At 41.3% G+C, this 288,358-nt stretch overlaps 4 protein-coding genes across 6 annotated transcripts; 3 read left to right on the plus strand and 1 right to left on the minus strand.

The window, feature by feature from the left end:
- The first annotated feature begins 17,288 nt into the window (after positions 1–17,288).
- On the plus strand, positions 17,289–53,908 carry SGMS2 (sphingomyelin synthase 2). The gene is made up of 6 exons (XM_063135725.1): positions 17,289–17,478; positions 45,981–46,641; positions 48,794–48,911; positions 49,044–49,197; positions 51,050–51,216; positions 52,759–53,908. Exons 2-6 carry the CDS (start codon positions 46,187–46,189, stop codon positions 52,960–52,962), a joined length of 1,098 nt encoding a protein of 365 aa, XP_062991795.1. The 5' UTR covers positions 17,289–17,478; positions 45,981–46,186; the 3' UTR covers positions 52,963–53,908.
- Positions 53,909–68,348: 14,440 nt separating this feature from the next.
- LOC134404975 (cytochrome P450 2U1) lies at positions 68,349–95,614 on the plus strand. The gene is made up of 5 exons (XM_063136028.1): positions 68,349–68,835; positions 85,047–85,682; positions 89,705–89,866; positions 92,109–92,276; positions 93,159–95,614. The coding sequence occupies exons 1-5, from the start codon at positions 68,349–68,351 to the stop codon at positions 93,335–93,337; spliced, it is 1,632 nt and encodes a 543-aa protein (XP_062992098.1). The 3' UTR covers positions 93,338–95,614.
- A 2,791-nt stretch (positions 95,615–98,405) lies between these two features.
- Positions 98,406–125,145, plus strand: HADH (hydroxyacyl-CoA dehydrogenase). The gene is made up of 8 exons (XM_063136169.1): positions 98,406–98,576; positions 101,965–102,093; positions 104,512–104,669; positions 109,797–109,923; positions 114,513–114,602; positions 115,313–115,385; positions 122,743–122,859; positions 124,693–125,145. Exons 1-8 carry the CDS (start codon positions 98,460–98,462, stop codon positions 124,809–124,811), a joined length of 930 nt encoding a protein of 309 aa, XP_062992239.1. The 5' UTR covers positions 98,406–98,459; the 3' UTR covers positions 124,812–125,145.
- A 2,973-nt stretch (positions 125,146–128,118) lies between these two features.
- On the minus strand, positions 128,119–239,291 carry LEF1 (lymphoid enhancer binding factor 1). 3 transcript variants are annotated; one of them, XM_063136166.1, is made up of 13 exons: positions 239,227–239,291; positions 238,096–238,330; positions 235,495–235,558; positions 233,660–233,790; positions 177,247–177,379; positions 165,101–165,191; positions 161,009–161,092; positions 158,801–158,923; positions 156,729–156,891; positions 148,468–148,575; positions 146,276–146,324; positions 145,218–145,258; positions 128,119–129,278 (listed from the first exon to the last, which is right to left on the minus strand). In XM_063136166.1, the coding sequence occupies exons 2-12, from the start codon at positions 238,306–238,308 to the stop codon at positions 145,224–145,226; spliced, it is 1,194 nt and encodes a 397-aa protein (XP_062992236.1). In that variant the 5' UTR covers positions 238,309–238,330; positions 239,227–239,291; the 3' UTR covers positions 128,119–129,278; positions 145,218–145,223. The 3 variants fall into 3 exon arrangements, with proteins under 3 accessions (XP_062992236.1, XP_062992237.1, XP_062992238.1); XM_063136167.1 differs by lacking the exons at positions 161,009–161,092; positions 239,227–239,291 and having other exon boundaries at positions 238,096–238,358; XM_063136168.1 differs by lacking the exons at positions 145,218–145,258; positions 161,009–161,092; positions 239,227–239,291 and having other exon boundaries at positions 238,096–238,358.
- Positions 239,292–288,358: the final 49,067 nt, after the last annotated feature.

Genomic DNA, 288,358 nt, shown 5'->3' on the forward strand with positions numbered 1-288,358 from the left:
CTTAATCAAATTGAAGACTGTAAATGCTAATTATGGGTTTGTCCTTCTATTTACTGAAATGAGAGAAGTAGTTGTACAGGAAGGTTACTAAAATAAACTTTTGGCCAGTAGCTATAGAACAGCGCTTTTACCACAGGTGTTATTAACTCTTGTCAACAGTGTTTCCATGGCAAACTACTACAGCTAGCGATGTTAAGCCACTACTGTGGTCCATGGGAGAGGCTTTTCCATAACCATAAGACAGCAAACACCTCAGGAACGAAGATAACTATTGGCAAATACAGCAGGATTTGATTAGCTACCAGCAAAATGCCCATTATTTATGATATATGTACATTGCAAGGCTAGGGCTTTTTTGTGCATATTTTACACAAAGTTATATTCTCCCTCAGCCACCTTTGCAGGACAGTGAAGGCTGATTACTAAGAATGAGGAGCAGCCCTTACAACCACAGGTGTGTCAAGGCCTAGTGGGGTCAGAGGCTTAGAGCAGCCCATGCCAACATCGCCAATGGTAAAGAATGCTGGGAGCTGAAGTCCAAAACATCTGAACTTCTACTTTTAGCCCATCCCTGGCCTAGGACACACACAGCCTAAGTCCCAAAATGGCAGGCAACTTGGTCAAAAACCAGCCAATAGTCAGGTTTTGGGGAGGCACTCAATTAGAGAAGCCAGATACAAATGATGTGAGTGTCCTAAGATGGGCAGATGGCACATTCTGGAATGCAGCAGAGGTGAGGTATGGGAGTCTTAGCGTGAAATTGCTGAGACTGGAGAGCCAAGCCTAGGACTGTTCTTCTATAAGGCCAGGTGGGTCTCTACTGGCTCTGCAGATCACATAATTCTTCTGGCCTGGCCAGCTGCAGTCTCTCCACTGCTGAGATGGGTAACTCCTTCACCAGTTTGTGGCTACTCACTAGGAGCTGATTTGTACTACAACGTCTCTCGCAGTTATTTATCACTTTAATCTCATTTTGATTAATGCAATGTGTTATACGAGGGACTACATTTAAAATGGTGCAGAAACTCAAGCTGTAAGATTGCTAATAGGGACAGATCATATTACACCAATGCTTTGCCATCTGCACTGACTTCCTGTCTGTTTCTAGGCCCAGTTCAAAGTGCTAGTGTTAAACTTTAAAGTCCTAAATGGCTTGGACCCTTCTTCTCCCTCCACATATACCTACCAGGATAATCTTCTGAGGCCCTGGGAGCAGAGTAGAGCTGAGAGAGAGAGAGAGAGAGAGGGAGAGGGAGAGAGGGAGAGAGAGTTTTGGTTTTGGCATGCCAATTATAGAATGCCCTCCCCAGAGTGGCTCTCCTTGTCTTTTATTCCCCCAGGTTTTTCAGTCTTCAATGTTTATAGTAGTTTTTTTATCTGTTGTACTGATGTTATTTTTTTGCTGGTGATTTTTGTTCTATTGATGGTTCTATTCTGTTTTAGTTTCTGTTTTCATGCTGCATTATTGAACTTCATGGTTGGTTTGTTGGTTTGTTACTTTTGTTATTGGGAGGTATATAAATAATCAAAAATTATGGATCTCCCATGCCTGGTCAAGTTTGGCCCCAAGCATTGATAGAAATCACCATAGACCCTACAATGTTGGTGCTCATAAAGGTTCCAGCAAGTTTCTTTTCTGCAGTCTTGTTTATCTTGAACATTCATGATTTATGCACTACTTAAACAAGATCCCATCCAAAATCAATAAAGATTTTTTATGCCAATTTCTATAAATATCCTCATAGCTACTACAGCAGAATACATTACTACTGCTTGCATACTTAAGCGGTGAACATCAGCATGCTTTGAATACAGATTATGTTCTTTAGGACATGCATGAACGTTACTTTGTGTGAGTATTTTTCAGCACTGCAGGAAGTGATAACTGAGGGACCATGACAGATATCAAGAATATGCCTCAACCTAATTGTGTGGCATGGTGAGCAAAAGCCACCACACTCTGGATCTTCTGCCCTGGTGTCAACTTAGAGCTGCCTTACCCTGAGTCAAACCATTGGTCCATCTAGCCTAGTATTGTTGACACTGACTGACAGCTGCTCTCCTGGGTTCAGGGAGGGATTTTCCAGCCCTACTTGGAGATGCTGGGGATTAAACCTGGAACCTTCTGCATGCAAACCATGTGCTTTATCCCTCAGCCACAGTCCCTCCCCTTTGGTGTGGCTGGTTTTATTGATGTTTTATTGTGAATTTGTATTGAAGTAGTTGTTGTTGTTGTTGTTGTTGTTGTTGTTGTTGTTGTTGTTATTATTATTATTATTATTATTATTATTATTTCTTGTACCTTTGTGCCACCCAGAAAACTCAGGTTTTGGGGTGGTCTAAAAGGGAAATAAATAAATAAATCCATTGGGACAATTGGGACACAGACCTCCATGCCCAGGAAAAAGCACCTGCTCTGAAGCACATTTATACCCAGGTTTCTTGAAGTTCTGACCACAGAAAAGAGCTGTGGCAAAGATGTCTGTGAATATTTCCCCGATTCTCCTCTCCCTCTAACCCAGTTTTTCCATGTGTATAAATGCAAATTTATAAATTATTATAATTTAAGTAGTATATCTAACCATGTTGTGGAAGTCCAGATTACCTATATGCCTGCCTGATCAGTGTTCTACTTGGGTGTTAACTGGTGATTGGCAACTGGTGATTGGAAACAGCCAACTCTGTTGTTCCATTAGCACAAATGAGGTTGTGGTAGTAGAAACTAGGTTCTGAACTACATGCAAGAGAAGAATCCATTTATTTATAAGTTTATATTTGTGCAAGCATAGTTTCACAAGTGATTGCCCACTGTGCTTCTGCAACCCATTGTGTGTCTTACTGGACAACCCGTTACACATAACTCTTGTGCAACCCGTTTCAATTGCCTGCCCAGCTGGTTGTGCAATTCTCATGGGCAACCGTTTGTGCAATGAAAAGATTCAGAGGAGCTCCAGTAGCGCTATTTAAGTTTGCGGAATGACCCTGTGGGAAACTATCCATAATCTTTAAACAGGAACTGGACAGGACACAGCTCTTCAAATAAAGGACACCATCAAATAGAGAATAGTCATCTGGCAAACAGAGGACTGTTCTCTGTAAAAAAAAGGAAAGAATCAGAAAAAAGGACACATGTCCACCCTACCTAAATCTGCCATGTAAGTAGAGGGTTGAAGAGCATCAATCTGTAAGGAAAGACTCAATCTGAATATGTTAACTAAAGGGAATATAATTATTTATCACCAAAATATAACAGTGATAAACAGACCAATCATTACTATCCATAAATACCATCCAAATGCATTAGACGTGCCACACCTAATCCACCAGTCTTTACAGTTTAAATAGAGGCTTTGAACATAAACCTTGGCTAGCATTATGTATATGCCACCCACAGGTTTGCTGCCCAGAAGCTCCTCTATAATTTTGTATCTAAATTTTGCTCAGTTAAAAACACACACCAGAAAAAGAAGAATTCTTCCTTTAAAAAAGCATCAACTTTCAATTAGGGAGAGAGCAACTGTTTGATCTTGCCACCCTGGAATTTGCAACAAAACCATCAAACCATCACGTCTGATTTTTGCTAAACTGGGAAACTGCCACACCCTAAATGCCCTCCCCCACTCCACACACCAAAATTATTTGTAAAATCGTATAAAGTCAACCAGTTTGCATATTCCAATTTTCAGGAAAACATGTAAAATCTAATTAACTCAAAAGTTCTGGTTTTGAACTATAGAGCCTTAAATGGCTTGGAACTAATTTACCTGAAGGATTCCATACTTTAAACATAAGACAGCCAACTGGATTCTTTGCAAGTGGAAGATTCTGTAGCTTGCTTAAATATTGTTCCTTCACATGTTGTAAATTATAATAATGCACCCTCTTGCCAAATTCTTTTCACTGTAATTACTGCTTAACGTTAATTCAGCACCAAGAGTAGATGCTGCATGGGACACAGACGTGCAGTGGCTCTTTAGACCTTGTAACGTTCCAGCGTTAAGCATTTCCACCATCACATTTGCTTGTGACATCAGCAAACATTATGTACTGTGACATGGTGCTGGCATAACTGTTCACTCATCCCACTCATTTGGTATTTACATGGCAAAGTGCGTTCATCATCAGCAAATCTTAATTAACTTGCTGTTAGATAGGTAGATGACACAAGGTATAAGTCTTCATAAAGGAATAATTGACAACCGTCTCCTTATTTCTTCTGCTCAAATCAAGTCTTCTGATTCCTTTTATATCTTACATTATTCCCTGATATTGAAACTCATAATAATTACTTGCAAGCATGACTAATCAGAATTAAAGGCACTGTCCTACAGCACTGAAGGATGACTCAGCAGCAGTCCTATATTGCAAGGGCAGGCACTTGGAAGCTGTCCAGGTGATGGATGCCAGAGCATGTCCATGTGATATCTAATTCCAATTATTTGTAATTTCCTTCCAAACTCTTTCCAGGCACCCCCTTGAATCAAATTGATATTCAGAAAACAGACTGTAATCCAGCAATGAAGGCAGACTGCATGTTTTTTTGAGAACGTCCATAACATGGCTCCTGTACTCCAAGCTTAGTGAAATGGGCAAAATGTTCTGCTGGAATTTCATAATGTTTTCTGCCCCTCTGTACCTGCCTATTCCCTCCTACTTTCACTACTGCTTCAATTTATTTCCCCTACCAACAGTCTAAACTTAGCCACAATTTATGTCTTTCATTACAGCACCATTCACATTAATAGCCAAGGCAGTGCCACTAAGAGAATGAACAGCTGTGGACATGAGAATCAGTTAATATGTTATTCTTCCTCCTGAGCCTCCTCAATCTGTCAAGATATTACAGAATTTTAAAATGCACGCATAGAAGATATCTCTCTGTATCTTCATTTGTGCATCTATATTGTCCTCTCCCCTGAAACATTTCTGACTTTCGTTCTGGATATTATAGAGTCACCACTTAACCGTTGCCACAAAAAACAAAATTATAAAAGATGTAGATTTGCATAACATTTGCATATACTAATTTCTGTGCATAGATGCACAGCCAGAATTAATTACTATAATTTAAAAAAGAACATAGGAGCCACGCTGGATCAGACCAAGGGCCCATCTAGTCCAGGACAATGTTCATACAGTGGCCAACCAGCTGTCAATCATGGACCCAGAAGCAGGACACAATGCAACAGCACCCTGCCACCCATGATCCCCAGAAACTGGTATATATAGGCTTATTGCATCTCATACTGGATAAAAATTTAAAAAAATACAAGATGTTTCAACATAGTGGGGGAAGACTCTGCTTGCCTGCTTAGTCTCTTGTCTAGGTACTAACTCTTGATGGGCACTTCAAGGTTTTTGCTCTCCATTCTTATGGTTGCTGATCGTTAAAGTGGGCTTGGACTGAATATCCCTTCAAATGGAGGACTGTCCTTTGATAGCCCTTCAAACAGAGGACTGACATCTGTCGAGTAGGACACAAGTCCACCCTCCTATTATGTCTGGTTTGTTTGTTTTGTTTTGTTTTTTAAAGGTCCAATAGATTGTAATGATTCACCATTTATGCGGAGTACATTGCTTCCATTGTTGGTTGACCATTTTTATTTGAAGGGACAGCACCTTATTTCAAAACATTGTAGCTCCAAAGAACATAATTAAGTTCTTTTAATATATTTTAACCAGCAATGTTCTGGGTTGGTGTGATATTTCAACATTCAATGAAGTCGTGGCAGGATAGACAATTGACTTGCTCTTCCTAGTTGAAGTGGGAATTTTTACATCAAGATAAAATAAGGAGCTTCATGCACATTTGGAATTCGAGTGAGAGCTCCAAGGTTTCCTGCTTCAGAAATACTGAGCAAAAAAAATGTCTGGAGGGAATGCGCAGGAAACCAAACCTTACCATTTTTGAGTACTGTGTGTAACAGAATAGTGGACTGTAATAACTAATGATCATAAAACAAATCCACCAGTAATTCTGGAAACAAAACCTGGTCTCTATGCAAACACTGCCATAATAAGTACTAATGGATCAGGGAAGCACACAGATTTTATTCTGGCAGGATTTCAAAGTTTAGTTCAGCATCCTGGTCTTATGTGGTACAACCCATTTCATACTGTAGCTGATTGAACATGTGGTTACATTCAATACACTCTGCAGCCCTTTCAACCATTGGAATAGGGGTGCATTCAGATGAGGTTGTTATTGTGCAATTGAATTTTACAGGGGTGCAGATGACTTTGTTTTCAATTTGTATCCTTCCTGTCTTTCCCCATCAATTCTTCCGTCCTTTTTCCTATCAGAAAAAAAGCAATCTTAAGGAGAAAAAGACAGAATAACTGAACAATGTCTTTTTATTGGTAGTGCTAGGAAATTTACTAGGCCTGTGCACTGCCTTGGGCTGAATCTCCGAAACCGGGGCAGGGTGGTTCCAAGTTAGCCTGAGGTGCCCCAAGGCTGAACAAATCAGTACCAGAGTTTAATGAAGTCACAAGCTAAGAGAACTAATACATTCATGATTCTTCCAGCACTATTGAATATTTTGTTTATTTATCTGACATTTTTATGAATTGCCCCCTCTGCCCAAGGGATCTGGAAACAATCTGGAAGCCAGTGATGTTGACTGAAGGCCAGAGAGCTTTGGCTATTGGACAGTATGGAAATATAATGAATGAATAATTTTCATTTATTTATTTATTTATTTATTTATTACATTTTTATACCGCCCAATAGCCGAAGCTCTCTGGGCGGTTCACAAAAATTAAAACCACAGTAAAACACCCAACAGGTTAAAACACAATTACGAAATACAGTATAAAAAGCGCAACCAGGATAAAACCACACAGCAAAGTTGATATAAGATTAAAATACAGAGTTAAAACAGCAAACTTTAAATTTAAGTTAAAATTAAGTGTTAAAATACTGAGTGAATAAAAAGGTCTTCAGCTGGCGACGAAAGCAGTACAGTGTAGGCGCCAGGCAGACCTCTCTGGGGAGCTCGTTCCACAACCGGGGTGCCACAGCGGAGAAAGCCCTCCTCCTAGTAGCCACCTGCCTCACTTCCTTTGGCAGGGGCTCACGGAGAAGGGCCCCTGTGGATGATCTTAAGGTCCGGGTAGGTACATATGGGAGGAGGCGTTCCTTCAGATAACCTGGCCCCAAACCGTTTAGGGCTTTAAATGTCAATACTAGCACTTTGAATTGGGCCCGGACTGGCAGCCAATGAAGTTGTAAAAGGACTGGCGTAATGTGATCTCGCCGGCCAGTCCCTGTTAATAACCTTGCTGCCCTGTTTTGCACCAGTTGAAGCTTCCGGACCGTTTTCAAAGGTAGCCCCATGTATAACGCATTGCAGTAATCCAAACGAGAGGTTATCAGAGCATGGATAACTGTAGCTAGGCTATCTCTGTCCAGATAAGGGTGTAGTTGGTATATCAACCTAAGCTGATAAAAGGTGCTCTTTGCTACTGAGTTCACCTGTGCCTCAAGTGACAGTTCTGGATCCAAGAGCACCCCCAAACTACGGACCTGATCCTTTAGGGAGAGTGCAACCCCGTCCAGGACAGGGCAAACATCACCTCGCCGGACAAATGAACCACCCGCTAACAGTACCTCCATCTTGTCTGGATTGAGTCTCAGTTTGTTAGCCCTCATCCAGTCCATTACTGTGCCAAGGCACTGGTTCAGAACAGTCACTGCCTCACCTGGGTTTGATGAAAAGGAAAGGTAGAGCTGGGTATCATCCGCATATTGATGACACCTCAGTCTACATCTCCGGATAATCTCCCCCAGTGGCTTCATGTATATGTTAAACAGCATAGGGGATAAGATAGAGCCCTGTGGAACCCCATGGCTTAGGAGCCACGGCACAGAGCAATAATCCCCCAGCACCACCTTCTGGAATCGGCCATCCAAGTAGGAGCGGAACCACTGCAACGCAGTACCTCCAACAATTAATTGCATTTCTGTACTGCTTAATAATGAAATTAAATTGTGTGGTCTGTAAAATGTACCCCAGGCAACAGTTTGCACTACCTGTAGTTTCCAGCAAAGGGGATCTGCACATACAGCATGTTACAGTTATCAAGAGGTGGTTAAGGCATGACCAAGGGCGTCATCAGACGAGTGTCTTATAGCACACTTGTTACTGGCCAATCCCAGGATAGTGTATCTACTGATCACAAAGACCTTCAACTTGTCTGTCTAGTCCCAGTACAGACAGGCCAGGGACAGGTCCTAAAGGTTTTGGAAGAGGGGAAAAAGAGGATGGCCTAGTAGCACCAGCTGTAGGTATTTTGTCTAGCACTTCTGCATACAGCTAGGAGATTTATCTTTTAAAAAAAGAAGATAATCATGTTAGCCCTGGTGTGTCAGCCCTGGAGCTCATGGGCCTCAGCATTTGCCCAGCAATGTGCTGATGCCAGGTCCAAAACAAATTACAAATATTTGCTGCAGAGGTGGTAGATAACTGATAAAGATAACTACCCAGCCACTATCATATTCCTTTGTCTCACATCAGTCCGCTGGTCTCTGTCCACCACTCTGCCGCTAAGATCATCTTCCTGGCCCGCCGCTCTGACCATGTCACTCCACTTCTGAAATCTCTTCATTGGCTTCCAATTCACTCCAGAATCCAATATAAACTTCTCCTGCTGACCTTCAATGCTCTTCACGGTCTAGCTCCTGTCTATCTCTCCTCTCTCATCTCACACTACCGCCCCGCTCGGGCTCTCCGCTCCTCTGATGCCATGCTTCTCGCCTGCCCAAGGACCTCCACTTCCCTTACTCGGCTTCGTCCTTTTTCTTCTGCTGCCCCTTACGCCTGGAACGCTCTTCCAGAACACTTGAGAACTACAAACTCAATCACTGCTTTTAAAACTCAGCTAAAAACTTTTCTTTTCCCTATAGCCTTCAAATATTGAGTTTGTTCTGACTCTATACTGTTAGCTTTACCCTACCCGGTGCCTGTTTACACTTCCCTGTGCCTGTTTGCATTCTCCTTCCCTCTTTATTGTTTACTACAACTTATTAGATTGTAAGCCTATGCGGCAGGGTCTTGCTATGTACTGTGTTATCTGTACAGCACCATGTACATTGATGGTGCTATATAAATAAATAATAATAATAATAATAATAATGTTAGCCATTTGGTTTTGAAAACAATATAATTTTAAAACATTTCTGAAATTATTTTAGGACTCCAAAAATGGAGTCACATACTTTTTGTCCTATGGGGAGAATAAGATTTCTGGTCTGTCTAGGATTTCAATGTAATCGGTTACGATATAACTATTGGTTCTCTTGCTTGAAATTTAAATTTCTTCTATATAACACAGGAACATTCTATGATAAGAACGTTTAGGGTTTGGGTTCAACCTGCTTACCATTTAAGTAAGCAACTATACTTTCTTGAATATAGTTTAGAAAACAGCAACGCTGAAAATGTTGGGGAATTATTAGCACTGCCCTGCGATGCAGGTGGGCCAGCTGCAGAGGATTAAAAAAATAGAGCACAGATGGGAGGTCTGGCCTCAAAAGGAAGTGAGGAAGGAGTGGAGTAATACTATTTGGGTGGGGATAATCCTGGGTTTAGAGGGTGAGACAGGGTAGGGTAACAAAGTGGAAGTTCAGCTAATTTCTCAAGCTTCTCGCTAATTTCGTCAAAAAAATACCTTACAGATGAGCAATGCTTTGTAAATTAAGGCTTCAATTCTATACACACTTATCTGAGGTTTACTTTTGAGTAGACATCCATAGGGTAGGATTGCATTGCAACTGTCATTTGTAAAGGTGGTTCTAAACTATGAACAATTACAATCATTTTCTGCCAGTTTAGATAGTGGGTGTCCAAAACCAGTAACAAAATGAATTGTATTTTTTCCTCAGGCTGGTCCAGGCCTTTTAAATTATTTCCTGGGTGTTAAAAGAATACTGATTTATCATTTTCTTTGAATGGATGTAGGTAAACTATTCCATTTACTATATTGCTCAGCAGCTTCCCCATTTCCCTGAGCAGTAAGACGTTTGAGGAGAGCAGGCTTTTTTGAGAGTACGCTTCTTTGTAAAGACATAATACTTGAAACATTTAATTTTTAGTCATATTTGTTTATTCCTAAACATACAAATGGAACGTTGAGGAAGCAGTCAAGCATGGACAGATGGCACGACTTGCAAAGTAGTCTTACATGGCAATCCTATAACAGACTTACCTGGGAGTCAACGCACAGCTAGCTGAAGGATGCTGGGAGTTGTAGGAGCTTTTTCTGTCTATAGGTTTGTACCCTGGATGTGACTCCACTCATTATTCTACAATTGTTCAGAAAGACATTCTGTGCTCCATCCATGCCAAAGAATTTACTACAGGCCCTTACAACTCTGCACTACAAATGCAATCTCATCTGCTTTCTTCCTATCCCCATCAGAGTTCGATGAAGTAAGATGTTTCAGATGATTGAAATTAACTTCTTCTTCTTCTTCTTCTTCTTCTTCTTCTTCTTCTTCTTCTTATTATTATTATTATTATTATTATTATCCCACCTTTTGCCCAATACTGGACCTCAAGGCGGCATTACAAAATTTAAAACATATACATTTTTGCCTGCCTCCGGAAGCACATCAAGGAGGGAGCCAGGAGCGCCTCTGATGGTGGTGGGACTGAAAGAAGGGCGTCCCCAGGTCACAAAGCACAGGCAGGCTCATAAGGGAGAATACGGTCTTTCAGATAACCTGGACCCAAGCCGTATAGGGCTTTATAGGTCATGACCAGCACTTTGAATTGGGCCCGGAAACAGACTGGAAGCCAGTATTCTTAGTACAGAGAACTTGCCATGCCCAAAGTAGTGCTAGACATGGCTTCCGCAATAGTCAGTTTGCGAACGGCAACTTCAGCTGCAGAACCCACAGTAATAATATCCCAGTGGAATCTATTCTGTTTTTAATAATAATAATAATAATAATAATAATAATAATAATAATAATAATAATAGGTTAAACCAATTATAGTGAATTCTAAATAATTGCTGACATATATAAATATCAAAAAAGATATTGGAGAGCTGGAGAAGGTGCAAAAAAGGACAATCAAAATTATCAAGGGACTAAAGCAACTTCTTTAAGAAAGAAAGGTTACAATGTTTGGGGCTTTTTAGTTTAGAAAAAAGATGAGTAATGGGGGACATGATAGAGGTATAGACATTATGCATGGTATGGAGAAAGTAGATAGGGAGATGCTTTCTCCCTCTCTCGTCATTTTAGAACCTGGAGTCATTCAGTGAAGCTGAATGGTGGGAGATTCACAACAGGTGAAAGGAAATATTTCACATAGCACATAGTTAAACTATGAAATCCACTATAGAAGATGTAATGATGGCTATCAACTTAGATTACTTTAAAAGAGAATTAGACAAATTAATGAAGGATTAGGCCATCAATGGCTATGAGTTATGATGGCTCTATATTACCTCTAGTAGGACTAGTAGTAGGCCTCCGTATATCATTTGCTGGGAAGCACAAACTAGAGTTTGCTATTGCATTCATGTCCTGCTTGTGAGCTTCCCATAGGCATCTCATTGGCCACTGTGTTGGCCATACAACTGCATCCTGGCTAGGAATGATGTGAGTTGCAGTCCAACACATCTGGAGGGCACCAGGTTGGTGAAGTTGTCCTATGGTGTCTGTTCCTGGTATGGTGACAGATGACACAGTCCTAATATATTTGAACTGTTGAGTTAATCTCTGCAAGCAAAGAGATGGAAGGTGGGTAAATAAGGGTGCAGTTGTGTTGTCATTACCTGTCTTTGTGTGATAGAGTCCTTAATGGTTTCACCAAAGAATAAGCCTCATTCTATTCATTTGTTTACTCATAGTGTGAGGACATTAAGCAAACAGTTTTAAGTCTTAAACACCTACCATTCCTGTTCATTTCAGATTTAAGCATTGTGAATGTCCACAATCATAAAAACTATCCTAAAGGTATTGGATTTAAGGTCTACATACCTTAGCTGTATAACCCATTCAAAATAAAAAAAAATACATTATCTCCTTCTTTGCATCAGCTTCTCTCATTTTCTTGTGAAATACTATGTATGATATCAGCAAATAGTTTAGCTAAAGGGACCGGAACTGATTTACTATAGTAGATATAGTAGCCTAGATAAAGTAGACTTTCCTGTCCTGTTTGTATAGTGAATCATATTGTTTTAAAAATGAATTGGGTTGAAGGGAAACATCTGATTGAACAAAAACATCATTCATTCCAGGAAATTGTCTTCACTTTTTAACTCACCTTTGCCCATTGTGGAATTGCAGTGATTGAAAAGGTGCATCAGTGAATTTCTCCATCATGTATCTCTTGTAGGTACAGAAGTCTTATTAGCTGGGAGTTGGCCACTACAGGTAATATTCATATGGCGACCCCGTAAATAGAGAACTCTCCTCTCACAGCCCTGCAAATAGAGAGCTGCCCTTTGCAAAGTAGGACACACAGCCATCCTATAGGTTGGCAAATGCTTTATGCCAACTCAAGAAAAGTGAGACATGGGCATCTTGACTCAAACTGAGAGTGAACCCCAAGCCTCCTGGGTCATCACAAAAGATCCTAGAGCATATTCTTAGTACAGAAAACTTACCATACCCAAAGTAGTGCTAAACATGGCTTCTGCAATAGTCAGTTTGTGAATGGCAACTTCAGCTGCAGAACCCACAGTAATAATATTCCAGCGGAATCTAATCTGTTTTTAATCTTTGTCAACCACACAAAGAGCTTCGGCTATGGGGTGGTATATACATGTTAATAATAATAATAATAATAATAATAATAATAATAATAGCTTTTGGTTTGTGCTTGAAGCCATTTGTGCCAGAAGCAGTGCAGTAGATTGGACTTCCTCTGGCAGAAGAACTACTTGAATTGTGTTGTCCAGTTTCTATCGATATAAGTAGAGCTGGCCCTGATGATAGACAGAAATCCAGCATGGGCAGCATTTTGATGGTTATAGGAAAGCACCACCTGTTGAATATCTGCAGCGAATTAGAAGCACCTCAGAACCCTGTCCGAAAAAAGGTAGAGCCTCTACCTGCATGATCTGATGATTCCCTGGTTCTGCAGTGCAAACCATGAGGATAAGTTGGAAAGGGGGGAATGGAACTGAATAGGTGATATGTGTGGTTTTATTAGAATGTAAGCCTATGTGGCAGGGTCTTGCTATTTACTGTTTTACTCTGTACAGCACCATGTACATTGATGGTGCTATATAAATTAATAATAATAATAATAATAATAATAATAATAATAATAATAATAATAATTGCCTATATGGTCTTTGCACACTGACCTATCTGCAAATTGAGGTATGGGGGGTGGTGAGGATGGGGGTAATATCTTCTTACCTGACAAGAATATTATGAGGACAGAAGTCCACAAACGATGAAGTTGCTCAGATGAAAGTTTTGTTTTAACTATTTAGGGGAAACAATAGAAGTATAGCAGAAGTGGAACTTAGAGGTTCACATTCTGTGGGTAAACATTCAAATGAAAACTACTCAAATGGATATACAGGAGTATAAAAATAGTATAATTTAAATGACACTGTTCAAAACAACAGTTTTTCATCTCTTTCCTCCCAAATCTTGTTGTTTCTCTGGCATTATTTCAACAGTGCTTACTTAAAGAACTGCTTGGCATCTTTTTGGAAATCATCACAACTTAAATGTACAAGCTAGACTGTGTCCATTTATAGTAATACCATCTCCAATAACACCACTGCTGATCTCATGAAAGAAATGCCATAAGGGAAAAGAAATTGGATTTGCTTCAACTCAGATGAAGAGAAAAGACTGCAGTCTTGAAAGGCAGCTATGAAATGTATTACACACACACACACACACACATACATACATAAAAGTTCATCCTGAAAAACACTTTTTTAAAGAAATAACAACTCCAGAGATTAAAAAGGAAAGTGTATACAAAATTGCCCTTCAAAATCCAAACATACTGATAGGCTAAGGATAGAATTTCCTTACATATGAAAACTTTTATTGCAATTATTTGAAAAGAATATGCCTTGATGTCTCACTTGTTTATCTTACCCAGTTCAGGTGTCATGAACCCTTACTTAGCAGTGCTGGTGCATGCTGCCTGATTGCTTCTGCATTGCTCCTTCTACAAGTGGGAGTGGCTAAGCCATGGGTCTTCCATCTGTTTATCATTACATGCAAAAAAGGAACTCTGGCTAGTTTCTCCCCAAACCAGAGACATTGCTTAATCTTGGCTAATGACTTTAGCTTCAGGAGTTGTGGGGTGAGATAAGCCAGATTTCCCAGTTTGCAAGTAATGAAAAACAAACAATGGATGGGTAGGTTCATGGTTTGTTTAGCTGCTCCTGTTTGCAAGAGGAAACAAGCAGAAGTGAACCCTGGCTTATCATGACATCTGAACCAGGTTTGCTTTTAAATTATTTTCCTATTGTACCAAGGAAATCCTTTCCACTCACTGCACAGCATATTGCACTGGTATAGTACTATAAAAAGTTTGTATTTAATAGCATACTAGCGTCATGTATTCAGGGGAGAGCAACACAGATTGAGGAAGTTGTGTAACAATACTAAAAAAACTATAAATTAATTTATAAAGTACATAATCTGATACATAGAAGAATGCTTCCTAATCACAAAATAAGTGATGTTTCTATTTACAACTGCAGGTTGAAATACATAAAGGGCTGACCCATGGTTTAGCTGCTCCCACTTGCAATGCAGGAGCAATCACAATGTCTGAATTCAACACAAGAGCTATATGCACATTTGCACGTATTAAATAACTTGAATATAAACTAAACATTGCCATTACCTACCCTATTTATTCGATTCTAAGACACACTTTTTTCCCATATAAACATCTCTAAAAATGGGGTGCGTCTTAGAATCGCAGGTGTGTCTTAGGGTTGTTTTTTCTGTTGGTGGTACTGAAATTAGTGTGCGTCTTACAATCGATGGCGTCTTACAATCGAAGAAATACGGTAATATTGAGCCTATGCAGGGCAGAAAATAGCCAGGGTGGGCAAGGAACAACCCTATTAATAGTTTTGTAAATAACATAGTAATAAACCTTTGGACTAACAGGAATCTGCTGTCCAAAAGGCAGGGTGACCTATTTAAATTATTTCTTAACACCCAGGATTGTGTACTAATTGTCCTGGTGATCTCATGTGTCATCAAAGCAACTTTGTGAGATAAGTTATCTTGAGATCACAGCTTGCTCAAGGCCAGTCTTCCCTCTCTATGGAACAGAAATGTGCATCTGTGGTTCTGAATGGTGCACTTTTTATGCTACCACCAGTCCCCTGCTGCAGTATGTGAATTCAAGGTTCTCCTCAGCCTCCTTTGAGTCTTTTTCCATGAAGGCCACTGCGGCTATCACTACTTCCAGCTTCTCAGCTGCACAATCAAAATGGCTGTGCTGAGAGAGGAGCCTGAGATAAGTCTAGGACTGTTGCTAAGCAACAACAAGGCACCCTTCCTAACCACCTCCAAGATGACTGTTCAGTGCTAGGCCTAAGAATCCAGGCAAATATCTGGTCCTGCAGAAAATGGGGCCGCCTCTGTTGGCTCCAGGAGTACCACAGCTATAGGAGATGTTTAAAGGCAATACCCGTGACCACAGATATTTATATAATATCCTTACCTAAAAGCTTATAATGTAAGTAACCATGTTCTTTTCTCCCCAGATATAGGCCTTTAATGCATGCATGTTATAGCTCCATAAGTTAATAAGCATAAAGTATGGGAAATGGCTGAGCCAATGACACTTCGTGTGCAGCTTTTGTCATCTCAGTGTTTTTACTTCTAAAATATTTCTAACATTATTAGCAGATAACTTTTTATGACTGGCTTTCACATCTACTGGCTAACCTCACTATAGTAGCCACATGCTCTTTCAGTATAAAGTTGCTATTCTTATTACTAGCCCTACTTCTGCATCTTTAATAACAGTGAAGCTTTTTTTGGTATGGGGGGATAAAAGTGGTGGAAACAGCGTGACTAATTGCTAAATATATGAATGTTAAGATACTGTTAAGGCCCAGGAATAGGCCTAATAAGAAACACTCAAACGTGGCACCCCTATGTCAGTTACGTTCCTCATGCTATATATAAGCCACTCTCTTATCTGACCACTTCATAATATTTAATACATGCATAGTCCAATCGTATGCATGTTTACTTAGAATGACCCACTGTTCATTGGGGCTTATTGCCAACTAAGTGTGGCTAAACTTGTTTCTAATAACATAACTTTGCAGAGGGGGTAGCTCTTTGAGCAGCTCTGTGATGTGATGCACTTTGCTCTCTGATTGGAGAAATGTGAGCTAATTTAGAAGGGGTGTTCAGGAGGTTGGTCAGTACTTCCTTGCAGGTTTGGGGTTAAATGGCCTTTTTGTGCCCCTCTTCAATCCTTGAAAAAACTGCCTTGGAGTTTTTACACATTTCTGGGATGGGGGGGGGGAGGAGGAGTTTGAAGGACGACAAGTTTATGAAGCGTGCATTATAGATGCACAAATACACCATGAAGTGGTGGGTGAGGGTGTAGAAGGCTGGGAAACGCTGAAAGAAGTAGCACTGGAAACGTCGGATTCTGCTAATAATATGCTTCTATAAGGTGGCTTTAAAAGATGGAGCAGGATTTTACAAACAGAAGCTCTCCCGTTCACTTAACGGTTTCTTAGCTCTCTAACTCGAGTGGTTACTGGAAGTAGAGTTAAAGGTATAGGCACTGAATCATAGGTTAATCTTTATGCCAAGTCTTCCTTTCCCTCACCTTTAGTAACCGGAATGGGACTCTCCCCACCCCCACCCCCCGTTCCCCCTTCGCCCTTTTTAAAATTTTATTTTACGTTATTTCCTTTCCTTTAGAGTCTTTAACCGGTTTTTCTAGCCCAGCCTTCGAATAGCAGCAGGGCTGGGGTGAGTCACTGTTTGGAAATGGAGTGGGCGTGTGTGTGAATGTAAGAGAATGAATGATGTCAGGCGAGGCTGTAGCAGACAGCGGGAGGGAGGGGACAAGCGAAGAGCATGAAACTGGCTGTAAACACAGCGGCGGCTCTAGAAGCAGCAACGGCGCTGCCAGTCCAGCCAAGGCAGCTTTAGTTGCCTGCCTCGGTCTCCCGGGAGCCGCCCTCACGCAGTGGAAACCTCTCCAGCTGTTGCACTGCCGAGGTAACCATGCATATGGCATTCCTGTAAAGAGGCGCGAGGCTGGGAGTGAGAGAGAACAGGCGCTGCCTGCAGAGGGAGAGGTGTGGGCAAACTTTCTTCTAGCTGTTTCTCCTTGCGGCTGCTTGCCTAGTGGTGGGAGTGTCTACGTTTCTGGCCAGAAGGAGCTGCAAATGCCAAAGAGCCTGGAGGCTATAAAGGAGGGTTCCCTGCTGAGCGCTGGAAGGCACAACTTGCTTTCGAAACTATTCCCTTCTCCAAATAAGTAGGTACGTTCAAGAACTGATGCGTCAGCCAAGGGTTTAGCCCCTGTATAGGGAGAAACGATGCCTCAACTATTCAGTGTGTTGCTTTTTAGAAGAAAAATCTGATCTGTAATGGGGGGGCGGGAGGTTGTGCTGCTAAGTATGCGAATGAAGTTAACCCAATAATCCTGTTTTTCAAACTAATTTATATTTATTTCTAAATATTATAAAACAAGCACCATTCCCGTTTTAGTACCTATGGCATCGATTTTAGTTTTTAATAGTGCAATCCTATCTATGTCTACGCACAAGTGGATCCCACTGAATTTAATGGGGCTTACTCCTGGGTAAGTGTGTATAGGATTGTAGCTTGATGTTGTTGTTGTTTTTAAAAAAACTCATTGATTAGGATAGAAGGCTGTTTCTGTGGACTTGCATAAAAGCTGACTGTGAAGGATGGTTAGTAATGTCCTATAACATTAAAGGATCTTTCATAAATGTTTTCTTAAACCAGAAACCAATAGTTATCTCTCTTGTTGAATGTCCTTGTTGTAAAATATTATGGGAACTTTACATATATACAAACTTTTCTTTAGAAGTCACATCTTGGTAAAGGAACCCCTGATCTCAGAGAAGCCCCTACTGGTTTTGATCTGAGCTTTATTAGACGTTATGAAAGCTCCATCACACGCTCTCTACCTCGCTTCTCCGCCCGTGTTTTCCTTTCTCAAGTTACCTCCTCCTTGAAGAAGAGGAAGTACACAAAGAGCACGAGGCCCATTGAGTCTGCTGTTCTAATGGCGCTGCTTCTGCACACAGCAGGAAGTTGATTGTTTGTGCAGCATTTTATACTAAATAGTTTATTATATAAAAATATAGTCTAGGGACTACAGTATGAACTACAGTTTGTCGTTTTAAAATGGTATAGATTTTCAAGCTGCCCAAAGAGATTGTGATTTACAACAGTGTTTGTAATATTCCCATTGTTTTGTGTATTACAAATTCCGTATGGAAAGTTTACTTTATGAGAGTTACTGGATTTTAGTGAGCATGTGATTGAAATATATAACTCCTGGGGAAGGCTCATTAATAGAAATCTAGAGTTCTTGAAATACAAAGTGGCTTTATATTTGTTCTGTCAGTTGTGTAACCCTTAATGTTTGGAAGTAACTGTTGGATTTCTTGAGTGTTTCACTTGACTTAATGGACTAAAAAGGGATGGGTGGATTTATCAATTAACTTTCTCCTGGTTAGTTATGTGCCTTTAAATCAGCTTCGATTTACGGCGACTCTTTGAATCAACGATCTCCATTCGCATCTGTTGCAAACAGATCTTGCAACTTCATGTCCATATCCTCCTTTATGGAGTCAATCCATCTCTAATTTGGTCTTCCTCTTTTCCTTCTACCTTCTGTTTTTCCTAGCATTATTGTCTTTCCTAATGAGTCATTCTTGTTATATGTCCAAAGTATGATAGCCTCAATTTCAACATTTTTGCTTTCTCTACATTATTTTTTAAAAAATTCAAGTTCTTTCCATTTAGCTTTGGGGTGGGGGATTGCAAAGCTTGGTGAATTCTTATTTAAAAAAACACCAAACTGAGCCAGATTCTCTCCCATCTGCACTGGCCAAATTCAGTAGTTATAGCCATTCCCAGCATGGAAAGGACCATGCTATACTTCCCTATGTAGCTATTAAAAATGTGTGGAGACTATTAGGAAAAAAAGAGATGATAATTGAACACATAGAGATTCAAAGCCAAACTTTTAAGAGATAAGCATTGAAAGGCACTTGGATGGATGAATCTCAAGTCTCATTTTCTCCTACATTCTCACTTTCTAAATCTCAGATTCATTCCATTCTGTTTATGAAGAAATTTGCAAATTTTGGTAAATTCTTTTCCCAAAATGAATTGAAAAATTCTCTCCAATCCCTAATCTAGCAGTGGCAGTAAGGATAGAACCTTACTGGCAGGGACATGCTGAGAGTTGTGGGATGTCCATACAATTGCACCCTTAACCTACTTTTTTGGTATTGACATCAATGGGCCTGTCTTCCAAGTAGATGCATTTAACGTTCGGGTATTATGGTTTTAAGTGGTTTCCATCTGTGAATGCAACATGAAGCCACTTAATCCTGAGTAATCCTATAGATGATATTCTGGAATGGTTTTAGGATAGCAGACAGTATGATGGACCAGTTGTGGTAGACAGCTATAAAATTAGGAAGTTTGGACAGAAAAGGAAGTTATAAATAAATGTATAACTAGTAAAGAAGTGTCCTGCTACTTTGATGTGCCTACCTTGAAGTGTTATCAGTTTATTCCTAGAATATTTTGCCGTTAAAGCATTGAGAGTACACTCCTGATGTTTAACCTTGGCTGATACAAGGCTTGAATCAGTCTCTTTTTCAGATCATAGAAGTCCTGGTGATTAGTTCATTAACTTCATTTAAATAAATTAGAATTTCTGATAATCCAAATTATGCTTTTGATTGTTGATTTGCTTTGTACTTACGCTATGAAGAATAGACCTACCAGACTATGGGGACTTCATAGTGATAAACTTCTGTAACCATTTAGCATATTTTAAATCAATGCTTCCAGTCATTATGCATCTTTGGGGACTTAACATTTTAATTGCATCATATTGAAATCTCTCACTTGCTTCAGCTGGAACAATATGACAGATTACTTATAGATCGTGTGAAATTGTTGGATATAGTAGGTTGGATCTAAATAACCACAAGCTAAAGGGAATTTCATGCTAGCTCTCATCTAGTGCTAGGATGGGTAGGTGTAGCAATTCTCATGCTTGTTCTAGTGGCAGAGCATCTTCAGGTTTAGTTCCACTTTTGTCATGCAACACTCTAGTGTCAGGTGTAAAACTTTCCATATCTGAACAGAAGATAGTTAGGTATCCAACCCAATGTTTTATGAATTTTTGCTATAGTTTACAGTAGAAAATTAGAAACTCATGTCCTCTTGCCAGCCACAGAATCTGCAGAATCAAATTACTAAGGCAAACATATTTGACAAGTATGTCTCTGTTAAATGCTTTTTCAGTAGACATCCCATTAATCAAGCACTTGGTTTTGCCTCTAGTTAATCAAGCCTAGAACTGGACAAAGCATGATAACGATGTTTCATGTAGATAGGATAGAATTAGCACGTCAAGCTTTTTTTTTTAGTCATGTTTTTTTTTTTAGCCAGGTAGCTCCAAGCATAAAATCCTGGAGAATATTCATTTACATTTCCTCTAATTACAAAGCTATTTTCCTAGTAAAGTATGTGGCTGTAGTGGTTATTGACTTTAAGGCCTCTCTTTACTCTGTAAGTAGCCATTCTCAGGCTACTATCATCTATCAAGGAAGGTCTGAGTTGGGTTTTGTTTTCTGGAACAGTGTACATCTTGTAAGAATTGCTGTGTCCATCTCTCATTCCCTCCTTCTCCATCGCCTTGATAATATGCTTCTGGATGGTGATGCACTTTCTATATTAGGCCAGAAAAAGGGCACATCTGCATCCATTTTCACATTGCAAAATGCATGCCTCTCCGTAAACAAGTGTCAGTTTGTGTATATGAAATTGTAACATGAGAAGCATCCCTTAATGGCTGCAACCACTGAGAGCGATCATAGTTACAAAAATGAGAGTGCTCTGGGGTAAGTGGTTTGAAGACTGCAGCCAAGTAGACACTTTAATGCTCTAGGTCTGCCAGCATCAACTGCTCAGTAAGAATGGAAGTTTAGTTACCTATGCCAACTTTATGTGGATTTGTCTTTTGTCGTTAGAAATACATATCCAGTGGAAAGAGAAGATAGATGAGTTACCTAGGGGATAACGGAACTTGAATTCCCAGCCAGTACAATGCTGAGATGGGAAGAAACCAGTCAGCCCAACCATGTGATCACTCACATATAACTGGAATAGTGTGGGAATAACCCACTCTTTTGGTGGCTCCTGTGACATTTAGAGAATACATAAATTGGGCCTAAGGTTCATTGGAATTCTCGGGACATTTTGAGATAAAGGTTGTTAGGATTAGGGTAATGAGTGTATTTTAGCAATACTACTTGTTTCTATTAACTCATTAAAAGCTCTCAAATTTCAACGATGTAGTACAGGGCTCTGCAGACTGTAGGCTTGTGGGATCTACTTTGTTTTTTTACTAGAATCCCAATGTCCACCAACTAGAGTAAGATACAAAACAGTGGCTCAAGAGAGCATGTGCTAAGAATTAGGAAATATGGTGTCTCTGACAACATACTCAGCCCAGGAACCTGTGATTGGTACCAAAACCAAGCACACAAGTCCTTTCATACACACATCCACCCCTTGTATTTCCCCAAGCGTTCTCTTTCAGCAACCTAATTTAACAGGGGAAAGGCTTTTTAGTTGTTGTTGTTTGGAAAGGGTTTCTGACTCTCAACTGCCTTTCTACTAATCACCAGAGATCTTCCAGCAGATCCCATTCTATACTCTGCTGACCCCTTGTTCAATATATCAATGACATAAAATTGGTGGGCAGCTTTATTCACAAACTAGGGAAGGCAGATTTGGTGTTTTTTAGCCTGTTAGCTTGGAACTAGTTGAGTTTCATGGACTTTCTCAAGCTGTACCTCAGTGATAAAGTTTTCTGCCTGCATATTGCATTCATGACTCCATAGCTCACCTATGTCTTGAATACATTTAATCAAGCCTTAATTTCTTTGTTTAAACCCACTTAGTACTGAAACTGAATGTCCTTTTTCTTTCCCTTTTCTAACTCAGCCACTTTAGCTTACAAACTAGATTTCTAGATGCTTCTCTTTAATTGGTTTTATTCAGAAACTATTTATGGAAAAGGTAAATTTATCTAGTCTGAGTTTAGGTAATATTTGTGAAGACTATATAAATGTGGGTGCCATGACACTTCATTTTAATATGGATACAGTGCTGCTACACGCCAAGCAGATGCTGGTAGGATGACTCTTAACAGAGATGCTGCTGTCTTTGCAGATCTCAGCCTGTTAGGAGGATTATTGTACCATGGACACTACTGTCCCAGATTATTCCACAAGTCATTAAGAATCACAGACAGTACTGTCCCAGCAGATGCTGTGAGATTTATTTAGGAACTAAAACCGGCATTGATGGGAAAGTTTCTGCAAGACAGATGAACTACTGTTTCCTTGGATCTGCATCTGCTCAAAGAACTGTTTAACTTCACTGTCTGTTGCTGTTCAACTGTGAGCTGAGACTTGGGCTGCAACAGTGTGCGTGTTTACTGCAAAGTAAGTCCTATTGAACTCAGTGGGACTGACTTCTGTGAATATGCATAGGATTGGCTCGTAGGCAGCAATTTTATGCACATTTAGTTTGGAGTAAGCCCCACTGAAATCGATGGAACCTGTTTCCAAATAAACACATATGGGATTGGGCTTCACTTTTGCAGTCCAAAGCAAATTTATTTGAAAGTGAATTGAAATCACTTGAGTTTACTTTGGAGTAAATATGTTTAGGATCGGACTCCTTAAAATATAAACTGTACAGTATTACTACGCCCAAATATCCTTCCTTAATGTGCAGAAAAATGAAAGCTTGGCTTGTAACGTAGTAAAAGAAATGCTCCTTCATGGGTTTGTGGCCTACTGTATAATCCAGGGGTCCCTAACATAGCACTCACATGAACCTCCAATGCTGCTCATGAAAGGGTCCCCAATATGGCACCCATAGGCACCCATAAAACTTTTTTAAAAATTCTGTTTTCTTAGTATATATACATGGATTTGCATATATCCATACAAATTAATACACATGAAATACATACAGCTTTCTAGCAGTTATACATAAGGATCCATTTGAAGGAGGTGTTCATATTCTACCTATTCAAAAAGTGAAAATGTTGTAAACTCAATCCATTGTATTATAGGAGGTGAGTGTTTATCCTTTCAATGTTGTAATATCAGTCTTCTAGTTGTCAAAAGGGCACTAACGCTGATCATTTGTTAATTTTCATGAAGCAGATAAATTATTTAAAAGATCATGTACAGCAGTGAATGTTAAAGACTGTTCCAGTACAAAATTTATCTGTGTAATAACCTCCCCCAAAACAAAGCAACTATAGGACATGCCCAAACATATTTAAAAGGAGCATTTCCTGTATTGTACCACAAGCAATTAGGCAAATTAGGCAACTCCTTATTAAAGAGAGTGTGGTATCCAATAGACACAAAAGAAAAAGTTTTTGCTGAATAAGTTGCAGCCGAATATCTATAGACATGACAGTGACAAAAGCAGTGATCCGCTGATTAGCAGGGCTGGCCCTACCATGAAACGGTGTATGGAAAGAGCGGTGTTCTCTCCCTCCAAAGGGTCTGCTGCTTCTTGGTCCTGCTTGCCTATTCTCCTGGCCATGCACCTGCCCTACTTGAGCACCTCCTGCGCGCCTCACGCCATGCCTCCACCCACCTGCCTGGCTGCCAGCAAGTCAGCTCACTCTTCTTGGCACAGACACATCTGCCTGTATTGCCAGCATGCTACCTGTAAGGTCTTTCTGCCCTCCAGGAGCCATGCGGCGCCTGTGCAAGATCAGGCAATCGCAAGATGTTCCGGGATCTCTCATGATACTTTGCTCGTTGCGTAAGCATGGCGCTGCTCCTGAAGGTGGAAACAGCTTAAGGGCAGTTGTTCTGGTGAGGCGGCTGCATGTGTCCGCACCCAGAAAAGTAAGCTACCTGGCAGGGGGCAGGTGTGCAAATCGAGGGGGGAGGCAGTGTGGCTGGTCCCCTCTATAGGCCTTGGACCAGGCCTGTTGATTAGACATTTTGTGGTGGGGCTCACAGCAGTTTTTCAAATTCCCAACTCTGTCAATGAGTCCAAAAAGGTTGAGGGACCCCCTGGTTAACCTATCCTGCAGGACTAAAGGCACTAAAATGTTGGAGAGATGAGAAGTGTGTGGTAGCAACTATTGATTTTGTTTTCAACGTCACCTGCTCCCTATGTCCTGGTAAATGCTTTCTAGCCAACTTATACAAAATACTCTTTTTAGTTCTCCAAAATATCACAAGGCTTATTACAGTACACTTGTTCTTGCTGGCTTTTTATTTCAAGTTTTCAATATAATGTAGCTTTTTTGGAGTGGACATTATTATGGCTAATGTATTATATATACAATGTCAGCAGGTATTAGAGAGAAGATTAAAAATTACATGGCGCCAGCCTAAAGGGCTTTCAGCCTATGGAAGTATATACTCAAGATGGTGTAGCATAAACAAATTACGTTGAGCTGCATCTCATGTTTTGGGCTGATTAAATAGCATTAAAAGGATGGTTTTTTTTCACTTTTTAGATATAGTTTTATGGAACAAAGTGTGGATTCCAATCTATGATGATGAATACCGCCTGGGGTATTTTGTAGATATGTGGGGTATAAATGGAATACAACAACACAAAATCAGAAGCTGGTAACTTTTCCAGGTTAGTGAAATTGCAATAAAATTATACAGAAATGTGTTGTATCCATATAGAAAAGAGGTGGATCCAGTCACCAAAGGACTGTAATAGAAGAGCAAGGAGAGGGTTGGCTAATAGATGGTGGCACAAGATAGTTGAAATTACTTTCTTTCACAGAAAGTATATGTTGTTGATTTAATAATAGCTGGTTTCAGTTACACTTAAACATAAATCAGTGATAACTATATTTTGGCATGATGTCTGAATTGCAAAGCGTAACGTTCTGAATTGCAAATCATCAGTTGTCCAACAAATCAGAATTGAAACCACGGTTTGAAGTGGGATTGCTAAATGGAGTTTGCATAATATCTGAATTGACAAACCGGGTCTAATCACAACACATTAAACTATGGTTTGGGTGCTAATCCTTTTGCAGCAAATGGTTAATGGATGTGTTTAAACCATAGTTATGTAGCAACCATGGTTAGGAATGGTTCACACGACATGCTAAATCAAGGTTCACATGACACACTAAGCCATAATGTTTAGCTCAAAATGCTGAACCACCATGGCTTAGCATGTCATCTGAAAAAGGTCAGTGTCATTACAGCTGTTGCCTCACCTAGGTACAATAGCCTCCAGACTGGAGAGCTAAATGGACAAGAAGTTTTAAACCATGTCTTTCCTGTATGTTTGGAAGCCCAAACTGTGCTCTGGAGTCCATCAAGTTAAACCATGTTTTGGTGTGATGTGTGAACTGAGACAGGTCTATAGCAGATATTTTTTCTTCAGTTGTCTCTAATCGTACCGGAAACAACTAGAATAGTTCACTACTTCTTCCAGATGGGGTTGCCAATAAGAGCTTTATTTCTATATTCTGGCACAGGGAGTTTGCATGTTTTTAAATGGGTGCACTGTTTCTCTCAGTATCTGTTCTTGAATGATGAGGAACATTGTGTGTCAGAAGCTTAGTATTTGAAACATCTGGCTGGCAATGCTTATTGGCTTATAGAACCATCCACAGGTAGACCATGAGTACATTTATTCCAGCCAGCTACTTAACATGTTTGCAATCCACATGTGCAAAGAAATACACAGGAGTAGACAGGAACAAGGAATAACTGTTTGTTCCATATTTTGTTCCAGCTAAGGGAACAAAGTGAAGAGAGTCTTGTACAGATACAGTTCTATGCACAGAGACCTGTAAAAGAGATCTTAATGACAATAACCTATTGTTGTTGAGGTCCAGTTCCAATATGCCATTCTGCCCATGACTGTTATTTCAACTATGGATATCCATATGATTCACAATATTTTTGAGCAAGTCCTGCAGATGCCACCATAGATATATGTGGAGCTGCATCTGCAGGACACACATTTAATATGATCATTTGATTGTGGAAATGGCTTCCAACTAATAATGTTCTTAATGTTTAATCAGCTGAATCCAGTGGTCTTGAAAGAGCTTTGAATGGAGATGGTAACTTTTAACTTGCACATACAACTTTCTATGGTAGCCTTCCCAAACCTGGTGCCCTACAGCTATGTTGGGCCTTAGCTCCCATAATTCCCAGCCAGTATGGCCATGCTAGTTGGGAATTATATGAGTTGTGCTCCAACACATCTGGAGGGCACCAGGTTAGGGAAGGCTGTTCTGTGGCCTTGTCCAGTGGTAAGACAAAACTATGGTTTAGTGTTAAGTAAATGAGCCTTTGGGTTATGTGTTTCCTTCTCCTCTAGTGTAGCTATCTAGAGGAGATCAGAAGCTTTCACTTCTATTTTCAGTTAACCATAGTTTTGCATTGCATCTGAATCCTAAACTGTGGATAATGTTAACTATGATTTATTGAAAGAAGGTCACTTTATAAACTATAATTTGAAGTTGGCTTGTTTCAGAAAACCATACTTAAGACTAACCACATTTTAATGCTAAACAGTGGTTAGTAAAGAACAGACGTGAAAGCTTCCAGTCACCTCCATTGTCTCACCAGAAGGGGAGGGGCAGTGTACAGGTCTGAGGCTCATTCATGTAACACTAAATCATTGTATAATGTTTTATCCAAATAAGGCAGATGTACTCCAGTGCAGCAGCATCCAATAGATAATTTGGGGGTTTTAGGCTATACATTTGAGAAGTTAATTGCATTGCCAAAAAGAGCTTTGAGAATATATTCATTTCAATCCTTGCATTGAACTCATTAATTAATGGATAATAATCAGACCTTATGCAGTAACCAGTTTGGTAATCAAAATTAACTTCTGGTTCATGTGGGGAAAATTAGATATTCATGTTATCTAGTTGGATACATGATTTACATATGTGATAAAAGAAGATTAACATAATAATTAGCATCTACTTGAAAAGCCTGCAATACACTATTGATGGAGAGGGAACACAGGAAAACGTTGAATTGATACAAAATTATTACCGAAAATCAGAAGGTGTAATAAGATAGAAAAATTGAGATAGGAGCACTACTATTTTTTCTTATGATGGATAGTTTGGATTAGTGAAAAGACTTTTGAAACTAGTTATATCTTCAGACCAGTATTTCTTAAATTGTAGGTCTCTGTCTCTTTTGTTTTGTTTCCGGTGAAGCCTGGGATTGCTTAGCAGTAGTTTTATTCTTAGTTGCCCTTTTTATGTCAAGCATGGATCATAACAAATAGGCTTAATCAGTATTGAGCAGCTATTTGTTATGATAGCAGTATCCCCATCCTAGGTTTAGAAGAGAGCAGGACCAGTTATTGGCTGAGGGAAGGAAGTTTCAATTTCCTCTGCTGCTTTTTGTATTACTAAATCCTCAACTTTGCTCTCTATGCACGGTTGTCAGTTATTTTCCATGTGAGCTTTCCATGGCTATCTACTGATATAGCAAGGTTGCTGCTTATACATTGCACCCAGACAAAAAAAAGGAAGAAATGCATCAAGAAAAAAGCGGACAGAAGAGAAGACATCTCTACATGTAAATTAGCACATGCATAACTTTTGCATGTGCTAATTTACATGTAGAGATGCACACTTAGAAATCATGACTATAATTTAAATAGAACTATAAGACATCTCACCTTAGTGAGATCAATATTCTGCTACCCAAGTACTAAGGATAGGCCTTCACGCCCCTGCTTTCCCTCCTGGTTCTTGATCTTTAAATTGAACTTGGACACTAGAATACTGTGCTGTGTAAAATAGTACATATGGGCACCCTATGTTATGACAAATTTGGACAGCTGTCTGAAATATTTCATCATAACAAAATCCACATATTTGATATTCTTTCAGGAAATACACGTATTTAAAACCTTTCCTTGAATGGGAGATGAATATATTTTGGCCTTACTGTTTCCAAAGAATGCAGTAAGATGATAATTTTTAAGCCCTCTTGCTGTGCTCTGAGATTTGATAATATTGTGCTTATGGTAGATTGTTTTTAAATACTACTTCGCGACAAATGTATAGGTTTATATAGACAAAAAACAACTTTTGGACTTAATACAGCCAACTTAATTCAGTTAGATCCTGACCCTATAGATGCATTTGGCGGAGGAGGTGCAGAAACTTTGTACATTACCAAATGCCTTGGGAACTGGTTCAGGCAGGGCACTGTGTACAGTTTCCTTAGTCTAACTCCCACATGCCTGGAGAGTGGTGAGGAGTTTGCTCAGCCATGCCAAAGCAAGACGAAAAATATCCTATTCCCTGGCATTCAACACCTCAGGCCTTTGTGCACAGCCCACCTTTGCCTAGAATAGGTTGTGTGTGGCTGCAGCCTTGCACCAAACTTGAAAGTAGACAGTTGCTTATTTGCCTGTGATGAGATAGGGATTGTCTCCAGTTGACTATGTCCAGACAGTTTTGTAAATTGGCAGAATGTGTTCTCCTATTCTCAAATTGATGTGCCACAACATTTTACTGTGTCAAATGAGTAAAATGTTGAGTGGGCCACTAACTGGGGTATACTCTTACAAGTATGGTTTGAATCGGGATGTAACTATGTGGGCAGGATCATATGGCCATGTTCCCACCCACATAGTGGGAAAATATGTTGGGCTTCTCCTCCCCACTAGTTGCCTCATGCCTCATGGTCCCTTGTGAATAAAGAAGCCCTCCCGAACTCCTATTCAGCCCTCTACCATTCAGCTAGTATGTCCCAACACATGTTTCTGTTTGAAAATAACACGGCACTTAAATATACATGCAGCTTAAATATACATGCAGCTTAAATATACGTTTTCCCTGTTGTGGTTTCTTTATGGTCTTGGGTTTTCCTCATTTTCAGAAGCTGGCACAACTGCCTGAAAACGCTTCAGCCCTGATCCCACACAGAGCCCATATTTAAAAAACTGAACTTCTGCAAATCAACTGTTTAGTGGACGTAGTGGAAACTGAATTCAACTCCCCATCCTGAACAGCCAGTTTATTTTATTTATTTATTTATTTATTTATTTATTACATTTTTATACCGCCCAATAGCCGAAGCTCTCTGGGCGGTTCACAAAAATTAAAACCACAATAAAACACCCAACAGGTTAAAACACAATTATGAAATACAGTATAAAAAGCGCAACCAGGATAAAACCACACAGCAAAGTTGATATAAGATTAAAATACAGAGTTAAAACAGTAAAATTTAAATTTAAGTTAAAATTAAGTGTTAAAATACTGAGTGAATAAAAAGGTCTTCAGCTGGCGACGAAAGCAGTACAGTGTAGGCGCCAGGCGGACCTCTCTGGGGAGCTCGTTCCACAACCGGGGTGCCACAGCGGAGAAACATTTATATCCCACCCTATATCAATAACATCTCAGGGCAGCGTACAGGTAAAAGCATACAGTATAAAACAGTAAATATACACAGCTTAACACAAATTAAACCATAATTTGCTCAGACTTGTTCTTTTCTTTTCTTTTTTTTTAAAGGGCTCTGCGTTTGTAGCTCCAGTTACTGGCTCAAAGAGGGGAACTATGTCTGTGCCACATGAAATTGACCACAAAGCTAGCTAGGGATGTTCATGGGAACTTTCAAATTCTTAATTAGATAGGGGCAATAAATGATTTCGTATTGTGATGTGGACATATATGTGCATATATGTTGTAAGAGGAAATAGTTGCTCAAATTCCCTCCTTATAGCTCTTGTTTTCCGTTATTTGTGCTTAAGCACTAGCCCACAACTATGCGTCTTAACTGTAGATTGTTTTTCCCTCTAGTAGTCTGCTTATGTGCAGCCTGTATGAATACTAGAAGTGTTAATTAGAATCATTTGGAACCACAAATGCATGTGCTAGTCCACAATATGAAACTATTTTGTTTTTTAAAAGACCCATTTTAGAAAACTTAACTTGGATGTAGCCTTCATAAAGAAATAGTGACTGGATTCAGACGATATGATAACCCCATGATGAGTTAAATAATCCACAGTAGGTTTTTTAACACACCATGGGTTATCCTATCGTATGGTGGGATTTTTTAACCCACAGTGGGTTATTTTGCTGAAACAACTAAGTGCAGAGTGAGTTATTTAAACCACTGTTGGTTATTGTATCATGTGGAGGGCACCATTGGTTATTTTTGTTGGCTACAAAGTTGTTATGCAAGAGTGGTCAAAGTGGTGGATGTCGCTGTACTCAAGCTGGCAGACTCTACTTTTGGCAGCAAGGGATGATGGGATACAAACAGGAGGACTGAGAGGAGCACAGAGGGCGGGGGATGAGTTAGTCAATGCACCGTAGTTAATAATCCACTCACAGTTGCTTATAACCAACATGGTTCATTATTTCTCTGATTGTGTAGGGAGTACCTGCAAAGTAGCCAATGCGCCATCTGAACGCAGACAGTGTCAGATCAGTTACTTTAGAATTGAGCAAAACCGTATGTGTGAAGAGATTGTTGCTCTGCACATAACTCTCTCCCACAGTGAAACGTAGATTCTGGCTCGGGCAAACACATACATGTGCCCAATGCTCTGGATTAATTACAACATATATATTTTGCCTTTCCTGTAAGGATCTTGGCATATATGACTCTTCCTCTCAATGCCCACCCCCCATTTTATTTTCAGAATTTGTAAAGTAGATTAGACTGGGAAATAGTTATGGTCATCCTGTCAGTTTCATAGAGATTTCAATCCAGATCTCCCCACTCCTACACACTCTAACCTAAGCATAGGCAACTTAGTGCCCTCCAGATCATTTCTACTACAATATGCATCAGCCTCAGCCAGCATGGCCAATGGTAAGGGATTATGGGAATTGTAGTTCTAACTATCTGGAGCCCACCAGGTTTCCTAACTCAACTCTAATTTATAATCCCCCTTTCAACCCACGATTAAGCAAAACGCTGGTGCAGAGGTAGTGCTGGTCCTAGTTAGTTCTGAAACTGAAAGTTTGGGAAACTGAAAGTGAGGAATAATGACAATTTGAGGCACTCCTCATTCTTCAATATTAAGCCTGATTCAGACCTTACAATATTGTCACATTTCATATATAAGAAGCTGCTCTTACTGTAAAGGTTGCTACTGACTCCCCTTTTTTTGCTTTTATAAAATCCGCACTGTGTCAAAAGTATATTTTGTCAGTCAAGTTTGAAGTTAGATGTACAAAGTTTACGTAGTGACTATATATTCATAATAGATTTAATGCAGCCAGTCTAGGACAGCTTTCTAGGACAGCGAAGGAATCAGATTTGCAAGATGTTATGGCTATAGATGCATGTAATCCTAGAAAGCATCTAGATGACTATTTCTATCAGGCATAAATGGCTTAGGTTATCCAAATGTTGCTTCTGAGTAATGATGAATTCACAGATCTGTGGTGCAATTGGATTACTGGTGAGTAATTAGGTTGGCATGCCTGTTGCTATGCAACATAACAACTTTTCCACTGCAATCCTGTAGCCATTTACCTGTGAGTAAATCCTATTGAACTCAATAGAATGTAAACCTCTGAGTAGACATGTGTACAACTACATTGTTAGAATTTGTAACCATATAAACAGAAAATTCTTTCATTAAGATAGTTTGGTAAATCAGACAGTAAGTGGCCAAAGCAGACTATAATAAAGGATACAGAAATAAGTCTTGATCCCAAACTACTACCTAACAAGTATTAGTTGCTGCACACCAGCTGCCTAAACTTTTAATCAACGTTGCTGTAAGCATAATGTCAAAACAGAACTTCTCTAAGAAGGATATTGGCAACATTCCCCACATTGGGTTGTATCCAATGTTAGTCCTATTTGGAGTGGATCCATTGAAATGAATGGGGCTTAAGTTAGACTAACATTGGATGTAACCCAGTGAGTACAACCCATAAGGGGGAAGTAGTGGGTGAAATATCATAGTTCAGTGATAGAACACATGCTTTGCATACAGAAGTTTTTCTGGCATTTCCAATTAAAAGGATCTTGGGTAGTGTGGCAGGGAAAAGACTATTTCGTGAGACCTTGTAGAGCTGCTGCCAGTTACAGTAGACAGTGGCTGTGTTTGGACACCACACTATATCATAGTTTAGTGTAATGAGAATGAGCTTAAGTGAACCTTGGGGTCATGTGCTCCTTCCTGCTGCTACAAGGTTGCAAGAGATCTGAAGCCTTTGCTTCCAATATTACTTAACTACTGCTTAGCATTATGTGTGAACTCTAAAATGTGGTTTATATTTAACTATGGTTTATTTGAAACAAGCCAGCTTCATAAATAACATTTTGAAGCTGGCTTATATAAAACAAGCACAAATTAAGTTTAACTGCAGGTTATCAGGTTTGGATAACATGACAAGCTGTGGCTAATTAAAAATAGAAGCAAAAGCTTCCCAACTCCTGCCGCCATGCTAATGGAAGAGGGCGGAGCACATGACCCCAAGGCTCATGTATCTTGCGGCTTGTCTCGCTGATCTATGGTTTAGCATGATCTCCAAACCAGGGCAAAGCTGAGGTAGGTGGTCCAGTGGTTGGTTGACCTTATATGAGGCAGCTTCATATGTCAATGTGTTGTTAGTTGTATGGTAAGAATAGGTTAATTTAATGAAAGCCTTAACAAGTCCCAGAAGAGTGTGAGAGAAACTGTGTGTGCAGGTGGAGTAGGTCCGACAAGAGTAATTGAGTGTGACTGTGTGTTATGACTGGATAAAGCTCCAGAGAAACACAGTTGTAGTCAGAATGCATTTAAAATATTCATTCCCATTCAGAAGTGATCCAATCGGAAGCCTGATGAAATTTTATGGAGGAATTTGTTTACAAGACTGTGGTGGTACTGATTAAGTGGCAATTAAGTTGTTTCTGAGGAATTTAATAATATTAATAATAATAAATAATGCTACACTGTTCCCGAGAATTTAATGTCCTTATTGGTAAGATCTATAATATGTGACTTAGGCTATAGGTTTAAAGCATGGGTGGGCAACTTGTGGCCCTTCAGATGTTTTTGGCCTACAACTCCCATGATCCCTCACCATTAACTATGCTGGCTAGGACTGATGGAAGTTGTGGCCCTACAGATTTTGTGGCCTGTCCCTGTCTTAAATATACTCACCAGGGAGCAAAATCAACAGTCTTGTAACACCATAAAGACAAATTTATTATGGCATGAGCTTTTGTAGATAGTCCTTTTCTCTTGAAATTATTACCTTGGAGTAAGCCCCTTTGAACTCAGTAGGAATGCACTGCACATCTTTCATGGGTGGAGAAATATGCCTCATAATCCATGATTATTTTGTTGAGTGTTTTTTCCACCAAGTGAATTGCAGAGTATGTACTGCCTAAGGCTAAGAGTAGTTTTGTTGACTCACCAGTGTGGAATTTGAGAGTGAAAGGAAAATGTTGTGACACTTCAATATTAACAGTTTTGCAGAAATAGGAAACATTTACTGTCAAATGGAAATGTAGACAATGCTTCTTTCAAAAGCAGCTGCATATACTTACTTTCTTCAGAGAGTTCTTGACTAGACATTCTTGCCAATGTCTAGTCAATGCATTTGTCTTGCTAACACCTTTTGAAAATGTTCACAAGGAGCTGCCATCAGTTTCATGGAAGATGTCTGGATGACAGTAGAATTAATAGCTATTCTTGTTACAGGATAAGCACAAAACCGAGAATTTAAAATGGCAAAATACATTGTGAAGGAAAAGATCTCCCCACATTTAAGATTTTTTATCAAAGCTTGTTAAATATATTGAGGCACAAGTTTAAAATGAAATGGGCAGCGGATAAATTGTAAAGAATTTTTTGTTCCAGAGTATATAAGTAATGACTACATACGTTGCATAGAAAGGTTACGTATTCATACCATCTTGGTCAGTATTGTCTATACTCACTGCAGCATTTCTCTAGGATTTCGGACAGGAGTCTTACCCAGCCCTATTTGAAGATGCCAGACATTGAACCTAGGACATTCTGTGTGCAATGCATGTGCTAATTGTTGTATTGTTTCTTATATAAGATCTCACCCATTCTCCAAGAAACTAAACAACTAGTGACGTCCTTGAGGGAAAATTAGTCTGAAGTTTCTCAGATTTGCTGCTGGCAGCAAGAATGAGTAGCTCAAAGGATCCCCTCCCCAAATTTATTTATTTATTTATTTATTTATTACATTTTTATACCGCCCAATAGCCGAAGCTCTCTGGGCGGTTCACAAAAATTAAAACCACAGTAAAACACCCAACAGTTTAAAACACAATTACGAAATACAGTATAAAAAGCGCAACCAGGATAAAACCACACAGCAAAGTTGATATAAGATTAAAATACAGAGTTAAAACAGTAAAATTTAAATTTAAGTTAAAATTAAGTGTTAAAATACTGAGTGAATAAAAAGGTCTTCAGCTGGCTACGAAAGAAGTACAGTGTAGGCGCCAGGCGGACCTCTCTGGGGAGCTCGTTCCACAACCGGGGTGCCACAGCGGAGAAAGCCCTCCTCCTAGTAGCCACCTGCCTCACTTCCTTTGGCAGGGGCTCACGGAGAAGGGCCCCTGTAGATGATCTTAAGGTCCGGGTAGGTACATATGGGAGGAGGCGTTCCTTCAGATAACCTGGCCCCAAACCGTTTAGGGCTTTAAATGTCAATACCAGCACTTTGAATTGGGCCCGGACCTGGACTGGCAGCCAATGAAGTTGTAAAAGGACTGGCGTAATGTGATCTCGCCGGCCAGTCCCTTTTAATAACCTTGCTGCCCTGTTTTGCACCAGTTGAAGTTTCCGGACCGTTTTCAAAGGCAGCCCCACGTATAACGCATTGCAGTAATCCAAACGAGAGGTTATCAGAGCATGGATAACTGTAGCTAAGCTATCTCTGTCCAGATAAGGGCGCAGCTGGTATATCAGCCTGAGCTGATAAAAGGTGCTCTTTGCCACTGAGTTCACCTGTGCCTCAAGTGACAGTTCTGGATCCAAGAGCACCCCCAAACTATGGACCCGATCCTTTAGGGGGAGTGCAACCCCGTCCAGGGCAGGGCAAACATCACCTCGCCGGACAGAAGAACCACCCGCTAACAGTACCTCCGTCTTGTCTGGATTGAGTTTCAGTTTATTAGCCCTCATCCAGTCCATTACCGTGCCCAGGCACTGGTTCAGAACAGCCACTGCCTCACCTGGGTTTGATGAAAAGGAAAGGTAGAGCTGGGTATCATCCGCATATTGATGACACCTCAGTCCACATCTCCGGATAACCTCCCCCAGCGGCTTCATGTATATGTTAAACAGCATAGGGGATAAGATAGAGCCCTGTGGAACCCCATGGCTTAGGTGCCACGGCACAGAGCAATAATCCCCCAGCACCACCTTCTGGAATCGGCCATCCAAGTAGGAGCGGAACCGCTGCAACACAGTACCTCCAACTCCCAGCTCAGACAACCTATCCAGAAGGTCTAGCACTATTATGAAAAGTTCAAGGAAGAAGAGCTAGGGAAATGGGATCAATAAATAGGAAGTATTTCTGTCTCATACTTGATACTATAGTGGGTAATGTCTGTTAGTGGCAAATGTTACACTAACACAATATTGTTAAAATTAAACACTGAGTACTTTTAAGAGAACTTCAGAGATGTAATACCGAAAACAATAATGAAAATTGCCACCCATCAAAACCGTGCATCTCAACATAAGTTCTGAATAGGGATTTATACTATCTGAATTCTGATGACATCATAAACACTGTCAACTGTGCTCTGAGTTACCTCAGATCACTTTTGAATACATGTGTACCACAGCCATTATGCAAACTGACAGGCATGAACTGGTTGTGATGGCAGCTAAAAGTGTCACTCAGGACATAGTATTATGCATAGGATTCTGAGCAAAGGTCATGTCAGGTCCGGCTAGAAGGAAAAAGGTAATAACAGGTCAGATCAGATGGAAAAGAAGGATTTTCCCTTTAATTTAAGGTTTTGGGGACTGTCTTTAATCTGGTTTTGATTGCCAGCCTAATGCATAGGCTGGCCTTCCTAAACCTGATGCCCTCCAGATGTGTTGGACTATAGCTCTCTTCAGTGCCAGCTCCAGGTTTCTGAGGGCCCTTGGGCAAGACACCCTAAATGCCCCCTCATTGATGAATTTACCTACTCACCACCATTGCCACTAGCTGCTATTGCTCCTTAGCCTCTTTCCTGTCATTGCTTACCACTTAACTTGCTTGACAAGCAGAGAGTCATTGACCAAGTAGGCAGTGGCATTTAGCGCTCGTCCTTCTCACCACCACTGTTGTCTGGGTCAGAGCAAGAGGCAGGTGAAAAGCAAAGTTGCAATGATAAAAGGGAGGAACAACTCCAGCGAACCCTGCTGAGATGTGGACTCTTAGGAGTCGCCCCACTGTGCTTACACTTGACGCCAGCCCTAGCTCTCATCATCCTCATCCATGCTGGCAGTGATTGGAGCTGTAGTCTGAAGTTCTGCTGTGCAGCTTGTGGTTTTTTCTTAGAATTCTCCTGCCCTTCCAACCCCCAAGAAAATGCTTTCGTCTTTTATTAGTTGTTTGCAGAAATATATGCAACAGTTTCAGTGCCAAAGGCAGCATCCATATGGTCAACCCAACTTCTTGTATTCCCTTAAAATCGCAAAGAAACCAGTACCTGGATTGATGACTTACAGGTGTTTTGCTATAAGTGTTAAGCATATGTGGTATATTTTATTAGACATTGCCCAACCATGACTCCCCACCCCCTTTTATTACCCTTAATTATTATTATTTTAATTTAAAGGAAAAAAACTATGCCCTTTCTAGGTCTGAGGCAAGAATACAAAGAGAAAAGTACAACCAGTAATACAGTTGCAACCTGGAAAAAAATTAAAGCATGGACCCTCCTAGCCTTTGGTGACATCATAGAGATCTATCTGGGGTTGCAAGGTGGGAAATGAGTTTTATCACACCAGCGTTATACTGTACAATCACTGCGAATTGCGTGCAAAGGATTCCAAAGTTTTTCATTTTATAATCTGCTTTTATTGTGAAGTACTCTGAAGTTTTCCAGTTTATAATCTGCTTCGACTGTGAAGTACTCTCATGCATCCTGCTTTAATTGTGCTTCAAAGGCAAAAGACCCAACCTATTTTGGTACTGCTTTTGGAGTGAATCATTTGTTGTTTTCTGAGCGGCCACTGGGGGCGCAGGAGCAGGATTTGATAGGTTTAAAGAAAAATTAAACAAATGCTTACATCTGCGTACGTTTTAAAGATAAAGACATCAAAATTGGCACAGCAATAGGCACATTAAGGAGAGCTTTAAGCATACCAAATTTGAATCGGATTGGGGCATCAGTTGATTTTTAATGATTTTTTACGTTTCCCCCCCTTAAACCCATTTCCTGGTATGGAAAGGGTCTTAGGAGCGCTGCCGCCCGGGGTGTGATTTAGTTAGCAACGACAACAATGACAGCTGAACACTGTAGGGGATAATTTGAGGGAAACAGGTACGTGGGTCGAAGCTATATAAGTATTTTAAGTAAACGTGGGGGAAGTCTGATGCTATTTTTGTTATGTTCAGTGTTTAAAATTGCTTGATCACTAGTTTGAAATAGATAAGTACATAAAAATTCCCTGCCTGAACCTATTTGTTCATTTATATACCAATTTCATACCAGTGCACTCAGGGTAATTTAAAAGAATGGCACAAACGAAGAGGCATGATGCAAAAAAGGGAGTTGGGCAGAAACAGGAAAATAAACAAAATAAGTGCTAGCTCTTACATAACGTTAACTTGCTGCTTATAATGAGTCATGACCAGGTGGAATGACCAGTAAGATGGGTATTTCTGAGACAGGGGGAACTAGATAGCAGTTTGTCCTAGTCATGATCCATCTTGCCTCTCCCTCTGATGTGTTCCTGCAGAATTATCTGCACTGACTTTTTGCTGAAAGCCCTTGTGTGGGTTGGGGAAGACAGAGTTGCTTTTTCTAACTAGTGTGTCTTTCTGGATTGCTTACAACTTCAGTCATTCATAATATTGGGCATATGTAAACTCTGAACGTCTAGCAGCTTTTCCATGCAGTGTTAAAAGGCATTGTAAATCTAGTGTTGCAACAAACAAGTTAAAAAACAAAAGTCCATACCTGATATTCGCCTATGGCGATAAAAAATGTTGTCCATTAAGTGGTAGTGAGGGGAGAGAAACCATAAGGAAGGGATATGCTTGTTTTTTTGCTACAGGAAATATCCAGTTCTTAAATAAAGAGCAGCAAATCGAGAGATGAAAACCCCTTTAACATAGTGTTTATACTTGCTTCCTGTCACACAAAATGAATAACAAAAGTGTTGTGCCAATAGTAACAATGTAACTCTATCCTTGTTTGAATTCAGTTTTGTGGGTGTGTACATTTGTATGAGTGTATATTCAAAGAGCTAAAACTGTAAAGCCTCTTAACTTTAAAATGTGTTTGTGTTTCTTTGTGCCTCTGTGTTTGAGGAAATGTGTATTCATTCTAAGGGAACAAGTTTCCTCCTTTAGGAACAAATTACAATTAGTTATAAACTCTTATATAACAACTGTTAATACACAACTATGCCAGATTTCTAGGTCACTTGACAACGTCCCATGGCAATAATAATTATAAATGACACATTCTAAAAATAGTTGAGTCACTTCTTCTGAGTGAGCATGTGACTGATGGCACCTTTTCTGTTTGCTGGCTGTTGATTCACACTTTTTAGCTGAGTTAAATGAAAGTATATATTACTTAGCACACACTCCTCCCTTTTAATGCCTATGACTAATGTCACTCTTCCTATTTTTCAATTGAGTATTACTGAAGCCATGACCACTAACTACGGCCAAGTTTTTGTGCCCATTTTAAAGTGGAATTCTTAAAGCTATAAGAATTTAATTTTTACTGAACTCGGCTTTAAGATTCCAAATAGGTTTTTTTCGCGGGTGGCGGGTCTTGAAACATTGCTAGGCATGACAATCTGGAGCAGGTAGCATGCAAAAGTCTTCTGTTTGGATGTGAAGTTCTTCTAGCTTTGTATGTCTAATAATGGCACTCAGAATCTCCGTTCAAGTAATTTCTGTGTTTGGGATGGCCTTCTTTCAAGAACAAGTTCAAGTTCAGGAGACCACCACTATAGTTGTTGGAATTATAATGACAAGTCCTATACTGTACTAAAATTTTTTTAACTATGCAATGATATTACAAACATGTCAATAATAACTGAAGATCTGAACTGAATATTGAGTTGAGGTAAAATACAAGAGATGGACATCTTAAAAGAAATCCTACCCAATTTACTGATTTGCAGGTAGCTACTCTCATTCCTAGAATGGCTATTTACATATCACCAAAAAGAGGAAATGCATCATCAAAACCAGAAGACAAAAGAGGATTCCAATTTGCATATCCTAAATTGGTATGTATAAATTCAAATTTAGCAATGATTACTATAATCTAAATAAAAATACAATGCATCTCAAGAGTGGTGAAGGCTGCCAGGTGCCCTATGTATCTGATCAGTCTGCTGTCCAGGTACTAACCCTTGATGGGCAACTTCAAGGGCCCTGCTTTCCCTTCTTAGGGTTGTTCTTAAATTTTAAATTAGACTTGGACTGGGAAGCCCATCAAACAGAGGACACCTTCAGTTAGAGGACTGTGCTCTGACAATAGAGGACTGTAAAGTAGAATAGTTGGCCATCCTACCACCCTACCAGACAATTCCTGTGTGACTAACCGAGACACTTAGCATTTTTATCCTGCTCCTCAGCCAACAAGGGTCCCAGAACGGCTTACATAATGTCAATAAAGAATAATATGTCATTAAAATGGTCATCTATTTAAAGAAGTGGTGATGATGACAATTTTCTTCTTCCTGCTCAGATAGCAGGTTCTTCTAATGGCCTTTCTGAGGGAAGGGAAGGCCTTGTTAGTCCTAGCTTGGTGAAGCTACATGGGATGGGGAAGGCAAAGGTGGCAATTTGCCTCATTGGCCTCTACCTCATATCTCTTCACCCAAGAAATGAGATGTGCTCTAGATTTTTTTTTTTAACCTTTAATTTCTTAGTTTGAATTTGTCTGATGTCTGTCTTAGATTTTTCTCTTTTACCTTCCATGTTAAATCACAAATTTCAGTCCCACCCTAAATTTAGCCTATAATCTGCCCTCCCTATTCCAGGGTCCTAGTTTGGAGTCTGCTCCCCAACTCAGGATTCTTAATCCCGTGTCTCTGTGTGCTTGGTTTATAATGTAGCAGTTGCATTTGAAATTTTGGGATGTCAGCCCCTGTATTTTGCTCTTTCTCATTAAAAAAAGCAATGATTTGCCCAATGAGCATTACGTCTAACGTTTATAAATGACAGTGCCAAGCAAAGTGCTTGGTTTGAGGTAAGGTGCTCTCTGCTTTGATTTGATTGTACTCTCCTATGTCTTGAAAGCTATACTTGGAGATCAGTCGTTTGTCCTGAAATAGCCTATGGCCAAAGCAAAAGCATAATGCAATTGTGTTCTGGTTCTTTATGCCTGAGTGTCTTAAAAGAAAATGCCAGCTTTGTACATTGAGCCAACAGATATAAAGAGCCTTGCAAAAATCACTTTGTACAGTACAACACTAGGACATAACAAATCCACTTAATGGTGACTTTGTGTGATACCAGGAAAACTGCAGGTTGTGCTGCAGAGTTATGAAGGATGTGAAATGCATTATTCAATATTAAAACATGGGGATAAAACAGGTCCAAAGACGTATACTCCTGGACATAAGGGTTTCCTCTGTGAGTATAAATTCAGTTACTCCAGGAGTATACAGAATAATATTTTTTCCATGTTTTTAAAAATGGGTTAAACTGAACTATATTTGAGTTTAATAATAGGTATTTCTAGGTTTGATATCCTGGTTTGTAGTTTTGTTGTTTGGACGTCATGGAAAGTGACAGTTTAAGTAACCAGGAAATTTTGTTGAAGCCAGACGTGTGAGTGGAGGCGGAAAGGGGTGTGTTGTGGAAGGAACATATGGAGGCACATTTGTTTTATTGGACTGGGATTGTTACACTGAACCAAGCTGGAGAACTTTTAATTTAGAGGTTAAAAAAAAAATTAATTGGTAAGACATCAGTCTTGGTGTGTCACAGGTTTACTTGATTTTAAATGGTTATTGTAATAAAACACATCTAGCTTAAATATTAAAGTGTAACCAACTTGAGATGAAAGAAATTCTCTTCAAGATATTACTTGCACATCCTCTATTCATCACTTCTCCTTCTCAATACAACATTTCTTTCTTTGCAACTCTTCCCTTCTAAAACAGAATGAAATAGATGCCGTAGGGAAAGGGGAAAGGAGGCACCTAATTTCATCTTAAAATTAGCATTTTATTTCACAAGAAAGCCTAGCGACGCTGACTGAATTTCTACAGTTACTGCCAGATGAGGCTGTTGGTTTCCACTGAGCTGTTTTGGTTTCATTTAAAAAAAAAACAACATATTTTGTACTGCTGCAAATCCTGTGGTTTCCCGAGGCTTGCTGATATTTCCCTCTTGTGTGTGGATGGTACCATTTTGGCTATGTAAAGATTTGCATTCAGACAATGAATTTGTTATTGGTATGTAGGATACACATGTCACCATGACACACAACACTAATCTACCCATTAAAATGTTGCAAATTGGGGTATGGGCAGAAATTATCATGAAGCATTTACTTTGCATATTGAACGCGTATGTACTAACCAAAGACCCAATCGTAGACCTAGGGTTGTTAGGCTGTGCCACTACAAATTGCAGGTAACAGAATGCATCATGGAGCCTTTCGTCATATAAAAAGTTTTTGCATATTGAAAACTAAGTTTTATTGATTATTTTATTTATTAACTTATTTATTTGATTTGTACTCCCATATTTCTACCAAAAATGGCACTCAAAGCAGATAAAATTGGATACTTGATAAAAGCAGTAATAAGCAAATACATTAAAATGCAATTAAAACCACAACAACAACAGAGTAAAAACAGCATGCAGCTCAGAGACATGCTTGCTTATGCACCAAAGGCCCATTTGAATGAAGTGTTCTTCGCTTGCCTGCAGAAGAACAGCAGAGAAGAAGCAAATTTAGCCTCTAACAGCAAGGAGTTCCACAGCCAAGGAGTGGTCAGCCCTCTTCCACATTGCCACCAAATTATTATATTTATTTGTATCCCGCCTTTTGCCCAATACTGGGCCTCAAGGCTCCTTACAACATTTAAAACATATACATTTTAAACCTAGGAAAAGAAATGTACAAAAATTAAAATTTTAAAAAAATTAAAACATTAAACATTTAAAACACACAACAATTTTACAAGACCTTAACATAGATGGAGGTCCAGACTATTCTCCAAAGACCTGTCAGTACAAACCGTTTTTTGTCTGCTTCCGAAAGCACATCAAGGAGGGAGCCAGCGTAGCTTCCCCGGGAAGAGAGTTCCAAAGCACTGGAGCAGCCACCAAGAAGGCACTTACCCATGTTCCCACCAAGCGCACCTGTGAAGGTGGTGGGACTGAAAGAAGGGCGTCTCCAGAAGATCTCAAAGCACGGGCAGGCTCATAAGGGAGAATACAGTCTTTCAGATAACCTGGACCCAAGGCATATGCACCAAATGCACCTCTGAAAGTGGTGGTCTTGAATGAAAGGCCTTTCCCAAAGATCTTAACTGGGCAGGCTTGTATGGGAGAGTGCGAGCTTTCAGGTAGCCTAAAAATTACAAGGGGCAAAGGATTGTGCTTTGAAATACCACCTTTCTAAAATGCTGTGCAAATAATTTTCCTGATCATATATGTTAGAGATTGGAGATTAGGTAATTCTTCCAAAAAAAAAAAGGCATCTTAAAATTCAACTGGGTAGGCCTGCCAGAAGAGATCAGTCTTTATGGCTTTCTTAAATTCTGGAAGACTGTTAAGTTGATGAATTTCTCCTGGAAGCCATTCCACAAACTGGGAGCGGCAGAAGAAAAGGTCCTCTGAGTAATAGTTGTCAGCCTTGTTTTTGTTGGCTGGGGTAAATTCTTCCCAGAGGACCTGAGTGTGTGGGGTGGATTGTACGGGAGAAGGCGATCCCGCAGGTAGCCTGGACCCAAACCATGTAGGGCTGTAAAGGTGATAACCAACACTTTATACTTCACCTGGAAACTAATTGGCAGCCAGCGAAGAGATTTTAAGACTGGTGTAATGTGGTCACCCCTAGGTGTACCAGTGACCAACCTGGCTGCCATATTTTGAACTACCATATTTCTTCGATTGTAAGACGCCATTGATTGTAAGATGCACACTAATTTCAGTACCACCAACAGAAAAAAAGCTTTGATTCTAAGAATAATAATCGCACCCACGATTCTAAGACGCACCCCGTTTTTAGAGATGTTTATATGGGGGGAAAGTGTGTCTTAGAATCGAAGAAATATAGTAGTTAAAGTTTCTGGACTAGGCTATGTAGAGCGCACTGCAGAAGTTGAGCCTTGAAGTTACCAGCGCGTGCACTACCGTCTTTAGGTCTTCCAACTCTAGGAAGGGGTGCAGCTGGCGTATCAGCTGAAGCTGATAGTAGGGACTCCTGGCCATCGCATCTATCTGGGCTGTCAATTGGAGCGACGGATCCAGAAGCACCCCCAAGCTGTGAACACAGTCTTTCAAGGGGAGTGTAACCCCACCCAGAACTGGTTGACACACCTCCAAATCCAGGTTATGACCTTTGACAGCAAGCACCTCCTTCTTGTCTGAAGTAACTCCATTAATGTCTTTTTTCACAACAATCTGCTGCACAAGAACATTGTTGTGTATGTGCGTCCTTTAATATTTAAAATGCAGTTGGCTTTCATTCACGTGCTTCTTGTGGCTTTCACTGCCACGTTCTGCATGCAAAGCATGTGCTCTACAACTGAGCTACAGCCCCTCCCTGTCAGCATTTTGCCATCTTCACTGAGCAGCTGGCCTGTCATTACTTTTGTCCCCGTATTTTGAAAATATCTGAAGTAGCCTTTTCTTAGCATCCCTCACCAGCCTCTGCTCATTCTGAGCTTTAGCCTTCCTAACACCATTCCTGCAATTCCAGGCTATCTGCTTGTATACTTCCTTAGTGACCTGTCCCTCCTTCCACCTCCTGTATATGTCCATTTTTGTTTTCAGATCATTGCAAAGCTTTTTGTGTAGCCACATTGGCTTCTTCTGTTGCCTTTCACTGTTTAAATACATTATGATATACATAAAAATACTTACAGCACTACTCACAGGTTTTTCTAATCCTTGCATAATATATATGTTATTTCTCTGCTATATTTTAATCCTACCCTTCAGACAATTAATGACTCTGTCTGCATGATTAATATAAACCACCATGGATTATTTAAATTGTGGTACATGTGAGGTGCAATTTCCATAATCACTGGCCGAGTGTAGCTTGTCATTTTGTCCAAACCTTGGCAGCATGGCTTTGGGGGGGGCAGGGCAGGGGAACACTCTCCAGTAATCCTACAACAGCCCATGGCTTATTGGTGGGTTGTTTCCCCCACCAATAAGTCATGCTCATGCGTATTGGCCCATTATCTCCCAAAGTGTCTTGCACCAATAAAATAGAGATAGGCTGTGCTAATTGGTGTAGAAACTAAAAAGACAAGATACACAAGGGAAGGGGAGTAGAGGGGAAAGGTTGAGGAGGCTAAAACAAAGTGGTGATTTATATCCAGTTTGGGTCGGACTGAGCTTCCTTTGCTCGTGTTCTTGCATTGAATAGCAATTGGTAACTCTCATTTCTTTGGCTGATGGATGGGGCCAAAATATTCTTCCCCCTTGTTTCTCTAATCTGAAGGCAACAGGCAATTGGAGGAGCTGGATGTCTTTTCTGGCTGGGAGGGAGGAAGCAAACTTCCAGCAGCAGCTGCTTCTCTGGCCAATGGATGGGGTCAGACTAACTGTACAATGTCTTTTAGGTTTGGCTCCATTGTACAAATAGGTGTCAAATCATCACCTGTCTTTATTTTTATGACTGCTGCTCAATCAAGACACACTGTTCTCCTCTCCACCCCAGAAAAATCCCTACACCATAATTGCCCTCTCTAATACATGTTTGCATTTTATTCAAGTGTATTTGTATATGTGTTTGGTTTCTGTAGTTTGTCCCTTTTAAGGGACACTGAACAACGTCATTTTAATCAAGAGGGTTCTTAGCTGCCCTGAGCCTTAGGAATATGGAAAAGAATAAATCAAAATAAATTTTCGTTAATCAATATTTGACTCTCTTGAAGCAGTTTCTTTGAAGCTGGGTTGTCTTCAGTAGCACTGCATACATTGTGACACTAATTAAAATTCAAACCCGAAAATCCAAATTTTATAAGAACTATTATCTCTCTAAATAACCTGACTCATGTATGTTGATAACTAAGAACTAAAACAATTGGTTACAGTTACTGCTGAAAGAACATAAAAATCAGTACTTCATTAAGGATCTGAACCCCATCCGTTAAAATCCATATATGTTATATTTTTCATAACAAGTACTCCATATCTAGTTCACCTTTCTAATTACAATTAAACAGGAAACCCAATTTGGCTACTGATTCTTTCAGTCTATATAACTTTCCTTTGCAGGACCATCTAATTTGCATGTGGATTTCTTTTCTTTTTTCTTTTTTTTTTCAAATTTTATATCTTTAACTTTGATTGCAGAGGTCATGTTGATGGTCCTTGGAACGAAAATTTGCGATACCTTTTCCGGAGAACTGAAGTCATAACTGAAGAAGAAAGTGGGATCCACGGTTTCTTACTTCGTTGAAATACCAAAATTGCAGGAGACAGTCTTTTATGAAGAAGTAGAAGATATTTTTTAGAAATCAGACAGGAATTCATTAGTTCTGCCACACCTGTTAGGCCTGATGGATACCATAGAGACAGCAAAGCTTGAAGAGCACATGGAAGGCCAGAACACTGAAACTTCAAATGGTTATGCTCGACCCGCTCTCACTGTCAGCGAGGAAGACAAGAATGGCAGCAGCAAACCAAAAAGTTTATCCAACGGTTTGCGAAAAGGTGCTAAAAAGTATCCAGACTATGTACAGATTTCTATGCCCACTGAATCTAGAAACAAATTCCCTTTAGAGTGGTGGAAAACAGGCATTGCCTTTGTCTATGCTGTCTTCAATTTAATTCTAACGACTGTCATGATCACAGTGGTACATGAGAGGGTGCCTCCCAAGGAGCTCAGTCCTCCATTGCCAGATAAGTTTTTTGATTATATTGATCGCGTGGAATGGGCTTTTTCTGTATCAGAAATAAACGGAATTATACTATTTGGATTATGGATAATCCAGTGGCTTTTTCTCAGATACAAGTAAGTAGAGCTGTTTCTTTGCTTTTTCTTACTTAGAGAATTCACGGTGGTGCCTATTTTAAAATGCATCACATACAATGTTGTGGATTTGCATAAGAAATACGCTTGAAATGGTAGAACAAAGATTTCTGCAAACCTGCAGTGATGCAGTTATAGCAATAGAGAGTATTCTTATTACATAATGTTTCGCATTATCAGTTTTTCTGTTCATTTATTTATTTATTTATTAAAACATTTGTGTCCCACCTTATATCACAAGGATCTCAGGTCAGCATGCAGATAAAATCATACAAACAATATAAAACAAATATACACAGCTAAAAACAAATTAAACCATTAATAAGCTAAAACCAGTATAGAATTTAAAAACAGTAAAACCAGTTAAAACAATTAAAACTATGTACAGGCTTGGCAAATTTAGCCATCAAGGGCTTTATTAAAAAGCCATGTCTTAGCTTGACGCCAAAATGAAACCAGTGCCAGGCCAGTCAGGCTTCCAAGGGGATGGCATTCCATAGGTGGGGTGCCACAACAGAGAAAGTCCTCTCCCATGTCTCACCATAGTGTATGTCTCACCTTGGTGGGACGCAGAGGAGGGCTTCTCCAACAGATCTGAAGTTTCAGGCAGGCAGATATAGGGAGAGGTGCTCCCTCAAGTATCGAGGTCATTATCAACACCTTGAATTCCGATCGGAAGTGAATAGGCAGCCAGTGCAATTCCTTTAAGACCAGTGTTTTATGGTCTCTGTGAGATGTACTGGTCAACAGTCTAGCTGCTGCATTTTGCACTAGCTGCAACTTCAAAGTTGTCTTCAAGGGCACTAACTTATTTGCTAATAAAAGTAGTTGGAGTAGTTACACTTAAAGCAAGTTAATGCAACAGAAGTACAACCTATTTATTTACATGTAAAAAAAAGTGGTTTAGGCTGTAGTCCTATGCCTGCGGCCCTCCGGGATCTGCCCTGCAGCCCACGGGTGCCCTAGCCTCCTTCCACCCCAAATTCCCCTGCCAGCACCTGTACCATTTTTCCTATCGGGGCTTAAAATTGACTCCTTGCCATTCTAGCCAGCTAAATTTGGTGGTTTCAATCTGAAGAATAACATTAAGAGGGAAACCAGAGTATAGAGGGCTAGAATGAAACTCTAACCAACTGTTCCATGGTTTCTCTAAGGGAGATGCACAAGGTGGCTGCTCTAGTCTGCCAGATTTGGTGGTTTCCCTCAATAATGTTTATCAGAGAAAAATCACAGAGATTGGCAGGCTAGAGCAGCCCAATTATCCTAGCAAGGAATAGAAAGCCTTCCCTGTCCAGGGGGGAGAGGTTTAGCATCCTGATGCTGCCATGGAGGGAACGTAAGGTGTGTGTTGCGATCCCTGTTATGCACGCTTACCTGGGAGAAGGTCCTGTTAACTTGGTGGGACTTACATCTGAGTAGACATGTACAGGATTACACTTTTAACCTGAAATAAAGCTAGCACAATAAATAATTAAAATGTGCTACTGTCTGTCCCAGTTATGTGCTAAATGCTCATGAAGATAACATTTTTGTGGAGGGAGTAAAATATGATGAACCATGTACCTTCACAGTGAAGTAAGCAATGTTGTCTCACAAGGTTAGCCACTGGTCAGCATCAGCTTTTTCTCTGTGCAGTCGTAATCACGGGGTTGCTCCATGCACATAATTTTAGCATATTTAATCTAAGTCTGTGATAAGTGTGAATGTCGCAAATCTTGGAAATCCAAAATTCTATCATAAAGTGTTCCTGTATTTCCCCCCCCCCCCCATTGTCCTACTGGTCAGTATTGCATCATAAGAAGACTTCTTATGGATCAAACCAAAGGTCCATCTAATCCAGTGTGCTGTTTCATACAACAGCCAGTCAGATGCTTCTGGGAAGCTCACAAATATGATATGAAGGCATTAGCTCTTCCCCACTCTTCTAAAAGTAATAACCAGTACTTAACTCTTCCTCTGGAGCAGAGTGGTTCTTCAACTTCTTCATGAACCTTATTTTGCTATGCCTGTATTGAACAAATGCAGCATAGGGAGGGTGTAGCATCACATTTTTCAGGCATTACACCCTTTTTTTTTCACAGAGATGTACTTCTAGCAAAACACTACAAATATTCTCTATTCATTTTTTTTCCAGATCAATAGTAGGGCGAAGGTTCTTTTTTATACTGGGAACATTGTACCTCTACCGCTGCATTACAATGTATGTCACCACCCTACCTGTGCCTGGAATGCATTTTCAGTGTGCTCCAAAGGTAAATATTAGTGAATATAAATTATCTTTATTTTAGAAATGAATTGACTTGAAATGCTTCATCCACCCAGATATTTCCTTCAACTTGTGTTTTGTTTTTGTTTTTTTCCTTCCCCTCCTGACTTAATCCTAGCTAAATGGAGATTCTCAAGCTAAAGTTCAGCGGATTCTGCGACTAATTTCCGGTGGTGGACTGTCTATAACAGGTTCACACATCTTATGTGGAGATTTCCTGTTCAGCGGTCACACTGTCGTGCTAACCCTCACATACCTATTTATCAAAGAATGTAAGTTTTCAGTATTTATAAATCAGTAGTTTTTGTTAAATTGATAAAAAGAAGTTAGGAATGCTTCTCCAGTGATTTTATACCAGTTCCAGTGTTCCGTATGTATACTATAGTTTGATATGTGTATGTGAAGTTTAAGTAGAAGTTTCTGATTTCGGAGTAATGAAAACACCAGAAAGTGTGGATCAATTCTGGCATTTGGGCTACTGCATGGGAGCCTCTTAAAACTGTTCCATGTGGTATCTCTTAATGCATGGCAGCTTCCCCCCCCCCCCTGCCGATATTTTGGACTACAGCTCTCATTTTCCTTGAACATTGGTCATGATGGCTAGGACTGATGGGAGTTGTAATCAGAACTATATCGGGGGCACCAGTTGTAATCAAAACTATATGGATGGGGAAGGTTGCCATGCAAAAAGGGTGAGGATGATTGTAGTTTGAAGCCAGAGCAAGTACTCTTGTATTATTCTGAAGCTGAGTGCAAGATGCTGCACTGATCTCTTTGAACAGGCATTTTGCCAGTATAAAAGATGCTTCCTGTGTTCTCATCCCTGTTTATCAATATATTTAAGTTTCTGGCCAGAGATGACTGTACAAGCTTCCTTTCATCCACCCGCTTTGCCATTTATTTTTGGAATGAGTAATAAAACACAGTAGTACACTGACTATTATTTTTTGAATTATTTGCATAAACTGGGTGAAATAGCTAAAATACACACTGGGCAGTTATCCTTCAAAAAGGTAAAGGAAATGAATGTTCTGATCTAATTTTGCTATCTCCTTTCCTTCCTCAAATGCAATTATATTTTGTGTGCTACCATGCATAAGGGAATGGCACTTAAGTCATGGTCATGAATTATGGAAGGAAGGCAGGAATATAATCGTGGATGCCATTTACCCCCTTGGGTGATTAGATTGATCAACTGGATATATTTGACCTTATGCTTGCAGTACAATTTTAAATTCTCTTCCTGTGCAATCTTAAAATGTAGGGTTTAAATGTGGGAGGGGTGTTTCGTAACACTCCTTGTTTTTCCTGCTATTTCCCTTCTTTACTTTGCAAGATAATGATGCATATGTTTCATTATACAGCCACTAGATGGCGATGTGGTATAGCGGAATTGTGCAATTACAGACAGGTGTTGTCACAGTAAAAAAGTAATGCCAGACTTTCACCAATCTTTTAAAAAAATGGGAGAAAGATTAGAAAGCACAGGAGAGGCCTGGATGCTGATGAAATCGTGTAAAGAACCTACAGACTTCCATGGGTGACCAATCACAAGTGCATGATAAAAGCCTTGTGTAAAGATACCCAATGTATATGAACATACAAACGCCTTCTAGCCCAGTGCTATCTGCTCTCCAAGGGCAACAGCTCTCCAAAACCTCAGGCAGAGATCCTCTCTTATCAGGGAGTTCTTTTAACTGATTAAGGGATTGAATTTGAGATTTTCTGCATGCAAGAGGTGTGCTCTGCCATATCCCCCAGTTTGCACCAGTTTGTGCAGTATAACTCGTCAGTTATATGTCAGAAGCACAGTCCACTACCATTGTTGTGCAAATTGTGCAAGCTAGCTAAACTGTTCTCCTTCACATTTTGTCTTTCCACAAATGCTCCAAGAAATTTCTCCTGCTAAACTTCCAGTCTGGGCTCAAAGTACTTGACACCATGTTTCTGTGAATTAAGCACAGAAAGTCTATATATGTGTGTGTGTGTGTGTGTGCATACAGCAGAGATGCATATACATATTTGTATATACACCAATGAGTTCAAATTAAGTTGTGTCGCTTTTGCCACTCCAAATACTGTTCCTGTAGTCAACTTGCTTTGCATGTTCTTCTTTTTGGACAGATTCACCTCGTCACTTTTGGTGGTATCACTTGATCTGCTGGTGTATGAGTGTAGCTGGAATAATCTGCATCCTGGTAGGACATGAACATTACACTGTTGATGTCGTCATTGCTTATTATATCACCACAAGGCTCTTCTGGTGGTACCATGCAATGGCTAATGAAAAGGTGAGTAACAGGGATGCCAGCTTCAAAATTAATATTGGATGCTTGAGTTCTATAGTACTGTTCTGCAAAATCTGTCCAATGTCAGTCCTACTTAGAGTAGACACATTCATTTTTATGGGTCTACTTTAAGTATGATTAACATTGGATACCACCATAACGTTCTGAATTAGGCTAGAGTTTGGGGCATTTCTCATTTTTCTTTTGAAAGGTATCTACTCTTGGGAGTTGGATAGATCAACAGCTGGTTAAATACCAGTGTAATGCAGAAAAAGCAAGCCATGACATGGTCCATTTGAATTCAAAGGGATTAACAATCCAATCCCATGCATATATACTAAGGAGCAAGTCTTACTTATTTAAATGGACCTTATTCCTAAGTAAATTTGCATATGAGTTCTACCTTGAACATTTAACTGTACACGTTTGTTCATTGTTTTCAAAGAGGCATTCTTGCAACTAATTTTTCCTGTATTGCAGCCATAGTATCTTAGCTGCACTGTACACACCATCATGGAAATATTGGGACTGTATCTAACAGCGTCGTTCTGCAAACGCAAATAGCACTAGTGGAACCCTGCTGAATTTTTCCTATGTGCAAGCACTTGCTCATTATGCTTGTGCAACCATGCTTGTGCAAATGTAACTTTAGTTGGGTTCTCGTCTTGCACAGTTTGGAACCTAGTTTCCAGTAGTGCAACATCATTTGTGTTGGCAGAATGACATTGCCCAATATGTTGTGAGGGCAAAATTCAATAAAACGTCTTGGAAGGGAATTTTGTCTTTGACTACAGATTATTGCTTATAAAGCTGGAGCTACTTTCTCAAAGATAAAAATTCTGTATGTTATGATTGTTCCATATCCTAAATATTTGTGGAATGATATTCTGAGAAGCAGGTCTATGTTAAAATAATGCACTCTGTGTGCAATTTTAGTGGAACTAGAGTGTCAGGAAGTTATAAAAATTGTAGGTATTTTAATATTTAACTGGTTCTGCTTATGCTGATTCTCCAAGTCTACCAGATTTTTCTTTGCTAAATTATGAATTGGTTGAAGGTGAGAAGAGTGGCATTTTCACCATCTATATGGAATGTAGCTCTTAAATGTTGTAGGTAGTTGAAAAACAAAGCCATTTACAAAAGAAACACTGAGTGACCAGAGGGAACCTCATATATTTCTATATATGAAGTTAAGCAGGTCTGGGCCCATCCATTACCATGGTTTGGCTGCCTAGGAACCCTATGTATGGCACTCTAATCTCCTTGGAGGAAGGGGTAGTATGAGGGGTAATGAATACTACTTTGCCCAGTTTTAGTTTACTGAACTTTGTTTCAAAGAAAGTCATGAGAGAGAGAGAGAGAGAGAGAGAGAGAGAGTAAAATATGAAGTAGAGGGAGAAACTCAAGTGGAGCATCCTGTTTGACTAGTCATACCTCTGGTTTTCAGGCATTTGGGTCCATAAGGAAAAGTAAGACTATTTCTAGTGGCCTTTTTATATAGTCTAAACAGGATCTTAATATATATATTTTCCCCTCTTAATGCAGAACTTGAAAATCTCATCACAGACTAACTTTCTGTCTCGAGCATGGTGGTATCCAATATTCAATTTCTTTGAGAAGAATGTACAAGGCTCGGTTCCTTGTTGTTTCTCATGGCCAATATCTTGGCCCCCTAGCTGTTTCAAGTCTTCATGCAAAAAATATTCCCGAGTTCAGAAAACGGGAGAGGACAATGAAAAATCCACTTGAAGAAACTGAAGGCAAGAAAATGGATCAACTTGTTATTTTTACCAAAAACATTTGCGCTATAACCAAAGCTCTTAAGATGACTAGATTGTTAACAGAAAAATGGACCAAACTTTGTGCAGCTGCTCTGAGAAAAGACAATTGTAGACACACACAAAATAATTATTACCCTTGGTATGTTTTTCTAGTCATATTGTACAGTTCCTCCAACCCGCTCTTCAGTGCCAGTAGACACTGGTACTCAGCGACACTCTGGTGCCAACAGAATACTTCCTGAGGAGAAGAGGAGCCAGGATATTGGTTTCTTAATGAGATTAAGAGGTGCCAAAGAACACATCACACCATCTGTTGTTAAATATCACTTATCTGCAGAAGCACCGATACAAAATAGCAGCTTCAGACTTCTGGAGCTTGAGGATAGGAAACTATAAGAGGCGCAATACTGGTTTCTCTAGCTATATACAGAATAGCAGAAATTGGCAGACAGTGGTTTTATTATTCTCACTAGTGAAGGCAAGACCTGTGATACTTGACTGGTGAAACCAGAAGTGAGCCTTGATCTTTTTATACTCTCTTTTATGGGAATGAATATATTATGACCCTGTAATGCCACCACAGTTTCCATATACTCGATCCTCTATTGACTTTTACATTTTTTAAAAAATAAGTGGTCATTTTATATACGAAAATAAAAGCTATTTTACCTGATGATACTGTAAGTTAGAAATAATGTCTACTAACATCATCGGGGTTCTGCAAGAGGAAAACTAATTTATTGTTAAAATACATCTATGTAAGTCAAGAGAATTATTTACATTTCTGCTGGTCAGTTACCTTGCATGAATGTGGGGCATGTGTGCATAACATATTTTGAGTATATACACTCAAAATATGGAGGCTCTGCAGTCATACTCTGCAGTCACAGAATGTTGCCATTCCTTCAGGCAATGGGAAATCTGCTCCAGAGAGTTGAGGGACCTTTTGGAACAGAATGAGAGGTAGTAAAGGAGACTGCAGAATCACCAAAAATTGCATCTTGCCCTGTACTGCTAACAGGAGCCACAGAGGCATCAACGATCTGGGATCTGTCGGTGAAGTGGAGGGACACTTAACTGGATACAACCCATTCAAAATTATGGAACAGGAGATGGTCCCCATTCAGTGGTCTACGTGTATTTTCAATCGATGCTTGAAGGATTATCAACATTCTCTTGTGATTGTTGCTGTAACACATGCCCATACATTTTCACATGAATTAGCAAATAATATATGGATTTAAATAATGCATTTAATGGCAATGGGAGGCAAAACGTGCACTGATCCTCCAGTGGCTTCTTGTGTAAACCGGCTCTTCTTTTTTTATTTTTTTAAGGGTTTTTTGAATGCTTAAAAAGAAATGTTACAATTTTTGCAGAAACTGTAGGACATTAAGCCGGATGTGATACATTTACAGATGAACATCACTTTTGTTTTTCCTTGGCATGGATTTGAGTTGTTGTGCCAAGATTATTCACTGCAATAGGTGTGGTTTTGTTTCACTACTACCTAACACTATTTATTATTAAATGGCCATGTGGCCAGTCTTCTACCTTCTTGCTTTCAGGGTTTGTTTGGACAAAGTGTCTATTATATAAACTGAATATGTGGAAACACCCTAACTTTTCATTAAGCTAATGTGCAAAAAAGCTAACATGGCCCACTTCTTTTGTTCTGTTCTGTATAGGAATCAAACGGTTCCATTAGCATTACAATATCTAGCAGTTAAATATGCTGTATTTCTCCTTGTTACCAAATGCTTTTATAAAAAAACAACCTCAGTAAAAGCAACATTCAGAAAAATAACTATTTGAATTTGCCTTACTCTAATCTGTTACTATAAGTAATACTTTGAAGACTATCATGCAGACACCAAAGAATCCAGTCAGAACATTTTCTGACCTAATATTCAGAATGCAAGTCTTGGCCAATGCCTTGACAGCCTCTGGTCTGCATCCCAAGGACTCGGGTTCCTGAATTGGCACTCCTTCCCAGCATCTGCATGGGAAGGAGTGCCAAATCGGAGTTGCCGCTGCCGCTGCTGGCAAAACCAAGGAGAGGGGAGGAACAGGGCAGCCGGCTCTCCTCCCTCTGAACTCGCTCTGGCTGCCACGTTCCTCTCCCCCTTTTTTCTTTTTAATCTTTAGATGCAAAGGTTTGCATCTACAGATTAAAAATAAGAAAACGAGGGGGAGGAATGGGGCAGCCAGAGAGAGCTCAGAGGAGAGCCAGCTGCCCCGTTCCTCTCCCATCACCCCCCCCCCGGTGCTTGTCCCGGCAGTGGCCTCCCTGCTGCCCTGTTCTTCTCCTCTCCGCCCCCCCCCCAACCGTTTTTTTTTTTAAAAAATACTTATTTACAGTGTGGAGCCCGGAGCTCCCAACCCCCCCTTAAATTTTATTTTATTTTTTCTTTAAAAAGCTTTGCAGAGGCGCAGAGTCTGGCTTCTAACTAAAAAAAGTTGGGGTAAGTCCCCAACTTCTTTAGCGCAGAGCTTTGAGGCTTTGCCCCTGGATCCCTTCAGAGTGGCGGCTGCGTCATGTAGATCACCTGCCAGCACTCCGAAGCTACTCCAGGGTAAAGTGCTTGTGTAGACACGCCCTGAATGTTTATTCCATTTCCAAAGCTAATTCTGGTTTTCAGAAGATCACTTTGACAACAGCAAATTCTAGTATAGCTTTCTCCAACCTGATGCCTTCTAAATGTATTACACTACAACTCCCTGCATTCCTGGCCATTGGCCATGCTGGCTAAGGCTTATGAGAGTTGGTCCAAAGCATCTGGATGGCACCAGGTTGGCCAAGACTCTTCCAGTACAATAAATAATGCATCCCGGTCACAGAAGATAGCAAAGTATGATTAGCCAGCCAGATGCCTTTTACAGGTTATCTTTCCTCACTGGAAATACGTTAACATCTCACGTCAATTCCAAGAACACACAATTTTTCTACATTAATAACTAACCAGGCCTTTTAGCAAACAATGAGATGTTATGGCTGATAAAATGGCAGATTCAGATTTAAAGCGTAAGGCTAAAACCAAACTTTTTTGTGTTTCTCCTTCAGTGGAGTCAGTGGCAAAAGTGGCCAAAATATGAGGGGAAGGTAGAAATATGTAGCGGGATTCCTTCCCATCAAGTAGCCATCTCAAGGCAGCTTCAAACATGACAAAATAGAAAACACTAGAAAACACTTCTGAATGTGATACTCGGTCTATTATGTGTGCATATAGGAAAATATGTACATGTGTTTGTACTTAACAGTTGACACCTGCCTTGCATGCAATTTTTCAATAACAAACATGTTTCTCATGTAGTCATTTTATCATTCTTGAAGCAACCCTCAAACTGGATTGGAATGTGGACATTTCAAAAGTAAATAGGAGTGTGGGTGGCAAGTTTATCTTTGGAGGGAAATTCCTCCCGTGTACTGTCAGTGCATTACATGAATGTTACAGGCTCAGTCCAATGGCAAAAATTGAGAAGGCAAAAATTGGACAATTTTTGTCCAATGGCAAAAATTGAAAAATTTTCAATTGAGAAAATTTAAAACAGTCTCTTCCCTCAAGTCTTCAACATGCTCCCTAAACTTTAAAAGCAGTTTAACTTAAAAGTACTGAGAAGAGGACCTAGATTCAAGAGAACGATCTTGAACCCATTTGCCTCTCTGGGTTGGAACCAATGAGTGGTCCAGAGACAGGTTGGACCCATTTATGTTCATGAGAAATGGGTGAAACCTAAGTTCACTGTTACGTGCTTTTAAAATAAAAAATCTTACTGATTTCCAAAGGGAGTTAAGCATGCTTTACTTTGTTTAGATTGTTTTCAAAACTAAAGCATGGACATCTCGTATTCAAGAGGTATATTTTAATTAACTGATGGGTATATTTATGAAGAGAAATTAGAATGAGTTTGATCAGCTGGCACCTGTTTCAAGAATTAACATGGAGAAATTTGAGCTCCTTAGTTTCTGATCCTTCTTGTTTTGAATGTGAATGGCTAAATTTTAGAATAAATGAATCTATCTTAAAAGGGCAAGTAAAACATGACTGACTGGGAAGACAATTAATGAAAGGAACACTCAAGGAAATAATACTCTGCTTGAAAAGTGCTTAATGGATTAACCACTTAAATTCCCTTTTCAATACAATGGTTAAAGATACAGGAGCCCTGTCCTCCTTTTCATATGGTCACCCTATATTATGAGAACAGTTCTTGAACATGTTTATTCTGATTCGTAGTGGGATTTTATCTCTTCTGTACAATTGAATATAGTTGTATAATAACAAAAATAATAGCCTGTGTAGGCCCTGCACAACTTATAGCTAGCAGGTCATGTCTGGTGGACCCCCCCCCCCAAAGGACTTAAATAACCATCCTGTTTTTTGTTGCCTACCTGGTCTTAAATAGCATCAGGGATAATTGAGCACCTGACATGCCACCTACCATGGGCCTGTTCATACAACACGCTAAGCCATAGTGAGGGCCACTAACCCTTTGGCAAAAAGTGTTTAGTGAGCATGGTTAAACTGTGGTTAGATAGCCACCATGGTTAGAAAAAACAGTTCACATGACACGCTAAGCCGCCATGGCTAGCTCAAAATGCTTAATTATCATGGCTTAGTGTGTTGTCTGAACAGGGCCCATATGTAGCTGGTAGGCTGCATTTAGCTAAATGGTCACAGGTTGTGAAGGCCTGAACTCTACTGTCTTTTCCTGCTGAATATTTTAACCCTTTCCACAAAAAAGTTTTAAAATTATACAAACTCCTGGTTGAAAGTGATCCAATGAAATAGGGGAAGAATTTATACGTAAACTTCACTATCTCTTTAAGGCAATAAAAATACTTGTCTATACTATAAAGCCATCTTCACCTATCCAAGCAAAGGCAGGCCCCAAGCAGTCCAAAATGAGATTGAAAATACTATTTTAAAATGTTCCTAAAGTAAATTAGTAACCGGTATAGTAGGATGAATGTGGTGATGTACTTCTAAAACTAAGAAGATAACATACTCAAAATCATTACTGTAGTCACAACTGATGCTTTTTATCAGGGATGGACAACTTCAAGCTCTCCAGATGTTGTCCAAGTACAACTCCCATTTGCCCTCACCACAGCCTATGCTGGCTGAGACTGATGGGAACAACTGTCCAACAACATCTGGAGGACTCCAAGTTGCCCACTCTGTGTTTTCTCTCTCCCAGTTTTATAGATTTTAATTGGATTACATAATCTTTCAATCCATCAAGTACCACTACTTTTGCCATTTCTTGGCCATTTGGAGGTTTTCAGGTATATAAAAATCAATTTATCTGATGTCAATGAAGTGCCTCTGATAACACTTTTGAAATAGTAGGTACTGTCTAAGTGCTTATTTACTCAGGTGTTCAAAGTGCATTTATAGTAGTTTAATTTAAGGAAGAAATTTAAGCCCTCTTCTGTTCAGGGTTAGGCAGACCTAGGCAGTATTCTAAACTCATTGATTTGAATGGGCTAGACTGTGGATAAGATTGAGCTGTTAAAAGATTTTATCCATACTTGTAGCTTCTAAAGGGAGGGGAGGGGAGGGGGGGCCTCAGCTTGATAACCTTGCAGCTGCAGATGACTTGCAATAGATGTTTTGAATATGTTAGTAACTAAACCTACCAATATTGGTATCTCTATACAATGTGCGTATTAACCCCCTAATGGACACGCATGAGTGTTTTTTGTGTGTCTTAATCCTCAAAAAGATTACCTCAAGTAACAAACAAACCCTTATATCTTTACCCATATATTTTGCATTAAATGAATTTATTTTCAATAAATTAAATAAAGTTGCACTTATGTTCCATTGAAGCCAATGGGACTTGATTTAAGTCATGTCTAACTTACCGGATGGATTTCAGTGGGGCCTGAGTCCAAATAACTTTGTCTGGATCCAACCCATTTTTAAAAAATGAATAAATTAAAAGCTTTTAGGTTACAAGCTCTAAAATATTTTGATATAAGCAATGTGTGTGACATATTTCTAAATAAGCCCTTCCAGTTTTACTTGTCATTCTATAGAACTACATCTTGTACTAATTTTAAAGTAATTATAGTATAATTTAATGCAAGCTGTGGGGTCTGCATATCTCTTTCTGAGGTCAATAGGAAGAGCTGGCAATGCCACTAAGATGCAATCTTGCGCATGTCTAGACAGAAAAAAGCCCTACAATTCCCAGCATCCCACAGCCGATGACACCTTCAAAAGAGGAGGTGGGTGGGCAGCAGGCTGATAAACTCATTGGCCACTTAGGAACTGAATGTCTCCTGTCCTGGTTAGTAAAAGCACTGAACCATCCCTATTCCAGACATTTTCAGCCAGGATAAAGCATGTGTAGAATTTCTGTCAGTTCAGTCAAGCTTCAGGAAGAAATGCAGCCCTCTAGCCAAGTAAATGCCTTATATGAGGAAAGTTATGATGCCGATCTACAGAATTTCACACTGGTTTTATGCTAATTTAACTGCTATGCCTCCCCTCCAAAAAGAATCCTGGGAATTTTAGTTTGGTGCTGGCAAACTGGATGTGATTCAGTCCCTAACAGAATTGCCCATGGATTCATTCTCTCTCTCTCTCTCTCTCTCTCTCTCTCTCTCTCTCTCTCTCTCTCTCTCTCTCTCTCTCTCTCACTCTCACTCTCACTCTCACTCTCACTCTCACTCTCACTCTCACTCTCACTCTCACTCTCACTCTCACTCTCTGGAGGAAGCAGGGCTAAGGCACCTGTATGTTCCTTCCACAAAAGTAGGGCAAGTAGCATCTTCAGGGTGCATTGGGGGCGGGAGATTAAATAACCCCTCTGTAGCTGCTTTGACTTCTTTGTTTTAAGTGGGTGATTTGATCACAGATTTCTTCGCATCTCATCTAACTTGACCTAAGGATTCTCTGTTTGATAGTACAGAGGATGTGTCGTAGAACTATGGCTCCTTGTGGAAAAGGAAAGAACTGTCTTAAGTCAGTAATGCAAAATATTCCCTTAGGCTCCATGCCTAGCATCTTCAGTTCCATGACCTCATATAGCTGAGGCAAGAGTGACCTCTCCCAGAAATCCCAGAGAGCTGCAATTAGTTTAAAATAATGTGCTAGATGGCCCACTAGGCTAATTTGGTCCTTTCTAGTATGCACTCTAGCCCCAGTTTTTTCTCAATTTATGACCATGTTAGAATGCAATTTTGTTTCTATGTAGAAGGTGCTATACAATATGTTTACATAAATTCAGAGAATGAGAAAATATATTGAATAAAAAACTTAATTGTGTTTGATAGAAACCACAGTTCTCCTAGTCATATAAAGGAACTGAAGCATTCTCTCTCTCTCTCTCTCTCTCTCTCTCTCTCTCTCTCTCTCTCTCTCTCTCATATAAAGATATGAGACAGTCATATAAGTTCACAAAATTTGCTTTCCAGTGAACTTTTAAAATTATGATGCTAGTCCTCATGGCTACCTAGCTGTTTTAATTCATTTTCTCTGTACATGTACATGCTGACTGAGTTATTTCATGTGTGAGCTCCCAAAAACATTTTTAATCAGAGGGTTGTATGTTCCTTTGCCAACGGAATGAAATGTCATCTGAAGAGTTGGGGGAGGATGTGGGGGAAAGGGGAAAAGAAACTCCTGTTGCATGAGCAGAAGTTCTGCTTTCATAACATTGGATTTTATGCAACTGGGACAAGAGTATGTCAAAGACTGTGGCAGTGACTGCTATAAACTGAGACAACGGGACCGTAATTCAGATGAAAGTAATTTACTGTTTATAACTCTTTGAATCTGCATTTGTATATACAAATAAAATATTTGAAACTTTCTTTCACACTTTAGAACAGTGGTTCCCAAAGTGGGCAGTACTGCCCCCTTGGGGGCGGTGGGATTGCCTAGGGGGGCGTTAAGGGGCAAGGGGGCAGCAGGGGGGCGCTCAAGGTGGTGGCAGGGGATGCTCAAGGTGGTCTTTTCCGAGAAGCGCCTCTCCAGAAGGTCTTAAAACCCAGGGACATTTTTATGGGAGAAGGTAGTTTGGTCCCAAGCCATGTAGGGGAAGAACCCACACATGTATTAAAACTGTTTAAGAAGAGTCCTTTTAACGGTGAATTGAAATGTTTCAAAAGCACCAAAATGCTAATGAAGAGACATACCCTGCTTGGTGAGCTCCACCACGCCAGCTGCAAAACAGAGGCGTTCACTCTCTTTTCCCTCCCTCCCTTGGCAAGCCTGCAGCAGGTGCTTCCCGTTTAAAGGGGCCAACTGAGCTACAAAATGACATTGAGCTGAATGTATCAGGAGTTTTGGTTACAGAAGGAAATTTCTGATCACTATCCTGCACTATGGAGAGTGATTCAGAAGCTCCTGGTTGCATTTCCAACATCATATTTGGTGGAATGTGGTTTTAGTGTGGTCTGCCTACTTCTCTCCAAGCAAAGAAATCGATTCCAGATTACTAAACGTGGTGATAGAAGACTCATGTAAAGTGACTTTAAACCAGACATTGGGAAACTGGTATCACTTCATCAAGCCCATCCATCACATTAAGAATTTACAGAATAGTGAGGTACTCTACCCTAGTTACTAAATTTGATATCTAAAATACTTACTATATGACTATCAGACTTTGAAAAGATGATATCACTGGAACAAGTTCATCAATTATGTTTAATTGAATAAACTTAAAAAAGTAATTAGATTTTGAATAAATATTCAATTAATTGTTACTGTTTTGAATTTTATTGTTATCTTCCTTAGTGGGTTGTTGAAAACCGCTATTCTGAATAATGATTTTTATAATGTAGGGTAGGGGGAACTTGGCATGAGTTTGTAGAACCAAGGGGGCGGTTACCTGAAAAAGTTTGGGAACCACTGCTTAAGAACATAAAAAATGTTGCAGACCTGGGTCTATCTTGTCCTGTGATCTGTTTCAAACAGTGACCTGGTTCAGACAACACGCTAAACCATGTTGCTTAACCACAAAGTGGTTAAGGGAATCCCTTAACCATTTTGTGGTTAAGCAACATGGCTTAGCGTGTTGTCTGAACCAGGCCAGAGGCTTCTACAGTAGTACTCCAAGGTCTAGAGCTGACTTTTGCTGAGGTAGGGGGGTGGGCTTTAGGGGAACTAACCTAAACAAAGAAAAGCAACTTGAGGCCCTTCAGTTAGATTGCAGCTTCTGTCATCCCTCACCATTGGCTATGCTGACCAAGGCTGATGGGAGTTGAAGTCCAATAACATCTGGATGTCCACAAACCCACCCACCCCGACTTTAAAGATTACTTGAGAGCAATTCGTGCAGTCTGAGAGTGATACTGGGACAGGTCACAAACCCGACTGAGTTTAAAAACACTTGTGCAACAAGCTTTATAGTGCAATCACTCTGCCTCATTCATGGAATTTTACCTTGTCTTCCTCTGCAGCCCTCCTGTATTTCCCCACTGCTTTTTCCATCTTTCCGCAGAGAATCCATTAAGGGGGAGAATAAAGACGAAGTTGCTGCACAATGCCTTCTGATTGATGGCACAAGGAGCCCTATGTCTGGAATAGCCCCTAGTACACAGGAAAATCTATTTGGAAAATTAATATTTCCTTAGCAGGGAGTTAAAATGAACACTAAAGTCTTCTGATCATCCCTTGGTACGATACACAATGAGGACTGCTTATACAAAAAATGAATACGTTGCTGTTCATAAAATGAAGGCTGCTGCATCCTCTTCCTGCAAAATATAAACCGAGGAGAAATAGGCTGTATGCAGGGATATAACTGTTTGGAATGTAACACTTGTAAGGAAGACTTTGCTGTGAATATAAACAGTTCAATTGACCGGATGCCCTTCTAAAAAGAGGAATTTGTTAACATACCATCATGTAATTTAGGGACGAGTATGTGACCAGTGGTGTAGTGCTAATTTTTGAAGTCCCCATGGCCATGCCGCCAAGGAGAGTCCAGAATTACAGGCAGCTGTATTGATCCATGTCAACAAACCAGTTCTAACAGGTCTTTTGTAAAATGGGCCTTAATTGCCCATTCACAATCAAGCCACCACCCCTAGAAACTTCAAATTAAAACAAAGAATAATGGGCCAGTTCAGGCAACACACTAAGCCACAGTTAGACCGCTAACCATTTTGCAGAAATGGTTAGCGGTCTAACCATTTCTAACCGTGGTTTAGTGTGTCATTTGAACAAGAAATTCCTTTCCTTCCAGCAACTTTAAGGGATGCCTGAGGGGAGTGGCAGACGATGTCAGCATCCCTGCTATTCAAAAAGTGCTGGCACTGCATGTGCCCCTGAAGATGTTGCTGGGCTGCAAGTCCCATCAGTTCTAGCCAGCATAAGCCATAATGAGGGATTATGGAACTTGCAACCAGAGAGATCTGAAGAGACACATCCCTGATGTAACATGAAGCACAACTATCCTAAAGATTAAACACATTCTCCTATGAATTAAAGAACCTATACTTAACCCAAAGCTTCATCGACAATGTTCCATTCCTACATTACACACACACACACACACACACGAGAGAGAATTTCAAACATATTTAAATATTCTAAATCTAAAACACATGGCAATTGCAGACCTAGCATTTCAAAGAGAATTTTCAGCGTTTGCAGAAAGCTGCCGCTTCCATGATCGGGTGGAGGAGGCAATGCAAGTTCAACCAAATTAAAACTGGTTTAAACTCATAATGTAGATAGAGGATGCCTTTCGTGCCATCCTTGGTGCTAGCCAGACTGCAGTTGTGTGTGTTCCTTTTAGGCCACTGTAATTCACCAAATGAATCGCACAAAATCTCTTCTCCAAGATGTTGCTCCATCACGGCAGGCAGTAGGGAAGACTTCTCGATCCTCAGCAGACCTGCTGCAATTCCCACCCCCCTGATAAAAGTTTAGCATAGGTTAGCCTGAGACGGCTTGCATATGTGCAATGAGTCAAATGCAGTTAAAGTGTGCAAGCAATCCCTGTATAAACTCTATGAGTGTGCATAGATCCCAGGAGGAGGCATAGCATAGGTGTTGGGAACCTCAACAACTTCCAGAGAGCTGGAAGCAGCAGATCCTCACTGCAAACTATAACACTAGTTCAAAGCAAACTATTGTGCTTTGCTACTACATTACAAAAGTGTGTGTGCGCACGCATGTTTTAAAAGCAATGCTAATATAATTTCTCCCTCTCTCAAAATACTAGAATCCGGGGTCATCCCATGAAGCTGATTGGTGGGAGATCCAGGACAAATAAAAGGAAGCACTTCTTCACACAGCGCATAGTTAAATTATGGAACTCGCTACCACAGGATGTAGCGACGGCCACCAATTTGGATGGCTTTAAAAGGGGGCTGGATAAATTCCTGGAGGTGAAGGCTATCAATGTCTACTAGCCCTGATGGATGTGTGCTATCTCCAGTAATCGAGGCAGTAAGCCTGTGTGCACCAATTGCTGGGGAACATGGGGGGGAGGGTGCTGTTGAACTATGTTCTTTTTTGTTCATCCTTGGCCAATGGCTGGATGGCTGCTGTGTAAACAGAGTGCTGGACTAGTTGGACCTTTGATCTGACTTTTAATGCTCTTATGTTCTAATGGCATGCCTTAACAAATATGTACTGTTCATGACAAGCGTTACGTAAATGTGCTGACTTCAGGTAACCTGCCTTATGTAAAAAAAATATTCTTTCATTCCCAGCTGTAATGAATCCTTTTTTTTTTTTTGGTAGACTTTTACTGCCTTCCAGTTACTGATTCTGTAATTTGCAGAAGATTTTATGTACACTTACTAATGCTAGCGGAATAAATAATTTTATAATGTTCTGGAATAAAGTTAACTGCAGAACAATGTTGTTATAAAATAAAGTGCAGGGTGGTGGTGGAGATTGTTCATGTGGTTAACATTATTTTGACGTGTGTATTCTAGTTTCACTTCCCTCCATGCTTCCTTATGCCTTATTAATCCATGATTCTTTCTCCTGTTGTGTGCTTTTTAAAGGAGATAAATTCCGTGCCAGAAGATCTAAATACTGTATCTTGCATATATTATGCAAAATATCTATAGTCGTATGGCGATGCCCAAATTTGGAGGTTTATGGGCATCTAATGCAGAGTGGGAGGTGCAACAGAATCTTTGCCTCCATCCTCCTCCGCTCTGCATTTGGGCTAGATGGTCTTTTTGGCCCAACTAGCTGGGGTGCATCAGAGCAGGAGGGGAGGAGCCTGAGGAGAATGGGGGATACATTGTATCTCCTCCCCACCCACCAGAACACCGCCTTTACTCCTTCTCCGAGATTGCCAGCATGGTTCTGTCCATGCTGGCTGTGAGGGGACGGGGGCAGGAAGTGCAGATTCCTGGATCTGTGGTTAAAGCGCTGTCTCTGACCTCAGATCCAAGTATCCAAATTATTCTATGGGCCCCCTTCCCCAGACTAAGTCTAGGGGGCATAGGATTGCTTGCTAAGGAAATTTGCACATAGTTTGTTTTGCATAGTATGATCTGTAGTATTCATGGAGAGATGAAGGCAACTGAAACCCCAACCACTAGAAATCGTCCTCAGCAGCACTGAGGACTAGAAACTTGAGGCATGGTCCAGACAAAGTTAACCACATTGGGGTCCCATTAGTTTGAAATGTACATAATATTCTGTTTTAGAATGTTATACTGAACATATGCTTAACTTTGGCTACATTGTGCCTTAGTTATTTATCTTAAAGTTGACAGTAGCTAAAGATTTCTCCATCTCTTTTTGCAATGCAGATCTGAATATGCTTTGCCGTCCATTGCTTTGAGCTACTTAATCAAAGGCAGTGCAATTCTCTGGATGGGCTTCAATTCCATGCACACTTCCTCAGGAGTAAATTCCATTTAATTCAGTGGGACTTATATTTGAGTAAATATGCATAGGGATAATAAGAACAGAAGACGAGCCATGCTGGATCAGAACGAAGGTCTATCTAATCTAGCATTCTGTTCCCACAGTGGACAACCAGCTGTCTCTGCGAAGTCAACAAGCAGGACATGAGAGCAATAGCACCCTTTCACTCATGTTCCCCAACAACTGGAATTGAGCAGCATACTGAAGATAATGTTTAGCCATCATGACTAGAATCACAGAATAGTAGAGTTAGAAGGGGCCTATAAAGCCATCGAGTCCAACCTCCTGCTCAATGCAGGAATCCACCTTAAAGCATACCTGACAGATGGCTGTCCAGCTGCATTTTTAATGCCTCTAATGTGAGAGAGCCCACGACCTCCATAAGTCATTGGTTCCACTGTTGTACTGCTCTAACAGGATGTTTTTCCTGATGTCCAGCTGGAATATGGTTTCCTATAACTTGTCCCCATTATTCTGGGCCCTGCATTCTGGGCCTCCTCTGTGTGGCAACCTTTCAAGTACTAGTAGCCATTGATAGCCTTATTCCATGCCCCCAGTTGGTGACCATCACTACATCTAGTGGTAGTGAATTCTATAGTTTAACTATGCACTGTGTGAAGTTATTCTTTTCATCTGTGCTGAATCTTCCACCATTCAACTTCATGGGATGACCCTGGGTTCTACTATTATAGCCACTTTCTCCACATCATGGGCCATAAAAATGTTGGTGACTGACCCTCAACTTTTCCCATGAAGTGAAGTCACCATGGCCCTTCCACTGTGTGACCTCGCTCTGGCATCGATCCGGGGGTATTCGGCAACAGGTGATTTGTTGCTGGAAGCTAGGAAGATGGTGGGGTGGGTGGATGACATCTGGAAAACCCTACGCTCTCTGCTGGGATGGGGATTTCTCGCCCCACCCCACAGCACTGCAGGGTTTCAGGGGGAAGGCATGGCGAAGCGATGCCCTGAAGAGAGGGCCAAAATTGAACAACACTTTTTATAGAGAACAATCACTATAAGAGGCCCCAATGCAAATATGATCATAAAAAGTGTTATGCTGGATCAGGTGCAACCTGTTCAGCATCCTGGGCGTTGAAACATCTAAAACACACACCATTGCCAAAGCTTTGGCAATAAGTTCCATAAAACTAAATTTAATGGGGCTCACTCCCAGTGTGAACAGGATTACAGCCTACATCTATAATACATAGGATGTGGGAGAGAGTGATCCAATGGCCCTAGACAGCGTTGGGGGGAGAGCATAGGATTAGTGGGCAAAATTTCTGGTCTAGAATGCAGGTTTGCTGGACAGCTGAGGCACTGGGACACGTACAAACATAGGACTGTGCCCTTGAGATGTAATCCTATGCATTCTAGACAGAATAGGATTGCACCCTAAAGGTAATCCAAGTTGTAGCCCTACTTAAACCCCACAAGTCTGTATGAACAAACTATATACTTTGATAGTTTCTAAATGTTGAAGGACAAAAGGAGGGAGGGGGTGCTTGAGACAGAGTAAATTTAGAAGCTGACAACAGGCGGAGAAGAGCTTTTTTATTGTTGTTGTTGTTGTTGTTGGGTTTTTTTGTTTTTTGAAGTCTTCCGTTCATTGGCTTTGTATTTGTGGCCAGAACACACTGACCAAAAGAAGAACTGGCCTGCTTCCTGCCTTGTCAAATTGTGCCAGAAGTTGGGATCCGACCACTTCTTAAATCTCCTTTTCTATCAGTCTTTCCTGTCCCGCTTTATTCTTTGCTCACTTCCTCCCCGGTACGAAAAAAAGAGAGACTAGTTCTGGTGCTATAAAGGATAATAAATCTTTAATGGTATTGTTGAAAAAAATATAGATGCATAATTAAAAAAGCTCAACGTTTCGGATACCAAGATCCTTCATCAGGAACTGATAAGAAGTGTTCAGTGTTGGGGACAATACTTTTGTCCTTAGTAGCAATGTTAAACACTTTGTCTGTGGCGCGTCCACGTCGAGAGCTGCGTTTGTTATCCAAAAGGCTTCCTCCCCGCCTTCCTTTCTTTTTGCTCCCCCCCCCCCCCGTTAATCAATCACATTTCGATAAGGCCCAATAGCCGGAGCTCACCTTTGTTACATGCCAGGCCGCAGCAAGCAGGGCGCCTTTAGCTACCGTTGTTTACAGCGCCTGTATGATCTGGGGCACCGAAGGAAGAGGAGGAGATAATCTGGTTGGATAAAGTCAGCCAAGTCTGGGGAAGCCCTTTCGCTCGTGACCTCACGCCTCGTGGGGGAGTTGCCTTCCCTCCCACGCCCCGCGGAACACCGTTCTAATTGCTCCTCCCTCCCCGCCGCGGGCAACCAATCAGAGGAGGGCCTGTCGCAAGCGGGTGAAGCCCCACCCCCCGCGCCCTGCGCGCTACGAGAAACCATCGCCTCGAGGAGGATGTAGCGAGCGCGGCTGACAACCCAGCAGAACGCACCGCGGAGAGCGCAGGAGCCGCGGCTGCGGACGGGATGGCGGTGGCGAGCGTGGAGGAGGAGCGGCCGCCGGCTCTGCGGCAGGAACCGGCGAGCTCGGCGCTGCTGGTGGCCGCCGGGCTGCTGCTGCTGCTGCTGGGGCTGTGGTGGCTGCTGGGCCGCCGCCGGGCGCTGCAAGGGCTGCCGCCGGGCCCCAAGCCTTGGCCGCTGGTGGGCAACTTTGCCTACGCCCTGGTGCCCAACCTGCTGGGCTTCAAGCGGCTGATGAGCGTCATCACCACGGGCCTGGTGCCCAGGGGCATGGAGATCTCCACTTCTACCACCTCCCGGCCCATGTCGGCGCACCTGATCCTCACCAGCCTGGGCAAGACCTACGGCAGCGTCTTCAGCCTCTTCGTGGGCAGCCGACCCCTCATCGTCCTCAGCGACTTCGAGGCCGTGCACGACGCCCTGGTCAACCAGGCCGAGGTCTTCAGCGACCGGCCCAGCATGCCGATCGTGGCCATCATCACCAAGAAAAAAGGTGCCGGGGCGGGGGGCGTTCTGGGGGCGCCTCTGCCGACTCTCCAGGGGCCGGCTGCATCCGACCCTAGGTCGCGAAGCCGAGCCGCAGTTTCCCCGGGAGGCCGCGCCGCGCAGGGATCGCCGCTTTGGTAGTGCGGGCAACTGAGAGCCTTGCGGCGCCTGGAAGACTTAAATTCTTTCTGGCAGGAGCTTTCCTGCGCTATTCTGGCCGATGCCAGAATAAATGGGTTAGTCTTCGAGGTGCCACAAGACTCCGCTGTTGTTTCTTGCTGCAGTCGAGGAACACGGATGTTGTGATGATGGAGGCAGGGCGGGAGTTGCCATTTCTGCTGAATTGGAGACGTTCTGAGAACAAGAAACTGTTGGTCTAACTGCAGAATATTTCACATACATGGGCTTAGGCTGCAGTCCTCAACACACTTTCTGGAGGTGTCAGCCCCACTGAACATGGTTCATGCTTACTTGCATAGAATTACATTGCATGGAATTTTTACAATATCCTTGCAAGGTAGGCTGACCTTATCATTGGGTGTGTGGGGAGGAGGCAGTGAGATAAAAGCAGCTTGCCTAAGTCCCTGTAGCAGGGTTTTTTAAAAGCAAATTTTTCAACTGCACAAATGCCCTGTCTGACACCCCGCCCCACACATTATCACCAACACTAGTAGCACCTTGATCAGATACAAAAGAGGGCAGAGCTCCTGCAGCTTTAAGGTAGTGAAGAGGAAATTTCACCAGATGCTGCATGCATACAAATGACACCTGCTGAAATTCCCTTTTCTGTACAATTGTTAAAGAGACAGGAGGTCTGTCTTCCTTTCAATATGGTCACCCGAGAATAGAGTGACCCTTGAGTAGTTCTATCTCTTTTATTAGAGGAAGACTCTTTCATTAACGATGGAGGCCAAATAATGCTGCTGCTGGCTGTATAAAAGTTTGTGTAAAAATTGGCACAGGTGGAAAGCTGCAGAGAGGTGTAGCCGATTTTATACGCAAATTATATGTAGCCCTCAGGCTCCCATATAGCTACTGCAAAGGGAAACCAAAACTGAGGTATAATATAGAATCATAGAATAGCAGAGTTGGAAGGGGCCTACAAGGCCATCGAGTCCAACCCCCTGCTCAATGCAGGAATCCACCCTAAAGCATCCCTGACAGATGCTTGTCCAGCTGCCTCTTGAATGCCTCTAGTGTGGGAAAGCCTACAACCTCCCTAGGTAACTGATTCCATTGCCGTACTGCTCTAACAGTCAGGAAGTTTTTCCTGATGTCCAGCTGGAATCTGGCTTCCTTTAACTTGAGCCCATTATTCCGTGTCCTGCACTCTGGGAGGATCGAGAAGAGATCCTGGCCCTCCTCTGTGTGACAACCTTTTAAGTATTTGAAGAGTGCTATCATGTCTCCCCTCAATCTTCTCTTCTCCAGGCTAAACATGCCCAGTTCTTTCAGTCTCTCTTCATAGGGCTTTGTTTCCAGACCCCTGATCATCCTGGTTGCCCTCCTCTGAACACGCTTCATCTTGTCTGCGTCCTTCTTGAATTGTGGAGCCCAGAACTGGACGCAATACTCTAGATGAGGCCTAACCAGGGCCGAATAGAGAGGAACCAGTACCTCACGTGATTTGGAAGCTATACTTCTATTAATGCAGCCCAAAATAGCATTGGCCTTTCTTGCAGCCATATCGCACTGTTGGCTCATATTCAGCTTGCAATCTACAACAATTCCAAGATACTTCTCGTTTGTAGAATTGCTGAGCCAAGTATCCCCCATCTTGTAACTGTGCATTTGGTTTCTATTTCCTAAATGTAGAACTTGGCATTTATCCATATTAAATTTCATTCTGTTGTTTTCAGCCCAGCACTCCAGCCTATCAAGATCACTTTGAAGTTTGTTTCTGTCTTCCAGGGTATTAGCTTAGGGTGACCATATGAAAAGGAGGACAGGGCTTCTGTATCTTTAACAGTTGCATAGAAAAGGGAATTTCAGCAGGTGTCATTTGTATATATGGAGAACCTGGTGAAATTCCCTCTTCATCACAACAGTTAAAGGTACAGGAGCTATACTAGAGTGACCAGATTTAAAAGAGGGCAGGGCACCTGCAGCTTTAACTGTTGTGATGAAGAGGAAATTTCACCAGGTTCTCCATATACACAATTGACACCTGCTGAAATTCCCTTTTCTATACAACTGTTAAAGATACAGGAGCCCTGTCCTCCTTTTCATATGGTCAACCTATATTAGCTATCCCACCCAATTTTGTGTCATCTGCAAATTTGATAAGCATTCCCTGCACCTCCTCGTCCAAATCATTAATAAAAATGTTGAAGAGCACTGGGCCCAGGACTGAGCCCTGCGGTACCCCACTCGTTGCCTATCCCCAGTTTGAGAAGGTTCCATTGATAAGTACTCTTTGAGTCTGATTCTGCAGCCAACTGTGAATCCACCTAATAGTTGTTCCATCTAGCCCACTTTTAGCTAGTTTGTTAATCAGAATGTCATGTGGTACTTTGTCAAAAGCTCTGCTGAAGTCAAGATATATGACGTCCACAGCATTCCCACGGTCCACAAGGGAGGTTACCTTATCAAAAAATGAGATCAAATTTGTCTGACAGGACTTGTTCTTGACAAATCCATGTTGGCTTCTAGTGATCACCGCATTGATTTCAAGGTGTTTACAGATTGACTTCTTTATAATCTGCTCCAGTATTTTCCCAGGGATGGATGTCAGACTGACTGGTCTGTAGTTCCCAGGTTCTTCCTTTTTGCTCTTTTTGAAGATAGGGACAATGTTAGCCCTCCTCCAGTCGTCCGGCACCTCACCCGTCTTCCATGGTTTTGCAAAGATAATAGACAAAGGTTCTGAGAATTCTTCAGCTAGCTCCTTCATTACTCTAGGATGCAGTTCATCGGGCCCTGGAGATTTGAACTCATTCAAGGAAATTAGGTGTTCTTTGACCGTTTGTTTATCAATCTCAAACTGTAATCCTGCCCCCTCAACTTCTGCTTCACTTTTTCCAGGGGGGTCATAGACCCACTTTTGGGAGAAGACTGAGGCAAAGTAGGAATTGAGCACTTCAGCCTTTTCTTTGTCATCTGTTATCAATTTGCCATCCTCATTAAGCAGTTGAACCACCATTTCTTTCCTCTGTCTTTTACTACTCACATATCTGAAGAAAGCCTTTTTATTGCTTTTAGCATCCCTCGCTAATCTCAGCTCATTCTGAGCTTTAGCCTTCCTGACGCCATTTCGGCACTTTTCTGCCACTTGTCTGTACTCTTCTTTTGTAGCCTGGCCTTCCTTCCACTTCCTATATGTATCCCTTTTTGTTTTCAGGTCATCTCTAAGCTCTTTGTGGAGCCACATTGGTTTCCTCTGTTGTCGTCGATCTTTTCTCCTTGTTGGAATTGTTTGTAACTGTGCCTTTAAAATTTCCTTTTTTAAATACTCACACCCATCCTGCACTCCTGTTCTCATTAGGCTCATTTGCCCTGGGACCTTACTTATCATAGTTCTGAGTTTATTAAAATCAGCTTTCCTAAAATCCAGAGTACGTGTATGGCTACACTTAACTTTTGTCTCCATAATCAAGAATTCAAGTATGATGTGGTCACTTTCCCCCAGAGTTCCCGTAACTGCCACTTTATTCACTAAGTAATCCCTATTGGTCAATATCAAGTCAAGGATTGCCGATCCTCTCGTTTCTTCCTCCACTTTCTGTAGGAGAAAGTTATCACCCACACATGTCAGGAATTTCTTGGAAGGGCCGCTTTTGGCAGTATTGGTCTCCCAACAGATATCAGGGTAATTGAAGTCCCCCATCACTACTACATCACACGTCCTTGAAACACTGGCAATTTGTTTCTCAAAAGTTTCATCCTCGTCTTCTCCTTGATTGGGTGGTTGGTAGTAGACTCCGATTATCATGTTCTTTTTATTCCTTGCCCCATTTATTTTAATCCAGATGCTCTCGATGGGGCTCCCAGTCTGATCCGCCTGTATTTCTGTGCATGGATAGGTATTTTTAACATATAGTGCAACTCCACCTCCCTTTCTATTTGTTCTGTTCTTTTTGAACAAGTTATATCCTTCAATTGCTATATTCCAGTCATGGGAGTCATCCCACCAAGTTCCAGTTATACCTATCAAGCCGTATTTGCCTTCATGTAATGAGAGTTCAAGTTTGTTCTATTTGTTTCCCATGCTCTGGGCATTAGTATATAGACATCGAAGACCATGTGTTTTATAGTCTGGCTTTGTTCCTACATTGTTGCGGACACTATTTTGGGGCACTATTGGAGCTGTTCTCTGTACTGTGGTGCCTTGGCCTTCATCCCTTGTTGCCTCGAGGTTTACGTCTCCCGCCCCTGTAAGATTCAGTTGGACAGTACAGCAACACTGAGTAAGAAGATGGATGAAAATGATAAGAAGGCGGATAAAAGGATGGGGGTGCTCGCAGACAAGATCGCTCAGAATGATAAAGCTATAAAGATGCTAGATGCTGAAGTAAAATTAGTGGAGAAAAGGCAGGATGCCTTTGAAAAAGGCTGTGAGGTGAAATTCCAGGAACAAGAATTAAAGCTGATTCAATTGCAAGATCAGGACCGACGTTTCAACGTACGTATTAAATACTTTGTTGAAGAACCAGCAGAGGATATGAGAAAAATAATACTGAAATGGTTCAATGATATGATGCCTGATCTGGATATAAAAGACTGTGACCTGGAGAGGATCCACAGAGTGGGGGGAGCAAATTACAGAGGAACCAAGGACATTCTTGTGAAATTTGGCAGTTATTATAAAAAGGAGCAAGTGATGAAGAAATTGAGGTCCATGGCCATGATAAAATATAAAGACAAAGCAGTGCAAGTATTCAACGATCTTTGTCAGCAAACACTCCAATGGAGACGCAGCGTTAAGCAAATAACTGAAACGTTAACAAGAAACGCAATAAAATATGCTTGGGGTTACCCTATTTTCTTAAAGTTTTCATATGGTGGGAGTCACCACAGAGTAACCTCTTTGGATCAAGGCATGGAGTTGCTGAAGAGTCTAGGTTTATCTAAGGAAGCAAATCTTGGAGCTGAAGCTGGAAACAGAGCTGAAGCGGGGGCGTCTGGGATGGGGTAAAATGTTAAATGGTTATGAGATAATAATACATAAAAGCTGTTAAGTATAGAGATCTTGCCGCTCAGGTGGAGCTCCGCCTCCCCCCCTCCCCTAAGGTAGCTAATGGCCGGAGTGGTAGACTCACGGGGATATGGGGGGGGGAAGGTAGTGGGGGGGATGGGAGATTGGGGGGGTTAATAGGGTGGGAGGGAGGGAGTTGAAGGGGGTTTAGGGTTTGTGTTTTTTGTTGTGTATGTTTATGAGTTGCAGAGCACACGGGATCGGAAGAAAAATCAAAAGGGTAAATATGAATAAAAAAATTAAAGTATCAGCGCTTAATGTTAAAGGTCTGGGGGCAGTCGTGAAAAGGAGGAGAATAGAACAAATGTTAAAGAAAGAAAGATCTGATATAATTATGATGCAAGAAACACACCAAAAACTTGACGGCGTAAATGAAATACGGACAAAGTGGTCAGTTTATTATGAAAAGTCATTGGGGACATCAAAAAAAAATGGAGTTGCAATTTTGATTTTTTAAAAAAGTGGATTTATATTGAAAACTATAAAAAAGGATGATAATGGTAGATATCTTATGATAAAGGGACAAATTGAAAGTGAACAATATACATTAGTTAATGTTTATGCTCCCAATGAGAGACATAGAGAGTTTTTTATGGAATTATTTAAAGAAATAGAGGAGTTTAGGGAGGGGCATCTTATTTTAGCTGGGGACTTTAATATGGTAATGGATAATAGAGTGGAGTTTACTGAATGGGTCGAATCCGGGCTTCTCTTACTACTCCTCAGTTCATCATACATACTCTAGAATAGATTATATATTGGTTTCAAAAGAGTTTGCAAGTAAGGTATGTAAAATGGTAATGGGGGTAATAAAAGTAACAGACCATGCATTGCTAAGTTTAGAGTTTATAGTTAGAAAGAATTATAAAGAAGCGTTTAGGTGGAAATTAAACACAAAACTTTTGAAGTATAATAAAGTGGTAGAAAAAATGCAAAGAGAACTGACAGAGACTTGGGAAATTAATGAGAAGGGAGGAACATCAAGGGCAGTAGTTTGGGATACCATGAAGGCAGTAACAAGAGGGATATGTATTAGAGAAATGTGTAATTTAAGGAGGCAACAAATAGCAGAGCAGGAACAATTGGAGGAAGAGATTAAGAAATTGGAGAAAGATTATTGGCAATCTAAAAATAAATATAAATTAGTAGAAATACAAGCAAAGAAAAAGCAATTAGAAAATTTAAATTTAGAGGAAGTTCAGAAAAATTTAATATATATGAAAAGGGAGTATTTTGAAAATAGCAACAGAAATTCTAGGTTGCTTGCCAGGCTCACACAAAAGGAAAAAGCCAGGAATGGGATAGGAATATTGAAGGATAAACAAGGGAATTATTGTTATACAATGAAGGGTAAAATAAAAAAAATTCAAGAATTTTATCAAGAATTGTATAAGGGAAAGGATACTCAAAAACAGAAGTTGGAAGCTTATATAGAAAAGTATATAAAGAAGGGAATAAAAATAGAACATAAAGAGTTAATGAAAAAGGTAATAACTCAAAGAGAAGTAGAAGAAGTAATTGAGAATCTGAAAGTGGGTAAATCACCGGGGGTAGATGGTTTAGGCTCAGAATATTTTAAGTTTTTTTTTAAAAAAAATTAGTACCAAAATTATTGAAGTTGTATAACTCCATATTGGAAGGAGAAAGAACACCAGAATCATGGAAACATTCATTAATAATTTTAATACCAAAACCAGATAAAGATTTGACTGTCCCTGATTCATATAGACCTATTTCATTAATAAACCAAGATGCTAAGATTTTTTCAACTATTTTAGCAAGGCGGTTGAATAAATTTATAGAGGAATATATAGGGGAGGATCAATGTGGATTTGTAGCAAGTAGGCAGATGCCTAATTTAGTGGGAAGGGTTCTAAATGTAATACAGGTGATAAATAAGTCTAGGGATAAGCGGGAATTCTGGCATTGGATATTTTCAAGGCTTTTGACTGTTTGAGCTGGCAAGAACCGGGAGGATGGATGAGAAAACTACCTGGGCCCCAAAGTTCTTCAGTTTCCTTCCCAGAGCTTCAAAGTCTGAAATGATTTCTTCGTAGCTCTGCTTGGCGACGTCATTTGTTCCCACATGAATGAGAAGAAAGGGGTATGTGTCCGTGGACTTTATGAGCTTCGGTAACCCTTCAGTCACATCTCTAATCTGTGCTCCAGGGAGACAGCACACCTGGCGAGTCCATGGTGTAAAGGAAACTGGACCCAGCCAAGCTGGCCTTTCACTGGATTTTGCACAGATCCCCAGAATAACACACACAGCTCTCCAATTAGAGGGTTAGGCCCGATTTATTAATCAGGAAAAAGGCAAGGCAATACAGGATTAGCGTACTAAAAATTTGATACATAAAGATACATTGAACCCCAACATCAGCAAACTAATACATAGTTTCACTAACATACGTTACCCAGCCAAGACCTCCGCCAGCTCAGAACAAAAGGCCCAGCATTTTGTATCCCTTTATAGTAACTAAACTACTCTTTCTCCCCCTACCCTCCGGTTCCCCTACCCCCCCCCCCCCGGTGAGGTATTTCACACTTCTCTTGGATGTTAATTTCTCAAGGACACTCGGCCTGGACAAAGCGGAGCCAGGAGGTGCCCAACACCCACGGGCAGCTGGCGATTATCTGTCTCTTCCTAAAATCAACGACAGGACATTTTACATTTCTTTTTAAAAACAGCAATTCTATGTATGACTTAACCCCTTCCTTACACCTTCCCCCTTAAGATGGCCTTTCTAGAAAAGGCCATCTCCGCTAAAATTACTTGGTTTTTACCCCCCCTTTCGTCTGGCGCCCTAGTGGGGCCCCAGTCTGATTCCCTCCCAGCACCCCCTCTTCCCCTCGGCTGAAGCTTCGAGACAATCCATCCACCACCACATTCTCTTTGCCTTTAATATGGGAAATGGTAAAATCAAAGTCTTGGAGAGCCAGACTCCAGCGTAGCAGCTTTTGGTTGGTGTTTTTTACTCTCGCTAACCAGCAGAGAGGCGAGTGGTCCGTTTGAAGTTGAAAGGGCCTCCCCCACAAATAGGGTCTCAACTTGCTCACAGCCCACACTATAGCCAAACATTCCTTTTCAATTGTGGCCAACGCTCTTTCCCGAGGTAACAGTTTCTTACTAACAAAGGCTACGGGTTGCGGCAGCCCCCCCTCACCTTCCTGCAACAAGACTGCCCCCAGCCCTGCCTCGGAAGCATTGGTCTGCACTATGAAGGGGCAATCAAAGTCAGGGGCCCGCAGCACCGGGGCTTGCCTAAGTCGATCCTTCAGCCCATCAAAGGCCCTCTGACACCCCTCCGTCCAGCGCACCCGAACTGGCTGCCTTTTCTGGCACAGCTCCGTTAGGGGAGCGGCCAGCTGGCTAAAGTTAGGGACAAACCTTCGGTAATAGCCGGCCAATCCGAGAAAAGACTGAACTTGCCTCTTGGTTTGGGGTACAGGCCATTGTCGGATAGCCTCTACCTTGGCCTCCATAGGCTTCAACGCTCCCTGCCCCACTTTATGACCCAAGTAGGTCACTTCCCCTCTCCCGAACTGGCACTTGGAAGCTTTCACGGTCAAGCCAGCTTCCCGCAGCTGCCCCAATACCTGCCTTAAATGTTCTAAGTGCTGTTCCCACGTGTCACTAAACACGGCCACATCATCCAAGTAAACACACGAAAAAGCCCCCAGACCGTCCAGAACCCGGTCCATAAGTTTTTGAAAGCAACTCTGGGCTGACAAAAGCCCGAAGGGCAGAACCGTGAACTGGTAATGCCCCTGAGGGGTAGAAAAGGCTGACTTCTCGGCTGCATCCCTATCCAATGGCACCTGCCAATATCCCTTGGTTAGATCTAAGGTAGAAATAAACTTCGCCTTCCCTAGTGTCTCAATCAAGTCATCCATGCGCGGCATCGGGTAAGCTTCCACCGTGGTCACGCTGTTCAACTTTCTAAAGTCCACGCAGAAATGTATGGATCCGTCCTTTTTAGCCACGAGCATGAGAGGGGAAGACCATGGGCTCTGGCTTTTTTTAATTACGCCCATGGCCAGCATTTCCTCAACTTCCTTATTCACCACCTCCAGTTGCTTCCCGTTTAACCGGTGAGGAGGGGATTGAATAGGAGGATGGTTCCCGGTGTTAACCGAATGGGTAGCAAGCGACGTCTGCCCTGGCAGTCCCGAGAACAACTCCTTAAATTCCCTCAAACATCCTCTCAGCTGTTTTTTCTGCCACTCACTCAGTTCCTCGGGCAGACCTCTCTGGGGAGCTCATTCCACAACCGGGGTGCCACAGCGGAGAAAGCCCTCCTCCTAGTAGCCACCTGCCTCACTTCCTTTGGCAGGGGCTCACGGAGAAGGGCCCCTGTAGATGATCTTAAGGTCCGGGCAGGTACATATGGGAGGAGGCGTTCCTTCAAATAACCTGGCCCCAAACCGTTTAGGGCTTTAAATGTCAATACCAGCACTTTGAATTGGGCCCGGACCTGGACTGGCAGCCAATGAAGCTGGAAAAGGACTGGCGTAACGTGATCTCGCCAGCCAGTCTCTGTTAGTAAACGAGCTGCCCTGTTTTGTACCAGCTGAAGCTTCCGGACCGTTTTCAAAGGCAGCCCCACGTATAACGCATTGCAGTAATCCAAACGAGAGGTTATCAGAGCATGGATAACTGTAGCTAGGCTATCTCTGTCCAGATAAGGGCATAGTTGGTATATCAACCTAAGCTGATAAAAGTTGCTCTTTGCCACTGAGTTTACCTGTGCCTCAAGTGACAGTTCTGGATCCAAGAGCACCCCCAAACTACGGAGCCGATCCTTTAGGGAGAGTGCAACCCCATCCAGGACAGGGCAAACATCACCTCGCCGGACAGATGAACCACCCGCTAACAGTACCTCCGTCTTGTCTGGATTGAGTCTCAGTTTGTTAGCCCTCATCCAGTCCATTACCATGCCCAGGCACTGGTTCAGAACAGTCACTGCCTCACCTGGGTTTGATGAAAAGGAAAGGTAGAGCTAGGTATCATCCGCATATTGATGACATCTCAGTCCATATCTCCGGATAACCTCATGTATATGTTAAACATGTATATGTTCATGTATATGTTAAACAGCATAGGGGATAAAATAGAGCCCTGCGGAAACCCCATGGCTTAGGAGCCACGGCACAGAGCAATAATCCCCCAGCACCACCTTCTGGAATTGGCCATCCAAGTAGGAGCGGAACCACTGCAACGCAGTACCTCCAACTCCCAGCTCAGACAACCTATCCAGAAGGGTTAGGTCTGACGCGTATTTATCACTGGACAAAATCTGCTATTTAAACAGACTATCAGTGATAGCAGAGTAACAACGGTCTTAACTATGAAACTAGCAGAAGCCTCAATAAATTGTAAGGCAGAGAATTTAGGTTTGTAGTGTACAAAAATAAATACTTTACTGGCAGTTCATTATGGCATAAACAATGTACAAAAATACTCACACATGATCAGATAGAAATACATCAGACAGCAGTCTTCACAGGAACAGAGTGATTATTTAAGCTGGTTACAGAGATATCAAACACTCCTTATATACACTTTACTGTACAACTGATGCAACACATAATTGGCACTCATAGAAAACTTCACACTATGTCACAGTCCAATTATACAATTAAGCACATCTGCAAATTTGACCTTTCCAGTAATTGTCTCTTGCTGACTCAAGACTTTTATCTGGGTTTTGCAGATCAGTCCAGAAATATGGAAAAAGAAAAAATCTGAATCCTGTTCCAGGATCTCAACAAGGTCGATGGTATCGAAGGCCGCTGAGAGGTCCAGGAGAACCAACAGGGTCGCACTCCCCCTGTTTCTCTCCCGACAAAGGTCATCCCACAGGGCGACCAAGGCAGTTTCCGTTCCAAAACCAGGCCTGAAACTCGATTGAAATGGATCTAGATAATCCGTTTCATTCAAGAGTGCCTGGAGTTGTCCTGCAACCACCCGCTCAAGCACCTTGCCCAGGAAAGGGATATTAGCCACCGGCCTGTAGTTGTTAACATCCTCCGGGTCCAGATTAGGCTTCTTCAGGAGTGGTCTAATTACCACCTCTTTTAAAGAGGCCGGCACCACTCCCTCTCTCAAGGAGGCATTTACAACCTCCTGGACCCAGCCAGAATTGCCTTTGCTTTGTCCTGTCCTCTCTGAAGGTACACAACTATATGAGTATGCCTTAAGGGAAAATAAGATTTTTGGTTGGGTTTGTGTGTGTGTGTGTGTGGTTTTGTGGGGTGTGTGTGTGTTTCTCTTTATGTTTTTCTTTGTTTTTTCCCCCCTCTTATTTTTTTCCCCTTAGAGGCCTCCCCCTTGACCTCCCCTGCCGAACTCCCCGTTTGCTCTTCCTGTTTGCTCGCTCTCTGGAAACTGGCTAACTTTTCTAGCTTCTACTTGAGCTGGGCCAGCTGCTCTTCCCTGCTTCTGCTCAGCTCCAAGTCAGGAAACAGAATGAGGTCACTGGGAGGCCAACAACAATCAACAGCAATCAAGTCACTGATTGCTGAGTACAGAGTACAATCAGCAATCAGGCCACACCCCCTTCAGGTCCTGCAGCAACTCTCCACACGGACCCTTTTCACTCAGCACTCAGGAGCACATGGCAAGCACACGGCCTCTTTGAATTGGCAGCCTCCTGGATTTCCTTGAGGCTTCTCTTCTTCCCCTTTCCTTGGTCTCCTCTTCCCCTACACTCCCCCTGTCAAACTCCTGTTTGCTCTTCCTGTTCGCTCGCTCTCTGGGAACTGGCTAACTTTTCTAGCTTCTACTTGAGCTGGGCCAGCTACTCTTCCCTGCTTCTGCTCAGCTCCAAGTCAGGAAACCGAAATGACTGATGACTGATTAGGGATACATTTGTTCTGAAATAATTTTATTTAAAGGTTGTACGTGTTTTGTTCTTATTCAGTTTTTTTTTTTAAAAAAAGGTTATTTTCACATGTGACACTGTGCTTGTTTTAGCAGCATCCTTAGAAGTTTAAAATAGCTGGAGAGAAGCACTGGATAACTGGGCCATCTCCCAGTTCTTACCAAAGAATTAACTTGGGCTTGTCAGAATTGCTTGCATTGCATATCTTATGCAGTTTTTCAAACATGCTGCATATTACACTGGTTAGCACAAGAGTTTTCATTTTAACAGTCTTCTGATTCCCTCGACCCTTCCCCCAAGTTTGACAAGATGTAGCTGGAATCTGGAAGTGGCTCAGAAACCAAGAGAATTTACTCCTCCTCTGCTTTCTCGTCCGTTATCTGCCTTGCCTGCCTCTGTCCTTGGCGTTTCCTTGATATTTTTTTTTTGCAAAACTTCCACGTTGGCAAATCAACATTGTGCAACACTTTTGCATGTCAAAACTTCCTGGCAAAAGATTATAATTTTATAGAATGCAATTAAATCTTGGCTGTGTAGTTCCAAAGACAGCTGTTCTGCCTATTCATGGAACATTTGTTGCACAGCATAGCACCTTCCAGGGATTTATACATAGAGCAACAAAATTTAGAGTAGCCCTCCTTTGTTACTTATACAATGCTGTAATATGGGGGTAAATATTTGTCTTTTAATCGGGGACCCATTCCTTCTGTCACCAGTACCCTGACACAACAGGGATTATATGAAAGTATTTTGCTTTGTAATGAAACTTGCTTCCACATAACTAACACATGTACTATGTGGAAGCAATTTCTACTTTTTAAAAAGCAACATACTTATATGACCACAAATATACAAACAATAAAACTATTAAAACTTGAGAGTAATCTGGATAACAGCACTTTTGCCGTTAGTTCAAAACTTGGCCCTGTTCAGAAGACACCTTAAGCTACAGCTTTAACCACGGGGAATAAGGCTTTTTGCCTTATTCACTGTGTTTAAAGCCATGGTTTAAGGTGTCTTCTTAGCAGGGCCATCACTAACTCCTCAGAATTTTTATACAGAACAGCAGCTCAACCTTATTAGGCTTAATAACTTAAAATAGTTACCATCAATAAATGTTTGACACAAATATTCAATCACTGGTAATAAATAAGAATAATAATTGTGAAAATGTGCAAATCCCCCCATGCACATTTTTATGCTTTAGCCTGAGGGGAAATGCACATTTTCAGCAGGTGTTTTTTGTTTTTTAATTTTACATATTTTTCTATGGATAAATTTGCTTAAAATTCCAGAAACTATTTTTTTCAAAAAACCACAATCTGCGAATCTGCAGATTCCATGTGACTTGGGAAAAGCCGGTCCACTGCAGAATTATGTATTTGATTTATATTGTTTTGTTGTACTAATGTTGTTCCCTGCCTCGATCCAAAGGGAGAGGTGGGTAATAAATAAATAAACATATTATTTCTTATTTATAGAAATATGAACTCATTTGATTCTGTTGTGGATTTGTCCAACCTCTCTAGTTCCCAGTGCCTGGCAATATACCAGAGTGGCTTCAAATGCCAAGTTGGTACGGCTCTAGGATGTTGACAAGGTGCTCGGACAGGTTTGTGCAACCACCTCCATATTGGATCCTTGCCTCTCTTGGCTAATAAAAGCTAGCAGGGATGGAACAGCCGGCTGGGCCAAGGAAGTAATTAATGCCTCTCTGTGAGAGGGAGTGGTCCAGGCCGTCTGAAAGAGGCGGCAGTGAGAAACTTTCTTTGAACCCAGAAAATCTTAGCAACTATAGGCCAGTGGTAAATGTTCCATTCCTGGGCAAGGTCCGTGAGCGGGTGGTTGCGGCCCAGCTCCAGACACTCTTGGATGAGACTGATTATCTGGATCCATTTCAGTCGGGTTTCAGGCACGGAAACAGCCTTGGTTGCCCTGCATGATTACCTATGTTGGGAGAAAGACAGAGGGAGTGTGACTCTGTTGATTCTCCTCGACCTCTCAGCAGCTTTTGATACCATCGACCATGGTATCCTTCTGGGACGACTCGCTGAGCTGGGAGTGGGAGGTACTGCTCTGCAGTGGTTCCGCTCCTACTTGGCGGGTCGGCTCCAGAAGGTGGTGCTTGGGGAACATTGCTTGGCCCTGTGGACTCTCCAGTATGGGGTTCCGCAGGGGTCAGTCTTGTCCCCCGTGCTGTTTAACACGTACATGAAACTGTTGGGTGCAGTCATCCGGAGTTTTGCAGTGCATTGTCATCAGTACGCTGATGACACACAGCTCTACTTCTCCTTTTCATCTTCATCAGGTGAGACTGTGGATGTGCTGAACCTGTGCCTGGCTGCGACAATGGACTGGATGAGGGCTAATAAACTGAAACTCAATCCAGAGAAGACTGAGATGCTGCTGGTGGGTGGTTCTTCTGGCCAGATGGTGGGTGTTTGACCTGTTCTGGATGGGGTTGTACTCCCCCTGAAGGAGCAGGTTTGTAGCTTGGGGTTTCTCCTAGAACCATCTCTGTCACTTGAGGCCCAGGTGGCCTAGGTGGCACAGAGTGCCTTTTACCAACTCCATTTGGTGGCCCAGCTATTTATTTATTTATTTATTTATACCGCCCAATAGCCGAAGCTCTCTGGGCGGTTCACAAAAATTAAAACCACAGTAAAACACCCAAAAGGTTAAAACACAATTACAAAATACAATATAAAAAGCGCAACCAGGATAAAACCACACAGCAAAGTTGATATAAGATTAAAATACAGAGTTAAAACAGTAAAATTTAAATTTAAGTTAAAATTAAGTGTTAAAATACTGAGTGAATAAAAAGGTCTTCAGCTGGCGACGAAAGCAGTACAGTGTAGGCGCCAGGCGGACCTCTCTGGGGAGCTCGTTCCACAACCGGGGTGCCACAGCGGAGAAAGCCCTCCTCCTAGTAGCCACCTGCCTCACTTCCTTTGGCAGGGGCTCACGGAGAAGGGCCCCTGTAGATGATCTTAAGGTCCGGGTAGGTACATATGGGAGGAGGCGTTCCATCAGATAACCTGGCCCCAAACTGTTTAGGGCTTTAAATGTCAATACCAGCACTTTGAATTGGGCCCGGACCTGGACTGGCAGCCAATGAAGTTGTAAAAGGACTGGCGTAATGTGATCTCGCCGGCCAGTCCCTGTTAATAACCTTGCTGCCCTGTTTTGCACCAGTTGAAGTTTCCGGACCGTTTTCAAAGGCAGCTATGCCCCTATCTGGACAGGGATAACCTACTTCAGTTGTCCATGCTCTGGTAAACTCCAAATTAGATTACTGGAATGCCCTCTATGTGGGGCTGTCTTTGAAGACAGTTCAGAAGCTGCAGCTTGTGCAAAATGCAGTGGCCAGATTGATAACTGGAACCAGAAGGTTCGAACATATAACACTATTGGCTGTCTATATGTTTCCGAGCCCAATTCAAGGTGCTGGTTCTAACCTATAAAGCCTTACATGGCTTGGGACCACCACACCTGACGGAACGCCTCTCCCGACATGAACCTACCCATACACTGCGCTCAACATCTAAGGTCCTCTTCCAAGTGCCTACTCTGAGGGAAGCATGGTGGTGGTCCCCCAATTATGGAATGACCTCCCCGATGAGGCTCACCTGGCGCCAACATTGTTATCTTTTCGGCACCAGGTCAACACCTTTCTCTTCTCCCAGACATTTAACAGCATTTAACAACATATACTAGGTTTGTTTGTTCTTTAATGGACCCCAGAACTGTTGTTGTTTAAAATGGATTCTGTTTTATACTGTTGTTTTTATATTTTTGATGGTTTTAAATTCTGTATACTTTTTAATGTTCACTGTTTTTAACTTTTGTAAACCGCCCAGAGAGCTTTGGCTATGGGGTGCGGTATATAAATAAAATAAATAAATAAAATAAATAAATGTGGTTGTGTTGTGGACGAAAGAGTGAGCGCCAAAGATTTGTGCTTCCTGTTCCCTCTGTAAAATCATCATGTCCGAAGTTGCTCTCCATAGCTGAGATTTGGGGTAGGGGGATGGTCTACGCAGGATTTCCGGTGGTTAAATGGCCAAATGACTCTTACTAAGAAGACGAATCACTTCGTTTCTGATCCAAACATTTTCCTTCCCTTTTGTTCAGGTGTGGTGTTTGCACCGTACGGCCCAGTATGGAGAAAACAGCGGAAGTTCTCCCATTCGACTCTCCGTCACTTCGGATTAGGGAAGCACAGCCTGGAACCAAAGATTATTGAAGAATTCCAGTACGTGAAAGGCGAGATCCTGAAGCATGGAAGGGCGGCGTTCAACCCCTTCCCCATTATTGGCAATGCTGTCGCCAACGTCATCTGCTCGATGGCCTTGGGCAGACGTTTCAACTACAGTGATGTGGGCTTTAAGACCTTGCTAAGCCTCATGTCGCGGGCTCTGGAGATCTGCTTGAACAGCCGCATCATTCTGGTCAACATCTGCCCTTGGCTGTACTACCTCCCATTCGGGCCGTTCCGAGAACTCCGGCAGATCGAGCTGGACATCACGACTTTCCTGAAGAAAATCATCGCGCAGCACAGGGAGAGCCTGGATGCCCAGAATCCTCAGGACTTCATTGATATGTACCTCCTTCATGCAGACGAGGAGAAAAAGACCAACAGCGAGAGCAGCTTTGACGAAGACTACCTGTTCTTTATTATCGCGGAACTTTTTATCGCGGGCACAGATACGACGTCCAACACGCTACTCTGGAGCCTCCTTTACATGTCGCTTCACCCGGAAGAACAAAGTAAATGGCACCCTTTCTTGTCCACATGTTCTCCTGTGGCTAGTCCTTATGGGATTTGTTGGGGGAAGCTTTTCACAGGGTTGGCATGGCTGGGCGCTTGCTATGGCCCTTGCTTTAGCAGGGGGTTACTGCCAGCCCCGGGAGTCCCTTGGCCCTGCTGCTACTGCTGCTGGTTCTTGCTGTCGCTTCCTGCTCATCTCAGAAAGTGAACAGCCACAGGAGCAAGGAAATGAACAGCAACTTCTGCTCTAAGTGGGTGTGTAGGTTGAGAGAGGGCAAGTGAATGAGCAGCGGCAAGGAGGAGGCAGTTTGAGTCAGGGTATCTCACCCAAGGGCCTTCTAAAGCCTGCAGACGGCCCTCATTTTCTTCATGTACTTGTTTGCCATGGAACTCCTGTGCTTTGTAGAGGATTCTGGGGCATGTTCTAAGACGCAAACTGAGTTCATACAGGACACTGACAAGGCCTCTTTTGCTTTGCTGTTGTCTCGCGTGATCCAAGATTGCATCATGAAACAGTGAACCTGTTCAGACGACACACTAACCAACAGTGGTTAAGCATTTTGAGCTAAGTATTATGTCTTAGCATGTCATCTGAACCATTCCTAACCATGGTGGCTACATAACCACAGTTTAAACATGCTCACTAATCATTTGCTGCAAAAGGATTAGTGGCCTAACCATGGCTTAGTGGTTAGGCCCATTAAGAACATAGGGAGCTGGCTTATGTGTACAGTTTTGGTTACCCCACCTAAAAAAATAATAATTGTAGAGCTGGACATATTGCAGAAAAGGGCAGCTAACCTGATTGAGGGGCTGGAGCAACTCCCCGATGAGGAAAGGTTGTGGCAGCTGGGATTTTTTAGCTTGGAACAAAGGGGAGTAAGGGGAAATATGGTAGAGGTGTACAAAATTATGCGTGGTGTGGAAAAATTGAATAGAGAGGGTTCCCCGCCTCTAATAATACATGTCATGAAGCTGATTGGTGGAAGCTTCAGGACAATTAAAAGGAAGTACTTCTTCACACAGCACATAGTTAAACTATGGCATTCACTACCACAAGATGTAATGATGGCCACCAATTTGGATGGCTTTAAAAGGGGGTTGGATAAATTCCTGGAGGAAAAGGCTGTCATGTCCTGCATGTGGGAGGACAGCTGGTTGGCCACTGGGTGAATAGAAGGCTGGACTAGATGGACCTTGGTCTGATCCATCACAGCACTTCTTATGAAAATTGGCTTGTCTTATTTCTGAGTCAAATTGATGTGGAACGTGGGTTGCTCGCCCATCTAATGCAAACATGCTCCTGCTTTTACTTGGAAGGTATAATTTATACTTTGCAAGAAGCGAGGCAAGCATATTAGGGAGAAGTTGCTGACAGAATTTGTGTTTCTATGTTTAATACATTCCTCCTCTTCTGCCACACCACTAAATTCTCCAAAAATCCAGATTTTGCACCTGGAACCAGTTGGGGAAGTTTTTTAGGGCACAATCCTATACATGTTTAGACAGAAAAAAAGTCCTACAACTCTCAGCATTCCCCAGTCAGCATGCATAGGATTATGGCCTTAGTAAATTTATGTAGGTGTACTTTTCATGAGTTATTCTGGTTACAGAATCTGATGTTTTTCATTGCAGGATTTGTTGCTTTATGAAGCGGAAACTCATACTTCCTTATCCTTAGTGTTAAGAAATAGTGTTATGGGTACACTGAACATTTTGAGCTTTTCTACACAAGGCATTCAATAGGCACTTGTGATTCCTTACTCATGGTTGTTTACAGGTTCTTTAGACGATGTCATGATCCTCCAATTTTGCTTCCGTTTTTTAAGAGCACTTTGCCAGTTATTTTTAAGGATGGGGAAAATGGGGTATTATTTCTGAAAGTGAAAGGAAAAGTATTTTTCTACTTGTGGAATTGCAATGTTCTACTGTAGCACAGCGCCACTTAGAGGTTATGTAACAGAAAAGCAGGAAAGGAAAAACTCTGTGTGTAGAGCTGGGATCTCAACGAAAGTGAATGTAGATAGAGCGATTAAGAGCCTTGTGTAGAAAAATTCTTTAAACTAGCTATGCCAATGTAGTATATCTTAAAGTTTATTAAATAAATATCATCGCGGGGGCTGCTTGGAGGCCGCCAATACAGTGCCATCTGGCAGACCTGGGGGGCAGGGAAGTTGGGGGGAGGGGGAGCAGGTGTCCCCCTCTCCCCGGGGTTTTTGTCAGCCTTGGGCCGCCCGCCCAGCTCGCATGAGTTTAGGCTGGGGCCTGGGCTCGCAACAGGTGAGCGGCCTCCCACCCAGCCACCAAGGGCCCTGGCCGTGCCTTGCTCATGCTCTGGACCATGGCGCTGCCCCCTTTGTGTGGGGGGGGGGGGAGCGAAGAGGCAGAAAGGGGGTTAGGATTACTTGGAAAGCCCGGAGGAGTCGGGCGAGGGGCTTAGCAACCTGTATCAGCTGACATTACACATTGCAATCTGTATCAGCTGAAGCCTTTACAGAAACATACCTTAGCGTTTTATATATATAGATATGTCAACTATGATTTCATTATCTTTCTTCCATAGCCTCTTTTGGGTTTTAACCCCCATTTATTTTATTACTTATTTACAAGATTTTGGAGTGGTGAACAACAAACAAAATAGCCCTTCCCAGCATAGTCAGTAGTCAGGACTCTGGGAGGTGAAGTCCAAAACACCTTCTGCCTACTCCTGCTCCAAAGTGCATACTTGTGATGTATATTGCAATGGATATGTTGATATGCTGTTAGCAAAACAATACAGCTGTTGGCAATTTAGGATATTTCTTGGTTTTCCCATTGATGTGGTTATGGACTGTACTGACCAACAATGACGTTTTGTATTTGACCTGAAAAACTAATTACAGAGAGGTTTTAAAATCAAAAAGAGGGAAGACCTGCATTTCCTGTTGGAAAAAAATATGCTGGAAATATGAGATGAAACCTGAATAGTGTATTCTGTATGCCCCAATAGGAAAAAGATTGATGGCAGTGAATATACATCTGAGCTAAGGGTGCCAGATGTTCCTGGCAGGGATGCTGTGCTTTTAAGAGCTGTGTGACTGGCAGAAATACAACAGTCCAGTCACTACATCCCCTTAGTCTGAAAAGCATGGAGTAAAAATGGAAAGAGAAAAGCCACTGCAAAGCTACTTCTTGTACACAACATGATGTGGAACTGAAATTTGCAGAGGAGCTGGAATGAGGTCAACTATAAAGCAAGAAGGAGGTTTCAATGCCTAGAGTACAGTTGGTGTTTTCCCCTCCTTGCAGTAGTAGTAGATGATTATTTTTGTGTGTGTGTTTCCAGAAAAGAGGGAACTACATGTGAGATGGGTGGTGGTGGTGATGTGATTAGGTGAATATGGGGATCTGATTAGTCCACACGCGTTGCCATTTTAGGGCCTCATCATTCCAGCAGAGGTCAAAACTTTCCCCAAAGTAGTAAAATAATACCCCTAACCACAAAAACCTTGTAACTTTACAGCAGTCAAGGAATTCTAATCATATCTAATTAGAAGAGAGTCCCATCTATTTTCATGTAACTTGCTTTCAAAGAAGTATTTTTAAGATTGCTGCCTTCAAATTTGGAATTTAGCCACTGGAGGGCAGCATTACCCATTTAATTCGTCATTAATTTGTCAAAGGAGCGCAATCTTTCTTTGCGTCCTAACCCCTACGGTGCAGGTAATGTCAGCATGGAAACACAGTTTTAATGTAACTAGATTTGCATAAAGTCATTTTTCCAAAAGCAGCTTTCCTTGTAGCTTAAATAAAAATATCTGATAGAAGTTCAATTTGTAGGTTTCACAGCGGACAAGGACAAATTCAACAGAAGAGGAGAATCTGGAATGACATGCCTAGCCAGTCTCCCTGGGCCTATAGCATGAAGAACCTCTGTATTCCCCATATCCATTATTCTAGTTCACTGCTTACAGCTGCAGATGCGTCTGCAGCCCATCTCTCCTCCAATGCTCATCTTCTTCTCCTCTCTTGTTTGGCATAGAGAAAGTTCAAGAAGAAATCGAATTGGTGATTGGATGTGATCGGCCTCCATCCCTCGCTGACAAGGCACGGATGCCCTTCACAGAAGCGACCATTATGGAAGTTCAACGGATGACGGTGGTGGTGCCTCTTTGCATTCCCCGGATGGCCTCAGAGACAACGGGTAAGTCTTGTGATGGGCCCCAGTTATCCATGCAGTGCTTTCCTTTTAGTACGGTTCCATTTAGTTGGGAGCCAATTCTCAGATGGGAGAGAGACAAGGAAAGCTGACCGTTGAACCATGTGGGCTTCTGCTTATGGTGCTTCTTCTCAAAGTTCCAAAGCGGACACTCTCTCCACCCGTTTGTAGTGAGGTCTGAACTCTTCAGATGAACTTGGGCTTGCAGGCTTCATTGCAGGTGAGATGTGTGAATCCTGCTTCATACATTTTTAGCAGACAGGGGTGCAGGACCTCTGGGGTCTCCCATAAGCTCATGCCCCCTTCCCCTGGCCTCGACCCCTTTTCCCCAGCCTCCCATCTAGTGGTTTTGTGCAATTTTTAAAAACTCATTTTAAAAGGTTGAAATACCTTCCCTAAGGCCTAGTTCCTGGCAGTAAGAACTTTTAAGCTAGAATATACATAAGAAGAGCCATGTTGGACCAGACCAAGGATCCATCTAGTCCAACATGCTGTTCACACGGTGACCAGCTAGCTATTGACCAAGAACCCACAAGCAGGAGATAGGTGTAACAGCACCCTCCTACCCATGTTCCCCAGCAACTGGTATATAGAGGCTTTCTGCCTCTGATAATGGAGGTAGCACATAGCCATCAAGACTAGTAACCATTGATAGCCTTCTCCTCCAGGAATTGATCCAACCCCCTTTTAAAGCCGTCTAAACTGGTGGCTGTCACTACATTCTGTGGTAGCAAATTCCATTGTTTGACTATGCGCTGTGTGAAGAAGTGCTTCCTTTTATCTGTCCTGAATCTCCCATCAATCAGCTTCATGAGATGATCCCAGGTTCTAGTATTATGGGAGAGGGAGAAAAATGTCTCCTTATCCATATTCTGCACACCATGCATCATTTCATACACCTCTATCATGCCTCCCCTTAGCCTCCTTTTTCCAAGCTAAACAATTCCACCTGTCGTAACCTTCCCTTATAGGGGAGATGCTCCAGCCCCTTGATTGTTTTAGTTGCCCTTTTCTGCACTGGTGTTTTGGCCCTGCCTCCTCTTGCATTTTGCCCCACCCCTTTCACCTTCAGCCCCGCCCACCACAGGAAAGTGCCCCTGAGAGCATCTTCATAATTGAATTTGGCCAGTGGGCTGAAAGAAATTCCCCAGCCCAGAACAAGAGAAACATAGGAAGCTTTCTCATATAGACTCAGATTTTGGTCTATCAAACATAGTCTTGTCTGCACTGATTGGCAGCCACTTTCCAGGGTCTGAGGCAGGAGTCTTGGGAAGTTTTGCAGACAAATCGTCCATTATCTGCTCTTTTTCCTGCTTCAAAGAGCAATAGCAGGGCTCAAACAGGGATGAAGAATGGACTGTGATCAGGCTTGAGCGTTTGGATTTGTCAGTATCTCTCGGGAGCTTGCATTTTTGTTGATAAGTTGTTAATGAGTTACTTTTGCAACTGGTCAAATTTTGAGCTGCAGCGAACTGTAGCTTAGACTTGGCAGTGTGGCTTCATGGGGCTTGTGCCACTTCTGAAGTGGATGGCCTCCTTTAGCTGTAGTTGAAGTTAGAAGCCACTGTGTTTACACAGTACTGTGATCTCTCCAGTGCTAAAAAAGCTTTGTCAGTATTCTTTTCTTCTTCTTCTGTGCTCATGTGTGAGTACTTTACCTGTCTCTCTCCCTAATAAAAGCTACAACAAATTTAAATCACAACTAGTCATTCATAAATGTGCATTCTCACAATACCACAACTGATCCCCACACAAATGTGTTGCGGACAAAATAAATAAATAATTCAAACCTCCTAGTGGAGGCTGGTGGCTCCGATGTCAGTGAGACAGTGAATCGGTTCTGGGCTTCAGTCAATACTTTAAAAGAGTTCTTTAGAGCTCTGACTGGTTCTGACTAAAACCTGGAGCGGATTTACTGCTCCACCGACATTGGCACTTTTATGTCCCTGTGATTTCAGTGGACGAGAGCGAAACAATGTTTTAACTGGTGCTATTTTCATGTTTTTAGTTTCAGATTGTGGTTTTATTTGGGTTTTTTTCTCCTCAGTAATGTCTGTGTTCTGATGCAAGCCGCCTTTGTGGGTGGGGAGTTTGCCCTGAAAGATGGTACTTAAATCTTTGAAATCAATAAATAAGTCAATAATATATGTGGGTAAAATCTTTTGATAGGTATAATAGTATTTATTAATGTGGTTAACACTCTGTTCCTTTTTTTCCTTTTTTGAAGTGCTCCAGGGTTACACTATTCCAAAGGGCAGTGTAATCATTCCTAATTTGTGGTCCGTGCACAGAGATCCCAAGATATGGGAGAGACCAGACGATTTCTACCCAGCAAGGTTTCTGGATGAAAATGGCCAGCTCCTCAAAAAAGAGACATTTATTCCTTTTGGAATTGGTAATTTAACCCTATTTTGAGTGTATATGATGAGGACAGGCGTATAGTCATGATGGGCTAGGAGGAGCTTTTCCACATGACGCATTTATCATGCACTCGACATTTCCCCTACATTACAGGTTCTTTAGATGACACCATGGCCCTCCAGTTTTGCTTTTGTGTCTAAGCAGTACTTTTAACAAGTTTTTTTTTAGAGCAGGGAAAATGTGGCATTTAAATGTGAAAGTGAAAGAAAGCATGATTTTTTCTTGTGTATTTTCCCTCTTCTGCTATACCAGAGTGCCATCTAGAGGTTATGTAGCAGAAAAGCAGGAAAGGAAACACTCCTTGTGTAGTCCTCAGATCTCAATGCTGTGACAAAACTGAAAGTAGATAAACAGCTGATTAACAGGTAGAAAAGCTGGAGATCTTTAAAACTACGTGCATTAGGTAGTGTACATTTGGAGGCGAAAAGGGCCAGAATGAATGTTGTTTATTTCTGTCTTGCTTCTTCCCTGACCTGGTGCCCTCTAGATGTGTTGGACTGCAACTCCCATTATTCCTAAGCAACCTATTAGATTTAATTGATCACTGTTTGGAACTATAAATTGCAGGTTGAACCACATCGGGACCTAGTGGGGCAAAAGAGTTGAAAGCCCACCTACCTCCAAGTTAAAGTCCTGATCTGAATCAGGACCCCTTCACTTACTCTAGAGTAAATAGAAAAAAGTTGCCTCTGCTTTGGATCTTTCAAGTAAGCTATGCTTTGGGTCTCATTGAGTTTATAAAAGCTTGGTTTTGATAGGGCCCTTTATGAACTTGATAGCATTTCTTTAAAACTGGATTCTAAGGCAGAGTATTAATATTTATTTAAATTATGATGCTTTTTGCTTTCATTCTCAGGAAAACGGGTGTGCATGGGAGAGCAACTGGCCAAGATGGAGCTGTTCCTGATGTTTGTGAGCCTTCTGCAAAGTTTCACCTTCCTGTATCCCGAAGACTCAAAGAAGCCATCAATGGAAGGAAGATTTGGCCTGACTTTAGCTCCATTTCCATTCAACATAATTGCCTTAAAGAGATGAAGGAACCTTGGACAGGAATGCTGCATGACGTTTGCATTACTCTAATGAAATTCAGGGCTTTATATTCAAATGCACTTCACTAACAAATTCACCAACCCTGAGCAAGGGTGGGGAAATCTGTGTGTGTCCCCCCCTCACACACACACAGGGTACCAAAAGCTCATAAAGCACTTTTCCCTTAGCCTGGGGACTCTTCCTTTAGATGCATTGAAACTCTTAACGGTAGGAAACAAAACAGAGTTTCTACTCCTTGGAGTTGCAGAGCAACGAGTGGCAATTGTGGTGCAGAAACTCTTAACAGAACTGTCATGCATCAAGCGACTTTTTATATTAAAAACAAAGGGGGGAGAACTTTAACATTAATTTATACATGATGACAGTAGATGAAAAACAACAATAAAAAGCAGTGGTGTATTTGGATATCTCTTTTCTATGAGAATCCTGACATCCTTTTGAAAGGACGCATTGAGGGCACATACAGAAATATCTTAAAAACATGATTCTCTGTGGTTTTTCCTCCTCCTGGGTGAGTCCAACTTTCACCCACCTTCACTGTGAAAAGAGCAGTCTTGCACACCACTGATTCAAGCGCTGATTCAGTCCTCAGGCTTGCCTCGCTCCCATGCTTCAGGCAGGCTGATGGCTTCTTTTTAAAACAGATAATAATTAAGCATTGCATGTACATTTGTTCAATTAAATGTACATTTCATCCCCTTCAACAATAATAGAAAAACAGAATCACTTTTCTAAAATGTGGAAAACCTGCTCCAGGGGAGATGGGTTAGTGAGGTCACTGGCTTCAGACAATCAGCACTGTGCACAGCTGGTTTCTGCTTCAACCATGCAGAACCTGTTTCTCCGGAGCCTTGATCTGGATGAGAAGATCAAAATGTGGTGAGTGTACTTCCACGGCTCAAATTATATGCATCTGTATGTACCCTGGGATTTGCCTCATGGTAGCTCTATTATTGCTAAAACTGGATACTTTGGGGAGGAGCAAACTCTTATTTTCTGTGGTTAGTTCTCCTTAGGACTTGCCTATATTCTGAGTTTACTGCAGATCAGTGCTGAGCTGAACCTGATTTCACCAGCAATTGACTTGCAGCATCTGTACTAAAAATATCTGAGGATCAGTGTAAGGGCCGAGCAGTGTTTACAGGTTCAAATTATACTGCTTCAAGCAGTTTGGTAAACCTTTGCACCCTTAACTGTAAACAATACAAAATATATAGGAAGGCAAAATCGTTTCTAATTGCCCCTGCCCCCCAAATACTTGCTCATGTTGCTGTATGCGGGAGGAACTCTTATCCTAATAGCATCCCTTTCCTTTCTTCCTCCAAACTTCCTGGGAATAACGAAGGTACAAACAATAGATGCATGTATTCGTGTTAGCTAGGAACCTCCATTGATGGTTTTTGTTAGCATATTTGCAGCACAAATTTAGGCAGTTGCATATTGTTTCATTGTGGTGACGGTGCTCACCTGAAAGATGAGGAACTTTAATACTGGCCATCTAGGAAGATGTCTAGCGAGTCACAGTTGCCCCTGCACACATACCATGCACACATCTCCAGGGATGGGGAACCATACTGCCAATGCCTAGGGCTGGCCTTTTTGGCAGGGGAGAACCCACTTTGATGTAAATACAGAGTTCAATTCTAATTCATTGCTGTTGAAAGGAAGCAGTGATGTGATCCAAAAGTGGTACAAGCCTCTGAATTAGTAGCGTGCAGGTAAGATTGCAGGGTGGATATACTTTAAAGGTAAGCAGGTGACATGAACTTCTTGGGCAGGAATCTAGAAGATTATTCATCTTCAGTGGAAAAGTGGTAACTGCACTGCTCACTTTCAGCTTAGAACAGCCAGACTTAAGGGGCAAACATGCATTGCAAAGCTGGCCATTGACCTGATTCATTGTATGGCATGTCAGCCCTCCTGTAATAAAGTAGCATTTTAATGAAGCACTTTATATTTTAATCAGGATCCAAAGATCTGTATTTCTATATTTTAGTGGGTGGTAAGCGCCCCACTAACGATTATGTATATGTAGCTTGCCTACATCCTGCTGATGTTTACCATGCCTGCATTATCTTTTCTTTTTCAAAATGAATGCCTTGTTTAGAATTTTAGTAGGGAGGATTGTTAATACTGTTAGGAACTAGCGTTTGAGAGTTGCTGACTCTTTTTAAAAGGTGCCTCTATTTCTACAGACATCCTGAGATCTTTTTCTCAGTGTGAATCTCTTTGTCTAAATAAAGCTTTTTTTATTTTAAAAGCGTTACTGTCTGGAAGCCAATTTTATTTTACAACAATTTTACTGCAAGGATATATTGTAATTGGAACTGAATTTGCAATGATGAAGGCTGTACTCCTTCCTATGCCATGTCAGCATGACCCAACACAGCAGAAGTCAAGCGGAAGTGGGGCTACCTGTATTCCGCCCCCCCCCCCCATCCATAGACGGAGAAAAAAATCAATCCCTACCACTGCTTGGAATGGGAAGGAAACATTTAGAACAGATCTTGAGTGAATGTTTCCCCTGGATGGGGGCATGGTTAGGACATTGAGAGGACGTTGGATGCATGAGATCTACGGCCTTTCCCTGCCCACCCATGACATGCCCAAACACATGTTTTCCCCCTATTTCAGCAGTTGGAGACTCAATCTCAGGAGAGGGATTGACTTCAAAGGTTTCCCTTGTGGCAGAGTGGAGCCAAGAGGGGGATTTTGAGCTCAGGAAAAACCCCTCGGAGGTTGGAGCTCTAAGACCTTGGAGGACTTTTCCTGCACAATCCTATGCTCCTGGAATCTTGTCTAGGGACCATAGGATGACTTTCTTAGGATACTATTTCATCTTCTTCCACAGCCGTCTCTGTGCCTTCCTTGACATCTGTGGCTATATTCACACCAGAGATTTAAACTGATTCGCAGTGCAATCCTATTCATGTCTACTCAGAGGTTCAATGGGACTTATTCCCAGGTGAATCTGTAGAAGATTGCAGCTTTTATAGATCTTCCCCAAACACTCTTGGGAATTGTGTATAAAGCAGTGGAAGGGAACTCATGTGAGGGATACCATCCAAAGATCTCAGCAATAAGGATTGTTTTGGGGAAAACATGAACTGTTAAATGCTATGAAACATGTTCTCACATTATTTCTAAATTAGCTGTATAATCTTCAATGTGAGTTAATGGCTGAGCTACATTACCTTCTGTTACACTGGTTGGCTGCAAAATTAACATCCTAATGCGGGATACATTATTTTACAGTAAACCCCATAGTAGGTAGCAAGTTTACTGGCTGTTATCCAAAAGTGTGGATCATCTGAAAAATTGTAACACGTGTGTACACATGTGCACCAGTGGTAAAAGTGTAAAACTGTTGCCTTCTTTCCCTGCATGCAATCTAACATCTGACTAGACACTGCATAGGAAACAGGATGCTGACCTAGATAGACCTTTGGTGCACTCTGCTCTTAGGTTCTTTAATTGCTAGACATTAAAAACTGTATAAAGAAAGATTTCACTTGACTGATGGCTACCTCCTGAGCATCGAGAAATTGCCTCTCTCCCATCCTGATTCAGTTGGAATCAAAGCAATCTTTGATTCCACTGTAACTTTCTTTCAAGTATGTACTCTTAAGATCAAGATATTAGAGCTCATGCTGGAAATGGCAAAAATGGCATCATAATGCAATATGCATATTTGAACTGTCCTGGGATTCATTATGTTCATGTTATTTTTACGCAATTACATAAACAGCACTATCCTCTGGCTCTTGATAGCGTTGTTAAACATTTCTCCTTCCATCCTGAGAACATCCTTTTTTTTTTAACCCCAACTTTTGTATAGCTGATTCTGCAAAGATATATTCTGCAAAGGTTTAATACAGTATTGATGTGGTTTGCAAAATCACAATAAGCCACAGTTGTGATGCATGCAGGGCACTATTTCCAAAATGTAACCACAGAGAATCAGACATCTCACATCGTTCCAGAAGGAGCAACTGGAAACGGCAAAAATGTTAGATTCTCTGGAATCTATTTATTGTCATTCCACCAATGAGGGGTGTGTGCATGTGTTTAGGGTTGCCATATGCCCTGGAAAACTGGGAATGTCACGGATTCCAAGACATTCTGAAATGTCCCTGCTGGCTGGTCAAGAATTAAACACACATTATCGGGGAGTAAATCCCATTGAACTCAATGGGGCTTTTGAGTAAGCATACACAGGATTGCACTGTAAGCCTCCTTATGAATAATAATAATAATAATAATAATAGGCAACATTGTACCTCTCGTGTTTATTGAAGTCCCTGTCATGGATTTTTAAAAAAGTTTAATTGAGTGAGGGAGCTACAATTTATGTTGCTAAAATGCATGGTCTCTTCTTTCGTTTGCTTGTTTAAAAATAATAATATAAATCTTGACAAGAAACCCAGGGAAGCAAAAGTCTTTGAAAGTGAGTTGGCCACCTTAAGGTAGGGTGACCATAAGAAAAGGAGGACAGGGCTCCTGTAGCTTTAACAATTGTATTGAAAAGGGAATTTCAGCAGGTGTCATTTGTATGTATGGAGAACCTGGTGAAATTACCTCTTCATCACAACAGTTAAAAGTGAAGGAGCTATACTAGAGTGACCAGATTTAAAAGAGGGCAGGGCACCTGCAGCTTTAACTGTTGTGATGAAGAGGAAATTTCACCAGCTTCTCCATATATACAAATGACACCTGCTGAAATTCCCTTTTCAATACAACTGTTAAGATACAGGAGCCCTGTCCTCCTTTTCATATGGTCGCCCTACCTTAAGGCGCACTTTCAGGCAGGAATTGCAGGACTTCTTTCTTCCTAAACATGCCTAGGATTGCGCTCTAAAACAACCAAGGCAAAGGAGAAGAGGGCGTCGGCATCCAACTCCAGGGAGGCGGGGACGCCAGTTCGCCCAAAGCTCCCGCCCTCTTCCTCCTGGCTTTGAGGCAAATGGGAGGCGCTGGGCCGAATCCCCGCCCGCCGTGCCCTTGCTCGGCTGAACTCCGCTGGCGTCCTTCGCCCAGGCCTGCCCGCAGCAGCCCCTCGCTCAGCGGCCCGCCTTCTACGCGTCGCCCCGGCACAGAGCCTTTCGCCATGGCCTTCGCCACTCGCCCCTTCGTGCGCTTCGCGTCCGCGGCAGCCGCCAAGAAGACGGTGGTGAAACACGTGACGGTGATCGGGGGCGGCCTCATGGGCGCTGGCATCGCCCAGGTGAGCGAGCCGCGGGTCGGTGGGTGGGCCGCCGCCTTGCCTGGGTTGCCTGCAGGGGAAGAAGGCGGAGGGAGGCGACGGTTCTCCTTCAGGGCCCTTCACCTACTGGGCTGGGAAGGTTCAGGGAAGGGCTGGGAGGACCGGTTCCCCCCCCCCTTCACTGCTGCCTTCCTTTTTCGTCCCAATGTGCTTGCAAAGTAAATGTGCTACCCTTATCTGTAGCGAGTTTCTAACAAGAGGAAATTAGAATTTGTAAAATAATAATAACAACAAGAAATTGTTATTAACACTGCTGGGAAGGTAGGTTTCCTGATGCGGAAACGTAGGTCCCCTTTGCCCCAGATGTGCGTGGTGGGGGCAGAGCATGGATATTCTGAGCTCTCCCGCCCACTTTAGCACATGATTAATGTGCATTTGTTTCTGCAGCTGTGGTGGACGCTCTCATTGCCTTCCCTCAAGGTTGTGCCTGTGTTGCATGGCTATTTCGAAAGCCAGGTTGGGGGTGGCTTCTTTAGTGGCAATGGATTTATACACTGCATTTGCTCTGCTACCTACTCCTGAAATGTCCCACGTTTCAGCATTAGCATTGAAAATGCATTTCAGAACTGAGTCCTAATGAACTCTTGGCTCAAACGGAGCCACGTTATTGTCAACGGACAATAATGTAGCCTCTCCAAAGAATTTGTTTTTCCCACCTAAATAATGAGAATGCTGGTAACTGTAGCACTTGAGCCTTTTTTCTGCATAGCTGGTTCAGGAGGCATCCTGGCTGCTTCTCAGAATTGCTTAACATCTACAGAACAGGCAACAAGTATTATCTTTTCTTGGGCCAACTTTTATTAAGCAGGAGCATTCAAATCTCCAGATTACACAATAATTTGTTTGCAAGTAAAACTCAAAAAACTGTGCAGTCCTATAGTCGGGTACTAATAACCTGTGCAGTAAAAGGTAACAATTCATCTATATTCTCAAACAAAACAATTTCAATTCTTTCTTGTACCAAAAGAGTTACCTAGTTAGGAAAAACTGTGGGACTTTAAATATACAGCAGCAGCAGCAGCAGCGAGAAAAAAAAAACTTGAATGTGATCTTCTGAATGTGCTATGTGCCAGGCAGAACTTGAATAACTTTTAAGTTTTATGTGAACTTTGAGCTTATGGCAGCTCCTAGATACCTACTGTCTTGAGTAAAAGGCCTATCAAAACAGCTTTGGATAACCCTGAGACCACCTTATTGAAACATGCTTTGTGTGAAACTGCCCTTGATGATTGGAGGACTGGGAGGTCAGAAATGAATACAAGACTTTTGGGTTTTGCACTGGTTCCCAAGATCTTCTATGTATAGTTGGATTTGTTTACCTATGAAGCCCTTACAGCCTGGGCCCTACAGACCTAAGAGGCCACATGAAGGCTACGTCACAGTTCTCAAAATTCCTGCATAAAAGGTACAGCTCCAGAATTATCATATGCTATAATCTCCATGCATGTAACACGTCGTGAAGTATCTTCTGTTATGACTGTGTGTAAGGTACTTTGCTTAAGAGGGCTTTTTGTGTCATGGTTAAACTGATGTTACAGTTTTAGGAGGAAATTCCAGGCTTATGGCTCATAGCTCATACAGAATAATCCCTTATCTTTAGTTTTGTGCTATATTTTAGCTCCCAACCCAATTGTGTTCTCCCAGTTATTTTCTTCTTGTACAAATGAGTAATAGCCATGCACTTCTATGTACAAAAATAAGGCATTTTGATTGAGGAGCATTGTTTAGGAAAGCGAAGACCTCCAGTCATGACAATAGGGGAACCAGCTTCTACTAATGTTGGTACCACAGAAGAGTACACAGTGACTGGGTTTGGACAATTGTGGTGAGTGAAGCAACCATTGTGGCTGCTCCTATAGCTCATACGACCTCCGTTTGCATTATTCCCTGTGCTGCAGCATGGGTTGGTGTGTCCTCTGAACTTGGCGCATGGAAGTGGGGGGAGATCATACCTACCCTACAATCTGCAACATTCAGTAGAGGTTGTAGAGGGGGTGCACACACTTCCCCCAGATTCTGAGGAACAGCGATATCAGGATGGGGGTGCCTTTGAACATGTTCAGAGTTTGGCCTCTCAAAGTCACGCTGTTGTATCTAGTTATGATTTTAAACTACGCATGGCAGGTGGGAGGAGACACTGCAAATGGGTGCAGCCCATTTATGTGAGTTGTTTCCTTTTATGTGGAATTGGGTTGACTACTCAAGATCAACCTTCGGAATCTGGGTTGTGAAAGGCACACAGCAGCCACCCACCCACCCATGCATTCACAATGGCCGCGCAAAGCTGGTTAGTCTGGCCTCCCAACCAAGGTATGCTGTGAGTTGTAGGCATAAGCCTAGGGTTTTTATTAAATTCTTTAAAAATACTTAAACCCCAACATTTCATGTTTTTAGATTTTTCTGGGACATTGTACAGCCAGACATATCAGTGCACCAAATTTCAAGTTTCTAACTCATCTGGAAGTGGGTAAACATCTTGGCCCCCCGTGCATATTTCTGCAGAGAGCCTTTTACTCTAGTAATAAATATGGGGTCATTCCTGCACAGGGTCAGCTGAGGCACTTTATTTTCCATTTACATTGGTAGTGTCCTGGTTCACACATAACACTAACCAGTGGTTTGGGTTATTTAATTATGGGTTGTGAACCATGGTTTGTTGACAGCAAACAATACAGAAAGAAAACTCATGGTTTGCTGTTGGGTTGTGAAATCTGGGTTATTTAAACCATGTATTGTTGTTATGTGTGATCCCAGAACCATGGGTTGTTTCACCAGACTACAGAGGTGGCAAGCAAGAGTGATAAAAATAAATAAAACTGCTGCTCTGCATGCCAGTACTACAGTGACACAAAGGCATTTGGGAAACAGGGAGGGAGCAGGCGAAAGAGGAAGGAAACAAATAATCGGGCTGAGAGAACAAACCATGATTTGTTTGATCATCTCTCAGACAAACCCTGGTTGGGGTGACAAATCATGGATTAAACAAACCTTGGATTAGCGTTATATGCAAGTCACCGTATTGTAGTTCTTAGCATTGGAACTAAAACTGGGGGAAATTGTCTAAATTTGCACTTTGCTTTTAAGTTCATTGTGTGACTTTGGGCTAACTGCATTCTCTTAAGCTACCTCATAGGGTTGTTGTGAGGATAAAATGGGTAGTGGGGAAGGATGTCACACTGAACGTCTTGATTGTAAGGTGTGATGCAAATGTAATAAATAAATATTAGTAATAAAATTTACTTGTACTTTTTGTTTTCGTGGGTTACTTTTTCCCTCTCCTTTAAAGAACTACTTATTCGTAAACTAACTGACCTCTTTTGGGTCATTTGTTCCCCTGTCTTTTCCATAGATTGCTGCAGCAACTGGCCACACTGTGATATTAGTGGACCAGTCAGATGAAATATTAAATAAATCCAAGAAAGGCATTGAGGAGAGCCTGAAAAAATTGACAAAGAAAAAGTTTGCAGACAAACCTGAGGTGATATCTTAATATTTATAAATTACTGGTAATGCTTGTTGAAATGTGACAAACGTGTTTGTTTCTTTTGATCTTTGATACCTAGTCAGACAATTTTCAGTAACATTGGAACTGTAGAATGTTTTTAACAGGTTCTTTTTAAGAACTGGGGTGAGTTACAAACTGGCAATCACCTCCCTCCCCACCTTCACCTCCAATCATCAAGGGTACCCTGAATGGAGAAGCAACCCTCTGTGTGCAGACCACCTCGCTGGATATGTTATGCATGCAACAGGAGATGTGAGAGAAAACAAGCAAGCATGCACCCAGCACATAGGACTGCACACCTGGCAATTGTGCTGAATTAGGCACACACCTCTAACAGTTGATTATCATTGTCATTAAAGAGAGCATCAGTTAGATGGGGAGAGTGAGGGAATTGAATCCTGCCTTCCCTCCTATGCTCCAAATATATTCCACGTACATGTGTATGTGTGTATATGGAGATAATGCAAAATTATCTTTATTTACTTGATTTATATGCTGTGCTATCCTGTAGTCTTCGTGTGGTTTGCAGCAGTTTTTCTAAGTGTTAATCCTCCTATTCCTTAGGGCTCACCTAAGGAAATCAAATAGTTTGGGGGATGTAAATAACATTGTAAACATAAAATCAACATTAAAAATTTAAACAGTGCTGCACCATAAATAACCAACCCAAAGAAGATCTTGGGCTCATCTACACCAAACAGGATTTTGCACTTTGAAAGTGGTATGAAAGCGGTATATAAAAGGCAGGAGCCACACCAAGCAGGATATAGCTGCATGAAAGCGGCATGTGGTATGAGTCAATGGGCCCCAACAGTTGTCAGTGCACTTCAATGCCGCTATAAAGCAGTAGTGTGGCTCTTCCCTTTTATATACCACTTCCATACTGCTTTCATATTGAAATATCTCGCTTGGTGTAGATGAGCCCCTTGCTGGTTGTACCACAACTTGCAGATTGCCACCTGGTGGCAGCCCAGAAACAGTTCTTCTCTGTAGTGCAGCCTTTCTCAACCTGGGGCGCTCCAGATGTGTTGGACTACAACTCCCAGAATGCCCCAGCCAGCTCTGCTGGCTGGGGCATTCTGGGAGATGCAGTCCAACACATCTGGAGCGCCCCAGGTTGAGAAAGGCTGCTGTAGTGGCTTCCACTTTGTTGAATACCCTCCTGCTTGGTATAAGGGAGGCGTGAACTGACATGTCTTGGGTGCCATTTAATGACCTACCTTTTCATCCAGGCCTCCCTTGATTGATTGTGCTGCCCACAATAGGTCTTTGATTTTAAATGTTTGAATTGATAGTGTTTTTTGTTTTGTTTTGTTTTGTATGTTTTAAATGAGATTTTGCATTCTGTTTTTAAATATTTGAACTGTGGACATTTTGTATTTTAAACCACTTTGAGATGTCTTTTTAGATATAGTCAAGTGGTCTATAAATTGATTAAATAAGAGAGCAATCCTTTGGTCCCTGGGCTAGCCCCCCAGGGATCATGGGATTGCTCATAAAATCCTTCCGAGCTCAGAGACAGCACTCCAACCTTGGAAGGGGGAGTCAGAGAGATCCAACCCCCTCCTCTGCCCCCTTGTAGCTGGCGCGGAAAGAACTGTGCCAGCTGCCTTTCAGAGGTTGGGAAGGGGCATTTGAGGTGGAGGGGGGAGGAGACTAGAATGGCTAGGATACAACTTACCCTGAGCCTCTTTCAGCCTCCTTCCCTCCCTCTCCAACGCGCCCTTGCTAGATGGTCTGAAAAGTTTGGAAGCTTCTGATCACTGCAGGTGCAATCGATAGGATTGTGCTCTACTAAATAATAAAAAGACATTGACAGTACACAGCCTTTTGCAGGTAGCTACTTGCTAAATGCATATTTCTTAAATGCTGCAAGGTGAGCTGAATTGGCTGGCTTGAGAGCAGAGCTCAGGGCCAAGTGTGTTGTTGATGGTGTCTCTGAGGCTCTGCCCTGGATGGATCTTCACAGCTTGGACCCTGGAATGCTCCACCATCAGTGCCAACACTGGCCATTGGAAGAGGCACTGCAAAGTGGGATCAGCTGGGTGGGGAGCAGAGAGTACTTCTCCATGCAGTGGTGATGGTGGAGCTCTGTCAGAGAGGTAAAATTTGGGCAATTCTTTTGTGGGGAAAAGTGACAGACAGAAACTGCTAGCAAGTAAATAAGTCTGTTTGCATTTCTCTTGAGTTAAGTTACTTCTAGTTCTATATTTATTTATTGGTCATGCAGCAAGCAATATGTTAGGTCATTGGGGAGGTCCAGCATCCATATACAGTTAACGGGCTCATAATATTATTTTGCAACTTGTTGAAAAACACATTGAAGTTGAAATGGGAATCCTTCCTTTGAAGACAAATCTAAAAACCCATCTTGTTTCTTTAACTTCTCAGGCTGGGGCAGAATTCATTGAAAAGACCTTAAAGAACTTGACCACAAGCACAGATCCAGTCTCCGTCGTGCACAGTACTGACCTTGTAGTGGAGGCCATTGTGGAAAACATGGCAGCAAAAAACGAACTCTTCAAGACACTGGATAAGTTTGCACCAGAGTACGTTCTTACAAATCCTACAAAGCTAATGCAAAAAGCCATTATTGTCTACTAGTTTGCAATAAGATATGTATCTATATTTGACTGAAGAGGAGGGAAACCAAAACCTCCTCTCTCATCTACCGTCTCCTACCGATTTAGTTTGAAGGGTGTTGGAGGAAAAGTTCTCCCACTGTCCTCCTGCAAGCTAAAAATCTGCACAAACCCAAAAGTGATACAAGTTCATGTGAGGAGCAGTTTCTTTTGTGCCACTTTCCCAACGTTTTAGAGAAAAAACTCCTTCAGAGGCTCCCTATACCTATATAAAATAATACAGCACTAAAATTTCCATGGACTAATGCATTCACGAACTTTCAGCACAAGAAAATTCCCAAATAAAACATTTACATTAGTGGGTTTTTTTTATAAACGGTTTAAAATGTATAAAGCATAGAAAATAAAACAAAATACAACCACCCACTAAAACTAACGTTCTCTTACCCCCACTAAACAAATAGTTTCTGTGGCTGCACATTTACATTCACAGTTGATGTCATAGAATAGTAGAGTTGGAAAGGGCCTATAAGACCATTTGTTGCCTTTGTGAATTCTAACAAAGTGGAAATATTAGGGATGCTTAGAGACCAGCATGAGAAAAGCTCATCAACAGAATGTACAATAGCCCCCTGTCCCCTCTGGCTGTTGCTGCTGTCCTGGTCTGAGCCCAGATCCTCCTGTGCTGAATGACTTTGGGCCAAACGGATTTATATTAAGTTTTTTTAAAAAAACATGCTTAAATTGGCCATTTTTATTCTGAGGGAAAAGCAGACCAATTCATGTCAAGGCCCTGCGCTGCTACTTTTACATCAAAATAATTGGCCGACTAACTTAAGGACACTTTTTAAAAAGGGTGTCTAGCACAGTGTATTGTTAAGTCATTGATGAGATCTATTCCAGCAGGTTTGACGCAATATTTATTTGATTATTTGCAATAATGAACTAACGCAAATTTTGATTATAGATTGATCTCTAGGACTGATAAACAATAGCTGTGGGCTTTAAGGACTTGCTGCTATGCAATCTGCAGTTAAAGCTGTCAAATTTCTTCCTGATACTGAAGAAAAGCATTTCATATTGAGGTTTTGCACTACAGGCATTTATTTTCATTTTAATTTCCAGCAATCTCTTACAAGTGAAACATTTCACATTCATTGGAATCTATGAGAGTTAAAAACTAGAATGAATATAGACATCCTTTTACGTTTGATTTGAATTATTGTCTCTTTTGGCTATCGAATCTATCTGCCTCCCTGAAGACTAGAACTGTAACCTTCTTGCGATACATATAAAGTGGAGGGAAAATTAGTCAGGCTTTAAGAAATAAGATGTATTGTTGCTTGTTTCCAGAATTGAAGCAAGTGTAGTTTTCTGATCATAATTGAGGCTGTTCAGTAATTTACAATATTTTTTCTTCTGTAATGAAATACCTTTTATTCAGCTTTTGTTGTACAGTAGTTTTTTAAAAACATAAATTACTCTTAGGGCATGGCTAGACGAGGGGGTTAGAGGGGGATGATCTCGCAATATAATGATCGCGAGTTCCTCCCCCTCAGTCTACACGCGGTGTGAAACGTCCCGGGAGGAGGGAGGACGTCATGCCCACCATTTTGGATATTTTTTTTTCACTCAAGATGAGTGCTCCTTTGAAAAGGTAAGGTTTTTTTTTTTAAAAGCAATTACTCCCTTTCCCCACCCACCACCCCCGATGGGCATGGAGTTCCTGAAGAGCTCCATGCCTGGTTCCCGGCTCCTTGCAGTTACTCGCAAGGAGCCGGGACACACCGGGATGGCCTCCCGGACATCTCGTAGTCTCGGGATCATCCCGAGATCATGGGAAAAATCGTAATTAAAGGGTAGGGCGATATTCTGGGGCAAGGGAGGGATAATCCCTCCCTGCTCCTCGGGATGCCCTGTGCGTCATGTGGACGCACAGGGATGATCCCCAGTATATCGCCCCCTATAGACATGCCCTTAGAGCTACTTGGCCAATAGCTCCATCTGAGATATTTCCAAATAAAGCATTCTTTATAAGGATTGAGTTCTACAAGGATTGAGTTCTACAGCAAGTTTCGGAAGGTCATCATACTTTCATATTGATAATTATGTGATAAAATGATTGTTTGAAGATCCTCTCCCTCTGCTCACTGGAAGAGGCCTGAGTGAAGATACTAACTTCTGAAGAAAGCGAAGGTGGAGCAATTCTCTGCTTGTGAGCAAAGATTAAAAAGATATTCCTATACCAAAGAGTCACCACCAATAAATTATTAAAGTAAAGTCCCACCCATGCTTCCAGCTGTTCACGCCAAAGAGGATTAATCCTCACTGTTACCATAGGTTCTGAAGAATCCCATCTTTAAATGAGCAGTGTTTTCAGAAAGTTCTTTCTAGACTGATAAAATAACCAGTTTAATGGTCTGAATGGGTGGGGCAATGAATAGAATATACAGTAAAGTGGTATATTTTGCAGAGGGTTGTATATATCACTCCTTTTAATAACAAACTCAGGTGGTGTGGGTGCTGACAGCTATATAGTCAAAACAGACCACCAAGAAAGAAGGGAGGAGTCCGCATGCTTGGGGGAACCCTGAGGTTTGCAGACGTTATCCAACCTTAGCATGCTGAGGGGCCGCAGAATGCTGTGTGTCAGTTGGAAAGCAATAACAGAAAATGGGGTGGTGATTAAATGTAATGGAGTATTCTGGAGGAGGACATCTCTTTCTGTCAGGAACCCTGAGCAGGAGCACTCCTATTAGAAAAGTGGCCTTTAGATATTTTGGTTTATAGCTCATCATTGGCTGAGCTGGTTAGGGCCAATGAGAGTTGTAGGCCAAAACAGCTAGAGGGCCATTAGTTGCTCACCCCTGCTCTACAACGTTTTCTGTCTGATTGAGCTATTTGTGGATATTTGTAGGCAGTCTGATTACCAGAAGAAGATTACATTCTTCTTCCATAGTAGCAAGTTGGTACCCTTCACAGCGGTCCTATGCATATGTAGTAATTTCTGTTACAGAAATACAGTAGGTTAAAGTACCTCAGCTTAGGATAGTTTTACTAAGTGTGCTCAAAACTTTTTATGAAGAATGTATTACTTTTAAGAAGAAAGCAGCCTGAACATCCAGCTGTATTAATTAGTGACCAGGCAAGTAGCTTGTTGCTAAACTATTTTTTAAAATCTGTGATTTGTAAGAGACTAATAGATTTTTAAATGAAAACATGCCTGTAGTGCAAAACCTCCTCTTGAAGTGACTTTGTCTCTGCCCACCCACCCCATCCCCAATTTCCTGGTGGAAGGACACAGCTGCTTTTAAGTAGGATAACTTTGAAGAGTATGAAAAGCATCTTTAACTGCTGCTTCTATGCAGCCTGCATGGCAACAGGAACCTCTAAATTTCCCAGTCCTTGCTCATCACCCCTGTAGATTAATGAGGTGGTAAACATTAATCTACAGTTCAAAGTTCTTGTTAGTTTACTTCACCAAATGTTCAGATGTTGCATTAAATCTGTTTCCATGTCACTGGAATAGGTTTGCGTTTACCCTTTCTACCAGCCTATTTTCTAGTGTGTTTGAATCACTCTCATTTTTCTTTTAAGATGTTATGTAGGAACTGCTTAATGTTAATGGATTAAGTTTCTAAAACTTAGAAACTTACCCTACCAGAGATACGGGGCCATTGATGAAGCAGAAATGAGCAGCCAGGTGAAACTTCTTAACCACAATATTTTTCTTTTCATTCTGGGCATATATCCCACTAGGTGGTGCTGCAAATATGGGAATAGGTTTTAGTAAGTGTCTTGGTGTGACATTTCAATTTTAAAGGATGTAAAGCCCCAGTTGTAAGCTAAAACCTGAACTCTAAAAGAACATGCCACATAGACTCTTTTATCCAGAAATGAAAGTTGTTAAAGACGTTTTAATTTCTTAGAATGCCTGGTTGGAGCTACTGTGTCAGTGAAGTTTTGCTTGACATTCCCAAACACACAGCATTTCAAAGGCTGTGGAACAAGTTTACATCAGAGTGGGTCCTAGACAGCCAGATGCAGTGGTGGTAGGGAATTTGTTTTTACAAAAACATTAAAAAGAAAAAGAACGGCACTTTTAGTGCTATGGAGTACTAAAAAGGTCAAATTTAACTTGCAAACAAGTTAAATTCAACCATTTCAGCACTTCAGGGTGCTATCGAGTGTTTTGCTGCTGAATTTTGATAACAAACCCTCGATTTGTAAGTTTTTAAAAAATAAAAATTCAAGGCACGGGGCAATGCAGGCAAGACTCTGCAGGGCATTTCATGTTTTCCTGCAGAGACCAGCCTGCAGGGGGCAAAAATGCAGCCTCTGACTCCTGCATTTGCCGCTCTTGGTTGCTATGATTAGTGCAGGTTTTGGTGCTTTTGTATGTATGGTGCTGTCCATCATGCACCCCAGTGCGTGTCCAAAGAGTAAATTCCAATAACATGCCTATGTCTGAATTAAAATGCTTTCCAATAACATTTTGTGTTTAAGCATCCCCAATGCAGTTTATTTATTTTTTATGTTTCTATACCGCCCAATAGCCAGAGCTCTCTGGGTGGTTCACAAAAATTAAAAACATTCAAAGTATAAAACAACAGTATAAAACCATAATATAAAATACAATATAAAAGCTCAACCAGATAAAAACAGCAGCAATGCAAAATTACAAATTTAAAACACCAAGTTAAAATTTATTTATAGACTGTTAAAATGCTGGGAGAATAAAAAGGTCTTCACCTGGCGTCTAAAAGCATATAATGTAGGTGTCAAGCGAACCTCCTTAAGGAGCTCATTCCACAGTCGGGGTGCCACAGCAGAGAAGGCCCTCTGCAGTTATAAAACCCACCTTTTGCTAAAAGATACAGTATTTAAATCTAAGTTTCATATTTATGACACTTTCCCTGTCTTCTTTATGTGGGATGATCAGTCCTCATAGTTTTGCCTACAAGAGGCTACGTGAGGAAAGGCACAATAGATCAACAGAGGTCACCTACCTTCATTTATATTTATATTTATATCTTTTCAGCAGAAAGCATCAAGAGTTGTAACCAAAACAAACTATGTGTTGTTTCTCCATAGGCATACAATATTTGCTAGCAACACTTCATCCTTGTCAATCACAGAAATTGCCAATGCTACCACCAGGCAGGACCGGTTCGGTGGCCTGCATTTCTTTAATCCAGTGCCTCTGATGAAACTGGTGGAGGTAAGGGTGTCTTGCTAATATTCTGAAGTAAATAGTGTAGCATGATCAGTACATGCTGCAACATTGTGTGGTTTAGCTTCTCCCTTTTTGCTGCTGGTGTTTAGAGGCCTCCCCCCCCCCAAAAAAAAGGGTAGAAGTGATATTGTGGGACATCCCTCCCTCTATGTCTAAGAAACCCCTCAAAGCCAGGCATTTGGGCTTGGTCATCTCCCTAAAGAGCTGCTTTGGCTGCTTTTTCCAGCTAATGCAGCTCTTCAGAGAGCCTGCCTGCACTCTGGTTTGCCTGAAGAGAATCCCCAGGGCAGACCAGAGGTCAGGTGGCTTCTCTGTGGTGTTTGTCAGGAACCCAGGGCCAGTGGGGCTGTCTGGAGCACCCACTGTATGCTGCTGGGCAGTTGACAGCTCTGGAGAGCTCTGCCAGCCCTCTTCTCCCACTGTGGCAAATGCCACAGAAGGGGAGATGCTGAGAGGCTCTCTGGCGCATGTGCCTGAGATCCCCTTTAGTGAGTATTGGCCACCATCTGCTGTACAACTATACTTGTTCCAGGAGTCCTTTATAGGAGCCTCATAGGCAGTGTTTTTCATGGCTTCATCTCGTAGTGCTAATGTAATGCTTAAAGGCCTGAAATCAAGGATGTGGGGAGAGATGATTCTGTGGGGAAGACCCATAGAATCAACCCTGTCCACACGGGCTTTTAAAAACATGGTGTCAGCATTAGCATGACCCCCCCCCCCGAAAAGTGCTTCCATAAACCTAATTATGCCCTCCTTCTTAAGACTTTCAGAACTGGTGGGACCCGGCTACGAATAGATGACAGCTTGAATAGAAAATGCAGGGTTTTATTATTTTAAATTGTTGTATGCTGCGTTGATGGCTGTTTAGCAGAGAAGGCAGCATATACATTTTAATAATTATTATGATAATAAAAATGATAATGCTGATGATAATAGTAATGAATGCATAAAAGTTGACTTGAGCAGAAGCTGAGTGGCGGCTGCTTGAACTGCAGTTTAGTGCATGGCACCATATGGCTTAGATGCCGTATTGTGTATGAAAACTGTACCTAACTATCTTTCTGCCCACCCGCAGTTAATTTAACATATTAAAGGGCACCCATGTGTCTCTTGAAATCAGTGGAGCTTAAACACATTTTAATTTCTTGCTGGATTATGGCCGCTGTGCATTCCTCTACCACTTCTTTGTGAGCAGTACTTATGAGTGGGAGGGCTCTCTCTTAAATTGTCATCTCATATTTAAAATTGGAGCAGACTAATTATGTTGGGTCAGTTATTACCTCTGGAGGTATCTTGACTTCTTTCTTGATTTTGGAACGTATTATAATAATAATACATTATGGCAACTGTCTATATACTCCTAACTACTTAAAAAAGAAGAAACTTGCTAGATCAGAGTTATCTAGTCCAGCGTCCTGATTTTCATGGTGGTTAACTAGATGCCTATGGAAAGCCCGCATGCACCTTCCCGTTGTTTGTTCCTTTTCTCCTCTGATCCTGGATATAAGGATATAGACATCATGTCAAGTAGCCATTGATTGCCTTATCCTCCATCAAATTGTTTATAAGAAGTTCTGCCTTTTGTAAATGTTGCATGGCTCCAGAGAAGCTGCCATTATATAGCAATGTTGTGTGCCTGTTTTCATAGCTGATTAATCTTTACAGACTTATCTGAGTAGGTACAAGGAGGGTAGGAGGAGAGGGGTGTGAGAGCCCAGTGTGGTGTTGTGGTTAGAGTGTTAGACTGGGACTTGGGAGATCCAGGTTCTAGTTTTGACTTGGCCATGAAGCTCACAGGATAACATTTGGGCAGCCTATGACCCCGTTCAGACAACACGCTAAACCATGCTGCTTAACCACAAACATGGTTAACGGAATGCTTAACCATGGTTTACAGTGTTGTCTGACACACGTTTTCCCTAACCATTTGCCCCATTAACCATATTGTGGTTAGGCTCACTAAGGAAAACTTAAGCACAAAAGGGTTAAAAGTGTTGTCTGCAAGCATTCCACATGTAGTTAGCGTTAACCACAGCTGAACATAGAATCATAGAATAGCAGAGTTGGAAGGGGCCTACAAGGCCATCGAGTCCAACCCCCTGCTCAATGCAGGAATCCACCCTAAAGCATCCCTGACAGATGGTTGTCCAGCTGCCTCTTGAATGCCTCTAGTGTGGGAGAGCCCACAACCTCCCTAGGTAACTGATTCCATTGTCGTACTGCTCTAACTGTCAGGAAGTTTTTCCTGATGTCCAGCTGGAATCTGGCTTCCTTTAACTTGAGCCTGTTATTCCGTGTCCTGCACTCTGGGAGGATTGAGAAGAGATCCTGGCCCTCCTGTGTGTGACAACCTTTTAAGTATTTGAAGAGTGCTATCATGGCTCCCCTCAATCTTCTCTTCTCCAGGCTAAACATGCCCAGTTCTTTCAGTCTCTCTTCATAGGGCTTTGTTTCCAGACCCCTGATCATCCTGGTTGCCCTCCTCTGAACACGCTCCAGCTTGTCTGCGTCCTTCTTGAATTGTGGAGCCTAGAACTGGACGCAATACTCTAGATGAGACCTAACCAGGGCCGAATAGAGAGGAACCAGTACCTCACGTGATTTGGAAGCTATACTTCTATTAATGCAGCCCAAAATAGCATTGGCCTTTCTTGCAGCCATATCGCACTGTTGGCTCATATTCAGCTTGCAGTCTACAACAATTCCAAGATCTTTCTCGTTTGTAGTATTGCTGAGCCAAGTATCCCCCATCTTGTAACTGTGCCTTTGGTTTCTATTTCCTAAATGTAGAACTTGGCATTTATCCCTATTAAATTTCATCCTGTTGTTTTCAGCCCAGCACTCCAGCCTATCAAGATCACTTTGAAGTTTGTTTCTATCTTCCAGGGTATTAGCTATCCCACCCAATTTGGTGTCATCTGCAAATTTGATAAGCGTTCCCTGCACCTCCTCATCCAAATCATTAATAAAAATGTTGAAGAGCACTGGGCCCAGGACTGAGCCCTGCGGTACCCCACTCGTTGCCTCTCCCCAGTTTGAGAAGGTTCCATTGATAAGTACTCTTTCAGTCCGATTCTGTAGCCAACTATGGATCCACCTAATAGTTGTTCCATCTAGCCCACTTTTACCCAGTTTGTTAATCAGAATGTCATGGGGCACTTTGTCAAAAGCTTTGCTGAAGTCAAGATATATGATGTCCACAGCATTCCCACGGTCCACAAGGGAGGTTACCCTATCAAAAAATGAGATCAAATTTGTCTGACAGGACTTGTTCTTGACAAATCCATGTTGGCTTCTAGTGATCACTGCATTGATTTCAAGGTGTTTACATATGGACTTCTTTATAACCTGCTCCAGAATTTTCCCAGGGATGGATGTCAGACTGACTGATCTGTAGTTCCCAGGTTCCTTCTTTTTGCCCTTTTTGAAGATAGGGACAACGTTAGCCCTCCTCCAGTCGTCCGGCACCTCACTCGTCTTCCATGATTTTGCAAAGATAATAGACAAAGGTTCTGAGAGTTCTTCCGCTAGCTCCTTCATTACTCTAGGATGCAGTTCATCGGGCCCTGGGGATTTGAACTCATTCAAGGAAATAGGTGTTCTTTGACCATTTGTTTATCAATCTCAAACTGTAATCCTGCTCCCTCAACTTCTGCTTCACTTTTTCCAGGGGGGTCATAGACCCGCTTTTGGGAGAAGACTGAGGCAAAGTAGGAATTGAGCACTTCAGCCTTTTCTTTGTCATCTGTTATCAATTTGCCATCCTCATTAAGCAGTTGAACCACCATTTCTTTCCTCTGTCTTTTACTACTCACGTATCTGAAGAAAGCCTTTTTATTGCTTTTAGCATCCCTCGCTAATCTCACTTTATTCTGAGCTTTAGCCTTCCTGATGCCATTTCGGCACTTCTGTGCCACTTGTCTGTACTCTTCTTTTGTAGCCTGACCTTCCTTCCACTTCCTATATGTATCCCTTTTTGTTTTCAGGTCATCTCTAAGCTCTTTGTGGAGCCACATTGGTTTCCTCTGTTGTCTTCTATCTTTTCTCCTCGTTGGAATTGTTTGTAACTGTGCCTTTAAAATTTCCTTTTTTAAATACTCACACCCATCCTGCACTCCTTTTCTCATTAGGCTCATTTGCTATGCGACCTTACTTATCATAGTTCTGAGTTTATTAAAATCAGCTTAATAGCATAGTTAAGCTAACTCCAAAGCCCAGAGTGTTGTCTGAACCAGGCCATTGACTCTCAGCCTAACCTACCCTCACAGAGTTGTTACGCAATAACTTCAAGAGGAGGAGGATCATATATGCCACCTTGGATTCCTTGCAAGAGGAAAATATGCAGAATATAAATGTTATAAATAAAGAGGTATTCTTTGTCTGCTTTGACGCTGGAGTGTCCAGAGTCCAGACACTCTGGAGTGTCTGGAATGAAGTGTGATTTGACTGTTCATTTGGGGGCAGTTTTTTTCTTGTGTGATGGTTACTTTATGAAAAAGGTAACTTTATCATTTACATGAAGAGACAGCAACTGCCCCCCCGCACACACACATTGATGATGTCTTTGCTGCTAGGTTGTCAAGACACCGATGACCAGCGAGAAGACTTTCGAGTCACTCATGGATTTCAGCAGAGTTCTAGGAAAGAGTCCAGTGTCCTGCAAGGCAAGTACATTTGAAATTAAGGGAGGGAGGTCTAGGTTGGTTCAGAAAGATTCATACTTGATCACAGTGAGAATTTTTCTGCTCTGATGTGTTATGAAGCCACACTTTTTATTTAAATAGGAAATGTCATTCGGAGAGATCAACTGCTTGCTTAGTACTACATGAAATGAAATATTTTTCAAGAGGCAGTTAAATCGAGATATCAAATGGTTTGACAACAAGAAAAACATAAGAACTATGCTGGATCAGACCAAAGGTCCATCTAGTCCAGCTTTCTGTTCACACAGGGATCGACCAGCTGTCTGTAAGAAACACACAAGTAGGACAGGAGGGAAGAGGCTGGAAGAAACAACCAGCATTGTAGATTTTAACTTGCAAAATAAGCCATGATCTATATGAGATAAACTGCTTTAGTGTAGTGACAAAGAGACTCAACTTGTAAAGTCCCTGGTTGAATGAGCTCACTGGTGGCCTTATGCACAGCTCTGTCTTGCTCCACCCTCCTTCCCCATCTGCAACAGCAGGATAATAATACAAGCCTATGTTACGAGTTGCAAGATCATGTATGTGAAGTTGTCCAACACATCTGGAGGGCACCAGGTTGGGGACGCATCCCTGGAAGGCACCCTTTCAAATAATTATACTCCAGTTCCAATACTAACTTGGATTGTACTAGTGGTCTATTTTAATCCCTGTCTTTCCGTTCGCAGGACACTCCCGGGTTTGTTGTCAACCGGCTTCTTGTACCTTACCTGGCGGAAGCAGTTCGGCTTTTTGAGAGGGGTATTTTATTTATTTATATTTATTTATTTTAAAATATTCTATCGCCTGTCATATGCAACATATTCAAGCGGTTTACAATAGTAAAATTACAATACAAATATAAATTAGACTGAATTCACTAGACAATAAAACCAGTAGTCATAAATTAAAATAATAACAATAAAGGTGTTATAAATCAATAAATGCCAAGGTGCATAAAAGAAGTCTTCACCATCCACCTAAAGGGCAGGCACATGTTTTATTTCTGTGTGAACAGTAGGGGGAAAATCACAACCCTATCTTTTGATGCTCAGACCTACGCTGCTTCTTTCCCCAGGAGCTTCACCGAAACACAAGGTGCTTTGGGCTTTATTTTAGACCCCTTTGTTGGGGGCTGAAGACATGGTCTCCCAGAGGCCAAGACATAGGGCTTTGATACACTTATATGGCTACTTAACCCAGACCTCGATCTGCCATGCCCTATATAACACACCATGGTCATTCTTGGAAACCATAACACTCCTCCCAAGATTCAACTTAAGTAATTACACACACAAATATGGGCTGTGGCGGATGCTTCCATTTGCTCTTCTGTGAGCAGGGTAGCATTTTACTTTGTAGGATATTAATGGCTTATTATGTGCTACTGCAAAGCCTTGCTCTTTAGGAGTCCTTTTGTGTTGCTATCTATGGCCATAGCTAGATGGGGCGAAATCCCGGGGTGATCCTGTGTGTTCACATGATGCACAGGGGATCCCGGAATCAGGGAGGAATGATCCCTCCCTTGTCCCGGGATCTCGCCCTACCCTTTAGGTCTGGTTTCTCTGTGGTCTCGGGCTGAGCCAGAACGTGTGGCCAGGTGCCATGGTTTGTCCTGGCTCTTCGCTATTCCTCGCAAGTAGCTGCTGGCCTTTTAACTGGAAAAAAATGGCAACACATCTCCATCTGAGGTCGTCGCACACTGCATGTGAACTGAGGGGGAGATCTCGCAATGAAAAAATCGCGAGATCTTCACCCCTCCATCCCTCTAGACCGCTAGGTCTAGCTAAGGGCTATATTTAGATTGATACAAGTCCTGTTACATGGAGAATTTATCTGTTTAATGTGGGTGCTTGTGTGAAAATGATGGGGAGACGCCCACTGCTGGGGGCTTTGATGAGATAAAAGCTTTGCATAGGTGTGCAGCTTGAGTTAATCCACACCAGATCCCTTCTGATTTATGGATTCCATGTTCAACTCTTTCTCTGGCATGTTTGCAGTGTTATTCCACTATTCCCTGTGATCTCATGTTAAGAATACAACATGGAGTGGAGAGATATTGCCTGCCATTTTGCATACTCTGATGGCACTTGGTTGCCTCAATCTGCAGAGCCACAATCCAGAAATGCTCTGTAGGCTTTGGTGTGCCCAGACATATTTCAAATCCCTTTCCCTTTGTGATTCATCATATTAACACCTTTTAAAAATTGTCTCCTCCCATCCCTATTTGTAGAAGTAGACTTATTATCCTTTGGCAGTGGGGAGATAAAGCACATCCTGGTGATTATCTCCGGAATTGGGTCTATAATTATCATTTTCATTAAATGGCAGATGCCAAATTGCAATTGGAGGCACAGCACGCTTTCAAAGCTATTACGTTTCTAAGTTTGAGCCAAAAAGAATCTAAACTAAACTTCCGCTAAATCACACATAGCAGAACTATGCTTGACTGGATTATTTACTTTAGTGTAAGCACGCGGATTGGGACTGTGGTGCTTCGGGAAGGGGGAAATTTCCCCCTTCCCATGTTTGTCTCGAAATTCCACCCCACCCCCATGGGGAGGCGTTAAAAAAGGGGGAATGTCTTCATTAGAATCTTGTAAGTCCATAAAAGTTACTAGCCTGCAAAACGTTTTACTAATCTACTATGAAGCCATCATGGAACTCTAGACTACTAGTTTCCTAGCAGTGTAGCATAAAAAAAAGCCATCCACCAAACAGACTGGTGGACGAGGGACAGAGTGATCATTGCTCCATGCTGGCTGTGGGGAAAGAGACTTGCCTTCCTTTGTGGCTAGTACAGAAACCCAAGAGGACTGGCAGGAGGGGGGTGGAGTGGAGTGGACTGTCTCTCTTCCATTCACCTGCCTGCATGAAATTCCTGGTCATCCATGGCTACTGGGCAAGTTAGTAAATACAGGGCTGATTTAGATATACAGACTGAAAGTTCATGAGTATTAAAAGCTAGGGGTGTGCACTCTGCTTCACTTTAAGATCCGCCATTTTCGGATCGGCCCGCTCCGCCCCGCCCCCACTCCGCCTGTGCCCGCTCTGCTCGGAGCTCCGGATCCGGATCGGAGCTCCGGTCCCCCCCCATAGGGGGGGGTTACCGGGCCCTGCTGCCATCGCCGCCCATGTGGCGACGGCAGCAGAGCCCGGTAAGGAGGAGGGGGGCCTTACCTGCCTCTGTCCGCGGTCCGTCGCCGTCTTCAATTGAGCCCGCGGTTCCACCAGGAATCTGGGCCGCAAGTGTGGCCCAGACTTCCTGCTGGAACCACGGGCTCAATTGGAGACGCTGACGGACCGCAGACGGAGGCAGGTAAGGGAGAGGAGGGCGGGGGGGTTACCGGGCCCTGCTGCCGTCGCCGCATGGGCGACAGCGACAGCGGCAGGGCCCGGTAAACCCCACTTACCTTTCTGGCGGAGCTCCGGATCGAGGCAAAGGATCCGCCTTCACCTCGATCCTCTTCGCCACGCTCTGCCGGCCCCCCAATCCTCTTCGCCTCTGCCTTAAGGGCAGGCGAAGCCCCCCGCTCCGCTACTGCTTCTCCGGTCCGATTAGAAGCGGAGCACATCCCTATTAAAAACATAGCTATATAAACATAATGAATATAGGCTTTGTTCTGCTTGCCCAGGCTGGGTATATTCTGTGCTAAAATATCCAAATTGTTCATCAGGAAAAGCAATAGATCCAATAAAGAGCTATGCCAACACTCAAGTCTGACTCCCAACAACTAGAAATACTGCTCAACTCCACCTGCCTGGTCCCAATTCTTTTGCAACATTTGCTCTCACAGTAATGTAATGTGCTAATGACTTTTAAAATTGTCATATATTTTAAATGTTTAAATGTTTTACTATTGGAATATATTTTTAACTTTTGTATATTTCTATTCATAGGTTTTAAAATGTATATGTTTTAAATTTTGTAAGGCCATCTTGAGGCCCAGTATTGGGCAAGGCGGAATACAAATAATAATAATAATAATAATAATAATAATAATAATAATAATAATAATAATAATAATGTGTATTAGAAACTAGCATTAATAAAGTAATACAAACATTGCTTACTGATAATAGGGGAAGGGCCGTGCAGTAGAGCACATACTTGGAATGCAAAAGATCCCACGTTTAGTCCCCTGCCATCTCCTCTCTGAAACCCCGGAGAGCTACTGCAGGCACCCGCGAAAATATATGTGTACATGGATTTGAATATACCCGCAGCAATGAATGCAAATGACATGCATACAATGTTCTAGCAATTATACATAGGCTTTGAAAAAAGCAGACTAGATATCCAAATAAGTATCCATTTGAAGTCGGTGTCTACATGCCATCTGATCAAGTATTGAAAGTGATATAAGGACCTCAATCCATTGCATTATAGGCGGTGAATGTTTATCCTTCCAATGTTGTAATAACAGTCTTTAAGTTGTCAAGAGGGTACAGAGAATCAATTTACACTCACCATTTGTTAATTTCCATAGAGCAGGTAAATAATTTCAGGGGATGTGTACACCAGTAAATATTAACCCTAACACAAAATTTATATGTGTAATAATCACTTCCCAAAAAGAAGCAACTACTGGATATTGTCAAAACTTATGCTTAAAAGAAGCATTAGTTGTGTTGCACCGGCACCAATTAGCCAAATTAGACAATCCCTTATTAAAAAGTTGTCGCGGTGTCCAATTGATGCGAAATAAAAGTTTTTGCTGAATAAGACTCAGCCTAAGATTCATAGATGCGACAAGTGGATGTCAAAGCTGTGCTCTGCTGATTGGGCATTTTGTGGTGGTGCCCAGAGCATGGTCTCAAATTCTCAACATCGCATGGGGCAAAAAAGGTGTAGACGGTACTGAGCTTGACGAACCGATGGTCTCACTTGTACAAGACAGCTTCTTACGTTTCTGTTCTCTGGGGCAGCACAAAAATGTCTTCGATGAGTGTAAATACCTTGAAGCATAAGCAACAGGCTAGCAACCTCCCTTCTCTGGGCAAGATGTTGCCACTACAGTGGTTCAAAGGATGAAGCGGGGCTGACAGTGGAAAGTGGGCAGAAGAAGGCAGTTTAATAGATCAGGCATGGTGATCTAGGGGTGGATTGACTAGTAGAACAAAGTACTATAGTTGGGTCCCACAGGGAGCAGTATTGGGACCAATTCTTTTCAACTTATTCATAAATGATCTGGAATTAGGAGTGAGCAGTGAAGTGGCCAAGTTTGCCAACGACACCAAATTATTTAAGGTTGTTAAAACAAAGGGATTGTGAAGAGCTCCAAAGGGATCTCTCCAAGCTGGGAGAGTGGGAATCCAAATGGCAGATGCAGTTCAATATAAGCAAGTGTAAGGTGATGCATGTTGAGGCAAAAAAAACCCCACCTTCAAGTATAACCTAATGGGATCTGGGCTGGCAGTGACCGAACAAGAAAGAGATCTTGGGATTATGGTGAACAGATCGATGAAAATGTCCACCCAGTGTGCAGCCACTGTAAAGATGGCAAACTCCGTGTTAAGCATTATAAGAAAAGGAATTGAGAATAAAATGGCCAGTATCATACTGCCTTTATACAAATCTATGGTGTGACCACACTTGGAATACTGTGTACAGTTCTGGTCACCACACTTAAAAAAGGATATTGAAGAGCTGGAAAAAGTGCCGAAAATGGCAACTAAAATGATTTAGGGGTTGGAGCATCTTCCCTATGAGGGAAGGTTCTATCAACTGTGATTGTTTAGCTTGGAAAAAAGGAGGCTAAGGGAGACATGATAGAGGTGTAAAAAAAATATGCATGGTATGGAGAATGTGGGGAGGGAGGCATTTTTCTCCCTCCCTCAAAATACTAGAACCCGGGGTCATCCCATGAAGCTGATTGGTGGGAGATCCAGGACAAATAAAAGGAAGTACTTCTTCACACAGTGCATAGTTAAATTATGGAACTCACTACCACAGGATGTAGTGATGGCCACCAATTTGGATGGCTTTAAAAGGGGGCTGGATAAATTCCTGGAGGTGAAGGCTATCAATGTCTACTAGCCCTGATGGATGTGTGCTATCTCCAGTAATCGAGGCAGTAAGCCTGTGTGCACCAATTGCTGGGGAACATGGGTGGGAGGGTGCTGTTGAACCATGTTCTTCTTGTTGATCCCTGGCCGATGGCTGGTTGGCCACTGTGTGAACAGAGTGCTGGACTAGATGGACCCTTGGTCTGATCCAGCATGGCTCTTCTTATGTTCTTATTGGACATTTCCTACTTGGATCCTGTTTTCTAGTTGTGTTGACAGAAATGGGAAATTATTATCATTGTCTTTCAAATCTCGGAGCCAGTTAACTCTTGAAATAAACCTTGTCTTCTTCAAAGGAAACACGGTTGCTGTGTGAAGAGCTAAAGAGAAAGTTACTCTGTATAACTGCTCAGACTTAAGCCCCCTTTCATGGCTGTCTGCTATTAAGAATGTTATTTCAAACATTTCATTTGGAAGGCTGCCTTCCCTTACAGATGAAAGGCCTCCATTATCAAGATCTCTGTAAATATATTTTAAATATTAAAAGCTCCCTTTGTAGTTCATAAAAATGTTGTTGGCTTGTGAAGCAAAATTAATCATACTTCTTGCTTATCCATCAACAAATATCACTAATTACTCCTCAAAGGCAGAATAAGAACAAATTAGCGTGTGTTTTTTTAAAGCAAAGGAGTGGCACTGTGCAAACAACTTTCATTCTGTCTAAAACATCACCATATAGAATGCTTCAGCTAAATGTTTTATTCTTGCGTGCATAAAATATGTAACTATGAAATTCACTTGGGTGAAAAATCTGGATGCGGCCTTTTCTCATTAAATCTGTTCTTAATCTAACTCTCCCCTGCCCCCAACACTAATGGTTATACCCTGATTTCAGCTTTTCTTGAAGCTTTTTTTTTTTTAATGAAAACTGGTAGCTTTTAAAACTTGTTTGGAAAATATATTTAAATGAATGTTGTAGCAAATAGGTTGGCCTCTCACTGTAGCGTGATGTTTTGTTTTAATTGTTTGTGCCCAGAGTGAAGTTTTATTTCAATAGGATAGGATTAGTCCTATTGGGATTCTCTGCAGATGAAGTAGTCAATAATTTATGGCTTGGGGTTCAATCTTTTATCCAAGTCTTTCCACCCCCACCCTCCACAAGAGTATTAGGGCAAAAGTTCTACCACAACATTTTTCAAACTTATACTTTCAGGGATCATTTTCTACACTGATATTTCTGCTGATGAAGAAATTTGAAGCATTTGCCTCAAGAGTCCCTGTGAATTGCAAAGGATTCTGGGATATGTTCTAGACTAGCAGTAGTACTCAAACTCTCCCCACCTCCCTAGGGTTGGCGTTCTTGGCAGACCACTTTCTTTGTTCTACAAATCATGGCACATAACTCAATAACTGTAGTCTTGCCTTTCTAATGTAGTGGATGTGCCTGGTTTAGTGAGCAACCTTTCCAAGGGTCACCAGAATGGATCTCATAGGCCGAAAGTGTTCCATGGGACACAGTTTAAGAACTTGTCTTCTAGAACTGGTTGAGCAGAAAGGTAGATCACCAGATGTTTTGGATTTTAAATTTCTAGTACTCCTGACCCCTGTTTATGCTGGCAGGGGCTTCTGGGAGTTGAAGTCTGAAACCACTGGAGAGTTACCTTTTGCCCATCCCTGTTTTAGGGTGTATGCTCAGTTCATGTGTTGTATTGAGTAGGCCCTTTTGGCTTCACCGTCACTCTTGCAGTCTCAGTCTACATGACTGCAGCCATATAGACCATGTTGCTGTGCCCACTCCCCTCTATTAGTGGCTGGGTGGAAACAGGAGAGCAATGGTGGTGCCTGTTGAGCTGCAGTGTTCAAAATAGGCAGTGGATGCATATCTGGTTTTTTGTTCAAAGCCAACCGTGAAGCCAAAATCCTTAGTGCTGGTCTCTAGCTGGTGTGTTTCCATACTAAGTCCTCAGTGGACACAATCTTCTTGAAAGCAGGCACATTTCTTGAGTCTGTGAAGTGCTAATGCCTCTGTAACAAGCTGCATCTAGCTTATGTCATAAAAGGCAGAATAGATGCTGAACTTTGTTCATCTGGTTGTCCACCTTTTCTCTAGGGGATGCATCAAAGGAAGATATTGACATTGCCATGAAGCTGGGGGCAGGCTATCCCATGGGTCCGTTTGAACTCTTGGACTATGTTGGCTTGGATACCACTAAATATATTATAGATGGTATGTATTTTCCTGACTAATTTAATCTGATTTTTTTTAAAAAAGTGCTGCTTTTCCTTCTATCAAAAAAGAAATCCAGAGCAGCACTCACATTACAATAGATGTGTTGAGCTTTCCTGCTGCTCTTGCAAACAGCCATTTTGGTTTTGTGAATCTTCAGCTCTATTTAATTCCATTTTAGTTTTCTTTGGGAGGGAAAATGACCTCTTTCTTTTTAAGTACCATAGAGGGCTGTTGTTATTTCTTCTTTGTGTACCGTTCTCTCATAAGAGTATGACAACTACTCTGTCCAGGGTGTTTGTTTCCACTGCATGGAATCTGCTTGGACAGTGAAGAACTAGAGTTCATTATGAATACCTAGAGATAATTGTGCTGGAACAATCTCTCTAAGGGAGACCTTTAGGACGCAGTCCTAGGGGTTGCACCCTCACAAGATGGAAGCCTGCAAACTTGGAGACTTCTGTGTATCCAATGCCCTACTGAGCCAAAGCCAGAAGGGCGGAAGGAGCGGCAGAGACAATCTCCACCTCTCCATCCTCCAATTGTTGTGTTGTTTGATGGGCCTGTTTTGCCCATCTAGCAATGGTGCTTCAAACTGGGAGGGAAGGAGGCTGTTTGAGGCTCAGGATAGGTTGTACCCAGGCCTCTTTGGCTTCTTCCCTCCCTGCCCCACTGGAATGCCCCCTTTCCCCCTTCTCTGCGGTAAATTTTCTGACCTTGGAGACTAGCTGCTGCTGTTCTTTCTGCTCTTCCTGTGAGGGTGCAGGGTTGCATCTTCAACTCCCCCTTCCGAGGTCAGAGCTCCGAAATCAGAGCATTGTCTCCAACCTCAGAGGGGAGAATCCCAACTATCCTGTGGCCCCTCAGAGAACGTCTAGGGGAGATAGGATTGCTCCTTTAGTGAATTGTCCTTCAGAGTCCTGGTACTTTCAAAGTGTAGTCAGATGTGCATAGTCGTAACAGAACATGCTTTATCAGTCTGACTTGGGGCCTCATTCCAGTGGTGGACAGGCCAAAAATACAAGTGTATTTTAGTTAAATGTTCTTATTGCTAGTAGCTAAGAGTTAGCAGAAGTGTTTCAACCTTTTAGAAGGGGGGCGATGCACAAAGGTCTGGGAGCCACCAAATGTTTGGAGGTTGGGGGAAAGGGGGTGAATCCTGGGGAAGGGGTCAGGATTTCGCCCTGGCTTGATTTTCTGCAGCCCTGGCCTAGGATATATTATATATAGTACTTCTAGAGGAAGGTCTTGTGACCTGATTCACACTGGACAATGCCAGCATAATAGGTAGTTCATTTAAAATTACTCCACAAACCATTTACAGTGCTCAGGGTCATATTGTTGTCCTCCAAATTTGGAGACCTCTATAACATCAGCAGAGTCCCTGACTGGGTTCACACAACACAATAACCCACACTCAAGGGTTTGTTAATTGTGGGTTGTTAGTGGTTAACAAAACACGGTTTGTTATCGTGACTGGCTGGGGTCAGACAACACACCCACATTTCCATAACAACCCATGGTTCAATGGCAACCCACAATCAACCCATACTCAGCCATTGAGTTGTCTGAACCCACCATCTCAAGCATAGCCTTGTACATAGGTGAAGAGGTTGCTGAAAGGAGAGGAACTGGTTCAGTGAATTTGAGTGCTGAAAAGAATTGCAATATTCCTCTCCAGCCCCTTTGAGCAGGCATAGTTTCCCCCTCTAGTACAGAATACCACTTGTGAATTAAGAGAATTCTTGAGAAATGCAGAAGCATCTGTAATACGTTATCGAATTGAGTTTTTACAGAATGAGCATCACTGTTCCATTTTTCCTCTCTTGTCAGGGTGGCATTCATTAGAGCCAGACAACCCTCTCTTTGCTCCTAGCCCAATGTTGGATCAACTGGTCAAGGAGAAGAAACTGGGAAAGAAGACTGGGGAAGGATTTTACAAACACAAATGAACTTCGCAGTGTGCCATGTTATTCCTGCCTGCGTAAGGATAACTCCCATGCCACTTGCTGTTTCCATACCTTACTGGGAGTGCTGCTTAATCAGGGCCTTAAAAACCAGTCAGCACTGTACATTTTGATCGTAATGTCTCTAGGGCAATTATTTTCCCTAGCAAATGACTTGTTCCCATGAGAACTGCAATTCTGAGAGCTTTACACACTCACGTGCCTTTTTTCAGGTTCAAGACACTGTCTCAAGGATGAAATGGGGTTTGAGTTCCTGGGTTTGTAAAAGCCTGTTAAAACTGTCAGACATTTTAATTCAAATAAAGTAATCCCAATATCACTTGGAAGTGAATGCCTTGCTTTAATTTACATTGATTTTTTTGTCCAGTAGGTGGTAGTATGACAACATTGCTTTGCATCGGTCACTGTTTCCATGTTATCCAGTAGCATTTTATTCAATACCAACTTGCATGCATTGGTATAAACTCCTATATTCTGTTGTCTTTGTTTTAGGTATTCGATGTTTAGCTTGCATGCCTATACTTACATTATATAAAATGGAGGTGGCACAGATATAGAACAGCAGCAAGAGGACAGGAGGTTCTGCTTTTTTAAATAAATAAATAAAAAATCTTGCTAAGGAAACAGAAGTATGAAGCGATCCTCCCAGCCCTAACTCATTAATTTCTAGTTTTCATTCATTTAAATCCACCTAACTACTTATGGCTACAAGTCCAGTAAAACTTCATACCAAAGGCATATTTTCCTGTCAAAATATTTAGTTTTGTTTGTATTTCAAACAAGAGAAGTGTTATAATTTAAACATGTTCTCCCTTATTAATATTCTGTTGCCATATTTGAATTACAGATACTAGAGAGGCTGATAGATTCAAAAGCTATAGCTCATATTAGATTTTTAAAAACTGTGCTGAAAAGCTTCCTCCTGCTTATTAAAGATGCTTGGAACAATATGAATCTTGGACCAAACATAAGCAGCTCAGCCACTACCAAGATGTTTCCTTGTTAATTTGGAATTGCAAGTAATGAGCTTAGCCTTAAAAAAATAAAGTCATTAGTGAGATCTAAGAAAATAAACTTTATATATCAGGCTTTCTTGCACAACCCCCCCCCCAAAAAAAACACAAATGACTGCAAAATATGATTTTTATGCTTAACTTACTAGGTGGAACCCTTTGCAGCCTCTTCCTCCTATGCATAACTGTGATGACTTCATGGGACTAGATGCTATATATCCTTTAGAACCTCAGGTAGGAAAAACACAGGAACACTGAAGAAATTACACCTGCAGGTTAAGACTGCAGTTTATGATAGCCTTTCCCCCCTGCAGGGTGGTAGGTGGTGAGAATTGGATACAAAGGTTGACAGCAGGTATGGCTGGTTTCAGTTATTAACATTTTGCCATATACCTGGTTTCTTAAATTTAAGGGTCTTTCCTAACTTCATGGAAGAATACAGGGCTGGCAGACAAAAGGAAAGTTCATTTTTCAACCAAGGTTGTCTTAGGGCAGTAGGAAGGTACTAGACCTCAGATAAATGACTTTTTGCTAAAACGCCCACTGATATATGGAGCCAGTTAAATAGTTGTACTCTAGCAAATATTTGTACTTGCAGCATTTAGGACCTGGTCTTAAACTAAGATTATCATTACCAGTGGTAAAATTCGGGGTGGTCTGACCTATCTAGGTTTATTGGGGGTCTCAGTATTTAACCTTTTACTTGTATTAAACTCATAAATGTAAATGCAATAGAAATACTAAGGTAATTCAGGGTGTGGGTTTTTTTGAATTTTAATCAAAGGATATATTTACACACCATTAAATACACTATAGCACCTTCCAGAACACCTCAGTTTTGCTGTGTGTTTGTTCAACTGCCCTTTTAACCTGGGTGTTGAATGATTGTCCACAATAAACCATGCTTTGTTGTCATGTACTTGGTAGATTGATGGTGGTGGCCTCCTATCTATCTGGCAGGTCACCTTCCTGAGTCAGGATTCCAGCCCTGATCACTGGGACACCCTTCACAATTTAAATTGTTACCATTTAATTTTATTATAAATCTTGTAAAAAGATGCTGAATGCTATCATTGCAAATCTGAATCAGGTGCTTGTAACTCTGAGAATTGTGTGCAGTTCCTCTCAGTGTGCTTGGTAGTCATCACAAGCCTGCATCCCTATTATAAATCAATGGGGCTTGGTTTTAGCTACCCATGCTTAGAATCAAGGAGGCTAGTATCTGTTTCAATGTCGTGCAAAACAATATTTTGTGCTTGATGCAACGCAAATGCCAAGTTCTACATCTAGGAAATAGAAAGCAAATGCACAGTTACAAGATAGGGGATACTTGGCTCAGAAATACAAATGAGAAGGAACTTGGAATTGTTGTAGATCACAAGTTGAATATGAGCCAACAGTGTGATGTGGCTGCAAAAACGGCAAATGCTATTTTGGGCTGCATTAATAGAAGTATAGCTTCCAAATCGCGTGAGGTACTGGCTCCTCTCTATTCGGCCCTGGTTAGGCCTCATCTTGAGTATTGTGTCCAGTTCTGGGCTCCACAATTCAAGAAGGATGCAAACAAGCTGGAGCGTTCAGAAGAAGGCAACCAGGATGATCAAGGGTCTGGAAACAAAGCACTAAGAGAGACTAAAACAACTAGGCATGTTTAGCCTGGAGAAGAGATTGAGGGGAGACATGATAGCACTTTTCAAATACTTGAAAAGTTGTCACACAGAGGAGGGCCAGGGTCTCTTCTCGATCATCCCAGAATGCAGGACACGGAATAATGGGCTCAAGTTACAAGAAGCCAGATTCCCGCTGGACATCAGGAAAAACTTCCAGACTGTTAGAGCAGTATGACAATGGAATCAGTTACCTAGGGAGGTTGTGGGCTCTCCCACATTAGAGGCATTCAAGAGGCAGCTGGACAAGCATCTGTCAGGTATGCTTTAGGGTGGATTCCTGCACTGAGTGGGGAGTTGGACTCAATGGCTTTATAGGCCCCTTCCAACTCTACTATTCTATGATTCTATGCTATATGTAGTTATCCTTCCTCCTATAACATTCATGTTTTTCCCTGCCAATATGGTGGAGCAGCAGTAGCAAAACTTAGCAGCCTTAGTCCTAACTAATTTAAGTTCCGCTGATTTTGCTTGATTGACCATGAGCCTTAGCTGGATTGTGTTCCCAAGACAGTAAAGCATACAAGACACAGAGCAAATATTCTTCTGCAGGTGAAACATGTTGAACCAAACAACGCATCTTAGCCAGTCAAAAAGTATTTTGTCATTTTATTACAAAGCTTTTATTTAAAAAACAAAACAAAATGCTCAGCACATTAAATCAAAACTGGAATGACAAAATATATATCAGTTGACAATTTTTTGGCAAAGGCTGTGCCTCAACTATTTTTTTTTTTAAAAAAATGGGTACATCAATGCTCATTTCAACAACTGGCATAAAATCCCACTAAACAGGCTAACAAAAACAGATACAAATACAGAACAATTGAAGTAATAATAATTCAAGTGCTGGGCTTCTTTTTTTACAAGGAAATTCAGGATCGGTGAGTAGGAGAGCTCACTGCAGTCAGTCCTGATGAAATGTGGTGCCTTTACACATACAGAGTAAATGAAGTAGATCAACAGGGCTAATGACCAACTGATTGTTATGTTTAGTATTATAGGATGCCATAGCACATATATACGATGAGGGATTGTTATGTTACAAACTGTTAACCAAAAAAAAAAAAAAAAAACTTTTCCAAACTTTTTGCTCTTCTGCAGGAAAGAAAAGGAATTTCCTTTTATTTAAAAAAAAACATTTTTTAAAATGCTTATTTAAAAGCTCAAAGACAATAAAAATGTACACCAAAGAAATTAAGGTATAAAAAGCATTCAAGTTTTCATTTTTAGAAGCTGAAAAATCCAAGATTGATCCTTTTGCACCATTTAAATAAACTGGACTGTGCCTTCCTAAACAAATTAATTTTGTTCCTTCGGTGTGAAGGGTTAGGATGGGAGTTGTTGCTGGCTTACATCATTCTGTTGGCTGAAGCAAAACAAACACAGCCGAACCTATTTTGTTGCTGACTCAGTATTGACAACATATGAGATACAAATGTAGGAGTGTAAGGCGGAGTGAAGATAAATTTGCTACTCGGCTGAACGGGGCAGGGGAGAGGGGGAGAGTTCTGAAATGCTCTTCTTGCTCTCTTTTATTGTGCCAGATTTGGGACTCCGTGATAGCGAAGGGGCTTGGCAGTGATTGTCTTTATGGTTCAGTGTCTTTAGCAGGGACATCAGGGCGAGTTTTGACATCCTAGACATACTCCTTAGTGGTGGTCTGTGCAGATGAAGGACATGCCTGGAGATTTAGCAAGCTTCCATTTCAAGGAGAGGCCCTGATGTCGCTGCCTTTGCTTTGCACGCTGAGAAAGCATTTCTCTTTCCTCCTGCGGGAAGAACAATAAGGAAAAAAAGCTTTATTTTTATTATTAAAAAAAATGCTTCAAGATACTTCGTTTGTCATTAATTTGTTCAATTATAATACGATTACTTTGCAATGAAGTTGACATACATGATCTCAGTAGCCCTTACAACCATCCTATAAGGCAGGGGTGCAGAACCTCAGGCTCTGGGGCCACTCCCCCCTCCCCTGGTCCCTATCTGGGTTCCCCAGATGTCCACCCACCCACACCCACCCACACCCCGTTACAACCAGAATCATTGGGTGGTTTCCCAGCTTCTGTGCAGTTTTTCCTTGTTCTATAAAGTTGAAATGCCTCTTCTAAGGCTTAGTTACTGGCAATAGGAGCTTTAAGCTAAATATCCTGTTATTTTGGCCCTGCCTCCTTTCACCTTCAGTTCCACCCCTTTACCTTTGGCCACACCCACCACTTGAAGGCTGCCACCATAAGATTCTCTGAAATGGAATTCAACCCTTGAGCTGGAACAAGTTCTGCAACCGTGCTGTAAAGCATGTCAGTATTAACCCTGGATTGCAAATGTGGAAGCTGGTAGAGCAGGGGTTGGAGAGTTCTGGTCTGCCAGCTAAGCACAGACCTTCAGGCCTCACACCCCTCTCTCTAGGTCACACGTTTTACCAACTCCACTTGAGATATTAATATTATTCATTCTGTTGATAGGACTCTTGCACAAGTTGGGGGAAGAGAATACTTTCAATGTAGTGCCCTTGTTGTTGCAAGGTAACTCTGCCCACATTTGGTTCTGGCCTTGCCCAGTTCTGGCTCCGGGTTGCAGTGCATCCACTGCTGGAATGAAGACAGGTTTCGATGAAGGTAACAGGGACCCTTTCAGGAAAATGGTTCCCCACCCCTGGAGCAAAGGCTGCCTAATATTCTCCAAGTGAATTTATGGCAGAGGCAATGTCCTTATTCACAGTTGAGTCTTTTAACCCCACTGCTACGTATTTAGGGTGAGGCCCATGCAGTTTGTTTTTCCAATGGATTTCGGTTATGGGTCAGCAGACCAAGGACATTAGTAGACATCGCTCTTATTGGTGCGTTTCTTCTTCTAGCTCATTCAAAGGAACTCAATTACCTTGTGTTATCAAGCCGTGGCATTGGATCATTATTTCCATACTCGCCTCCAACAATGGGGATGGGATGCCAGGTATTCCCTTCTTACTTAAGTATACATTATGTAGAGGTCCTTATATGCTTTATTCAACTGTTTTGATTAGTGCTCTAGCTATAATTTTGCGGGTTTGATTCCAGTAACAGAGGCAGTAAGCCTACGTATACCAGTTGCTGGGGAACATGGGTGGGAGGGTGCTGTTACACTGTGTCCTCCTGGTGGTCCCTGTTTGACAGCTGGTTGGGCCACTGTGACTAGATGGATTCTTGGTCTGATCCAGCAAGGCTCTTATGTTCTTAAGTAAAAATTCTGATGTTTAAAATGCCAAGTCCAGTTAATGTGGAGTATGTCAATTTTAGCACATCGTGACCAAAACTAAACTTGGGAGCATGTGCACAATGCCCCTCTTTGCAAATGTCAGTATTTGTACCCTAGCTTATTGAAATACAGAGATAATACACTGATACCCACCTCTCCCCAAATTATATCTATCTATCATCATACATGGCACTTGTCAGATGATGAAGTGGGTTGCATGTGCAAGAAAACAAGATTATTTCAAAAAGATAAGTTCTGTAGAAACACAAACTAAGCTAATTTCTATTGCAGCATTTACAGTTACAGGGAACATTTGCTATATTTGCACGTACGAAGAGGAAACATACACCTGTTCCTTCAGCAGGAGTCTGATTTTATTTTACTGTTGTTTCTGTTAAATCTTCCTGACCTTTTAAAAAGCAAAGTCGAGTGCTCTCTGGAAAAACACCCCAGTCAACAGAGGTGGTCTGCTACAAACTGAACTAGTTCCTATTTCCTCATAAAACTCTCCTACCCTAACCTTTTTTTTAAAAGCCTCTTTAGTTTCCTGCCTCTTTTTTTTTAAACTGCTCCAGAAGACATGGGGATCAAAGAGTCATGAAGAGCTTTACTTTTCCAAAGGTCCTGAAGGAGAGGCCAAGTAAAAAAGCAAAGAAACACGGGAGAGGGAGAGAGCACCCTGCCGATTTATATTTATTTTGGGCCTTTTCATCCCAGATTTTCAAAGGTTTGGTCCAGGTTGCTCTTCCTGGGAAGGTTTTCCTCTCAGTCTTACATTAAAACATTCTGTTTCCTGTTGAGGAATGGCCTTGAGGCACCAGGCCAGTAGTTCACAGCAGCCTGATACAAGCACTGCGATTCAGAGCTGCTCCCCATTACCAGCCAGGAATGTAGTCCTTGCTAAAGGAAATGAAATGCCCTTCTGTTGAGATGGTTCCCGTCTCACCCCCCTCTTCCTCACTCCGCCCCCGGGAGGCTTCTCTTACCAGCAGCCCGTCTTTGAAGTGAGGAGGTTAAAATAATGTCCGTGGCCTTGCTCCGGTCCTCCTTTCTCGAAAGTGGAGCCTTTTTTCATCATTATTTTTCCTTCAAAGTGCTACCCATAGCACTTTTGGGCTCACACTTTCATAACCACCTTTTCCTTCCCTCCCTTAGTTTCCTGCTCCAGACCCAAAAGAAAAAAAGGGTGTGTGTGTGTGTGTGTGTGTGGTGGTATTAGAAATGCAATTGTTTGTTAATTTTTACAGGAGGGTACCTAAAGTTCAAGGTTTCTCCCTCTGCTTTTGATTTATTGGTTGCATTGGCTAGAGAATACATGGAAGTCAGTAGCTATGCTGAGGTCCATGAACTAAAGTCTTTCACCTGCTATAAATAATATTATTAATAATAAAAACCCAAGCTTTTGGAAGTATGAGCTACAAACTGGAAGTTTCATCCATCCCCTACTAATAAGCTGATCGGAGCCTTAAAGGAACAGCTATAGTGTTGCCTTACAGATATAAAACAGGTCAAGCTAGGGTTCTTTTCAAGAAACCACAGGTATGTGCTACAGAGACTGAAGACTTCCCACATCTAAGGCTTCACTGGAGGGCTACAGCTGAAGTCTCGCCAAGCCAGGCATGCCCAAGCAAAGCCCAACCCGCAAGTGAAGTCGGCGCAATCAAAGACAGCAATTACGGTTCCCTGGCTGTGGTTAGGCTTCAAAGCAAAGCGCTGCCTGCAAGTCACATTTTAGCATATGTGAAGCCTTGAGCCTGAGCCACAATAAGATCCGCCGTCCCTGCCATTTACGCTGTACTGCAGATCTAACTGCAGCAGAGAAATGAGGAACTGTTCCTCAGAAATAAAAAAAAAGTTTAACATTAAAAAAAGAAGAAAAGGCTCCGGAGTTAAAAGATAACACTGAAATTTTGGCAGCAGGAAGGGTGTATAATTGCAGACTTGTGACATGCAGAGATCAGAGGCTGAATTTTTTTAAAAAAAATCCCCTCAAAAGTGGCCAAGAAGGTTTTGCCTTTTTCTGCACTGTACATTTTTAAAAGGGATGTATGAGTGAGTGAGCTAAGAGACATTTACACAGCAGCACCGTTTTTAGTTATTTCAGCTGGGTTTGCTTACAGGCTAACATTTATGGGGGGTTTGGAGATTAAAAGTGGCAGGAGTATGAATCAGCTCAACCTCTGCCATGGCTGGAATCTCATGATTTAAATCACCTCAGAGAAATGATCTTTCCTCTTATTTTAAAGCTTCTGTCTAGAGGGTATGTATCTTTTCATTTCCCCAGGCAATTTGTTTCCTTCTCTAACAACACTTTTTGTAGTTAAGGAATTATAATATACTTAATGTTAAATTCCAACCCAAGTCTGCTTTTTTGCATCCTAAACTTACTGATTATTGATATTTCCTTCAGTAATGAGGTGACACTGCCTACTCTTTTACATATATGTGAAAAGCTACCATTTTGTTTAAAGCTAAACTCCATCTAGTCATTGCTTTCCAACATTTCCTCTTTTGCTATGCATTTCTAACCCATCATTTTTGATAACCTTTGAGATCAGTTATCAGTACGTCATCACACAGGGGAATATCGCATTTGCTTACCGTCACTTCTCCGCCCATGTGTTTGTCCCTCATTACTTCTCTTCTGAAAGAGTAAGTAAACAATGTGCATGTGGCCCATTCAATGGGCCGTTTTGATTGTGCTGCTTCTCCTGCACAGAGCAGGAGATAGCGACAACTTCCGTCTTTAAAAATAAGTTGGACTTACTGGTGTGTTTTTTGTGGCACGAAGAAGGCTAGAAGGGGCGGGAGGCAGATAACATTGTGAGAGGGAGCCACGAAAATCAGTGTCTGCCTAGTAATGAGCGTGCAATAAAACGCTCATCTGATGGAGCTCTCAGTTCCATTATCAGTTCCACTCTGATGATCTAAACTCAGCTCCTAGGGCAATAGGCGGTGATATTCTGGTGCAGATGATGTTGTGCTAACAGAAACTAGGTTCTGAACTGTGCACAACGGGAGACTCTTAAGTTCTGCTTGCCCAACCGCTTTCGGGAGAATGGGCCAGGTGGTCTGTTCGCACATGATCCACTAACACAATGTGCAAGTGTTTACACAACTGAAGTATTTGGTTGAGCTCCAGTAGCACTACTGAGTTTTCAGAATGACACCTGCCCCAAGTGCTACCAGTCAAAAGACATGGTGCAGTTATTCCATCTTTTTCGTCTTAACAGATTTTCTGTGGTAAGAAAAGGAGCAGGAGTACTAGGAAAACATGGGAAGGTTACAAATGGAAGATGACATCTGGACCCCTTATAAAATTCCATGAATGAGGCAGGGTGATTTCACAATAAAAGCCTCGTATGGAAAGGCCCTTGCAATCAGCAGCTCAAACAACTAAATGCCAAGTTACTTAATCTGATGGAGCCAATTTTAATTAGTTGAGCTTCAACTTAAGGATAGTTTTGTTTTAAGATATTTTAATTGGTGTGTTACTATAATGGAATTGAATATATTAAAGATTGCCTCTCTTTAATCAGTTGGCAGTCCTAGTTTATTAAACAGGAAATAGCATTTGCTTTACATAGAAGTATAGACTCTCCCACCCTGAAGGTTTGATTTCATAAATCCAGTTCATACCGAGAACTACTCCAGTTCTTAACTTCTCCTTAGTGGTACCATTTGGACTTCCCAGCCTTCTCTCCATTTTGTATTTACACATCAAGGTTGTCTTACCAATATAGACCAGAACATAGGACAAAGGCATTACCGATACTTGTCAAATTTTAGAAAGAGACAGAATTTCAAATAATATGGGAACCTGGGAACTACGGACCAGTCAGTCTGACATCCATCTCTGGGAAAATTCTGGAGCAGATTATAAAGAAATCAATCTGTAAACACCTTGAAATCAATGCGGTGATCACTAGAAGCCAACATGGATTTGTCAAGAACAAGTCCTGTCAGACTAATTTGATCTCATTTTTTGATTGGGTAACCTCCCTTGTGGACTGTGGGAATGCTGTGGACACCATATATCTTGACTTCAGCAAAGCTTTCAACAAAGTACCACATGACATTCTGATTAACAAACTAGCTAAAAGTGGGCTAGATGGAACAACTATTAGGTGGCTTCACAGAACCTTCTCAAACTGGGGAGAGGCAACGAGTGGGGTACCGCAGAGCTCAGTCCTGGGCCCAGTGCTCTTCAACATTTTTATTAATGATTTGGACAAGGAGGTGCAGGGAACGCTTATCATATTTGCAGATGACACAAAATTGGGTGGGATAGCTAATACCCTGGAAGACAGAAACAAACTTCAAAGTGATCTTGATAGGCTGGAGTGCTGGGCTAAAAACAAAAGAATGAAATTTAATAGGGCTAAATGCCAAGTTCTACATTTAGGAAATAGAAACCAAAGGCACAGTTAAAAGATGGGGGATACTTGGCTCAGCAATACTACAAACGAGAAGGATCTTCGAATTGTTGTAGATCGCAAGCTGAATATGAGCCAACAGTGCGATATGGCTGCAAGAAAGGCCAATGCTATTTTGGGCTGCATTAATAGAAGTATAGCTTCCAAATCACGTGAGGTACTGGTTCCTCTTTATTCGGCCCTGGTTAGGCCTCATCTAGAGTATTGTGTCCAGTTCTGGGTTCCACAATTCAAGAAGGATGCAGACAAGCTGGAGCGTGTTCAGAGGAGGGCAACCAGGGTGATCAGGGGTCTGGAAACAAAGCCCTATGAAGAGAGACTGAAAGAACTGGGCATGTTTAGTCTGGAGAAGAGAAGATTGAGGGGAGACATGATAGCACTCTTCAAATACTTAAAAGGTTGTCACACAGAGGAGGGCCAGGATCTCTTCTTGATCCTCCCAGAGTGCAGGACACGGAATAACGGGCTCAAGTTAAAGGAAGCCAGATTCCAGCTGGACATCAGGAAAAACTTCCTGACTGTTAGAGCAGTACGACAATGGAATCAGTTACCTAGGGAGGTTGTGGGCTCTCCCACACTAGAGGCATTTAAGAATCAGCTGGACAACCATCTGTCAGGGATGCTTTAGGGTGGATTCCTGCATTGAGCAGGGGGTTGGACTCGATGGCCTTGTAGGCCCCTTCCAACTCTGCTATTCTGTGACAATAACCAACCTGAATGAATGAAATCAAATATTGCAAATAAACTGGTTTGTACGCTCTTTCTTTCTTTCTTTCTTTCTTTCTTTGTAACTGATGAGACTAAAAACTGGGGAAAGTTTCATGTTTTATGTTAAGCATGATCTGTCTGACATTTTTTTATTTACTCATTTTTAAGTAAACTTTATATCCCACCTTATCATTCTATTTCTAGAGCACACAAGATATCTCATATCATAAAAGATATAAACACAATCTTTAAAATGTTAAGTCAATAATTGCACAATAGATATTACAGGTAAAACATCTAATGTCAAGGGAAACAACACAAAATCAGCCAGTAGGCCAAAGATTTACTGGGGAAAGTTTTCAAACAGCATCTAAATGCCATTAAAGAGCAAGTAAGCAGATCTCCTAGGGCAGGGAGTTCCACATCCTGTCTTCCACCACAAAAAAGCCTTCTTATGTATTCTAACCAGCTGCAACTCTGATGGCAGCAGGGTCTTCCTTCACAAACTGAGCAGGGTCACAGTCCGTTGGATAACCTGGATCCAAGCCATTTAGGGCTTTAAAGGTAATCACAAGCACTTTGAATTGAACGAAAACCAGGTTGGAAGCCAGTGACAATGGAATCATATGCCAACCCCCCCCCAAAAAAACAATTATGGTCACCACTGTGGCTGCAAAAGTTTAGCCCCAGCTGTAGTTTCCAAAAAAACTTTTCAAAGGCAGCCCTACAAAGAGTGCATTATAGCAGCCCAACCTTGATGTAACTAAGGCATTCATGATTGGGGGCAGATCTGCCTTCTCCAGGGCCAGATCTACACTACTGCTTTAAAGCGCTTTATAACAGTTTTATAGCTCATTAAAGCAGTTAAAGTGCTTTATAACTGTTATAAAGCGCTTTAAAGTAGTAGTGTAGATCCTGCCCAGGAAAAGGTGCAGTTGGTGCACCAACCTAAGCTGTGCAAAAGCATTCCTGGCCATAGCTGTTACCTTCAGAAGCAAGGCAGGGTCCAGGAAGATCCCCAAACTGCACACTTGATACGTCAAAGAGAACACTGTCCTACCCAAAACAAGTTAAACCCAATCCTACTGATCAAGAGCACTTTCTTGTCTGGACTAAATATCCATTTGTTGGCCTACATCTGGTCCAACTCCGATTTCATATGCCCACAGAGCTTTTCCAGGTGGTAAATAGCTTACTACAGCTAGACACTGAAGGGATGTTGTAGGACAGGAGTGATCAACATATGTTTCCTCCTGGTAGTTTTTGTGGGGGCCTTGTCCCTGCTGCCCAAGCTAAATTTGCCACAGTGGCAGCAAAAAAGCAGCAATTTTGCAAAGTAATGACATATAAGGAATGGGATTGTGCTTACAAACCCCTGCTCCTTACACAACTTGTTTCCTTGCAAACTTACCATTTTTTGCTTCCACCACTTCCGAAGCAGCAATTTCAGCCATCTGTCAGGGATGCTTTAAGGTGGATTCCTGCACTGAGCAGGGAGTTGGGACTCGATGGCCTTATAGGGCCCTTCCAACTGTACTATGATTCTATGAAACCAACTATCTCCTCACTCTGAAGTTCCATCCCAGCCTACATTCATCTGAAAGTGTTGCAAATTGAATTTTAGAGAATTACACAATTAAAAAAAAAAACTTCCTATTTGGACCTAAATTCATTTGCCCAGCAAAACATTCACACCGAAAGGATAATGGTTAAAGTTGGGAAGTTTAGCTTAAGAGCACTGACCAAAACATACAATTTTTGAAGGGGCCATATAAACATGGTTTAAGAAAGTCAAGAAAGTCAGTTTGGGCTTTAGCTGACTACAGATATTTCCAGGGTGGACATAAAAGCAAAGCATTCATAGTGACACTGCTGGCTGAACTACATGTAGCCTAGGTTCACCAGGCCCATTAAACAGAATAGGTCTGGCCCACTGGAAAGTATAGGGTTTATATACCCCACCCCCAGCAATAGGTGTGCTGCAAACCATGCCTCTCCCACAAAGGAGTACACATCATGCTTCCATTTGATCCCCAGAAGCCAAACTTCAGCCACCTCTCAAGCTCTTATCCATCTGCACTACAGAAGGGGAATATGCATACCCAGCACTATGAATATCACATTTTTCCTGTCTTTTCTGGACATTCCTGCTACAAGATGAGCAAGAATATGCCTCTAATCTTAGATAGCTGTTAAAAAGGATTAGACGCAACCTTGGAAGACTGGTCTACCCTACAGCTATTAGCCACGATAGCTAAATGGAATCTCTGTGTTCAGCATACCATGCATGAGGAGAGGAAGTTTAATCCTCTCCTCCCCAGACGCTCCCACCTCCACACACACAAAAACTCATGCCTAACTCCCCCTAGACACTGCAGTTAAAAGGGGGAAGGGAGCCTCCATTGGTTCCAAGAGGCACTTTTTCCCTTTTCTTTTTCAATTGCTGCACTGGGCAGGCGGGAGAGGATTTGGGAGGAAAGGATTGAGCATCCCCTCTTCAGCATGCACTGGTCCTGATTGGGACCCTGCATGGAGTAGAGAAACAAGAGGGGCAGATGAATGCAACATTAGTGTGACCAACTGCCAGGATTTCCCCAGATTTGTCTGGGCTTTTGTTCTTTTCTGGGGGATTTTTTTGTAATTTTCTATATTGACCAGGAATGACAATGCTTTCCCCTTTTCAGAGGTGCTTCATTCCACAGCACTGCTCCAACTGGCGCCTTAAAGGTCATTCCTGTACATTATAGAAAAGGCACTGATTTGAGGGGGGGGGGAGCAGGAATGGCACGCTTTCCCCTCTTTCACCCTGATTGGAATGGAGGAGAGGAAAGCGCATTTTCTGGGGTCTCCGGAAAATGTGTCATTGCCCACCACCACCACTCTATTGGCAGCTCCCATCGGCTGTCTTCTTTTTTGGTTTCCCAAATATGGTCACCCTATGCAACATTAACCTTCAACTAGATCTAGTAAAGTGGCTGTAAGCTGGAACATGCATGTTTGCAACAGTGAAATGAGCAACCACCCTGATGAAACATTTCATTTCCCCCTTTCCCCAGCAGATGTCACTCTCCAATAAACAAACAAGATAAACAAGATTGTGAGCTTTCTGCAGCCTTATAATTTAATAAGGGTAGAATCTTATGTCTGAACTCCCTTTGCTTTGTTGTTGTTTATTCGTTCAGTCGCTTCTGACTCTGAGTGGAATTTTGCCCCTACATCTTATTGACGTGGTAGAAGTGGTTTTTCCACTAAACAGATATCAACAAAGAGACTCAGATTCAAGTTCATGCCTAGCATTTGAATCATAATGACTGAAATTCTAATTTACCAGATATTTGTGTTAATGCATACACAAAAACTGAATTTTTTATGGTTAATTGAAGATATAAGAATAACTTGCCTTTGAACTATTAGTGACAATCATCTCCCTCTGTTATTTTTATACTCATATAATGGTCAGTTTTCAAGATCTGTTCTAAAGAAATACAACTATCATGGGGCACCACTTTCTTAAAAGACTCAGAACAAGAGAAGGTTGACGCTTAGGCAATTAACATGTTACCACATTGAAACAAGGTCACCATGAAATGAAATTTGACCATATCAATTTTGCACAAGTATTTCCTCATTTGAATACACCCTGAAACTTATCACACAGTGTGTTGAATTCCAGGATCTTGCCACCAGAGAGTGCTTTCCAATCAAATATTCACCAAAATAACTGTGTAGCAAGATTACAAAAAGTAATGTAACCTGGGGCTAAACTGAAATATGGCACAGTGTGTTTTCAAAATGGTCTTGCTGGGATGGTTCACACAGTGCTCTTAGCTGGCTGCCTACCTTGCTCTTTCTTGCAGAAGCTAATTAATCTTCCCTAATTAGACAAATGGGCAGGGTCTCCTCTTCTCAAATGCTAAAGGAAAATCAGCCACATGGCACAGAGGAACCTTTAGCCCTCCAGATGTGTTGGACTACAACTCCCATCATTCATAGTCAACATGCATGTTGGAAGGGCTTCTTTAGCTAATAAACATAGCTGTTTGCTGCTAAGGGTCAAGAAAGCAGGAGCTGGCAAGGCAAAGGGAAATATGTATATTAAGAACATAAGTGCCATGCTGGATCAGAACATGTCCAGCTCTGTTTACCTGCATTAACCACTGAGGAAAAGGAAGAGGGGTGGGCAAGAGGTCTGAGTGCTTGTGTTCCCTCATTTAGAGAGCAATCCTATGCTCTCAGTCCCTACGATATTGGATTCTTTGCTCTTTCCTATTTTTTCTGAAATAGCAGTAGAATCCTACTGCTTCTGAGACACTGTCTAGAGACCATAGGATTGCCCTCTAGCAAACTACACGTGTGAACCACCCCAATGGCACTTCGCAGGGATAGGTTTACATAAAGTTATTAAAACTATTTTGCATAATTGGGAATACATAAATAAATAAATAAATAAATAAATAAATAAAAATTCATTATATGCCATAGTTTTAAAAATTGGTCGCTTAAGCGGGCATACCAATAGAATGAATTTCAATGCCCAGTTTTCACTAATTAGATCACTTCCTGCTGTTTAACTCAATGAAAGCCATCAAACTTAAAATTCCACTGTCTAGAAAAGCTTGGTACTTTGCAGTGAGACACTAGATGTTGTGGTAACTTGATGTATAGTTAGCCAGACAAATTCAAATATTCCCACAGTTCAGTGTAATAAAGAGGGCTTTTCTTTACTTTCTTTTAGCTTCCCCACTGTAGTTTAAAAGCAACACTTCTCAGCAGGAAAAGTAGTAGCCCAAATAATGCCCTTATAACACTGTATTGTCTCTTGATCAACCATGTACAAAGCCCCCATCACTTGGACACATTTTTTATTTACAGTACATTGCATCATATTGCACATCTCTGCAGTCCAGCACTCTGCTTGCCCTACTGGCTAGCCAGATGCATCCAGGAAACTCACAGGAAGAGCTTGAGGGCAATTGCCCTTTTCTGCTAATGGTGGATTTCCCCCAAAAACAAATGCCAGTGTAGGAAAAGACATTTTCCTCAGGACTTCAATAGAAAAGGGTTAAATTCCTTCTCTATGCCTGCCCTGATCCTGTTATTTATTACACCCTTTCCAGCTGATGTAATTTGCAATTTTTTTAAAAAAAAATCCTTCAAGGATGCATTTTATGTCATCTCTAGCTTGGTCCTTAGCTAATGTTGTGAACCGCCCAGAGAGCTTCGGCTATTGGGCGGTATAAAAATGTAATAAATAAATAAATAAAGGCTACCACTACCTCTTTTTGCAGTTAATTCCATACAGTAATTATGTGTTGGGTGAAGTACTTTTGTCTGTCCCTAATGTCCTGTCAATCACATTCTAATACTATGGAAAAGAACATAAAAAGAGCCATGCTGGATCAGACCAAGAGTCCATCTAGTCCAGCACTCTGTTCACACAGTGGCCAACCACAAGCAGGACACGGGTGCAGCAAGCACCCTCCCACCCATGTTCCTCAGCAACTGGTGTCTATAGGCTATCATGCAAATGTTTATTATGTTCCCCTTCTTAATCCTTTTTCTTCCCCTAAACTAAAAAAGTCCAAACTTGTTAGTCTTTTCTTGTGGCAGAAGTGCGCCAACTTCTCCTGTTCATTTTGGTTCCCCATTCGCTATACTCTACAATATCCTTTTAGAGATAGGGTTACCAGAATTGTAATCAGTTTTCCCAATGTGGCCACACCAAGATTGGTGTAAGGACATTACATACCAGCAGTTCTATTTTCACTCTCCTTCCTTTAAAAAAAACCCTCTTAGAATCATAGAATAGCAGAGTTGGAAGGGGCCTACAACGCCATCGAGTCCAACCCCCTGCTCAATGCAGGAATCCACCCAAAAGCATCCCTGAATAGCTAGAGCCAAGTTGCAAGTGTGAAACAACCCAAACCTATGATTAAGTAATGGTCATAGTAGTGGTAAAGAAAGGGCTTCCCTCACAACAGATGAAGTTCAGCAGTGCGGCTAGGACAGGGGCAGGTAGATGAGGGTCAACAGGTAGAGTTGATCAATTTACAGTTGACCAGCAAAGATTTCCAGCTCTCATTTGGTCTAACGTTAGTAAAAACAATAAGTTACCTCCCACTCCTATATAGGCTGATAAAAAAAGCTTAAGAGAAACAGTAGATTTATATATGAGGGGATTTGTGTGAGAGCTACAGTTGTGGTATTGAAAACAAAATCCTGAGCTGAATATGTGCTCAGAGGCACCTTTTCCTCGATACTTTGTCTGCTTCTTGAGTCACTATTCTGTACCTGGCTCCAGTTAGTGGATCTTGGGACTCTAGTTACAAACAAAATAGATGCTGTAAGGCTGAAGTCTGTTCATCCCTGGTCTAGAAAACTTCTATCATCTGCATTTGTTTTGCTAAATGTGTCTTACAGGCCCATTTCATGTGGTCTGTACTTCTTAGCCCTGCTTTCTGGTTGTGGCAAGCTATAACAGCAGCTGTGTACATAGTGCCAAGAAATCCCAAATTCTGTTAACAGGATTAGAAAATAAATAAATAAATAAATAAATAAGGCCAATTTGCATATATCTACTTTTTGTATAATTTATCCTGCTTCTAAGATTTGGGGATTTTATAGCATTTGAATCTGGGGAAAGGGAGGCAAGGAGATGGATGGCATTGGGAAATGGAGGAAAGGAGAAGGATCCAGAGTTTTAGGTTAACTTCCCAATATGGTCAGGAAGACAAGCAATAGCAACTCATAAGAACTATTCAGGTTGTTTAATGCCCTGTTCTGCAAGCACTTGATGTTCTGCATGAACAGAATACTGGACTAAATGAAACCCCGGTCTGATCCAGCATGGCCCTTCTTACATTCCTGTGGTAACAGCACTATTGCCACTTGAAGAAGCATGCAATATATACTATGTGTCTTCAACTTGAAAGAGACATATGATATTACTGTTACTGTTTTTGATTACAGGTTGCTACTTCTATTAAATTAGAAACACAAGTTATGCATGACTCTATGTAAGTACCAAAAACAGATTTCAGGGGAATACCTAGCCAGCTAAAGCCAACTGTCCCATAGAAGAAACGTTGGGATTGAGGAAATCGAGACTTTGGGAACAGAATAGATTAGCGATTTAGCAAGCTAGCTATTGATAGATTTGCTTTTTAAAACAATCTGAATCGCTTTTCAGTATCTAATAACGTTGCTATATGAATGGCTATTCCTTTCATCTCACTTTATAACAACAATCTGCCATAATGCAAATACATTTTTGGTATTTTTTTTTAAACTCAAGTGCACGTTTGGAATTGCTATGCATGGAGTATTCACATATTTTACGACTTGTACTAACAACTATTTCATTGAAATTATAAGATGATTCAGTTCTAAATCTGATACAGAAAAATGCAGAGAAAGAGTCACATATTTTAAAAAATGTTTCAGAACAGGGTATGCTTCCTTCAATAAAATTAGTTTTATTAGCAGACAGACATAAAACCTACATTTGCAAGTGAGCCCAGCACAGGACGTTGCTTAGTGTCATCAGACGAGCATTTTATCACATGCTCGCTTCTGCCCAGTTACGGATGTTTGTGCGTCCTTTAGACAACAATGTGCCTCCCGCTACTTCTTGCCTGTTCTCTGTCACAAAATGGACCCCTTTTAATCTGACTTTTTTTTTAAAAAAAAAAAAGTATTGTGCTGCTGTTTCCTGCTGTGTGCAGGGAAACTAGTGTGATAAAAATGGCCCCTGAATGGGCCATGCTGTCTTGATTTCTTCTTTCTTCTTGGGATAGAAAGAGGCAGTATCGTGTGACAGGAATGGGGGAGGAGAAGTGACAGTAGGGAACCGTGATTTCCCCGTCTGATGACACTCTTGAAGGCAGGCAAAGGATGACACTCTTGAAGGCAGGCAAAGGAGCAAAAACATTTATACTGTATCCACATCATATCCTATCTTCAATTTATTAGGTGTCAGGATCTTTGTGATAAACTTGGCAGAATTTAATCTAATTTAAATTTTGATTCCTGCAAGCAGACTTTGCAACTTATTATCATCATCATCATCATCATCATCATTATTTGTATCCCGCCTTTTGCCCAATACTGCCCCTCAAGGCAGTATTACAAAGTTTAAAACATACATTTTAAAATATAGGAAAAGAAATGTAAAAAAAGAAAAAAAAGTTTAAAATACACAACAAAATTATAAGTCAGTAGGGGGAGAAAACAAAACAAAACGAACAAACAAGGGGACAGGCCCTCACCTTGGTGTCGCCCCCGCCCCCAAAGGAGCCTGCCTCTTAAGCTCCCAGTCCCAAAAAGCTGTTGTAGCTGGGGGTGAGATGGTTCTGTGCTGGGAGCCTGAGCCTGCTAGGAGGCAGTTGGAAGGTTCCACAGACTAGGCAAACCCTCAAGGCAGGACAACAGCAGCCGCTGATTGGTCCCTTGCTCTACAGGGCTTCCTCTCCTGGCTGGATCAGATGGACAGTATCCCAGGTAGCAGGAGCCTGCCTCTTAAGCTCCCAGTCCCAAAAAGATGTTGCAGCTGGGGGTGATTTAGCTGGGGATTTTAGCTCATTTACTATTAAACTAAGCAGAAGATGCCTAGATGCCAATTTGCAAACAAGAGTAGTTGAGAAGTCTACCTTTTAGGTTTGAAGTCATGGCAATGTGTGAAGGTTAGCTTTTGTGCTTTTAGCAAGTATTTAGACATATCATCACTACTGGTATTAATTTCAATAACCACCTTAATTGATGAAGCTTTCATTCCTTTTTGAGTATTATTGGGCCCATTCCTCAACACACTGAACACACAGTTATGGAAAAGAGACTCAAGGGTTAAAATACAGAGCTGCTTCATTATACATTTATAATTAGGAAATTCAAAATGAAATAATGCATGAGAGCATCAAACCAATATCCCCTTGCTACCCTGCCCAGTTAGCACTATGCAGGTAGCAATCAGATCAAGTTAATTTGAGTGCAAAGAAACTATTCCAGCTTGCTGCCAGCCAAAATGGTTTAACTGTTTAGTGAAATTATTCTGTGAAATCATGCTTCCTAGGCAGACTTGCAGCTAGTCAGTGAGGTATGGTCAATTTGGTTAGTGCAAGTCAAAATAATAAAAAAAGAACTGGAGCTAAAATACACAGCCGGTATAAAAACCATCAATCATAAGAGCATTCATTTGAGGAGAAAGCACTTGTAAAAATATGTGCTATAAATTCAGGATTTGTCCAAGATTTAAACGTGAGAAAAGACTTCTGAAATCTTATTTTTATATAAATATATGTATAAATTTAGCAGAAAGGCTTTTAGAAATATTCTTACCATGCTTCAGATGTAGGCAGCTGTCATTCGTGGGGCTGCACCTGTAGAAGATCGTTGTTCTTTAACAAATTTCCATAGAATAATTTTTTGCACACCCCAAATAAAAGGTCTTATGCTGGAATATGAATTGCCGATTGATTTCCTCTGCCTTTCATGGTTCTTATACCAGCCATTTTGTTTTATTTAATATATATACACAAAAGAAAGAAGTGAAAAGACCTCACTGATGCTTTGAGCCAACATACCAGGCAGCTGTTAAGACCATTTCCATTGTTTTGTGTGTATGTGTATGTGTTTAAAAAGTATACCTAACCAATATCCCCATAGACAATCAAGCAATTAGATATCTTCACATGGAGGAAACGTACACATCCAAGATCTCTGTTGTTGCGTCTTTCAGCGGCTGGAAGAACAAAACATTATCCATACTTCTGGAAGCCAGTAGAGGTAGAAGGGGTTAGAATCTGACGTATAGCATGTGGAAGAAGGAGAGACTCCTAGCTGCTGCTTGTTGAAGCCAGGTCAAGGTGCAGAGAGAGAAGCGGAGGAGTGATACTGCTTGTATGCGTAAAGCAAAGCTGTGGCAATTCTGCAGCTGCTGGGAACATTCTTCATTTGCCACAGCCATTAGAGAGTGTACTTCTATGAGAAGATTCCAAGGCACTGTTTCTTCTTCTTCTTCTTTTTTTGGTCAGCAGTAGCTCTGACAAAGAGCAGATGGGAATTACTATAACCTACACTTCACAGGTACTATTAGTGGTCTCCTGTTCCGGGCACTGCTCTCTTCTTCCAGATGCTGAAACAAGCAGCACAGAACTCAGTTCTATGCATTCACTCATTATAAGAGTAAGGATCACACTTTAACACCACTTTTGGCATAGGAGGACAAAGCAATGAAGACAGCAATAAAAACAATGTCATTAGAATACACACTAACCATTATGGAAGGGTTTATGTAAATAAGGTTACATATAAACTAGAAATAAGTATTGACACAAAGTGTGGAGTTTTTAAAATACAGCAAATACTTAACATGAATATCCACTCATCAAACATACCTGATGTTGACTCTTGTAACTTCTCTCTCTTCCTCTTCTTTTTCTTTCCCTATAGAGGGCAAGAAAAAGAAAAGAAAAGATCAGTTTATAATACCATGTAATACCATCCTCAAAAAACTTAATATAATATGTAACAGGGTGATAACTGTCCAGAGAGCTTCGGCTATGGGGCGGTATATACATTTAATAAATAAATAAATAAACAACTCATCAAAAGTAATTTCTGTTCATCTCCACATTTTAACCATTTTTCCTGCGATAGAAATATAATATGTCCATATTTATATGACCCTCCAAGGATTATTCTTGAAACAGTTTGCCTATATAAGACAGTTTGTCTAGATTCAGTTACAAACCCACCCATCCCACATGTCCTTACAACTTTTGACAGCTTGTAGAACTGCACTGAGTATCTCTACTATACTGAGCTCTGCACTGTAGATTAAACTTTACCCAACACCCATGGTCTCTAGCGGAATAAAAAACTCTGATGGGTATGCCGGGTAGATATTTCAAAGAATAAAATATTCTAAGTAATGTGCAAACAGTAGACACCAGGAAGAACGTATTTCAGGGGGAAAAGCAAACAGAATGAATTATAGTGATCATTAGCCATAAACTAAAGCAATATTTTAAGTTATAATCCAATTTCTAGACATGTATTTGTAAGTCGAATGCTGTATTCAGTTGCAATAAACGGAGTGGTAATTTGACATGCTGCAAAATTGCGGTTCAAATTGACTAGTTTCCATAATGAACAGTAACATAAAAACTGCAACATCCACACATGCAGGAGGATGGACTTAAATGGGTACAGAGTGATATACTCCTGTTTTAACATAATTTATTAGGACTTTCAAAAGGGACAAAAGTTAAGGACACAAAAAAAGTTTTGTTAAATTAATGTGGTTTTATGCAAAGGAGATTCTCTTGGCTCTGGAGCTCATTTGATGGAATTTGATGGGTGCAAGTCTATTCATCTGGTATTAAGTAGGCATATTGGATCATAGATATAGCCAGCTACTGATTGAAATCTCCATGAAGGTGCATTTTCAAAGTCAGGACTAGGTCGAGGATTAAGCTCCTCTTTGAATTCTTTATTTAGGAGTAATCAAGACCCAATCTTAGCTAATTCCCAGACAAATAGTTCTTTGGATGACATCAGTATGGGATTTTTAAAAGAAAAAAGAGTGTTTTAAAGAGTAAATACATTGTTTAACTATTTAAGAATCATCATTTGATTTTGCTATGTGTAGCTTTGCTTGCTAAAAACCTTCATAATTAAAAACAAACAACATTTTATGAAGATTTGACTATACTTTTCCCACACACACACACTGGCTCTGCAGCCAAAGATGACTACTTTGTTCAAATTAAAATGTGAAATTCAGTCTGTTCTACCTTAGAAAAAAAAACCCCACACAAACAAAAACAGGATTTAACACAAAGAACATTTACACACAGTCCAGATTAGTTCCAGGACAACCCAACAGAGCCTTCCTTCAGAAGAGATTCATTGCCATGTGTATTTAGTAACCATGTGATAAACATATGTCAAAAGAAGTCATCAGGTGGTGAACATCTGTGAGTCATTGCTCCAGATGTTGCAAGGCAATAATCTACTACTTAATTACCTTTTTGATGTGTTTGTCACATGGCACAAAGCTGGGCCAGAAAGAAACCAAGGGCCAATTCAGAATCAGTTTGGGTTATGTGAAAGTTATTTTTTTTAAAAAAAAAAAAAGGCAGAAGAGTAAAAAGACACAGAACTCAAAGTGAACACAAGGCCAAACCTGGGGGCTCATCTACACCAAGCAGGATATTACACTATGAAAGCGGTATATAAAAGGCAGGAGCCACACTACTGCTTTATAGCAGTATTGAAGTGCACTGACAACTGTCGGGGCCCATTGACACATACCATATACTGCTTTCATAACACTTTCATAGTGTTATATTTTGCTTGGTGTAGATGTGTCATGGGCCCCACCAGTTATCAATGCACTTCAGTACCACTTTCATACTGCTATAAAGTAGTAGTGTGCCCCCTGCCTTTTATATAACACTTTCATAGTGTAATATCCTGCTTGGTGTAGATGAGCCCTGGGTCTCATACACCAGCTACTTCCTTACCTCTTTGTGTTTTAACTGAGACAAATGCTAGCTGAGGAAAATGTAAATGAGAGGCTTACATAGTTGTCCCTTGCAGACCAGCCTGGATAGAGCTGCATGTGTAGCTGCCTTTCTTTCCGAGCTAGTTCATAATATTTAGCTTGTTCTTCGCGGGAAAGCGCATGCCACTGCAAATAATGGGAGAAAGAATGACTGTTGTGCTAGGCTACAAGAAAATAATAATAATAATAATAATAAGTTTGTTACCCACCTCTCCCTCTGGATTGAGGCGGGGTACAACACAAGTGCAAACACCATAAAATACATATAATTGATTAAAAACATATAAAACTAATACATTATTAAAAGGCATCTTAAAATTCAACTGGGTAGGCCCGAATGGAAGAGATCAGTCTTCATGGCTTTCTTAAATTCTAGAAGACTTAAATTGATGAATCTCTCCTGGCAAGCCATTCCACAATCTGGGAGCAGTAGAAGAAAAGGTCCTCTGGGTAATGGTTGTCAGCCTTGTTTTTGTTGGCTGGGGTAAATTCTTCTCAGAGGACCTGAGTGTGCGGATTGCATGGGAGAAGGCGATCCCGCAGGTAACCTGGACCCAACCCATGTAGGCCTTTAAAGGTGATAACCAACACTTTATACTTCGCCCGGAAACTAATTGGCAGCCATATGCCACACATATGGAAACCAAACAAATAATCTTAGTTTCAGTTACTCTAGTGCATAGAAGAAAGCTACAATCACTGAATGCGCTCCCATATCACCCATGGTAAGATGCAAATGAACATTACAGAGAACATTATGACCATTTAAGGAGAAAGAGGTTTTATTTATTTCTTGCCTCAACTATGTAATGTTCAAGCCTTTAAACTTTTCAATAAAGAGTCTGAGTTTTAAATTCTCCCAAAAGAGAGCTGGCAGAAGTTTGGAATAAGGCAGGAGTGGGCAACATACGCCCCTCAGCTCAATTTCATGCAGCCCTCAGCCTAATTTCAAAATTAGGGTTTGCAAGCAAGCAATTCAAACTTCTGGCCAGGATGATTGGCAGCTCACTAAAAAGGGAGAGCAAAGGAGGAAAGGGGGTTTAGCAGAAAGGGAGAGAGAAAAGGATGTACCTGCCCACTTTTGGCTCTGAATGTGTCCATGGCTTGCTTTGGGCCAAACCTCTACCAGCGTGAGGCCCCTGACAGATTACCTCCAAGGAATACAGTCCTCGACAGGAAAGAGGTGTCCCAAGCCTCAAATAAGATGTGGTTTCCCATATGACACAAGGAAATGATGCTCAGAATGGTAGCATCGCTAAATTCTTTCCAGTTATGTTTAAGTTACATTACACCCACAAGTCTAGGCTACCAAAAGACTCTTATTCATAGAATTCTGAGAAGTATAAGAACACAAGGAAAGGTACATACAGTTTACAGGTTTGTTTTGTCAACTTTTAACAGTCAAGGCCTGGTTATACAAAATAAGTGCTGTTTTCACACTTTAGTTTTTCTTTGCTGTTACTGAAGACTACTGTGAGAAATATGACCCATACCAACAAGAACGTATTATTTTCAGGAGAGTTTTTGTCCTGATGTATTCAGAGTTCCAAAACTGTGTACAAAACGCTAGGTGAAATCATAAGCAGTATATTTTTTAACTTGAGTTTCTGAACATCAGATATTAAAGCGACAGTTTGCTGGAGTTTACAGAATGTTATGCATGAAATTAAATATTTCTTTTGTATTTCTTTTGAAAATTATTTTGTTAAGATTTTTGTTTTGTTTTGTGATGGTGCAACAGACGGGGCAAGTACTAAGTGGTGGTAAACTGATGCTGTGGAAACAAAATGCAAAGCAAAAGCAAAAAAAATAATGAAGAAAAAAAGGACTAGACTGGGGCCCGATCTACACCAAGCAGGATATAACACTTTAAAAACGTTATGAAAACGGTATATGTAATGTGTCCTGGGCCTGAACAGTTGTCACAACCATTATAAATCGTTATAAGCAGTAGTGTAGATCCTGCCTAGGAGTCTGAAGCTGCTATTGGAGCTGAAGCATTGGCTTAAAGCTTGAATAAACTTGGCTTTGGCATGATAGAGAATCAAAAGCCATTGCAATGTTTGGGGATCATGAGTTGGTACAATATGAACAGACTTGACAGGCAAGGAGGGTTATCTTGCCAATTGCTTTTTAACAGGAAAGGGTACCAAAGCAGGAGATACAGACTTGGGGTAAAAGGTGACACCAATCATTAAAACAATACTCCCTCCTTTTGAAGTCACTTGTTGGTATGCATTCACATCCTTACAAGGTCAGAATCATCATGAGCTCATGTTATGGTCTTTATGTCTGGGTTTGCACATCACACTAACCCATGGTGGGTGGCAAGTTATGCTGGGTAGGTTGTTACGCATACAGATGATCAGGCAAACAAGCTAGACATTGTAGTTTATTTTATGACACACACACCCTTGCTCCTCCTAGTGTAGTCCTCTCGCCCAGCCAGGCAGGTATCCCAGCTTCCTTTGCAAGTGGGAATAGAGATCACTTGAGAGGAGCAGAGTGGCAGCAGCATTTTTGTCTGCTCTTGCCAAGCAACTTTGTAAGCGATCTCGGTAACTCACGCTGGTGTGACAGACAACACACTAACACGTTATAGGTAAAATAATCCTTACCATTAGTACTCAGGGTGACATATTTGGGGGAAAATAACGAACTATGGGAGAGAACATCTCACAGACAACATGTTAACTCATCATGGGTTGTTCCAGAAAATAAGCCATCATGGGTTAGTGTGTGGTGTGAACCCAATCTGTATCTGCAACAGATTATTATCTCCCCCTTCCCTCTCAAAACAGTTACAGGAATCTTCAATATAATTCCCCCCACCCCACTTTTTCAGTCATTCTTCTCCTTGGGAGTGTTTATACAGCAGTGTGATCTCTCTCACCTACAAACCCAACTCATACACCCTTGAGATCAGATTGTCATCTAAGACTTTATTATTGCTGTTTATTATTGCTACTATATTGTTCAAGAAACCGAACTGTCCTCTCATGGCATCATTCTGGCCTTGAGGTGTTCCAGTGCAAGGCGAATTTTTTGAACAAGTGAATTTCTCTTCTCTGTGCCCACGCCCTTCTCCAAGTCATAGCAAAGTTTGCCTTTGCTCTCAAGCAGCAGCAGCAGCCAGCTCCAACCCCCGCAGCTGCCTGTCAGCTGTTTCACAGCAGGAAACAAGGGTGGAAGCTTGCTGCTTCCAAGAGCCAGACAGCAGGGAACATGGAAGGGAGCCAAAAAAAAGGGACAGAGATGAAACACAGAAGGTACACTGCTTTTCCAAGGGAGTCCATAGTTTTCTAATAAAATTAGAGATGTAGGTTTAGGGGATCTCCAGAGTAATCACTTTACAAAGATGATTGCAAAGATGATCTTCTCTGCATCAAAGTATTATCACCAGAACATAATACTCTATATAATGTGCTGTGATTACTCAATGTAGGAGTGTTTCCTAATTATTATTTTTTGCACCGCCTGTATTTTGTTGCTGTTATTGTTTACTGATAGGCAATTGTAAATGTGCACAGATTTAATGCATAGCATGTGATTGGTTAGGGTTGTTGTTGTTGTCAGTTTTTAAAACTTAAGGAGTGATAGTAACTCTACACCAAGAACTTTGAAAACACATAGCATGTCTAACACAGGCTTCTATAATATTGTACAAAGAGTGTGCAAACATTCTAGAAATTTCTTTGAAAAGTTCAGAGCTGAAATAGGTTTTGAGGAAGCATTTCAACTCTTTAAAACAAAACAACTCACCCTCTTAATTTGTATAATAAAGTTACTTTAAAGGGAGGCCTCACCAGAGCTTGGAACGATTCCCACAGTACAATTTCGCCCCTTGCTACAAGGTGATTTTGGTTGTGCACCATCTGCCACTGTGTTCGAAGTCTGGCTTTCAGCAGGCCATTGCAAAAGCTAGAAAAGTGACATTTGATGTAGCATGCCAACAGCCAAATCCTCTGTGTGTTGGCAGATGCACACAGCCAGCTGACCTCAGGCTAAAGTGCCTGTGTACAAACACAGGCAAGACTTTTCTTGCAATTACTATGTACTCAAAAGACAGTATGAGTAAACAGACCATTCATCATCCCATAATCTGATCGACACAGAGCTGGCCTAAGTGAGATGTCCAATGTGCTTCACACTTCCCTGGACTGGGTGTTTAGCAAGTTTGATTTTTGGTTCTAGTTAACATTTGGTGGCTGGAAAAAATTGTAACACAATATGCATAAGGTGGGGCAAACCAAACAAATTGTGTGAAGCCATCCTGTATTGCTAGTTGAAATGGTGGTATAACTCACTTCTGTGAAACATAGTTAATTGCAGAGAATGTTGGCTTACAACTCTAGCAAAAAAAGATCAGGTACCTTTTCTTGTGCAAAACTGGACAGAAGTGCTATGTTAAAGTGTGTGAGTGTATGTGTGTGAGAGAGAGGGTGGGAGAGGGAGGACTGATGTTATAAAATGAGCTCACTACCAGTCCCTCATCTGTGAAATGAACCCTCAGAGGGCCTCCTGACTTAGCAACTGAAACGACAAACACTCCAACAAATTGAATGTTTGCTCAGCTGTCAGTCATGCACAGGATAAGAGCCATAGCTTTGGAGAAGAGGCCGTAGCTCAGAGTTAGAGCACCTGCTTTTCATGTAGAAGGTTCCAGGCTCAATCCCCAGCATCTCCAGGTAGGGCTGGAAAAACTCCTGGTTTGAAACCATGGAGAGCCACTGCCAGTCAGTGTTGACAGTACTGGGCTAGATGGACCAATGGTCTGACTTAGAATAGGGCAGCTTCCTAGGTTCCTATGTGCTTCACCCCCTTTCTTAAGGCAAGAAACCCATCTTGGTTAATTTTTAAAAGCACCACACATACATTTGTATGTTAGTTCTTCTCTTTCGTTTGTATAGGTTAGAGCAGTGGTTCCCAAAGTGGGCGGTACTGCCCCCTTGGGGGCGGTGGGATTGCATAGGGGGGCACTAAGAGGCAGGGGGGCGCTCGAGGTGGTCTTTTCCGTACCAGGAGTTTTGGTTACAGAAGGACATTTCTGATCGCTATCCTGCACTATGGAGATAGGACCGAACAGCCAGCTTGTACATCAAGCTTTCAGAACACTTTCCAGTACAACCCTGGAAAGCAATGACAAAACTGAACTGGATAGTGCTTCCAAAGGACACTATGCTAAAAAGAGTATCTCTGCCTTCCCCAGCAGGGTTATTGAGTGTCAAGCAATGATCCAGAAAGTTATGCATATACCTGAGTGTTGTGTGGAAGATTCTACCACAGAAACACCTCCCTCATCTCCCCACAGAATCTTCAAACTACTCTTTAAACTCCTATGTCCAAAACTTCCCTCACAGAAAACTCCCCCTCAGAATCTTCAAACTACTCCCTAAATGCCCAAGTCCAAAAAAGAAACTTGTGGATTTGTTTCACAACACATTTGGCTGGCAACTCATTCACACCCTTTAAAAATCTCTCATACTGCATATATAATATATATAAACCTATTTGGTTAAAGATGGATTTAATGGTTCTGCAGGGGAAGCTTCCAAGGAAGAAAAATTGGGGTGTAAGAATAGTATATTTTTCTGAATCGTGGCCAGAGTGTCTACCTGAGAAGCCCCACTGAGATTCCTACCTAAATCTATCCTTTGCAAGTATGGAGACCTATCCTCTATTCCATGAAGGGTGCAGGAATTACCTCGGGAGACAAGAGGTAATTTAAGCAATGGAGAAAGCTATCAAAATATAGACAGGGGCTTAAACTAATTCAATGTTTGTGAAAATCAGAGTAGGAATTTCCAGTTTTATGGCACATTTAGACAGCATAATAATCAAACACACAGAGCTTGCTTTGATGGAACCAAGCAATAAACTTTATAGTATTCTTTGCAAATAGATCCCTAATCACTCTGACGCCAAACCACATTTTAAAAGCCAAGGGTTTAGGTAGTTGGCAAGCACAGCTCAAGCTAAAGAAATATCAGAAGAGGATGAAAACCTAGGCTTAAATGAAGGTCTCAACTTGTAAATGCACAGAAAGATTAGTCATATTGCTAATATTTTAAGGCAGATAGTCTGCTATGAAAACCTGAAAGGAAAAAAGGAAACATGTACTGTAATACGTACTTTTAACATGAATTAGACACTACTTAAATCTATTTCCTACTATAAAGAACAAACAGTATAAGAAAATAGAGAATTGTCCTAGCGTATCGGTGCACCATCAACAGTACAGATGCACTCTCACTGACCGTGTACAGTTCCAAGCCAACCAACTCTCTTTAAAATAGCTTCCTAATTTGTGGTAGAACTGCATATACAGTTGTCTGCTCCAGCACCTACATTGCACCACAGTCCGGGTAAGTTTGATCTTGGATGCAGAACATGTGTAAGCAATCTTTAGGTAAAAGTAAACGTTTTCTCTACTCTCCTGCAAGAATGCATGGCAGTGGGGTGGGGAAGCTTAAACTTTCCTCTCCTGAAGCACCATGGTCTCAGTCTGAATCAGGGCCATGTATGCTTGCTAGAGAGTAGGGAAAGCAATCATGCATTCTCCACTATGCATGAGTAGGAGAAATTTTAGTTTGGCCCTAAATTTGCTCCATATCCTTAGGAGATGGAGGCAGTAGCAGACAATTCTCCAAAAATCCATTTAGGGGTAGACAACCTTTTGGGGTGCGTGGACACATTTGGCAATTGAAGGAACTGTCCTATGCCCTACCACAAAATGGCTCCTATGGTTAGTCACAAAGGACAAATAAGCTGCCTGAAATAGTAAGCATATGGCAGAGGTGGGTAGGAGTATGAGCCACAACATACTAAACTCTTGTGAATCAGTTTTCAACTGTTCAACTCTTCTTCCCCTCCAACCACTGTCTCTGGATAACAACCCATACATTCTAATTCTCTCTCTCTCTCTCTCTCTCTCTCTCTCTCTCTCTCTCTCTCTCACACACACACACACACACACACACACACACACACACACACACACATCCATATCCATCCTCCATACACATACACAAGTACAGTTTTCAACACAAACAGAAACCAATTTCATAGAAGGCAAACCCTTTTCTCCTCCCAACCACCGACTCTGGATCACCACCCATACATACTCTTCTCTCTCTCTCTCTTTTTCACACACACACACACACACACACACCCTTAGTACACATATGGAAGTACCTAATGTAATACATACAAACATGCACGTATGCGCACATGCGTATGTGTCTGTCCCTTCTCACTGCAAGCACACACAAAAACACACCCACTCTTTTTCAGGCTCCTTTGGAACTCTCCCCCCCCAAACCCTTTTTCTTTCTCTTTGTCTCTCTCACACCTGCAGCCCCTCCACCTCGACATACAAGCATGCCATCCTCTCCTAGCCCCCACTGGCTTCCTGCTTGCTTCTCTGATCCCTAGCTAGCTTACCACTGCTCTCACTAGCCCACCCTCCTGCTCTCTTTACACTTCCCCCCTGCTGCCCCAGCTTACCAGAAATAATGACAAGAGCCCCTTTTTTCTTTCCCCACTCCTTTTTTCTTGGTGGCTGGGAGCACTGCAGAGGAAAGCATCATTTTCATTTCCTAAGAATGTTTCTGCGCCTCAAGTGTGGCCCAGAAGCATTCATGGGAAATGTAGACAGCAGCGGCTAGAGGTCTTCACTTTGCTTTGAAGGAACCTCAGCTGCCAGCAAGAAAATTTGTCAATTTTAAAAGTTTTTTTTTGGGGGGGGGGGGCAAGAAAGTTGTCCAAAAGCACACCACTGGCTATAGGCACCATGTTGCCTCCCACATTACATATGTTCCTTCTTCCAAAAAAACAGTGCTGCATTTTTAGCAGGTCCATTTGTAAACATATTTTATTCCAAAGCATGAACACAAGCAGAAAGTCTTAAGACACAACAAACATGAACATATACAGCTTCCTCGCAGTATGCATTCATCTAACCCAGCGTTGACTCCACTGAATGAAAGCTATTCTCTAGGATCTCAGTCAGTGGTCTTTCAAAGCCCTCCTAGCCAAGACTCTTTAAAAGGAGATATTGGAAACTAAACCTGAGATGTTAGGCAGGCAAACCAGAGTTTTGGGCTTTATGGCATGACAAGATGATTTGCTTTTATTTTAAGCTGTGTCTCATCACTTCCACTAGCTAATAGTGGTATAGCCCATTTGTGAATCAATACACTATGGGTGGTGGATGGGTGAGATAACTTATTGTGAACACAGAACATGTACATACACAAAAACATAATGTTCTGCCATACCCTTCTGCCAAGGATCTGGTTGATTGCTGCACTTTCTTTCAGAGTACACTCTGCTACAACGTTCGCTCTCATCTCTTTCATGTATAACATGAAAGCATTCAGAGGTTTCTTAATGTGAGGTCTTTTGGGCTCTTGTTCTTTCCTCTGTTCATGCTGAGGCTTCCTAAAGGTAGCAGGAGGAAAGAAAACACAGAAAAAGAGCAATTGTTACCATGTTCAGCTTTAGGTGTGAAGGGAGATATTTTATATCTCCATTTCAGTTGATCAACTAGCTTCCCCCTCTCCCATTTCTAAGTGGCCTTGTTTGATTTTTTTAATTACAATTTTTAGGACATAAGGAGAAAAAAAACAATCATACTGTATCTTCTGGGAGGGGAATGGGCCAGTTTTGACTATCCAGATGTTTTGACTTAGAACGCCCATCAGCCCTAGCCAGAGTGGCCAATGATGAGAAATCATGGGAACTGTAGACCAAAATACCTGGAGGGCTATAAATTGCTCACCCATTCTAAGAAATTAACTAGCAACTCTTCCCTCTGCACTCTGCCAGCAAACCTTGGGGCCACTTCCAATATTACTTTTTTCACTCTCAAATAATTTTCAGGGTTATTGGCAAGATTACTATTTGCAAGATTACTATTTCAATCACAACAGCAAGTGACTTGTGGACACTGGGGCTGTTCATAAAATGACAGTAGCACATGCAAGGTGCATGTGGCTGCCATTTTGAATATGTAACCTCACTCAGAAGTTGTCATGCCATGCAAACCCAGCAAGCATGGTTATGCAAGGAATAAACAACACTCGCATAACCCACGGTCTGTTTGAGGGCTACGCGAAGGTTATTTAACTCTCACATAACCCACGCTTGCCAGGGTCACATGACATGATAACCCCTGAGCACCACAGTATGTTGTCTGAACCTGGCCCAAGCACCATACATAGTGATGCTAGGAAGAAAACTCAGGAAGGGTGATGAACTTCCTGTAATGTAAGAACTTCAAAATACCCAATAATGTTCTGCCACCCTTAAATACGATGACTGATACTGCTCATTTATGGATGCACCTACTACTTTATGGCAAATATGATGTTGGGAAAACAATTACTCTTTGGGTTGGATCCAGATTTAATTAGAGTGGAAGCTCAGTTAGGCATGACTAACTTAAGTTTCATTGATTTCAGTGGGCCAACTTTAAGTATGACTAAGTTTGGATCCAACCCATCTATTTTGGAAAGAAGCACTATCCAGATAGCATACATCTCTTCTAAAAATAGGCATATGTATTACCCTTTTAACATTTAATTCTCATAGCTCTTAAAGACAGGATTCAATTCCTAAAAGGCATAGTTTGTGTCTTGGAAGTAGATAACACATCAGTCTTGGGAATTTTGTCACTGAAAAGGTCCTAGGAATTTATTAATCTATCAGTTCTTGGCCCACTTCAGTTTTGTATGGTTTTTATGCATAATTCGGTTCCATTTCTTCATTAATCTGCAATTTGTAAGGCCTGTTAAAGTACATAAATACATATTTAAATGCATAGTTTAAATATGTATTTTAATATGTATTTACCCCTCTCAAAATGCATATTTTCATGTTTAAACTGCACATCTTTCTGGTGATATTCATCATAAATGCCACTTGGGATTTTCGGGTGGGGAAATCTAAAGAGATTCTACAAGTCTCACTGATCATGATAAGGAAAAAATATCTCAGTTTCTCTGCCTACTGTAAATTGCTGAAAACAAGACTATGTAAGAGGATGGCCATTATATTAGGCTTGTTAGACTGATATGCTAGAATTGGTTTAGGCAAACCATAGCGCATTTCACACAGGCCACTGCTAGCCTGAATCTTGTTAAAATCAGAGTACTACAAGTTTTCATGAACTGAATGAGTTACATCTATCTCAGCTATTTCCCCCTTCAGATTTGAGACACTTCACAAATCTAACACCTTCCTGCAAGGAATACGCAAAGTGTGTCACAATAATTTTTGCCTTGTTTACTCAAATTCTCAAGCATGCAGATTAAAGATTAATTAACAACTAGAAGAAAGACTAACTCACACATGCATTAAGTCGCTATCTGTGTGCGGGTGTTCTTGTTTGACTTGTGGTGTTACAATCGCTGGGTGAGGGATTCCAGTTGTGTGGGGTCCTGGAGGTCCTGGAATCATATGATGTGAAAACCTAAAAAAAGAAGAAAAAAGAAAGAGAGCAATCTTCATAATAGCAACTTTAATACAGCGTAGGACAACTATATTAATCAAGACAAGGCCTAGGAAGTGATTTATTCATACTGAGCTAGCAATAAAGATACTATGATACACCAAATGTGTGAAACAATTATTCGGCTAAGACCTGTGTGTTATAAATATAATTTTTATTCTCCTGTAATCTGGGAGGAAATCTTAGTTTTCAGAATCCTCATCAGGAATCTGGGATTAGACGCTGGGACATTTAATGTGGCCAATAATTTGAAAGACATAAACCTTAACCAAAATAAAACTGTTTCCACACAAGTATAAAAGATATTATCCACCACCAGAAAACAAAAAGTAGAAATTATAACATGCAGAAAATTAAAAGGTTGAAGAGCAGTTTCCATAGGTTGATACTGACTTGAGAACCTATTGCATAAAGATCTAAATACTATTTAGATACCATTTTTAGATACCATTTCACTTCATTTTAAAGAAGATTCTGATCAATATTAAATAGCTTTCTATGTCACCACTACAGTTAGTCAGCTAAAATGCTTAACAAAAGGTAACTTTTCTATCATTATAAAAAAACATTAAAAGCTACCTTCATAACCAGGCAAAAGTATTATCCTGTTACATATTCCAGCCTATGTTTCATCAATATAATCATATGTCAAGCTTTAAGTCTCCCAAGGACCCTGTAACAGGGGAAGTGGTCAGGGAGACACTTTACCATGTGTCTTAATTGGTTTGCCCTAACACAGATCCAAGTCAGTGTACCTCTATTGGGAAGGCTCGCACTACAGATGAGCAGCATTAAATATTTAAAATAGAAGAGAACCATACTGGAACTAGCTTGCTATTTCCTTTCTAAGGGATAATTCCAATGTTACCGTAATGGGAGTTTCCCTTCCTCTCCTCCACCCTACAGCTCCCACAGCACTTCTAACTCTGCTCTGGACAATCACCTAAGTCTCCCAGAGCAGATTTGTGGGGTTGTAGGTAGGAGAAATTCAGTCCACCAGTAGTGCTGTTCAGCTAGCATAAAGACACCAGTGCTGTCATAAGGACACCACCCTAACCTTTCTTTAGTTTTCTTACCCTGCCTACCTGCTTGAAATATGCTCACAACTTAATTTTTTGCAAAATCCATCAAGAAATTCACACAGAAATGAGTGCTAGCTGGTTAAAAACATACTAGACTAGTTTTTATAGTGGCTTGCACAACTGGAAAGTTTTGATGGATTGTATCACTAATGAGGAAATAAAAACAGTAATTAAATGATAGAAGCAAACGTAAGGAGATGTAATGGAACCCACACCAAGATAGCAAAATTATAATGCCTGCGTAAATGGTTTTTGGTTGTGTGTTTTTGTATTTTGAATCTGTAAAATATGGAGAAGTTTACTGCAACCTTTGGGTACATCAAGCACAGCATATAGATCCCATCTTTCCATAGAGCAAAGACATTACATAGAATGACACAAAAGTACCCCATTGCCAAGTCCCAGTTAGTGCTGCTTGCTTGCACTAACAGTAGCACCCCATTCACACACCACCACTGCAGATATAACCATGTGTACACAGCTTCTTTTACCTTTATTTTAAAGCAGATTTGGGCTTGGAAATCTCCTTGCAGTGGTGCAATTTACAGTTAAAAGAGTAAAGTACTGGAGGTACAAAATAGCAAAAATATTGTTTGAATTACTATCAGATGTATTTATTTCTTTTATTGCATTTACATCCCACCTTTCAACAGCACACTTAAAGATTCCTAAGAAATCTCCAATCCAGGCACTGACCAAACCCAGATCTACTTAGTATCAGCAAGGTTGTCTTTAGACCATAGCCTTGGCTATAAACTGAAGGTAAATAGCATATGTTGAAGGCAAGCTGTATATACAAAGTCATATTTATTTATTTATTTATTTATTTATGTGCATTTTAGCTTGCTGAGGGCAGGGGGAAAGCAAGCAGAGGCATACACCAGGATGCAAGCAGAAGAGCAAATTGCCCTCTAATTTCAACAGTTACTCCTCAGCCAATCAGTCATTCCGCACCTACACCTACCTTGACATGGAAGTGTCGACTGAAAGTGAGGATGGGTAGGGCTGCCTGAATCCACTTGAGATGGGATATACAGGCTGACCTTGCCTGAGGTCACAGAAGAAAGGAACCCATCAATAATACTGTAATAGAAGTGAACCTGCCTTTACCAAACACCAATCAAGCAAGAAGCTAAGTAGTAATGAAAGTAAGTGGCATTCTAATTCAGGAGTTCTGCCGATTCCTTTCCTGCATTTAAGAGAAAAATCACCACCATAGATTTCGCAAAAAAAATATTTCAACTGGATAATCTGACATTTTCTATGAAGTGAATTAGAATAAACTAGAATTTATTCAGTGATAAGGAATACATTTAACAGCCATTTGCTTACCCAAAGAATTCTGGGGACTATAGTTCTTTGTGAAGGGGTGGGAGAGAATCTAGTGATTACTAATAGAGAATTCTCAGCACCTCAGTAAGCTACAATTTCCATGAGGGACATCAGAATAGTCAGTGGTACAAAACTGACATAATGTTGTAGTGCAGATAGGCCAGAATTTCCACTAAAAGCAATGGATGTTTGCCACTCAGTCTGCTAATGCATAAAAATGGACCCTGTCTTACTAGGATACTGATTCCCCCCACCCTACCCTCGCACATGACTGATAACATCAACATATTCTGGATAACCTGAATTTATCAATAAGGCCATTTCAGGGGACAGACTTTGATAATTGTTTCCTCAAACCACTATCTGGGAGTAATTATTCCCTTCCTTGACTCCTAGCCTGACAGATCAGTTACTGAAACGTCTCCCCTACACACACACACACACACACACACACACACACACACACACACTTTACCTGGCACCTCTACTCCACAGATGCTAACCTTGCTTGTAGGATTACTGGGAGTGGGCAGATTGAGTCTATTGTGATCAGTACTTTCTTCAGGATTTTGGAAGCCCTGAAGCATAGCATACTAAGTGGAGGTCTGCCCCCTGCACACACCACCAAATCTGGCAGGAACAGAACGTGCAAACTGAGAATTAACTTAGGCTGAATCTGATATGTTTTGGATACTCTGTGCAGAGTTGAAATTCTAGCACTGTAAGGGCAGGGGGTCCTCTGCTGGGCTTGGAGCCCTGGTGAATGCCCAACCTTGCCGCCCCTTGGAGCCAGCCCTGACTGCCATTGCTGTCAAAGACAGTCCCTGTCTTTGTCCTCCTGCAGCAGCACTGTGAGGCAAGTTTCCACATTAGCACTGAAATATTAAGAAGACAGAAGCAGTGATTTGTTCAAGCACACAAAGTCCTAGTTTGCATGTAACACTGGCAAATCATGGGTTAATTAACCCACAATTTTCTGGGTAGTGTGTACAGTGCATGCCAGGTCACTTTGCATAACCAACCTCTGATTGACCCAACCGAGGTTTATCTCATGTCATGTGACTCCAGTCACTATGGGTTATTTGTGAGTTAAACAACCCATAGTTAGGGTATTTCTACACGAGGCTTTTATTGCCCACTCATGATTGGCCAGTCATGGAAACTTGTGGGTACTTTACATGACATTGTCAACCTCCAGGACATCTCCTACACTTTCCCCCCTTTATTCCACTTTCAAAAAGTTCAGAAATAAGCTTTTATAAAAGATAATGGTGCTATATCGGCAGTGTGAAATGCCAGCATTGCATTACATTTCAGCCACTAGATGGCACTGTTTCATTGAACAAATAGAGTATTACCTAGAAGGGAAGTTTTTAGTTCCAAATCACATGTTCACTGTCTAAAGAAGCCCATCAAAAACTGGGAAAGACTGCGGAAGAAGAATGCCCAGTAATGGAATGGGTATTTTGCTTAATATAGAGAAGCTGTTAGCCTAAGAACTAATTGTAGGCTAACTTGTTTAATGCATGAATAGCCCACAGTGTCTGGGTTCACACATCAGGAAACAACCTCTGATTAGGCCGAATGCAAGTTGATTCTACAAAGCAGTAGCAGCAGCATTCGTCCCACCTTTGCTGCCATTATGCACAAATTGGCCTATTGGGTCATGGTGTATTCAGATTCCTGAAATTGATTGGTTTGAGTGCACCATGGAGAACAGAATCAGCAACATCCACATTCCTGACAGCTTGGATGGCTCCATGAGTTTGTTTTGGGCTGGCCCTTTTCTCTCTTTTCAGACAAAACATCTTATTGACCACATCACTTTTCCATGGCCTACAGAAGCAAACTCTTCCCATTTTAGTTTGAAAAGACAGGGACAGTCATCATTTTGTGTTTGTCTCCAAGCAAAGATGGTAGGGGTTAAGGAAAGCTAAGCATTTATTTATATTTAAAGATGAGTGTATACATTCAACTTGAATGCAAAACATGACTCTTGAAAGAGAACACACAAAAAACAAAAAACCCTCTTTGGTTTGAAGTTCCAGTTTTCTTCAGAATGCCATACCCTACTAGCACAAATTGATTGCTTCAAATACTTTGAACTTTTTCTGCTTAGTTTACATTGTCTTTTCCTCCAGCGTGCACTGATGCAACTTCTGAGCAGGATTTAACACACTTAAGTAGCAAAGTTCAGAGGGAATAATTGATCTACCCTTGAAAGACTACGCTCAATTCTATTCAAGCAGAGCTATTGATTGACAGATTTAATGTTTTAAGGAATTGGCATTTCCAAAGCTGCTGGCCCTTTTATGATGCTCACCATGACAGTCTTCACACCTAAACCGAACTCTGTACATGTGCATGGGGAGGGTGATTGCACCGAAGGGGGAAAAAAAGTAAAAATCCAAATATCCTAGACCATATTTTTAGCTACAGTAAGCAGAGCACAAGAGCAATGTATGCTAGACCTCATTTGTATTATCAGCATTTTTTCTGATTTGGTTTCTGTCTTTGTAAAAATATCTGCATTGAGAAAATATTTGAAAGAAATGCCAACAATTAAAAAGTGATATCAAAACCATGGGAAATCCTTCTGTAACTGAAAAGAACCAACAGTATAAAAGAGAATGGGCATCAGATACTCTGGTCTTAAAAATCTGTCTTCTAATTGCAAGGTAATTTTGGAAATTTGCAATAATTTTTGACATGAGCTATAAGAGGCAATTTTGCTGTTTTTTCTAAATCATCCATATAAGCTAACTTAAAAGTTGGGGTCCGATCCAACAAAGAATAAAGAGCCTACAACTGTGGAATTTTCCTTTTTGATGTGTTAAGTCTGCCAAAAGGACAACATGGTCGTTCCCAGCATGACAAATTGAAAAGAGGTGCAGTGCTTGCCCAGTGGCATCAACTCTTCAACTTAAGGCTTAAAGTATATGACATTTTGTTTCACTGCACTGTAAATGACACTCATTCTTTTGCTCATCTCTGAATCACTCTTGAATTAAGATTGCATGATTGGGAGAGGCTTTACTGAAGGTAAATTCACACAATTACACTATCACTCTGCCAACAACTCCTTTTCACCTGTGATTGCACCATGAACGTGGTGAATGAGTTCTATCTGAAGTCTGACATGCTATCACAAATCTTCCTGAAGTGCACTGTCTACTGGTGCCATAGAATAATAACTTTTTACACTCTGTTTAGATGACCCATCTGCCACATGGACAATGTCAATGGCTGACAGGTAAGCAGATGAATTGTGATTATTTAGTGGTGGAAAGTCACTCTGCATATATTTAGTGACACCTGTGTACTTTACATGCTCCAGCCCTGAACTCTGCAAGCATTCAGGGCAAAGGCCTGGTGAGCCCTAGTTAAACAAGCCATCTTAAATCTATAATAACATAAATGCCAAACACTGGGTTAATTACAAGCCATACAGTTTGGGAATTATACAATATATTGCTTATGGGAACACCACTTGTCCGCCAAACATTCCTCTGCAAACCCCGTTGGCAACTACATTTCAAAGCTTGTCACAATCAATATCTATTTTGTTATTTAATGATGGAAACATCCACATTTTTAATATATATCTATATCTATAAATACATAGGAGACACAGCTCTCAAAGCAAGAAAGGATGCAGTATTAAGAAGCACACAACTATGCAAGCCGACACAAACATGTTTGAGAAGCAGCAGAATGCTCTTACCAGCCAAGAGGTGGAGTTATCTGTCCAACACTACCAGGAGACAAGGGATAGAAGGTGGGGATGTCGGGACCTGCAGGATGCCTGGACATGCCTGTTAAAGAGCATAGGATGCAAGTTGTCATTCTAGCCAGCACAACATGAAATATTACAAAAAGGGAATATAGCCACTTATCCATAAATTAAGATAGGAATACAAGTGAGCCTACCTTATATTTAGCACTTTAAAAAAAAATCCATGACTCAGGTTGTTTCATCCAGCCCAGGCTGTGAATAGTGAAATGCTTTTTGTTCTAAGTCACCTCCCCTATTTTATAGGAATAAGATAATTAGGGGTGGGATGCATGAGCTCTCACTCAAACCACAGGTCCACAGGTTTTGGAAGAAAGATGAACCTGGTTTGCTTTCTGCCAGAACAGTTTATTAGCTGCTGAAGTCAGGGTATGAACTAGATGGGAAAGTGCTTGTTATACCTGTTTTGTGAAACAGAGGATTCAACCTGAGAGAAAAGTCCAAATGCAAAGGGCTGGATACAGATTAAGTGAGTTGTAATGGGACTGAAATCACTTAAATCAATGGGAGTTGTCATAACTAACTTATCCCACTGATCACAATGGGACCCAAGTTCAAAATAGTTATACACATTAGGTCTTCTTATGGTAGAGATGGAGATAATGAAAGCATAGTCACCACTGGCATCTAAAACCACATCTTTTATGAATGGTCACGTTCCTAGATGGTATCATTTCAAAGCAGTGATATGACATGCCACATTAGCTATTTCTGTATGCACTGCTGGTGCCGAGCTCTGTTCATCTGGTGCAACAAAAAGTCTTATGGCCCCTTAAAGGCTAACAACTTTCTTGTGACATAAGCTTCATGAACAAGATCCCACTTTGTCAGATGCATGGTCACCTCTGTGGTTAAGTATATATACCCCAAGTACAAAGAGAAGGAGGGGTGGATGAGTGTGTGTCCAAAATGAAGCCAAAAGGTCAAGCACTATAAGCGATAGCAGTAAATGCATCACAGTACTATGCAGAACAAAAACAAATTCAAGATCTAATCAGAATGGATACGACCTACTCCTGACTAGCAGCCATTGGTAATGAATGGGCACAGCAAGATCAATAGACTAAACACACTCCTAGCAGCAGCAATGGCCTTTTGCAGTGACCTAGCCAATCCCAGGTGTTGCCAAGATAAAATTCCAGAAACTTGTTAATTCTAAATTCAATGGCTTCAGATTCAACTCTCTCTTTGAAACTTGCAATGTTTTAAGTGTCCCTTTGAAACTTGCAATGACCTTACAGTCTCCTAGAATGCCCTAGAACAGTGGTTCCCAATTAGCTAAGTACTGCGGACCCCTTGTTTTTCAAATGCCAAGCCATGGACCCCCTGCTTTTGAAAATTTTGTTATCTGTATGGTAGTTACCTGTGCGAAGCAATATTTTGGAGAAAATAAGGGGTAGCCCCTAATAAGCAAAGGATTTTAGGTATACTAAAAAACAGACCATAAAATTTGTGATATTACCACGCAAAAATGACAATGATTTAGTTAGGAATATAAAGATGAATTTAATTTTGCTAACGTCTAGTTTACAATTGAACAAATTATGACATGTCTAGCAGCTACTAAACCTAAATGTGATGGGAGAAATCATGCCTCTTTGTCCCGAACAATCCTTCCACATCAGGTTCAATATTTCCTACTTTTAATCTCAAATTTGGATCAACTTCAAGCTGATTTCTATGCTTGTTCTTCATATAACAAAATGTCGAAACGTTTGTTCCCAAAGATATGTGGAACAAAAGGGAACTAGATGTTTCAAAGCTTTTTCACCTAACTTCTTATAATCATGAAAAACCTTCAGCCAGAATTGGTCCAGTCTATATTCTTTGAAAAATGATTTCAGTGAACCATCACAAGTCAGGTCAACAAGTGCATCTTGCTCTTCCACAAATAGAGTTGTTAGTTGTACATCACCACATTCAAAAGGATTCCTTCTCCATGAGTTTTCAGGATTAGGTGCAGGGAAGTAATCTCTGAAGCTAGTCGCTAAATCACGCAGGTGCTCAGTGATGTTATATTTTACTTCTGGTAGGAATTCATTGTCAGTGGACTCCAGAAATGAATGGTGAATATGTGAATGGTGCCACAGACCCCCTGGATGGATTATGTGGACCCCCTGGGGTCTGTGGACCACCAATTGGGAACTACTGCCTTAGAAGATTAAAGTGCCCCCACCCCACTGGTATCAGTGTTACAACTTCTAATGTCTGATTGGGTTCCATTATTAGAGACAGTCTTATTTATCCTATGGCAATGGCAGAAGGGGCATTATTGGCTGATGATACCATGTTCGAAGATGTCTAGATGAATGAGCCCTTGATGTTAAGGCTGATGCAGTTTGGTCCCATGATAGCATTCCCCAAGGAGATATGGTAATAAAGGTGGAACCAAGACTTGCATCTCCATTACATGGCCCATTGGTGCTGGTGAGTAGCTGCTTCCAACCGAGGTGCTATCTGAAAGGAAGGACTGGCCTTCCGGGCAAGTCCTGTGAGTGGGGGGATTATCATCCAGGATGGGCTGTATATCTTGATGATGCACTGAGAAGTGCCATCTGAAAGCTGTAAATGATAGTGACATTGTTACCCTTCTGCAGGGAATGTCCCATAGTAAGGGACTAATGGGTGCCTGTCTGGCCATGTCAATATGTTTCCCCTTCTCCCACTTGCCCAAGTGAGTGCTGCAATTTTAAACATTCTTGATATAAATCCAAGCGGTGGTAGCCTCTCACCAAAGGAATGGCAAAAACACATTTACATTGTAGGATTTGGCTGAGGAGAATGGATTGTGTGGCATGCTCTGAACTGTAGCTGGAAATAATAGTAAGTATGTGTAATAGTCAGTTGGTTTAAGGTGGTATTTATGCCCCAGATATAACTGCAGTGTGATGTACAAAAAGTGGGCCTGCTTCATAGAGGGTTCTGGGCTCAGGCAATGGAAATAACTAAAGGGAATACTTAATTTTTCAAGGGCTTATTTTCTTGTGAGATGGGAACAAAAAAAGAACATGCCATCAATGTAATCTGGAAAGAGAAAAGTTACTAGGAGATGGGAATAATAATAATAAAAAAATGTGTATGTGTGTGGGGGGTGGGGGTGGGGGTGGGGAGAGACCAGCTTAGTTCCAAATGGTACCGTTCAGATATTGTGGACTACAATTCCCCCATCACTGACCTTTGGCCATGTTGATGGTGAGGGGCTGATGAGGGTTGTAGTCCAAACATTCAGAAGGCAACAAGTTGGGGAAGGCTGGCATAAGCCATTAACTATATTGACATTTTCAACAGGTGCCCATACCCATGCCAGTGACCTGAAAGTGTTATGACTAAAAGGACAAAAGGATGAAAACATCAACCTAGTGCATGGCAGCCGTGAAAAAGGCAAAGTCCATCTTGGAGATCTTTAGGAAAAGGATCAAAAATAAAAAGGCCTGTGGCGTGCCTGAAATCGGTGTGATGATGTTGTTTAAAGTAAAAGGACTTCCTTTTAAGTTTTTTTTTAAAAAAACGCCACTGTGCTGGTCTCAGGAACTCCACAGGCGGTCTCCTGGGCTATGCTTGCTTTGACACCCTCCCAGGAGCTTTCAGGAAGGATGGGTAGCCAAGGAGGCTGCAGAGCACAGCACAAGATTCACTTTAAGCAAGAAAAACACATGCACATGCCTAGGGCCACCTTGTAAACCTTAAGGAAGGCATGAAACCTCTGCATCCATGACATTTCCCAAAATCTCCTCTTTCTTTGATTTTCAAGAGTGATTTCTGTTTGCCCCTCTCCCCAGCGAATGACCAGGAAAAGAAACCTCAGCCAAAATTATTAGCATAGTACTAATATAACTTCTACATGTATAGTTGCCAGAACTGTGTTTTCTTGGAAACTTCCTTGCATTGTCCTGCAGATAACTGAGACTGCTAGCAAAGGGCCCAAGAATCAACTCCACATAGCCAGACACATATATTATCAGAATGCCAATGTATGAAGCAATGGCCATCCCATGTTTATCTGGTTTGTGAATTCAGGGTACCAACTAGAAGGGGATCCTGGGGTGTATTTGCGTAGATTTGCTCCTGAAGTTGTATAGGAAGTTTGTTCAACAAGTTGTGCAGTTCCTGAGCAAGGTCAAGGGATATTGACCTGTAGAATGTGGTGTTGGGAGAGTTGCATCTCAGCTTTCCATATAAAGCAACCATATATTTGTGATAACCAAAGCACCCGCTTTGTTATCCACTTTGAGCATAACATCACCATTGTTTCTGAGGCTGTAGATGCCAGTGTGTTTTGTACTGCTGAGATTACAAGGCAAGCAATGCGACATTCTGACGATTTCAACCTGAGCAGGAAAATAGAATCACTTTATGTAAGAGTCCAGTTTGTACTGAAATGTTCAGGAGGGGTCCATGTATGCACTCTTTCTCCAGTGCAGAGAAGACCGTTGTTGTATGTTGGTACAGCTAGGTGGTTGAAGTGTTTCTTGAATTAAGGATGGCAGAAAGAAGTCCCCAGGTCACCATGGAACTGTATCACATATGTGGATATTGTGGGGCAGAAGGCAAGTTCTCAAGACAGAACAGGCACTTCTGCTTCATTCATCATGTGACTAGACAGGTGAACAATATTGCTGGGTAAGCTTGTGGTCCTCCTTTTCTGTAGAGAAGCAAAGTGGTTTTCTCCTTTTTCTGTAGAAAAGCAAAGTGTATGATGGAGATGGATTGCATCATTTTGGGAAAGTCTTGCTAAGTGCAAGGTTGTGTAGAAGACCAAGTCTTTATATAAGACTCCAGTTTTTAAAGTTCATTTTAAATCCTCACTTGTTAGTTTTACGGAATGCTTATCAGATTTAGTATTCATTTGTGTTCTGCATGGCATTGTGACACACCATATCCTCCTTTGCATTGCTTGACCTTTTGGCGCATTATACAGATATTCACATTCAATTTCCTTCTCTCTGTACTAGGATATATATATATATACCTACCGACTTAGGTGACTGCTTCACATATCTGTTGGTGTAGGCTCTGGCCGAGAATAACTTATGCCACAAGATTCATGGTTTTTACATTTCTTGGTTCATTTTCACTCTGGTTTAAAAAGAAAAAGAGGAAGACCGTTTTACAGACCATAAGCAATAAAATAATGGTATTTTGGGAAGCTTAACTAATTTCCCCCTTAAAGTTCAATTGAAAATAAGCATCAAGAAATTGTTCACAAATGAAATGTGTACGGAGGGGCTGAGAGCAGAGGAAAACAGCAGTTCCAAATAGGCAGCAGACCAGACTTATTAGATTAGGTAAATTGCTGCTTGTACATTTTCTGTGGTTCCCTTGCGATTCACAGATTTTGGAAACTTGCTACCACAGAGGATCGGTGGTTAATTAAGAATCATTTTCAGGCCTGTAATGGTCACACTTGATATGATTCATTTGGCTTCTGATTGTCACTTCAGCTCTAGCTAAGCTCCTCATCAAGTTGACTCTTGTGGGCGCCAAGGTCAATCTTTTGTACTGGTTAGTATTTTTGTAGTGGGTAAGGAGGTCTCCCTGGAAATGATCCATCAACTCACACTCCCAAGAACATAAAAATGCTACATGCTCTAAAAACCACCTCAAGGATTAAAGCTAATCCTAGTCCCAAATGAGCCCTATGGTTTTCACGCTCTACCTAAATCTCATACCCCAAGGAGGTACACAGAATTATGGTCACAGAGACTGTTAAGCCATTGATTTATTTAGTGCATTAGAGAAAAAGTGAAGCAATAATCACAGGTCTCACTTTAAATGTAAAGTCCTTTATTCTAAATGAGAAGAGGTTCAAGTGACCGAGTCATTTTGGAAGACTAACTACATTACAAGGTTCCACAAAAAACTGCAGTATGACAAGAACAGGCTTTCAGCTAGCTAACTGCCTATTTGCCCCCAAATAGGATGCAGTTTGCTATCTTGCTCCTGTTTCTTTCAGAGTCTTTTTCAAGATCTGGACTTTGGTCCACTTTACTTCCCATCCCCTCAGCTGGACAAGTAGGAATGAATCTTGGGTGTGGGGAATGAATCTTGAAATAAAGGATATCTACATCAATAAATCAACTTTTATTCCTCTTTTAGAGAAGCAAAGCAATATCCCACCATTTCCATAGTTATAGACTACATTACAACAGTAATGCTGTTATTCTGTCATTTATGGTCCTATAAGAAGGCATCAATAACCCTTCCGAGCTATACCTACTTACAAACGATATTAAATATTACTGCCATTATATATCCACAACAAAAGACAAATAAAATCCCAGTATACCCACCTTCTGCCTAACATCTAGGGATTCAAATGATCCCTAAAATGCTGATCACCCAAACCGCAAAAAAAGCAACTCTTAATCAGTAGACACTAATCTATGCACACTGTTGTTCATGTCTTCAGCCTAGTGTGCTTACTAAATAGCCAACACAGGAGAAGAACTGGATCAGGACCATGGTGTAGGAGCTTTAAGCCTTTGCACCCTGCAGTGATCCTGATCTTCTGGTTATTTGCAATGGTAACTTTCCTCCCATTGCAAATAGCCAGCATGAGAGCCTCAATTTGGGTAGAAATTGAAGAGTGTTTGTGTGTGTGTGTGTGTGTGTGTGTGTGTGTGTGTGTGTGTGTGTGAAATCAAGCATACAAGGGCTAAAGACATGAACAACATCACGTCTAGTAACATCATATTACATGGATTTCAGGATCTTGGGGTTTCAGTAAAAAAAAATCAAATCTATATCCAGTGTATAATGCACAATATATGAGGCCAGAGACACAGGCATCATGTCCCCTGCTTTGCCCCAGGAAATGGCATACCAGATTAATAAGCAGTGTACAGAGTACAAAATGTCACATGGGAAGTTCTTGGCAATCTCTGCTAAATAGAGAAACCAGAGCAGAGAGCACATTTCTTAAGCCTTATTAGACTGAGTTTAGCAGAGGATAGATGGACTTGCATTTTTGTACAGCACCTTGGATCCATAAGGATGAAGGGCAATTTAAAAATATTTTAATAAATTAATGAAAATAAAATTAAAAGGTGATTGAAAAAAATGTTCTAAAATGGTAAATAATAGGTATGGAGCATGAAATCCATGCGAAAACATCGAGTTTTAGAAGGCACATCTCAGCAGGAAATAATGACAAAACAGTGAATCAATTGTCTGTATAAATCATTCAAGGTTCAGATGCTGGTTAGGAATATTCAGTCTATATACTGTCTCATACCTATGTCCAGTACAAATAAATTATAAGATGCACAGTGATCAAAATGCCAGTCATTTTCAGCACTCTAATTTTCTCTGTTTCACCCCACACATTTTTCAGTCGTCACCCCCCCCCCCAAATTGCATTACCAACAATACCATGATCCACCAAGCCTCAGTCGTATCCACCCTCACTGTTGCATATTTTACTAGACCCTTAGGGATTGCAATGGTACATATCATTAGCTACTGCACATGCTATATGGTCAGTCCCAAACCAATCACGTTGTATTTCAATAAAATATGAATATACAAGCTCAATATTTCACAAATGGAAAAATGAGGTTTTACAGTAAGAATGTCGGGATTTCTTTTTTAACAAGAATTTCAATTTGAAATAAAGTTACAAATACAGGCAACAAAAACAATCAGCACATACAACAAACAGAAATAAAAACAGAGAAGGGAAACTCACTGATTACAGTCCTTACAGTGCAATTGTATGCATTTATTTTCAGATGTACATCTCACTGAGTTCAGTGGAACTTAATCAGGTAAATGTGTATAGGATTGTAGCCTTAGCATATAATGGGTAAGCTTGTGGGACAAGTAGGGTAAAACAGCCTAAGGAGAAGTTCACTATTGAACATTTTTAGATATTTAAGTTACGGAGCCAAATCATAGTCAGAAAAGATGTATGTATAGGTACTTGACAGAAATGTGATTAGAAGCTTAAAGGGATTCCATATAGACAGAAGGAAACCATCTTCTCATAACATCTTATTTTAAAATTGGGACTCCTTTGTTATATTTCCTGAACAATTTATACTTATAATTATGGTCTCCCAAATCCACTGCTGTTTACAAGGTTGCTTGAAGGAATTCCGAGGACATACTAACACAACTTCGCTACTGTATACAATTGCTTTAAGAAATTTTATATTAATTGTTCTTTTAATTCAAATTGGTGTAATATACAGGTACGAACACAAAGAACATAGGCTGTAGCTTGAAAGAAAGGCCAAGGATGTGAAGAGTCAGTTTGCTAATACTTTGCTTCCCAATCATTCAATGCCTCTTAGAATACAATTCGGTTCAGAGTTCTTAATTGGATTTTGTATTTGTCCAGACAGTTTTCCTGGAAAGATTTAACTTTGGGGATTTATTTATTTATTGGTTGCTTTCTTTAAAGTAACCAAAATACTATCAGGATTCCATACATGCACAACCAGATTCATCTTTGATTATTCTGTGTTTTTGATGCCCTGGTTATTCCGACAAGCTTTTCAGATGCAAGTCGCTTCATAGCAACAAGGGAAATAAATAAGATCTTATTACAGTTTTCATCAGTGGAAGCTGGTGGCTCCGATGCCAGTGAGGTGGTGAACCCACTCCAGGTTTCAATCAGAGCCAGTTAGAAATCTAAAGGAGTTATCGCACCTTGGATAGCTCCTTTAGAGTTCTTACTGAAACCTGGAGCAGATTCACCACCCACTGATATCGGAACCACCAGACTCCACTGGTTTTCATGACTTTATCTAAATAAAATAACCTTATATTGTTGCCGAGAATGGGTTATAGGTAAACAGTCAACCAAAAGAGACAAACTACAGTAACCTTGACATAATTTAGCCTTTACTCCCACCAATTTATTTATTTATTTAAGCATTTTTATCCCGCCATTCAGCCAAAAAAGGCTCTCACGGCGGCTTACAAAAATATTTCTTGACAGTCCCTGCCCACAGGCTTACAATCTAAAAGACATGACACAAAAGGAAAGGGGATTGGGAGGGAGGAGGAGGAGGGGGGAAAGGAAAGCAAATTCAGGCACTACAATCTTAGTTGCAAAGTTCAGCAGTTACAGTTGACAGCAGGAGGGAGGGGGCTCTCAGCTGGAGCTGGACCCAGGCACGGTGGAGAGGTGCTTGGCTGCTGCTTCCTCCCTCACTGGTGTCCTCTGCAGAGACAGTTGGTAGCAGGAGGGAGGAGGCTCTCAGCTGGAGCTGGACCCAGGCATGATGGAGAGGTGCCTGGTTGCTGCTTCCTCCCTCACTGACTGGCAAATAATTCGCCCTGTCCTGGACAGGGTTGCACTCTCCCTAAAGGATCGGGTCCGTAGTTTGGGGGTGCTCTTGGATCCAGAACTGTCACTTGAGGCACAGGTGAACTCAGTGGCAAAGAGCACCTTTTATCAGCTTAGGTTGATATACCAACTACGCCCTTATCTGGACAGAGATAGCCTAGCTACAGTTATCCATGCTCTGATAACCTCTCGCTTGGATTATTGCAATGCGTTATACGTGGGGCTGCCTTTGAAAACGGTCCGGAAGCTTCAGCTGGTACAAAACAGGGCAGCCCGTTTACTAACAGGGACTGGCCGGCGAGATCACATTACGCCAGTCCTTTTCCAGCTTCATTGGCTGCCAGTCCAGGTCCGGGCCCGATTCAAAGTGCTGGTATTGACATTTAAAGCCCTAAACGGTTTGGGGCCAGGTTATTTGAAGGAACGCCGCCTCCCATATGTACCTGCCCTGACCTTAAGATCATCTACAGGAGCCCTTCTCCGTGAGCCCCTGCCAAAGGAAGTGAGGCAGGTGGTTACTAGAAGGAGGGCTTTCTCCGCTGTGGCACCCCGGTTGTGGAATGAACTCCCCAGAGAGGTCCACCTGGCGCCTACACTGTACTGCTTTCATCGCCAGCTGAAGACCTTTTTATTCTCTCAATATTTTAACACTTAATTTTAACTTAAATTTAAATCTTACTGTTTTAACTCTGTATTTTAATCTTATATCAATTTTGCTGTGTGGTTTTATCCTGGTTGTGCTTTTTATACTGTATTTTGTAATTGTGCTTTTAACCTGTTGGTTGTTTTATTGCGGTTTTAATTTTTGTGAACCGCCCAGAGAGCTTCGGCTATTGGGCGGTATAAAAATGTAATAAATATTAATAATAATAATAATAATAATAATAATAATAATAACAACAACAACAACAACAACATGCTGACTGGGTTCAGATGATATGATAACCCATGATGGGTTAAGTAATCCATAGTGGGTTGTTGTGTTGTGTAGTGGGTACTCTTGGTTATTTTCGTTGGCTACAGAGCTGCTAGGCAAGAGCGGTCAAAGTGATGGTTGCTACTCTACTAGAGCTGGCAGAACTCTATTTTCGTCAGCAAAGAATGATAGGATACAAGCAAGAGGACTGAGAGGAGGGAGGGAGGGTGGGGGACAAGTTAGTCAATGCACCATAGATTAATAATCCACTCACATAAGCACATAAGAAATGCCATACTGGATCAGACCGAGGGTCCATCTAGTCCAGCACTCTGTTCACACAGTGGCCAACCAGCTGATGACCAGGAATCCACAAGGAGGACATGAGTGCAACTGCACTCTTCCACCCATGTTCCCCAGCATCTGGTGCTTATAGGCTTACTGCCTTGGATACTGGAGGTTGCACATAGCCACCAGGGCTAGTAGCCACTGATAGCCTTTTCCTCCAGGAATGTATCCATGACTACAACTTGTGGTAGCGAATTCCATAGTTAACTATGCACTGTGTGAAGAAGTCCTTCCTTTTATTTGTCCTGAATCTCCCACTCACAGTTGCTTATAACCAAATCACAGTTGGTTATTTCGCTGATCGTGTGGGGAGTACCCACAGAATAACTTACTGTGAGTTGCCTATTAATTCACTATTGACTATCATGGCGTTTGAATGCAGCCACAGAGATATTCAGCAACCCGGCCACTACATGAATAGCAATGCTATGAAATTGTTCACATCGTATCTAGGAAGCTGCAATTGTGCACAAATGCTTTATATCACAATCTGATAAGATATATTCCAGTAATGTCATCTCTCTTTCAGCTGCTGCATGATGGGACATGGTCCCAACATGTTTATAAAGGTAATCAAAAGGTATAATTCTGCAACAGAATGGCCAAAAGACCCTAAATAGAGAAACAAGATTGTAATATCTGGACTAGTGCCACCACAGCCATTGCAACAAGATATACACATCATGTTGGCAAATGCACTAGTCTCTCATTGTTGCCAAAGGAAATAATGATTTTCAACACTGAACCCACTGGGCGGTTCACAAAAATTAAAACCATTCAAAGTATAAAACAACAGTATAAAACCATAATATAAAATACAATATAAAAGCTCAACCAGATAAAAACAGCAGCAATGCAAATATAAAGTTAACAGAAATTTCATCTAGATGTAATTCAAATCTTATTTGTTTTATGGCCCTAATTTGAAACTAGTAAGTGTTCAAATACATTAAGAGAGCTTTGGCTAATGGGCAGTATAGAAATATAATAAATAAATACTTTGAAAACATATTATGAAAATAATTTAAGATTTGGTGGTAATATTTAAGTTTAGAATTAGCGATAGAATTATTTTTTTAAACACAAAATTAAGAACAAATGGCTATTGTTTATTCAATACAGGTGAAAATGTTGTATGAAAGGGAACAACTGAAACCTCTTGGTTTCCTGTGAAGGATGCCTGCTCAAATTTTTAAAACGTAATGTTGTTAGTAATAGGAAAAAGTGATAGCTCACCCTTTCACCTTATCTGAAAAAAGCACTTCTACACTTCAGAACATCTGCGCTGCACTTCTAATATGACAGGGGGCGCCAAGGACTTTAACTGTCGTTTTCTGAATTCTATCACTGCAGAAAAACAGTGCACCAAGAAAACCCAGGCCCATGACTTCTTGATTAAGCAATATTTTAGGACAGTATTAAACTATAAAAGTTCCCTTTGGATCACACGTCTCAGCGCAAAGCATGCATGGCTATTCTGTTAACAATTACTTTAATAGATGAATGAAGGTTCCTCACCTTGTTTTGAGTTGACATCTGAAGGGAGGTGTGACGGATGTGTCCCTGGAGAAAAGTGCTCATCACTGTAGGTGATAAGTGGGGTGAGAGGGTGAACGGCATGGGAAGGCTGCACCACTGGTACTTTGTTTGACTGTAAATAAAAATAAAAGGCATTAGTAGCAATTTTGGCTTTTTTTGGTTTATCAACAGAGCTGATAAAAAAAAGTTTAGTGTATTTTTAACTGCCTGGCTTTTAATTAGGGATGGGCAAACCTATCAATTCCAGTTTCTTTCAGTTTCTTATTTTTCCAGTCTTAAGTATTCCTGTGCTTAATGTGTATAATGTCATTCGTCACTCTGGAGTAAGCCAAAAGGTTTACAAGCTTTAAGAAAATTGTTGATGTTTTGTATATCATACATGCTACAAATTGGAGATTACAAGCAAGAGGTATAGCTAGCATTGGCAAAATACTAGCCACTACTGCATCTTTTACTTAGAGTTTTTCCAAAGACCTACTCACCATGGCAAGTACCTTCCCCAATGCAATCTGCCCTACTGTGATGTCCTCCCAAGTAGTTAGCAAAGGTATGGTCAGAGTATTTTATGATGCAACAATACATACTTTTACACCTGTGTATTTTGACTGTGGATAAGGGGATTCCCAAAACTACTTGGATAGTTTTCTTTTTGGCCTTCCAACTTGCCCTGCCCCACCATGCTTGTCATTACAGAATAACAAATACTGTCACTGTTATTTGCAGGTACTTGTTATTACTGAAGCATTGCAAGTCATACCAAAACTTTGCTGTGAGGAGAAAAAAATCTAGTTTATTTCTGAATGGGATATGGTTACTCCTCTCCAAGTAGTGCTATCTGATATGTTAAGATAAAAGAGAGGTGATACATGACACAACTATGTTCAGTATTTGCTAAAATTTAACACAGTTTTCTTTTTTTAAAAAAAACAGTCATTGACTTAGTTCAGTCAACACATTTCTCTACACAGTGGGAAAACTCCACTCAACGGTTGAGTTTGTAGTTTGTTCTAAGTCCATCATTGTGTGACTGTGGGCTACCGTGGAGTTGAGTAAAATCTATTGCAATGTTCAATTGACACAGTTCCTCTGCCCTCTCTTCTCCCCTCCCCCCCCCGGTCCTCCTGATGGTATCCCATCAGCCATTGCTGCAAAAAAATAATAATCTCAGCAGCTCTCTTAGAGCAGCACTCACTCCTTTTGCCACTCTTGCCAGAGAACTCTGTAGCCAGTGGGAAGAGTCAATGCAACGGAAATTCCACGGAGCCCTCCACACAACACAATGGTTGTGCAGGAACTCTCCTCTGCACAGCATGAATATTCTGCGTGGAGTGTTTTCCAAAAAAACCCAACAAAAACAACTGCACCGTGGGGTAGAGTTTTCCCTCCAGACAACAAATTTCTCAACGGTGGTGTAAAAACTCCACTGTGGAGTTCTAAAACCACTGTTGAGAAATGTGTTGTCAACACATACTATTGCTACATGCAGCAATCCTTTTGAGCTGAAGAAATGCTGGAGTTACCAGAATAATTCCTATTTCCCCCCCAAAGCCTAAATCTATGCAAAATGTGAGAAATGTTTGAGATTCATTTGCATTATTACACCATGCTATTTAGTTTAATTTTCTCTTTTTTCTGTCGTTTGGTATACTATCAAGGAAAAACTCAGCACTTTCCCCCTAGATTCTGAGTGAAACGCCCTTCAGCAATTATTTTTTCTTGGTCACAAATACAAAATCATGGCAGATGAGTGCATGGGAGTGGGGAGAGGATTCAAACAAAAATACTGGTATTACTCATAAAGCACCCCATATATAAAAGATTGGTAATGAAGGAGAGAGAATTCTTAACTGATTTATTTGTGAATGCTAATGTGATTAAAAATTGTTGGGCCTTATTTAAAACACAACACAGAAGATGTGTGTGTTGCAATAAGCCTTTCTAGTTTAGAATGAACAAAAACAAAGCTAATGTCATATTTTTTGCCTACTTTTTTTCTCTTTGCATACTTCCCCTTGTTTCCAGAGCACCACCTTAAGGAACCTGCATTAGCAAGTGGTATCATCTTTATGTCTGACCTACCCCTCCAGTCATATAGCTCAGAATCTTCTGCATGAATTTTTGCTAAATTATGCTATCCTTGCTCTCCTCTTAATTTTACGGTTTTCAACACAGATTTGCTTTCCTGTGGGAAGGAGATAAGAACCTGAGGATTTTAATTTAAGCTCTGGCCTTGTCTTATATTTTGCAAGAGGGAGAGAGTATGTGAGCAGGAGAGAAAAAGCAGTGCTACTCCTAGGTGTTTTAAAACCAACAAGCATTAGGGCCATTATTTGTGACCAAATAATAAAAGCAGTACGAATTCCCATTAAGATAGAGGAGTTGGCTTCCAAGGGAAATAGCTCGAACTGCCACGCATCTTTCCTTTTCTTAAACTCACAAATTGGATACCAAGTTTTAGATTATCTACAGCTACATGCTTCAGTTTTCTGAGAAGACATCTATGGGCACTGCATTAGTATTAATACTAATACTTTAAAGACAAAAACATGGCAGTAAACATGCAGGGGCATCTAATACAGTGCTAGTAACTCTTTGAAAGATGGATATGTACAGAAACTTGTGTCACTGCCATATCATGGAAGTAGCTAACTGGAAGTCATGGGCTTGATCCAGACCCCAGAGACTTCCCTTCCAATATAAACCCCCAAACCAAGGACCCCCACTATAATGTATTCCAGCTGCTTTCTTTTGCATGAGTTGAACACCCTCCCTCACTTTTTACCTTCTCACCTCTATAAACAGCAAAGATCTCTATTTACACTCTTTGTCCTCCTGTCCTGGCTCATGCACAGCTATAGTATGTAAAAAGGCAAGGGCATTGCTAAAGGCTCTCTTGAAGACCATAACAGGGATTAAAGATTGTCTACATTTTGAGTCAGTGTGGGTGTAGCCAATATTGCTGATTCTTCCATCCTCATTCAGTTCAAACATGCAGTATATACTACTACTACTATGAACAACAACAAACATCCACAATTGTGCAAGCCTAGCAATTCACCTATACAGCAGCCTTCACCAACCTAAGTCCCTCCAGCTGTTTTGGACTGCAATTCCCATTATCCCTGTTGACTGGCCATGCTGGCTAGGGCTGATGGAAACTGCAGTCCAAGACATCTGGAAGGCTTGTGAAGGCTGCTCTACAGTGATAAGCTACCACTTGTGTAAGAATTTAGCAATACCGACAATTACGGCTTTCTCATTTCTTCCTTTGCAGCTTGACCTCATTTATATTACGTGTTACAGAGTATTTATTTCAGACGCTGGTGTTCCCTAAATAGCAATTTGGGTAAGCAAGAAATTAGTAAAAACTGAATTGACAGACCAAACATGGAGCTTCTTGCAATAATTTAGCTCTTCTGAAACTCTGCAAATGGTATGAGAGCCTTTGACCTTTAAGATGTACTATGGCAATATGAATGGCTATTACAGATCGAGGAGATCATACATGTGGTTGAAGTTAACTTTCAAACTCAAGAGGGTCGACAATTACACAGTATGTTTACAAAAATGGAGTATCTTTTTTTCATAAAGCATTAGAAAATAAAAGACACTATCATCTTTTACAATGTTGGAAGTAATTTAAAATGCTGTTTAAGCCATACAGCAATCTACTGATAAATATTCTATTGCTTACGTATCCGTTTAGCTCCAGTGGTTCAGGTTTGCACATCATGCTGCATGACCTACAAAGAGTCAATCGTGGGTTGTGCTTTAAAGTGGAGGAGGAGGCTGAGCTACAGGCAGAGCATCTGCTTGCACACAATGGGCTGTCACATTATATGTAAACAGGGCCTACGAGTTGCTGGTGTGCATTAAATTTCTATCTGGTACTAGAAGTTATCTGATCTAGGGTTTTCTCAACACAGAAAAAGCCTATGTGTCACTGCTATTCACATAGACCCACACCTACCCTTATATTGAGCTAGAACATTGGTTCATTTATGACTGGCATAAATTATGACTGTTCTCCAGGGGCACAGGAAAAGATCTCTCTCAGCACCTGTTATTAGAGATCCTTCTAACTGGACATGCCAGATGTGCTTCTCACTTGAAACTTGCCCAGCCTGTGGGATGGAGGCCAAAAGACTCCCTCCTTGTAATCCCCTGGCCTTTGCAATCAGGCACAAGTGTGGGGATGTGTATGTGCAAGTTAACACAGTTGCCTTGCCATCTATCCTTAAAAGGAGGGGCTGAAAGCCCACATGTGCAGACTGGGGAGGAGTGGGTCTTTTGAGAGCCTAGACTACATGACTCTGGACCAGGAACTGGCCACAGAGATGCAGAATATGGAGCAGTGGTGCCTCCCCAGGAGACTTGGTCTGCGCTAAGTGGCAAAAGCCCAGGTTAGGTAAACATGGACAGCTTATATAGGTTTATTTTTGTGTCTTTGTGTATCCTGTGTTTGCTCCTTTTCTCTATGCTACCTGAAGGCAAAACCTAATGTATAAAAATGGTGAGGGAAAATAACAACAAAAAATCGGGGGGGGGGGGGGAAGCATCATACCAAATATTGAACCTTGGACCTTTGCTCTGATGAGTGGAAGATGGGAAAGGAGGGCCTAGTTGCCCAGTATGACAGCAGCATCATGAGGATGATCAGGGGTCTTGAAACAAAGCCCTATGAGGAGAGACTGAAATAACTGGGCATGTTTAGTCTGGAGAAGCGAAGACTGAGGGGAGACATGATAGCCCTCTACAAATACTTGAAAGGTTGTCACACAGAGGAGGACCAGGATCTCTTATCGATCATCCCTGAGTGCAGGACACAGAATAATTGGCTCAAGTTACAGGAAGCCAGATTCCGGCCGGACATCAGGAAAAATTTCCTGTTAGAGCAGTCTGATAATGGAACCAATTACCTAGGGATGCCGTTGGCTCTCCCACACTAGAGGCATTCAAGATGCAGCCAGACACCTATCTGTCAGGTATGCTTTAACATAGATTCCTGCATTGAGCAGGGGACTGGACACGATAGCCTTATAGGTCCCTTCCAACTCTATTATTCTATGATCACCAATTTCCATTTTTTGCACAGTTCAGGAATACCATACATAATACATGCTGAATATTGGGAGGGGGGGTTGAACCTCAAGATTCTGCAAGTTTGTTGGAGTCTGAAGAAAATTCATCTGTGTATTCTTTTCAACTTTCTGCATGCTAAACAATAGATAATTTAAATATATGGATATATTTGCATTACTATACACAGTGTGCAGCAGCTTTCTCTTCTAAAAACCTGACAAGAGTGGCAGCTCAAGATACGAAGGCAACACAGACTTGTCAGTATGCTAAAAAGGCAAAAACAACTGAACTTGCATAGATTAAGACTGTTTCCCACAGAATATGCACCAATCTACAAGGCCGATATTGCATGCAGAGACAGGTGCTATGTCAGGTCAGTAGGGAGTAATGAAAACTGTACTGGCTCAGAGTTAGCTCAGAGCACATTGCTCTTCTTTAACCAGGAACTATCTACCAACCCAGATTCAGAGTTCCATCATACCAGATTCAGAGCTCCATCATACACTCTTGCCACATCTGGTATTGCAGCGCGGGTCTCTCATGACGTCATCCCTGCCCTGCACCCATCTCGCCTCTTTTCTTCTGTTTTGCATATTATTTTGGTGCAGGGAAAGTCTGGATTATTTTCTCCAAGCAGATTATGTCTTCATGTATTGCTATCCTCTCACTTTTTCCTTTGTTGGGTATGTGTGCTTTGGAGTCTTGCTGATGAAAAGGGAGAGCAGGGCAGTTCTCCTCCTCTAGCATGCCATGTTGAATGAATATACTTGTGCTTAGTTGGTTGAATGGACTTTTTACTGCACCAACCCCATCATTGCCCACATAAACAGAGCCCCTCTGATGAAACGTTAAAGCAGTAAATCACTAGACAACAAACCCAGAGTGGGGGGGGGGAGCCCACATCCCTGAGGACCCCAGCAGATCTCTATTTTTATGAACAGGAGATGCACAGCTGTGCATTATCAAAATAAAGGAAAACAGATCCTCCACAAGTGCAAACAGGTGGAATTTCACTTTGGTGCAGTATCAGAAGAATGGATTGAGGGGTTAATGAAAAAGAAATCCTAAAAATCAAGGCATGCACGGATCTGATTCAAACGTGGCATGGCTAAAGCCCTCCATAAGAGCTATCACGGTGCCAAGCTTCATCTCTTTATCTTGAAAAATTACACAGATGTAAGCATTTTGGTTAGCCATAGATCTCAATATCAAAGCTACTCCTCACCCCACTCAGCCTCTTCCAAATATGGAGAGAGACTTACTTCTGAGTAAACACGTATAGAACTGACTTTTAATAGTGTGGTCACTCAGAAGCTTTTTTTAAAAAGTCTAAAACAGCAAACTGGAAAGAAGTGCTCTGCAAACCTATGCTTACTTCTGAGGTCTTACTTCTTTTTACTCAGAGGTAAGTCTCTCTCTGTTCAATGGGGTTTACTCAAAGGTAAGCATGCATCATATTTTAGTATGACTTGGAAGTAAATGCAGTTGAAATCAATGGGATTTACTCTTGAGTAAGGGAATCAAGCCCAGGCAATAAACGAGCTCCATTGAACACACACATACGCACACACATACAGTTGTGTGAAAAAGAAAGTACACTCCCTTGGAATTGTATGATTTTACATATCAGGACATAATAACAATCATCTGTACCTTAGCAGGTCTAAAAATTAGGTAAATACAACCTCAGATGAACAACAACACACGACATATTACACTGTGTCATGATTTATTTAACAGAAATAAAGCCAAAATGGAGAAGCTATGTGTGAAAAAGTAAGTACACCCTTACTGCTTTCATAGGAATTCAGATGCTTAGTAGCAGACAGGTGCTGCTAATCAAATGCCCGTGATTAATTGATCATCAGCAAGTATGACCACCTCTATAAAAGTCAAAGTTTTTTCAGTTTGCTGGTCTGGAGCATTCAGGTGTGTGTTAACACAATGCCAAGGAGGTAAGACATCAGCAATGATCTTAGAGAAACAATTGCTGCTGCCCATCAATCTGGGAAGGGTTATAAGGCCATTTCCAAACAATTTAAAGTCCATCATTCTGCAGTGAGAAAGATGATTCAAAAGTGGAAAACATTCAAGACAGTTGCCAGTCTTCCCAGGAGAGGACGTCCCAGCAAAATCACCCCAAGGTCAGACCGTGCAATGCTCAGAGAAATTGCAAAAAACCCAAGAGTTGCATCTCAGACTCTACAGGCCTCAGTGAGCATGTTAAATGTTAAAGTTCATGACAATACAATTAGAAAATGACTGAACAAGAATGGTTTGTTTGGAAGGGTTGCCAGGAGAAAGCCTCTTCTCTCTAAAAAGAACGTGGCAGCGCGGCTTGGGTTTGCAAAGTTGCATCTGAACAAACCACAAGACTTCTGGAATGATGTCCTTTGGACAGACAAGACCAAAGTGGAGAAGTTTGGCCATAATGCACAGCGCCACATTTGGTGAAAACCAAACACAGCATATCAGCACATACACCTCATACTAACTGCCAAGCATGGTGGTGGAGGGATGATGATTTGGGCTTGTTTTGCAGCCACAGGACCTGGGAACCTTGCAGTCATTGAGTCGATCATGAACCCCTCTGCATACCAAAGTATTCTAGAGTCAAATGTGAGGCCATCTGTCCAACAGCTAAAGCGTGGCCGAAATTGGGTCATGCAACTGGACAATGATCCCAAGCACACCAGCAAATCTATAACAGAATGGCTGAAAAAGAAAAGAATCAAGGTGTTGCAATGGCCCAGTCAAAGTCCAGACCTCAACCCGATTGAAATACTGTGGCGGAACCTTAAGAGAGCTGTGCATAAACAAATGCCCTCAAATCTCAATGAACTGAAGCAACGTTGTAAAGAAGAGTGGGCCAAAATTCCTCCACAACAATGTGAGAGTCTGAAGTCATACAGAAAACAATTACTTCAAGTTATTGCTGCTAAAGGTGACAAGCTATTCATAAGGTGTACTTACTTTTTCACACATGGTTTCTCCATTTTGGCTTTATTTCTGTTAAATAAATCATGACACAGTGTAATATGTCATGTGTTGTTGTTCATCTGAGGTTGAATTTATCTAATTTTTAGATCTGCTAAGGAACAGATGATTGTTATTATGTCCTGATATGTAAAATCAAACAATTCCAAGAGGGTGTACTTTCTTTTTCACACGACTGTACCTCTGATTCTGCCTTAATCCACCCCTGAACAGAATTGAAGAGGTGTGTGTGTGTGTTAATGAGAAGGAATGACTGGGGGGGGGGGGAATTAAAATCCTAAAAAATCAAGGGATGAACTGATCTGATTCAAACTTAGCATGCCTAAAGCCCTACTTAAGAGTTCTCACGGCCCCATGTTTCATCCCTTTATCTTTAAAAATGAGGGAGCTGTAAGTATTTTTGTTAATTCCCATAGGAGCTCCAATGAGTGAGTGGGGAAGTCTGCCACTTGATCACAATGTCCATCAATGACAAGAACCAATAAACTGGAGGAGGAAGGAGAAGGGATGGGGTGGGGTGGGCACAATAGCAGCAGGAGAGCAAACAAGTGAAAAGAGTTCAGCGGTAGAGCAACAATCGTGAAAGGGAGGAACACTTACTCCGCTTATGAAATGGAAGTAAAAAACACGGAGGCAAACCAGGGGCAAAAAGTAGGTGTAATGGAGCTCTGAGCTGAAGCAGAAACCTGACTGCAGGAACCTGATTGCAGAGACATGACCTTAGGCACCAATTCAGAAGATTCCAATGCACAGATCAATTAGAGCTGACTCTACCTTGGAACAGCTCTGAACGAAGACAAGCACAGACCCTCTCTGAGTCTTCTCTCCTAAAGCATAGTTTTGAGCCCACTGATCTGCATTTTGTTTGACCAACTCCTGGGATTCCTCCTCTGCAAACCAACTGCACACGGAAACTATTTCCTTCTCTTAAAGAATGTCACTGCCAACCTGGGTTTGCTTAAATCTCGTAAGAAGCTTTAGGATTATCTGTGACTAATCTCACCCTAGAAAAAGTTATGAAAAATTGTTTTTCTGAACAGAAGGTCTATTGCTTAAAGCAAGGATGGGCGACACATGGCCCATTGGTTGCATGCCCCCCCAATCCCCTTCTACAGCCCATGCCACCAAAAATGCCCCCATCCCACATTATGATAAAAAAGAGAGCAAGCAAAAAAAAAAATCCTTTTTAAGGATCTGTAGCAGTTTGCCACCAAATTTCAGCAGAAAATCTCTGAATTCTTTGCTGCTGGTGTTGTGGTAGCAATAGGAGAGCGGCCCATGAAGTGGAGAGTGGCTCTAGACTCACCAAAGTTGGCCAATGCTGATTTAAACTAAACATTCTCTGAATATTACAAGGGAGTATGATACCCAGAGAGAGAAGGGAAACTGAGAGAAAGTCTTTTACGCAGGTATCTAGGAAATACATTCAGCAAATATGTTGTGGCTCTTCACATATTGGAGTCAATGGATTAGAACTCCATATTAGAAAGTTTTATACAACAACAGCAATTGTCACATTCACAACTTAAGCTTATATTGGGGTAAATACATTTGGGGAGGTCCTTTCTTTTTTGCCATTATCCACATTTTTGAAAAAAGCTATTATTTTCTTTCCCTTTCATCAACTAACCACACTCAAAACAGGCACAAATCCTATACTTTAAACCTCAGAATCCAACATATGTCTATACTAAGCAATATAAACAGAGTAAGCAGCTTTCAACCTCTGCCATTCAGCAGTAATCTTATGCAGTCTTCCACTTCTTTTGGTGAAACATTCAACTAATCATGCATAGCATAACACTCTGGAGGTGGGGGGAGAGTTCCCCCCAATTTCTTTCTTGAAATTCCACCCACCCCCATGGGTGTGCGTGTAAAAAAGTCTCTATTGAGTTAATTGAGATTTGTCTCTTTTTGAGATGGAAGCTCAAGAAAAAAATGGGTGGGGGAAAGGCTTAGGGTTCAGCTATGGGGCGGTATATAAATTTAATAAATAATAAATAAATAAAATGCTTCCTCCTGGAGTGCTATGGTCCCAATCCAAATTGGGGACACACAAGCTTGCAGGAGAGTAAAAAAAAAAACTATAAAAAACTAGTGCTCCACTATGTGTGATTAGCTAAATGTTTGGTTTGGTTCTTTGTTTCTGGGTGATAGCACTGAACAACAGGGTTTCATCTGCTTTACTGCTGAACTGGAAAATAAATGGATATGGGTATGAGAGAGAAAAGGCAACAATCCCCATTGTGAAATCCCCTTGAAGGGCAAGGGCAGCTACAACAGTCACCACAGGGTAGTAAGTTGGTTGCCTGTTTTTACTATATAAAGAACTCCAAGGCTCAGAGTTTGTATTGTACGGAACACCCCAAGTACCACAGTAAGTATTTCAGACTTACTGCAGTTCAACACACACTCTTCCAAGTGGCATCTATATGAGACTAGGCCACAGGTTGCACCAAATACTCACAACTGGATGAGCAAAGCAAAAGTATCAGAAAAATGCAGAACTTCACAGGTCTATAAAACTAAATAGCCCAGTGTCATGGTTTAAAGCACCTTGTCACACGGATGTCATAATGTATTATGAACATTAAAGGTTAACGGCAAAGGAACACTCAAGCCTGTTAACCTGAGTGTGTCCCTATAATGTCCCACTGACCAGGCTGAAAAGGGGGTATTTAACAGAAAGTTAAAGAGCATCACAGCACCTTTTAAGAAGTTGCATACAGTTCTAGGCTTCAGCTCTTTTGCAATATCAGAGGTTAAAAATAATGAACACCATACAGCAAGGTTATGCAATACCCTCCGAATACCAAATCCATTTTTTTTTAAAAAAAGAACATAGGTCTTTAATAGAACTGTACATTTCAAACACATCAAACAATGCTTTGTCTTGATTCTAATGGCAATTTGAATGAGGTTTTTATGATTAAATGGAGTAAGAAGAATATTTTGCATTCTGAGAGATGAAGTAAGGTGTTTGCTTTATTTTGCAGTCTGTGTTGAATTTGCCTTCATGAAAACCCTATGCGACCTTACTTAGAAACTCCCTTTCATTGTGTAACGTTTCTCCAACTTTCATTTAAATGAAAAGCAGCAGCTGGAGGCTGCAACCAAAAGCAGAGGAAAAGCTGATAGAAATGAGGCACTTTTCTTTAGTGCCATTATTTTGCTCAAGTCAATGTGACCCCTCAAAATGCTTTTCCTCTTACATGGGAAGGACAGAGTCCCCATCATTTGTCACCCTGCACTGTGGAGAAAAAAGCAGTCTAAGGGGAGTACTTTTGAGAGGAGAAGTGCAAAACATGGAAACAGTTAAGCACCTCTTCCCAACCCACCCTTCACAATGATTGCAGACTCCAACTGCTGCTTTTCATTTTGTAAAAGAGTTGTGGAAAGTTACACTGAACCTAGAGAGACAGAGAATAGTAAGTGTCTCAATTTATTTTAATTCAAACTTTTTTGTCAATGCATGAGTGTTTTTAATTTTTAATTATAAAACAAGCAACAATCATGATGCAGGTTTACTGCCTTGGTGAGAACTAATGTTTAACATTTCAGTTTATCAATGGCATCAAAAAGACCAAGGAAAGAAATAACTCCAAAAGTGGATAAACAGTATAAGCTAGCATTTGAATGGGAGGGGAGGAGGTAATGAATATAGACAAATTGTGCAATGATGATTCTGCCAAAGAATTCATCACCATAAGAGATCCAAGGGGATGACTCCCTTGTTCAAATTCTGTTACCACCACAACTTCCTGGTGTCCAACCCCTCTTGAGCTCCATCACAATAACTTCCAATATGCATTTATCAACCTTGCCTGTGATCCCAGGACTGATGGGTACATGTCTGACTGTTCTGTCAGCTGAAAGACTCTACTTTCAGTTAAATGCAGAGGCTCCCTGAATGAAGGCAGCTTTGGCAGAAGTGTGTGTATGTGGGCACATACGTACACAGGTTAGTACAACACATTGTAATCAGTACCTGATTAAGTAGGCAAGAGGCATCTTCCCATGGACTCCCTGCATCTCTACCAGGGACATCAATCATGACTTTTTGTCTGAAACTATTCCAAAACAGAAAATCCCCTGAAAGCCTCTCATTTGACATGATCCAGACTGACCTTCTGCATGACCTGTTCTTTGTTACACATGTTTCTGATATGCAACTATCAGTAATTACTTCAGCTAATTCGTTGCCTTCAGGCTAAACAGAGGATTAGTTCTCACCAAGGCAGTAAACCTGCATCATGATTGTACCACTTCAGGCTGCAGGTGGGGTCCCACATGTCTAAATGCTCCTATATACATACAAACCTGCATATAGAAAGCTAGCATGTCATACAAAGAAGATCTCGTCTGCTCTTCTCTCCAATATGCTAGTTTTTACATGGGGAATATATAGTTTTTGTAGGGAGGAGCATTCAATCAAGTGAGCCATGAGTCTGAACTGCTACAACTAAGACACAGATTTGCTGCTTCAGTGAGAACAATGAGCATCTTACTACAGAACAGAAGAGACAGCATTAGGCATAAGCACACACAAAACACTCCTCAGTGAGCTGAATCTTTAAAATGGCTTAGCTGAAAGAGACAGTGTGCTAGTGTCTCCCATACACACAAGCCTTATACAGGTGGGTCCCGCAGGGTAGAACTGAATGTGCAGAAGGGAAAGTAAGAGAGCCCCCTCCATGAATTGATCCCTGCTCTGCAGTGAAAACCTGTTATCTCTGATCAGCAGTTGATCAGAGTGGTTTCCCCTGCTAAATAGAAAGGGATATTTTTTTCAGCACTAAGCAGGGAAAAGCACATCTGCAATGAGTTGATCTGAGATAACAGCTTTTCCTTCTGTGGCAGAGGGGCTGGGACCACTGGAAGAAGCTGCTGAACCAGATGGCGAACCTGTTGAGGTCCCCATCCCTGGTCTATACCCTGCAAAAGTGGGGCATACAGAACATACCATCAGAGCTTACATATATATAGACCACTATGCACAAGTTCTAACCAAAGGAGTTAAAACATATCAAGAGCCTTGCTTAATCCAACCAAAGGTGAATCTAGTCAGCTGGTACCTTCAATGGCCAACCTTACAATTCTTTGGAAGTCCACAAGCGGAAAGTCTACAAGCAGGACTTCGTCGGAAGCCCCTAAGTGTGTGTGTGTGTGGGGGGGGGTATAGCTCCATTATAGAACACATTCTTTACTCACAGAAGGTCTAGGAAAGAATCCTGCCTGAACTCCTGGAGAGCTGCTGCCAGTCAGTGTCAGTAATATTGGGCTAGATGGACACAACAGACAGCCTCCTATGTTTCTATGACATGAATACAATAGTCCTTTCCTACTATTGTGTCCAGCATCTGATAATTCAGAGGGATGTGTCCTCCAAATTTGAAAGTAGCATATTTAACTAGTAACTATTGATAGTTTACATTCATTTCTCCACACCATTTTAAAACCATGTATACCAGTGGCCATCACAACTTGTTGCAGATAACTATGCTTCATCAGATGTTCCCTGATTCTAGTATTATGAGAAAGGGAGATTCACCCCCCCCCACCATTCTGAGATCGCTTCTAAGCAACCCCAGTGCGGCGTGAAAGCGAGCGTGTAACTTGCCTTTTGAAGAGCCGACGAAGAGACGTCCTTGCCGCCGCCACCCGCAGACCTCCTCGCCAAGCAGCGAGGAGAGCTCAGCTGAAGAAGGCGGGGTTGAGAGCGGAAGAAGCTCTCCACCCCGCCTTCTTCCCCCGAGCTCTCCGTCCCAGCCGGCAAGGAGGGAGTTGGGTGGTGGCGGCGGCAGGAAGGACGTCTCTTCGTCGGCTCTTCAAAAGGCAAGTTACACGCTCGCTTTCACGCCGCACTGGGGTCGCTTAGAAGCAATCTCAGAACGACGTGCGGATTCCCCTCATGTCCCCCTTCACTTGGCTGTTTTTTAAACTAAAAAGCCTTGAATATTGTAACCTTTCCTCATAAGGGAGTTGGTTCAGGTTGGAAAAAAATGGGAGTCAACACATGCAAATCCACTCGCCCCACACTGCTTGAAGATTTGCAAAGAGTTAATCCGGCCCAGTTATTTTTGCCAGATTTCAAACCACTAACAAAACAAAACAAATGTATTTGTAATTCAAATATGTTTATACTACTGTTAGTCATCATTAACATAGGAAAAATAAATGATTATAAACATTAAGCCATGGATTCTTATAATGCCCTTTTGTAATAACCTAACTAGTAAGATAGTATTGCGTTTAATGAAATCCTAATGGAACTTTTTCTGGCTGCAGGCTCTCCCCATTACCATGTACGTAATCTCATCTTCAACTGGCAACTATTTTATGTAGAATATATAAGATGTTAGTTACTTAACAGGGAGAAAACTGGTGACAAATTTGACATAATTTCACAATTTATAGTCCTTTTTGCCACCAGAACATGATAGCCCAGCTAAAGAAATAGCTTCAGAACGACAGAATAGCAACAAACAACCATTATCTCTTCCTGTTTGGATACTGGGTTCCAAAATAGATCACAACCTCATGCCTTTCAAGACATAACATAAACAATAGCATCCAGTGAAAGGTTACAAGTAGAAACTGTAACATGCAGGTGCTAAGAAAGACAGCTGAAATAAAATGAGCACACACACAGCTTGAATCATGCAACTGCTCCTGAATCATATGTGCATGAAAATAACATGTCAATGAGAGAATCAACAAAAACCCAGTCATGAGTATTTCAGTTAAACACAGAAATCTGAAAGATGCCAAGTAAAAATGAGGTGAGAAGTACTGAACATAAACAGCTCATCTAGGAGTCTATGGTAGAAAACAAATTCTTCAACCACAACCTGTGAATTCAGTTATTGGATAAACTATGTATATTACATGGATGAAACTTGCAAATACACAATTTGCATGGTATGCGTCAGTGGTTTGAGAGACAGAATTTGGTTTTCCCCTGGTCTAGCCCTGGAAAATTCAGGCTGGGACCATAGGCATGATTTCCCTGTAAGGGCTGGGGACAGACATGTGGGTCATAGAAATTTTCTGTTAAGCATACCAAGTTAAAACCAACAGTCCCATCAATAGAAAACTTGACCTGAAGCTGGCAATTGTGATTGATTCTGGCCCCGTTCAGACAACACGCTAAACCATGCTGCTTAACCACAAAATGGTTAATGGAATGCATTAAGGTTAATGCATTCTGTTAACCACGTTGTGGTCAAGCAGCATGGTTTAGCATGTTGTCTGAACAGGGCCCAAGATTTAGACTGAGGTCACAGCAGTAACAGCAACTATGGCCAATGCTTTACATGACTTTGTGGCTGCCATGGCACAACAGAGAAAGTCAGCATGAGCTAACAGAACACACTACATGGGGAACGTGTATTCCCATAGAGTTGGGAATACATTTCCCCCATATTTCAAGCAGACATTTACCTATGTTTAGCACTCACTATTGCCTACTCTTGTAGCAGAAAAACCTACAGCACTTCATAAAGGAAAACAGATAGAGTCCTTTCATTTACATGAATGAAGAATTTATAGTGTAGAACATTAAACTTCATGTATTTCCCTATTACATCAAAAGTCAATAAAGAGGCATGCATCCAGAGCACAGAGTTACCAGCCAGGTATGTGATTACCAGAAGAGAGATCTGAGGCACAGGAAAAATCATGAGAGAGCAATCAAGTAGAAACACAGTCCAAAGCAGAGTTAGGCAGGAGTCCAGGGATCAGTAGCATGGAGGTCCAAGCACAAGACACAGTCAGGAATTTAGGCTACAAGGTACTAGGAGAAAAGGTAGATGTTGTTCCAACAATGTTGTTGAATGACTAGTCTGAAACTGAAGTTTTATATAGCCAGAGCTTCTAGAGCCCCACCCAGAGCTCAGCTGCAGTTAGTTACAGGCTCCCTGGCAAAAGTCCTATGCATTAGGGTCTTGCTCTTGAGGAGTCTTTCCTAATCAAGCACCACTTCTCAGAGGAGCTTCTTGAAGCAATGGCACTCTTGGAGGCTAGGTGGTTGTCTAGCCTCTGCCTCACAGACAGAATTCCCCTCCTTTTGTGGGGATGAACCTGCAGTCATCTTCTCTGAAAGCCCAGGCTCCCCCAGGTCTCCTGGTATGCATGGTTCCATGGTGTCATCTGCCTCCAGAAGACTGCTTTATATGCCACTTGTCATTCCAATTGGGACTTTGTGTAAAGGGGAATCCCTATAGTGATCAGAGGTAATAGCAGGGATTCCTCCCCCTTTGCACAGTGTGTGAAGGACAATCTCTACTGTTCTCTCCAAAGGTAACAGTGAGGATTCCTAGAGAAAGGCTAGAAGAAAGGGCATGTGGCCTGGGGGGCTTGGGAGGAAACCTCTACATACTTTTTTTTTCCAGTCCCTGATCTAGACAACCAGTGCTGTCCACAAGCAGCCACTCTGTTGTGCCAGCCAGCTCAAGAACAAAACCTATGGAACTGGTTTACCTCCATATTTAGTCCTGGTGGGATATATATAGATAACAACAACTACAACAACAACAACAGATATATCAACAACATGATAAGAGTGTTCCCAGAGTGCAGCTAATTCTTTTTTATGTATCTTGGTAGGCCCTCTTAGCTGTCTTGGGGTGGGGGAGCTTCCTAGAAGTTTTCAAACTGAAATGAAAGCTATAAAAATCGTAGCTAGTAATGTGGGTTGATCTTCCCTGGAAATGTCCACACGTAGAATGTATGCTATGAAATTAAGAATGTTGGCTAGTTTATTTACCCAGCACAGGTAGAACATTTCCAGGACTATGATCTTCCAGTTTTTTATATTCCTGTGTGCATTTTATTTATATGGAAAAGTGGCAAGACTTTGAGCATGACAGCTGATCAGCATAAAGCTGACCCGAACAAAGTTTTTTAAAAAACAAATCACTCTGTTATGATGCTCTGCTCCTACTTATGGCCACAGCTATCCCACATCAGTGACAGATTATCCTTGGAAGGAAGTGGCCAAGAGTGCCTGGTGCACTGTTCATAAGGTGATTCGAGCTTGCTATAGTAACACATGCCTAGTTATATTGAGATTGAATCACTGTAATGTGCTCTACAGCTGGCTACCTCTGATGAGTCTTCATAAACTTCAACCATTTCAGAATAAGGCAGCAAGGATGTTAGCACCCATGGGTTCATATTACATCCATTCTGCAACAGCTGCACTGGCTGCCAATTCATTTCCAGTCTGAATTCAAAGCGCTGGTAGTTATCTTAAAATCTCTAAATAGCTTGAGTCCAGGATATCCTCCTGTTCCAGCGAGGCCAGATCCTAAGATCTGGTGAAAATGATCTTCCCACCTATGAAGGAGACACAGGTTGGCTGCAACAAGAGATAAGGCCTTCTCAGAAGCAGTACCCAAACTGCAGGTGAGCCTTTCTCTGGCCTTCTTCAGCTGGTTAGTAAAGAGGTGATTTTTTAAAAAAATTAAAAAATAATCTGGCATGGTTTTGCCCTGCTGGGCACGTTGTTTTTATCAGAGGTGGAGGTGGTTGCTTTTATCTGTCATGTCTACATCTAATTGTATTTTGATTGATATTGTTATTTTATTATATCATTGTGATTTTACATGTTGTACACTGTCCTATGTGATCCATATGCACAATGCATTAGAGGGGTAAGGTATAAATTCTTATTAATTTTTTTTAAAAAATCTCAATGACCCTGAACTAATTCCCATTAATGCACTTCCCTGGGGATGCAGAGTTAGGTGGAAGCCAAAGAGATAGCCTGTAATTACACCTCTAAGACCCTTTCATTAAAAAAGGACACCCAATCACAACTCTACCAGTGGTGTAATGGTACCAACAGTAATCTCATCGATGTCCACCAGCTTAAATTCTTCTATGGAACTTTGAGGCAAAACAAATTCATGAGTCTTGGGTGACTGGGATTACTATAGAACAAGGTAATGAGTATGAAAGTGAGTTTATTTGTTGGATATATTATTCTATGATATACTTGAGCTAATACCAGCATCCAGTAAAAAAAAAAGAATTTTATCCATCATCATGCAAATCTGGATTTTTAAAAAACTTTAAATCTCAGCTCCAAGAGATTTGGACTTCTGTTTTAATATGGAAGTATGTTAATTACCTAAGATTTAGCACATCAAGTCTTAGCATACATCAGTACAAACAATGTAGTCATGTGTTAAAAAGCAGCAGGGTCTAACTACAAAAAAAAGCTTAATTAAGATTTACATTTAAAAAAACACTACAGAACAGGGCTTCTAAATTTAGTCATGACGGAATTCAGATTTTCTACACCTTATTCAAAATCTAACTACACAATATCAACTGAATATCTTAACCATCCACGCAGGTACTCAAGACAGATTATTTTAAAAGTGTTATATCCTGCTTGGTGTAGATCTGGCCGAAGTTTGCTCTAAGCATGGGAAGCGAATTTCATAACTGAGACATTAGTTATGAAATTCCTGACTGTTAAAGCAGTACCTGCTAGAGAGGTTGTGAGCTCTCCCACACTGAGCAAGGGGTTGGACTTGATGGTCTTATAGGCCCTTTCCAACTCTACTATTCTATGATTCTATTATCATATCTGAGAAAGACCTTTCCCTAATCCGCTTCACTTCCAAAGGAGACATTCTTGAGGAAGCCATTGGCAGATGACTTTAAAATTTGGGGCAGGTTTAAATGGGCATGTATAAAATAGAGTTGTACATATTGTTGCATGTAATTGTTGTATATAATATAGCAGAAAGCAAGCATTCCCCAACCTGTTGCCCAGACGTTTTGGACTACAACTCCCAGAATTCCTGACCATTGAAAATGCTGGCTGAGATTGATAAAAGTTGAAGTCCAGAACATCTGGAGGGCATCAAGTTTGGGGAAGCCTGAAATAGAGAACACCTGCATCTCAAACCACTTAAGGCTTCACCAGTACTTTGAACTGAAAATCAAATATAAAGTGAATAAAATTCTTAAACCGGTGAGATGAGATCCAAGCAAACTTTACTAGGTAAAATTCTGGCACCTGTATGCAGAAGTAACTGAAGGCTTTAAACAATTTTCAAAGGCAGCCTCATATATTGTAGGAATCCAACCAGGAGGCTACCAGGGTGTGAAAAAACATAATTAGACTATCACTGTCCAAGGAAATTTGGGTTCACACGTAACAACCTACTGTTTAAATAAACCAGAGTTCACAACCCAACAACAAACCATGGATTCCCTTTCTGGGTTGTTCACACATCACAACAATACATCATGACAAGCCAGAATTGAACAGCACATACCATGGGTTAGTGTTATGTGCAAACCAGGGCACCATCTCACCGTCTCATTTTGCCAGGGTTGGTCTTATCATTAGAAAGAATGAGGCTGATACATCAGGCAGCTCACTTGGGGGGGATCCGCACGTCGCTCCCAGAGTGCTTCTATGCGATCCCAGTGCACCCTGAAAACGATAGTCTGACTTCCCTGTAAAAGAAACGAGGAAGAGCCGTCCATGCCGACGACGACGACGAGGAGAGCTCTCCCCCGGCGAGGAGAGCTCGGCAAAAGAAGGAGGGGTGAAGAGCGGCTCTCCACCCCTCCTTCTTTTGCCGCCCTCTCCTCGCTGGGGGAGAGCTGTCCTCGGCGGCGGCAGCATGGACGGCTCTTCGTTTCTTTTACAGGGAAGTCAGACTATCGTTTTCGGGGTGCACTGGGATCGCATAGAAGCGCTCTGGGAGCGACATGCGGATCCCCCCTTGGAGTATCATGAAAGGGCAGCAAATGGTAAGTTATTTATTGTTATATTTTTGCTGCCAGGGAGGGCAAGGGAAGAAGTATTTGGGAGATTTACTGCCTCAGGTGCCAAAACAACTTCAGCAGCACTGGGTACTATGCATTTTGACTTGGGAGAGGGCATTTCTTGCTCTGCTCAGAAAGCAAAATATCTTGGACTAGCCCTGCACTTCATTTAGGCTTGTACCAGCATAATGGTTGTGTAGGGAGGATAGCTGCAAGTAATTAGTGATCTATTAAGATGAGTTTACTGGAAGAAAAAGGATTGGAAACAGGGTTGCAACGTGGGCTTGAAAAAAAGAGAGATTTTGCAATTTTTCAGTGGCTTCTGTCCAGGCAGATGATTCAGTCCAGGTACTCACTCCTGCCCTAGTTAACAATTAGTGCTATGGCAGTAAAAAGAATTAATATAGTACACAGCTGTTGAGGAGGGGATGTGATGAAGCTAGGGATCTCCTGTGCTCTTTTCTTCTGCCCCAACAGATGTTTAGCAGTGTGAAAGAAAATGTTGCACTCTAGTAGTGGGGAGAAGGAATACAGAAGCCCATTCTCTTCGGCCATTGTCATTGTAAAGGTGGTAATCCTATTTAAACCTAAATTCAGAGGGGTAGTTGAATTTGTTACTTTTGCTGCAGCAGACTAAGAGTCTCCTGGCACCTTAAAAGCTAACAAATGTATCGTGGGAATAAGCTTTCGCAGACTACTGATGTAACAAACATATTTCCTTGATTTACACAGTTTGGAACTGGATTACTATTCTCACCTTTTCAGCATTGAGAAGGGGCAATTACTATTCCCATTATTGTTAGGCCTGGTCTAAATCTATTCCGTAAGCTCACGGCTGAACTGAGATTCAGACTCAGGTCTCCCAAGTTAAAAGTTGATGAGACCATTCCGCTGAATTACGATCAGAAGAATTCAAACCACACTGAGTCTAAAGGCGCAATTCTATGCACGTTTAGACAGAAAAAAAGTCCTATAACCCAGCATTGTTGATTGCATAAACATAAACATGCATAGGATTGTGCCTGCCTAGAACATTAAGTGTTGGACATTTAAAATGGTTGACCTAAGGACGTTTATAGGGTCAAGCTATTTTTTTCAGCCCAACCTGCTAGAAAAATCAGAAGAACCCACAGCTGATAAATAATCTCTTGACATCCCCACCCTGTCCAACTCCTCAAAGGGTTGAATATGATAGTAGCTTCTTTAACCAACAGCATGCAAGACACATTTACGGACATGTTTCCTTGCATGCTACACATACCATAGTTGCATGCCCAACCACAATGTCATAGCCCGAGAGCCATGAGAAGAATTCATGGCAGCTGATATTTACAGTAGTACTTCCTCTATCACCCCTCTTTTATGTCAATCTGTTCACCTGATCTTTTTCACTCACTTAGCTGGAAGTCTGTAAAAAGAGTTATTATGAATTCCACATGGAACAGTTTTAGATTTTTATGTAGGGTCTTCTGTCTGCTGATGACATTACCCTCTCTACAAAGACATTTTTAAACAGGAGATAAAGGAGATTTATTTTTATTTATTTATTTAAAAAATTCTCTTTTATCTCCCATTTAAACACTGAAGCCTGGCTATCCCAAATACTAGACCTCTATTAAGAAATCTTCATTCCGTTCACCTTCAAGTCCTATTCTGTTCTCCTTCCTGCTCACAGATTTTGATGCAGTCTCAATTCTTATTCAGAATAATAAGATAATAATGTTTTGACAATGGGTAAAATCCAACATAAGTCCTACTTAGAGTAGACCCATTGAAATGAATGGGACTTGGGTCTAAGTAGCATTCATTTCAATGCACCTACTCTAAGTAGGACTTATGTTGGATTTTACTCAATAAGTTAGTTAGCAATCATGCAACATTAAGGAATTATTCTAACAGAACAATGGGCAACTTCTATTCTGTCCACATTCGTTCATGTGTAATCTCTAGGAACCCACATGTTGGGGAGGGGGGGGGCTAAACCAAGCAATGCATGGGACCAGAGCCAAAAGTAGATGGGTCACCTCTTTCCTCTCTCCAGGCTCATCTATACCATGCAGATATTCCACTATGAAAGCAGTATGAAAGTGATATATAAAAGACAGGAGCTACACTACTGCTTTATAGTGGTATTGAAGTGCACTGCAGGATGTATACTACTGCTTTATATTATATTAGTATAGTATATTTGAAGTGCACTGGCAACTGTTGGGGCCCATGGCACATACCATATAACACTTTCATAGTGTTATATCCAGCTTGGTGTAGATGTGTCATGGGCCCCAACAGTTGTCAGTGCAGGCCATTACCACTATAAAGCAGTAGTGTGGCTCCTGCCTTTTATATACTACTTTCATAGTGGAATATCCTGCTTGGTGTAGATGAGCCCTCCATCATCCTTCCCTGCAGCAGGGTCAGATCGCCGGAGTTCTGAACTGATAGAATGCAGAGGACTATTGAAATTAGGCAGAGGGTCGTAGGTAGCCCAACCCTGTTCTAATAAACACTAGTGCACAAGCAATTATTGAAGTTAATATTATACAATTCTAGGGATGATGTAATATCTACAAATACTAAAAAACATTGGGGCAAAATTGTTAAAAGGGACACCATTCTCCATGTATATAAAAATAGGCCAGGTATTTACGTAGCTTTAGTTATAACTTAGGAAAATGAGTCAAAATTTATCTAATTAGCACATTCCTCCCCAAAGCTCCAGATGTGAAATGCTTATCATCCTATTTATATTTAAGCAAGGAGCTATGGGACTAATTCAGATGAGCTGAAAGAGCAATATTTTATACAAGGAAGAATACATTCAGTTGTCAGCAAATGGAAGATTTTTTTATTGCATCCTGAAATGCTACAACAGGGGCTAAAATAGATGAGGGTCATTTTCAAACTTGATAGCAAGCAGCAGCAATGTGTACCTACTACATGAAACTGTTGTACATATCTATACTACCAAGATATGTTGTTTTTATATAGTTTTATCTGCAATTGTTTCACCCAAAAATCTTTGGAACTAAAGTACGTTGAAATGCTGAGTATGTGTTTTTGTCAGAACAGTAGCTGGCCCCTTCTCACCCCCACCCTGTTGAAATGAATAACTATTAAACCCATTTAAGTCTGTAGTAAGATATACCCCTGATATGTCAGTCTCAACAAACCCTTGTATGGAAACCACAGTTCCATGATGTCCTGCGATTTTCTGATCTGGCAGCTCTCACTGTGCACATAGAGTTCTCAACTCATTCTTTTGCTTTGGAAAGTCTGGACTTTTTGTGGGGGAAGGGTACAAGTCTCAAAGTAATCTTCTTCCGAAATGAGTACACACATGGAAGGTTCACACACAAAAAGGTCCTAAACTGGGAATATAGTATCTCCAAAATTGAGTAAGGGGCCAGGAACATAGGTAACACATTAGTAGGGATAATAATGATAATGATAATAATAATTTTAAAGCCCTGAAAGCTGCATTTTAAAAAAAAAACCCACACCCTTCCAGATTCGGCAAAGGACTCATTATCTCAAACTGTGAGCCTGCATGATCAAAGCCCTGGAAAAGGTCAGGCATTCCATGAGGAGTGACACTGAAGCCTGCAAGCACTCCTCCAGCGTACATTTCTCACAGCAGAAGCTGCAGCCCAGCACCTAACTGAAGCGCTTTATCTGGTTACCAGGTGAATTTGTAGATTAGACTTTGAGTAAAGCCAGGCAAGCTGCTATGCCTCTCCTACGTTTCTGGAAGAAACAGCACTTTGTGCGTATTCCTCTCCCACTTCCTTCCTTCCCTCCCTTCCAAAAGTAGATGTAGTTCCAATGTAAATAGGTGTATATGTTTCTTGTGTGAGTATGAACACAATATAATTAATGCACAATCAATCTACTTATCATTCATTTACTAAGTTGTCCATACCTATGTACATTCTAAAACTTTTGAGTCCAAAGTCAAGACATACTGCTAAGAAGGTTTTAGGGATATGTCCTCATGGTCCTCTTACCAAAAATATTCCACGCATTCATTTTATTTATTTATAATACTTGCAAACTGCTTGATATAGTAAAATCTCTTAAACAGTTTACTTACTAAAGTATTAAAAATCTGTATTAAAATACCCAAATACAGGTACAAGAAAAATAATAGAAAAAAAACAATGAAAAAATAGCATCATCGGGATGTAACAATGGCAAGCCAGGGAAAGCTTACATAAGCAGATACGTTTTCAGGAGTACCAGACGGTAGATGCCACTACTAAAATTCCAAGGATCATGGAATGGCCAAAAAGATCTCTGTTGAGTATCTTAATAATTGGCTGGGGGTATATAGGCTAGGTACTCCAGTCCTGGCTTGCTGAGGGCTCAGTATTTATTTATTTCATTTTTATACCGCCCAATAGCCGAAGCTCCCTGGGCAGTAGCTAATAGGTAGCCATTGCAGTTCTTTTACCACAGGTATAATGTGTACTCTATCTCATATTGGTCTGGCTCCACAAAAGCTGAACTTTCTACTATATAGGCTAGATTTTATCATTCTTATTATTATTATTATTATTTATTTATTTATTTATATAATATTATTAAATGTTATATATTTATTCTTAATAGGCTATACTCTCTTGAGTCTTTTCTGGTCTAAGGTATTGCATGGTAACCTCCATTTGGAAGTTTCAAGTCGGACTCAAAATCCTGCTGCCAAAATGAAGTAGGTATGGGGTGAGATCAACACTATGTCTAAGAGAGGAGATGTGCAGCACAAGCACTATGTACTAATTTGAAGAGAAGGCCCTTCTGCCAGAGTGGCTTAAGAGAAAGCACACGTGTACACTGCAGAACAATTCAGAATGTAGTCAGGAAGTTTCCCATGTACCTTTCTAATGGGTGTCTGCACCTTTGAATACAACTGAAACACAGGTGTAGTTATTGGAAGAGATATGGGAATAACTGCCTCTATGCAACATGCGATTTTCTTTGGCCTGGAATGACAGCATAGATCTACTTTGGTTTGGGTGAAACCACTTTGATCGGGGACACGATTAATGGAGACAATGTACTATTCTTCATCCCTAAGTTATATTTGCTAAACATCATACATACTATGCCCTTCATTGCTTTCTTCAATACCATGCAATTGCATATCCCATGAAAGACTCCTGGTTGTTTATATGGCACCATCAATAACGGAAGCGCTTCTTCACACAGCACATAGTCAAACTATGGAATTTGCTACCACAAGATGTAGTGATGGCCACCAACTTAGCTTTAAAAGGAGGCTAGACAAATTCACAAAGGATAAGGCTATGAATGGCTACTAGCAACAATGGCTATATATTACCTCCAGTATCAAAGGAAGTATGCCTCTGTATGCCATTTCTGGGGAACACAAGCAGGAGGGTGCTATTGCATTCAGGTCCTGTTGTAGGCTTCTCATAGGCATCTGGTTGGCCACTGTGCAAACAGAATGCTAGACAAAATAAGCCGTGGTCTGATTTAACATGGCTCTTATGTTCTAAATATACTTACGTCCCAGTGAGCTTACAAAAGCTACATTTCAACAAAGGGGAACACAGAGGAAGACATGGAAAAGGAGAGGCAAGAAAGGATGTGATAAAATGCACACACATATACTGTACTTTGTTTTAGTTGTGGATGAATAGGGGTTTAAGCCAAATTCCCCATGGAAAAAAATAAATTTTGAAGAGAGAATATAATATATGATGGAACTCCAAACACAAGAAACAGCAAGAGCAAATGGTGGTCATTAAAGAGAGGAGATAGCCGTTTAATAGCTGAAGGCAGTAAAGCAAAAAGAGTAGTTGTAGCCACAAGCTGGAATATATACAGAAATATGGAGAGACAGGTAAAAAACTACTGTTGTCTTCAAGCATCTGCTGGGCGATTTTACTGCTACTGCTTATAGTTTCATTGATTGTGTGCAATGTTTAAATCTCATTGCTGTTGTATCTTTATATTATTGTGAATGACCTTGTGAACTGATATTTTTATTCTGTATTACAGTGACAAAATTCAGTATATTATTATATAATTACTATTATTGGCATTATTATTGTAGGATAGCATGAGGCAAGACTATAGAGAGACTTAGGCATGTGTATTTCGGGGTCATGATCACAAAACCCTAACACTGGGTAAATCTGAATCTAGTTTTTAATAGTTAAGATTAGAATGTTTTTCTCTCAAACTTACTAAATGGTATGACAAGTTTAAAACGGGACACACTTTTGTCACAGGATTATACAAAAATACTATTTACTATGCATAGAACAGATCTGCATTTCTTCATAAGCTCCTCCTCTGGAATTATGCAGGGCAGGAGACTGGATGGTAAAGTCATGTCACATTCAGATTTTAAATACTTGTTTCTCTCTTAACCCAAGGGAGGATGTGGAGATAAGGCTATATCAAAGCATGAACAAAGGCAATGCTAGCATTTTGTATGTACAAGTTCATCCTCTTCAGCTACCACAATAGGCCTGATAATCATTTTCTGGCAAAAATGCTGGATTCTAGGCAATCATGAATCTTTCCCCATGAACTAGCTGGCAGAAAAATTATTCACTTAGACAGGACTTGTTCTAGCCACAAAAAAACAAAGCATGAAAATGCTGTTCAGTATGAGGTGTATGAATATCAGAACAATAATTTACTAGGGCTACTGCATCAATATGTTGATGCATTCTCCATTCATGAGTCGGTGTTGTAGGAAAAACAAATATATCCAATTTTTAAAATTCAGTATGAGTGTTTTCAAACAAAGCCAGTCACAACAAAAAAGTTAGGCATAGTAAGTCACATTTTGTTGTATATTACAGACACATATTGTAGGGGTACAGTTTGCACAACTTACATGTGTTAATGTAAGATCAGCTCTTGCACCCAACTTGCATATGCTGCTGCCTTCAGCTGGCAGCAATACTCAGGTTTTCTCTGTTGCAGCACCCCAGATGGCCTAAGCCAAGAGGTAAGGTCATTTTCCTCTTTATCTGGGTTCTGCCAGCAAGTAAAGACATTTCTCTTTAAACAAGTATTTTAGTCTGCCTTGCTTAGTTTTATTTATTGACAGTTTGTGGTGGAGGTAGGATTATTTGCTGCTTTTAGTTTGCTAATGTGCTTTAGTGTATGCCACTTTGAGTGAGTCCTTTTTGGGAGAGGAAAAGCAAAGTAAAAAATAACTGCAAGCAAAACTTATAGGTTTTCCTATTACCTAGAAGAAAATAAGCTGAGAAGCAAAGAGCAGCCATGTGCTTTGATTATGGGTCCTTCCAGGTGATGCTCTTAATGCGCAATTGCCGTGCCTCCTTCGCACAATCTTATGGGGGTGCAGATGATGTTGTAAGCCAATTGTAATTCTCCTATGTTTTTCCACTAGTTTTACCATCTTTTTTCTTAATGCAGAAAATACGTTAATAAGGGAAGGAGCAGAATAGCATCACAATCTCTTTATAGGTGCAGATAGGAAAATGCGCTATTGAGGCACAGTGAGAAGAGTAGTGGAAGGTGAATGACATATTGGAGATGCTTCTCTTTCCCTGTTGCTTGCCATGCACTTCCAGTTTCAGAACAATTTCATATCACACATCACAACTCTAGTTAATAAACATGTTTAACAAGCAGGTAAAAATCAAGCCACAAGTTTTCTGTCTGGGTTGTTAAACTGACTAGATCAGGTTGTCTGATTAGATCTAGTTGTAAAGTTGACTAGACTAATGTAAAGCAGTATTATTATTATTTATTTATATAGCACCATCAATGTACATGGTGCTGTACAGAGTAAAACAGTAGAGAAATGAGTACACGCCACCCGGTGGGGGGGAGCAGGGAAAACATGCCCTAACACGAAGGAGCTCATTTGTATATAGTGCTGTGCATGCAACAGTCTCTGGCTGCAGAAGGAGGAGCTGAACTTTGACATTGTTAATGTTGGAGATGGTTCCTGGTTTGGGCCTGCTGAATCAGCTCTCTTGCAGGGCACCCCAGTTCCTGGTTTGGGCCTACTGAATCAGTTCTCTTTCCAGCGCACCCCAGTTCCTGATGCTGCTGAATCAGTTCTCTTTGCAGCGCACCCCAGTTCCGGTTGCTGCCACCTACCATCCACCTTATTGCATGCCTGGAGGATCCCTATTCATTCACTGTCTCCTGGGCTTGTGAATAAGGCTAAAGGACACAGGCTTCCATCGGCCTACCTAGACCTTGGGAGGGAAATGTGTTAATCAAAAGGTTGTTTCCCATGTTCTATTTTTGTTGCTTGTTGTCAAACTGAATAAATACCAGTACTTATACCTCAGATGTGTGGGTGAGGTTGCTACTCAGACATCTCTAAATTGGTGTCCCAGGTTTCCTGGGTGGGGGCTTGAGCCTGAGCTAACCTTAAGGGAAAAACTAACAACCCCTAGACATAGAACTCGGCCCTGGGTACCGACCCAAGGGTTACACTAAGGTTTGGAATTCTCACTGATGAAATCGACGAGACTTACCCTGCCCATGCAGCTTAAGTTGTGCCTGTGCTATGAGTGGAACATAGAGAGATGCACACACCCAAAAGTGCTAGACCCTTAGGTCTGGATGGTCAACTGCAACATCACGCCAGTCCTTTTATAACTTCATTGGCTGCCAGTACAGGTCTGGGTCGATTCAAAGTGCTGGTACTAACATTCAAAGCCCTAAACGTCTTGGGGCCAGGTTATTTGAAGGAACACCTCCTCCCATATGTACTTAACCGGACCTTAAGATCATCCACAAGGGTCCTTCTCCGTGAGCCCCTGCCAAAGGAAGTGAGGCAGGTGGCTACTAGGAGGAGGGCTTTCTCTGCTGTGGCACCCCGGCTGTGGAATGAGCTCCCCAGAGAGATTTGCCTGGCGCCTACACTGTATTCCTTCCGTCGCCAGCTGAAGACCTTTTTATTTTCTCAGTATTTTAACAACAAATGTAACTTAAATTTAAACTTTGCTGTTGTAATTCCATATTTTAATCTATATCAATTTCTGCTGTGTGGTTTTATCCTGGTTGTGCTTTTTATATTGTATTTTGTATTTGTGTTTTTAGACTGTTGGTTGTTTTATTATGCTTTTCATGGTTTTAATTTTTATGAACTGCCCAGAGAGCTTCTGCTATTGGGCAATATAAAAATATAATAAATAAATAAAACTCTGCTTGTAGCTTACAGCAGAAATGGAATGGTTTTGTTGTGCTTGGAGCCTTCTGTCTGGAAGCATGCTTGAAAACTGAACACATGAAAGTAGGTTTCATATGTGTAATGGTGTGTGGCATCATATGCAAATGGAGAAGGGGAGGAGAATGGCCTTGTACACTCAGCAAAATTAGTCCAAGGGAGCTGACTCCAAGGGAGCTGATGTGTATGCCTTTGAACCCTCTGCAGTGCTCCCTATGATGCTGAGCTTACCTCTGATCCCACGTATTTTCAACTGAGACCCATGGATGAGCAGTAATTAGCATAGAGATCGGCATGGTAGCTTTGTTGATTGCAAATGTCAGGTAAGCCAAAAACCTTTCCATCTGGAAGCTCCCTATGACAAAGAAGCTGCATTTTACGTGAATGCTCCAGATAGATCAGAAATGCGAGGCCTATTATCCAGTATGCCGAGAGTTGACTAAGGCTCTGAAATGCATTCCCTTACTTTCCTACTAGAATTATCAGACAGTGGTGAGTTTCCGCAGCAGGTACACACCAGGGCCAGATCTACACCTTGTGTCAAATTATTAAGAATGTAGAATAAAAAGCAGGATATAATGGATTGTGCCCCAATAGTTATTAGTGCACTTTAATACTGCTATAAAGCAGTAGTGTAGATCTAGTCCAGGTTAGGGAGAAAGCTTTGGCAGGCCAGAAAGACAACACAGGCTTTAAATTCCTGCAGTGAGAAGGGGGTTGGACTCGATGGCCTTGTAGGCCCCTTCCAACACTACTATTCTTTATTTGTCATTCTACTAACCAATTTACTCTGTATGTATTGATGATTTAGCTGCCTTTCAAGAACATGTTCTTCTCATAGTATAAAAGCAACACAATCCAATGCCACAAATCAATTACAAAAGCACATTAAAGGTAAACAACGGAAAAGGCAAACAGTGTTAAAATTAGTTAGCTGAAATAAATTGTAATTCCAAATAGCCAACAACAACCCCTTTAAAAATATTTCAATTAAAAGCCAGAGAAACAAATATATTTATAAATAAATAAATAAAAGTGGCCACAGACAGGGCCAGATGTATATCTTTCATGAAGGAATTCCATAGGGGAGGGGGCACCATTTAGAAGGCCCAATCTCTAATATCCATCAGTCGTCTGATCTTAGTGGAGGGTCTACAAAAGAGGCCCCAGAAGATGATCTTAAAACTCAGACAGGTTCATACAGGAGTAGGCAGTCCTTCAAATAATCTGACCCCAAACAGTTTGGGGCTTTAAAGGTCAACACCAGCACTTTGAATTGAGTCCAGAAATTTATTTATTACAGCATTTATATACCGCTCTACAGCTAGACAGATTCTGGGACAGTGAACAATAAAAAGAATAAAAAGCAATGTGAAAGAATAAGATTCCATATTAAAAATGTTGTGTTTGTAGTTTTGTTTTGTTTTTTAAAAACAGAATACCAATAAAAAACTGTGGCTGGTCAGTCAAGGAAAGCTTTCTGAATTAAAGCTGTTTTCAGTAGGTACCGGAAATAACTCATGGTGGCGCATTCATGACCTCCAGAGGCAGAGAATTCCATAGAAAGGTGGGCACCACATTGAAGTCTCTCCTCTGGGTGGATTCCAATCAGGCCATTGTCCATGTGGAACCACCCGGAAATGCCCTGGCAACCAATTCAGCTGGTACAGAATTTGTGTAATACTGTCTACCCTCAACAAAGACTTGAATAGTTGCATTTTGTACCAGCTGAAATTTCCGAGTCTTCTTCAAGGCAGCCCTAGATAGAATATATTACAGTAGTCCAGTACAGATTTAGCTGAGGGATACATAACTGAGCTTAGGTCTGCTTTCCCTAGATAGACTCACAGCTGACATACCAGGTGAAGGTGGTAGAAAACACTCTTTGTTGCTGCTGCCACCTGAGATTAAAACATGGGAAAGAAAAAAGGTGGAGCTGTGTCTTGTCTGCATATTGGTGATACTACAAACCACTGGACCAAATGACTTCCCCCAGTTGTTTCATGTAGATGCTAAAGGACGCCATGCTGGCTCCATCTTCTATATCCTTTTGCCAGCAGGCAAATTCGTTCCTATTCAAACACGCTTTCAGCCTTTAAGCTGACTTCAGTTTTGCTGAAATATGCTTTAAATGGTGTGTGCTCTTAATTTAATTTTACTGTGGTGTTTTTAATTCATTTGCTTTTAAGTTTTGTTTTTAGTTTTGTATTTATCATTGGTAGGTATCTTGAGGACATTAGCAGGCTGCTCAGTGGCAGGGCAGGCACTACAGGCTCTCATAGTATTTGACATCCATGGATACGGCCACTAAGAAACCTTGCCTGAGCCTAGGCAAAGGAGGCGAAACTGACAGCTCAAAATGATACTGCTAAAAACACCCTGCATTTTTCCAGGTCACCTACAGAAGGTCAGATTTAACAGTAGCACCAATCCAATCAAGATTGCTCATAATCAGAAGCCCCAGATTGGGCAAGTGATGATTGAGTTACCAAGTATGCACACGTATGCGGTCCCAAAAGTGATCTCCCCTGATATGATTATATCACTGGCCAAGGAGCAAGATCATGGATTTCCACACTTTTGGAGAGGTTACATTTTCAATTGCGTTGGGTACAGAATCACCCTGATTAGAGTTCCCTATTCTAGGTCACCCTCTTTACATACGAAATGGTTCTTGCGAAGTGTATGCCAACCTTTTGTTTTCAACCTGGAATGCTGTTGACACCACCTGATTATGTCATTGCCATGTCAGAACTGACACCCACTATATCTTTGAAGCCTTTATCAAAATAATATAAGCTCTCAGTGTGCCATTTCACCAAATTGCTTCCATTCATGACTGTTGGTCCATTTGCCTAGCCCCTATCTCTGTAACCTTCTTGTACCCAGAAGCCCAGATCAGATGTTACATGCATGTCTACATCCTAGACCATGCACCACAGCCCTTGGTTTAGGCACAAGAGAACTATTACACTACTTCCCCCATCGTTCAAGTCTGGTGCACAGACTTACTTATCGTCCACTTCTTGACTGTATATATTGGTTTGCTCTGCATATTGTGTGCGTGAATGCCAACAATATGGCATTCTCTAATGAATGGTCTACCACCTAGTTCCAAGTAATGAGAGTACATTTTAAATTATTGTGTGTTTAATAAATTCTCCCTGGATTTGAAGAAACATCTGTGCGTGTATGTATGTGCATTTGCATATCATTGGGTCCCCTCCTGCTACAATGTACTACTGCCAAAGTTAAAAAATATCTTAATGGATGTGTATCTTGAGAACGTGCACAAATTTGTGCACGTTTAGCAACAGCATCATTTGAAATCTAAAGGTGTGTTATAAATATAATAAAACAAAAGAAGTTGAATAGCATGGGGAATATGATGGAACCTCACAGACCAAAGTAGAAGTCCCCAATACTAAGTCAGATAAAATTAGAGCCACCATAAAACTGTACTGCCACAAACCATGGGCAGTTGTATCAAAAAGCCACTAGGTATCCTATACAACAAGAATAGATTCAGAGGCATGACTATATGAACATTTAAGTCAGCCTTTCCCAACCTTGGGCTCCCAGATGTCCAACAAGATATGGGGATCCAAGGTTGGTGCTCTCCCCCAACAAATCAGAGTCATAAGTCAAGAACAAACCCTGTTTTATGACTCTGACCTTTCAGGGAAGAGACAAACCAGACATCCCAGTTCAGACATTATGATAAACAAACCATGGATGAAGAACCATGGATGGAGAGGCGATCAGTCAGTATGATAGAGCACATGCTTTGCATGCAGAATGTCCCAAGTTTGATCCCCCAGCTTCTCCAGGTAGGGCAAAGAAAGAATCCTGGCTGAAACCCTGGAGAGCCATTTTTGCCAGTCTTGTCAACAATATTGGGCTAGGTGGACCAACCGTCTTGACTCAGTATAAGCCAGCTTTCTATCTTCCTAACCCCTGACTTCTTTAGCTGCTCCTGCTGACAGGAGGAGCCACATGAGAGTGATAGAGCAGTATACACCAGCATGATTGCATGCCAGAATATTTTTTTAAAAAACCCCAAAACCTGACTTAATGTGATGTCTGAATGCACCAATTGTGTTCTACAGGGTTTATTCCCTAGTAAACATGGACTGCAGTCCAACTATACATTTCTTGAGATAATGAGCCATAAAGCTTTTAGGCTTTCTTCATCAGATTTTACTCATTGTCCTTTTAAATGTATGAGGTTAGGTAAGTATTCCTGTCAGAAAAGATCAACATTTGGATGTAAATCAAGATGTCAATTAAGAGTAAAATAAAATGACATTTTGATTAATCAGAATGGGATGAAAAATAATCATGAATAAAGGAATTCAAATTTTGTGATGACATCTACTTAACTAGCTCTAGCTGCATTTCCCCCCAAGCTTTGGAATCAGCTAAGTCAAACATGCTATTTATTAATAAAGAATTAGCATGGCAGCTTTCTTGTGTATGGCTTTGACTATCACCTTAAAGATGCTGTTCTCCATTATAATTTTGTAAAGTAATCCAGAAACCATTTCTGAATCACAGAGTCCGGGTAAGAAGGGCAGCTATAAAGTGTAGCAGCCGTATCAAAACAACAGGCATTGCATTTGTAGTGTATTATTGTCTTATACCATCTATTCAATGTACAAAGCCATTCACAAAAGAGCAGCTGGCTTTATCTCCATGTAGATAATGAAGGGTATCTCAAGTGGTCCCACCTGGACTCTATCTTTATACCTTAGTGCAGAATTGCTTTTACACTTGTAGCTCTCCTCCTTACAAAAGAAACTGCAGGACTCAGAAAGGTTCTTTGGTTACATTAACTAGCTTTAAAATAGTAAGTATAAAAAACAGTAAATGAAAGCAATCAGCAAGTCACTGCATTGAGTAAAACCTACCAAACAAACCTCTTCAATGTTTTCTCCACTACTGGCTTTTCCTAATTATTTTGCTCTAACATTCCACTTTAAATTCTGTGCTGATATATATTAATACAGTTGTGTTTTCAACATGGGGGTTTCCAAGGCTTTTCTAAACAATCTAATTATTTTAAAATCTAGAAGTATTTCTGGGTTCAGACGACATGATAACCAATAGTCTATAGCTGGTTATTATGTCGTCTGTTGGGACTCTTTCAAACCATGGTCAGTTATTCGGCTGAAATAACCAACGCAAATAACTAACGCTGTGCAGAGTTTATTGAGCAACCATTGGCTATTGTGTCGTGTGTCGGGCACTGTGAACTATTTTGTCACACACAGTTGGTTGTTTTCAGCAACTATAGAGTCCCCTGATAAGAGAAAACAAAGCAGTAACTGCTGCTCTAGTCCAGCCGGCAGAACTTGCAATGACTGAAGGGATACCAGCGAGAGGACTGGGGGGCGGGGGGCGGGAGGAGGATGTGTCAATCAAACACACCCTTGAGTAATAATCAACTTTACGATGGCCTTAATCAACTCCACGGTTGATTATAATCATGTTCTGTGGGGAGTACTCCCTCGATCAACAACCATGGAGTTGACTATTAACCCAACATTGACTATTATGTTGTCTGAATGCAGCCATTGCATCCTCAAAATAGGTGAATCTCAAAATGAGAGGATTTTAAATATGAGCATGCTAAAAGCAACTGAACACATAATTGTAGTCCTACGCCACAAAAGTTATTCTGCAGGTATTGGATGACATGCGGGAACCCGTTTCAGCACAGCTGCTCCTATAACTGGGTAACTACATTATTCCAGATGACAGACACCATGTATTAGAGTTTAAAATAGTGAAAAGAAAAACATATCAACGTGTTTATGTTTTGAATAGGATATAAAATTGATATATAACATGATAAATTCTTGATAAACTCCATATGAAATACACGAAGTAGCAAATTGCGATGTATAGCTGATTTATGATGATGGAACTTTATGACAGAGAAATAACTGTATAGAAGTTTATATGAAAAATATTAAAATGACTATTTAAACAGCAAGAACACAAGCTTTCCCCTTCTTCCTAAGCTACATGCGCAACAACAAGCATTCAGCACGCACAATGCTGTTTTTCTCACAGTGCTTCAGGAACTAAAGTTTTGAAGTTCCCAGGCTTACAAGTATTAAGACACAGAAGTTGTATTACAATGTGTATACATCGGAGAGATAAACTCTAACTGTATTGTTAGACAAAAACTGAATTTCTTATGAAACAGCAAAACATTAGAGCCAAACCACATGATACATGAGATCTGAAATTGGATTCCTCAGCAGCATTTTTCTCTTAAAGTTTAAAACAGGAACAAGCACTTTCAGATTTGATCAGGAAAGTGGCATTTAACCCTTTCCCTCTGCACTGTTTTCCAACCTAACAAACATCCCCTTGAAACTGTTATTAGGCCCATAGGGGAATGAATATATACACGGTATGTGCATTTCCCATTCACCCACAAGTCTAATTGGAAATCCCAATAGCTTGTTAACTGAAAAGAAACTTGATATGTCAAACTTGCATTTGGTTTTAGATAATACTAAGGCCTTGGAACAGAACTGTGCACCCAAACATAGGATGAATGCCAAAATACTGTATTTGGACTTGAAAAGTACACCATGATATTGTTCTCTGAAGTAGGTTGGGGAGAAGAAGAATTTTGAATCCTGTTAACCTAGGAACTATTGTAAAAATACTTGGAATATAGCATGACTACATGCAAACCATACTGCAAAAGTTTACCTTACTCAGAGGAATGTAACATTATAAATTAGAGTTTTCAATATACTTACATAGCTTCCTTCATAAAATATACCTGCATTCTAACCATTTTGCAGATAAAGAAAGATGAAACTGTTTCTGGTTAGCCTACTGGTAACAATGAGGAAAGTTGAGCCACCTATAATTTTTAGTAGGGATGTGCTCCGCTTCTAATCGGACCGGCGAATTAGAAGCGGAGCGGGGTGCTTTGCCTCCCCTTAAGGCGGAGGCGAAGAGGATTGGGGGGCTGGCGGAGCGTGGCAAAGAGGATCGAGGTGAAGGCGGATCCTTCGCCTCGATCTGGAGCTCTGCCGGAAAGGTAAGTGGGGTTTACCGAGCCCTGCCGCTGCCGCTGTTGCCCATGCGGCAACAGCGGCAGGGCACAGTAACCCCCCCGCCCTCCTCTCCCTTACCTGCCTCTGTCCGCGGTCCCTCGGCTTCTTCAATTGAGCCCGCGGTTCAACCAGGAAGTCTGGGCCGCACTTGCCCCTTGGTCCCTTACCGGGCACTTGTGGCCCAGACTTCCTGGTTGAACCGCGGGCTCAATTGAAGAAGCCGACGGACTGCGGACAGAGGCAGGTAAGGCCCCCCTCCCCCTTGGTCCCTTACCGGGCTCTGCCGCCGTCGCTGTATGGGTGGCGACGGCGGCAGGGCCCGGTAACCCCCCCGTCCTCCTCTCCCGGCCTTACCTGGCACCACTCCCCCTCCGATTCGGAACTGGAGCTCCGCGGCGAAGAGGAGCAAAGTATGGGCGGGGCGGAGCAGAGCGGGCCGATCCAAAATTTTTGGATCGGCCCGCAGGGCGGAGCGTGCACACCCCTAATTTTTAGTACTTGGGGTGGAAAGCTTCCCATCATTTGATGTTCTTCAATAGAGCATCACCGAACGTCACATCAGGGGCTTTCAGTTTAAATTAATATGAATCACAGAAAATATTTTATCCAAAGGTGAGAGTACTCCCCTGCTGAATTTGGACATATTAATTAACAGATTTGTCACCAGAATATGAACAGGGAATAAAGGAGGTTTGATATTAATGATTATCCATCTGGAAAAACATAAACTTTCTCTCCTCAAAAATAAAGCTCCTCCTCTCTCAAAAAGTCTTAAACACATCATAAATTTTAAAAAGCTTGCTTATTATGCAAGTCATGAAAAACAGTGCAACAAGTTGCTGTTAATGCAGCGTGTAGAAAATTATTCTAGTAATGGGCAAGTTAGCCAGACACAGAAAGTTATTCAATTAGCCTACTCAATTCTAACAAAGACTTTCTTTTATAGTAAACCAGAGATGGAGAATCCATCCCCCAGAACTACTCCAACCCACCAAAGATCCCCACCAGTCCACAGAGGCTTTGGGTCCCTCTCCAGGCCCCTGCCCCTTTTAAGCTAGGAGAGAGAGGAATTCCAGCTGCTATCTCCCGTCACTATAAATGGGGAGGCAAGTGGCGAGTTACTTGCTTTCTAACAGGAATTATTTGGTATTGCTGACTCCTGTTAGAATGGCAGCTAGCAGAGGAAAAACAAAAGGCAGAACAGAATGAGTCCCACAAGGCTACAATATAGAACATACCTTTCTTTAGTTAAAGAAAGAAAAAAGCTTTACTCACAAATATTCTTGCATATACAAATATAGGCACAGCATGATGTTTCAAAAATAATTTGTTCAGTCTGTCTGTTTTTGTTTTGTTTTGTTGGTTGTTTTTGTTTGTTTGTTCTATAACACTGACAGGAAGTGTGAGAGTGAGTGAGAGAGAGAGAGAGCAAGTCATGTGCTCCCAGCAATGGAGGAAGTCACACATAGACAGAGACACACACACAGAGAGAGAGAGAGAGAGAGAGAGAGAGAGAGAGAGAGGAAGGAGCAGAAAGGAGGAACCACACTGTAGGCTATAGTTGGGCCCAGATGCAACACTGTCACATTCCTGTAACTTGCAGAGGAGATTGCAATATTCCCAACACTTTTCCTGCCCCATGTCTTCCCCAATGGAGTAAACCATGCCCTGGAATTCAGCCAGCAAAAAAGCAGATAATAGGTTGGGCTCAGAGCAGTTATTCAAGGAGCTGCACTTAAAGACTCTTCATAAACATCTGCTGTTACTGAACATACTGATCCAACAAATAATGTTATACTACTGCTCCAGGATCCACATTTCCTGCCCTGTAGACAAAACCACAATCTACAAGTGCTAATTCACACAACAGCTTTCTCACTACATTTGTAGTGTTTGATATCATCCTGTGTAAAAGTCAGTGCAAAATGGGCTGTACACGGACAACGCCAAATTCATTTCCTTGACAGTATCCCCCCACCCCCACCCCAGCTGCTTCAAACACAGAAACTGAGGAGGCTGTATCCAACTACAGTCCCATTTACACAAACTTTCCCTTTGTTGGTATGTGCCTTTTGAAGGCTCCAGGCTGTTTATGGAGAGGGGAGAGAAAGGGCTGTTAGAAACAGCCTTAAGACAAACCTAAGAGCACCCTCTAAAACCACCCTTATATAGATTCAGATAGCAAAGGTGTGCTATCAACAGTTGTGCCCCCCCTTCTCTTGACACCATGCCAAATCTAAGCCTAAATGGGGCTAGGCTTAAGCATGCAGAAAATTCGATGTTAACTTCGTGTGATTATCTTTCCTTTTTGAAATATTTTTTTATGATTTTTACTGATACATTCTCAAGCATTGGGGCAGGACAGGCTAGGCTATAGATCTAAATAAAAAAATAAATGCTACTTGATAAAGTGTCCCCCCTTTTCTTTTTCCAACCAATCAGAATTTCAAGAAATTTGTGCTTTTTCTCTTGGGGCTATACGAACAGGCAACTTTTATTTATATCCAGGTAATCAAAAGTCTAACTTTAAGCAACTACTAATTCTAGAGAGAAGCTACAGGCTAGCTCTTGCATAGGCAGGGGAAGAGGGGGCAATCCCTCAAGGATAAAAGCAAAAGTGCCATAACAATATGATGTAGGCATGAGTCTCACAGGGCAGACAAATTACCATGCTGGTTAGTGTAGTAGGTTTATACAGTTCAAAAAAATTATCTGCTGCAAACTTCGAATACCATAAACTGGTATGTTGTGGATGCCACTACTGCAGTCACAAAAGTTAGAGGTCATAGGTTAATCATGTTGCACAGGAAGAAGACAGGAGCAACAGCTGTAGGACAATCAAGCATTGTGGAAGGGAAAAGATGTAGAATATATGAGACCATGAAAGTAATAGAACAGGGTTAAGTGTTGGTTGATAACTGCAGTCACACATTAATATTTATTTATTTCTGTACCACCCAATAGGAGAAGCTCTCTGGGTAGTTCACAACACAGACAATAATATAGATAATGCATTGGAAAATATGAGAATGTAGAAAAATGTTAGTCTTCAGTGCATTTTGCTTCTATGTTTTAATATATCACCTATTCTCACACATACACACACTTTCTATAGTGAACAACTAAGTTAACAAAAATGCTTCAGTATGAATCTCAGCTCAGTACATTATAGAAAGTTAAATAATTTTTCTCAAGTAGATGAGTATATTTCTGTAACTTTGAGAATACTTTACAAGGAAAAGAAAACTATACCACTTATTTATTTATTTATTTATCATTGCATTTATATCCCACCTTTTTTCCTCCAAGGAACCCAAGGCAGCATACATAATCCCCCTCCTCTCCATTTTTTATCCTCACAACCACCACCACCACCCTGTGAGGTAAGTTGGGCTGACCGTCTGTGACTGGCCTGAAGTCACCCAGTTGGTTTCCATGGCTGAGTGGGGACTAGAACCCAGATCTCCCAACTCCCAATCCAACACTCAAGCCTATAGCAAGGAGAAGTCATTCCAGTCTCTAATTTATTATTGAAGTTTGTGGTAAAGTTTTATACCACAAGTGAAATATAGTTTAATTCCTCTGTGGCTATATTTAAGAGAGTGGAAGAAAGCGACTTCATTGAAGCCAATGCTTCAGGCTGCCCTGGAGCAGACTGGATCCAGATTGAAAAGAACTGGCAACCCTAAAACTTTTTGATAAGATAAAAATTCATTGATGTTGGCTCACACTGGGCCTACTTCAACTCTGCACTTGTCCTCTGTGTTTCCTTGGCATATCTGTTCCTTTCCTCTATCTGCTTTAGCATAACTTTATTTTTCCCTTTTATCTTTAGATAACTGCAGCCAGGGACCGGAGGGATTGATTTTTTGTTTTGACTTATTGTTTGAAGATCTGTAACTCAAAGCAGCTCTCACGCCTCTGATGTCTAAAGCCTGAGCAGCATAAAAGGTAAACCTAGTCCTGTGTATCAAACTGAGCAGCGATGCCATTTATAATCAGCTATCTCTTTGCATTTTATTTTGCTGATGTGGTGGTGGGGGCAGCAGAGAGAAGCAGATATTTTAAGGTGATACTTTAAAATACTACCTATAAGTGATGCTCTCAAAGTAAAAGTACTTTAAAACAAAATCCGGGCTATTGTTCCCTCAGCCCCTACCATTTCAAATGTGTCTCATTCTTGGGGGGGGATAGAAGTTTTTTTTAAATGTCTCTTTACATTTTAAAAACAGAACATCATGGCTGAAATATTTTGATAGCAGCTTTATGATCTCTGCACATAGAACAAGGCTCAGCTTTACACAAATGTGACTATGAAGCCCTCTGAAATGTCCAACTTGGATGGGAAAGCAGTGGGAGGCATTTATACTTGCAATTCAAAAACACAGCAATTCATCAGACCACCACTAGCATTTTCAAAAATAGGAAGGCAGCCTTGGGAGCGTATTTCAGATATAATCTCCTCCAGAACAACTCAAGATTCCCCTGACCCTTCTTTGTCCTCTCGCTCCTCCTAACCTCCACCTCTGCAAACATTGCTGGGATATTTGTCAATATAATCCTTTGACAACACACTGATATATAAATATGGAGAAGAATTATAGCAAGTGCACGGCACTACAGATGCGTCCTTTTTACCATAGCCTAGGTTGCCTGTTCCCTGAAGTTGCCCAGCTTGATGAAATATGGTTACATATGCAAACATTATCTCCCAATTGTAACCTCATTTTCTGCTCTGCTGGACAGCGTGACCAGCATTTGTCATCATGCCTCCCCCGCCCGCTACCTCATTCATATGTCTATAATTGTCATCAAGATGTGGCATGTCAGCAGGGCTCCTGTGTTCAGAGTTCCCCCATCTCTACGCAGTCACTCAGGTAACAAACCCATAATCTCATCCTGTTTTCATGATGGTTGAATTACACATAATTGTTTCTGCACAGTGATTGATTTCTGCCTGAATAGAGACCTCTGCCTTTTTTCAATGCAAGCGAGTGGCAGCCAAGTCTCTCCATCTAGGAGGAGGCAGCAGCCTTTGAAGAGATCAAAGCCAAGGCCGCAAGCAGTTGTGCGCCCTGGGAATATGGAAAGCCTTTATGTTCTCAACCCCATTTCCAACATCATGTTGGATTGCAGCTGCATTACTTTCTGCCAGCATTCTTAATGCTTTTAGTATTGACTCTGACATCACCAATAGCTGTTTTAAAGAAACAAAAAGCTGAAAGATGACTTATTTTCACAACTCTGTAATTGGAACATGCAAAGTCTGGGGAGGGAAGCATTTGTTTTTAATCTGTAATAATACAGAAGAAAAGCTTGTGAGCACACACAAAATTATATAAGATTTCTCAAAATGAAAAACATGTTTTTCATATGGAAAGAACAGAAGGGCCATTTTTATAGCTTGGACCACACAATACGAACTGCTTATTATGCACATGCATTGTGAGGCTTGAAGAGTAAAATAAAGCATGACTATATACAGAAAGCCAGGCTAGAAAACAAAGGCTTTAAAACAAGTCACTCGGTCCAACTGAAAGTCAAGCACCTCAACTAAGGTACAATATGAACAACTCCCCTGTAGTAAGAATACATCCCTTGCCATTCAGGAAATGTTTGAGTTCTCACAATACAAAAACACATTTAGAAATGCAAAAGCAAATATTCATTTTTAATCCAGTGTATCATTACCCCCTCTTTTTAAAAAGATTTCGAATAGAGAACATAGTCTACTAGCATCCACTGTTCAAACCTGGTTATATTGGTTTATGAAGTTATTTCAGACATTGTGAAACATACCACTCAAACTTCAACCATAATAATAATAATATTAATAATAATGGATGTGTCCGCCTTGCCAAAGACATGAAGCCTTTCCACAAAGAAGTCCTGTTTAAAATCAGCTTGGTGTAGGAGACGTGGCAACGTGCCACCTCAAAAGTACAAATTCATTTTGAAGGAAGTCCTGTGAATTTAATGAAACATATTCCTTGATGCATAAGCACCCAGTTATGCGTATTTAAACCAAACTGTGTCAATTGATCTTAGGGTTATATGGAACAAGCAGGTGACAGTAAGTGTGATATGTAGCTTCTGCAGTCTGCACCTAATCTGGGGTGCTATCCCAATTAGAACTGAATTAGACAATGCACACACACACATACATATATATATATATTACACACAGACAGACAGAGACAGACACACACACACACACACACACACAGCGAATGTAATAACCATCTTTCCAAAAAAAAAAAAAGCAAAAGCAGCCAACCCAGGGAGAAGGGTAAATCAGTTGGGCTCATGGTGTTGGGGTAGTGGAAATTAATCCTTTCCTTCCATGGCATTTTTCCAATTAAAATTCCTCCTTGAAGTTATTTTCTCTGCAGAGGCAAGCTTACAGGTACCATATGATACCTGCAAGTCCTCTCCCCACCCACCCACACATGACAAATATACATTTTGAGGGAGGGGCAATTTAAAAAACTGCATAGAGGGGGAAGAGTTCAGTCTCCCTCCCCCAGAACTATGGCTCCAATCAGTTTTCCCTTCCCTCTGGTGATTGCTATTTTTTCTTATTCTTTAACTGGGAGATCCTAATTGAGAATTTCCTACATATCACACTTACTGACACTTGCTTGTTCCATATAACCCTAAGTTCAATTGACACCATTTGGTTTAAATATGCATAACTGGGTGCTTATGCATCAAGGAGAACTTTTCCTGTGTCACATCTAGTTTAGCCTAGTGTTACATTTGCAGATAAGTCCCTTATCAACTGCTAACTGAACCACAACATCTCTTGAGAAAATTTGGAGAAATTGTTCACAATGTTTGCCATCCTGGACACTACTGTACCATTCTTTCATTTTATTCTGATTGTGCATAACTCACCAATCTCTACCATCTCTTTATTTTCTCCTTTCAGCCTTGTATGATCCCCAGTTACTTTGCATCATACCAAGAAATAATATTCCTCCCTTTTCCAGCAAACCGCAAAACTACTGGTATCCATAGAGGATACAAATGCTAGGATATACTTTTAAAAGGTGGTTGTGGTTGTTTAGCAACAATGCATCTGGAAGAGCACTTCAGGAACTTTATTACACCAAGGAAAATATTGTGGTTCTATATATGTAAAACTACGTTTGGATGCAGCATAAAAATATCATAAATAAATAAAATAGATGGGATCAGTCATCAACATTTTCTAGTTCTATATTCATGTCTCACCACTGTACACCTCTGAACATTTAAAACTTCTATTCTATCTCTACACCACTTCCAGAATTCTACTGTTTATTCTATTAAACACAGACATTTACATTGCATACAAAGGCTGGAACATTTTCAGGTGGTAAACAGTATGCAAAGTAACATGCTTATTGTGTATAGCTCATCAGTATGTTGGGTTATGGAAGTATGCTGCAGAAACACTTATTAATTATGAAAGCCAGTGCAGTAGTTAGAGTGTTGGATTGAGACTCAGGAGATTCTGGTTCTAGTCTCTACTTGGCCGTGAAGCTCACTGGATGACTATGGGCCAGCCACTGACTCTCAGCCTAACCTACCTCACAAGGATAAAATGGAGGAGGAGGATCTCGTACTCCACCTTGGATTCCTTCCAAAATGAAAAAAGGGAGGTTATAAATGTAAAAATAAAAATATACAATTAAAATATTTATATCATATCATTCCACTGTACAACAATGCTCAGTGTGTCTCACATCACATTAAAACAATCCAAAATATGCATCATTAAAATGAAGCAAAGGCACAGACACAGTAGATAAAAACAATCTTATAACAAGAAGTCAATTCATGGCAATTCATCAAACCAACAAGCCAAATGCTTGCTGGAAAATAAATGTCTTAATCAGGTGGCAGAAAGCCAACAGAAACAGAGCCAGGTGAACCTTGCTAAACAGCAATCTTGCCAAAGTTAAGCAGGTCTGGTCAGTGGCTATATAGGATACCATCTAGAAACTTTGTGTGCCCCTATGGAAGAAAGGCATGAAATCAATGTAATAAGTAAATAAAAGCAATTACATAAATTAGGATACATTTTAAAAAAAAACCCAAATCCTGTTTAGATTAGAAACATCTAACAATGCATTCCCTAACCTGAATTCCTCCAGATGTTTTGGACTCCAACCATCCCTGACATGCTGGCTGGGTCTGATGGGAGTTCCAGTCCAAAACATCTGGAAGGACTCATGTTCAGGAAGGCTGGTCTGTCTAGTCTAGTGTCCTGTTTCCAAAAGTATCTAGCAAGGTGCTTCTGGGTTACACATAAACAGGCAACAAAGGCAGCAAATGATTAGGATGTCCCCCAGAATGAGGAGGAAGAGAGCCGATTGCTCCATTCCATCTTGGTTAATGCTGATACTTGGCATAACTTTCACCCTTTATACTTTATAACTTTCACCCTTATAGTGATATCCACTATAAGTCACAGCCAAAGACCATGATCATGAAAGGATGCCACCTAATGACGTTAATCACCATTTAAAAAGATTGTTTTCATAAAGTAAGTTTTGGAATGCAGTCTGGCATGACAAAAACTAATCTTACATGCAAAGATGTGCAGTGGAGTGTCTAATACCAGATTTCTAATTTCTCTTGAGGCCTATATGCCAAGCCTGTAAAATGCCACTCACTCAATTGCCTGTGGCAAGTAAGAATTGCCTCCTAGCAGGGAAGACTGTCAATAGGAAGGAAGTTTTGTTTTTTGAAACCTTTCAGGTGATTGGCATGACTAATATACATAAGCGGGACAATCTTGTAAAACATCTTTAATGGACCAGTAATTTCTGGGACATTTTGGGACATTTTGCTTTAGGAGCTACTGTAGCAATAGAGGCTTTTCATTTTATCCAGATAATTTTTAAATATACCTTCCTCTTAAACTGTAAGATTATGAACTCAAAAACCAAGCCCACAAGACATTCTGGGATGACTGCTAGTATTACACTTAAAACATTTCCTGAAGGCATGCCTGCATATGCTTGCTATGAAGTAGAAATACAGAAGCCTCAGAGGCAACTCCAGTTAACAGTTTGAAGTTATGTAGGATCTACCCACATATTACCTAATGCCACACCACTTCAAGCAAAGTACCAATTGTTGCTTAGAGAGATACCTGTGTGGATAAACTGCTTGAAAACAAATAAATTCTTGGCAACAAATCAATCCTTGTCTATTAGGTGTAAGGGTTTTTTTTGTACCAGCTAGAGATGTACTGTAAGCAGCAAGAACAAAACTATCCTCTCACCAATAAAGTAAGCTGTAAAACTAGCTGCTGTAAATAGTAGTGTTAGTCAAGTCTTGATTTTATCATATTCTTTATTCTTGATATGATTTTTGATATCATATATTTCATATCATGTTCTTTATAATATAAAATTCTTCCTGATTTTTATATATTACACACACACACACCCCTACCTCTTCAGCAATGTCCTAAGAATTTCTGGATTCTTAGCCTAATGTTTAGCTAGAGTTCAAAATGATTCAATTAGCCCATAGTTATTTGATCCAGGCTTTTTTTGTGCAGAGATTTTAGAAATGATAAGTGGACATTCAAACACGTTGATAATATTTGAATCCTAAAAACATGTCTCAGTTATGCTTGATATATTTTAAGGAGGTCGGGTAATCATGCATCCTCTTTTACAGAGGACAGTCCTCCGTTTGAAGGGCTGTCCAGCCAGAGTTTGCTTTAAAGATGGAGCCATCAGAAGGAAGAGCAGAAGCCTTGAAGATGCCTATCAACAGCACCTGGACAGCAGACTGAGCAAGGCACATGGGTCACCTGGTTAGAGTCTTGCACACTATGGTGAGATATAATGTATTTCTATTTAATTTATCATTAGTATTTCTACATTTGCATCTATATGATACATTTTATGCAAATGTGTATCCTCTTTTTGGTGATGTATTTCCTAATTTTCAGCAATTCATAAATGGCCACCCTATAAGGAGTTAGCATCATGTAGTAGAAAAACTAAGCCTGGATGTTTAACCGCAGCAAACTATTATGGGGAACAGCTCTCTACTTCCTTAAAAGGTAGACTTTTACTCAGCTTTTACTTATACTGCTTCATAAAATGCTTTTAGCAAAAGTCTCACCTAAGAAAAGATCAGCATCACTAAGTAATTAATTTGGCTTTTATAATTAAATGCACCCTTAGGCTCTTTGCCAGCAAAGCACGTAGGAAGTCCATTTTATTAGGTGCCCGAGATCCATTTGTTTCAAACAGTCTTATTCTTTAACATAGATTGGACTGAGTGAGCCTACAAAACCCTTACATCTCCCGCTTGTGGAAAGGTTGAAAAATGACTGTGACAAGCCTGTGTCAGTAACAAAATGCACAATTTCACACCTGCACCAACCCTTAACAACCATTCTGGTGTATTATTTATTTATTTGAAGTATTTTTTATGCTGCTCCTCAGCCAAAAAAGTTTCCAAGAGCGGCTTATATATAATCAATTTAACAAGACAGTCCCTAACCTGCAGGCTCACAATAAAAAAATACACAATAAAACAAGGAAAAATGAATCAGGAGAGAAGGGGGAAATTAATTCTTTTAGCAGAGCTGGCAGAATAACCCTACTCTCCCTTAGCTCAGCCTCACTCAGAGTAGCTATGAGTATGTGCCTATGAAAACAAGTTAACAAAGCCTGAATATATTTTTAAATGGCAGCAACGATAGCATCTATAACAACTCTTTAAAGTCTATTTATGGGCTCTGGTTCCAGTAATCAAGTATGCACAAACTATGCACATATTACACCAGTTACGATGGGCACATATTTGCTTAAATCATGGCTTTCAAAACAATGCTACTAGGAAAAGACTTGACATTTTGAAGAAAATAGTAATTTATACAAATGTGCTTCCTTTCTTTATAAGCGACACAATAAGCATGCATTTTGTACTAGGGTATCAGAACCCAAGGACAAAATATCTTGCAAGAAGCAGCCCTTACAGCCAACATGGAAAGCCATTGTTTGTTTGAACATTTCCATATTGCTTTCCACAGTATGAGATGGGGCTGCCAATTTGGTCTGGGCCCAAAGCCTATGAAGTATACTCCAGCTTAGGCAGAGAGGGTACATTTCTTGAGAACTCTTAAATCAGCCCTACTCCCAATGGCATCTGCAAATGTGGCAACAAAATAATACTCTCCAGATGCGTAATGGAGTGTTCCTTTCTTCTCAATTTGTCCTACACAGAGGTCCTTTTCTCAGGTTTCTAAAGGACGTAGGAGCCATTATTTATGGTTTTCACTATGTGCATTCTGAAGTTACAGATCTTGGTGCATGGCCTGATGCAGGAATTTGCTGAAGCCAAGTGTGTGGGGTCTGGTCAGTGCCTGACGGGAGACCACCTGGGGAACCCTATGTATACTTTCTTGCATGTTATGGCAGCAAGATGGGATATAAATGAAACAAAAAGTTCATGGGAAATGGAAGAATATTCACCTCTTGGTAACCTGCAAGTTGTCAGGTATGTTCCTCTATTTTCTGTATTTTGCAAATGTCTTAGAAATTTATCAGTACTTACCAAAAAGCAAATATATTACTAATTACAAGTTACAAGAGACACTCATCTTCACTGTTTGCCTGTGATAATAGCATATCTGAAATGGTAATATGAAGACATTTCCAATACTAAAGGACAACACAAAACACACATGAAGTAAAAAATACCTAGACAGGGAAGTTACCACAGTAAAGGATATTAAGGTATCAATGCAGACCAACAGTTGCACCAGGCTTTGGGCTAGAACAATTAACAGGCAGTTGCCTTGGCTAACTTTTAGTTTAGGCTCACCTGCCATTTGGGGTCTACCCCAAAGCAGCCACAGGTTACAGCCTCAAACCACTGCACTTGTAAGCATCCTGCCTTAACCTTCTTCAAAACTGAATTGCCTCTAACAGACATTTGTCTTGCATTTGTGGATTTGCTAGTGTTCTCATCTAAACTCATTAAGCCACAAGACCCAGGCTTATGTCCATTTAGTACAGACAGGTTCTTGGTGTGGGGTATCTCTCTCGTGGTACAGAATGGAAGTCTTTTGAACCAGTACATGTGTTACACATGGGCTGTTTGGGATGAGTGATCCTTCAGCAACGCTAACAAAATGAAACAAGTCTCCTAACAAACTAATTGTGTTTAAAGTATTATGAGTATTTAATAGATATAGCTTCCATATTGCAGATTTTCTCTGGTATTTTTCCTGAGAATAAAAGGACATTGGTGCTACAACAATGCTTGAGAATACATTGTGAGTGATCTTTTCTGTAATATAGATTTCTAGATAGAGGATATTTAGACAGGTGCTTCTTTTCTCCTCTGTACCTACCATCATTTCCGTTTCTGTACAACCACTAAAAGCACAGAAGCCCTGTCCTCCTTTGCTTCATAGTTATGCTAAAAAAAATTCCCTGCATCATTTGAGGTACTTTCTGCTCTGCTTCATCCGTCAGTTTGAAGAGTAGCTATAAGCTATTCCTAAACTAAATTTCATATACTTTTAAAGAGACAAAATGCTATCATACACTTATTTCTAAAAAAAGCATTGCAGATGAATATTTGTGTGTGTTTTTCTGCGCATTCATATCCAAAAGCCTACAAAACCTTCTACTAGCCTGCCCATTTGTACCCAGGGCAGTTTGATCAGTGATTCTAACACACATGCACACAATACTTGGAGCTGATTCACAGGGTCCTTTTACAAGATACAAGATTAACACTTTCCAAGACAATAATCTGAAACAGTAATTTGATTGCCAGCAACACTTAAAAACACTATCATATCAACTTTCTGCTTAACATGGCAGAGGTAAGGAAGAAAGAAGCCTGGTTTGCAATAAGAATGAAGTCTGGATAACAGAACCATCAGGACAGTTACTGGCAAACAGAAGGATAGTTTCAAGTCCATGTTAGTGTAATATTTTTATTAAACAAACCAAAAGGACACAAAAATATGCTTTCAAGATCTCTTGATCTCTTCATCAGGCAAGATGTTACAAAAAGCTGGGGTGGGGTGGGGTAGGGGATAGGAGGGGGGAACATGAACTTGATGGTGGAAGGAGGGTGTCTACAGACACTCAAATTAGGCTCTAACAGGTTATGTGATCGTTATAGGTTAGATCTCAAGCTGCCCCTAGGACTGCTGAAGCAAGCAAAGGGAAAATGTTTGATCTCCCATTTTTGAAAATACGAAACGTAGTTGTTTTTCAGAAGTGTCTGCATCCCAGGTGGAACACACAGGCCCTTTTATCAGTGGGACACAGAAAGCAACCAAACAGTCTTTATATTAACAAGCTGGAGGTAATTTTAGCTGCTGTCCTAGGTTTTAAAAAAAGTCATTAGAAGCCAAATGGGGAGGCTTTACCTTGCAATTGGCAGGAATGAACTCTTAGAGAGTAAAGTCCCAGCTTCAGGTGATATAAAATACTCTTACTCCAGTGTAGGGTCCTGCTGTAGAATGACTATATTTGGTACTCTCCAAATCATACACAAAACAAAAGTGCTCATGCTGGCCATTTACTGTAGTACCTTTATTAGGCCAAAAGGTCACAAAAAAGGTGCAAATTTTCAAGAACTCCAGAGTTTTTGAGAGGAAGCAAGAGGATATCTTATGAAAGCTAAAAATGACCAATAACTTTAGAATGCCATCTGTACTCTATCTCTGTCGTATTTAAATGGGGATGTGCATCAGTTTCAGACCCAAATTGGGCTGTTTTGGAGAGATCTGTAGGCCCTCCAAAGCAAAGCACAGTTACTCCAAAGCAACCAGCACTGAATCTGAAGTTTCCCAAAGCTTTGGGAGAATTTTGCAGAAAGGCAGAGAGAATATCTACATTTCCTCCAAAGCACTACCATATATGGAAGATGCCAGGGTGGGGAGAGGAATTGAGTGATTGACAGGTCTACTTTCTAATCACAGGGAATGTTTGTCTAGCAGTCCATTTTTAAAGCCAATTTGAATGCCTTTAAAAGGGAAATAGATAAATTCATAGAGGAAAAGGCCATCAATGGCTATGAGTCCTGATACACAAGTTGCTGAAGAACATGGCAGGCAGCAGCTGTTGCTTGTGGGTTTCCTGTGGGCAGCTGGTTGGCTACTTTGTGAACAGAATGCTGGACTAGATGCACCCTTGATCTGATCCAGAATGGCTCTTCTTATCCTCTTAGCTTTACCGGGGCTCTCCAATCACAATGCTTTGGGGGAATGATGTTGATTCTAGCATTATGCTTTGCTCCAATCTGTTCTGAGCTCTTTGCTAATTCTGTCTCATCTGCGCATGATTATTTGAAGTGCTTTGGTAGAGTGAGAAAACTTTATGGCTTGTTTACTTAATTCTTCCTAATTCCTTATCCTCAGGGCCGGTGCCAGACTATTTTGTGCCCTAGGCAAAGTGAGCTACTTTCACCCTCCCCTCCCCCCCCCAAAAATGCCAACTTTGATTTTTAAGAACAAATGTTTCCTGGAAAAAATAAGAAGCACAAAACTTGAAACTGATAAATTTATTTTAAAGTGCAAGAAATGCATCATGCCAATTATAGCAAACAAATCGGAAAGGAACGTCTATAGGTCTAAAATGCATTATTTAATAGGAATATCACCTCCAAATCATCCCCCCCAACTCACACATGCATGGACACACACACACACACTCAGCATCACTCACTCCAAACAAACACACGAACACATGCATTAACTCAAAGACCCCATGCACCCCATTCACCCATACATTCTCTCTCTCTCTCTCTTCCGGGCGTGTTCCGGAAGTCCGAACATGGAGCCGCCCCACCCCCACCCCACCGTCCCTGGCTTCGCTTCGGCTGGGCGGGTGCAGAGCACCATCTCACCCACCCAGGCCCAGCTGAATCCTCAGGCTGGCCTGGCTCACAGCCAAAGCGCATGAGTGCTGCGCTGCGCCCGGCGCCCCTCTAAGCTTGGCGCTCTAGGCGGCCGCCTGAGTGGCCTCTATGGTAGCACCAGCCCTGCTTATCCTTCCAACTAATTCTTATTCCAGCTTCCTAGTTGTTTTCCTGAAGTAATTCGGTTTCTATTCCAATCCATTTCCATCCTAATCCACTTTTTCCTGAGATGTTGAATTTCAGTTATTCTTACTGTCTGTTAATCTGTCTTGCACCTTATTAGAATGTCTCAGTTATATAGCCAGTGTTATTTTCCCTTCCTGCCCCACCAAATTTGGGCCCTAGTTCTATAGTTTAGGATTTATTATTTTCAATAAACTTCTGTGTTCTGTTTTACTAGTGTGTATTAGCATATTATATATTATATGTTAATGTTCTGCATTGCTGCGCTCTCTTTGTAGTGTCTCTATTTAGTATATGTTTGAATAATATTTTACTGTAGTGTGCAAAAGAGCTCACACATATTAATAAAGTGTGCATACTAATCAGTGTATCAGGAATCAGGTTTATGGTGGCAAAGCACATAGCAGAGAGGTAGAGGCAAAGTACTATTGGCACTCCCTATACCCAACAAGTTTCCTACCCCATCAAATGTAAATGTCTAGTCCAGGGGAGGTCAACCTGTAGTCTTCCAGGTATTTTGGCCTACAACTCCAATGATCCCTCATCACTGGCTATGCTTGGTAAACCTGAGTCTTTGCAGGCAGGAGCCATTTGCAGGAACTGATACAGCAGCTCCACCTCCAGCTTTAAGGCTGGTGCTTGCAGTGGGAGCCAGCCCACTTCGACTGTGAAGAAGGGACTTTTTTTGTAGAGGAGGTAGCAGTAAAGCCTTCAGCCACTGGAACATGTCCTCATCCACCCTGTCAATCATATGTGGGACCTATTGCTCAATCAATCTATTCTAGTTAGGAACTAGATGCAAAGCAAACTAGACTTTTCTTTCTTGCTGCGAACACAGACTACATAATGAAAGTCCACCTCTTGCCATCTTACTCAAGTGATTAGATTATGGTTTCAGAAATAAATATATATAAATATGTATTTGTGAACTGCCCAGAAAGCTTCAGCTATTGGCCAGAAAATAAATGCAATAAATAAACAAATAGTGTAACATGAGAATAAAGGGAATTCTCTCACAAGAAATACAGAAAGGATAGACTGGGCTTCAAGACCAAACAAATCTTCCTTGAAGTGCAAAAATATGGACTTCTTCTCTTTCTTTTCTCTATCTCCTTCCAATTTTGACACTTTTGATCAGATGGAAACCACCAAAAGGCACACAAGGCTATATTCACAAGTACTGTGGTCTTACTCTTGACATATGTGCTAAATTAGCACTTGCTTTATGAAGAGCAGCATTCTGCCTTTTGCTTTTCCAGCTGTTCATGCTGTCTTCTTCCATGGTTTTAGCAGCTTTTCTGCCAGTAACCTGGAAGTTTGTAACCTAAGATATTGCAGGGATATTTAAGAATAAAAATGAGCTAGACAAAATCTAAAAGAATTGGAAGGTTTTAATAGCATCAACTGTCTTTAAAACTTTCTTTTAGTGCCAATTTATATAGCCACTTCAGGAGGTGCTGTTTGCAAACTCCACGCAATAAGATTTATATGGAAAGCAATCTTGTGATTGGATCTAAAAAGCCTTGAAATATTTTATATAGCAAATCATACTATTGCTTTATTTTGTTCGGTATTGTAGAAAAGTTTAGCTCTGAGGACATTACTACATGAACCATCTTAGAAAGGGAGACCTTCTAAGGATAAGATGTCAAAGCAGCAAACACGCATAATGTACCCTAATCACTGGAAGGAAATACATTTCCTAGATCGCGAGTTAATTCAGAAACATTCAAGGTATGGCTTGATGGCTCCAAAACGTATAGCCAGACTTGCTCATCCATTCACAAGGCTGCCATCTCTCTCATATAATAAAGATGAATGTATAATTTAATTCATTGACATAAAGCCATGAAAAATCTCCAGCTTTCCCAAATCATCTGAATTTCTATGCTGGACAAGCATCTGTCAGGGATGCTTTAGGGTGGATTCCTGCATTGAGCAGGGGGTTGGACTCGATGGCCTTGTAGGCCCCTTCCAACGTTGCTATTCTATGATTCTATGATTCTTGTGACTTCAGCAATATACTTTCTTTTACGCATCAAAAACATGCCAACCCTCCCCCACAAATACTGTTCTTCCACATTATATAATTAAAAATTGTTACTATATCAATCCTTTGAACACACCACCAACAGTGCCTTTTTACCTGGCACAGGATGCAAGCATACATTCAAGCCTTGTATAAGCTTGTATTAAAACATGTAAAGTTTCAGAGAAATGCTAACATGCACATTACTGTCCGAAAGTACTCAGTAGGGTGGAATCAGGTCGCCGTCATCATCATAAGAGAAATAATCACTAAGAAATTTAGCATGCCATAATGAACAGTTTAGCTACATACAAGAACAACAACAAAATATTTATCAACCATAAGGCCAACAATTAATGTACACAAAAGTCTCCATTTAAAAAAAGTGGTTTTCATCAAGTTCCCTGCACATTAGGAAGTCAAGCTGTCTAGAATGAGTTGAAAACATTCACCACCTCCAAAGTAGTTCATATCCTTACTAACACCTCTGGGGCAACAGATGTAATCAACAGGCAGATGCTTTGTTATACTAATGAAGAATTCCACATGTACCATTAAGCAAATTCACAAACAAATGGTCAGGAGCTGTTTGTCTTTAAATTTATCAGAACATCTGCATTCTATCTATAAGAGGGAAACCAAGGGATAGTGACTGTGTAGGTCCTTTCACTTTAGAAGGGCTTCATTACCCTATAAAATATGTGTTCCTGAAACAATTTGACAAGGTAACACAAACCTGGACGTAGAAAGGCATTTTTAGGGGTTTTAGGGTTCTATTCCCATCTTGGTACATTTTGAAAACTGTTCCAGATATAGTTTGAGAGTTTCTATTATTAAACTACTGTGTATATCGTGTGCATGTGCACATGTGTTTTAAATGTATAAAGATTTACTGTACTTTTCCCTTTTCTAGGATATTAAATACAAATCAAGGTGTTTATAATAACAAGAAATATTGTCTTGTCCAATATGATTCTGCTAATATAGCATCTAGCATTAGGTATACATTCAGTTTTCCTCCACAACAGTATTTTCAATTTATGAGGAAACACAATGAATTTACTAGATAAAATACTGGTGTTCTCGGGTGCATATGCCAAACACATCTAACCAAAGCCATTGTTAATATCTAGAGTAAGCCAATGGCAAACATGAAGGCATACTTGAGCAGGAAATACAATTTTAGCTGTTTCACATATTAAATCTTCAGGTATTTGGCTTAATTCTAGAACTTGTGAACTTAACATACCAGCTTCAATTTCAAAAGCATACGTTAGGTAAAAATATATAAAAATAACGTGCATCACTGTGTAACAATTTTATCTGTCCATCTCACTCAAAACCACAGTCTCAGAATAGAATAGAGATCCTAACCCCTATAGTCATCAACATAATTTCAGATATCAAAAGGAGACCTTACACCAGGAGTTCTCAGACACACAATAAGATCATATGCAGATGTACTCAAAAGTAAGTCCCCCTGACGTCAGACTTACTCTCAAATAAACGTTCATAGGAAGGATGTAGCCTTAGAGCCATTTCAGGCATAAACCATATTTGCCACCAATGTAGTTTTGTGCCAGAAATACAGTCAGTTCCAGAGCTCTGTAGAGATTAGTCTTCCCGAACTTGATGTTCCCCAGATGTTTTGGACTTTAACTCTCACTAGCCTCAGCCAACATAGCTATTAGTTATGAATGCTAGGAGTTGCAGACCAAAATTTCTGGAGAGCACCAGGTTGGGGAAGGTTGGGCTAGATAAAACATGCACTGAGAACATGGCTAAGTTAATATTTGTCATGTTTATATGAGGAAAATATGTATGTACATTTTGCATTCAATTCCAAAAGTTAGAAGTACAACTCCAGTACAATCAGGACACAAAGGCAGCTGCTTCAATTTAATCACTAACTTTGCTTTATGCTACTCAGCCAACTGACAATAAGAAATAAATAGTGATCTCCAAAATAAAAGCACCCTTCTTCTAAGATGAATTCTCTACTCCTTCTAACAAACAATTGTGCAATTATTTAAGCAAGCCTCATTCACATAGCAAATGCCCAACACAGAGAGCAATAAAATTAATAGCATTTAGCACTCTGAGAATTCAGCATATATTTAAGCAGCTTTCAATTTTAAAAAATCTAGCTTACTTTAGAAGGCTATTGAGGAACCAAGTCTATTAATGATGCCAATAGCTTTATTCAAGCAGTTCCTATATGCAATATTTTTGTATTTATATTAAAAGGAGGCAGAAGGAGGGCAACATAGGCTCAGAGAATGAATGCTGGAAGAGGGACTCCAAGGAAGCAAAATGCATTCTGCATAGAATTGTTTCACTGATCTCCAATTCTGATACACATATGTTTTGTGCTGTTTGGGGCAGGATGGTTAGAGAGGCAGCTCAACCTCTTTAACCCAATCAAGCTAATCACTATAGCCAGATCTACACCAAGCAGGATATAACACTATGGAAGTGGTATGAAAGCTGTATAGAAGAGGCAGGAGCCACACCAAGCAGGATATTGCAATATGAAAGCAGTATATGGTATTTGTCAATGGGCCCCAACAGTTGTCAGTGCACTTCAGTAACGCTATAAAGCAACAGTGTGGCTCCTGCCTTTTATATACTGCTTTCATAGTGCAATATCCTGCTCGGAGTAGCTCTGGCCCTTGAGAGCAATCCTATGCATGTTTAAGCAGAAAAAAGTTCTACCATTCCCAGCATTCTCCACCCAGCCATGCTCATTGTGGAATGCTGGGGGTTGTATGATTTTTCTGTTTAAACATGCATACAATTGTGCCCTAAGAGGAGCTTTCATCTCCTATGGCATCTGTCTGCATCTTCCTAGGAAGGCCCACTTCATCATCAGCTCCATAAACATATACCACTGGTTATAACTGCCATCTGTAGGATTCACCTCTTATACTTGGCTTCTCAAATTTCCTTAAAAGCTTATATACTGAGAAATGAGCCTGAGCAACAGGACTGCATTGTCAGCACAAACATTCCTCTTAAATCCTATCAAAAATAAAGATTTGCTAATCTGTAAACAAAGCCTCTTTCCAAAAAACAACAACAATCTTTCTTTGTTTATATATGTGTGAGATATATAAGTGAACTTACTGTTCTAGGAATCGGTGGAGAAAGAGATCCATTAGACATATAGGGATCATTATTCATATTTGGCATCATGATATACCCAGAATAACCGGAGTAGGGTCCTTTACTGTATAAAACACCATCTGAATGTTTTCCTGTGAAAAGCAAGCGTTATTAATTGAGCTGGCACTTAAGTTTCTGATGTACAGCAAATCTCTATATAAGATAAAATGATAAATATTCTTCCAGTAATTTTAGATGTTTGGGTGTGTGTGTTTTGCTGTAAATGTTTGCATCTTTAAAGTTCTTAGGCCTATTACATGCAATCAATCCTATGCATGTTTAGAGACAAAAGTTCTACATCTCCCAATATTCCCCAAACAGCACTGTACCCTTAGGAGGACAGTATTAAAGTGTGTGTAACATTTTAGATCACCAATTAAATAGGTTCTACTGTATGACTTCTGGGAAATTTGGAGATGCAGGGGATATTTCCTAGAAGGGTGGGGATCTCAGAATTTAACTTCAGATAAGCCAGTTTACCCCTACAGGTAAAAATCTTAGGCTATTAAGAGTGCATTGCATGTACTGTTCTCAGATGGAGTACTAAGATGTTCTAGCTAGTTTGTGGCTTTTAAAAAAACATCTTTCTGGTAGTCTATATATATGTAGCATGAACAAGTGTATTCTGATCATGCCAATTAGAAGCAATTAAGGAGAAAAAAGAGTTCAGGCTGGTGTACAACAGTACCCTGCTGCTAGTGCTGGTCCTAGTCATCAGAGGGGGATTGCATATTTAATCTGCTAAATATCTAATTTAAATAATAATAGCTATTTTGCAATCATCCAGACAGAAGCTGAAATGCAGATTTCTACAGAGTTTGACTTACAAATCTTATTGACAGAGGTAGCCCAGTCCTTCTCTACTATCCCCCAGTAACAGAAGATATTTCTGTGTTGAGCATGTAACCTGAAACAGATACCTTCTGCAGGAAGAATCATGTACACCTAAAAACAACATCTAGCCAAGTCACAGGGGCCCATTCAAAATTTTTAGTTAATTAGCAGTTCAGTTCATTACCAGTTATTATTTGAATTACACTGCTTCCTACATCAAGTTTTAGAACAAAGCAGTCCTCGCTAAAGTAACCCCTTCTAAACTTGAAAAAAAGGCCTGAACAGGTAGATTGCAAATACAGTCATCTTCTCTCGTGGAGAGAATTGTACATGTAGATGCAGGAATTAATCCTGTTCTCTTAAAAAGTTGTGGACGCAGAATTGACTTGTGGAAACATTCCCATGGCATAAAGCAGGGTGGGCAACCTCTAGGGGGCAGCAAGTTGCGTTACCCTGGGGGCTGCACCCCTCTCCTGTTGCTGTCGCAATGGCTGCTGATGAATTTGCAGGGAAAAAAAGCAATTTTGCAAGAAAACGAGGTGCAAAGGGAGTGCACGCCTTGTTGACAAGTACAATTGCACTCCTAATTGCCCCCTCCAAAAGGTGCATGCTTCCCATGCGCCATGTTTTCTTGCCAAATTGCTACCTTTTTGACACCACCATCATGGTAGCAAATTCAGCAGAAGCAGAAAGCATGGGACACATCCAAGATTTTTAGTTAATTAGAATTTCAGATGACCAGTTGTTATTAGATGTTCATGATTCTTGCTTGTGGGGGATGACGACACATGATGAACTGTCTTTTGATGTCAGATTGCCAATTAAGCTTGCTCAGACTAAATAATTGCAACAGAACCCAGCTCATTCATATCTATATAGAAGTCAGCATTTGTACATCTACCTCCACAACAATGTAAGAGTTAAATCTGGAGCCTGTGTTAAGAAATATTTTTGGATCTTACCTTCTTCAGGATGTTCTCTGCCTTTCTCATGGTAAGATTCCTGAGGCTGACCTTGCCTAGACACCTAGTCAAAAAGAATTAACCATGTATCGTTACTACGTTTCAATTAATTTATCGTATTACAATCGTTATATTTGCTCATAATAAAAACTGATAACATTTTAACCTAGCAGAAGCACTTCCGACTTTATCCACTATGTGATAATGTGCTAAAAAAAAGAAAGAAAAAGATAACTTTTGATTTACATTCTTTTTCAATTTGCACAGCTTTATTAGGTTTCGGGTTTTAGTGACAAAACAATGGATTCCATGGTCCATATTTTGCACAAGTTTTTGCTTTAGTGAAAAAAATGCATTCTGAGAGTCTCTGAACTATCCAAGCTTTAAAAAACAAAAAAAACCCTCTAGTTTTAATGTTGGTAAGTTGCTCCACAGTTTATGCAAATCCCTTAAAGTGTTTATGACTAATGCTCTGACCTTGCTCATTTTAACCCAAGAAATTTCATGGCTACTCTAGGCCTAATGCTATTATATGATCCTGTGATTCATACAAACCTGCCTTTTCCTTTGCCATGAAAAGTGATTTACTGTTCAATCCTAGGCATGTCTACTCAGAAGTAAGTATGGCTATTTTAAATAGGACTCACTCCCAGATAAGCATGTACTGAATTACAGCATTAGAGAAGAAAAAAACCTCACACTGTACTCCATCTTCACAAAAATTATTCATTATAGTATTTGTTTACAAGGACTAATAGTTATCGAGCTACAAAGAGTAATAGTTAACAAGCACCACTTACTTCCAATACTGGACTACACTAACAGGTATTAGTCAGTAACAATAAAATACCAGGCCACTAGGTCCATTTTAATCAATTCAACATCATACAAATTCAAGAGGGAATCTAGCATCATAGTAAATAAGAATAAGGCAATCAACCAAACCTTAAGCAGGCAATCTAAATACAAACAGGTTCACAACTGAATTCTGTACACCAGAACTAAGTCCTGCTGACTCTCAAGTATACATAAGACTGCTGCCTTAATTGTAAATGGCATTGCTTCTGAGTAGAACTTACTTGATTGTGCTTGGAACCATTTCCCTGAGTGTTATTGATGGGCCACAACCTCTTGTCTACTCTCCAAAGATATTAGTATTTTTGGAGAAGCAACAGGAGAAAAGTGGGCTCTCCCAGCTTATAAGCAACTACTAACTCCAATTGTCAAGCAACTAAGGCTACAGAAGTCAAGAATACTAAAGTTTCTCAGTGTGTCTCAATGCTGCTTCCCCCCCAACAAACTCGAACTACTGGCCTTTAGGTTTTATTAATGCATGAGTCAGAGTGCCTCCAGACATTTCCTTCAGCAACAAATCTAAGGTCTGCCTGCTTAAAGCTACAGAAGCTCTCTCAGTATGGCAAACCTCCACCCCTAAACCTACAGTAGGTCTTTTTTAAAAGAGTTAAAATATTTTTTATCTAAAACTCCCTAGGATCTCCCCATTCCTCCTCCTCCTCCTCATGAAAGATGCAAAGGCGGATAACTTCCTAGGGTTTCCCCTTTGCTCTGTCCATCCTCTGGAGTTGGGGCGCTGCCACCCACGTGTCTCTTTCCTACTCCGTTCCTTGCTTCCTGCAATGTGACCGCGATAATGTATACAGAATACGCGGCACCAAACCCAAATTTTAATCTCCGGCCAGGTTAGGAGTCTTACATTTCAGCCTTGATGGCTATCTTTTAACAAGGAGCGCAGGGAAAGGAGATTAGTTTAGCAAAAACGTTTTAAAAGCGGTGTGTGTGAGGGGGCGGGCGGAGAGATGAATAGAAGTACTACCAGACTTGCATACCTACTAAACGCTCCCCCGCGCAAAATGTTTTCAGGCTGGGGAAAGGTAGCGAGAAGATTAAAGCGCCGGGTAAACAATCGCTCCGTTTCAACTTCTGCGCTTGCCCCAGCCCTCAATTCCAAAGGAGGCAGGAGAGGGGTGGGGAGCTACAGCAAGCGGCTTTAAACTCCACTCCCTCCCACACCACGCCAAGCGCTACTCATTCATGGGGAACAGCGGAGTATCGGTTTTCAAAGCGCCGTGATCAAAACACTCGGCGGCTTATAGCCTCCCGTTTTCCATGCTGGCTGCGCACACACCCTTTCCTCAGCTCGCCTGAAAAAATAATTTTCTTCAGCAATTCAAAACCAAAACCACTTTTTAAAATAATAATAATAATAATCCCCTTTTAAAAACATCATCTTGAGTTTTCACGAACTTTTTTAAAATCCCTTTTACTAACCCCAGAATATTAAAACCACCCACCGTAAGGCATTCCAGGGAAATTTAGCACGCCACAGCCGATTTACTGTTTGAGATAAGGGGGCTAAAGAACCACGAGGAAGATGCCCGCCCCCGCCCGCAAAGCCCACCCAAAGAGCGAGACCGGATTGTTCTCTGTGCATAACTTTATCGCATGGGCGCTCCTGCTGCCAACACTTCTTGACCATCGCCCGTTCCAGAAAGTTTGTTCCGCTCCATCAGCTGTCGTCCACTCCTTCCCACAAACGAAAAACACCAGTAGTGGTTTTTTTACCCATCCCTCTCCCCGTACCTCATGCCCATTGCTATTGGGGATAGTTTCCGACTCGTTCACCAGCGAGGACTTGATGTCAGCCAAGTCTCCCTCTTCCTCCGGGTGGCTAATCTCGGCGAAGATCTTCTCCTTCTGGGGGTCGCCTTCGTCTTTGAAAGGAATCATCTCGTCGGTGGCACAGAGCTCCGGATCTCCCCCGCCGCCGCCTCCGGCGCCCGAGAGCTGAGGCATAGTGGCTGCTGCTCTGGCGAGTCTGCTCCACCCCGGGAAGAAATGCAGGAAAGGAAGCCGGGAGGGCAGGGAGAGAGAGAGAGAGAGGGGAACAACAGGAGGAAGGATGGAAGTTAGAAAGTCTTCGGACGACCGGCTTACTTTGCGCTCCAGCCTCTCCTCGCCACCCCACCCTAAGCCCAGCGCCTTCCTCCCCTCTCCTTGCCAGCCATATCTAAACACCTGGGGGAGGGGAGAGAGCAGGAAAGGGATCGAGAGTAGCCTGGCCTGTCTGTTTTGTCTGCCTGCCTTTAAAAGAAAGGGAGGGGAGAAAACAGAAGAAGAAGAGGAAAGGGACACACGCTCACGCTACCCCGCCCCTCCTCTCCCGGTTTCTGTTGTGTCTGCGGCGAGAGGACAGGAAAGTCTGGACAAGTTTGCGTCCCTTCCCGATTTGACGTTTTCTTTTATCTCCTCTGGTTTTGTTTTTATGAAGAGATGCCAAGTTTCTCATTGACCCCTGATTGGTTGGATTTATTTTAAAAAAAATAAAAGCAGAATACCACTGTCCAATTTATAAGAAGCAATTTTTTTAAAAAAAGTCTAGGGATTCTGGGTTGTTAGTCTGACCCATTTCAATGGGTCTACTCTAAGTAGGACTAACAGCGGCTAGAACCTCTGGTTCCAGGTGCTGGAAGCGAGGAGGAGGTGGAGGAGGACCTTGTGTGACTATTTTTCTGGGTTAAGAGAGGGTTCTCTCCCCCCCCCCCCCCCCGTTTATCGAATAAGTCGGAGATGGCAGGAGAAATGGCAGAGATACCTCTTGAAGGGGGCGGGGGGAGAGGAGAGGAGCGGTTTGGTGAGCGGAAGAGAGAGAGAGAGGAAGGAAGGAAGGAAGGAAAGAAGAAAGAAAGAAAGAAAAGTCGCTCGCGCACCCACCAGGACTCTGCCTTTGTCCCTTGGCCAGGGAGCTTTTGGCTGCTCAGTCCTCTTCTCTGTCCTCGACTCCCTTGAGGAAGAAGGGAAACAGAAGGATGAGGATTTACACGCGGGGGGTGGGTGGGGGGAATGGTGCAACAACAACACACAAACCCCTAGGCGAAGGGGGGGGAATCGAAAAGTTCTTGCGTGACAGGAAAGAGCCCCGCTCCTTTCGTTAAAAAGGAAAGTTAGCTCCCTCAGGAATTAAAACAAAACGCCGGAGCTCCTCCAGGTTGACCAACCCCTCAAAACGAGGACCGGCGATTACAGTTTCAGTGTAAAGGGCCGAGCCGGCTGCTGCTTCCTCCTCCTCCTCCTCCTCTTCTTCTTATCTGACTTCTTCCTCGTCCAGGTGAAGCAGCTCCCCTTCGCAGACCAATTAGCGCGGCAAAACCATCCACACAGGTGTGTGTATATGGGCGCGTGGACCCGCGCGCGCTCGCGCGCCCACTCCCTCGGCGCCGCGCGAGCGGTTTCCCGAGTCCCTTCTCTTGCGCCGAGGAGCCCGCTGGCCTTCCCGCCGCTTCGCCCCACGACTTCTCGCTGGCCTGAAGGGAGCGCGCGGGGTTTCTACGCGCCCGGCTGGGATGAGCCAGCTGAGGCGGGCCGGGGGAAGTGGAAAGCCGGCTGTCTCGCGCGCTCTCTCTCGCTCTCTCCCTCTGTAATGTAACTTTAACATCCCCTCCACCCACTCCCTCTCCACCTCCCCCCTTCCTCCTCCTCCCCTCGCGCTCTCGCTCGCTCTGTTGAAAGGGCGGGGGCGGGAGGAAAGAAGATGAAAGGGAAGCCGCCGCGCTGATTGACAGCGCATTGATAGACGCTCTTGAGAGAGGTGGGGGGAGAGAGAGAGAGAGAGAGAGAAGGGAAATGTATCCATACAGGGAAGAAGGAGGAGGAAAAACGACCTAAACCTAGCTTAAAAAGCAAACTGGAAGTGGGGTGGAAGCTCTTTCTAATTATTAAAGGCACCCAAAGTCTTGGCGCAGAAATAGACCATGCCAGCAAAGAATCCGAAGTTAAAACAAAACAAATCTCAGCTAGTGCGTTCCACGTAAGGAAAGGTGCTTGCGAGGGTCATAAAGTAAAGGTGTAGCCAAAAGGAGGAATATGGGTCGAAATCTGTGTGTGTGTTTTCACACTCAAGAAAGGTTCGCTCGTCTTTTTCCTAATTGTTTACACTTTAATCACTTTGGCTTTGATGACTGCCCACTCCCCAATTCTCCTGGCGTCGTTTATTGTTATTATTTTATTATCTTAGATGGGCTAAGTAAAAGAAAAGAATGGGGTGGGAGGAGGGCGAGAAGGGAATTGCTATTCCAAGGGGTGGAGGCTTTTAATTCACTCTCCCCCTCCCCAAGGAAACCTCTCAAGAGAGGGCAAATAATAGTTATCTGAACATCTTCAGACAAATCTGGAACAAGGATGTTTTTCTAGGGCTGCTTTGTTAAGACTTCCTTTTTGGAGAGGAGGGGGAGGTGTACACATAAAATTGTTTTGTAGCTAAAAAGGGGGACTTCGCGTGGGTGTTTTTGTTTGTTTACAGTTTGTTTAGAATACACACACACACAACAAACATGGGAAGGCAGGAAGAGTGATAAAGGGATCCAAAATGAACAGAACGACAAAGATTTCTGGTTCACAGATCAGTATAATGAGCTCTAGAATATTATTTAGGATAGAAATAAAATTCAGAGGATGACACTTAACTCCCCATCATTTAAGGCTGCAGCGTTATGCATATTTACTGGAGAGCAAATCTCATTGAACCGAACGGTACTGACTTCGAGCAAGCATTGGATCGGGATGCATAAAAGATATTCATATTGGTACGAGATTTATAACCAGCCTTCTTACTTTCTTGTAAATAATAGCCACGATTAGTTATTAGTATCGTAAAATGGAATAGAACATACTATTGATTTTATTTGTATTGTATTTTCCCCAAGCAATATATGTATTCAAAAAAAGACAAATCGAACTCTTGGTCAGATCCTGGGCATGTTCACTTGGAAGTAATTGCCATTGAGTTGGATGGGACTTCCTAGTAAACCTGTTCCTAGGTTTGCAGCACTCTTATTTTGTATATAGTGGGGTGTGTGTGTGTTTGTTTATTTTAACCAAGCGCCAGCAGAGGAACACGGAGCAACAAACATGGTAAGCAAATGTGCAGTCCTCGATCCTTAATCCTTTCTAAGAACATTTTTGACGCCTGCTAAGACCCATGGGGTGGGAGTGGAGTGAAACATGGCTTCTTGTAATGAGGCTATTCTAAAACTTGACGTGAAATAAGCAAATGTGGAATATTTTCATGACATAATTTCCCTTCTTCTACCTATAACCAAAATTCGGGTGATCTGAGGAGCAAAATCGACCAGAAAGCTAGGAGGGAGAAGAGAGGAACGAGACACTCCGATGTTAACCCGAAGCAAGTGCATTACATACAGAATCTCTCTCTCTCTCGCACACACCCCGTTTTGTTTCTCATAAACCATTGGCGGGGAGAAAGACACTTACACCTGGAAGTCTGAGATGCTAGCCCAGGCGCACTTACCTTAGAACAAACTCCATTGAATACAACGGGACTTCCCTCTGAATATACACGGTTAGGATTGCGCTGCATGGCTGCAATATTCGCAGGCGGATCCTATCCGTGTATACTCAGAAGCAAGTTGCTCTGTATTCAAGGAGGCATGGGCTTGCGCCTGGAACCACAGCCTGAAGGTAAGCACATCTTTCGAGAAGAGAGTTGAAAGATGTTCCCAAGGGTCTATAAGACTTGGGAGTAGTTCATTAGAATCCAGGGGAATTGCTGCTGAGCAAAGATGAATGAGACAGGGCTGCAAACATATTTGTCCTGGAAGCAAATGAATGGGACTGACTGCTACCCAAACGTGCGTTTGACAGTATCTCTGTGGTACATTCACGCCCTTCTCTTTGCTGGAACCTCACGAAGTTTCAAGGACAAGTGGTGAAGTTTTGCTCTTGTTCTACCTCATTCGACCCCTGTTTCCCCCTGCAGGTTAATTGTCGTCTGCCCATTGCCCTCGAGATTATTGTAGTTTGAACTATCTAATGGGAACCACTTAAGGGCAGAGGGGAAAGAATTAGTGCAGCCGTAAAGGGAGGTCCCATTTGATGTGTTCTAGCAGGGAGATCTTCTCCGTTAGAAAAACCAACCAAGCCCCTTTAGACAAGCCAAGGATTTTCTTTAACAAGTGTATGTGATTTTAGTGTATTGCTGTTTATATGTTGCCGTGGAGTGTGTGTTGGGGTTATATATGTAAGTAAAGCGGGTGGGGGGGGAAGATGACCCCTGGAAGAAATGACATATTTAAAGATCTTTTAATGAGAAACCTTCCCAATAAGAAGCAGCCAATATAATACCCCAGGAAAGGCATTGTGCGTTTTCTTCTCCTTCATAGAACTCTATTAGCTGTCATAACGATTAGCATTTGGGCCTCCAATTAGCATGTGTCTAATCGATTGGAATTGCCATTAAAAAATCGAGGAAGGGTGGTGAAATCCTTTCCAGTTCCAACGAGATTTGTGTCAATTTTGGTGGTGTTTACTGTTCCTGGACCCCGGAGGAGGTGCGGGGAGAAGAGAATCTTTCTCCAGGGAGTACTGTTCACACGGAGGTTTAGTATTAATCTGATCCCTCTAATAAAACAATTAGGGAAGGATTTGTGCCTGTTTCTGAAATTTGCCCTAAATCTATTATTCCCCACCCCACCCCGTCCTCCCCCTCCCCCTCCCCCGTCTATCAGCCTACATAGCTATCGGCTGGTAAACATGCTTTCCCCTTTCCACCACCATCACCGCCGCCCTCTTTGCAAAAGACACACTCTTGATGTGAAATACAAGGACTCGCTGGAAAAGTAGAGGCATGTTGTGCGCAGTTCCGCCGGGTTGCGGAGCTGCCCTTCTTCGCCTTGTAGCCAGAGGGGCTAAAGTCGGAGCAGCACCAATGCCCTGCCAAATTAGTCTGTAGCAAAATAAACTGTGTGTTTAATTAAAGGGAAAGGAGCTGCGTCCCTCCCTCCCACCTCTGCGTTTTGTTTTGTTTTTTAATTGAGGCAAAAAGAGTCCCCTCATCCCTTTCATGTGGGCTGGAGGTTTTCCCATTTTTTTTCCGGGAGTCCTTTACAGAGGGAGAGGGGGGAGCCGGTGGGAGAAGAGAAGCGTAATGATTTATGACAAGAGGATAAACTCAGGAAAACCTCAACTCCAACGCCAGATTTGACTGGAGACAACGCGAGGCTGTCAGGAGGACTCTGGAGTTCAGAGGGTGGACGGCTTAAAAAGCAGGCGGTGTCTGTTTCTTCAGCCTTCCCCCAATCTGGTGCCCTCCAGGTGGTTTGGACTACATATCCCATTCTCCCAAGTTGGCTGTGGTGATGGGGTTTGTAGTCCGACACAGCTGGAGCGTGCCAGGGCTGGGGAAAGCTGAATATAAAAGGACGGAGGTCAAGCCCTTAGCAGAGGTTAGGGAAGTGGGAAAATTTAGGAGCAAGGAAAAAAGTTAGGTCGAAGTATAAGCGCTAATGCCCCCGCCAGCACGTGCGAGTAAGTCCCATTCAACCTTGCGGGACTTACTCTCATGCAAACTGGATTTAACCTCTGATGAAGCCTGTTCAGTTCCATCTGTAATTCTGTAACCACTTACCTGGGTATAAATACCATTTCACTCAATGAGACTTAATCTGGACAAGCATGATGGCCAAAGCACCCAAGAAAGTTTGGGTTCTCTCTCAGGCACCTCAAAATTCAGCCTGAAAGGATGCATCTTTTCTTGAAAGGAAGTCCCGTTGAATTCAGTTTTCTTCCAAGTGTACCTAAGATTGCAGCTTTTTTTATGCAGAATTGCTTAGGAGTTACGTTGAATCCAAAGGATCAGGCTGAACCTAATTTACAACGCAATCCTGCGCCGGTTTACACAGAATTGAACCCTACGGCTATTTACTTCCTAGGTAGTGTGCGTTTACTCAGAATGAAGCCCCATTATGTTTAATTGGGCTTACTCCCATGTGTGTAGGAAGGATGAACACTGGGAGTTTTACCTGCTAGAAACACGCATCGAATTGCACAGTAATGTATCATGAGATTTGGTAGACTTCTGGTGTATCTTTCCTCTCCCCCACTCTAATTGAATTGTGTTTGTTTGAATATACACATGGGCTGAAACAGGCGGAGCATAAAGCAGATTATTGGGAGGTAACAGGAATGAAAAATACATGAAAACATAAGAAATGCGATGCTGGATCAGATCGAGGGTCCAGCTAGTCCAGCACTCTGTTCACAGAGTGGCCAACCAACTGTAGCCCAGGGACCAACAAAGCAAGACAGCACCCTCCCATCCATGTTCCCCAGCAACTGGTGCACACAGGCTTACTGCCTTGGATACTGGAGGTAGCACATAGCCATCAAGACTAGCAGCCGTTGATAGCCTTCTCCTCCTGGAATGTATCCCTTTTAACGCCATCCAAATTGGTGGCCATCACTACATCTTGTGGTAGTGAATTCCATAATTTAACTATGTACTATGTGAAGAAGAACTTCCCTTTATCTGTCCTGAATCAGCTTCATAGGATGACCCCATTGGGTTCAAGTAATATGGGAAAGGGAAAAAATGTCTCCCTATCCACATTCTCCACACCATGCATAATTTTGTACACCTCTATCATGTCTCCCCTTAGCCTCCTTTTTTCCAAGCCAAACAATCCCACCTGTTGTAACCTTCCTTCATAGGGAAGATGCTCCAGCCACTTAATCATTTTCGTTACCCTTTTCTGCACTTTTCCCAGCTCTATAATATCTTTTTTTTTAGGTATGGTGAGCAGAACTGTACACAGTATTCTAAGTGTCCGGATAGCCGAGTTCCTGAGATATGCATATAATGCATTATCTACCATAACCTGCGTTTGGTGGGACATCAGAGCAGGAATACTGATAGACATGCAAGCGAATTTAGATCATCCCCTCCTCGAATGAAGTAGGCAAAACAAGGGGCATTGATATCATTTCACTGCCTTTACTTCCCATCAGATTCTTCATGACGTGGATGGATTGACTCAAGCGCTCATGTCTCGTCACCCCAAGTAATTATTAAAAATCTAGAGTTAGGATGCCCGTGGTCTTGAGAGCCTTAAAGAAAAAAACCAAAATAAAACTAAGGAAGATCTATTTGACATTGAAACGTGCTGAGCAGATATAGCGAAACTTTACCCTGATCTACCCGAGTAAACCCCATCAGATGAAATGGGTGAGAGCGAACTGGACTTAATTTTCGCTCGAAGTTCACCGCCCTTGAGTTCAATGCATCTTATTTCTGAACGAGCAAATTTAGGATACGCATGTTTACTCAGCAGCAAGTCTCATTGCACGCAAAAGGGCTTATTCCCACGTAAGAGTGTGAGGGACCGCAGCCTTAGTTAAAATCGAACTGCGGACTGCAAAGCAACAACACACAGACACAGAAGTTGGAGCATCAACAAGAAAAAGTCGAATATAGTCAACCGGGCTAAAAAATGAAATTCGCAAAAGGAGAGGCAAAGAGAGAAATAAATGCGCGCAGGGGAAATTATGTCTCCACGAGAGAAGTACCGGCGCTAGAAGTGACTTCGGTGCCCCGCCCCGAAATCCCAGCTATGTGGGAGAAGGCAGCGAGGGCGAGGCAACGCAGGTGATGCTAGAAAAGAAACATTCTCCTACCGCCGCACACCCACTCAGGATCATTACAAATAGGTTCGGGGACTGACCCTCCTTTGAACCCTGTAAGGATTTCAGAAAAGCAGCACGGTTTTTTAAAACCCTCCCTCACAATCCTGAAACATGTTTGCAGCAGGTCTCTTCTAAGCTCGTCTACTAGAAAGTAAGTCCAACTGCTTTCAATGAAATCCAATCTATCGTCAGCGTGATTTAGGAGTCCAGCTCTTAGATCTGGAACCTGTGCACATTTTACTCTGGCGCGACCGTGTTTCGTTGGAGCTTACTCGCGTGTAAGCGCGCAGAAGGCTTTAGCTATGGTCGGAGACTGACTCAGCCCTACTTTACGAAAAACCAATTGGGACGGAAGGCACCTCAAAGGTTGGAAACAGTACATATAGGGGGAAAGGGAAGAGAGACAGAGGAAAGTAGTCAAAAAGCTGTCGTGGTGGCTCTGATGTCAGTGGGGTTGTGAATCCGCTCTGGGTTTCAGTCAGAACTCTAAAGGAGCTAAGGTGCTGAACCTGTTTCTGGGGCGTGAGGTTCAGCTCCTTGGACAGCTCCTTTAGAGTTCTGACTGAAACCCAGAGCGGATTCACAGCCCCACTGACATCAGAGCTACCAGCCTTCCTTGCAAAATTGACTGCAGAGAATCCACGGAGGGGGCTTAGCCGAAGCGGAGCTGGCTGTTGCGTGAGAAAAGGCCGCCGCGGCGATCCTGCCCTTATATAGGCAGAAGGCGGGGTTAGGGGGCGCGCAGGGGCGGAGCGGCGGCTCCCTTTGATGTCCCGCCGGCTGTCTCTTTCATCCTCTTTTTCTTCCCTTTTCTGGCCTCTTTGTGTGACTAAATTTGGCGAGAACATGGAGCCGCGCCAGGTTTTCCACGTGTGCGTAAAGCTCCCAGCTGAGCAGGCGAGGGTTCTCTTCCGGGTAAGGAGACAGACACAAAGATCAAAGAGTTTGGGGAGTTGGATCTGAAAAGCGAATTGAAAGAAAAGAAGAAGAACAATAATAAAAAAGAAAGGGGGATGGAACCCCCCCGTCATTCCATACACACCTAAGCCTGGACACATTCCAGCCCCTCAACAGAGTTGGGAGGGAGCTCAGTGTAAAAAGAAAAGCAATCAGCGGAAACGATTTCAGCTCCCCCCACCCCAGGTCCTCCTTTTCCAGATTTCTGTTTGGTATGTTGGCAATTCTTTGAGAAGGGCTCGCTCTCCATTTGCACTCCGTGTGTAGCTCAATAGCTTCCACTGTCAATATTATTTTAGCAACAACTCTGCGCCTCGCACGTCTCTTTTCTCCAGCTGAAGCAGTTGGAACAAAGGCGCTGATGAGAAGAAGGTTTATTATTATTAGGGCTTCGCTTCCCACCCCCATGACTCACTGCAAAAACCTTCATCATAACAACGCTACACTGAGGAGGGGAAAAAGAGAGCGGGAGGGCGCAAAACGGCCTCCGGATTAATCCCCTAATTAGGGAACCTCCTTTCACACACAGTAAACTCTGGCAGATCTGCAGCGATTGGGGCTGGGTGTGTCAGAAAATACCGTCGAGTGACAACCGTAGTAAAAACAGAGCGGTTTTGCCGGGGCAAATATATTTAGAACCAAACGCGTGTAACGTATTTGATTTATAACAGGCTCTTCAGATGCAGCAGGGCTTCCCCCCTATGGATTTAGCCTTAGCTAAGGAATTGCTAACGTAGCAAGTGTAACGCATTAGGGCCTAATGAAAGAATTTGTAGAATGATGCTATTCTGGAATCATATGCTGGAATAATAACTAATTGTAACTAAATGCCCTCCTCCCACGTCCCACTCCTCTCAGTGTTTTGAGGGGTTTAATGGGACGAATCAGGCATCCTAGCACGGTTTTGCCCAAGAGGTTTAGCTGCGGGACATCTGGAGGAATAGCGAGGCTGCAACCCTCTATGCACTTACTTGGGATTAAGCACCTTTGCAAGAAGTGGGTTTTAATTTTGAGTCAAGGTGCCTAGGACCAAGCTGCACTGGAGGACCTGCCTCTGAGCATGTGCAGAATGACTTTTCTTTATGAAAATATAACCCAAAGCAGTTTGCGCCAATTTGTTATTAGTGGGATCAGAGGTTGTGCACTGTTGTAAGTGCAGTTTTCATGTTTCTTTGCTCAGGCATGTCTTAAGACTAATTAAAGGGAGAGCTCCTTTTGTTAAACTAAAACATCCTTAACATAGCTTTCAGACAGAGTAGCTTAACAGAGTGATATATAAATAATGTGGTATAAATATTCTAGTAGTATTTTTTTCTTTTTGTAAGAAGGCACTGGGAATTTATTCGATGGGCAAGGAACAGACGTCTTCATAATAAATAAAATCAAATAAATTAAGATGGATAATTAAGAAAGGCAAATTAAGCAGAACAACTTATCCACTGACAAACACTTCAATCTTATGCACGTCTACTCCAAAGTAGGCCCCATTGAGTTACATTGGACTTTATGGACTTTATATCCAGTGCTGCAGCTAGGGCTGAAGTCTGCATCCTAGGGAGCTCCCAGATGACCATCCCAAGAACAGCGAGCAAATATTCCCGGCAGCTACACCTTGGCCAGTATATGCCCTACTTACTGCAGCAGGACTCTCTCTGGTACTCTTTAGATTACATTAACATGGGTGGTGGCTTGGGATAATTCATGACAAATTAATGGAAGAGCCAGCTATCAATGGCTACTAGTCCTGATGGCTATATGCTACCTCCAGTATCAGAGGCAGTAAGCCTATGTACACCAGTTGCTGGAGAATATGGGTGGGAAAGTGCTGTTATATTCATGTCCTGCTTGTGGGTTCCTGGTCAACGGCTGGTTGGCCACTGTGTGAACAGAATGCTGGACTAGATGGACCCTTGGTCTGATCCAGCATGGCCCTTCTTATGCCCTTTGCACCCTGAGAGTGGGGTGGGGGGACAAACCAACCAACCCTCACTTCTGGTGTTTGGATTGCAGCCTTTGACTGCAATCCTGCATTCACCTACTTGGGGTTAAATCCTATCGAACACAACGGGACTTACTTTCAAGTAAGAATAGATAGGATTATGTTGCATGACTGCAGTCTTCGACAGCAGTAGATAGTGAGACTTGCTTCTGAGTAAACATACAGAGGGTTATGTACAGTGCACGATTCTCCTGTGAATTTACTTCCAGCGTGTTGAGATTTCCTGTTTACTGATGTTATGCATTCCTTAGAAATAAATTCCACTGAGTTCAATGGGACTTACTCCCAAGAAACTATGCATAGGATTACAGATGAAATTGCTCTTTTTTCTCTCCAATCCTATGCACAATGGAGTAAGTCCATTGCACAATTCTGTACATAACAGAGTAATTTGGAGTAAACATGAATAGGGTCAGGCTGTATATGGGACTAGGATCCCAATTTGACTTGGGGCCAGTTCACACAACTGTTTGCTTTATTTTTAGCCTAGGCTGTATTGTGAAAATAATAGCCAGATAATTGGAATTGCTCACCACAAGCCACAAATTAGCCTGCAACTGCTTAACCAACATTAAGAAGCAAGGGTGTCCTTTTAGATTTCAATAGGGTAGGGCAAGAAGATCTCAGTGTGGATTGGGGAGAAGGAAAATTAATTACAATGTCCAAGGGACTGGTCTTGTATATATTCAATATTAGATTGCCCCAAACCAATGTATTTTAAGAGCGCTTGTTGTGGTTACTTTTTCAAAACCTCAGAATAACCAGAAAGATAAGGATTCTAGAAGAATGGTCACATATGATTTGAAATAGGAGAGAGGGAAGGAGTTACCTCGCTTGCATTCCCTAAATTGCTCATCTTTGAGGAATTAAACAAAATCTTTAATAATTGTGCTGCTGACGAACAAGTCAGGTGACCCGTTTACTATGTGCAGTGTGTAATCTGGGCTGGAAACTATGCAGAGAGTAGTTGAACTGTGCTCCAGCAAATACCAAAGGAGTTTAAGATATTAATAGACTTCTTGTTTGGGTATCTTTGCTGTAGAGTTTAAAGTTTTTGTTGATGTTGCTTTGTGATGTGTACCGCATGCGTGGAAGAGTGACTGGGATTACATGGAGAGAATGGAGGAATAGTCAGCACTCTACAGAAGTCTGACTCAGGATTTTTAATAATAATGCATTATGTCCCCACATTTGGCACTTGTAGGATGGCAATTGCCTGGTATCTTAAAACAATGACCAAGGACAGTGAATATTTCTGTCCTCTGTTATGTCCTCTCAGAAACTGAGGGCTTGAGCACCAATACTTAACTATTTCAAATCTGGATATTGTGTTTGCTGTTGGGCATGGTTCTCAAGGACACAGAGAGCTGCTATCAGATTTTCAAATAGGGAAAATGTGTCACTGTGTGAATGGTATGTTTTCCCACACTCTCTTGGATTTTCTCAGATAATTCTTGGCCAGTTGTGTCCCAGAATTGAAAAAATGGTGGGATACATAAATACTAAATAAACAAAACAGCACTATCCAACACTTTTTGTGAATTTCTAGCACCAGGAAACCATCAACATACATATTCACAGGTATTTCTGCAATCAACAGGACTAGGAACTTACTTTAAAAGTGCAATGCCTGGGATGCCGCAAATTCTAACAAGAGCCCATAGCTACAAATAATTGTTTCAGGAAGGCTGCAAACATGCAAACAAGCTGTATATTTTACATGGGCCATATGTAAATTGACTTAAGTTTAGACACCATATAAATCCTGAAAGGGACTAAACTTATCCTAGGGCCACGGGGACCATTTATACCATTCCGAAAATTGCAAAATGAAATGAATGAGAGTGCTTACCACATGACTGAAGCAGCTGTGCACTTTCTGCTGAGGTTTCCACAGCCAGTCCGAGCAGCTTCTAGCCAGAATCTGCATATTTATTTATTTATTACATTTTTATACCACCCGATAGCCGAATGCTGCAGTCCCTGGAGAAACTAGGGACTGCAGCATTTGTCCAAGAACTGTTGTGACTGCTTGGAACAGCTACAAGTATCAGTATTGGGGATATAAGCTATGTCTCCATCCGGATATGCCTGGCGATTGCCAGGGCTTGGCTGCCTGCAGTAGTGCTGTTGAAAAGAGGCAAGCAGTTGAGGCTGGTGGCTCTGATCTGAGTGGGGCTGTAAATATATTCTGGGTTTCAGTTTGAACCAGTCCAAACTGTAAAGGAGCTATCCAAGGTGCTGCACCTTGGATAGCACCTTTAGAGTTCTGACTGGTTCAGACTAAAACCCAGAGTGGATTTACAGCCCCACTGAGTTCAGAGCCACCAGCCTCCACTGGGAGGCAAGTGTTACCTTACTACTGCCGTCTGTAGATCGCATCTAAAGAGTTTAAAAGGGTTAAAAGCCAAACCACCTTCCCTGAACAGGAACCCTGTCTCACCTCTCTGGCAAAATATACTTGGAATTCAATCCTACCTGTGTCTTTTCAGAAGTAAGTGTCATTGAATGCAGTGGAGATTTTCCCCAGGTAGGTGGGTATAGGATTGCAACTGTAGAGAGCCCCACACTGGGGCTACAATACTATACCCACTTTCCTGGGAATAGGTCCCAATGAACTTAAAGGGACTTACTTCTGAGTAGACATGTAAATAATTGGCGTCTAGACCATCTAAAGAAAAAAGGCCATGCCCTTTAGCTGATGTTTTTGGCTATTAAGGCTGCATCCCTTTGCATATATACAAGAGAATACTAGCCATACTGAACACTGTAGGATTTACTTCTCAGTAAGCATACACAGGATTGCCCCGTATGTGAGAAGAAAGATCAACTTTGCAAGGCCTTAGAGGTCAGTTCCATGCTTCTGGCAAGAGCTCAAATTCATAACCAACGTAAGCATTACACAAGCCTGATAAAGTTAAAGTTAACACTGCACCTACAACAAAACTTAGGGGCACAATCCTATGCATGTTTAGACATGGCTGGCTGGGGAATGCTGGAAGTTGTAGGGCTTTTTTTCTTGTCTAAATATGCATAGGATTGTGCTCTAAATGTTACTCAGTCATACTATGGGGAGCATATCACATTTCAGTCCAAACCTATGTTTGCTTACCCGGAGTTTGCATTGTATTGAGGCCTTAGGGCAAATTTACATTAGAGCAGGGGTGGTGAATGTCTGGTCCACCTCCAGATGTTGTTGGATTGCAAATCCCATCAGCCTGAGTCGACATATGCTGAGGCATGATGGGAACTGTAGTCCAACATCATTTGGAGGGCCACATATTCTCCATTCTCCATGCATGTATTAGAAACATTGCTCTACATGTGAGCAATCCAAGTTATTTCAGATATTGCTCAAATTAGCCTCCATGCTTATCTATATCTTTACATGAAGAATGCACCTATGTTGAAATCCATATTGTCCGAACCAATGACCGTGGTGGACATAGTTCCTGCTATCACAGCATTGTGATTCCTCAGCTGCTCTATTCATTGTTGCTAGCTGTATTTGCTATTACTCAAGCCAGGGGTATTTGAGACTGCTTATGTGTAGGAAAAATCTGACTCAGCTGTTTGAGGCTTTGGGAATTTTAAAAATATGAACGAATGCATAAATAAAGATACTTGGGATAGGTTTTTTGCATTTACTTTCACAATGGACCAAGGCCTAGTGACTGCTGAATGTGCCAGTGATGAGGGGCAGGGACTTCTCTCCCTCTTTACATATTGCAGATGTTGGCATAGCATTTGCAGTGATAATCCATTCATAACTTTCAACTTTCTCCTGGAAAAGATCACTCTCAGAAGTTAAATTTGGCCTCTTGAGTTGATCCTAGCATCAAAAGTACCAGCTGGTGTTTCTGGCTGGGATTGTCACACCTTTTCCTTAGAAACAAGGTACAACTCCTTCAGCTCATTTCACACAGAGCCCTGAGCTGTCAGCAGCTGGTAAGACCTTTCTGTCACCACTGACGTGGGCCAGATTTGAACCTGTGACCTAGAGGTGATAGGCTGTATTTCAAACAAAAAACAGGCAAACATGAAGCTCTTTGATTTTCACTGAAACTGGCTTGAACTCAGATAATGAGGAAACAGGTTTGACACGTAGGCTCATCAATGGGTCACTTAGCACAAAGAAAGGCACTACCCTGTTTGCAGGAATCATAACCTGGAAATACAGGGGGTAATGATGGGAACTCGGTTCAAATGGGAATTGTTCTTAATTGTTCTTAATAATGTTCCAGAAAAGGAGGGCAAACGCAAGGGTGTTGCGTCTGTCCTTGGTGGCGTTAGATGCATCATTTATTCCTATTTTGTCCCTCTGTTTTAATACTATTTATGGCACAAAGCCCTAATGGTGAAATCAGTGTGATCCAATTGTTGGAAATTTGTTTTTCAATCAATATATCAACCTCTGACAATTCCATGCATCTTCAGAAGTCCCACTGAATTCAATGGGACTTACTCCAAGGTAAGCATATACAGTATATGGGGTCACAGCCTCAGTCCACAGTCTATGAAACAGAGGGAAAACAGTGACCTGTGAAGAAAGCACAATAAAAAATGCCACGTACCTTGCAAATAAATATATATACAAACATGTCACATTCTTTAGTGGAAGGTAAACATCAAATGGCCCTGGTTTGTCAAATCCCATATAATACACTTTACTTGGGACTTGTCAAACAGAAACTAGCCAACTGGTTCATTTATTGCCACGTATGTAGAGCAAAGTAAGGAAATCCTAAAGACAAGTCCTTGCTTGAATGGCTACATGTGATTAATTTCACCTAAATTGCTTGCAGGATGGTTCTGAAATAAGTTGGCCCTTTAAGGCAGTGAAGCTCATCAGTTCCAAAATCCTAGTAGGTGAAGATGGGTAGAACTATTTTTGCACTCATGGACAGGGCAGAGATAAGTACTAGAGTGCAGCTTCTGGGCCAGACCCACATCCAAGGTTCCAGATGTTCACAACTTAAGCTTTTCCCATTGCATGCCTGGCTGCTGCTCATCAACAGACTTGAGTAAATGTTGTTGCTTTGGCCCAGGCAGATCACCCAGGAGAGCTGGCAAAGTCTGGGGTTGGTAAGGGGTTCTAGCCTACCAGTGGTTTAAGGCTTGGACTGGACCACTCCCTGTCCTCCAGTTGTTTCTGTCTCCTGATATATCGCTTTCCTGCCTTATATATATAGTGAAGTCTCTGATTGCTTCCACCTGAAAGCTCAGCCATTCCCTGGCCCTCCTCCTGCAAGTACTCAGTCATCTGGCTCTTAATGGGGATGATAGGACTTGTGGGCTTGACAATCTTTTTGCCTGTAGTTGCTGATGCTCACCAGTAACCTCCTTGGACCCCAATCACCACCGGGATCTCACTGGACACGTAGAGGACAGAATGATAGGTAGTGATATTACTGTCTAATTTCCTACCCACCTCCCATCCCATGTAGTTTTTTGTGGTGCCAATCTATCCAGGAGGAGGAATCAAAGAGAGTAGCTCAGATGTGGGACATTCCTATGTTGCACATGTGTCCAAAGCTGCCTGCCTGTCTGCTTTCTTCTTTTGAATGGCTAAGAAAGGTGGCCTTCCAAGCAAGAGGAAGAGACCAATGAGTAACTTTCCAAAGCTATGAAAAAGTGCAAGTCTTGTGCAAGTTTGTGATGCAGTGCAATGTGATGGAATTTGCATGTTTGTGAGCAAACATGTTTATGATCTTTCTCCCATTCCCTTGGGATTTCTTGACCTTGTTCTGATCCATAGTACGTGTCCAAAGGCCCGAGCCGGTTTCTGCATGGTTTGCAACAAGGAAAGTGTGAATAAGTGCTGAGGTTTTGTTTTTTCCTTATACTCCCAAATGAGAAGTTTGGTTCTATTTTGGAGATGAGTCATTGCTTTCTACCTCCTGCTGCTGACATGACTTTATTCAACCAAGATATAAAAGGCTCAGAGATGCATAGAAAATGATATATGTGGGCAGAAACCAGAACTGAAGAAGTGTTTTGTATTGGTTAGGTTTGTAGTATTGTTTAGAAGGGTTCTCTATCTCAGCATCATCATGTCTTCTATGTGGAGCCTGGTAATGCTCAAAAGCACAGACAGCATAATGACGATGCAACAAAAAATGCAACTAAAAATAAACAAGGAAATCTAAACTGATGTCTGTGTTGAATCCAGCCTTTTTTGGATAAGCACTCACTGCTCGGCAGAGTGAGGTGGCCGTCTCCAAGAATAGATTTGGGCAAGACCAGTGCCAGGTTTGAGGGAGACCTGGGCAAACTGCTTTCCAGCTCCCCTGCACCTATCTGGTGGGCTTCCCTGGGAAATGAAGGTAGTGGTAGCTGCTGCAGCCCCTTCACCTGATATTTCTCTGCTTAGAGCCACTGCCAGCCTGAGCCACTGTGTGTTGCTGCCTGTCCCCTAGTAGGGCAGCCAATAGCATTCAGGAGAGAAGGTCCAATTAAAACAGCTCTCATCACCTTCATTTCCCCAGAATGCCCCTGGGCCCCAAAGTACACAGAGGTCTTCTGCAATAATAAAGATGGTGGTTGGTACAGCTGTTTTTATTTATTTATTGCATTTTTATACCGCCCAATAGCCAAAGCTCCCTGGGCGGTTCACAAAAACGAAAACCATGTTTTATTCAAAGTATAAAACAAACAGTATGAAAACATGATATAAAAACATGTTAAAAAGTGATTAAAAACATACCATACGTGATTAAAACATCTTTAAAAACATCCTTAAAACATTCTAAAATTTCACTGGTTAGGCCTGCCGGAATAGATCAGTCTTTATTGCTTTTTTAAACTCTAAAAGACTGTCAAGTAGATTCTTCCCAGAGGACCTGAGTGTACGGGGCAGATTGTATGGGAGAAGGCAATCCCGCAGGTAGCCTGGGCCCAAACCATGTAGGGCTTTAAAGGTAATAACCAACACTTTGTACTTCGCCCGGAAACTAATCAGCAGCCAGTGAAGAGATTTTAAAACTGGTGTAATGTGGTCACCCCTAGGTGTACCAGTGACCAGCGTGGCTGCCATATTTTGGAATAATTGAAGTTTCCGGACTAGGCACAGTGGTAGCCCCATGTAGAGCGCATTGCAGAATTCAAGCCTTGAAGTTCCGTCTTTAGGTCTTCCAACTCTAGGACAGGGTGCAGCTGATGTATCAACCGAAGCTGATAGTAGGCACTCCTGGCTGTCGCATCTATCTGGGCTGTCATTTGGAGTGACAGATCCAGAAGCACCCCCCAAGCTGCGAACCTGGGATGTCTTTTCAGAGTACAACAAAAACATTTTCTTAAAAGATTAAATGACAGTATCAGAACTGGTGGCCCTGAACATTTCTTCCCACCTCATGTAGGCTGGTGATGTCAGGCCTGGATTTGGGACTTTGTGACAAATTGTTAGTTGCAAGGGAGTCTCATAAACGTAATTTCATTTGGAACAGGAAGGTGCCCTCTACAACTGATGAATCAGATGGCAAATTTGAAACCTATATTAATGTTTTAGTTAATGAATGAATTCAAGCTTGCACTCTTAAAAGGCTTTTCTTTTTTAAAAACTTTTTTTGTGGTCTTAAGCTTCCGTATTTTAGATGTTACCTTATGGTTTTAACTTTTGTGAATCACCTAGAGAGCTTCGGCTGTTGGGCAGTATAGAAATAAATAAATAAAATTGAACAACTAGATCAGGCTTGCCCAACTTGTGGCCCTCCAGATGATCTGGACTACTAGCATACCTACCCACCATGGCTAATGGTCTGTAGTCCAAAATATTTGGAGGTCAGCAAGTTGGGGAAGGGTTAAGTAGAGTCTTTTAAGGAGGGAATGGGGGAGGGAATTGGAGGCAACTTTTCTGTGGCAAACCTCTAATTTGATAGAGAAGGGATTGTTGGGCATTTCACTCTTACATCTGTCAAGCCCTTAAGAGGTTTTATTATATTACGTGGTATATAAGTATTATAAACAAATAAATAAATAAAATATCCTCCAAATATGGTCTTCACTACTAAACAGACTACCTCCACTACCATAGTTAATGGGAGGTGACATATTTAAATCTAAATTCAACATATAATGTTGAATCACAAATTACATAATATGTAGCACAAATGCATTTCACACCCCCATGTAGTTATTACAACCAACAGCTTTTGCTAAGCAATTATTATGTCAGCATTAATCAAACATGAAAAAAATACAGAGAAAGAAAGACATTATATTCACATGACCACTTCCCCAGACTTTTGGTTTACATAGACAAAGCCTCAAACTGATGAAATACAAATTTAAAAGACAAATCATGACAAACAGCAATTTTATTTTTCGTTATTCATACTTCACCCTGCCAATCCAACCCAAACAGTTAAAACTATGCACAGACCCATAAAACTGTGTGTGTGTGTTCACCCCCCCACCTCTACCTCCTAACATTACAAAAAGCAAAACAACCTCCCCAACCCTATACAAAACATTTTTCCACAAAAGAAGCACATGAAATTGCCAGAAAAGTCCAATATAGTCACATTTGACTTCAAAGGAAGAAAATGTTCAAAAATGAAAGGACTGGCAAAAAAAAAAAAAAAGTTGTAAAGGTAGACGCTTGGGAGTTTACTCAAAACCACAATAATAGAAACTCAGCTAGAATACCTACCTGCCTATGTTAGGCTCTTTCCGGTGTCAGGTGAAGACCTTTTTATTTTCCTAGCATTTTAACATTCTAGAACTATAATCTTTTAGTTTTGCTGTTTTAAATCTATTACTATATTTTATACTGTTTTTCTGCTGAAGATTTTGGTTTTAATTTTTGTGACCTGCCCAGAGAGCTTTGGCTATTGGGCGGTATAGAAATGTAATAAATAAATAAATAAATAAATACCTCAGGTCAGGAAAGGTATCAGTAAGTCCAAGAGGTCACCAGCACAGTTATTAAATACTGTTAAGGAAGCTATGAGAGAAAGGAAGTCTTCCTTCAGAAAATGGAAGTGTTGCCCCAAAGAGGAGAACAAAAAGGCAGTCAAACTTGCACAAAAATGCAAGCAGATGATAAGGGATGAAAAAAAGAGAGGATTTTAAGGAGTTGATTGCTAATAAACAACAATAACATTTATTTAAATTCATCATAAGCAGGAAACTTAGTAGGGTGTTGATTGGAGTGTTGGTTGAGAAGGGAGTTAATGGAATCTTAAAGGATGATAACAAGATTGCAGAGATGCTGAATTAATTCTTTGTGTCTGTTTTCACTGCAGAAGATGTAGGGCAGATACCTGTGCTTGATATTTTTAGTCAGGGAGCCTGAGGAACTGAGGCAAATCCTAGTGATAAGAGATAAAGTTCTCAACCATATTGACAAACTGAAAACAAACAAATCACCAGGTCCAGATGCTATCTGAGACTACTGAAAGAATTCAAATGTGAAATTGCTGATCTCTGAACAAAAATATGCAATATATCCCTAAGTTCAGTGTCTGTACCAGAGCTCTGGAAAGTGGCCAGTGTATTTTTAAAAAAGGTTCCAGGAAATTACAGGCCAATTAGGTTATTGACTTTTCCAGGTAAATTGGTAAGAAATGGTGTTAAATATACAATTATCAAGCATATAGAAGGGGAAGTCTAGATGCTGAAGCTTCTGGAAGGTAAGCCCTATCTTTCTAACTTCTTTTGTGCATGAAGCAGTTATTCAGAAGGATTTACTTTTGTCACAGAATTGACATCCAAGCACTACACAAGGAGCTTTTCTTTTTCTGCTACATAACCTCTAATTGGTAGTATGGCATAGCAGAAGAACACAAATACACAAGAGGAAATCATGCTTTCATTCGCTTCCACGAGGAAATGCCACATTTTCCCTGCTCTAAAAAAAAATCACCGAAAGTGCTAGTTAGAGATAGAACGGAACTGCAGGGTTATGATGTTGTCTAAAGAACCCATAAACAACCATGAGTAGGGAACGATGAGTGCACAATAAATGCTTCACCTATAAATGCCCTTAAAGTTATTTGAGAGTGTCAATATGCATGTGGATAGGGGTGATCCAATAGACATTAACTTGGTCTTTTAAAAGGCTTTTGACGAAGTCCCTCACCAAAGACTCCAGAGCAAACTTAGCTCAAGGAAGGGTTCTTGGGCCTCTGGTGGATAGTTTCTTTTTAAATTGTTATAGTGATTTAAAGGTCTGTGTATATTGTATGTTTTTGTGGTTTTTAATTTTTGTATATTGTTTTTAAGTGTCTTAATCTTATGTAGACTGCCCAGAATGCTTTGGCTATGAGGCAGTATACAAATGTAATAATAATAATAATAATAATATAATATAGTTCACTGAAAACATTGACCCAATCTGAAAAGGATAAGTTCCATGTTGGGGATCATTAGGAAAGGAATTGAAAATAGCATCGCTAATATCAGAAAGCCTTTATACTAATCTATGGTGCAATCACATTTGGAATACTTCCTTAGAAAAGATATAGCATTGCTGGTAAAAGTGCAGAAAAGGACAACGAAAATAATCAAAGGGTTGGATCAGGAAAGGCACAGTATTTGAGACTCTTTAGCTTAGAAAAAATGGTGAGAAGTTGGAGGGTTAGAGGTGATAGAGGTGTATAAAATTATCCATGATGTTCAGAAAGTAGATAGGGAAGTTTACAATGCCCGCTTTTTACTGCCTATCTACAACAACAGTTTGCAACAACTCCAGAGAGTTAAACGTGTACCTAAAGGGCATTTATGCAATGGTACAATAAACTTCATTCATGGCCACGTCCACAAATTTATAAGGTGTTTTGTTTTTTGTTATCTGCCTCTGAAGAGACAAAAGGGGGTGACAACTTGTGGACCTTTCTAGGGAGAGAATTCCAGAATCTTGGGGTTCCCACCTAAAAACATCCTGTCCTCATGATCAACAAAAGGTTGAACCTCTTGTATAGAAGGAATACAGAGATGGGCCTCTTTGCTAGATTGTAACATGTAGGATGGAATAGCTGCTATTGGGGATATGTTAGGGCCAGCTCATTTAGGACTTTAAATGTAAGTACTAGCATTTTAAACTTGGGGTCTGTCTAAACATTCTGGAAGCCCCGAGGTGACTCTGTGGTGGAGCTGCGTCAATTAAACAATGCAGCAGCCACCTCAAAGCCATCATGGGGCTTTTCAGAGAAGCCTCACTTTTTAAAAGTCAACTTTTCAGAATGGAATGAGGGGAATATGGCCCTTTGGTCAACTACCCATGCACCATCCTTGATGTGGAGGTGTGGCTGGGTGGATGGTGACCCCTCATTGGTCGCCATCCCAACTGCCAGAAACCCCCATGCTTTTGCTGCAGCGTCAGGATTAGCCACCACCACTCTGAAGCATCAAGAAAGTGGGGTTTAGTATATTGCAACAGCAACCCGTCGCCGAGGAGGCAGCCCCCTGGAAGATTCCTGGAAATATAGAATTGGTGGGAGATGATTTGTGACCCCAGAAAGGGGCTCGAATTTGTATCCCTAGCCAGAGAGGGTCTATAGGTCAGAAGCAGCAGCATTTTCCTTGCATACGGATTGTTGCTAAAACGGAGTGACCCACAAAATAATAAATCTTAACTAATAAAAACGAATTGACAGCCCCACAGGATTCAATTTTAAACACTTCCACAAAGCAGTTTTTAATTTCAATGAAAGTCTCGATTTCACAATACTCTGAGCTATTTTCTTTTCCTCTTGTGAACTTCCATTTTAGCCCAGATAGAGAAGCAGAATGTCTTCAGATTACTTTGAACCAGAAGAATTCTATCTTTAGCAAGAGCAATTAAAACAAAGGGGCTGCAGGCCAAAGTGCCAGAGCTCAATAACTATCTCAAGTGTTGTAGTTTAAGCTACATATTAATTACTAGGTTCTCCGTTGGGAGCTATGAATAGTTAATTCCTTAATTCATGTTGCATTTTAGTGTAGTTTAGGTTCACTAAAGCCAATAACAGTTTTATTGTTATTTTATTGCCTAGCATTCCTATGGCTCGTTTAGCATGCTTTACAGGGAGTGTATACACATTCAGCAGAATGAGGTGGGAGTGTCCCAGGGTGGTAGAATAAAATGTACCACTTTAGGCTGCATGGGGTGAGGGTGTCACTTTTTAAATGGCTCATTGTATTGAAAACACACACACACACACACACACACACAGAGTAAACAGAAAATGAGCTCTGGAGGGTATGGACCAAGTTAGAATTAGAATCCCTCACTTGGTAGTTTTTAACCTGCAGGGAGTTATTTTCAGGGTCCAAGAATGTGGGGAGGGAAGAGTACACTTTAGCTGTTCCAGAGAACTGAGGGGTACATGGGCAGGCCGGGATTATTATTATTATTATTATTATTATTTATTTATATAGCACCATCAATGTACATGGTGCTGTACAGATTACACAGTAAATAGCAAGACCCTGCCGCATAGGCTTACAATCTAATAAAGTTATAGTAAACAATAAGGAGGGAAAGAGAATGCAAACAGGCACAGGGAAGTGTAAACAGGCACCGGGTAGGGTGAGGCTAACAGTATAGAGTCAGAACAAACTCAACATTTAAAAGCTATAGGGAAAAGAAAAGTTTTTAGCTGAAAGTTAGCACCTGGACAGCAGAAGGAACAGGCTTTCAGGATCACTGGTGTACAGTCTTCTTTACTATGTTGAGATATACTGTACTTCTATTTAAATTATAGTAATTACTTCTAAATTGTATCTATGCCTGTTTACCCTACCCTGTGCCTGTTTGCATTCTCTTTCCCTCCTTATTGTTTTATTATGATTTTATTAGAATGTAAGCCTATACGGCAGGGCCTTGCTATTTACTGTTTTACTCTGTACAGCACCATGTACATTGATGGTGCTATATAAATAAATAAATAAATAAATAAATAAATAAATAAATAATAATTCACATTTTAGCACATGTAAATTTTATGCAAATCTTTTCCCTCTTTCCTCTTTTTTCCTCTTTTTAGCAAAGCATAAGTGACCACTGGAGATTGGTATTCTGCCTTCTGATCTGTGATCTGGACAAGAGCTTTGTTCAGTCCTCTCATTTTGCCCAAAGAACACTGTAAACTGACCCACTGATGTAGATTTAGAAGTTCTGGTTGCAAGTCCAATTCCCCTTTCCCCTCCCTCTCCTGTCTGTTACGGTGATTTTAGATTGTAAACCATATGGCAGATTGTCTTGTTTTGTTTTATTCTGTACAGCACCATGAAAATTGATGGTGCTTTATAAATAAATAAATAATAATAATAATAATAATAAGAAGAAGTCAGTGAAGCTAATGAAATAATGAGGAATGTTAAGAAACATAACTTGAGAGCCATGCTGGATCAGACCAAGGGTCCATCTAGTCGAGCACTCTGTCCAAACAGTGGCTAACCCACAAGTAGAACACGGTGCAACAGCACCCTCCCATCCATGTTCCCCAGAAACTGGTGTATATAGGCTTACTGCCTCTGAGACTGGAGGCAACACATAGTCATCAGGACTAGTAGCAATTAATAGCCTTCTTCTCCAGGAATTGTGATAGTGAATTCTACAGTTTAACTATGCACTGTGTGAAGAAGTACTTCCTTTTATCTGTCCTGAATCTCGCACCAATCAGCTTCATGGAATGACCCTGGGTTCTAGTATTACGGGAGAGGGAGAAAAATGTCTCCCTGTCCACATTCTCCGCCCAATACATAATTTGTACACCTCTATCATGTCTCCCCTTAGCCTCCTTTTTTCCAAGCTGAACAATCCCAGCTGTTGTAACTTTACCTCATATGGGAGATGCTCCAGGCCCTTGACCATATTAGTTGCCATTTTCTGCACTTTTTCAAGCTCATATACAATATACATACATACATACAGAGAGAGAGAGAGAGCGAGAGAGGGGGAGAGAGAGAGGTTACCAGAACTGTGCACAGTATTCTAAATGTGGTCACACCATAGATTTCTGTAAAGGCAATATTCTGGCAGTTTTATTCTCAATTCCTTTTCTAATAACGCCTGGCATGGAGTTTGCTTTCTTTACAGCGGCTGCATATTGGCTTCACATTTTCATTGATCTATCCACCACAACCCCAAGATCTCTTATTTATTTATTACGTTTTTATACCGCCCAATAGCCGAAGCTCTCTGGGCGGTTCTTTCCAGCTCAGATCCAATCAGGTTATATTTGAAGTTGGGATTTTTTATTCCAACGTGCATCACTTTACACTTACTTACATTGAACTGCATCTGCCATTTAGATGCCGACTTTCCCAGCTTGGAGAGATCCTTTTGGAGCTCCTCACAATATGTTTGTTTTAACCACCTTAAAGAATTTGGTGTCATCGGCAAACTTGGCCACTTTACTGCTCGTTCCTAATTCCAGATCATTTATGAACAAGTAGGATCTACACTACAGCTTTATAATGGTTTATAATGGTATTGAGAACTGTTAGGGCCAATGACACATTCCATATACCATTTTCAAACCACTTTTAAAGTGTTATATCCTGCTTGGTGTAGATCTGGTTCTAGTCCCAGTACAGATCCCCATGGGACCACTATCTGTTTCTCTCCATTGGACGGATTTACCATTTATTCCTACTCTCTGCTTTCTGTTCTTTAAGCAGTTACTGATCCATAAGAGGGCCTTTTCTCTTATTCCATGACAGCTAAGTTTGCTCAGGAGTTTTTAGTGAGGGACTTTATCAAAAGCCTTTTGGAAGTCCAAGTAAACAGTGTCCACAGGATCACGTACATCTTTATTGACATTCTCAAAGTACTCTAAAAGGTTAGTGAGACAGGAGCCATGGTGATTCTTTTTCAGAAGGACATGTTCTTCCATATGCTTACTGTCATGGGCTTGCTAATTTTGTTTTTAATAATGCTTTCAACCAATTTACCTGGAACAGACTTTAAACTAACCGACCTGTGATTTCTGAGATCCACCCCCCCACACACCAGATCCCTTTTTAAAAATTGGTGTTACATTGGCCATCCTCCAGTCATTATGAACTAATGTAATACTTTGCCTGCTTGGTTTTAACTTCTTATGGTAAAATATGGTGTTGGGAAGGCTTTAAAATTATTACTTCACCTACAGCTAAGGTGATTTCCACCCCCCCTTCTTGCCTAATCTTTATAGTATACAAATGTGAGATTGTTAATTCATTTTATAGTTTGTACCAACCCTGAAGCTTGAGTCAGTGCTGTTATCTATTATAGAAATGCAAACATGCTCTTTGATGTGTAACTCTTGGCGACTTGGGAGGATAAATACAGAATACTCTACGGACATTTATAAAAAGAAATCCACAAATTATAAGTCTACTTGGATTTCTTTTTATAAATGTTACACTCTGATATTGACATATATGGTGGACACATGGTGCACTTGGATGATTTTGGAGAATGGACATTTCCATGACAGAATTTATTTTTGGTAAGTTTGAGGTCACCTGCAAAGTTGTTTTGGTGGGGGTGTCTGGAGTGGTTGGGCAGGTATTCTTACACATGGACTTCATTTTACATTATAAATGTTGTGAATGCAGAGCTGGCAATTATTAGTATCACATCTTCTACATTAATGCCCAGACATTAAGAAAGGAGTACACTCCAGTATTAGACCAGCCTCTGTAGGGTACTTGTAAGATTACAGTGATTTCAAATGAACAAGAGGAATGTCCAATGAGATGTAGATGATGAAGGATTTTTATATTCAGAGGTTTTCTCCTCCTCCCAGCCCCTCAAGTCATGACTGGTACTGCACGTGAATGCCCTACAAAGTGTGTGAATTGGATTATAGCCTTTATCTAGGGGTGTTTTTTCCCCCCAAGTTGAAGCTGAGCACCGCACTTCTAGCAAGGGGTGGTAAGGAGGCTGGATGAAGGAAGCTCAGGATAAATCATAATTTCGCTTCTCAGGGCCTTGCTAGACCTACCACATAATCTGTCTGGGAGGAGGGGCGACGGCGCGCTACAGCTAGCGCATGCTGTTGCCCTTTTCCAGACGTAACACGTGACGGGGCAAGGGAAAGCCCCGTCACGTCTGGCATTTTTTTTCGCTTAAAGAGCCATGTGCGCAGGAGTGCACCGCCAAAAAAGGTAGGTTTTTTTTTAAAAAAAATAAAGGGTCCCCTGCTCCCCCTGCCTCTGATTTCCCCCCCACAATGCCTGATGTCCCCCCTGCCCGCTCGCTCGCCTGTCCTCCCCCCGTCCACCAGGCCTGTCCCCGTCCTTCATCCCCCCATCCGCCATGCCCGTCCCTGTCCTTCTCCCCCCTCCTGTCCGCCATGCCCATCCCCATCCTTCTTCCCCCATCCACCATGCCCGCCCCTGCTTGCCATGCCCGCTTGTCATGCCCGTCCCCCATCCCTGCTCATCATGCCTGCCCCCTGCCTGCTCGTCAAGTCTGATGCCCCCTCCGCGCCCCTCCGTCCGTGATTTCCCCGCCCCCGGCCTGATGGGCACAGCGCTCCTATGGAGTGCTATGCCCAGTCCGTGGCTTCTCCTGGCTACTCGCGAGTAAGTGAGCAGCCGGTAAAAGCCATGGACCCTTCTAGACCTCCCGCAGCCCCGGCCTGAGGCTGGGGCTGCGGAAAAGCCGGGCCATAAACGAATCCGCTTATCCCGGTTCAAGCGAGGACTTAGCCCAGCCTGACCCCGGAATCCCCTGTACGTCATCTGGATGCACAGGAGGGAGACCGGGCCTCACACCGCGCTAACTCCTCATCTAGCAATGGCCTCAGTCTCTTCCTCTCCTCACCCACCACAATGCCACCTTTTTCCTCTCCAACATTAATTTTTCTACCGTGGAGAGGCAGGAAGTCCAGTTCTCTCTGCATTGCATGTGAAGGGTCAGGATCTCTGACTCCACCCGACGCGCTCGTTACTGGGCACTCATTGATTTTTCACAGGTCCTTCACATGGCATCGTCTGCCTCTCGTGTGCCTTCCACCCCTTCTGGCCTTCCTTGCACCACAAGAAAAAAACAGAAGAAGACTGAAATATTTTTAAAACTGGAAGTTGCTGCTCTCTCCTGCTGTGTGTGGGAGAAGCAGTGTGATTACAATGCCTGACTGAATTGGCCTCAAACAGGAAGTAACTGAGCGACGAAACAAGGAGCAGAGAAGCCACAGTAGCCAGCATTTCCCCCCAGGTGTGATGGAGCTATAAGGTTAGGGTGCTTTCTGAGACCAATAAGTGTGTGTGTGTGTGTGTGAGTGGGTGGGTGGGGTGGGGTGGGGGTTGGGGGCATCCAAGCCATCCTATGGTCCCTGGGACACTTGCTCTCTCCATTATGTACTTGTTTTAATGCTTTACTGATATAATGTTCTTATTTTTTTTATTGTTTTAAGGTTTTGTTATTTTGAATTGTTTTACACTGCCTTGATGGTGGCGGCGGCGGCTTCTTCTTCTTCTTCTTCTTCTTCTTCTTCTTCTTCTTCTTCTTCTTTTTCGTAATTATTGGTTTTTTATATATATAACGCCTTTTTCCCAGTACTGGGACTCAAGGCGATTTTAGCAAATAAGGTGTCATATAAATGTTAATAGTAACAACTCCCCATCCATAACATACAGTTGTATTACAACTTGGCAACAAGTTGTCTTACAGGTAGACTTCCACTGGCCTTCACCTCTCACTAAAAAAGTTTGTGCAAGGCCCCAGACTATGTAGCAAACTTAGGAGCCTATAATGTTAGGAACCCAAAATGGCATGGCTGTTACAGTTAGATGTTTTTGCTTTAATAACTGATAATTAACCCATGCTTTTATGGCGAGGTGATGTTTGCCCTGTCCTGGATGGGGTTGCACTCCCCCTAAAGGATCAGGTCCGTAGTTTGGGGGTGCTCTTGGATCCAGAACTGTCACTTGAGGCACAGGTGAACTCAGTGGCAAAAAGCACCTTTTATCAGCTTAGGCTGATATACCAACTGCGCCCTTATCTGGATAGAGATAGCTTAGCTACAGTTATCCATGCTCTGAAAACCTCTCGTTTGGATTACTGCAATGCATTATACGTGGGGCTGCCTTTGAAAACGGTCCGGAAACTTCAACTGGTACAAAACAGGGAAGCATGGTTACTAAAAGGGACTGGCCGACAAGACCACATCATGCCAGTCCTTTTCCAGCTACATTGGCTGCCAGACCAGGTCCGGGCCCGATTCAAAGTGCTGGTATTAACATTTAAAGCCCTAAACTGCTTGGGGCCAGGCTATCTGAAAGAACGCCTCCTCCCATATGTACCTGCCCAGACCCTAAGGTCATCCTCAGGGGTCCTTCTCCGTGAGCCCCTGCCAAAGGAAGTGAGGCAGGTGGCTACGAGGAGAAGGGCCTTCTCTGCTGTGGCACCCCGGCTGTGGAATGAGCTCCCTAAGGAGGTTCGCTTGGCACCTACATTATATGCTTTTAGACGCCAGGTGAAGACCTTTTTATTCTCCCAGCATTTTAACAGTCTATAAATAAATTTTAACTTGGTGTTTTAAATTCGTAATTTTGCATTGCTGCTGTTTTTATCTGGTTGAGCTTTTATATTGTATTTTATATTATGGTTTTATACTGTTGTTTTATACTTTGAATGTTTTTAATTTTTGTGAATCGCCCAGAGAGCTCCGGCTATTGGGCGATATAGAAATGTAATAAATAAATAAATAAATAAATTAAAAGATGTGTCAAATCTTTCTTTTTTAAACGGGAGAAGATTGATTGTGTTGGTGGGAAGCTCACTTAATACTTGAACTCCAACATAAAAGGGTAATTATGAATTGATGAATTTACAGAATCTAGAGATGAATCTAAGTGCCTAAGGGTATAATGTGAAATATAAGATACTTTTGTGTGCTAAGAAGTTTTTATTGGCACGAGGTCGAGATGGCTGCAATATTCAGGTGTGGTGAAGCCATGATTGAGTTATGGCCCCTTGCCGAATGAGTGCCAGTACAATCCACAGTGTCACAGAGTCTGTACATGCCACATACTTTACAAGGAAAAACATGGTTTTAAGGCACTGTCTAAAAATATCATTGGGATCAACTTTTGTGTGTGTGTGCGTGTGTCTGCTTGATCAGGCTTGATCTTGGAATGATCAGCCCAACACTACAGATGAAAGCAGAAGAGAATAATTAACAAATTTTGAGAAAAACGTATAAGCATTCAGTTCTCACCTTATAATACGGTGCTTAAGATTTACAAACCATGTAAAACAGATTTAGCACCGGATCGTCCAGCACTCAGAAATTCTGAAGGAGGAGTGGTATATAAATATTATAAATAAATAAATAAAATGGGGTGTAAAGAGTTTACACATATACATTTCTAAACCCTCCATGACTATGTCTGAAATGTGAAGCTATGGCCTGGATCCAGCAGGAGTCTTCCATGAAAAGAAGGTGAGAGACCATTGCTGCCAATTTCTATTTCTGACTGCACCTCCCTATGCCAGGTGAATCTGGACACCTCCCCCCCCCCGATTTTTAAATAAGCAGATTTTCAAGAATTGCATGGGAAAAGGGCAGAACTCTGAACCCAACCCCATGACCTCCCAACCCCATGCCCTCCCTAGCATTAAGGAGGTTCAGGCCGGCTCTGTGGTACAGGAAAGTGAGGCAACCTGCTTTAGGCAGCACCATGGGTGGGGAGAAATAGATGAAGGCATGGATTAGTATCTGAATGGTGCAGCAAAATGTTTTAAAGTGCTGCCCCAGTGTGTATATGGCATTTGGGATCAAGCTCAGGTAGCAAAATGTCTTGGGCCAGCACTGAATGTGGTTGAAAGGACTTGTTTATTTATTTTGCATGCATGTTATATTTTTAGATGCACATATAAAATGTAGCAAGTGAAGCAGCCCCCTGAAAGCCAAAATCTCAGGCCACATGGCTGAATTGAATGCTGTTCTGGCTCTTAACAGACCCAAAGGGGAAAAGAAAAACCTTGCGCCAAACTAAACATTACACTATACACAGATGTGTGTAACATTCTACTGCTGGCTTCCTTTTAAAATCAAAAACAGCCTTGGGAGGCTGGGATTGGGTGTGGGTGTGGAAGAACAGGAGAGGAAAGGAGTTGCTTCAACATTTTCTTGCTTTGCCATTTTCCTTACGCCAAACCTCCCCCCCTCCCCCCACCTCCTCTCCCCTCCCAGGTAAAAAATACACAGACAGTAAGGCAGAACTAGCATGGAATATTAGTTATTTCTAACCTCCTCCTCTTCGTCTTCGTCTTCGTCTTCCTCCTCCTCCTCCTCTACTAAGGCACCAGAGGCAAGCCTCTATATCTGAAGTGTCAGCCCCTCAAACCCCACCCCCCAACCCCATCTGCAATATGGGGATAATAATACATCTGCCTTCTAGGAAGGAAGGTTACGTATTTTATTCATATATGCACCCCGCCTTTTGACTAAACTCTTCCAAGCTGGTCACAGTATTAATAATGTGCAATGGATACATTAAAAACTGTATCCCCCCTAAAACACAACAAAACCAGCGCTGTTTCAGCAGGAGCAAGTGCTTTGTTAGGGCTGGTGTTAGCAGCATGCGGCAACTTTGAACCATGGCAATTGCCTGAGGATGCTGGCCTTGAATATTTTGCCCTGGGCATCAAGGGCTGTGAGTCGTCCACCAATGTACATTGATGGTGCTATATAAATAAATAAATAAATAAATAAATAATAATAATAATAATAATAATAATAATAATTTACTTATCTTTGGGCACTTTGCTGGAAGGGTCTTTACACCTGAAGTTGATCCTACACCTAATCTTTTCTTCACTTGCCTCCCTCCCTCTCTTTCCCATAGGGCAGTTGGTGGTAGATGACCCTGTACCTGGAAGAGGAGGTAGCCCAGCAGGAGCAAGAACCTGGTGTTTATTTTGCCTGGGTCCCTCTCTCTCCTTGGCGATCCTTCAGATCAAACCTCACATTAGAGTTCTTTTTATTCACTGTGTTTCTTATCCTAAAGGCAGGGGCAGTGATGGGGGAAAGTTGTACTTGCTTCTCTGCTGTCTTGCCATGCAGCTTTCAAAGGCACAGCAGTCTTCAAGGTGGGGCTCTCAGGGAGAGGGGTCAAGGGATTTGTCCACTGCTCAGCATCTGCATCTTCCTCATCCTCTGACCAGTTGAGCACCAGCAGGGATAATGGGGCAAGCTCCTTGCCAGCTCACCATCTCATTGGATAGTGTTGCTGCAATAAACCTGCCTTCCCCAACCTGGTGCCCTCCAGATGTGCTGGTCTACAACACTCAGCATGCCCCAGCCAGCTATGTTATAGTCCAACACATCTGGAGGGCACCAGGTTAGGGAAGGCTGTAATAAACCATGCAGGTGGACTATATGGAGTGGAGGAAGGGGAGCCCTTTGAACATGCAAGCAATGGTCAAAAAGCACCATACAAATTATATATATCCACCCATGTTATTTGTCTTTCTGCCTCTGCCTCTACTCTGGGTGAACACCACAGAACATGGCCTACACTTTCTGAACAGCTTTATGAATGCTAGTGACATAAATATGAAAGCAGAAATCTTTAGAGCAATCCTATGTACCCACAGTTTCTGGGCTCCTTCTGCACATTTCTGAGATAGATGATTCAACAATGGGGATAACCCAGACGATAGCCCTGCAGGAAAACACAAGCACATGCAAGCATACTCACAAGATTGCAAACTGTTATCTCAAGCGTGGAAAGAAGAAGAAGAAGAAGAAGAAGAAGAAAATGGTTCTGTATGTGGTTATCAAACAAATGAAATGGATCTGCCTTGTCAACACTTCAGGAACACTGGCAATAGAACAGATTTCTGCCCAATTCGCTGCACTAAGTTGATTTACCTTTTTAATGAGTACATGAAAATGACCAACACTGACCCCACATCAAATTTCATCATTGCTGCTGTGTGCTAACCTGGATTTTGATTGTTCACTCCTTTTTCTTTTACTGAACTTCACATGTGCTAGATAATAGTACAATCATTTTTAGGAAGTAGTGTGTGCATTTTGCCAGATAAAGCTGTTACCTATAATACAGAAGGCTATACTCCCTTCTCCTGGCCCATATCCCTTTTCCCCAAATGCCAATCATTTGGTTTCCCCCCCGGCTTTTGTGCAGCTTTTTCACCATTCTGAAAGGTGGAAATTATTCTCCTAAGGCAGTACTGGCAGTAAGAACAAACACCCCCCCCCCCCCCCACGAGAGCTTCTCCAAAATGAAATTTGGCTCTCCGGTTGAAAGAGGTTTTGCATCCAGTTGGGGCTTCAATAGATAAGGTGATCAGTAGAATAAGGGTTCTGAAATGTTAAATGGAAATCAGGGCTAGATGTTTCAGAAGGCAATACATGACCAGGACAACCTGGAGCATCTTTGCAGGTCCCAGGCATGCCATCCTTTGCATCTGGATTTGGGTCTGAAAGACCCAGGAAAAGTGTGGGTGCATGGAGGGTAAGTCGTAAGCAAGCACAATTTGTGGCATTGCACAACATCATGAGTGATCATAGGGCAAGCCAGGTAAGGCATCCACCTTAACTTCCAATTTCCTGGCTTTGTGGAGTTTGGACCAACGTGAGATAGCCTGATTTTTTAACCAGCAGGTTTTTTGATGATTGAACAGGTACTAGCCATGTAACAATTTGCAAACAGTGTCCAATAATAAAATTGACTATTGCCTTCAAAATTGATTATTAGCAACGGACTAATATAGGGAAACAAATGTGATTTAATTTAAGAGCAATATTATTATAGGGCTTGGCCCTAATGCCTAAGCACATCACAGGTGCTTCCAGAGAGATGGGTCCTGGTCTTAACAGTCAGATGGTATCATGCAGCTATTCTAACTTTTTTCCTTAATGAGTAAAAAGCTGGAAGCAGCAGTGGGAAAACACAAAAGTTTATGAATGGAAGATGGTTTTGTCTAGATCCTCCCCCACCCTAACATTCTGAAGCCCCCCTACATCAGTAATTTCTGCAAACCTTACAACAGCTTGATAAGCCAGGGCATTACTATAGCTCCATATTTAGAGAAGCAGCGTCAAAAGAAAAATAGCTGTAATGATAGCTAACTTCTGATAGGAGAAGGCACCTTAAGAAGAATACTAGAAATAGGGGACTTAGACTGAGCAGAGGTCTTTTACCGTATTTCTTCAATTCTAAGACGCCATCGATTGTAAGACGCACACTAATTTCAGTACCACCAACAGAAAAAAAGCTTTGATTCTAAGAAATAATAAACGCATCCGCGATTCTAAGATGCACCCCGTTTTTAGAGATGTTTATATGGGGGGGGGGAAAGTACGTCTTAGAATCGAAGAAATATGGTACATAAGTTTTTCTCCTGAATTTGTGGCTAATGTAATATTTGAGTTAGGGATGTCCCAGCTCAATGGTAACTTTTCAATGACTAACAATGTATCTTCATACAAGAATCTATGTGCTATTCAGATTTTTGAACAAAGATGTATAAATAAATCAACAGTGAATATATTAGGATTACAAGTATCTATGGGATTCCCATAAGGCATCCACTTTCCATCCTGGAGAGTCCAACAAAGCTACTATAAACAGATGTTTTCCTTTTCTTTGGGATCTGCCACATCTGCTGCTTCAGCCACCGGCAGTAAGAGATTTAGGAGAAATGTTTCATGCTGCTTGTTACGCAGGAGAACTACTAGAATATGTTTCAAACAGAGGACTGACATGCTACTGCTTCTTTTCTCTGTAGCCTCAAAAGCCAAAATGGAAGTGTCTCCTCCCTTTGAAGATTCCGAACCTATGTTTTGTCCAAAATGCTTCTGACTCCCTATTAGTTCCGGCTGCATGCTGACTGGAGCTGTCAAAGGGGGCTGTCTATACACGAGGAAAACCCTGCGGTGGCTGTGGATCTGTGCTACGTCAGTTATACGATGCAGGCGCATCTTCAAAGCCAGTGCAGGACTTTCCTGCGAAGCTGTGGATTGAAAAAGTCGGGGACTTAACCCGACTTTTTCAATTGGAGCAATGTCAGTACTGCTCCTCCATCATCTGATATCACCCTGAGGACAATTCAGGGGCAGTCCCTGGTGGAAGGCGACTGGTTGCCTTCCACAGGGAAGCTGCCTGGGGGTGGCTCCTGTACCTGGATGGCTGCCAGAATCCCCATGTTTCCTCATCGGCATCTGGATTACCCGATGCCACCCTGGGAGAGAAGAAACAGAATGGGAGGTGAAGTTGCACTATATGTTAAAAATACTTATCAATACACAGAAATACAGGAGGATGAGCCTGGTAGCCCCATCGAGAGTCCCAAGACCAAGTTCCTTCCTGCTTGCTTCATTGGTTACCTGTGGAAATTTGATTTAAAAATCGCACTAATATGTAGGCAATCCTAGTCGAATCGCCAAAGTGGGAGCAGAACAGGGGCATCCAGTGGCCAGGGTGTGATGCCATTTCAGTAACCTGCTCCTTTTTTTCATGGCCTCGATTTCCTGGACAGCATATCAAGAGCACACTTGCCTCCAGTTTCCAAAACATTCCCTCTCAATGTTTGCCGAAAGGTCTATCAAAATCCTTGATGAGAAAAGCAGAATAGGTTGTGTAACACAAACATGTGCAGCTGTGCTGAATATGCATGAGTCTGATGGTTGAAATTTCATTTTCCTTGGAATAGACAGAATTGGGATTTGGAGAGCAGAGCTCAATTGGGAGGAGCTGTAGTTCAATTGTAGTTATAGCGCATAGACTTTGCATGCACAAGATCCCAGGTTCGATTCCAACTATCTTAAGATGATCAAGAAACAGGGAATGGGGAAGAATTTTGCCTTGGAGGCCAGCCAGCCAGAATACATAGCACTGGACCTAGATGGACCAATGGTCTGACTTAGTTAAAAAAAAAAAGATTATATTTTTGGATAAAATTTTCCTTTAACCTATTTTGTTTCTGTGTTCTCTGACTCAGTACAAGGAAGCATCAAGGAGAAGGTATTATTGCCAATTAATGTATGGGCTGTTTAGACAACATGCTAAACCATGGTTAGGCCAATAAACCTTTTGCAGCAAATGGTTAGAGAGCATATTTAAACTGTGGTTATGTAGCCACCATGGTTAGGAATGGTTTACACAACACACTAAGACCCTGTTCAGATGACATGGTAAATCACAGTGGTTAAGCATTTTGAGCTAAGCATTATGGCTTAATGTGTCATGTGAATGATTCCTAACCATGGTGGCTACATAACCACAGTTTAAACATGCTCACTAACCATTTGCTACAAAAGGGTTAGCTGCCTAACCATGGTTTAGCACGTTGTCTGAAAAGGCTGCTGTCATGGCTCACACGACATGCTAAGCCATCATGTTTAGCTCAAAATGTTTAACCACTGTGGCTTAGCGTGTTGTCTGAACAGGGTCTCTGTGTTGGATGGATTCGCTATCATCTTTTAAAATGGCCATCAGTTGTGACTGCAGTGATGGAACACCATCTCAGTTAAACTCTTTTGAAACACAAATGTGAAATAAAAATAAAGATCCAAAATCCTGCAGCTTCAAGCATCTGAAGACTTTAAATGGGCAATATTAGAGCTCAGAAACTAGGTGGAAAATCATGCAGATCAAATTAGAATAAGGAAATGTGAGATTAAATCCCTAATGCAGGAGTTAATTGGGATAGACTGTGGTAAACAACTCACCACAATGTAACTTTGAGAGTTATATCTTCATGTTAAACAAGTTAGAGTATTTTTCTAAAAAACATGTAATTTCAAGAGAGAATAACCAGTTCAAAATTAATATAATTGATTAACAATTAAAAATTATGACACAAGTAGAATGGGGTTGGAGGTGAAATATTGAGTTTCCTTTGATAGGTAGAGTAATTATGAAGTGTGCTTTTGAAGTTCAAGAAGACAGCCTTAGGACACAACATTTTTAAAGTAAAAAATTGGCTTGCACTCTGTTAGAATGATTTATTTTGCACTAAGAAATGGGTGTGAGACATGATGTGATTTAAAATTTCATCCCTTGATGGAACTGCTTGAGGGTGACATCTCTCTCTCTCTCTCTCTCTCTCTCTCTCTCTCTCTCTCTCTCTCTCTCTCTCTCTCTCTCATATATATTTGAGAGTTTGGGGGGGGGTGATGGAAGGTTTTCTCTCACTAAAACCTACTGTATAAAAAACCAAGCTGCTCATTTCTTTTTAAAAGGAATTTCAAAAAACAGGATGCAAATTTCCTCCTGGTACCAGGAAGCTAAAACCTTGATTCTTTAGAGGTCCACAGGCCATGAATAAAATTTGTATAGAATTATCGAAGTTGGTTGTTTTTGCTGGCCATCTGATCATTCCTGTCTGTGTTAGAATAGTGTTTTGCATATCTAAAGGATATAAGCAATTCCAATCTTTGGAATAAGGTTGTTTCTTGCTGAACATAAGCCAGTGCATTTGTCAGGGTCTTCTTCCAACAGAGAAGAGGTATTCTCAACAAAATAGGTATTTTCAGTCTGGAACGGACATCTTTAGTCCTTAAAAAGTTCACTGTTACCCTCAAATGATTTATTGCCTCTTTTCAGCCTTCCCCAGTCCACACTATCCATGGCTGTCCTGAATGGTCAACTGTGACATTGTAGAATCACTGCTGCCAGGTCAGGCCCAGGATTTCCCTGTGCAGCAGCCTATGGGATTTTCTACATGAGGCATTCATCGTGCACTCATCATTCCCTGCTTATGGATGTTTACAGGTTCTTTAGATGACATTGTACCCCTCCAGTTTTGCTTCTACCCAGGACTTTCAGTAAGCTTTTTAAGGCAGGGAAAATGCAGCATTTAATTGTGAAACTGAAAGAAAGCATAAGTTTCTGTTGTCTATTTGCATTCTGCTATATCACAGTGCCACCTAGAGGTTCTATAGCAGAAAGCCAGGAAAGGAAACACTCCTTGAGTGCTCAGATCTCAATTATATGATGATTAACAGCGTTCTCTGAAGAAATCCTTGCTTTCTTGGCCATTCTTTGGCTTCCTATCTGACTTTGTGACCAGGAATAGTGTGCTAAGATGCCACTGTGTTTGAGACTTAGTTTTTATTTATTTGTTCATTTACTTAAAATAAGCCCCAAAAAGCTCCCAGAGTAGTTTACAATCAATAAGTAAAATAACACAGTCCCTTCCCACAGGATTACAATCTAAAAAACATGGCACACAAGGAAAAGAGGATGGTGAGGGAAAAGGAAGAAATTAAGTAGATTTTCAGCAGGATTGGTGGAATGACCCTGTTTTTCTTCTCATCTCTGCAGGCAAGACAGTCTAACTGTAGGCATCTGAATGTGTCATTTGTATGGTAGAACAAGACAAACATCTGACATCTATCATATATACTTTGAGGTAAAAGTAACTGATTTCGGTGGCTATGACATAATTACGGGGCCACCATGTAGAGATTCTACCCTGATCAGTGATGTGTGGATGTCAGACCTGCAGATAGACTAGACTAGGGATAGGCAAACATTTGGGCCTGTGGGCACATCTAGAAATTTGAGCAAGTGTCTGAGGCACAACAATAAAATGACTGCCGTGGATGGACATGGCTATTCACAAAGGATGCGTAACCTGCCCAGAGGAGCAGCACCACTTTGCTTTGAAGCAATCCCAGCTGCTATTAAGGAAATATAAAAATATTTTCAAAATAAAATTTGGGGGAAGTTGAATGCCTTAGTGAGGCTAAAGGAAGGTATTTGGGGCACAATGGAGCCCATGGACACAATGGACCCCATTCAGAAGACACCTTAAACCATGGCTTTAACCATGGTGGTTAAGCCAGAAAGCCGGGTTGTGTTCAGAAGACACCTTAAACCACAGTTTTAACCATGGTGAATAAATAAAAAAGCCTTATTCACTGTAGTTAAAGACATGGTTTAAGGTGTCTTCAGAATGGGGCCAGTGTTGCCTACTCCTACATTAGACTCTAGTAATTATATTTTGGTGGGTGGGGGTGGGTGGGGTATCATTTCCTGTTCTGCAGAGCCTTCTACATGCAACCCCCACATTGATTTTAAAACTCTGCCAAGTTTGAAAAACCTGCAGCTCCTTGTCACTTGCACGTGAAGATGGCATCCACTGGTTTTATTCTGGCAGAATCTTCCAGAGTCATGATTAAGACTCAGTAGCAACTCCAAATTTTTAAGCTTGGATCTACTCCAGTCTTGCATACATCAAGGGCAGGGGGACATTTTAAGAACAAAAAGGGCACACACATGGTGCGGTGGGGTACTAAACCTGCCCCCTGCCTGTGCCTTATTTCTCAGCAGACTGACCCCTCCCCCTGACATCCCTTTTCATTAGACAGCGTCTAATACTGGAACTCAGCCTGGCTGGGAGCCTTTAACACATGGATCTGCCATGGTCGCATGTAGCCTGAACCTAGGATTTTGCAATATAAATGTTCCTTAATGTTAAAAACATATTTTACCTTTCACACAAGGGAAAAAGTCTGGAATTGTGCCTAGACTATCTATTGATTTATGGAACTTGAAATATTTTTCAAAAGAGTGTCACAAATGCACGTAATGTCTCCGGATGCTAAATTTTGTATTTGCATCTCTGAATAGAAACGTAGCCAGCAAGATAGAGCTCCCTATTGGCAATACATCAGAGAAGAGAACAGAGCGTGACTTATTCCAGCAAGGGTCTGGTATACATTACACCCCATTAAATTGGCTCCAGAGAGGCCTATTTTGGATGATAAAACATAGAGGGTTTGTGTGATATGCTAAAGCCTCTCCGTGTTTGCCCAGACCCTGTCCTTTTTTTTTTTTTAAACAGAACGAACGGAACTTATCATCATAAATATGGAAGACAGACTCACGAATCTGGAGATGATCCATTGTGAATAGCACAATCGCTGTAGCAATCATAATTTTTTTTGAAGAAAGTCTGTTGGAGTCTATAAAATTATATTGCTAATTTTAAAAAATAAATAAATCCAAATCTCCAACAAATATTAATAGTTGGCATGTAGCACTAAAACAAGGAATACCTCTTATAAATATGAGACACCATTCTAGGGTTCTCTGGAGACAATGATGTTGTCCCAAAACAACAGGCATTGTGACCAAATATCTCAACTGACCCCTTCTCCAGTTGGACAAGCAACAACAAACACCCCTTATTATTTGCATTTAATTAATATATTTCAAGGTGATCTTCCCAAGGTGGCTTACAATATAAAAATGGTACAGTTCAATTCATCATTATTATTTGGGGGCAGGGGTGGAAAGAAAGTGGATAGAGGGAAGTTTCTTTCATCATACTAGAATTGGGGGCTATCCAATGAAAGACAAAACAAAGTACTTCTTCACATGACACATAGTTGCAGTCCCACAAGAAGTGATGATTAGATGGCTTTAAAAAAAGGATTAGATAAATTTATGGAAGATGCTAGCCATGAAAGCTGTATGAAACCTCCCTATTCAGAAGTAGCATATGCTACTCAATGACCTGTTTCACACGACAGCCCACCATGGGTTAATGTACCTGCAGGGGCTGTTGCATCATGCCAGGCAAACCTAGGCAACAGAGATTGAGGGTTGTCTAATTCTCAAACAAATAACCCATGGCTTGTTTTAGGGTTATTTGAGGGTTGTCTAACCACTGTCACCTGGGTTCACATGACACAACAAACCATGGCAAAGTTACCCCACGGTTGTGTGGTACAAGCCAGCTCAATACCAGTTTCTGAGGAGAAACCATGAGAAGGGGCTATTGCCCTCAGGCCCTGTTTATGGGCTTCCCAGAGGCATCTAACTGGGCACTATGGGAAACATACTTAAAAATAAAATTCAACCCAGCACAGTTCTAGTTCCCAAAAGGAAAGAAGTTGGGGTTTTTTTTGTTTATTCGTTCAGTCGTTTCCGACTCTTCATGACTTCATGGACCAGCCCATGCCAGAGCTTTCTGTCTTTTTGTCTTTTTTCTGTCTTTTTGATTTCTTAATCTATCAATATTTATAGCACCTGGATCTTGTATAGTTGTTAATCCATCAATATCTATAGCATGTATAGTTGTGAATCCATCTTATACATTTTAGGATGATAGTTTTTGTGTTTGATGAATAGTTTCTAGAGGGGTAGCCAAGTTAGCAATAACAAGAATCTTGTGGCAATTTAGAGAGTAACAAATTTATTCTGGCTTTTGTGGACCAGGGTTCACTTCATCAGATGCATGAAGTGTAATTCTAAATTTGCAGGCATATATACATGTGCCTTTGGGGAGGGACAGGAGACGGGGAAGATTGAGGTCTTTGCAAAAAGATTAGGAATAGATAATTAATAATAAAAAAGCAAAGTAGTTAGTGACCTTTAACAAAGCAATATAATAAGTTGGATCCAGGATCTGCCTTCCTTGAGAAAAAGCACTCCTGCAAAAGGCCCCTCTGCCCACAGCGCACCTCATTTCGCAGGGTCTCATATTTCTCCATGCAGCACTTCCAAGGGGCTGGAGAGGATGCCGTGGGAAGAAGGGGAGAGAAGTCTATTCCCACTAGCACAATTGATTCAGCTTAAATATGAATCTAATCCCAGGTATGTATCATTTACACTACCAAATGCCATTGTGTATATTACTACGTAGGAAACATACATATAATACTTGCATATAGATATACAAATTTGGCCCAGTCCATATTGTCAATACCAGTATCATATACTAAGCTAGCAAAAAAAAATTATTAGAAATTTCAATTGTTATAAGAAAATAACAATACAACACAGAATGAAACACCTACCCACCCAAACAAACATTGATGCAGGTTTCAGCAAGTACATCTTGTGGAAAGTATATTTTGGGAAAAGGCAGTTCTTGTGACTTCAAAATCCTTCCTGATTGGGAAATGTGCTTTGTTGTGTGTATACTAAAAAGTCAAATCCCTCCCTTCCACCCTGCAGGATCCCTGACATGAGACATTTTGCCAACTGAGGTGAAGGACGAAATGCCCACCGCTGCCCCACCAAATTGACTGAATTGGCAAATAATCTTTTGGATGTAGGAGATTGGGCTCTGTCGGGGATGCATGTCACAGGGTAGGCAAATTGTGCTGCTTTTCCTGTCAAAATACCCATAGGATTGTGCTTCACAAAGTACATCATGAGAAGCACCTCTGTTTATTGGGTTTGATTATCCTTGGCAAGTAATCTTTACCATGTTCCTCAATGTGAAGAAGCCACATGCCTTGAAACACTAACTTGAGGCCTGTGTAAGAGGCTTTAACAGGTTAAGGTGTAAGCAAGGAACAAGTCAGTGGTGTTTATTTAAAAAGCTTTAAAAGCTTCTGCTGAGTCAGAGAATTGCCCTGCAGTCAGTCAAAGGAGTGGCTTGTGTTAATTAGGTTACATCTGTAGCATACTCATTAGGCAAACCATTCCAAAAAATAATAATAATAAAAATTGAACAAGAGGCTGTGGAGATTTCTGAAGACTGCAGTTTTATCACAGCAAGACATTAGTGAAAATGCTTCAGGCACTGCACAGTATGGCAAATGTATTCATCTGGCTTGCCGTGTTGTAGGTGCTGAGCTGATTTGCCCTCTGTAGCGGCATCTCAGTGGTTAATTCTGAAACAGCCTTTCCCAACTGGGTGCCCTCCAGATGTGTTGGACTGCAACTCCTATCATGGAGACAGTGGGAGTTGTAGTCCAATGCATCTGGAGGGCACCTGATTGGGGAAGGATGCTCTAAAAGTAGAAATTCCCAGAATGGAAATTATACTGTCTGACCCAGAATCAGACAGTGAAGAGGGAAATGGCACTTAAAACAAACAAACCATTGTAGAGCTGCTTAAAAGTGTCATCAGATGAGCATTTTATTACACACTCGTTACTGGGTACTCACGGATTTTCGCAGGTTCTATTGACGTCGTCATCTGAATACTGTGTGTCTCCCACCTCTTCTAGACTTCTTCCTGTGACAAAAAAAAGAGGCCCTGGTAAGTCTGTTTTATTTTTAGAGATGGAACTTGCCGCTGTCTCCTGCTGTGTGCAGGAGAAGGCAGCCTGATAAAAATGGCCTGAATGGGTCATGTGGACCTTGTTTACTTCCTCTTTTTCCCCCCTGAGAAAGAAGAAGTATTGAGCAACAAAAGCAGGGGTGGAGAAGCAACAGTGGGGAACCGTGATTTGTCTCTTGGAGCTCTCGGACTTTTCAGGCACTGACAAACTGAAATTTCCAGTTGCTTCACATCAGGACAGTGGAGTGTTCATCTCTATTAGGGGGGAAAGCAATGCTTTAGATTTAAATATAGAAGCAAATTGTTTATTTTATGTATTTGTTACATTTATATCCCATCTTTTCCTCCCAGGAGCACAAGATAACACTGTTATCTTTCAGGAGCCAGGTCAAGACTTTTCTCTTCTCACAGGCATTTAACAGCATTTAACAACGCTAAGTTTGTTTTTTAGTGGATCCCAGAACTGTTGTTTTTAAATGGATACAGTTGTTTTTATACTGTTGTTTTTATGTTTTTGATGGTTTTAAATTTGGTATATTTTTAATGTTTACTGTTTTTAACTTTTGTAAACCGCCCAGAGAGCTTCAACTATGGGGCGATATATAAATGTAATAAATAAATAAATAAAGTGGTGTGCATGTACTTCCTTTTCATTTTGTTCGGAGAGAACTTTGTATTATTAGTATATAGTAAAGCAGAAATGCAACTGCAGTTTGTTTATCCTTTCTACCCTCCTACGCAAGAAAACACTGTCTGTGTTTGGTATGTATATATTGATCAGCTGGCAGTTTAGTGATCCCACATTTTGGTATGGAGAAGATAATCTTTTGGCCTATACAAGTTTATTATCTTTAATTCTATGTACATACCTTTTGCATGTACTGGAGTAGAGGTACAAAGTTGCATATATATATTTTAAAAGAATTGTTTGGTTACATCTCCACTTTCTCCCAAGCCAGAGAAGTGTCACATGCTCCCTTCTCTGTACTTTATTTTTGGAATATAGACCTGGTTTGCAGATCACAGAGGCAAATTGTGGATTACTTAACCCATGGCTCATGGGGATGCTTGCGAAACAGGTTCCAGTTTCTGTAAACATCCTCAGATCAGCGTGACCTGAGATTGGCAGTGTGATGTATAAACCAACAAGCCGTGCGAATGGTTTGTTGTTGGGTTAACCACTGGATTGTTTAGCGCATGACAGCCTCTGCATATTGAGGGCTAATTGACCCATGATATGTCACCGTGATGTATCTTTCATTCTCCAAAGGCTGGGATACAAGGTTTGTCTTGATTAGCAAACAGAGTCAAGGGGCCAGCCTGTAACAATTTATATTTGTTTCTGCCAATACTTGGGTAGAAACCCAAAGTAAATTTGTTCCAGGCCTTCTTAGGACATGCATATATTGAAATGTAAATTAAAATGGTGAAAAGATCCATTTTCTATTCATCATTTTACTTTCTAAGGTTCCTCAACCTTGCACATGTTGCTTGCTTCTTTGATCTTTCCTTGGTCAAGAATTATATTAGATATAAGAGGAACTCTGTGTCTGGGCCTGGGAGCCTTTAGGAGTGGGAAACAGAGCTGATCCTAGGGTAGCCAGGTGTCCTACTTAACAGAGGACTGTCCTCTATTTTAGACAGCTGGCAGAGGACAGTCCTCTATTTGAATATATGTCCAGTCTGAGTCAAGCTTAAAGGAGGAAAAACAGAGGCCTTGAATTTGCCCAGCAACATTTAGCACCTGGACAGCAGACTGAGCTGGTACACAGATCAAGTAGTCAGGCTTCTCCACTATGGTGAGATATTTCTATTTAAACTATAGTTATTATTTCTAAATTTTCACCCATACTTGAAATTTTGCAAATACAAATTGGCACCCTCATTTGTATGCTTTTTTGACAACCCATTTCCTCTTTTTTGGGAATGCATAAGTGAGTGCCCTAGCTGATGCTCATTTTGAATTTAAATAAATAAATGAAAACATTCATGGCAATTATGACGTTAACGGGTTACAGAGTCAGCCAGGCCTGTTGGTAAATGCAATATAATAATCTGCAACTGGAATGTTGTTTTTAAATTAAGTCTCTTGTGGTTATGTGGTCTTCCTCTAGCAGGATAAGACTTTTAAGTGGGATCCAGCAACCTTCCTCAGAAGAGCCGAGTATTAGACTGAGCCAAAAATCACTTTGAAATGATATTTAACTTAAAGATGCCAGTTCTACAGAGCATTACTATGGTAATATTCCCCCCTCCTGAATTTCCACAATGTATCACCACATATTTAACTGCATTATATTTATCCATATCTAAGTACCATTTAAATTTCTTTGCGTTTCCACCTGCGGTGATGTTAGATGCTCTGTTCTGCATCCTCTCCATCTTAGTATTTGAGCACACCACATATAAAAGAAAAGAAAAGGAAAAGAAGAGCTATGTTTACATTAGCACATCTGACATGTTGCACTAGTACTTTTTGGTTTGCTGGAAGTTTGTTTTTAAAACAGATTTACACAAAGGTATCATGAGTTGGCTTTAGTTGCAAAGTTATAGAGCTGCAAGTGGTTACGTAGGTTAGACTACACCTAAACATAGACCCTACTGTTGGCATTAAATATGGTCAATGGGAGTTTGTGAGGCTTTCTCTAGCTCCTAAGGGACACCAAAAGCTCACCGGATATTATGAAAACTGGCAAGTGACAGACATAAGACTGGATTATGTGTTTTGACAGACATCTCATAACATAACACGAAACTCTAAACTCAGTGATGAATCTCAAGAAAATATTAATGTTTTCTCAGTATTCTGAACCTATCTGTTCATTCCCATACATTTTTACCTCTGGATGGAGGTATGCTGTTTTATATTGCCTTCATCAGGACAGTGTAACTACCTTCTGATACATTTATTGCATTTTCACAAAACAGAAAGCCAGAAGTCCTGGCTTATTGTGGTTTACTGTGAATGAACAGCATGCTAGTGCATGGAGCCCATTCGCTTCTGCTTCACTCCTCCTTTCATGCCAGTGCATAAAACTAACCAGGAAGGGATAGCTTAATGTGGTCCAAGCTTGGGATCCCTGGTTTGTTGCTCCCAAACAAACATGGATGATGAGCCAGCAACAACCTATGATTCTATTCTAACCCAAGGTTGGCTGTTGGCTTATGAACCCTGGGTTGTTTCACAGCAGCAAATCAAGATTGAGGTCAGAAAAATATGTCACCCCTAAACCAGATAGACCCGATCAGTGGTGATATGAAATAGGATTAATAAGATGGTATGAAATAATATGGTGATTTGAAATAGGTTTAAGATATTCAAGCTGTGACATAGGAAATCCTGTCCTAGTACTTATCAGCAAGATGAATCTGTCACAGGGTAGGCTGACTGTGGAATCACAATTCTATGTGCTTAAAGAAGCAGACATAACCTCCTTCCTTCCTGGAGGAAGAAGCTGAAGATGGGAGTTGGTTAAACTATATAAAAGGGTTTAGAGCTGTAGAAGGAGAGATTCAGGCAGAGGTTTTCTTCCCAGCCATGTAGAATTATGTTTTTGGCTTGGTGGATTTTGGCAAATTTCTTTTATAAATAAGGATATAGTTTTCACTAATGATGTACAGCAAATTACATCACTTGACTTTGTCAATTCTGACTGACCCTGAGTTCTGCATAACTACAAGTCATCTACTGTGCAAACAGAATTCTTTTATTTCTGAGATGTGCAAAATATTAGTCCTTCATGAGTTTCCTGTAGTAATTATTATGTACTATGGAGTTGCTTTAGTTAGCCTCATGCTCTCCTGATCTCCTGGGCAAGACATTTTTTTCCTGTGGTATTTTCATGACACATCCAAGGCACAATACTTAAGGATTTGTCAACCACAGAACAGAAATTGCTCCAGGTCAATCAGCAGTCCAACTTCTGGTCTTTTTCCTTTCATAACTTTACTTCTCTGAGTTAAGAGACTGGTAAGTTTGGGCTGGTGTCAATGGAATCCATTGTTTCTGTCCACATGCTTTGAAGAATAAGTACTCATAAATCATTCCCTTTAGATTGGTTTCCTCATAATCCAAAAGACTATTCATGTCAGCGCTCCATCAGAAGAAGTGTAATTTTAAGGGTTCAGATTCCATTCAGTTTTGTAAGAGAGACAGTAGATGACATAGTAGGAACAGCTAGTTGATTAATATTTTTTGAAGTGCTCCAAATTTTCATTGGACAAATTTGATCAAATATTATTTTTTTCAACTCCCCCCAAGTAGTAGGTACTGCTTCATTCATGGATGATGGCTAATGTTGTTGCCTTCAAATCTCCAACAAATGTATGTATCCCATTTTCTTTTCAACCTTTATACACCATCATAACTGCCAGCATTTGGGTTCAGTGTTAGATAGAGAACATGTACCTACCTTGAGATGTAATATTATTTTACTATTATTTGTTTTAATTTTAACATTTCCTTAGAAGAGCAAGCAATAGACCAGGACTGCAACACCTCTTTCAGCCCAAGGGCCATATTTATTTATTTATTTATTTATTACATTTCTATACTGCCCAATAGCCGAAGCTCTCTGGGCGGTTCACAAAAATTAAAACCACAATAAAACAACCAACAGGTTAAAAGCACAATTACAAAATACAGTATAAAAAGCACAACCAGGATAAAACCACGCAGCAAAATTGATATAAGATTAAAATACAGAGTTAAAACAGTAAAATTTAAATTTAAGTTAAAATTAAGTGTTAAAATACTGGGAGAATAAAAAGGTCCATTTCAGAGAAGCTCTATGGGGTTGTATTAGAGCAGTGGGCGGAGCCAAACACAAAAGAGGCGGGACCAAAGCCAAAAGGGGTGGAGTCCCCAAAGGACCAGCCTATTTTAGCTTAAAGCTCTTACTGCCAATAGCTAAGTCTTAGGAGAGACATTGCAACCTTTTAAAAGGGGGGGCTGGGATCTGCATAAAAGCTGGGAAACCACTAAATGATAAGTGTTTGGGAGGAAGGGGGTGGGGACAAGGGAAGGGAACTTGGCCACCTGTGGAACCCTAGTGCACCAGAGTTAGCTCCTAAGCAGCCTGGATTTGGCCCTTGGGCCTGAGGTTCTACATGCCTGCAATTTTATTTTTTTATTTATTTTCTACACCAGCTCATAGCCAAAGCTCTATGCATGGTTTACAACAATTCAAAAACAGAAAATACAACATAATAAAAAGTAGTCTAAAAAATTTAACATAGAAAAACTAAAACAATGTAAGCAGCTAAAAACAAAAATAATGGGCATTAACCATTAAATTACAATAGACCTTAACCTTTGCGGTAATTATAATCATATATAGTTATCTGATGATTGTATCCAAGGGCTACTGGTACAGTAAGAAAAAACAAAATCCTTAAAGGCCTATAATTCTTATAGATAAGCTCCCATCATGTGTTAATGGGGGATCCATATATACAAAGTGACCTGCATCTGGCCCTGCCTGTCATACCTCTACTGGAGAGTACCTCCTTCTCCAAGGTGCTGAAGCTCCCAGGGACAGGTGATCCCATTAAACCGTCTATATCTGGACACCTGCAGGAGCCTGGACTCTCAGAGGAAAGAACGATGAATCCATCCCCACAGGAAGAAGGGAGCTCTGCTTCAGAAACAGGCTGAATGACCCACCCACCCCAGTCCTAGAGGGTGTCATACCTTAAGAGTCAAATCAGCAGGGCTCTTATAAGAAGTGCCTGACTACAAAAAAGGGCTCCTAATGAGAAAACAACTCCTCACGAGTAGGGCTCTGACCAGAGAGTTCTGATGTACTGCAGCTAAGCGCTGGATGGGGCTCAGCAGGCTCTGGTGTTAAAAGCCTTCAGTGTATGGCTAGGCAGTGCTGGGAACAATGCTATTTTTGTAGCTCCTGTGTTGTTAGTCTTGCCTCCAGGACCATGCCCTGTAATTGAAGCACTGCCCTATTGACCCTTGGACTTTTTGACTCTGCTTCTTGACTGTGTAACATATCTGACTGCTTGCCTGTGCTTTGATTCATAGGGTGACCATATGAAAAGGAGGACAGGGCTTCTGTGTCTTTAACAGTTGTATAGCAGCAGGTATCATTTGTATGCATGCAGCACCTGGTGAAATTCCCTCTTCAACACAACAGTGAAAGATACAGGGGCCCTGCCCTCTTGTATCTGGTCACTCTAGTAAAGCTCCTGCAGCTTTAACTGCTGTGTTGAAGAGGGAATTTTACAAATCTGGGACTCAGCACCACCACTCTGCCACTGACAGCCATCCAGCTCCAAGGTAGTGGTGAACCTGAAACTAACCATGGCTTATGATACTGTATCATATCCATGTTGACAAAATAATAGCTACAGTTCCATCCAGCAGTAATGGACTGACGGGTGCAATTTTGTGAGGAGTGAAAGTGAAAAATGTCGAACCTTAAAGACCCTAACTTCCAAAGACCCAAAACCTTAAATTAAATAGTTAAAAGTCTTGCGCATTTTAGCATGTTATAAACACACACACACACACACACACACACACACACGTAATTAAAAATGATTACTGTCAAGATCAGTATAACGAGAGCAAAGTATTTGTGGCTAATATCTGATGTTATCTCAGAAAAGAACAGCCTTGGAGCTTGAATGCATTTAATGCTGATTTAGTTTCCTCCCATACTTATATGATATCAATCAGGTTAAGATAATGTGTTACTGTTGCTCATTGTGGGTGTGTATTAGAACAGCTTTCTCCTTATGACCACAAAAGAAATGTGGGTGGAGTTTTTCACCTTCCTCAATGTAGATGGGGAAAGGGTTGTGATCATGGAGACTGAATGACAGCAGACCAGAGTCTTGGTTTGGCATTCTAATAGTGTTTTCAGATGAGCCTTTTATCACATGTTCGCTACTGGCCACTCACGGATCTTCACGGGTCATTTTGATGGCACAGCAATCCTCCTGGTGCGTCTCCTGCTTCTCCTGTTGTTTTTCACACTACAAAATAAGACCCGGAAAATCCGCTTCTTCTTGGCTCTGACAATAATTGGTGCCATTTCCTGCTGTGTGCAGGAGAAGCTGTGCTATAAAAACAGCCACATGATCACTACTTGCTTCCTTTTTCTTCCCTGTGTGAAGAAAGAGGAAGTTGCTCATCCCTATTGTGGGAGAGAAGCAGGACGCAAAGCGATAGTAGGGAAATGTGAACTATGACTCTGGGTGAAATGACTACTATAAGAGTACTCCTTTTGATGCCTTGTTTTTTATTTTGTCCAATCCTACTCAGGCTGGGTTATTTTGAGGTTTGCTGTACTTAAGTCTGAGACTTCTGCCCAACCTACATAACACCTTGGAGATATGTGACTCTGCCTGGGATGTATTCATGCCTTCTTCCTGATTGATGTGCATAGTTCTATCAAGAGCTACCCAGTCTTAGTGTGGCTGATTGAGTTATATTTTTATTTATTTATTTATTTATTTCATTTCTATACCGCCCA

This window comes from Elgaria multicarinata, chromosome 10, assembly GCF_023053635.1.
Source record: "Elgaria multicarinata webbii isolate HBS135686 ecotype San Diego chromosome 10, rElgMul1.1.pri, whole genome shotgun sequence".
Lineage (NCBI taxonomy): Eukaryota > Metazoa > Chordata > Lepidosauria > Squamata > Anguidae > Elgaria > Elgaria multicarinata.

What these genes read in the sequence shown, in the direction of transcription:
- HADH (XM_063136169.1), top strand. Translation starts at nt 98,460, where the DNA reads ATGGCCTTCGCCACTCGCCCCTTCGTGCGCTTCGCGTCCGCGGCAGCC. An exon ending in CTCTGATGAAACTGGTGGAG is followed by an intron (nt 109,924 to 114,512) that starts GTAAGGGTGTCT and finishes CTTTGCTGCTAG; the next exon opens with GTTGTCAAGACACCGATGAC. An exon ending in CACTAAATATATTATAGATG is followed by an intron (nt 122,860 to 124,692) that starts GTATGTATTTTC and finishes CTCTCTTGTCAG; the next exon opens with GGTGGCATTCATTAGAGCCA.
- SGMS2 (XM_063135725.1), top strand. Translation starts at nt 46,187, where the DNA reads ATGGATACCATAGAGACAGCAAAGCTTGAAGAGCACATGGAAGGCCAG. An exon ending in ATTTTCAGTGTGCTCCAAAG is followed by an intron (nt 48,912 to 49,043) that starts GTAAATATTAGT and finishes ACTTAATCCTAG; the next exon opens with CTAAATGGAGATTCTCAAGC. An exon ending in ATACCTATTTATCAAAGAAT is followed by an intron (nt 49,198 to 51,049) that starts GTAAGTTTTCAG and finishes CTTTTTGGACAG; the next exon opens with ATTCACCTCGTCACTTTTGG.
- LEF1 (XM_063136166.1), bottom strand. Translation starts at nt 238,308, where the DNA reads ATGCCTCAGCTCTCGGGCGCCGGAGGCGGCGGCGGGGGAGATCCGGAG. An exon ending in CCAATAGCAATGGGCATGAG is followed by an intron (nt 235,559 to 238,095) that starts GTACGGGGAGAG and finishes CTTTTTGACTAG; the next exon opens with GTGTCTAGGCAAGGTCAGCC. An exon ending in GGTCTGCAAGGGACAACTAT is followed by an intron (nt 146,325 to 148,467) that starts GTAAGCCTCTCA and finishes TGCCCTCTATAG; the next exon opens with GGAAAGAAAAAGAAGAGGAA.
- LOC134404975 (XM_063136028.1), top strand. Translation starts at nt 68,349, where the DNA reads ATGGCGGTGGCGAGCGTGGAGGAGGAGCGGCCGCCGGCTCTGCGGCAG. An exon ending in GATGGCCTCAGAGACAACGG is followed by an intron (nt 89,867 to 92,108) that starts GTAAGTCTTGTG and finishes CCTTTTTTGAAG; the next exon opens with TGCTCCAGGGTTACACTATT. An exon ending in ATTTATTCCTTTTGGAATTG is followed by an intron (nt 92,277 to 93,158) that starts GTAATTTAACCC and finishes TTTCATTCTCAG; the next exon opens with GAAAACGGGTGTGCATGGGA.